This window comes from Amphiura filiformis, chromosome 6 (genome assembly GCF_039555335.1).
Source record: "Amphiura filiformis chromosome 6, Afil_fr2py, whole genome shotgun sequence".
In the NCBI taxonomy this organism is placed as follows: Eukaryota; Metazoa; Echinodermata; class Ophiuroidea; order Amphilepidida; family Amphiuridae; genus Amphiura; species Amphiura filiformis.
Window position 1 is genome coordinate 30,104,798 of NC_092633.1, and position 288,358 is coordinate 30,393,155.

At 36.8% G+C, this 288,358-nt stretch overlaps 9 protein-coding genes and 1 pseudogene across 15 annotated transcripts; 3 read left to right on the forward strand and 7 right to left on the reverse strand.

Moving 5' to 3' along the window:
* Positions 1-13,938: 13,938 nt before the first annotated feature.
* Positions 13,939-15,202, reverse strand: LOC140154458 (uncharacterized). Its single transcript, XM_072177026.1, has 2 exons — positions 14,516-15,202; positions 13,939-14,280 (listed from the first exon to the last, which is right to left on the reverse strand). The coding sequence occupies exons 1-2, from the start codon at positions 15,200-15,202 to the stop codon at positions 13,939-13,941; spliced, it is 1,029 nt and encodes a 342-aa protein (XP_072033127.1).
* Positions 15,203-27,701: 12,499 nt separating this feature from the next.
* On the reverse strand, positions 27,702-111,889 carry LOC140155246 (TNF receptor-associated factor 4-like). The gene is made up of 7 exons (XM_072178002.1): positions 111,596-111,889; positions 72,080-72,131; positions 59,002-59,106; positions 47,153-47,311; positions 39,119-39,280; positions 37,428-37,589; positions 27,702-35,345 (listed from the first exon to the last, which is right to left on the reverse strand). Exons 1-7 carry the CDS (start codon positions 111,736-111,738, stop codon positions 34,413-34,415), a joined length of 1,716 nt encoding a protein of 571 aa, XP_072034103.1. The 5' UTR covers positions 111,739-111,889; the 3' UTR covers positions 27,702-34,412.
* Positions 111,890-124,738: 12,849 nt separating this feature from the next.
* On the reverse strand, positions 124,739-136,827 carry LOC140155247 (matrix metalloproteinase-19-like). Its single transcript, XM_072178003.1, is given in 10 exon segments — positions 124,739-125,755; positions 126,820-126,898; positions 126,901-126,960; positions 128,443-128,616; positions 129,282-129,380; positions 129,746-129,991; positions 130,877-131,092; positions 131,497-131,665; positions 134,408-134,493; positions 136,591-136,827. Coding segments are annotated over 8 exon segments (1,251 nt in total). The 5' UTR covers positions 131,588-131,665; positions 134,408-134,493; positions 136,591-136,827; the 3' UTR covers positions 124,739-125,469.
* Positions 136,828-154,915: 18,088 nt separating this feature from the next.
* LOC140155250 (solute carrier family 23 member 2-like) lies at positions 154,916-169,552 on the forward strand. The gene is made up of 8 exons (XM_072178004.1): positions 154,916-155,118; positions 156,180-156,313; positions 157,264-157,421; positions 159,442-159,533; positions 161,555-161,616; positions 167,753-167,935; positions 168,389-168,509; positions 169,361-169,552. Exons 1-6 carry the CDS (start codon positions 155,094-155,096, stop codon positions 167,903-167,905), a joined length of 624 nt encoding a protein of 207 aa, XP_072034105.1. The 5' UTR covers positions 154,916-155,093; the 3' UTR covers positions 167,906-167,935; positions 168,389-168,509; positions 169,361-169,552.
* A 1,282-nt stretch (positions 169,553-170,834) lies between these two features.
* LOC140155248 (solute carrier family 23 member 2-like) lies at positions 170,835-176,789 on the forward strand (annotated as a pseudogene).
* Positions 176,790-179,030: 2,241 nt separating this feature from the next.
* LOC140155251 (sialate:O-sulfotransferase 2-like) lies at positions 179,031-188,480 on the reverse strand. The gene is given in 6 exon segments (XM_072178005.1): positions 179,031-181,416; positions 183,367-183,579; positions 184,328-184,504; positions 185,470-185,647; positions 186,647-186,816; positions 187,840-188,480. Coding segments are annotated over 6 exon segments (1,236 nt in total). The 5' UTR covers positions 187,952-188,480; the 3' UTR covers positions 179,031-181,030.
* A 2,686-nt stretch (positions 188,481-191,166) lies between these two features.
* LOC140154244 (uncharacterized) lies at positions 191,167-201,178 on the reverse strand. The gene is made up of 3 exons (XM_072176833.1): positions 200,720-201,178; positions 194,152-194,186; positions 191,167-192,431 (listed from the first exon to the last, which is right to left on the reverse strand). The coding sequence occupies exons 1-3, from the start codon at positions 201,093-201,095 to the stop codon at positions 192,090-192,092; spliced, it is 753 nt and encodes a 250-aa protein (XP_072032934.1). The 5' UTR covers positions 201,096-201,178; the 3' UTR covers positions 191,167-192,089.
* Positions 201,179-231,914: 30,736 nt separating this feature from the next.
* LOC140155252 (uncharacterized) lies at positions 231,915-252,097 on the reverse strand. Of its 5 annotated transcripts, XR_011859361.1 has the most exons (8): positions 251,970-252,097; positions 248,902-249,295; positions 247,596-247,706; positions 246,082-246,222; positions 244,501-244,715; positions 243,760-243,924; positions 236,399-236,421; positions 235,847-235,963 (listed from the first exon to the last, which is right to left on the reverse strand). XR_011859361.1 is itself a non-coding variant. In XM_072178006.1 (6 exons), exons 2-6 carry the CDS (start codon positions 249,269-249,271, stop codon positions 235,763-235,765), a joined length of 846 nt encoding a protein of 281 aa, XP_072034107.1. In that variant the 5' UTR covers positions 249,272-249,295; positions 251,970-252,097; the 3' UTR covers positions 231,915-235,762. The 5 variants fall into 5 exon arrangements, 1 of the variants encoding a protein (XP_072034107.1); XR_011859360.1 differs by lacking the exon at positions 243,760-243,924 and having other exon boundaries at positions 235,849-235,963; XM_072178006.1 differs by lacking the exons at positions 243,760-243,924; positions 244,501-244,715 and having other exon boundaries at positions 231,915-235,963.
* Positions 252,098-256,356: 4,259 nt separating this feature from the next.
* On the forward strand, positions 256,357-256,761 carry LOC140154460 (uncharacterized). The gene has a single exon (XM_072177027.1). It carries the CDS (start codon positions 256,357-256,359, stop codon positions 256,759-256,761), a length of 405 nt encoding a protein of 134 aa, XP_072033128.1.
* A 10,280-nt stretch (positions 256,762-267,041) lies between these two features.
* LOC140155253 (ras association domain-containing protein 10-like) lies at positions 267,042-288,197 on the reverse strand. 3 transcript variants are annotated; one of them, XM_072178010.1, is made up of 2 exons: positions 288,068-288,197; positions 267,042-268,873 (listed from the first exon to the last, which is right to left on the reverse strand). In XM_072178010.1, the coding sequence occupies exon 2, from the start codon at positions 268,803-268,805 to the stop codon at positions 267,231-267,233; it is 1,575 nt and encodes a 524-aa protein (XP_072034111.1). In that variant the 5' UTR covers positions 268,806-268,873; positions 288,068-288,197; the 3' UTR covers positions 267,042-267,230. The 3 variants fall into 3 exon arrangements, with proteins under 3 accessions (XP_072034111.1, XP_072034112.1, XP_072034110.1); XM_072178011.1 differs by lacking the exon at positions 288,068-288,197 and adding an exon at positions 276,581-276,769; XM_072178009.1 differs by lacking the exon at positions 288,068-288,197 and adding an exon at positions 269,760-270,201.
* Between the last annotated feature and the right edge of the window lie 161 nt (positions 288,198-288,358).

Consider the following 288,358-nt stretch of genomic DNA (forward strand, 5'->3'; position numbering starts at 1 on the left):
TGACGCAGTTTGATGGCAAATTTGAATTCACCTAGCATACCTACAATGTAATATCAGGTTATATGTGAACTGTATAATTAGCTAGCAAATCAAATAACACAATGAAATCTTGTTTTATCCATTACTTTTAACTGCATGACAGTTATAAATCTGATCATTTTACTTGATCCCATAGAATATATTTGATGTTTTCAATCATATAAAACTCCTTGATTTTCATCTCATGGCAATGACGAGTACAATATTATTACACTTTGAATTCAGAAATTGTAGTGTAGCAGATAAGGTAGATTCCTTCTGTATAGGTAACTTGAACATGCTGTAAACGTATGTTTGCATAAAACCAGTAATATCCTGTGCAACCAAGTAACGCTTGAGTGTAGTCATGACCACTATGTTAATTAAATCGCCATTTAAGAAGTTCAAGCTAGTACACTTTGTATTCTGTCGGTCCGTGTCACGTCACTTCCGGTTGATGATGTTCGAGTGAAAACAAGTCCCTGATTCGATTTTTGTTGATGATTTCTGTCATTGGTGTTATGTAAATTTCGATCGCAAATAGTCAGTGGAATCAAACAACCGTTTCTAAGTCTTAAGAGTGAAAGAAACTTACTTGATTTACCGTTTATATACTGACAAACTTAAAATTAAATTCCATGGTCGAAAGTGTTGGTTTTTCCTGAAATTGAATGCCACTCCAGCAACATCGCTATGTAGCCTCCTTCACAGCCGGTTTCTGTTGTTCACAACAAACCGTCGCGCCACATGCAGTTTGGGCCGAGACTAGAGATAGCCGGATGTTCGACCGACAGAATTAAGAATTTTTGTGTGAGGTGTCAGTTTGTAAGATTTTAATTGATACATAATTTGTTATCTGCTGGTACCCAGCCTGCGATACTCTTTTCACAACATTTCTTTGCATTCAACTTTGAATAGCTATGAGTCCACATGTAGTGTACCAAATGAACGCACTAATTCGCATCTCAAGAATGTGTACCAAAACTATTCATCAAAATTTTGCCCATTTTAAGATATTTTGGAGCTTGTGTCTATACTGTGTCTCATAGCAAGTTGAGAGTAACACCATGTTGGATTCGTGGTGGCAGATTCAAATCTTGTGCGCTTATCTAATCTTGTGGGGCATATACACATGCATAGAAAGGCAATTTGTCTGTATGCTGGCGACACAACTACATAAATGCACTGATTTGATTCTGCCACTACACAACCCAACATGGTGTTACTCTCAACTTAGATGAGACACAGTATAGTGGTACCTTGATTTTGTACACAATTCTTCACATTAAATAGTGAGTCTATTATCTTATCTTCAAATATGTGAAAATTTCTATAAATGAAAAGTGTGTTCTACCAATATCTAAAGTGTATTACCACTCTATATAAATGCATACCAAGAGAGGAGAAGAAAGGAGTTTAAGTGATAATTTAACATTCAGTACTTTTTATATCTAAACCTAAGACTTAGTAAATTGAAAAAGATAAAGAGAAAAAATTATCTGCTTTGTATATAGAAAAAAATTTGTCTTGATTATATATTGTATCCACTAACTCCTGTAAAATATAATTTGAAAGAGAAAATTAAATAGCAATGGTTTGATGTAGAAAGGTGTTGGGTTTTAAGCCACAGAATTTTTTTAGATGAAATTAACATTTTTTTAAATCAAAAAGAGTATATTTTGTACAAATGTAATAGAAGAAAGATAACCATACCGCAATGTAGAAGACAGGGTTGAATACCACAGTGGTGTTGATAGTGATCTCTCCACGTGCCACCCAACACATTTAAATTCCACATGGGAGTATGAATTGCAAATGGAATGAACACATTAACCACTCTATTTGAAACGCATCTTCTCCATGTGGAAGATTCATGTTGAATCTTTTGCAGATGGTGTATGAAATTCTAATGGAGATACCTAATGTGTTCATTACATTTGAAATTCATATTCCTCCTGTGGAAGATATTTTCATAATCTTGCACTGGATTAAATGGAACAGCCCTATTCAAAGCTGTACTCAAAAATCAAAAAGTTGCCACCTGAATGAGTCTTGGTCAAATTACCAAGTTTGCATTGAATACCACCCAGCACTATAAAGGCTTGCCATCCAAAAACCACAGGTCTTTGTCACTGGAGGTAGTGTTTACAAAATCAACTCAAAGTTTCAAATGATACACAAGGTGTTATGAAAATGAAAGTGGTTGAAATTCAGTAATTGTTCTTCTGCATTGCTGTTAGGTTGCTGATCTTCATTTATGTAGTACTAGGACTACGCAATTTGCCTATGTATATTTTGATTGCTGACTATAATACTATAGCCAAAGCTCGCATTCAGATATAAACAGTAGCTCATCAATGTGATTTGTTTTTAGATTCATTTTATCCTATTCCTTTGACATTTTTTGTCACTTGGTATTTCTTTTTATTGTTAATTTAATGTCAAAAATTTGAAGGATTCTTGCAATTAGTTAAAAAACTTCCACTTATATTCCCAGCTATTATGTTTTACTACAAAAATATGTACTCTATCAAACAAATCTTGTAAATCAACCTTAGAAATATCAAATGATTTCAATGAATTATGCAATAACGCTGATCATGTTGGTAATCTGCCTTGTTTTAAATTAATATAAATGGGATGAACGACATGCACATCTCTTGAAACTCTCAAATGTAGATTATGACATAATCTGTTTTTACAAGAAGATGGACCCTATCATTCTTGCTTGTTGCTTATAAAGGAGAGAAATGTGTACAACATTTACTTTGTCATGTGCTGGGTAAACTAAGTTTATGCTTGTCAAACATATTGACAACATTTTAAAAATTGTTTCTATTGCAATCTTTTTTACATGGAATGCTTTAGAAACATTTTTATGTCAGTAAAACCTGACATTTAAATGTTATTAACACATACGACCAATCACTGTGTATGTGTATGATTTAAACTATGATGCAACACAAGTATATTGAGATATTTACCTCAATATTTTGATGTGTACAACACACATCCTCATCAGGAGAACTCTAATGATGAAACGATGGAGTTCTATGACCTTCTCAAGTTTATGTTCTAAAAACCATTTTTGTGTTTGCTGGGTACACAGTAATTGCTTATGCCTGTAAAGATGTCAGTTACTATTTTAGTTATGTATTAGCCTAAAATCTTTTGGTCTCCATGTGTGACAATCAAGTATGGCATATTTCTCATGGAATTAGTATGGTAATATAGAGTCATGTTTGAATTCTTTTGATTTTAAAGGTAACATTTCATTTGATGTATATGTAATAAGCCACTTGATATACAGTTGATACACATGAACAATGTCTTAAGTTTGTCAGGGGATGTAACAAACATGGTCTGAACTATAAAGTTTCACAACAATGTTCCTGTTGCAGCTGCCTACACAAGTACACCATTGCTAAGGTACATAACTAGTACAGAGTACCTACACAGTACCAATATTGCTACTGCATAGGACCAACCAGCAGTGGTACTGCACTGGTACTCCCCTGGTACTCCCCTGGTAGTGCAAAGTACCAAGCGATGGTGTAACTGTACATGTGGCTGCAATCAAATGTTAACAAAACTGGCCATTGTCCTGTATATATATCTATGTATAGGTGACATAATCTTGTAATTTACACTCGCCAATCAATTGCCTACTGTGTGGAGGCCATCTGTGACAGTGAATGTATTGAATATAGTTGTAATGTCTGTGTCACCAGGTTTTTATATCATACACATAGTATTTTACAGCACTAAGTCTTAAGATATGATATGTCGGTTAGAGCATGTAAACTATCCATATTTGTGGGAAGACCAATTTTAAGTACTTTAGTTAGTTCTGGCAACTCTTGTTAATTGATAGTGGCAGTACTCACAGATAGAATGATTAATTGCTTGTACCGCACCAAGTATGTACCTCACAAGGTTTACTGAATAAACAATATCACATATACTATACAAGTATAATTATTAACGTTGCACTGACATGACCATACTGACTTTCTGACATTTATGAGTTGAACAGACATAAACTGCGGTTGTTAAGTCATAATTAACATGCTTGCATGATAGGGCCACCTTTTGTGTAAGAAGTAAGTCATAGTTTACTTCTTTTTTTAAATATTGTTTTCCTTGCTAAAATGGTGTTGTTATTATGTGTAAATATACTACTGGATTCTTAGGTGCCCAGATCTGAAAAACAAAATGATTATTTTATAGTTTTAACAGTGTATTATACCCCTTGAGAATAGTTCAAGATGGTGATTTTAATACTGATCTTAGAAAAGAATGTTTAACCCCTTACTCTGGAAGGTACATTTTTCTACCTTCATGTGGTTTGGGACAATATGGAACTTGTTACTGGCATGTTAAAGTTCAAAGTGGCTGTACACATTTTGAAATCACACAAGTTTTGTGGTTTATTTTAGTAAAGTTGATGTAACTCCTCCAACTGAATCCTAAAAAAAGAATGTAAATTATTTTCATAAGTGCCTTTTATGCCTTTAAAATATTTTTGACTCCAGATTTAATGAAACTTGTAAATTGAATTGCCTGTTTTGTGCTAGCATTTTGCAACTTGCACAGCATTATTTTTCAGATTTAACATGGTGTAGCTTTAGTAATTGATAATACTATGATATTCATTCATATTTTCTGTCAACAATTATGAAATCCAATTATACAAAACAAAAATAGAAATTTCCATCATAGTTCAAGGAAATAGAATGCTTTCAAATGTATTAATGCTCATTATTAACTCACATGACATATTGTTAAGGTGGCACTCAGTATCCAGGTCATTGTAGTAACTTAAATCGTGTACATATTTGTTTGACATATCCAATGTTTCACTTTGCACTGAAAGTTTTCCATACCTCAATTGATTTCTTAATTGACCTTTTCGGTAAATCCCATAAGCCTTTGCGAGTACACCTGATGTCGATATTTGACATCACGCCGATCTGCGCACTTCCTTTAGCGAACATCGTTGCTGCACATTGCAAGTCGACATGACATCAAATGACGACTTCTCAGGTGTACGCGCAATTGGGATTTACCAAAAAGGTCAATTCTTTGGTATATTTACCTTGTACTCTTTCTAACAGAAACATCTGTCGAGTGGTGAATCATGTATATGATAATAATTATGATTGCGAAGGTTTTTTATTGTTACGTTTGGTCGTTTTGCCCACCTTTCCCTTACTTTACTTCAACAAGAAAAGTACCGGTATGGTTAAAAGTCCAACATTTTGCATGCATTTTTGCCATTGTAATTTGCCACAGTGTTTGCAAGCTAGTTTTGCAAAAAGCAAAAAAACATTGAAAAGAAGACAAATGCTATATTCATTTGAGGGAAACATTGCAGTGAATGACCAAAATTCTAGTGTGGAAAAATGAAAATGCAGCTGGTGTCATAACAAAAAACATGCACTAAAAGGTTCTGACTTTATACTGACCCTTTGTGATACAAACTACATGTGACACGATCTGGTCCACGGGGGCCAAAGGCGGCAAATTTGAAATTGAGATGAAGGCAAAAATATGGAGTAAAAATATCAATCAAATTCATAAGAAAATAGACCTTACAAAACTAATTCATAACGTTAGAACCAAGTATGCCAGACCTTTGGCATTTTCAGTATATGATAACCTAATGTTTGTATAATATAATTTTTGTAGTTACTCAATTTTCAAAATTGCCTTCTTTGGCTTCCATGGACCAGATTGTGTAACATAAAAATTCTTTCAGTTCAACAAGTTTTGTAATTCTTGAGGTGGTCATCAAAATACTTGTATTATTTTTGTAAACTGTTGACCTTAGCTCATGAACTACAAAATGTTTTAAGTTTTTGTTACCTCTCCGTTTGTTGGTTTGATCAGAATGTGAGTTTTTATCAGAAAACTGTAAATGTTTGCGAGTGTCACCTTCAAATGAATAGATGAAATATTGATATCAGACCAATTATTATGTGTGATAGGACAGATCCACTGAAGCCAACAGCTTTGGATATTAATTATTTATGATAACTATACCAGTTATTTCCATACTGATTAACCAATGAGGAAACAAACCAAGGATCGATGACAACCTATGATCATTCTCGAACTTGGAAGCAAAAATGTTTCCATAAACACGACCTTTGGCTTGAGTGGACTGATATGTCATGCTTTTTGAATTTACCACAGAATTAGAGAAGGAGAACCGGGACTCCCTATACCGCACGTACAATCACGCCGTCAGCTATGCGGAGAAAATTGGGGGTATTCAGGTCCTTTTCGACGGTGCACGGAGACGAACAAAAACAATTCTGCGTCTCATCTGTAGCGTCTTGGCACTCGCGTGCAGGTCGCATCAAGTGCGTCTCTCAAATGCGCCCATTATCTATGTCGTGCCTGCATGACAACGAATGCCTCGAGCGCATTCCGAGGGAAACCGAATACCCCCAATTTTTGCTCCATGCCTGTATCAAGATGGTGGTCGAGTCCTGGTTCTCTGGTGTTAATTCTATGGAATTTACACATTAAAATTATTATTTATGCAAGATGTTATATTCTGTTATTTTATTGAAAGTATGTTGAGAACACTACCTACAAATTCAGTACATTGTATATTTCTCAAATGTTACCCAATTATGGACAATAAATTCTTTGTTAATTAAGTTAATTTACTTGTGTGGCCTTTGAGAATTTTGTCTGAAAGTTATTTTTATGTTTCTAGAATGAGAAGTTGGAGGATTCAGATTGATTTTGGTGGCCAATTTGTTTTTATGTAAATTGGAAGGTCAAAACATACAAATTATTTTTGGTATCCATGATTTTTGGATTCAGCATATACCCAAATAGAGGTTATCCGTGTTCTATAAGCTGCATATCCTATCAGCGACTGCTATACCTTGTTTAGGATTTTCAAAAGTACCTGCATGTGCAACCATGACTGTTTCAGAATAGCCCGCCAAAGTCATGCATAATAGGGTGGGGCGAAAAACACTTTTTTTCTCGGATCGACTTGGAACTTGGAGAATTTTACTGGGGTACATGCTAGTATTGTGCTGAAATATCAGTAAGATGGAAGCATGTTTCACCCAGGCAGTAGATTTTCACAAAATACTATTTTTGCTATTTCTTACTGTATAACTCTATATAGAGAAATCAGTAGAAACAATCAAGGAAAAGTAGGTATTTAGATGCCATCCTAACTTTGGGTAGTTTGTTTGCACTGTACAGTGCATACCGTGTTATCAGGGATAGATCGCAGCACACACTATACCGTACATACTATGCTATCAGATGCAGATACCAATAGACCATAGACTCATAGATAGCAACACACACTGTACCATACATACTGTGCTATGAGGTGTAGATACCAATAGGCCTATACACTATACAGTGCATACCGTGTTATCAGGGGTAGATATCAATACACACTATACCATACATAATGTGCTATCAGATGTTGATTCCAATACACACTGTACAGTGTATACTGTGTTATCAGGGGTAGATAGCAACACACACTGTACCATACATACTGTGCTATCAGGTGTAGATACCAATACACACTGTACAGTGCATACCATGTTATCAGGGTAGATAGCAACACACACTATACCATACATACTGTGCCATCAGGTGTAGATACCAATACACACTGTACAGTAGGAGTGTACAGTGTATACTAAATAATAAAAATAAATAATAAATTTTGGATTTATAAAACGCCTTTCTCCAGATCTTAGAGGACTCAAAGCACTGTAATTTCGCTGCAATGGTGAATCATCACAATCAGATCGCATCAACTAGATTGCTGCCGAACGGCGCACACCTATCCGCATTTAGATTATAACATCACCAATTATCTGTGCAGCTCCCCAAATTCCATTGGGTGAAGCAAGTTTTTGATAACCAAACAAGTAATCACCGATTTTTGCGATACAGGAGGAAACCGGAGATCCCGGAGGAAACCTGCGAGAGCGAGCATGGAATCAGGATAAACCAAGTGCACATGAGTCCTTGGGCTGCGCCGGGGCTTGAACCCGGGACCTCAGTGGTGCAAGGCGAGGGAACTACCGCTGCGCCAACTCGCCCTCCCTATTGTGTTATCAGGGTAGATAGCAACACACACTATACCATACACACTGTGCTACCAGGTGTAGATACTAATATGCACTGTACAGTGTATACCGTGTTATCAGGGATAGATCGCAACACACACTATACTATGCTATCAGATGCAGATACCAATACACCATAGACTCATAGATAGCAACACACACTGTACCATACATACTGTGCTATGAGGTGTAGATACCAATAAGCCTATACATACTGTGTTATCAGGGGTAGATAGCAATACACACTATACCATACATAATGTGCTATCAGATGTTGATTCCAATACACACTGTACAGTGTATACCATACATACTGTGCTATCAGGTGTAGATACTAATACACACTGTACAGTACATACCACGTTATCAGGGGTAGATAGCAACACACACTATACCATACATACTGTGCTATCAGGTGTAGATACCAATACACACTGTACAGCGTATACTGTGTTACAGATACCAATACACCATAGACTGTACCATACATACTGTGCTATGAGGTGTAGATACCAATAGGCCTATATACTATACAGTGCATACCGTGTTATCAGGGGTAGATAGCAACACACACTATACCATACATACTGTGCTATCAGGTGTAGATACCAATACACACTGTACAGTGTATACTGTGTTATCAGGGGTAGATAGCAATACACACTATACCATACATACTGTGCTATGAGGTGTAGATACCAATAAGCCTATACACTATACAGCGCATACCGTGTTATCAGGGGTAGATAGCAATACACACTATACCATACATAATGTGCTATCAGATGTTGATTTCAATACACACTGTAGAGTTTATACTGTGTTATCAGGGGTAGATAGCAACACACGGCATACCATACATACTGTGCTATCAGGTGTAGATACCAATACACACTACAGTGCATACCATGTTATCAGGGGTAGATAGCAATACACACTATACCAATACTGTGCTAAACACCTCAAAAGAAATAAGTCCCCCTCTGAACATGTTGTCATAACATTGTAAGGTTTTGTTTTGTACCAACAAAACTAACTTTGAAATAATTATATGACTGTTTACTAAGTGCTGTGTGAAAATGAGAGATTTCCATGACTTCAGGGCTGAATGAGCCTAAATTGAAGACAAAAAGTGCCCTTTCCAAAAGTCACAAAGTAGGCCTATATGCTTGTTAACTGCAAGGCGTATTGGGACAAGGAATGGAACTGACCATCTTACAACTCACTGTGCTGAACTCTGCACCAAGGGGATTTGCATGGCTGAATGATCAAGAATCGATACACATTACAGTAAATGTTCACTTGGTGAGGATTTTAAACTGCACTCAAACACATGGTGTTTTCCGTTAGTAACAAGCCATGAATCAACTTTTGTGACAAGCATAGGCCTACTTTGTGACTTTTGAAAAGGGCAGTTTTTGCCTTCAATTTAGGCTCATTCAGCCCTGAAGTCATGGAAATCTCTCATTTTCACACAGCACTTAGTAAACAGTCATATAATTATTTCAAAGTTAGTTTTGTTGGTACAAAATGAAACATTACGATGTTATGACGACATGTTCAGAGGGGGACTTATTTCTTTTGAGGTGTTTATCAGGTGTAGATACCAATACACACTGTACAGCGTATACTGTGTTATCAGGGGTAGATAGCAATACACACTATACCATACATACTGTGCTATCAGGTGTAGATACCAATACACACTGTACAGCGTATACTGTGTTATCAGGGGTAGATAGCAATACACACTATACCATACATACTGTGCTATCAGGTGTAGATACCAATACACACTGTACAGCGTATATTGTGTTATCAGGGGTAGATAGCACAGTATGTATGGTATAGTGTCTGTTGCTATCTATCCCTGATTACATGTTATGCACTGTACAGTGTGTATTGAGCATTTCCCCAGTTCTACTGAGTCAAATTTCACAATCTTGGTCTTGTTGGGTAGATATGAACTTCAAAAGTACAAACAATACATATGATTTTAGAGCAGCTCTGACTTGACATAGGCTTAAAGGGTCATGTGATGCCTGACTTGCAGTACCACTGTACCATACATACATACATAGGTGTAGATACCAATACACACTGTACAGTACATACTGTGCTATAAAGTGTAGATACCATGCCAATATGCCTATACATACAGTGCATACAGTGTTATCAGGGGTAGATAGCAATACACACTATACCATACATAATGTGCTCTCAGAGAATTTTACTGGGGTAAAAGAAAAGGAAGGTTTTATTTCAAACTCTAATGGTAAGCCGCAGGTCAAATTGCTAGAATTGTACATTAAACAGACACAATGCAATTTGTAGATAGCAACACACACTATACCATACATACTGTGCTATCAGGTGTAGATACTAATACACACTGTACAGTGCGTACCGTGTTATCAGGGGTAGATAGCAATACATACTATACCATACATAATGTGATATCAGATGTTGATTCCAATACACACTGTACAGTGTATACTGTGTTATCAGGGGTAGATAGCAACACACACTGTACCATACATACTGTGCTATGAGGTGTAAATACCAATATGCCTATACACTATACAGTGCATACCGTGTTATCAGGGGTAGATAGCAATACACACTATACCATACATAATGTGCTATCAGATGTTGATTCCAATACACACTGTACAGTGTATACTGTGTTATCAGGGGTAGATAGCAACACACACTGTACCATACATACTGTGCTCAGGTGTAGATACCAATACACACTTGAAAGATCGTTGGGGACCTCATAATAAGATGAAACGCCAGATATAATGACGGTCAAATGACTCGGTAATATGTTTCTAATATCGTGTTTATATCGCGTGCTGATTTAGGTCAAAGGTTATGATTTCATACAAGCTGTGTTTAACTACTGGTACGTGATTGGTTGATCGCCTAATTGACTTACGGGCGTACAACACTACATCCCTCTCATCTTTTGGAGATGCACAATATAATGATAATGTTTACCAGTACACACAAATATCATACAAATTGATTTACTTGTCATGTAGATGATATGACGATGATTTGTATGAATGAATGATATGAATGTGTAAAAAGCATGACATGTATGAAGTAATGCATAATGAATGAATATGAGAATGACATGTACATAATTAAGATAACTGGTAATTCACAATAAAATTGTTTGCATACAACAGCTTACAATATAGTGAAATGTGTGTTTCTCAAAAGTGTCAATTCTTTGATTCACATGTAGTTCATATCAGCTGGACCAGTTACACATGCCAAGTGATTTGGATCAATTACGAAAATAGCTTTGCGCTAAAAGTTTTCTGATCATACTTCAAACATTTCTTTTTTTTAACTGGAAACTTGCAACAACTAATTGAGCCTCTTTCAATGAGACATTGGTTCTGAACTATCTCCTGGAGTTCATAATGTTTAACAAAACTGCTCAGTCATTAAACTGCAAAACTTGAACTGAAATTTTCATACTGACTTTCAACCTTTTGAAGTGACCAAATTCTTTATGCTGGCTTAGCACAAAAAGGTTCATTAGTCAACTTAGTATAAAAGTTCTTAAGTCTATTTCTTGTATAAAGTCAGCTTAATAGTCTTTCCTTGGTTTAGTAGTATAAGTACCCAAGTTTGCTCAGTGTAAAAAGTTCTTAAGTCACTTTAGATTATTGATACAATAACCTACTTTACTGGTAGTTGACTGTTTGACTTTGTATACACATACACATTTTTACACAATCTTTTTGGACTATTGATTTTTTTCCTTTGAGGTTGTTCTAGGTAGTCCATTTATATTTGTGGCAACAAATGTCACTATGTCACTATTCCCTCACAAAGTCTTGCAAATGCTTGGGTGGATGACAGATGCGCTGACTGCGTCGTTCAATCGGGTGTTGCGGATCAAGCGGTGCATTTGGAGGATCAGCTGGTATTTCAATGTAAATCGATGTCTTCATCATCAGGTGACATGTAATGTTTCAGGACTTTGAAGAAGGTTGCGTTTCTGGTTACTTTCTTGTTCTTTCTTGTCCTTTCGTTCAGCGGTGACCATGCTACCTTTGATTTCAGTGACTTGATACTGGTCTGGATCATAAGGCGAGGTTTCATTGCTAATATGTCCTTCTCGTCTCAGGAGGACCATGTCACTGATACCGATTAGTACAGGTTTAGCGCCTCTCTTTGAGTCCGCGTATTACTTCATGCGCTCTTTCTGGTGTTTGTCATGCTGACGCGTAGTGTCATCGCTAGCGTTAGGCTGTGCTGGAAATTCTGGTAAGCGTGTTCTTGCTGTGTGTCGTAGGAGCAATGGCGATGGCGATGCACCAGTTGTAGGATGGGGGTTGCTCTGTAGTTGCGAAGGAACTCATTGAGTGCTTGTTGGCTGCTTTTCTGCTCTGTGTGCGCTGTCTGGTGTACTTTCTTGAGTGATCTCATCAATCTTTCAGCGATGCCATTAGCTTGTGGCCATCTAGGCATTATCTTGCGGTGTTGAAATCCCATGTGTTTGCGCAAACTTGGCAAAGTCATCACTGTTAAAAGGCGGGCCATTGTCGGTGCGCAAGACCTCTGGGATGCCAAACATTGCGAAAATCTTATCTAATTTAGGGATCACTGCCTTTGCTGATGTTGAGCTCACTGGTTCGACTACAGGAAAGCGACTGTAGTCATCAATGACTACAAGCAGGTAGCCTTTGTTCTGTCCTATTTCTTTAAAGTCTGCGCTTAGGTGTGTCCATGGAGCAGCTGGTAATTCTGACATGTGTACTTCTTCATGACTGTTGTCACGTGTGTTGCTTGACACGGTATGCATTTTGCAATGGTTTCCTCGACTTTCTTGTCTATCCCCGAAACCATACTTTCTGTCAAGTAGCTGCTTTGTTTTGACCACTCCCAAATGGCCTTCGTGTGCTAGGTCGATGACCTTTTGGCGCAGCGATTGAGGTATTATGATCCTATCATTGCAGTAAGACATCAGATGAGGTTTCTGTGATCTCATCTTTTACGCGATTTAGAAGTGTCAGCTCTGTCTTGACATCCCCTGTTGCATCGGCGATTTCTTTCTGCCATGAGTTAGAGCGGTGTGCCTGCTTACATCGCTGTAGAGTTTCGTCTGTTTCAATAGCTTCTTGAATGTCTTTCAAACTCACAGACTCGGGAATGGCACTATTAAGAATAAAGTTAACATGTTCGTCTGTGTCCATTTCTGGTGCGGTGCTGGAGAGTGGATGGCGAGATAGGTAATCTGCTGGATTATTCTTGCCAGGGCGGTATACAACTTCATAAGTGTATTGCTGTAGTTTCAAGATAAGCTTCTCAACGCGGCAAGGTGGTTTAGAGTGTACATTGTTAAATAGCGGTACCAGTGGTTTGTGGTCAGTCACAATGGTAAATTCACTACCGTATAAGTACAAGTGGAAATGCCGACAGCCCCATGCTGCTGCTAAGGCTTCGCGTTCCGTTTGTGAATAACGTTGTTCAACCTCGGTCAGCGACCGGCTGGCTAGGGAGACTAGAGTTGATGCGTTATTAGTGTCGTCAAGTTGCACCAGCATTGCGCAAAGTCCCACTGGGCTCGCGTCAACAACCACCTCTGTGCGTGCGTGTGGATTAAAGTAGGCCATATTGCAATGTTCGGTTATGGACTCTTTGATCTGCTTGAGGGCGCTTTCTTGTTTCTGTCCCCAGGTCCATGGTGTCGCGTCCTTTATCAACAACCGCAGTGGTTCAGAGATCATGGCTAGTCGCGGGATGAATCGCGAGCAGTATGTAGCGAGTCCTAAGAAGCTGCGGACCTCTTCCTTGCTGGTTGGTGGCGCTGCGTTTTGCAAGCTCTCAACTTTATCTGGCGATGGAGAGATTCGGCGGCACTGAAAACATGACCAAAGAATTCAATCTTTTCTTTGTTGAAGGCACACTTGTCTTGTTTAATGTCAAGTTTCTTTCGCGCAGTCGTTGTAGACAGTTTGCGAGGCGTTGCTTGTGTTCCTGCGGATCTTTCGGCGTACACAAGGATATCATCGCTGATGTTGATGACGCCTGGTAATCCTGCCAAAGCTGATTGGATCAGATTCTGGAACTGTTCAGCCGCACTGTTGACACCAAAATTCAGTCTTTTAAACTGAAATAGTCCAACATGTGTTGAGAAGACTGTGAGATACCGTGATTCTTTATCAAGTTCTATCTGATGGTATCCATTCTTTAAGTCCAGCTTAGAGAAGACGGTGGCACCATTCAAGTTTGCGATGATGTCGTCAACCGTTGGGGTGACATGACGCTTTCGCGTTGTATTGCTTTGTTGGGGCGCGCATGTCTATGCATAGGCGTATCTCATCAGGGCTTTTAGGTTTCTTTACAACCCGAATGGGTGAGATCCATGGTGTTGGCGTATCCGACACAGCCTCAATGACATCCAGGCTTTTCAGTCTTTCTAGCTCAGCCTCCACTTGCTTTCTCACTGGAAAGGGTATGCGGCGGTGTGGTTGTGTGATCGGCTGAATATCATCATTTACATGGAGTTTACACTTGGTATCAGCCAACTTGCCGAGGCCTGTGAACCGATCATCATAGCTTTGCACAAGTTCTTCTATGGACATCTCTGAACTTGAAGTGTCGACAGAGTGCAAGACGTGTATCTCAATGATTTTCAGTTTCTTTGCGCTGCTGTAGCACAAAAGCGGGTCACTGACTCCTATTGCTCGGACAACATGAAATTCTGTGTCTATGCGGGTGTTATTACAGAAGATGACAACAGGTATTTTGCCATATGTGTATAGTTGTTTCTTAGCGCCATACGCGAAAATTTTCTTGGTTGACCGCTGCAATTGGGGTTTGATGCTCAAAGCATCGTATTGTTTCTTGGTCATGACATTGACAGTCGCGCCAGAGTCTACTATTGCTATAGTCTGTTGGCCATTAATGGTTATTGGTACTCGCGGCTGTTTTTCTTCGTCTGTCTCGTCTTCAGATCTGTTGCTGAGAATGTATGCATATTCTTGCTCAGATTCACTGTCTTGATCGATATCGCCTTCTTCGGTCACCATATTCGCGCGTGCATACGATTTTCCCCTACATTTCTTCTCGAAATGGTTTTTTTCTTGCAGTAGTTGCAGGTTTTACCTTTCGCTGGACAGTCATTGCCATTAGGGTGTGGGAATTGCCCTCCACAGTTGGGCGACAGTCCGTCTTTCGAGCTCGAGGGTTTGTAGGTGGGTTGGCCCTGGTTTGACCTGGCCCTTTGAATTTGCGTACTGTGCCAATCGCGTTAATTGGGGCAGCCTGCGCCTGTTGTGTATTAGTCATGTGCTTAAGCTGCACCGATGCAGCTGCTGTGGCTCTAATTAGGGACATAGCCTTGTCTAATGTTAGGTTTTCTTCTCTTAGAAGTCTACGTTTGGTATTACTATCCCGGATGCCTATGATGACCCGGTCTAGGATTAGTGATTCTTTCAGATCACCAAATTCGCACGTTTCGGCTAGTTTTTTCAGTGCAACAACGAAAACATCTACGTTTTCTCCCTCGTTTTTGTGTGCGACAATTAAATACGACGTCGTAGGTTGTGTTCTTCTTCCCTTTGCAGTGTGTTTCAAATTTTTCGATGACTTTATCGAATTTCTTTTCATCCCCATCTGTAGTGAATTGGAATGTATTAAATGTGTCCAATGCTTCCTGACCAATGACTGACAACAGGGTTGCTATGCGAGTTTCATCGCCCTTTTCCTTAATCCCTGTGGCTATCTCAAAGTTCTTGAAACATTGATGAAATTTAATCCAGTTTTGCGATAGATTATGATCTGACATAGACAGTGGTAAAGGTGATGGGATGTTGAAGTTTGCCATGATCAGTGTTCATATGATGAGACGTAATCTGATTCAATCTTACCCAATCCTTGAAAAGTCTGTACATATGTCGGTTCAGAGTGGTGGCAAATGTTTAAATTTATCCTCGTCGCCAGTGAAAGATCGTTGGGGACCTCATAATAAGATGAAACGCCAGATATAATGACGGTCAAATGACTCGGTAATATGTTTCTAATATCGTGTTTATATCGAGTGCTGATTTAGGTCAAAGGTTATGATTTCATACAAGCTGTGTTTAACTACTGGTACGTGATTGGTTGATCGCCTAATTGACTTACGGGCGTACAACACTACAACACTGTACAGTGCATACCGTGTTATCAGGGGTAGATAGCAACACACACTATAACATACATACTGTGCTATCAGGTGTAGATACCAATACACACTGTACAGTGCATACCGTGTTATCAGGGGTAGATAGCAATACACACTATACCATACATAATGTGCTATCAGATGTTGATTCCAATACACACTGTACAGTGTATACCATACAAACTGTGCTATCAGGTGTAGATACCAATACACACTATACCATACATACTGTGCTATCAGGTGTAGATACCAATACACACTGTACAGCGTATACTGTGTTACAGATACCAATACACCATACACCATAGACTGTACCATACATACTGTGCTATGAGGTGTAGATACCAATAGGCCTATAGGCCTACACTATACAGTGCATACCGTGTTATCAGGGGTAGATAGCAACACACACTATACCATACATACTGTGCTATCAGGTGTAGATACCAATACACACTGTACAGTGTATACTGTGTTATCAGGGGTAGATAGCAATACACACTATACCATACATACTGTGCTATCAGGTGTAGATACCAATACACACTATACCATACATACTGTGCTATCAGGTGTAGATACCAATACACACTGTACAGCGTATACTGTGTTATAGATACCAATACACCATACACCATAGACTGTACCATACATACTGTGCTATGAGGTGTAGATACCAATAGGCCTATAGGCCTACACTATACAGTGCATACCGTGTTATCAGGGGTAGATAGCACACACTATACCATACATACTGTGCTATCAGGTGTAGATACCAATACACACTGTACAGTGTATACTGTGTTATCAGGGGTAGATAGCAATACACACTATACCATACATAATGTGCTATCAGGTGTTGATACCAATAATGTGCTATCAGATGTTGATTCCAATACACACTGTACCGTGCATACCGTGTTATCAGGGATAGATAGCAACACACACTATACCATACATACTGTGCTATCAGGTGTAGATACCAATACACACTGTACAGTGTGGGGTGTGTTATCAGGGGTAGATAGCAATACACACTATACCATACATACTGTGCTATGAGGTGTAGATACCAATAAGCCTATACACTATACAGTGCATACCGTGTTATCAGGGATAGATAGCAATACACACTATACCATACATAATGTGCTATCAGATGTTGATTTCAATACACACTGTAGAGTTTATACTGTGTTATCAGGGGTAGATAGCAACACATGCTATACCATACATACTGTGCTATCAGGTGTAGATACCAATACACACTGTACAGTGCATACCGTGTTATCAGGGGTAGATAGCAATACACACTATACCATACATACATACTGTGCTATCAGGTGTAGATACCAATACACACTGTACAGCGTATACTGTGTTATCAGGGGTAGATAGCAACACACACTGTACCATACATACTGTGCTCAGGTGTAGATACCAATACACACTGTACAGTGCATACCGTGTTATCAGGGGTAAATAGCAACACACACTATAACATACATACTGTGCTATCAGGTGTAGATACCAATACACACTGTACAGTGCATACCGTGTTATCAGGGGTAGATAGCAATACACACTATACCATACATAATGTGCTATCAGATGTTGATTCCAATACACACTGTACAGTGTACAGGGTGTCCCAGAAAAAAATACCCGACGAATAAATTTGGACGTAAGTCAAGAAATGGACATCAGAAATCAAATATCGAAACATCAGCGTGTAGCCCATCTTATTCTGCATCTAATACGCCCATTTTACTGGGATCAGTTGACTGATTGCAAAGAAATGAGCGAATACATAACGCATGCGTCAATTCACTTCATTCCAAGTTTGAAAGAAAGATCATTCAACACAATGCGCACTAGTGGTTAACTGTCAATGGGCTTTATATTTTGTTCTGTGAAATCGCTTTCATTCTTTTTAAACAATCTGTTTCTTGTAAAACATTTAATTAGGTTTTGTTCAAAATTTGAAAACCTGCACGATATTGAAAATGAAAGCTTGCATGTAAGATGATGCTCGGTACTTAATTTGTAAATATATTTTTTCGTTAATGTTGATATAAATGTTGCATAAAGAATTCCAGTTGGCTTAAAAACATTCTCACACACATTAATGTTTTTGGAATATTTCCAAGAAATTATAATGCAAAGTTTAAATCTTTTAAAACTTCAACATTAATGTTGCATGGTATCAACAATCACATGTAAAGCTATAAGCACTTGATCATAATATCATTCTTGGCTCAAATGTTCTTTGGAAAGTTAAAATATAATATATTTGCACAACATAAAGAATTTAAGTTGGAAAGCTTCAAATTGCAGAAGTCAAAGTTTTCTTGGATAAACTGTTATTCATCTTCAGTAAAAGCATGAATGACATAACACCGTCGGATTATAAAATAGATAATGTGGACTAAATTTGATGAGATATACAAGCGGTGAGCGAGCATGAAAAAAGCGCCTGTTGATCAAACTTGGAATGAACTGCAATAATGCACGCATTATGTAATCGTTCGTTTCTTCGCAACCAGTCAACCGATTCAAATAAAAGTTTCGTATGTGATGCACAACAAAATAGGCTATGCGCTACATTTTAAATTTTTTGATTCTGATGTCTATTTCTCGACTTACGTTCAATTTTATTCGCTCGGTAATTTTTTCTGGGACACCCTCTGTATACTGTGTTATCAGGGGTAGATAGCAACACACACTGTACCATACAATACTGTGATATCAGGTGTAGATACCAATACACACTGTACAGTGCATACCGTGTTATCAGGGGTAGATAGCAATACACACTATACCATACATAATGTGCTATCAGATGTTGATTCCAATACACACTGTACAGTGTATACTGTGTTATAAGGGGTAGATAGCAACACACACTGTACCATACATACTGTGATATCAGGTGTAGATACCAATACACACTGTACAGTGCATACCGTGTTATCAGGGGTAGATAGCAATACACACTATACCATACATAATGTGCTATCAGATGTTGATTCCAATACACACTGTACAGTATATACTGTGTTATCAGGGGTAGAGATAGCAACACACACTGTACCATACATACTGTGTTATCAGGTGTAGATACCAATACACACTGTACACTGTAGGGTGGGACGAAAAACACTTTTTTCTCGGATCGAAGCATGTTTCACCCAGGCAGTAGATTTTCACAAAATCCCTACTTTTTTGCTATTTCTTACTGTATAACTCTATATAGAGAAATCACAGGACCCTTTAAGCCCTGGTCAAGTCAGAGCTGCTCTAAAATCATATCTCATGTATTGTTTGTACTTTTGAAGTTCATATCTGCCCAACAAGACCAAGATCGTGAAATTTGACTCAGTAGAACTGGGGAAATGCTCCATAATGCTACCCCTACCCCTTAATTTAGCAACTCAAATATCCCCAATATTTAACTAAATACATGTCTTTACCAAAAAATAATGGTTATCAATCTGAGACTGCTTGCTACTTGGTGATGTTCTGGAAGGTCTAAACAAACCTCCCAAATTGTTTAATATTGGCTATGATGTAATTTCAATACCTACTTTTCCCAGGTTGTTTCTACTGATTTCATATACTGTAGAGTTATACAGTAAGATAGAGTTATACAGTACGAAATAGCAAATAAGTAAAGATTTTGTGAAAATCTACTGCCTGGGCGAAACATGCTCCAATCTTACTGATATTTTAGCACAATAGTAGTATGTACCCTAGTAAAATTCTCTGAGAGTTCCAAGTGTTTTTCGCCCCACCCTAGTGGATAACCTCTATTGGCTTTTAACAAAAAAATGCACCTTGATGGCTTCCCGGCCCCTTTTCCGGAAATTCAACTGTATCATTTTTCATCCTGATGTGGCAGTGACATCAAAGCATTGAGGCAGCTATTTCACGCACATCTATGCAGGGTCTTTGATCGAACACTTACGATTTGTAGCTGCGCCCAATGCAATGCACATTGACATCACTGCCATCAGGGTGGAAAATAGAAGGCCTGGCATACATGTGTAGCTAGCTTGTCAGCAGGTGTCTTAGTCTATGAGCTGGGCCTCAGTGAAAAACATTTTGTTGGAGGTCTCCAGAACCGATTTTTGTTGCATACCATATGATAGGAACATGTGTCTTGAGTACGAAATGGTATGTTTCCAAAATTGTAAGTGATACATTCATCCACAAGGTCATATGCAAGTTGCCGCCTTAAAATACAGATTTTTTAAAAGCTTGTAATTTTATTGCCTGAATCGATTGTTAAAGGCGTTTTAGTGTGTTACTGGTGATTTCAGGAGAAGCTGAATCGATTGTAAAAGGCATTTTAGTGTGTTACTGGTGATTTCAGGAGAAGCTGAATCGATTGTAAAAGGCGTTTTAGTGTGTTACTGGTGATTTCAGGAGAAGCTGAATCGATTGTTAAAGGCGTTTTAGTGTGTTACTGGTGATTTCAGGAGAAGCTGAATCGATTGTAAAAGGCGTTTTAGTGTGTTACTGGTGATTTCAGGAGAAGCTGAATCGATTGTTAAAGGCGTTTTAGTGTGTTACTGGCGATTTCAGGAGAAGCTGAATCGATTGTTAAAGGCGTTTTAGTGTGTTACTGGTGATTTCAGGAGAAGCTGAATCGATTGTTAAAGGCGTTTTAGTGTGTTACTGGCGATTTCAGGAGAAGCTGAATCGATTGTTAAAGGCGTTTTAGTGTGTTACTGGTGATTTCAGGAGAAGCTGAATCGATTGTTAAAGGCGTTTTAGTGTGTTACTGGTGATTTCAGGAGAAGCTGAATCGATTGTTAAAGGCGTTTTAGTGTGTTACTGGTGATTTCAGGAGAAGCTGAATCGATTGTAAAAGGCGTTTTAGTGTGTTACTGGTGATTTCAGGAGAAGCTGAATCGATTGTAAAAGGCGTTTTAGTGTGTTACTGGTGATTTCAGGAGAAGCTGAATCGATTGTAAAAGGCGTTTTAGTGTGTTACTGGTGATTTCAGGAGAAGCTGAATCGATTGTAAAAGGCGTTTTAGTGTGTTACTGGTGATTTCAGGAGAAGCTGAATCGATTGTTAAAGGCGTTTTAGTGTGTTACTGGTGATTTCAGGAGAAGCTGAATCGATTGTAAAAGGCGTTTTAGTGTGTTACTGGTGATTACCATATGATAGGAACATGTGTCTTGAGTACGAAATGGTATGTTTCCAAAATTGTAAGTGATACATTCATCCACAAGGTCATATGCAAGTTGCCGCCTTAAAATACAGATTTTTTAAAAGCTTGTAATTTTATTGCCTGAATCGATTGTTAAAGGCGTTTTAGTGTGTTACTGGTGATTTCAGGAGAAGCTGAATCGATTGTAAAAGGCATTTTAGTGTGTTACTGGTGATTTCAGGAGAAGCTGAATCGATTGTAAAAGGCGTTTTAGTGTGTTACTGGTGATTTCAGGAGAAGCTGAATCGATTGTTAAAGGCGTTTTAGTGTGTTACTGGTGATTTCAGGAGAAGCTGAATCGATTGTAAAAGGCGTTTTAGTGTGTTACTGGTGATTTCAGGAGAAGCTGAATCGATTGTTAAAGGCGTTTTAGTGTGTTACTGGCGATTTCAGGAGAAGCTGAATCGATTGTTAAAGGCGTTTTAGTGTGTTACTGGTGATTTCAGGAGAAGCTGAATCGATTGTTAAAGGCGTTTTAGTGTGTTACTGGCGATTTCAGGAGAAGCTGAATCGATTGTTAAAGGCGTTTTAGTGTGTTACTGGTGATTTCAGGAGAAGCTGAATCGATTGTTAAAGGCGTTTTAGTGTGTTACTGGTGATTTCAGGAGAAGCTGAATCGATTGTTAAAGGCGTTTTAGTGTGTTACTGGTGATTTCAGGAGAAGCTGAATCGATTGTAAAAGGCGTTTTAGTGTGTTACTGGTGATTTCAGGAGAAGCTGAATCGATTGTAAAAGGCGTTTTAGTGTGTTACTGGTGATTTCAGGAGAAGCTGAATCGATTGTAAAAGGCGTTTTAGTGTGTTACTGGTGATTTCAGGAGAAGCTGAATCGATTGTAAAAGGCGTTTTAGTGTGTTACTGGTGATTTCAGGAGAAGCTGAATCGATTGTTAAAGGCGTTTTAGTGTGTTACTGGTGATTTCAGGAGAAGCTGAATCGATTGTTAAAGGCGTTTTAGTGTGTTACTGGTGATTTCAGGAGAAGCTGAATCGATTGTAAAAGGCGTTTTAGTGTGTTACTGGTGATTTCAGGAGAAGCTGAATCGATTGTAAAAGGCGTTTTAGTGTGTTACTGGTGATTACCATATGATAGGAACATGTGTCTTGAGTACGAAATGGTATGTTTCCAAAATTGTAAGTGATACATTCATCCACAAGGTCATATGCAAGTTGCCGCCTTAAAATACAGATTTTTTAAAAGCTTGTAATTTTATTGCCTGAATCGATTGTTAAAGGCGTTTTAGTGTGTTACTGGTGATTTCAGGAGAAGCTGAATCGATTGTAAAAGGCATTTTAGTGTGTTACTGGTGATTTCAGGAGAAGCTGAATCGATTGTAAAAGGCGTTTTAGTGTGTTACTGGTGATTTCAGGAGAAGCTGAATCGATTGTTAAAGGCGTTTTAGTGTGTTACTGGTGATTTCAGGAGAAGCTGAATCGATTGTAAAAGGCGTTTTAGTGTGTTACTGGTGATTTCAGGAGAAGCTGAATCGATTGTTAAAGGCGTTTTAGTGTGTTACTGGCGATTTCAGGAGAAGCTGAATCGATTGTTAAAGGCGTTTTAGTGTGTTACTGGTGATTTCAGGAGAAGCTGAATCGATTGTTAAAGGCGTTTTAGTGTGTTACTGGCGATTTCAGGAGAAGCTGAATCGATTGTTAAAGGCGTTTTAGTGTGTTACTGGTGATTTCAGGAGAAGCTGAATCGATTGTTAAAGGCGTTTTAGTGTGTTACTGGTGATTTCAGGAGAAGCTGAATCGATTGTTAAAGGCGTTTTAGTGTGTTACTGGTGATTTCAGGAGAAGCTGAATCGATTGTAAAAGGCGTTTTAGTGTGTTACTGGTGATTTCAGGAGAAGCTGAATCGATTGTAAAAGGCGTTTTAGTGTGTTACTGGTGATTTCAGGAGAAGCTGAATCGATTGTAAAAGGCGTTTTAGTGTGTTACTGGTGATTTCAGGAGAAGCTGAATCGATTGTAAAAGGCGTTTTAGTGTGTTACTGGTGATTTCAGGAGAAGCTGAATCGATTGTTAAAGGCGTTTTAGTGTGTTACTGGTGATTTCAGGAGAAGCTGAATCGATTGTTAAAGGCGTTTTAGTGTGTTACTGGTGATTTCAGGAGAAGCTGAATCGATTGTAAAAGGCGTTTTAGTGTGTTACTGGTGATTTCAGGAGAAGCTGAATCGATTGTAAAAGGCGTTTTAGTGTGTTACTGGTGATTTCAGGAGAAGCTGAATCGATTGTAAAAGGCGTTTTAGTGTGCTACTGGTGATTTCAGGAGAAGCTGAATCGATTGTTAAAGGCGTTTTAGTGTGCTACTGGTGATTTCAGGAGAAGCTGAATCGATTGTTAAAGGCGTTTTAGTGTGTTACTGGTGATTTCAGGAGAAGCTGAATCGATTGTAAAAGGCGTTTTAGTGTGTTACTGGTGATTTCAGAGAAGCTGAATCGATTGTTAAAGGCGTTTTAGTGTGTTACTGGTGATTTCAGGAGAAGCTGAATCGATTGTTAAAGGCGTTTTAGTGTGTTACTGGTGATTTCAGGAGAAGCTGAATCGATTGTAAAAGGCGTTTTAGTGTGTTACTGGTGATTTCAGGAGAAGCTGAATCGATTGTTAAAGGCGTTTTAGTGTGTTACTGGTGATTTCAGGAGAAGCTGAATCGATTGTAAAAGGCGTTTTAGTGTGTTACTGGCGATTTCAGGAGAAGCTGAATCGATTGTAAAAGGCGTTTTAGTGTGTTACTGGTGATTTCAGGAGAAGCTGAATCGATTGTTAAAGGCGTTTTAGTGTGTTACTGGTGATTTCAGGAGAAGCTGAATCGATTGTTAAAGGCGTTTTAGTGTGTTACTGGTGATTTCAGGAGAAGCTGAATCGATTGTAAAAGGCGTTTTAGTGTGTTACTGGTGATTTCAGGAGAAGCTGAATCGATTGTAAAAGGCGTTTTAGTGTGTTACTGGTGATTTCAGGAGAAGCTGAATCGATTGTAAAAGGCGTTTTAGTGTGTTACTGGTGATTTCAGGAGAAGCTGAATCGATTGTAAAAGGCGTTTTAGTGTGTTACTGGTGATTTCAGGAGAAGCTGAATCGATTGTAAAAGGCGTTTTAGTGTGTTACTGGCGATTTCAGGAGAAGCTGAATCGATTGTAAAAGGCGTTTTAGTGTGTTACTGGTGATTTCAGGAGAAGCTGAATCGATTGTAAAAGGCGTTTTAGTGTGTTACTGGTGATTTCAGGAGAAGCTGAATCGATTGTAAAAGGCGTTTTAGTGTGTTACTGGTGATTTCAGGAGAAGCTGAATCGATTGTAAAAGGCGTTTTAGTGTGTTACTGGTGATTTCAGGAGAAGCTGAATCGATTGTAAAAGGCGTTTTAGTGTGTTACTGGTGATTTCAGGAGAAGCTGAATCGATTGTTAAAGGCGTTTTAGTGTGTTACTGGTGATTTCAGGAGAAGCTGAATCGATTGTTAAAGGCGTTTTAGTGTGTTACTGGTGATTTCAGGAGAAGCTGAATCGATTGTAAAAGGCGTTTTAGTGTGTTACTGGTGATTTCAGGAGAAGCTGAATCAATTGTAAAAGGCGTTTTAGTGTGTTACTGGTGATTTCAGGAGAAGCTGAATCGATTGTTAAAGGCGTTTTAGTGTGTTACTGGTGATTTCAGGAGAAGCTGAATCGATTGTAAAAGGCGTTTTAGTGTGTTACTGGTGATTTCAGGAGAAGCTGAATCGATTGTAAAAGGCGTTTTAGTGTGTTACTGGTGATTTCAGGAGAAGCTGAATCGATTGTAAAAGGCGTTTTAGTGTGTTACTGGTGATTTCAGGAGAAGCTGAATCGATTGTAAAAGGCGTTTTAGTGTGTTACTGGTGATTTCAGGAGAAGCTGAATCAATTGTAAAAGGCGTTTTAGTGTGTTACTGGCGATTTCAGGAGAAGCTGAATCGATTGTAAAAGGCGTTTTAGTGTGTTACTGGTGATTTCAGGAGAAGCTGAATCGATTGTAAAAGGCGTTTTAGTGTGTTACTGGTGATTTCAGGAGAAGCTGAATCGATTGTAAAAGGCGTTTTAGTGTGTTACTGGTGATTTCAGGAGAAGCTGAATCGATTGTAAAAGGCGTTTTAGTGTGTTACTGGTGATTTCAGGAGAAGCTGAATCGATTGTAAAAGGCGTTTTAGTGTGTTACTGGTGATTTCAGGAGAAGCTGAATCAATTGTAAAAGGCGTTTTAGTGTGTTACTGGTGATTTCAGGAGAAGCTGAATCAATTGTAAAAGGCGTTTTAGTGTGTTACTGGCGATTTCAGGAGAAGCTGAATCGATTGTAAAAGGCGTTTTAGTGTGTTACTGGTGATTTCAGGAGAAGCTGAATCGATTGTAAAAGGCGTTTTAGTGTGCTACTGGTGATTTCAGGAGAAGGTGTTTCTTTTTACTATTTATTACTAAACAAACAATATTCTTCTTTCCGACATCACTTCAAAATGGCTGCCATCTCCTTTATGCGTATCAGAATGGTCGACTGCAGATCCATCGGATAACGCTTTTTCAGTGGGAAATGAACTTTGCTGCTTGTTCCTAAGAATAAAAGTAGCACATTAATCTGTAAGGTCATGTGGAAAGTGACGCCTTAAAATGCCGATTTTATAAGGTTACATCTCAGATAATGTAATTGCATGAAAGATAAAGTCGATTCTAAATGGCATTTGAATCTGGTGTTGTAACAAAATAATAGGGTCTTTTGTCTAGCTATTGCCTATAATTTATCACTATTGATCGAGTGCAGTTTCTAAATCGTAACAATAGCAGGTAGTTAGTAGCGGTCCGAGTGAAAGGGTTCAAGGAAATTAATGAGGTGTCGCGGTAGCTGAAACAGATAAATAGAGATAAATGGGCTTACAATCATTAATTACTGGAACAAAATTGCCTTTCACTTTATATATAAAAAAGAACACAAAGCACCAGGAGAAAAAAAGAATTCTGCAGAAAAGGGAAGTAAATGTATAAAGAAACTAAAAAGGAAGTACGTAGGAAGTAATTTCTGCAGTTTTATATCTCATTCTCGAAAATTTTCAGAAAGTTGTCTACTATATTGCAATGAATAAAGACACTCCTATAATTTTCAACAGTGTTTTAATTGTCCCGACTACTGGTACACCAGGAATATGTTTTGAAAAATAAGAGGTGATATTCAGTTAACACGGCCTAGAAAGGGGTTCTGCTAAGATTAGGTCCCTTTTGTGATAATGTTGTGATGATGTAATTCAATTCAATTTAACTTGACACCTCATTTGTTAATACTGAGTAAGAAATGACAGAGAACTCGGCAGAGGCGTATTAGGGGTTTCCATTCTGGAAGGAAATACCAAGTGCGTTATCAGTGATTTAAGGAGAAGAAAGTGTTCTCTTTCACTGAAAAACAATATTCCTTTTTTCAAGATGGCTGTCAAAATAACAATCTCCTTGATGTCTATACACCTATCCGACTTCGCCATTACTGCGGTGTCCCCGATGTAAAACTGCGGTGTCCCGAGGTCGGGGGTTCTATCCATTATTTATTGTGTGCTATACAGAATTGTACCCGGAATTGTACACAACAGTGATATTCAATACACAATCATGAGTATTGAATTACGAATTAAATCTCCCGCTCTGGTACATCTGTGTTGCCGTCAATAGAGGGCCAAATACAGTAAACGCTTCTCGGATTGGTGTATAGTCTAGTCTTTAGGTACTTTTTATAGTTGTTTGGAAGGAACTAGAACCGACTTTTGAAAGTCAGCTACAAAAATGGCTGGTTTTATTCAAATGAGTATAACTCAGATTTGCAGTTAACAAATACAACGATTCTTCTTTTAATTTAGACGTTCAGAATCTGTTCTTTGCAATGATATTTTCATTTACAGCAGCATTTTACTAGATTTCATACAAAAGCGTTATAAACATGAGTTTACTTCACTTTGAATCACCCTGTAATCCCAAAACAGAAATATTTTGGAAATCTGATTAGCAAGTACATGTAGTGCATGTAGAAGCAAAGAAAGTCTTATAACCACATCAGCATCAGTAGCAAAAATATATCTACATCCACTGAGGAGTCAACACAAGAATGCTTTATTGTGAAACACCCTCCATCAACACTGAATGTTATTATACAAATAATCACTCACAGAGACGATTTTATTTCCTTCAAATTTTGCACAATACTCTTTATTGAAAGATTTGTTTGTTGCAAATGATTATGTTAATTGACAAACATACAAAATTTTTAATTTCCACACAATTATCGGTACAATAGGCAAGAACGCTTGTTACAAAATACATACAGCACTGGTATGTGGTGTCTCTTTGAATTGGTACTTGTTTAAACTTTCATTTTATGACCCTATATGACCTGGTCTGGCTATAATACTATACTGTAAAAGTTGAAATTTTCACTTTTTATTAATTGTTCATGTTCTCAGCTACCTCATAAATAACAACACAAATATAATTATTCCCTTTGTAATATGTGACCATCCAGCACAACTGAGCCCTGAAGTCGCCAATCATCATTTTTGAGATATTCAACCAAAATATGCTGCTTAAAATTAGCTTTAAAATGATGTATATCAATCACTTGCTCCCATTATGTGCATAAAGTTGCGAGGGCACTATAGGAGATCAAAAGAAATTCTTTTTGAAGAGCAAAGCAAGGAGCCATCCTAACATGTTTGGTATGAAGTTGAAGGGTATAAAATAAGGATTTCAAATCAGGAATATCTCAGAAAGTTATTTTGTCAACTTTATGCTCATTTTGTGAGAGCTGGTCATAGTGAGTTATGGCTTTCTGGTTCTGAACCATCAACTTGACAAAGCATGAAATATTAATCACTTGAAAATTTCCACATTTACAGTATCAAGTATGAGCCATACATTTGCTTTTAGCTCTGAACCATTGCTACCCATCACAATGTGTTAAAGGTGCCCTAAGCCATCACTTGACTTGTTGACAATGATGCACAGTTGGGTTAAAGTTGATAGAAACAGAACTGGATATATAAAGTAAACCCTCCATATTGCCACGGTGTTAATATTGTACAAAAATATATCTTCATTTTGGTGGTGATCAAACCGTTATGTACAATTATGACCACAGTATTCCACTGGTTTAAGCTTTTAAACTCATCTCTAATGCATGGTCACCATGTTTAGGAGATGCAGATGTTATAAGGAATATGGAGGATTGAACACTGTACTAATTTTCGTTATGTGTACACCCAAAAAGCAATGGTGTCTAAACAGAATCAATGGTTTACTATTTGTTTCAAAATAATAAACAATTTAAGTGAACTCATACCAGGATATTACAATACACATGCTATCAATAATTAATACCCATCACATACACATAAAATCACATTTTCAGATAAAATAGAATTTGAATGTTACCCTAACAACAACGTTTTGGTGGTATTTTTCACAATTAGCATGTTATACATACTTTGCATTTATAGGAAGTTAGGTACAACTTATCAGGCTGCTATCAACTGATGGAAGCAAACACTATCTTCTACGGAAGTTTAATTAAAAATAATTAATAAGAAAACCCGCAGTTTCCCTAATTTATTGGCGCTCTTTAGCATACAAACGTAAATGGTTTAGTCACCACATCTAATTTAGTCTTACATTGTATACCACTATTGGTGCTCATGCAGATATGTACCGATGACTCCTATCATACCCTGATGATGTAATATATTGTATCAAGCATAATAATTAACATTTTACATTGTGTTATCATTTTTCATTTAAATATTAAACATTAGGCAAATGTGCAGTGTACGATAGAAAGAGCCATTGGTACTAATCGGGGCACCGATAGCGCTATAGGACCAAATTTGATGTTGTGCCTTGCTTGCTAGCATTCATGAAGCCCTATTGTATACATACATGTTTTAACACACACTGTATAAAATACATCATGCAAGAACTGCTGCATATAAGCACATTGAAAATTATAACATACTTGGCAGCATGTGAGATAAACAAGAGCTGATTAGACCCGATACCCAAGTTGGCTGAGATTTGATAGCACGATTATTCAATTATATCAATGTATTATTATACAGTTATATACATTTTGAATAATCATTTGAAACTACAAAATATATCTTTTTATGGCTATACTGTGTTTAGCATAGGTGCATACCATTCTATATCAATCCATGATGTTGCTAATTATAGCATTGGACCCCTACCCAACCAAGATGATATTAAACCTCTAGGTGGGAAGAAACTACAGCATCTAAATATAAGAAGATACTCTCTGCCAAACACAGCTTAAACACAACATAACTATACTATTTTTCATCTTGGTGAGGCAGTGACGTTGACACGTTAAGAGGGAGCTGTGATTTGAAGCTACGCCCAATGATATGCACACTAACATCACAGCCTCACAAAGGTGACAAATGGTATATAGCCGATTCTACTAAGATATTTGATAGATTTTGTTTTTGTTAACAAATCAACATGTTAGGTTTCTATATAGTTTTAAATCTTACTACTAAGAGTAGATCGGTGGTTTGCACAAAACCCTTGCTGTAAACTTTACAAACAAACAAAAGATAATAAAACATAATTTGTACAGTAAAGCTATATGGTTAAAATAAACAATAGCACATTTACCCTGAAGATTTTATATCAAAGTATAGTTTTAACCTGCAACTGTTTTATAAAAAAAACTTGCAAATGTACTAGTCTTTTCTTTTGTTATGGTTTTGATGAAATGTTTCTTAAGAACACTATTCCTATTACATGTTTATCAAATCATACATAGGTTTGCTAAATATTTAACATGTAGGCTATATTAAAGATATGATCCACACAAGGACAAAATAACAAACAGATTAACACATAATATGCACTTTGCCAAATCAAGTACTTCGTTACAAATGGCTGTATGACATACCTGGGTAATTCACATAGAGCTTGCACATAAATGCTTATTACCAAAATTGCAGTTTAGAACAAATACTGTGACATTGTATTCTCTAGTTATAACATGCATAAACTTCAGTAATGTCTGCTTATGCATAATTTCCCTCTGTCATTGGTCAAGAATTTTTTTAAACAAAACATATGACGAGTTGTGTTTTAGGTGCGTACAGTATATTAAACTTGTTAACAGTAACTCTGATTTTATAATGTAAAAGCATCCTAGTTTTAATGCTCGATTCAGCAACTCTTTGTATACATTTGTACAGGGGCCAACCATTGTTATTCGGTAATGAATCCAGACTTTTACAGTAGCGTATACATGAACGCAAGTTAATGGAAGCATGTGTTACACATAAAAGCGTAAAATGTGCCATGTCTGGAACTTGTGTGCAGATTTCAAGTTGAATTCATTATTTTGGAGAAAGCAGCTAAACATTGCCATTTTATTCTGTAGTTTTTGTTGATATAAAGATTGATTGATTGATTGATTGATTAATATCAACAGAGAAATTATTGATGTAGTGTTGACAATGATCAACGGACATTCCTCATGAAATAATCATGTGAATTAGACCATCTTTAGCTTGTTTTTGTTGTTGAAAGGATCATTTAATCAAGTTAAATCTTTGTTCACCACCGTTTAACAATGATGCGTAGGCATTGTATGTGTGGTTTATTTCGCTCAGACAGCTTTAGCGGATGAACAACAGTGAAACATGATTGAATCCCTAATAGTACAATACCAATAGTCTCACAAATGATCAAATCTCTAGGATCCACATTTACATTTTATATCAGAGAATGCTTTAACTGTCACATTTTCAATACATTTGGTGCTAGAATGGATCAAGAAGATGTTCAGTGTATCCCAGAATACATTGTATGATTATGTATAGCTTACCCCATTCCGAGGTGCTTGATTGTTATGGTCACTAAGGTCAATATCCACTGTCCAAAGGCATGCAGTAAACATATCAGTGGTTCCAATTTTGTTTTTGTGACCTTATATTGTTGAATACAATCAAGCTCTCTTGCTATGCGGTTTTGAACACATGAACTTAAATACATTACCAGCTTTCAATTACTGCATGGAGGGGATACACTATGTGTGTCATATGTGATGTGATCAAGCAAAATGAATCATTTGTCAATTCAATTTCAATTGCATTACTGTTTTTACATGTGCTACATGTATTTTCAGAGCTTAATTTTGATGAAAATTCCATCAAAATTAGACTTATGGCTCAGAAGAAGTTACTGTTTTCTCTCTCTCTCTCTCTGTCAGGTGGCAATCTGTAGCGCTGCTGTAGTCTTCACAAGAGTACGCCATCTCACTAGATCTAATGCCAAGTGTATTGCACCTTGCATTCCTTGGTTTAAAAAAAGCTTCTCGTCATTAGTCCAAGAGCTTCCAAGATGTTGGTGGATGTTCCTTACCTCGTTGGCCTTCCATAGCCCCTTGCAAAATTTGTTTTTCTACACCTCCATGTTTCCTGACAATAATTGCCAGTACTTCAGCTTTCTTTATTATTAGCTATATTTCTGAAATCAATATTAACGACAAACAACTCATGTAGCTTGATCATATCACATAATGCAGAGAAACTTGGTGTACAACTACACTCATGCAGCATTTGAAAGTTGTAATCTGCGTATGACATGTACCATACTGAAACTTGTCATCAGTGCAGTGTATAACGGGAATTAGTGAAAATCTTCTTTGAGAATAGAATATAATTGAAAGAGAACACAGTTGTTTCAGTATCCGTATAAATCTGGATACAGTTAAATTACAGGGAGACAAAAATTACAAATGGACATTATTATATTACATCTGTTTAAATTAAAATCCAATTGTTTTAGTGATTGGTGGGTTTATTGTGTTGATACAGTAACTCATATTCTCACAGTGATGCTATTCCAGTTGAAATCCATACCCCTATGGAAAACATGACCTTAATCTTCCACACAGGGAGTGAGAATTTCAAATGGGGCTCCATAAATTGTTGACTGTCAGACTCCAAGTATGGTGAAAGCTACACCCCCTGTGATTAAGGTCATTGTCTTCCAAAGGGTGTATTAATTTCAACTGGAACAGCCCAATGTGGATACCATATTAGCGAAACACTGATTATAATTCTATACAGCATATCTCTAGAAAAACTTAGATTACAAGAAATATTACAATACTCTTCTTTCGGAGCTGAAACAATTAGCCATGTAAATATCTTTGAAACAAGTAAAACTAACACAATATTTGCATCTGAAATAACTTGATAGAACTATTACAAGAAAGCAAGGCAATACAATAATCTGAGCAAAAATGCCCCCTTCACAATATATAATTAGTGGTACTCTTTGATTGTCATTTGGTGTAAAGAAAAGAAATATTTAAATACTCGAAACAGGAAACTCTTGTTCAAAATTTGATAAAAAAAGGCAAATGTGACAACTATCAATGGGGGAAACATACATATTTCAATGCAGGCCAGGGACACAAAGGTTTTAACTTGTATATAGGGTATGTTTAAGCTTTTTAACTTTGTTTTTCCACCCCAATTGGAAGCTGTACATTTGCCATATTTTGATTATAATTCTCTGTTCATGCTGTTAGTCTGACACTACATCCCTTTGGTTTCAGTCTGTTGGAACAGATTTGGGTTTAAAATAAATAAATCAATGTTGCTTTCTAGGTTTCTACTCACAAAAGCACAAATGCAGCATGGTTGAAATGCGAGTAAAGGCCAAAATGGAAAGAGGCATCCTTTTAAACAGAAAGTGATGAATCCTGCCTAAAGAGGCCTCTTATATATATTAGAAAGTAACTGATTGGGAAAATGAATGATTTTGTCCTTCTCTCTTGTGAAATTGCAGCACAAACAAGCAAAATAAGATTATTCTCAGATATGGCCAGAAATAGATGACCAAGTTTTGCACACTTTATTCATAGATACTAAAAATAATTTTTTAGTATCTATGCTTTATTGTTCTAAAAATGTGAATATAATTTGATCTCGGCATATTCTGAAGGTGTTTTCAACATATTGTTGCCAACTACTTCAACATTGATTTTGCAGACCAAAACTCAATTTTGTTGATTGCATAATAATTATGCATCATTTTTTACTTCACATGTCTTATACACTGGTCAGTTGGAACAGATTTGATTTTAACATAAACCAAAGCATATGATATCATTTCTGTTCTATGCACAATGTAAATTCATACATGTTCCATATGTTCCCAATCATGTGAATCATTATGATTTGTGCAAATTATGCGATGCTGCATGAAGCTGAAAAATGGCAGTAATGACATTTTAAAATTACATGCATACATTAAAGGAAAATCTACACATTGTGACATATAAATTGGCATAGAATATATTAGCCTCAGTGTACATACATAATATTAGCCTGAAATGTATAATGTGCCCACTTTCAAATGTACCCATGTGCTGTTCTTATATGCCTTAGAAATCACATAAACTAACCATGCACCACTCCTGACTATCTTTTACACATAGCTCTTCAGCAGCATCGCAATCCTTGATTGGAATACTAATTATATTTGCAAAGATGTAATTTCATCTTTTGTGTGCTGACTGAATAATAAATTGCAAAATCTTAGGGTATAAATGAATTATTTTAAGAGAGTTTTGGGCATGGTCATTGTTTATGCCTTCAGATCAATTACTGTTACAACTGTAATCAGGATAAATAGTGTAAAATTACCTGCTATATGCATCAAGACATGACATACATAATCAAGTACAACAATTTACAATCCCTACATGGGCCCAATCATTACAGAGCCCAATTTAAGAAAGATTTTGCAACACATCATATGTCATCCAACAAATCACATTTTCTCAGAACCCATTGGAAGATTTAGTTGAACTTAGAGACATTGGTTTGGGGCATGAAATGTAACCGGGAAAGTAACTTGTGAAATTAAAAATACACAACAAAATCCATAAACCCATAATTGGCAGTGTGTTGGGTTTGAAGATTTGTGATGGGTTTGCACACCTAACAATGTGTTACAGATCTTAGTCAAATTTATTCTTGGGCCTGATTTCAGAAAGACCAGCAAATCATTGCGAGCATCCAAACACACATTTAGTCTGTTTTTGTGTGTAGTGTTTTGAAGGCTTACAATAAATATTGGACCCTTGCTTGCCTTTGATACAATTGGTAGCTGAAAGTTTCTCTTCTCAGTATATCTGAATAATTTTGAGCAGTCAACATTCACCCTAATAAATAATACGTCATCTTTGATGTAGTTCCTCGCCTTCAAGAAACTCTGCGCTACAAATGTTGGGTAGCCATACCCTAGCATGTGAACATCTTTACTCGGCTTCTGGAAGTTCTTCCATGTTGGATCTGGCGTGAAGCATTCCTTGACATGAACACAGCTGATGGCATCATCTGATTGGTCAAGTAAAGTGAAAGTGATTGGGTACGTAAACGGCCACTTGAGGATATTGTCATAATCGCCACACAACACACGGATGTAAATTGATAAGTGCGTACCTTCGCCGGACCCATTACCGTTTGGAAAGACAGATACCTGCAGCTTGTAGCCATGTCTACTTGTTAAAAACCCCGGACTACAAAGTTCAACTTCCTCGTCAGTTTTGGCTTTTTGTAATTTATTGGCAAAATTTGAGATTTTCCAGAGTAAGACGCCATCAGTGCTGAGGTTGAGATAGTCTAATTCCATGCGTAGGTCTGCGATGATTCTTTGCTGTCTTCTTACCATCTGGCATGTAAGGTTGAGATGCTCTTTCATGTTGGATTCTACGTGGGTGTCAACGCCAAAACGTGGACCCTGTTAGACAATAAGAAGGGAAGCATACAAAACAGGTGTTATTTTCAATAACTATAAGTTAAACATCAACAATAGGGTGTAGTTTTCCATATAATATATAAACTCTTCAATTATTAAACTGGGTAAGCAGCATAGGCATAGATCCCAGAGGAATAGGGGAATGATTCTCTCCCCCCACGCAATATTTCGATAAGGGAGATGGTCCATACAGTTATCCCCCTAATAGTTGATGCCTGTATGTAGGATTCTCACCAAATTCACCTCATATTTGGCCATTTTAGCATAAGAATTGCCAATTTTAATTTGCACTTTTCGTGCGAACTTGTTCCACCATAACCATATTTCACTGTTTTAGCTTCAATATGGCACAATAAGCTTATTCTTTTGTCAAAAGGTACTAGATTCACTATACTTCAAGTATTTTTTCCACCCCCCCCATGTCAAAAAGAAATCTACACAACTGGTAAACATTGAAAAGGATTAACAATCTGGCAATCAGTTTAAGAGCAGTATGTGCATCTCATGTAGGAAAGGAACTCAAATAACATTACACTCTCAGTTGGGCAAGTGATTCTTCAAGTAATTAACCAAACTAGAAAAAAAATTTAATCTATACCCAATTTCAACTTTTTTTTTACTTCTTTCAAACACCCCATAATTAAAATATACATATTTCTATTAATTTATTTTATAAAAATGTTTCAACTTTAAGAAGAAAACAAAAGGAACGTATAAACATAATCATATACAAAAATCTTTCCATTGCATCTGCATACTGCCTTTAAAAAAATAAACACAATATTTCCACAATTTATGCACAGCCGTGTATCACAACTTGAACAAGGATATAGACCCTGGAAAGTACTATTCCGTTATCCTTCATAATCCTTGTACGTGTCATAATGAAATTAATCAATTAAAATTAAAATTAAAATTTATAATGCTGGTATTTCTTTCATTATTACTGAAATGTTCATTCATTTCATATCCTTCGCTTTTCAATCTCTATTCCTTTGTAAAATAATATATTTCCATTTACTAATGAAACTACAAAGACATGCCAAACATAAATTCCATCAGGAAAACGCCTAAGGGCAAGATATAGCATGATCATCTTGAAATGGACATGAAATGGTCTTGAAATTGACATAGATATATTAAATTTTTACTTTGCCCCCAGCTCATGGTAAACTTGGAGAAAAAAAGAAGCAAGATGTGACTCATACGTACATGTAGAGGCATTCACGAAGTGTCTCATGAAATATGCCCATCGTTTGCATTGAGTGCCAGCCGGGCATCCAATAGTTTATTAAGATTTTGACATCTTTTGCCAGGAGGCGGCTCAAAAATTTATGGTCGTCATATGATTACACTTAATATGCAATTGACTGTAAACCTTTGGTCGATATCACATTTTATGCATAGAATTTTGATCTATGCAACTTTTAAAATATATTGCATTCTATATTTGAAAAGAGGCTTTGGAAAACTTTGCTTGATTTTTTTTTTTCATTTAATACTTGCTATCAAATTCATTTTAGTTAAGGTTCTTGTTTGGTTGTTTTTTGACAAATTTCAAACAGCATATATCAAAATAATTTTTTTATGTGATGGAGAATTGGGAACAAATTTGTAGTGTTTCTGTTATTTTGTGAATAAATTTAACTCTCTCCACGAGCGTGTCAACTGCAGACGACAAGTTTACAATTTTCTTTAAAAAATCAAACAGAGAGTTGTACATTTTCATTATATTTGAAATCAGCATGAAAAATGCATTAAAATGAGTACAAACAAGCCTAATATTGATTCAGTGGTTCTTGATATAGCTCTTGATATTTTGAGAAAATATCAAATTTAGACTTTATTAGATATTAAGCCTATGACTAGCACACATAGCATTTTAAAACATAAGAAGTTGAAATGATTCTCACTGTGCAGTTGCTAGCAATGTTAACATATTGGTGTGTATAACTTGACCATAAAATTTTGTAGTAAATCTTCTTAATAAAATAAATGCTTATGGACCATCTGTCCCTTATTTCCGACATGAACACTTTTGCTGCAGAATATAACCATTCTTACCCTATATTTACACCCTTGCTCTCTGAATGGACAGCTGGACACAGCAGACGGACAAGAATCTTTGACATGTTTCTCCAGATCTTCCCTAGGTATCTTCCCTCCTGATGTCTCACAGCGGTTAGGGCAACTAATGGGGTACCTGGGACACTGATGAAGATGACTCTGTAATAAAACAAACAGAATAAAGTATATAATGGGCTATTCCAGTTAAAACCCACACTACCCCTGTGGAAGATTTTGGAAATATCATCCACAGGGGGAGTATGAATTTCAAATGGAATGAGCACATTATGCAGTTCCATTTGAATTTCATACACCTTCTGAAAAAGATTCAACCTGAATCTTCCAAAAGAGGGAGGATACTTTTTAAATTGAACTGCTTAAAGTGTTTATTCCATCTGAAATTCATACTCCCCCTGTGGAAGATATTTCCAAAATCTTCCACAGGGGGAGTGTGGGTTTTAGATGGAATAGCCCAATCACACACATTCAAGAGGTAAATCTTTGGAGAATATTTGTTATAATTGTGAGCAAAAGCAAAGACGAGGAAGGGATCATAAAAACAAATCCCAAGAAAACAATGTAAACAGCCATATATATGTATAAGCATAAAATAATGCTATGTCATACTGTTCTTTTTCCTTATAAATATTCTGAATAAAAATTGGCGAAAAACAACTACAACCATAATGCAAAGTCTGTATATGGAAGGGCATGTGAATGTCAACTTGGAAGTGGATTAAACCAGTCGTAACCACCTGAGGGGAATCTCCTCAAATTATCCCTATTTCCTCTGGCCATTTTGTCCTCTCAAGATTTTGAAGCACTTTGCACATTGTGGTGCCCAGAGCAAAAATCTTATGATGACACATACAGAATACACTTAACATAATCGCACAGGGTTTTTTGAAATCGCACATTTGAGGTAAATGTACTTTAATCCCACCTTTCTTCGCAATATTAATTATTTCTAGAATATATATAATACCTGGCCACTACTACAATTTATATTGCTAGTCCAGACCAATCCGTCCTATGGGAAAACATCTCTATTTTCTCATCCCGCTTTTCAACTAATTGTCTGTGAAGACATACCGAACATTGAACTATTCCACTTGAAATCCATACACCCCTATGAAAGACACAACCTTAGTCTCCCATACAGTGAGTGTAGTTTTCAAATGGAATCACCCATTCAGGTAAACCCATTTGAATTCCACACCCTCTGTGTGGAAGATTAAGGTCATGTATTCCATATAGGGGTGTATGGATTGCAACTGGAATAACCCATTTTGGAGCGGACAACACTGAATGGGTAACTCCATTTAAAATTCACACTCCCTGTGTGGAAGATTAAGGACATTTCTTCCACAGGGGGTGTAAGCATTTCAACTGGAATAGACCATTAGTCTGATTAGACATGGGAACCAAAAATGCCACCGTAACAAGCACTAGGAGCTACTAGGATCCACAACATGCTCATCTATCAGGGGAACAGTTCTTAAACCCCAATACATTTGTACATTCATTGAATGACCTTTGAAGATTTGGGTACAAAACTCATATTCTGCAACTTGAGGTCAAATTTTGCACTACGATTATGTAATTGAGGTTATTGGACTATGCCATTGGGATGAGGCTCTTGTGGTCCATAGTGAAGTGTAGTTATGTTTAGAGTGAAAACAAATTACCTGTAGTGTTTCAAAGATGAACTCCTTGTGGCAATATTTACATGGGATTTGTCGTTTGGGACACTCATTTAGCATGTGATTGTTGATGAATCGTCTCTGCACTTCAGCGCCGCATTTATTCTCGCAAAAGACTTCTTCCAGCTGACATCTCCCTAAATGGCTCTGGAGAATCAAAAGATAAAGAACGATAGATGAATTGCGGTGTTACCGTATTGTAAAAATTTCATCAGACTTGGTGATTTGTCACTTGGAGCAGCTGGTGCAGCTTAAACTATTTCTCATTAGCAAAGATTTACTCAAACATTTATTATATAGATTTGATACCTTTTAGCAGTTGAGCTCTGCATAGCAACCAATGTTAAATCATTAGTGTGATGATTAACATGGTAATAGCTGAAATGGGTTCTTGAATTTGGCATATCAAATACTTATTGGCTCTTGAATAAATCAGAAAATTACAGGAAAAAAAGCTTCAGTATTTTATGCAGAATTGTTCTCAAACATGTAAAATAACTGAAAACAGAGATTTTATACACAGACAGTGCTAATTATAAACACATCATTTGATTTGGAGCTCTTTAATATTCGGCCATCTCCTTGCCTGGAAATTTTTCTGGATAAAGAAATACATAAGAAATGGTGGGAAAACCTGCCAAGTTGGAGGGAAATTTATCTCTCTTTCGGGACATAAACATATTTTCCAGGCCTGTGATATATGTCTGGAGAGCGCCAATTCATTAATGAGACCCGGGAAGACGAATGTAGTAAATTCTACTTGACAAATTAAAATCTTCATGCGTTTAAAATGGCTATGATGAAAAGTAATACTGGCAAATGGATCGTAAAAACACAACAACTGCATATCAAAATCTGGTGAGCGCTAATAAAAAAGCAATATACATGGACGCATAAATAATAAAGTGGTCCATAAATCCTTGGGGTAAGCTAAAGATGGACACCATACAATTAACTTAATGAACATTGGTTCCTTAGAAAAGCTTATTGGTGAAGATATAAAACATGTTTTGCTAAATTAGTAGTGATTATGAAAATCCCAGATTGAGCCATGGAAGTATGAGACACCGTTCCAATAAACAGAGACTGTTGTAACAGACAAGGGCCATTGATTTCAAGGGAGATGAGATCTCAAGATGTTTAGAGGAGGATAATAATTAAGCCAGTGGGCAGGATTACAATAAGCTGGTGGGTGGGCCGGATAAGATTATATCATTTGATTTTCGCTCAGTAAAATATGGACAAAATATAATTTTCAATCAGTAAAAAATGGACAAAATATGATTTTTAATCAGTAAAATAAGGACAAAATATAATTTTCCTTCAGTAAAATAATGGACAAATTATGACTTTCTCTCAGTAAAATCAGGACAAAATATGATTTTCCTCCTTGAATATGGCTGTTGCGTGCCTCCTCTCTGGATATACTAGTAGTGATATTACTAACTTCAGAACACAGAAGTCGGTAAAAAGCAAATGGTTCTCTAAGAGAAAGGCTAATCAAATGATGCACTTAAAGATGGGCCTCATCATGCTGTGTGACCATCACTTAAAGGTCACTTCAGACAAATTAAAAACTGATTTAGTTTCCTGTATTTAATCAGTTACCTTATTTTATATTTCCATATAAAATTAAGGCAAATTAAGTAACAAATTTATCTGCATTCTTTAATTAAAAAATAAATTGGATTATATTTGAAAAATTACAAAATATCTGATTTCACGTTTCACACAATAAAAAAATCCTGTGTACCTGTCATGATAAATTAAGCGTATACATGCACCGTAACAAGAATTCAACCAAAAGGGGCGACTCTTTTGATACAAAAGCCCTTAAACCAACAGCATTTCAAGAATTATTTAATATGATTAAATGACTTGACTTAATCTAATTTACTTTAAAGGAATTTAATCAATCCTAGTTTTATTATCATAGCGTAAAACGGCAAAGGTTTAATTGATAATGCAATTTACTAGCGCTTCAAATTCACCCTAAGGTTAACAGTGTTTAAAAGCTGAAACCGGCAATTACTTTATTAAATTTTCACCTCTGTGAACCTGTTTCACACGTTTTGCGGACCGATGACTAAGAAATGCCCTCACAGATGCTCAACTTGAGATGCTGCCGCGCAATAATAAAATTCTCCTTGATTATCACGAATATAAGCACAAATATTTAATAAATCATCCAAAAAAGCTACTGCCATCTGGCTTTTTTCATCAAATATATAATGAATCTACAACATAGTTAGAAATTAAAATGTGAATTATTCACAGAAATTTTGATGATAGATGTGGCTGCGTTAGATGCGTGAACCCATGTGTATTATTTGCACATGTGCATGAATACTGAAGTGTACTCTGTGTTTTCAACACCTTTTTGATACTTGTGCATTTTGACACCTTGTAAGTGATACTATGGTTGCAAGAAATTCACTTTTTTTCGCACTGAATTGTTAATGAGAGTGATATCAAGACTGACTGTTACGTATGAAGGTTAGCCATCTGTACCTTCATATCCTTTCAAATATATATCATTTACATTGGCTTGGTAGTTATCAGGAAAAAAGTTGCACAATATGTTAAAAATATAAAAAAATCTTGGGAGTTTTCTTGAATTTGTTTATATTATTTTTCCCTTCAGTTTTTAACATCATGATCATAATATGTGACACAATCAAGGGAAATGAGTCGGATGTCGCTAATACTGATTTTGAGATATTGACAAAAAAGTTTTAAATCGCTTTTGTTTTATTTTGTTTTAAGCGATTAATAAATTGATGTAACTTTGCAAAGAAAAGTTGTATCAACATGGGGTTTTCAGTTCCTGAAAGCTCTAAATGTTCCCTTTAGAAATATGTGTAAAACTCATTTTCGACCAGGGTCGACATGCGACTCATTCCTCTTGATCATGTCACATATATGTATCATTTACATTGGCTTGGTAGTCATCAGGAAAAAGTTGCACAATATGTCAAAAATATAAAAAAACTCTTTGAGTTTTCTTGAATTTGTTAAGTTATTTTTCCCTTAATTTTTTTAAACATCATGATCATTATATTTATATCATATATGATCATTAAGTAAAACTGAGTGGAACAGAGGGAGTAATAAACATAGCAAGACTATAAAAAGAACTGACTGCTATCTACTGCTGATAGCAACAAAGCCACAACCAGTTCTGCTATCTACTGCTGATACTCTATCCCCCATTTAGCCATTACATTAAAGCAATGACTGTTCAATATCATATTATATTACATGATGCACCCCTGTCATATTTCATAGTTTGATATTACCAGGCTGGATGAATCATGTATTATTGCACATTTGGCATGTGTTAGTATTATATTTGAAACTGTCATAACTCAGGAGCTGAAACCAGAAACCAACTTTTGCGCCTGCAATTGATCACAGCCTAGCGTGAAAATGAAAGGCAATAAGGTGTAGTGTGTCTTGGAATAACAACTCGGGCTTAGGGAACCATCTGCAAATCAACTCATGGCACACTTACAAGTTTTTCTTCCACCAGTTTTGTAAAAACATTACACATACAAATATTGGGAGGATGGACCATGTGTGTGGGAAGGAGAGCAAATAGATGGACCAGGCTTGAAAAAAAAAATCATTTTCATACCAATTTTCAATAGCAACAGCTTAATTTAACGGAGGAATGATGTGCGGATCAGATGACTATTAAATGATTGTAACAGATTTTGTCTTCTGTGCCCTCCTGGCTGTTGATATAGGTCACAGGAGAGATGATGCTATGGTCAAGACCTGGTGATAGGTGATGCTTCTTCAGTTGACCATCTGCTTTATCAATATTATTGATATCCAAAGTTCAAGTCAGTCAGCCAGCAGGTCGTGCAGCGAGCGTCTAGTTTCTAACTTCCACGACCCGTGCACACAGCGTGACCTCGGTAGCTCAATGCAGTTGCGTGGTCGAAACCCCAAATTGGAGTTCAAATTTCTCCTTAAAATATCATAAAATAATTTGCTTTTCTGCAAAATATTATATCTATATACTATATATTAGTGTTTGATGATAAAATTATGGCTTAAAACATATTTTGAAGGTCAAACTTACCTCGGAAAAAATCATATGATTCGCCTCAAATTTCAGTCAAGAAATGTGGTCATTTTTCACATAATATCGGATCATGATCCAGAAAAAAACACAATATTTCCAAAGTTTGATCTGTTTTCCACGTAATACAAGTATTCAATTTACATGAACTATTTCCGCCCGGATAATAACACGAAAAATATCTCAACTGTCGACATCAAAATTATTTTCGTCCATGACAGAATCTAACACGAGGAGAATTGTTTATCAGGTCACGACAGAGGTCAAATTTTGCATTTACGTCATGCAAATAACCGATTGTGATTGGTCGATTGACATACAAGATCATGAATATTCAAAATTACGATAGGTAAATAAACCGGAAATAAACAATGAAGTAAACAAGCTATGTTTACCATTTTACGTGCAGCTGAAGTAATTAAAAGAAAAGGAAATGTTGAAGTGTATGCATGAAAAAAATGTAACCAGGTGGAAGTGGGGAACATTTAATACGCTAGTTCTCCTTTATTTACTTGAAGCATGAAGCTTTGCACTGCAGAACTACGGCGATCGCGATCATTTTATTATGATCGGGGGTCAAAACAGTAAGGTACCGTTCACAAAAACTTGTTGGTTGGGGGGTGCAAAAAATTTCATCACGAAAAAAATGTCGGGGCCCCTTTTCAGATCTCAATAATTTCAGGCCCTCCCTCATTTTTAAAATGAAAATTATAGGTCAACCCCATACATAAATAAACTCAATTTTCCTGGGAAAATTTATGGTCATAATGTTCAGCCGCCCCCCAGGGTCAAAACTTTTAAGCCCCCCCCCCCATTTTGTATGAGCACCCCCCAGGCCTAACAAGTGTTTGTGAACGGTCCCTAAGCTTAAATTGATTGAATGGATGTCACACTGCCAGGCAAGATACCACACTCTTTTCTAGAAAGATCTGGGGAAATGGAATATGTTATATGTAGGCCCTATTTCTTGCACTCTTGCATCTTCAGCCCAAACTAACTTGACTTTGTTCTTGTTTAAGCAGGCTTCAATGGTTTTATCAAATATTCTGGGGTAAATCAGGGATGGGTAATCAATGATGCAACATCACACTATCATACATAAAAGTTGCGGACTAAAGCAAGATATTATTGGTCCAGCTTCGTAAACACACTCAGGCTCCCGGCTCAGGCTAAGCTTACCTGTGGGGTAAATAGCCATATAACGGCTACAAAATACTCCATTTTGAAAATTATTTTTTATTAAAAGAAAGCATTTCACTTTTTTTAATTTCTGAAACAGTTGTTTTATTTCTTTTTAACTTCTAGCGGTACAAACTGAATAATCAAATTACTATGGTATTTACATTTTGGAAGAGATTTATACAAATGCAATGCATTGGCAGATCATAGTCCTTCGAGAATGACCTCAGCTATGGGGGGGGGGGGCCCGGCGAAGCCGAGCATGTTCGGCAAAGCCGAACAACAAGGCCGAAGGCCAAGTCGCCTCGCTATTAATAGATTTTAACCTAAGCCGATAGTCATTCTTGAAGGACTAGCAGATCAATGAATTCAGGAAAAACATCTGGGGATTACTGGGCTTGATAAAACAATATTTTTCAAAAGCTGATCCTGGATAGGAAAATTGCTAATTTCATGTTCATTGTGGACATTTTCGCATCGGTACCCAACACAAGGGCATAGCAGCGTTTAGCTGCAACATTTTCAGAACCGACTAATCGTGTTTGTGCAATAACAACTTTTCAAGTTTTCGCGTCTGCGTTCTACGCTGTATACCCCATGTGGGAAAGTTCTACGATGAACAGGAATTAACTAATTTTCATATAGATAGTTTATACATGAAGGTGAAGCCGAGTCAAATGAACAATCCAAATCTGATGTAAATTTATGCAGGCAATTGTTCAACTATACAATGCAATAATATTTTCTTGTTGTTTAAACTGAGACCATAGGTATTATGGTCTCAGGTTTTAAATATAACTGTGAGGCAACCAAAAAAGGTTGTTTTATTGAAAGTGCATAGACTTTTAAATTAGTGTCGGTCGGTCAGGACAATTTTTTGCAAACATATTTTGAAAATTTCAGTCAAAATCAATAAATTTAGGCAAAAATAAATAAGGCTGATTTTACACAATAATTTAGCACAATTAAAAAAAGAAAATGATTTGTGATTTCAAGCTCAGTACCTGATATTTTAAATTGATTTGGCGATGAAGTATTTCCATTGTATTCCATAACCATATAATTAATAAATCAAGATCATCGTATTTATAAACTAAATATTTATTGTTCGGATTTGTTCCATTCTACGTTCCAAGCCTCTGATTTCTTTCTGCAGTACGGTGCAGGTCCAGGAATAAAATTCACAATTCCAACCACAAGACGACGCACGTCTTTGACGTCATTTCTCATCAAATACCGTCTCGGTCTCAGTCAGAGATTTGCTTCCATAATTTACAATTCAACAGTCCCCTTAAAAATAATGACAGTCTACAGTCATGACAGTGTTAGAGATATTTAAATATGAATTGTAGTTCCTCATCAACCACTGAAGTTCCATGTTTGTCTCTGTTGTTTTCCTCTTTGTTGTGCGGTTTTTCGTGCCTCCCGTCATGCGTCACAGATCCTGGAATTGTAAATAATATAAAAGATAGAACAAATAAATTAATAATTAATTAATTATTTAACAAGATAAAATAATTATAAACTTCAAACAATAACGATTTAAATTAAATTTGCAAGCCATATTATTAATGTAAAATGCTCCACATTGCTAGCTCCACAATATTATAATCATTGATTGATTTCGAGTCCATTTCAAAATCGACCCCAATTGCAAATCGTGTTTTTGCAAACTGAACCAAACCACGATGTAATGAATTTGGTATCACACGAAAGCTTACATCCTTCGCACGTGACTAATTCACTCGCTTTTTTCACATCGAATTCCGCCCGGATAATAACACGGTTTGAAGATTCCAAATTTCAACACCCCAAATTTTCATCGGAACAACTTTTCATCATCAAACAAGAACAAAAACATGTCGAATTTGGTATCATTCTACGGCAAATTTTGTAAACAAAACTACTCACCGTCCATGTTGACTCTGCTTTTGCACTAGGGGTCACAAATCGCCCTCAAAAGTTCAGACATAGTCTTTTGGTCCAGTCGCAAAGCGGCTGATTATAGCGAACTCGCTGTTAGAAAATCGGTGACCTCGACTGTGTGTGTGTGACCTGCTGGCTGACTGAAGTAGTCAACTAATACAAACTTATGGTTTGAAGTATACAGTAGTCATGCAAGAACAGTAAAGTCCATCAAAGTTGACTATACATGGTTACACTCAGCTCTCAGTTCCTTTTTTGATACACAAGTGTACTAGAACTGGCACGGTTCATGGGGGAAGTGGGGGGCCTACAAGGCACACCGGCGATGGTGTCTGGGGTGCAACATGTTATAGGGAAGGTCTGTCACATTAGCACTAGACTAGTGGGTGTATAATGTGAATAATATGTGCATATACATTTGTAAAGATCTGCAAATGTGTACCCTTTACACCTAAATTGGGACACACCTGCAACAGAGGATGTCCACAGTTGCAGGAATTGGCCAAAATGCAAAGCCACCTGTGATTCACCATTTAAATCAATGTCCACATTTGTAAGAGTGGTGGTCCCCTTGGAATTTAAAAGGTCTTGTGTGTTTGGTGTGTGTCCTCGGTTTGGCATTTTATTTCAGTATGTGGGGTCCCTGATCATGCTGATTGATTGGGTATTTTCTGGCCAAAAAAAGATCCATGATTGCAGCTCTTTACAAGTACCGAGGTGTAAAGTGTGTGGGGTGCGCATGAACGTTATGTGCTTTGCTTTCAGGTTTTATATTATGCTACACATCCATGCTCCGTTCCTCCTAACTTTTCAATGATACCTACCTCCATTCTTGGCCCTTTAAATTCTCTGCCACAGAATTCACAGGTTGAATGTCTGTGTTCACAGTCGTATTTGAGGTGGTCTTTCAGGTGGGTTCTTGATACCATGGCTGCACATTCACTGCATGACACCATGTTGTATTGACAGGATTCAAGATGAGCCTGATGGACAAACAAGAAGAAATATCGCATGTTATTTGCATTGTAAATATAAACAATATAAAAAATATCTTGGAAATGGCAAGAACATAAGAAAACTGTATGGCTTCTGTAAATTCCTTGAATTATATAAAAATAGTGTAACTTGTAATCTTGAAATAGTACAAATTGTGTTAAAGCCATATAATACAACAACTTGGAAATGGTCAGAACGTAAGAAAATTTTCATGGCTTCTACTACACAAATTCCTTGAAATTATATAAAAATAGTGCAACTTCTAAGGTTGGAACACAAATTTTATTAAGGCATGATAAACAAAATCTTGGAAATGGCCAGAACGTAAGAAATAGCTGTATGGCTTCTACTAAACGACAAAACGTATTCCTTGAAATTATATAAAAATAGTGCAACTTTTAAGGTTGGAACAAAAATTATAATTAAGGTAAATAAACAACATCTTGGAAATGGCCAGAATGTAAGGAAAAGCTGTATGGTTTCTGTAAATTCCTTGAATTATATAAAAAAAGAGTTCAACTTCTAAGCTTAAAACACAAGTTCTATAAAACCATACAAACATCTTGACAATGGCCAGAATGTAAGGAAAAGCTGTATGGTTTCTGTAAATTCCTTGAATTTAATATATAAAAAAGAGTGCAACTTTTAAGCTTAAAACACAAGTTCTATAAACCATACAAACATCTTGGAAATGACCGGAATGCAAGAAAAAGGCTTTTTCACTACACATATTCCCTGAAATTAATAAAAATTAGGGGGACTTGATATTAAGATACAAATTCAATTAAGGCTAACAAACAGGCTTTAGTCAGCACTCAACAACACTGGTCATTCAAAATGTCCATTCTTCTTCAGACCGGTATAATATCAGGTAAAATGTTATATATCTGCCTATATTACCTTACAGCTCTAAAGTGGTTTTAGTTTAAGGGATTTACACTATTTTCCTTTTCTTATCTGCTCCACAGTAAGAACGCCCTTAGTACCAATATCTCGTAGCATATAAACACTATTCTTTATACATCAGGCAATCAATTCTGTGTTATCCCTGATTCGCTTGTGTTGACGTTCAGTATAGTATGTATTTGCAAAACAATCTAACTAGTCCATAAATTGTCAATATCGCCACTATATACACAAACCATATTATGCAACTAACTCTGTCATAGCAGTTTAAAACAGGGCAAATCTCGTCACCAATAAAAACAACAGCGACAACAATAATAAAAACAACAGCATACTCAGTATGTTGATACTTCCCAATTCAAACACACATAAAACACATACCCCAACATCACCAACGTCTGCACATGCAAACACACACCTGCAATCACAAATGCACACATTTCTACTATACCTTTACACATACACACAAATAAAAAAAAATTAAAAATCTGAAAAATAGTTTACCCCCATTCCCATTCACAAAGGCCTCATTCAACTGTATTGGATGTTTATACCGTTTGTTAACTACCAGAAATTGCCCCCACTTTTTCCTCCCCATTTCTAATCTGTTTTCTTTAGCCTTAAGCTTAACAAACAAATCCCACCCTTTAACCAACGACAAAGCCCCTTGGAAGTCACCATACAGCTGCTTATACTTGACTGACATACAATGCAAAACATCCAGGCACTGGGGCAAGCGAGTACCACAAAATTCCTCCCTTTAGATCCCGCTCATAGATGTTAACCCGCTTTTTGCATCTTTTAATTTCAGGGAGGAAGGAAGTGCGGATCATTTGACCATTAAATGATAACAGATTGTGTCTTCTGTGCTCTCCTCACTGATGATATAGGTCAGAGGAGAGATCACTCTATGGTCAAGCCCTGGTCAGATATCGGGTAATTGATACATGGAGGGCAAATACAATTTACAATGGGCCATTTGAAATTGTATTTGTTTTGTAACCTAATTTTATACCTTTATAAAGGTCCATGATAGTGCTCTGCAATATTGCATGATAATGATAAAATCCTTATTAGCTCTTGACAATGACAGAATCTGAGTTGGGTGTTAGAAGTTAAACAGTTTTGTAGGTTGGAAGAATAAATTACTAGAACTCAAAGTGCATAGCATACATTAGTGACCAAATGCTTCTTGCAAAATTGGGAGCAACCAACTGTTTATATTAATTATTTGAGGTTCAGATTTAATAATAGTTTATGTTTAATTAGCTGCACATCTTTTAAATTTAGATTCAACATATGTTTGGATTTATCTTCAAAATGTGAACAATTAGCATATTGTAACACTTTGCAATATACAAAAGTACCAGGTTTACATCTGTTTTTATTTTCTAAACAGCACAGGAATGATCTGGATTGTATGAACAAACCCTGGATAAATCCATGTCATTCTGAATTATCAATCAGATAAATCATTGCAAGACAGTAATAGCTATATCAACAGTCATCCGATTCCTTCCATATCCTCTTCCCCATCACTACAAATCCTGGTATCAAAATATCATTGGCAAGAGATGTTAAATTAAACACACGTACCTCACATTTGAATGTGAGAAACAACATGAATGTCGTTATTGTTCTCCTTTTGTGAAATTAATACAAGTTTGTTCTATACAATCGTTCATTTAAATTGACACCATTTGACACTACTTACATCTAGGCCCTGTTGTATTACAAAAACAACATAGAGAAACCTGAAGTTGAATTCCGAACTTGCCCCTCCATTTTCAAGCATAAATAGCTTTGTTTGATTTCTCCAGTCATTCTATACCATATCTATCAGTCTGATCAACCTACAGGGTTCAAAAAGCTTAAGCTGATGTTTCGGAAACTTTTGGTTAAGAGTTTATACAAAGCCTCACGAGGCTTTCAACTAAATACAGAACAAAGAGTACAAACACAAGTAAACTGGTCTATAAGCTTCTATAAATCTTAGGACAACACTTACTGGACTATTTATCACAAAGTTCTTGTGATAGAATTTAAGTTGGCTCAAAAATCTTGGCAATCCTAAAATAAGTTCATTCAAAGGGCATCTTTGTTGTTAACGGTATGCTATGTCTAATCACTCTGTAAATATCCAAAATGTGAGTAGAATTGTAACAAACCAAATTTGCATTTCTTATCACAAATATTTCAATAATTTTGATATTTGCTAAGAAAATATGTAGTTAAAGACAAAAATAATTATAAAAGTTGCGGTCCAGCATGTAGATCTATCCAGATGGGCCTGGCCGGCTGAGTAAACACCACAAGTCTAAAGTGCAAATAGATAGGGCAACTAAGATGAGCTAACTAAGGGACGCACCATTAGATTCTCAGGGTGGGGGTAGGAAGTTTTTCAAAAAAAAACTTCACCCACTACATGAGCAAAAAAAAACTTTCCCCACCAACACTAAAAAAAAAAAAAAAAACCTTCCCCACCTAACTGTGTGTAATGCATGAAATTAAAAAAAAAAAAAACTTAGCAGCCTTCAAGTGTGAAAAAAAAACCATCGCGCTTTCAGCCGGCGTAAAAAATTTCTTCCCCGACCCTAACTTCCTACCCCCCCCTGAGTATCAAATGGTGCGTCCCTAACACATGTTTGGTATTATTACTAAAGGGTAACAATATTTGATGAAAATATTGGGTGTCTCCCATCCTCCATATTTTTCTGCATGTCAGGTCAATGACCTACATTCATTCCCAATGACCTACATCCTCTCCCAAATTGCATGCAGTCCAGTTGACTGAATTTATGGGAAGACTTTGTTCCATTTTTTTGTTTCATTGGTGTCATTTTCTGACTTCATTTTATCTTATTTGTTACAAAAAGGTAATTAATATATAGAAATAATATATTTTATTGTGTTTTAGGAACTGAATGTCAAGGATAGAAATCAAAAACTTCCACAGTTGCAGTTTAGCATAGAACAATGGATGTTTGGGCAAGGCTAAGTTTAAGCTTTTATCTAAGGCTTTATGTTTCACTCCAGTAAATGGTGTGGACGAAAGGGGACTATAGAGTGCACAAGGGCAGTATCACAACAGTAGTATCAAAAACAATAGTATGCATGAACTGCATTGGTAGACTACCCAGGGTAGTGCTATTACGGTAATCATAAACACATCTACTTTTTAATAAACTACCCCTACCCTAACCATACTATTCTATCACATAACTTATTTCAATACAGTACAATAACCATATTATTGCATTTGTCTCAATCTTCAGAGATCATATTAAAACCTTTTAGGCAATTAAACCCTCTAATTTGCTGCATGAAAGTAAATGTTGTTGCTAATTAAGCAGGTTGCGTGCTAGATTGGTTATTAGCTAGTTAATGATTATATGAATATTGATGTGCGGCTTACGTAATGGGATGTAATAAAAGATATGGGATATAGTGCACGCAAAGGGCGATTATGTAATTTTACTAATTTGTAAAACACATAGCACAATATATTTTCCACCATGGTATTTTTGTAATATGAAAAGGATCATATTCAGGACATTCTTTTTTTGCAATCATGATGAACATTTATTTAAAAGCCCAGAGGAAATATCAAATTGGCAAATTAAATGTTTAAACTGTCATCAACCAAATTTGTGCAATTTCATGTACGATTATGCTGAATTTATCTTGCTCATAGTATTTTATGTCAAGTGTATATTATTACAATTTCAAGACATCTGTAGACGTACAACTGTAATCACATTCATGTTTAGCTCAAATATAAACAGATAAATCTTGAGTCTGAATCATTGTAGGCAGTAACATAAACCTGATGTATTGACAATTTGAAATTATTTCTTTGCATGTATCCCAGTGTAAAATGAAGGGTATTCCAGAATGACAGTTTTATTTCATAGTCGTCAGATTTAATTTTATTCATCAATTCTTAGCACCATTACAAGGCACAATTGCTAGAAAATTAATATTAGTCTCATTTGAATTACGCTCATCAAAAATGTATTCATTTTTTCAAATGCTATTGAATTAATCACATTTGAATTTTCAATCAAATTAAATATTCTATAAATGGCAGTCTTTTCATATAGACCGTAATAAATTATTAAAATATAAATTGCTCATGCTGCCATATTTCCTGGGTATAATTCCTGCATCTCCATCAACCAGGTAGTTTCAGTTTCAGGATTTGATGCCACAAACACACTATCCCATCTAACTGATATGAGGCATGATATGATTACTAAATCACCATCCCTAGGGTATGGATGGCTGCATCATCATCTTCGAATCAGTGGATCCATGGTGTGGAATTCTAAAGTAGGAAACACTGTACGACATTATGCAGGTGTGTAAATCAAAGTCTTTCCTCCCTTTAATGACATAAGGTGAGCCTGTTGCCTTGTAAACACACAATGTTATCGGAATCTACAAAATGTCAGATCGGACAACTCTGCAATTGTTACAGGATGCGGCCAGATTTGTACAGCTCTCTCAGCTCTGTGTTTGTTTAGCTATTTTAAGCACCAGATTCAATTTCTAATTTGTGTATACAAAATACAATCTACAATCAAATTTAATTATTTTACTATATTTTATTATTTATTTTATTTGCTTTTAGTATTTTAAGTATTTATTATACATGTATGATGTCTAAATAAAGCAATTCTAAAATTTTGCATTCTATGATTTTGTATATTGTAAGTAATCATTTATTTGAATAAAGAAGAACATTACTGAACACCATATGTTTGAGCTAGCTGGTAATGAATTCTGTTTAAAATATTATGCAAATTTAGAACCAAATCTCTGGAGTAAAGTGAGTAATATTCATGTATTTTTGAAGCGTGACAACAGATATACCTCTGAATTTTTTGGTACATCATTAGCGATATGAAGAAAGATACGTAACAACATTTGTAAATGTACTTTTCCCCTTTACAATAACACTTGCAGTACAGCTTCTTTATTGATAACAAAAATAAATTAATTTATGCATGTAGCCTTTTCCAGAACACTTTAACCTGTAGCTATCTTCAGTAGACGACCTTACCACTCAATGAACTTACTCTTCATCACATTCCATTTAGAAAGCATACTTGATTCTTAACACTCAAGATTTTATTTCAAATTAATACTTCATCCAATATGACTGATATAACAATTTGCTTCTTGTAAGTGTCCAAATTTCTAAGATTACAATCTAAATCTCCTGAACTCCCACTTAACAAAGTTCACTGGTATCAATCTTTCAATATAAGTGAATGCATGCATTATTTTAAAATCATATATTAATTTCTTTTCTTTCATTATGAAGGTTCTCAATAGTAACAAAATAACCTGGTATCGCCATCACAATCATTTAAAGTGTGTAATTAGAAACACAAAATCTCTTCTGAATTTTTTTTTCATTAGCTCAAGTTTATGTAATCTTAGATTGATTACTTATACTAGTAATTTGAAATTTTGTGTTAATGAAAGAAGCAAATTGTTGTGAGTGTTGCAGGTCTTAAAATCATATCTTGTGTGAGGCAACAGTACACTAACTGATATGCCATTTTCAATCAATTTAAAAGTTTTCTCATTTTACAATTCTGTATGTAAGAAGAAAAGTCTTGAGTACTGCACAATCTTGCCCATCCAAAATGTATTTGATTTCATTTCATTTCAAGTTATTTCAGGTGCTTTGTTTTAATTGTTTTAATTGGAGGACTTGACTTGATTATGACGAATATCAAAAGTAATTTAAGTAACTAAAGTTTTAATATATATTACACTTTGTTGTTTTCATTTCAATTTCAACTTAGAAGTAAAATAACATTTGATACTTTGATAAGTTTCTCTATTTACACATTTCACATCCAATTACACGGAACCTTTCACACCACTAATTAAATCTATGACACCACTTGTTCAAATCTTTGCTTAATTTACACCGTTTTTCACATCAATTTTCACATCATCCCAATTATTTTGCTAGTCCTTTGTCTTTTAGCCCAGGGCTCAGTTTCAGATCAGGATAATATATCAGTGAGTGCCACTGGTTTCAATATGCTGACCGACCACTGGAGTGGGAGGTGAAAGTGATTATTTATAAGCGATAAATTGAAATATAATTGGTGCAACTGATTGGTGGAGTAAATGAGGGTGATTTAATTACAACGCTGGGAGCTGCTAATATTTTGTGCTGCATTGGGAGAAGTTATTTGGTGGAAGTCAATAAATTTAGAAATTTTTCCTGCTGATTTAATTACTTTTTCAACAGATTCAACCATTTATGTTTTGTGGTATATAATTCAAAGGGTTCAACATACAAAACATGTGAATAGACAACAAAATGTCAACATATTTGGATATTTACATAATTTACCCTAAATCACAAAACTGATGATTAAAGTGAAATATGATATACTTCCATCATATATTTTACAGCATGAAGTGCTTTTCAATGTTGCATGAACATCAAAATCCCTTGACATTTGGGGTTGGTTACTTTGCCTGCTGAAAATATCAAAAGTCATGCTTCCTTTTTAGAAACAGTGTGTTTTTGTCTTCTCATTTTTCCCAGCTTGGGTTCTTAGATATCTATAGCACTGTAAGCTTAAAAAGGTTTTCCACCATTTTGGATCCAAAAATCAAGAATTTGATCTACCTTTTCATCTCATAGCATTTCCTAAAATCATGTAAAAATCAGCAGATATTTGGCCAAAATTTATGGATGTTGACTGATTTTTTTTTTAATTCAGAACATTTTTCAAAATATGTTTGCAAAAAAATCATAAAATTTTCCCAGATTTTTCAAGTTTGTGGTGATATTTTAGGGTCATCTAGTCTCCAGGAAAAAAACCCACCCCGGCCAACCCTCACTTGAAAATGAAAGGGATGTCCACCCGTAAAACAGGGTTTTTTTTCGGCGCCTAATGTCCATATTCTTTGCAGACAATTTCAAATAGTAATCAGTCTCCATCTGTCTCTGCATCCAATCCTCTTCTCAAAATAACCTGTCACCACTAATTCAACCCTGGCATTGGAATTTCTTAATCGACATCCAACCATAGCCAACAGCAAAAAATAGATACAGTTAATGATTAGAAATGGCTGATGCGATGCAATGTGAACGTGTGTTCTGTGTACATATCACATATGCGTATGTCCATATTTGTACAGATCATTTGATATTGAATTCTACAGTGCCGGATTACCCAATATATTTGGATGTTAGCTTTGCCATGATTAAATTTCAAAGCAGTGTAAAATGAAGAAAATTTAATATAACTTTCATACAACTCTTTTCTTTTATAGGGACCTTTCAGTTTTAATAAACTACATGCATGTAAAAAGATGTATGTTCAGTTCTGTTAATTAACTCTCTATGGGTCGAATATATATGTTTAAAAAAATTCCATAGTCTTCTATAAAAGCAGTTACAATGTAAAAATATTAGCTACATAAGGCTACCTATTTTACTTTTTGTTTATTTGTTTGTTTGTTTTCACAAGTTATTTTGGTTCTTTATGTTACTTTTTATATTTTTTTCACATCCCTGATATTTACCTTACTAACACACATATTTGATGCTTGATTTGTTGCGAAGGCCCAACACATTTACTAGTCCCTCTGGCGCCATTTGTCACCATGAAACAACATTAAACGCTTTCTGTGATTTTATCCTCCCTGGGCATGCAATGAGCCAGAAAAGTGCAAATATCAATGAATACATTGCGAATACATTACGAATACATTGCCCATTAATGTTGACGCTAGGAATGTTGTCATTACAGGGATGTGCTATGATAAGAGCTGCGTAATTATTTGTATTCAGCTTCAAAGCTCATCAGTAGCCATTTTATTTATTTCTCCTGTGATGACATTTTGGTACAAGTTTATAATGATTGTTTTTCAAAAATGGAATTTTCACAAATTCATATTCAAATTACACATGAACATTCACATGTAACTACAGTGAATCTAGGGGTAGATCCAAGATGGTCAATTCGTGGGGACATACTATAATTGGCTAAAAATGGACTGAATTTGCTTGATTTCATTTTTGGGGGGAGCAGCACCCCTGCCCCCACCCCTATCTGGATCTGCCCCTGAATCTGATTGAGAGACATCCCTGATTGGACATACGCTTATTATAATCATTGTTAGCTTTGTCTTTGAGTATCTTATTGTTTGGAAAATAACAATACAGTTGATGAGAAAAGGCAGCTGAAAATGGTAGGGCCTAAATTAAAATGTTTCCAATATTCCTAAGAACATTGATTTTTTATTTTACAGAATTTGGCCACAGAACTTTTTTTTACCCCAAAATTCATCAAAATTTTCCTGCTGGAAAGTTTCCTTACACCCCCCCCCCCCGTACTGTTTACCCAACCTTCTTTGAATGTTTGCAATAACACAAAAATAAAGATGAAAATCATAGTATTGTTAGCAGATGGTTGCAACTTACAACATAAAATAGGACCCTAGTGGAAAATCCTGTGTATCTTGACTTTGAAATCAATAATTCATTTCAACAATTCTCTAAATGGACATGTTTTTCTCACAAACATGACAAAGCACGAAACACTTCTGCCAATTAACAGTAATATTTTGTTATTCGAACATCTAATTTCATCTGTTTCTGATTCACTTACCCATATTTTTTAGTTCAGGACAATTGGTATTGTATACTAATAGGACCTAATAGAGACCATGTGTATTATTGTTTACCAAATGAACCATTCATGAATGAATTGTATAATTGAAAACAAGTTGCCAATTACTGTGTTCAAGCATGAATACCTATTGCAATATTTAACCAGAACACAAAGACACATGGGCAGTGTAATGTTGTCAGTCAGCTCATAATAGTTTATTGCAAATAATGTGAAGAACATTCATGAACCATGAACCATATCATCCTGACCAAGTCGGCATCATTAATTTTTATGGCAATGCTATGGCAATATTTAACATTCAAAATTGATTTACTGACTTTTGTTTATCGGACCAGAACTGATGAAGTAAAACACTGTTTTAAAAATCTAACTGTGGTAATTATTAGCATTGTCTGAAACAGGGCATTACTCTCAGTGTAAAAAGTATGATCTGGCTTGGAAAAACTAGAGGAAACAACAAAATGGGAAAAATGAAGAAAAAAAAAGATGAATGGAAAGAATTTTTTTTTTACATTTGTATAATTTCATCGTTTTGCTGTTGCTCAATATATTTAGACTTCATAGTTTTTAGGTTTTAATCAAAGTTCTTTAAAACAATAAACTATTAATCAATCAATGTAGGCCAGAAATGAATCTTATTTTTAAAATAGTGACCCCATTTAATATTATTGGAACCGAGATCCTAATTTTAGGATATATGATTGATACAAGGTGGTGTATTGAAAATGTAATCTATTTATATACATTAGAGTTTCTGATGTAGAAAGCTTTAATACGGGTTGAGGCTACAGAGGCATACCTCCAATATAGAGGCTCCATCTCCCCATCTTTAATCAATTTCCAATTTATCCTTTCAGTTGCAATAAGCAATGTATTGGAATTTTCAATTCATTTTAAATTTCTTATTAATTGGAATGCAATGTACAATTCTTTACACTGCATATCCATTTTCATCAAGCTTCATATTAATTCTTGAATATGCCATAACCATCAGTTTTCATTGATAATGAAGGAGTCCGACACATCAAAATTCAACATAAGATCCAAATAATTTGTAGATAAATCGGCATAAAAAGCCATAACCTATACATTCTGGACATTTCAAGAGGATCCAATGCTGCATTTGGAAGAGGCAGGCTTTTCAATAAAAGATTGTTGGGTACCAATCATTTTGATACAGCCTGTATATCAGAAAATCAGTCATAAATTTCACTCCTGTACCTAAATTTCTTATAAATTACTGAAGAAAACTCATAATTTAGTGACAAATGATAAAATACCAACCATCTCCCAAAAAATATTAAATAAAATTGAAATAAATTGGTGTAGTAGCCTGGTTTGACCTTAGCATATCTCATCTTCAATCTTAGAATAAATATTCATTACTCTGATAAATGTGGTTGTTCCTACAGGCTACATGCTATTGTGAATACACTTTTCATTCAGTCTCTATTCTTCGCCTCAAGAATGACAATCTACACAAATGGAAAGCTTACAGGGAACTAAGTTATTAATCACGTAACAATGTCAATTTGATGAGCGATATTGAAAATAGTCATAGAAATATGATGAATTCATTCAGAAGATGGAACTATAGAGCACGCAACTATAGAGCACACACCTCTAACGGCATGAATATACCCCTACCCCCGCTCAAAATAGACAGGGAAAAGTAAAAAAAGAGCAAAGTAGAAAAGGTCCAAATAACCCTTGAAAATGAAATTACAGGGGTGATTTTTACTAGGAAACTATTTTTAGGCTTGAGGGTCAAAATAAATTGGGATTATGGGTAATTACCCCTTGAAATCCTGAAAATAGCCCCCAAAATTAAAATTACATGGGTGATTTTTTTTCAAAAGTAGCTCAAATTAAAACAACAACTATTTTAGACCTGCCCCCCCCCCACACACACACATATAAATCATGAAATGGAGAATGCACATTCAAAATCCTTTTATGAAAGTTAATTCACAGAACTGGTAAGATTTAACACTATACTCATAAATTGTAACACACCTATACAGACACCTATACAAACACACACCCCACGAATGCACAGACACCTGACATAGACACATATTATCATCACTCACCTGCAAAGTTCTGAGTTGGTCGGTCCACTTGCAGCCATCTTTGTAGAATTGACATCTGACATTGAGTGACATGATCTCCCCCTCCATCTTGTCATCTGGATAGATCTGTGTAAGAGGTTGGGGACGAGGAATAACAGGAGTACGGTAAGCTATATAATTCTGCATGGTTGCTTTGTGATACATAGTAAATTGCTTAAAATACTGTTCTGTGCAGGAAGACGCTGTTTCCAAGGTGGGATGATTCTGAAGCAAGTTGCCGGAAGAGAATTTGGAAGCTTAAGTATCTCAGAGTATTATAATTCGTGCTACTCAAAGTACTAGAGTTCTCGCTACTTCAATTAGTTCAAGTTGCGATGATGAATCATGAAATGTTTCTAGTTGATATTCTGATAAAACAGGAGATCAGAGGAGATCTGAGAGTTGTTCACATGTGATTAAGGCACGTCCCAAGATGAACACTACTTTCATAAGTGCCTCGTCACAGAGCGCTGCAAGAGCCTCATTCACGTAATTCACTTTCATATGAGCACTCCAAGTGCTTGCAGGTTAAAACACGAATCTTCAAGGGTGTATTTCACTCTCAGGTGAATTGCACAGTATTTTCATGAGTTCAGGTGAGCTGAATTCAAATCAGCTCTAATGCTAATGCAATAACATCTACCAGTATATGATATTCAGGTGACCCGAGCTGGACATGTGACCACTAATACAGTTATACTCTCAGTTACACTGATAAGATATGGTCACTATGTACGATGTGATATGAAAGTGAAATGAAGTTGGCAAAATTCAGCAGTGTTGAAACATAAGTTCATGATCAAGTTCATCCAATCCACATTGAACGCTTCTACAAACAGCCAATGAGATTGACTTTGACGGTTCCTCCAAGAGTTACAATAATATCAATATTTGCATAAGAACGACATGCTAGTTTAGTAGAAAAACACACATATGCTGCAAGTTTTATTGCCAGTCAGCTTATGACATAAAACCATTATTACTGTCTGCCAGCACGTAGGAGGAAGTACTGTGTGTGTGTTGTATCGTATGCACGCTCAATGATGTCTGGCTTCATTCGACATAAATCACCATGCAGGTAAAATATCAAATCAGCGAACACTGTATATTCACTGAAATCAGGTCTTCATTAGGCGAACACAATTCATAATAAACAATGCGTCTCTGACACATGCATGTAATTTATCACAGCACCAGGGATGTACTCAAAGCAATAAGCCACCATCCATACACAGCCTAGTATATGCACCATATGACAGCTGACAGTTCATCTCTCATGATATCAAAACATCCAAGCCTCGTCATTGGCGGCATACTCCCCCATCCAATAGTCAGGCAATGGATGGATTACTAAGTACAGGTGGCACACTTACAGCTGTGATAGCTGGAAGCTTTTACCAACTCCGACTCACATCACACCCCTCTATAAAAGTGATACCTCATTTGCATTGCTAATAAGGTTTCACTTCACAGCTCTTTAATACCCAGGTTAAATTCATTGACAGATAGCGGAGATAAAATAAAAAATAAGACTGAGTTCTAAATTTTGCTCATTACTGATGCATGTGATTGGGTTTTCATGCTACTAGGAGATCCACCCCTAAAGGTTTGCGGTGCCCTGTGACGGTGATTATGATTTGTATGTACCAATACGCAGCTGAGGCCTGCCTCCTTGCCTCAAGTCACCGACTACAGAATCCAATAAAAGCGCAAATGGATATTACTGTTTCAATACCATTGCTTTAATCATGAACAATTTAGCATATTTTATAACAATAATATTATTTCTTTTTATGCATCAAACACTGGCAATTAAAGCTAAATGATCACTCCTCAATTAGCATACAATATTATTTTATCTCTGTACTGCTAATTGAATTTAAACAAAACTTCATGCATTTTAATGACGGTTTCAGTTCTTGTATTCATAATGATTTCTGTTTTTACTACAGATTATACATTCTGACTTAATGATATTAAATTTCGAGCCAAGGGATTTAATTTGGCTCTGGTATCCTTTAATATCGTCATCTTTGGCTCTGTCATTAGCCACAAGCTTATTAACGAATGCAAATTACATTTGAATCTTATTACCCGTTTGATAAATCAGCTTGCATATTGCAATCTCATCCTCTTTTATGTTCTTTCAATAAAATTACACCTCTCTCCACACCTGATCCTGTCAAATTAATCTACTTCTATTATGGAGATTTGGTTTCATTCCAATTACATTTTTTTAAATCATGAAACAAAAGCACAGATTTCTCTCTAGCACGTAAGCGCTACAATGTATTACATCCATTACGTATGCTCACATAACTAATGAACTTCCGTTGCACTTTTCATATCACTCTCTTCAAAAACATTTGTTTTACAAAAATGTAAATCACATATTGATTTTCAGTTTTTTCCACTCAATAAAATTTCCATATATTTAGATATTTGTATCTTTTTGCTTGTCTGTCCCAATCTCATATACAAGAACATAAGATTAATAGCCGATAATAAAAAAAAAAAAAAAAGGTTTGTCTCAAAGTTTGCGTGCGCATTTGTAAAATCGCGCAATTTGAAGAAAAGAAATGCGGAAATTTTTTTTACTTCAAACATTTTTTTTCTGCGAAAATCAGATTTTTTTCTCAAAATACCATAAAAATACCAAGTCGGGAATTTTAAAAAAAAATTGCATTTCGTATTTGTTTTCAAACCACTTGTGAGCTTTGAGACAAACCTTTTTTTTTGCCTAAGTAATATCCAAACACAAAATTGATTTTTTTTTCTACAAAATAAATAATGTAATTTTTGCAAAGACACAACACAAATATAAGCTCACCTACATTTTAATAGAGCTACCTTTGGATCACTGTGCTTCAGATGAAGAATGATCAAAATAAGCCCTCAGACTGTAGAGTACACTTGAATATACCGGTAATATATTACTCCAAGTGTTTTAATCCATGGATTCAGCTTTGCTTTGCCAATTAATAATTACATTTTATTCGCATTAGAGCATGATTGATTTTTTTGGCCTTACGGGCTCAGGTTGCTCGTCCGCATCGACTAGATAGTGAAAGACGCATATAGATGCGCTGTACTAAGGTTACTATGGAACTAGGTGCCTCGGGATATTTTCACGTGCCAATGCACTATTTGGAATCATATTTTGATGGCATAGAACTAGGCCAGTATTATTTAGAATATTGTTTGCTTCGGGTTCGGCTTTATGCACATATGAATAATAAGAATTACTGGTATGTGTTTAAAAATCATAAAAATTGTATTGATTGTGAAATATTCAAAACAATGTGCACTTGAGTTGAAAGGACTGTATGACACATGGGTGAATGGAATTAATGAGGGGCTTTTGAGGCAAATAAATACTGCAATTGTGGCAAATTTTATTGATATTTAACAACTTTAATGTTCTTTCAGTTTTATCACTTTGCTTTCAAAGAAACAAATGAACATTAAATGGAACATTGTTCCTTTGTTGTCTTAATTATTGTCAAACTATTAAATTGCAATATGATTAAAACTAAAATAAAACAGAGTTCACTTTAAAAATAATTCAATTCTTTTCATCTTACAAATGCAATCCTCAATAAACAAATGTTACATTATTTTAGATCAATTCTTTTTAATGAAAGATTTTAAAACTCACTTTTGTCATGTTTGTTAACTGTAATAAAACGTTAGTAATAAACTTAACAATTTCTATTTTGAACTTCAAAATAAAATTGTGAGAAAAAGATAAATACCACATACCAATACATGGTATGGTGTCCCAAAGAAAACAGGCCACTTGTACCATGAGTGCCAAATATGGTGCTGTTTAAAAATGCAGTATAATTGCCGCATCTTTACGTTTGAAGTCTGATCTTCAAAACTTTGATCCTAGAATGAACTGGGGTTTTTCCTGTTAACAATGAGACTGATGAAGAACAGAGGATACTGGTACCTTAAAACATTCATTTAATATGAGTAACCCAGGCAAAAGAAGAAATAAAATAAAATAAAACAATAGTTAAGAGACATGTTATACATGCAAACAACAAATCTTTGCTTAGAATTCCACATTTTGTTGGGGCTTTCTTTCTTTTGGGGGGGTGGGGACACCCTGCCTATTCCATTTTATTTTCAAGCATGATGTGGCAATATACTTGTATCTAAATTAAAACACAGTACGGATAACTAAAAGTAATTGAAACATTTTGGACTATCAGGCACTTTCTGCATAGCACTACTTTCGGGCTCTGTTGCTATTTAGTATACTATCCAGAGAGGCGCTCGATTGAACGTCTCGCGCTATGCGCTCGCTTAGTCCGTGAGGGCTACAGACTGCGGCTATTTCTACACAGCTCATCTGGGCATATTTCACATTACCAAATAATGTCACTTGAGGGCTCTCTCCTGTTCTGCAGTGTTTTTATATTTTGAATACTGTGGCACACCTATAAATCAATATTAAAAAAAAAATTTAAATTGGGCAGATTTTGTGAAAAATTTGTGCACGGTATTAAATATAGGCTTAAGCAACTGCCAAGACTGGAAAAGACATTTTCAAATTGTGAATGTATTTCTTAATTTTAAATTTCCATGTTTTTTTATCTACAAAACTCAAAAATTAAAATGTCACCATATGAAGGGTTGTCACAGATCACATCCCATATATTAGCAATGTCAACAGAAAAGTTTGAATCTATTTAAGTCAATGAAGGGAATTACCCATTATGTCAAGTAGATTTTCCCATGAGACAAAATTCACCTTCATTTGTTATTTAAGTAAGCATTGTTACTACTATTCATCAGTACTATCATAAACTGGTACTTAAATTAAGCTCAACAATTCTTCACCCAAATTTAATTCCTTCTGATTCTTAAAGTAAATTCATTAAATCAGACCCATTTTCACGATACAAAGGAGATCAACTCCCACCGAATTGTGCTTATTCACCATTGACACAAGTTTGTACTTGTAGATTTTGAAACTGCGTTTTGTTGTCAAATTTCCGTATCAGTGCACCTTGTGATCGTTTTGTTACCTATTGTTCGGTAAGTTGTTACTGTCTGACCATGAACCTCTAAAACTGATTGCTCACAATAGGTTGAATAGGGAATAGCTCTGGGTAAGAACCATGGGTTCTAGACCATTTCATTAATTGCGCATCAGTTGGGAAAATACAATTGTTGCTTAAAAATAACGTGTTGAAAACGTTAGAACTGTTCAAATAATACTGTGGTATTGCAACACTCCAAAAAGTTGTTTTGCAACATCATCAGCTAGCAGCAGCTAATTTTAAACTGTAGAACATTTTTGAACATTTTAAACTGTATCTGCGACATTGATGGTGCATTAATCGTCCCCATTCAATTAATCATATCAGGCAAATTAAGACATCCCACATTGGTATTGAAAGACTAAACAAAAAGATCCACAGAAAGTCTCACTCTTGTCGATGCTCCTCAAAAGTTTCCTTCCCATAGAAATCTAGTGCTGCATACAGGGGTGTAGCCAGCAAAATAAAAATGTTGGGGCAGACGAAAAAATTTCCCGGTTGCATCATTTTAACCCAGTATTATCAGTGGGATATATAATTTTCTTTTAGAGAGAATGTACATGCGGTCTTCAAACAAAAAGGTTTATTGGGACAATCGTTTACGATATTTTGGCCCACAATCAGGGTGAATTTTGGTTGAAAACAGGCTCCTTGCCCATTTTCTTTTCTTTGCCTTCCCAAATTTCTTAAATTTTTTGTCAGATGGGGCACTAAAAATTTTCTCTTTCATTTTTTGTCAGGGGGCGAATGCTGGCTACGCTACTGGCTACGCTACTGGCTACATCAGCATATCTTATTAAAATGAAACATGCTTTTCCCCCAACTTTCTCCATACACACATATGCCGGTAATAGCAAATGTGGAGTCAAAAATATGCAAAAGCACAGGCCAATTTACATAGTGTGCTGCTTTAAAATCGACATACATGTACAGTCCAGCAGCGTGCCAACTTAATAAATGCATTTGCAACTGCGCTTAATGGACTAGCTGACAAACTCGTGACACATGCATCCATCCATTTATTCCCTATAAGTCAGCTTATGTTTATAAGTACAGCACTGGCACTGCCACCTTAATAAATGCATTTGCAACTGCGCTTAATGGACTAGCTAAGCAGTACCTGGAATCACCTTCGTACTGGATTACAAACTCGTGACACATGCATCCATCCCTATAAGCCAGCTTGACACTTGCCCAGGTGCTCCTTTGTCATTATGCTCATCTGCTGAAAGCCCTAGATCACTGTTACTGTTTTCACACCATTTTACACTCATTTGAACACAAATAATGATAATAATAAATATTTGTCAAATATTCATAAATAGATCAATTGGAAACTGAAGAAGAACAAAAACACCACCTGTCTGTAGGGTTAGAGCTCATGGCAGGTTAGATCAGGAGTGTAAAGCAAGGAAATGGGTGATTATGACCAGAATTAATATCCCATATAATTTAAACCAAAATTCAATATTGTGCATCTGCAGGTTCTCAACCTGCTCAAAAAGCTGTATTTAGCAGTAGGGCCTACACAGTTTTTCCACTGAAGCAGAGGCACAGACAGTGTTTGTGATGCCTGGAAGAGGGAAACAGTCGACCTGCTCCAACTTCTTGAAGACCTGAACAAATTTTGCAAGCACTAGGCCTATATAAGAGGGGCTGCTGAATCGATCAATGGGGGGAGGGGGGCTGAATCGACTGAGTTCACAGTACGTTTAGCCATACATAAATTGGTTGATTTGATGACTCCTCAAATCCAGTGTCCACTGTCCAGGCTCATGCCCCCTTTACCCCCTGCAATGAAGCAGCATTTGCTTACGAAGTTAAACAAAATGTTAACTTCTATTCAGGGGTCGCATAATAAGGAGTCTGCGCATCCAGGGACTGCTTATTTTTTTATTTTGGCCATTTTGGACTCCTTAAATCACAAGTTGAAAGTGACCAAAGGGTCCGATAAAAACTGTATGGACTCCTTAATTTTACGATGCACAGAGGCGTAAATCAGTATAAGAATCGTCGATTATTTTGAAAAAAATAAAAAGATCATTAAATCTTCTGAATCACCATGAGGCCAATGACACTAATAATTTTACTGGAATATTTGACAAGTTCCAAAGTTTCGAATTTCAGACAGATGGACTCCTTAAATTCTCATTGGACCCCTTAAATGTTGGTTTTACAGATACCAAAGGGTCCAGATAAATTAAATTGGACCCCTTGATTTTTTATGCTCATGCTACTCCTGCTTCCATTGTGTTGGACCAAATAGCCAGAATACTTTGGTTGGACCATGATTGGACATATGTTACACAGTTGTAATCCTGTATATTGTTGTCTGCTATTTGATTGGGTTTATATTACATTTTCACAAGTTCAACGGTTTTTAAAACTTATGAAAACAATTAATTCCCACAGGGTTAGTGACCAGAAGTAAATGATTTGTTGTTGCATTTGACCATGGTCATTTTAGTATTATATCTTCAATGAATGGATACAATTTAGCCACAAAACGTGACCAGTTAACTAACCCAATAAAGACATGGATTAAGAACTGATCTCAATGAAGCTGATAATCAATCCGATTTCTTAAGGTCATACGGAGGATTCAGAATACCATTTCTATGACTACACCCAACATGTGATCAATTTATTAAGATATTTAAATTGTTTGCATTGCATATTAAAATACTTGCAGTTTGATTTCTGATCTCAGAAATTAATGCCAAGAATGTTTGGTTACCTATAACTTTTACACACTTAAAAATACGGGGTAAAATATGCACCGACTAAATATAAATTTATAATAAACCCAGTTTCATTGCAAAAAAAAACACTTTTGGGGTTCTTTTTGGCCCAGTGTGGAGTCAAATTTGACTACAAAAGTGGTTGTTTGCAATGAAACAGGGTCAATTTATTTTTAGTCTGTGCATATTTGACCCCATATTTTTAAGAGTGTACAATCAATTAAAGTTTTATGTATGATCTTTTGCCAATTCTCGTTAACATTTTGTATACCCCGGCCCTGGTATTGATAAAACGTGACTACTTCCAGAGAGAATCCTCATAATCTTTATCTCACTGGAATATGAAAAAATAACCCATCAATTACCTTCTATACACCATACTATTACTAACAATAGCCGTGTTCAGATGGGCTTAGAGGTAAGTTTGTGTTAAGCTAACACCAAGCTACCTCTGAGGTAGCTTCATGTTAGTGCCCGTCTGAACAAGTATCGTGTTTACTAACACAAAGGTTAACACGGAAGATTTACCACAGAGAAATCTTTTACAGACCATTAGGAAGGACCGTGTGGACACTGGACAAGTATCCGTGTTAAGTCATGACCTTGCACTACCTCCGTATTTACAGTAACACAGAGGTAAGCTCCCATGTGATCATGCCTAATACTGATGTATTGGCTGTCACATGTGGCCTGTGGGGTAATGAACTTACATGAGGATAAAAAGAAGCTGTCCTAGGAGTCAGGATGGTGAACAAAAGGTGTTCAACCACAACCAATGAACAAATATTGGAATTAAACTCCTTCTTATGACTATTTTTTTCACGAAATATTGCTTTATTAAATCTTTAGGGTCATGGGCATAATCAAAGAATGCTATTAAAATGATCTGAATCCTTATAAACTGCGGCCATATATTTACGTAGCTTAGGGCCAATATGGCTGAATGGGTGTTTATTGATGTGTAATAATTGGGAGGATGATGAAATTAGTCCAGTATAGTACTGATGCCAGGTGCTAGTATAATTAGTAAAATAAATTAATCAAGTGTGCCAGTAATTAGTGAAGCCTTCTTAGGCATGTGTGTATGGATCTTTCCGAAATCAACAATTTATTTTACATATTTTAAGCATAGTAATTTATGTGAATTATAATACCAGGCTAAACTTCAAACACAGACCCTGCAAACTTATTGCATTCAATGGGTTAATTGCACTATTTGTACAGAAAATTTGTTTCAGAAACCTTCCAAACAGTAAAAGTGTGTTTATGTAGTGTTTGCTTGCTTCTTATTGCTTTGTTGTTGTTTTTTGTATTTTGCTTGTTGTCCACATTCCATATCAACTAAGAAAACAATAGTCTGATTATCCACAGATCCCCTCCAACAAGGGTAGGGTCGGCTGCTTGGGTCAGATTTTTTTTAAATCACATTTTAAAGATATTGGCAAATTTAACCCAAATATAGGCCCCAATTCCTAAATAATATGGACAGGAATATTTAACTATTAGGCCTACATCACTTCATTCATGTTTTAAAAAGTTTTAGAAGAATGACGACACAGTTTCAAATTCTTTTGTTTTACATGCAGGAAGCCAAAATTTGGAAGGAAAAAAAATTGGAATCTCTAAAATTAGGATGAGTATTCTTTAGTGCAGTAAAGACCAAAAAAACCCATTTTTTCCTAAAATAATTGCCGGGAATAATTGGGTCTGAATTCTTTTGTACAATAAAGACAAAAAAGACCCACTTATTTCCAGTTTTCAAAATTGGGTCGGTCAGATGAGGGCAAACATTTTTTTCTTGGCCTCATGCATCACCAGACACTACTTTCTGCTACAAATATGATTGACTGGTTCTTGACATGAAAATAATTATGTTCCTCATGATATTATTAAAGGGTGCAATGAACTCAAGACTATGCATTGGGATAACATTTGATACATTTGGGATTCAAGTCCAAGGTCTGTACACATAATACTCCTTGCCACACACATACTACACCAACCAGCCACGGTCATGGCCATCATCAATAAGGGCTTGGTACTTAATCCTGGATACATGGGTCAATGAATGGAGGAAAGTATTATTTTATTCTAAACATTATTGAAAGGATAGAAGTCATAGCACTACTTATGGGCTTTGTAGCTTCTAGTCTTAGTCTAGAATACTTTATCCAGTATCAAGTAGGCCTATAGTACTACCCATTAGAGAGGGAGCGAGAGAAAGAGAGCGTGCATTCATATAAAATTGTGTGTTTTCTCTCGGTCCAGCCATCTCGGGTTGGTCTTACCAAAGTATTCTAGCCACTTCCCTGGTCTTACACTACATGCTGGACTAGGAGTCCAAGGGTCACAGACTGTGGAGCCTAAGAGGTTAATGACTGACTGAGCATATATTTTAATTAAATGTTCGGAAAAACAGAAACTTACAGTGTACATGTGTAATTCTGATTGATTCCTGAGATCCTACATAGATAGACTTCATTTTCAATATTTAAATTATTTTCAACATCAACTCTCCAGGCATGAATGTTGTCATAATTTTTCTTATTCCCCATCTTTTCATTGAACATTTGCTAACTCCACAATTTACAGACTGTGACTACATCATGCCTAGTATTATATATGCGTGATTGCAATAACATAAAAGAAAGCCATTGCCACTGAAATATTTAGTATAAATCCCTTTAATGAAGTATCATTTAATATGGGGAATCAACTCCAGGAAATGAGACCCATTTTGCTATCTTTAAAGAAGTATTAGAGGCCAATGAGCATGATCCACTTGAAACAGGACAGGTCATACATAAAGAGTCCAAACCAAGCTAATGAACTTGGACACACTGTCATCTGTAAGCTAACTGTCTTCTGTGCCCACCCAACCAAGCATAATTACCCATACACGTACACACTTTAATAATGATGAACATTTAAAATTAATTGAACAAAAATGCAAATTAAATTGAAGCAAGTCAGGCATTTCTCCTTGGTTTATAAAATGATGTGGCTTCAAACACCATAAAACCACACTTTGTATTTCAAGAGCGGTAAATGCTTCACAGATCACTAGCTTTACTTTCTCTGCATTCTGATGAGTTGTCAATAGTAATCATAATTTTAAATTGTAGTTTTCTTTATTGAACAAACCTCTACTTGAAAACATCACATATATGAAGTATATGACCAAGGTTTATGACTTTAAAAATGAATTAAAAAGTCAATACTAGGCCAGAAAGATTAAAATAAATTTTATTTTCATATCTGCATTGAGCAAAATACATAAAATGGATTTATTTTCAAGGTAAATACTACTCATCCCATTTAATGATCACTGTGGAAATATTTAAAATAAAATCATTTTAGGAACTGCAGTGTTGCTATAACTTTTTAGTACCAAGGTGCTGCAAGATCATCAGGTCACTGTGAATGACTGAATTTGTAACAACTCCCAGTGGCGCACAATGTAGTGTGGGTCATCATATTGGGGGCACGGGGGCACCGACCATGATTGGAGGAACCGGGTCTGATTTGGGGGGCACAAGCTGTTTTTGGCAATTTTCCTATGGGATTTTCTTAATTTTGCAATCGATTGGGGGGGGGGCACGTGCCCCTATGACGCTATGCCACTGACAACTCCGAAGTACGGTACCCAATAGATCTACCAGATATTTGGGCGTTTTCCCTCAAATTTTATGAACATAAATCACCGAACTGGGCAGATATAGAAGCACAGTTAAATGATAAAACTTTTGGTACTTCCTGGCAGATCAAACAAGACCATTTGTAATTCAGTGAAATAAAAGGTAAATACATCAAAATCACTGAAATTGTAACCCAATTCTGCCAAGTCGCAGAATAATTTTCTGCGGTGTGGCAAGTAATCTTCCAGTAGCCCAATTGGGTGCCTAAATCGCGGCATTGGCATTACTGGATTATATCTTGCCCAAGTCGATAATGTTCTATTTTTATAAGGAAATATATCATAATGGAATTTAATCATTAATGCACCCAAACATAAGTAAAGACCACTTGACTGTACAAGGGCTTCCTCATCAAACCCTTGAGATTCCTTTCTTGTCTGTCACTGCAACAATTGATTAAGGTCTGGAATAGAGTGACCAACTATCCAATTTTGCAATATATACCAGGATTTTGCCAATTTCCATTGTTGGATTAACTACCCCATGATTTGTCACCAAAAGTTATTTTGAAATAAGGAGTGGTCTGGACCAAATCAATACTGTTCCATTATTCCATTGCTCTAACCCTAACCCGCCAGTGGCTTTTTGGCAGCGGGAAGGGAAAGAAGGAAGGAATAAAGAGAGAAAAAAAAAAGAAGTTGTTTGCTCTGGGTGGGAATCGAACCCGAGACCTCTCGCATGCCAAGCACTGGCTCGGCGACACTTTGCCACGGGTCTTGGGCCGCTGGCCAGCGTAAACCGTGCCTATATATCACTTAGGGCGATTATTGCGTCATCACACCACGTGGGATGCATGCACGAACAGCACATATATCAAGTAGTATTTTGTAGTATACGGGCGTGATAGGGTTAAGCAAAATATTTATTGTATGTACATCTTTGCACTGATGTACAAAATAAGATAAATCTTTCTTATCTTAACATTCATGTTTTTGTTGTTAATCTTGCAATACAAGAAACATTCCAAATTAGCTACTTGTAAATCAGGTAAGTATATGAAAAATTGCCTATAGCAATAATTAACCATGCACTGAAAAAATTGCTGCTGCTCCCGCCAAGAAATATCACAGTTAAAATACCTGAATATTGTTTTTCAAGCCAAATACATGAGTAGCCATATTCAGTTAGAGGACAGATATTGGAACACAAATTGGATAAGGTAGAAGCATTAGACAGTATAGAAACTGTCCATAGTAGAAAGCTACTTTGCATTGAATTGAATTGTCTGATCAGATGCATCTTAATCAATTAAGCATTTTAAGGAATCAATGGCAATAAAACCAGGAAGTCGTATAGAAGACTTTTTAATATTTGTAAATTAAATATCATTGAATGTTTACAAACACACTAGATAGAGCCACCACAATTTTCACAAATGGATTTTTATAATATTGTGATTCAATTTAATCCCTGAAAGAATTTTTCCACAGACAACAAGTGTTGGTATTCCCACACTCATTGCAACTATTGCAATAGTGGTGCCTAAACTAGCTTTTGGTAAAGATTAATTCATTTCTTTTTGGAATCACTATAGATTATTAATAAATTGCTGGTGTAGATATCCTACCTTGGCATAATCAAGAGCCATCCTGTCTTCTGGACACTCAAACACACCAGCACTGTAAATAAAAACATACAAATATAATGATTATTAATTAAGAAAATCTAACAAAATGCTTTTAAGTCATGACATGTGTAGGCTTGCTGCATTATGATATTCAGTTTCAAAATTAATATAATAATATTATTATATAACATACATACTGGAGGAATGCAATATTTTCCTTGGTAATGGATAATTCTGCATTAAGCTTTGAATTAAAAAGTGATAAAAATACATTGAATACATTTCATCTGGATGCCTTTCATGGTGCGCTTCCCGCTCTATTCCAGTAAATGCAAAATGCTTGAAACAAAATGTTTAAATGTCTCATAAAGGGTATAAAACATTTTAACAACATTCAAAAACATTTTTGGAAACATGTCGCAAAACATTCTGCAAAACATTCTGACATAATGTTATTATTAGTGTTGACAAAATATTCGCCAATAAACATTTACAACAATAACATTTTCATTTTTCAAGGTTATCACTGACTTTGACAAGTGCTATTTGGATGCAAAACATTAAAACATCAATTAGCACCAATTCAGAGATAAACCGTGCCACTGATTAATTTGATAACCAGGCAGGTTTGGTTCACCCCAGAAGAACGGCTCTGGCAGGGCTCCCTCTTTAAGCAAACCAAAAAATACATTTATAACATTCTAAAAACATTTTTGTACTGGATTGGCTATAGAAACTTGATGGATGACTTTCTCAATTTATTTTATGGTGTCAAGTACAAGTAGAAGGCCCTCATCATGCTCATTGCAAGACCTCTGATGTATGCTTGTGTGCACACCACCCCATCTGCTCAAGTTTTATTGAAAACATCTCCAAAGAATTCATTTCACACTATTGAGCCTCATGACTGATGACCCGCCTTAATCAACACCACCTTAGCAGACACGGGCCAAATAAATTAGGGGTGTCTAACAAAGAAAAGATGAGAGAAATTCCCTAACAGATTTTTAATTTTACACACAATGAGCAAATGATGATAAGTAATCTGTCATCAAAACAGACAAGATGTAATGAAGGCTGAATTCGGCACAAATTAATCTCTCATTTAAATTCTATTCCATCTGCTGCAAATTATAGCATAATTTTTAATATTTTCCATAATATTGTCAAAATAATAAACATTTAAAAATATCTGATCAGCTTTCAAACCCACATTATTCATGTTAAGAAATCTAATTTTTAATTTGTACAAGTCATCAATTTAAGATTTCAGTACCAGAAATAAGTTTCAATTTTATAGACATACTGCATTTTTTCCAGTTATAGGTCTAAATAGAAGAGCATTGGAAGTTTCAATTTTCCTGTAGACCCTATCGAATACTACGTCACTCATCCTCATTTAAATAAAATTCTGCCCTCCATTATTTGGTACCATGGGCCAATTCTCGCTATTCGCAATAAGGGCGCCGCCAGCGGTTTGCGATGTAATCGTGATGTATCATGGGAAAAGGTCGACATCCAAGTCCGCGCAATACGAATACATGACAATATTTTTTTAGTTTGTCAAAATAAAGGTGTTACAGGCGAATCGATACTCAATAATACTTAATAATAGTCCCAAACAAAATGTTTGGTAGACTCATAACCGGTGCGATCTTACCTTTCCGATGTTGATTAAGATACTTCTTGCATCGATCCCGAGATGCGGAAAAACCAATAGTCATTTTGTCCCACATAAATGAATAAATAACAAAACCCCCGATCCCCGGTGGACTCACCCAAAGGTGACGTCACACCATATGATCGCCCTTATCCGACTTGGGATCCCCTACTCGGACCAAACTTGTAGGTGGTGGGGTCGGGATAATCAACATCGGAAAGGTAAGATCGCGACGGTTATGAGTCTACCAAACATTTTTGTTTGGGACTAGACTCAGTACACCGTCGATCTTACCGCTTCGATGTTGATTAAGATACTTCTTGCATCAACATCTGAAAGATCGATCTAGCAAGTAACCGACGGATGGAGGTACAAGATTGGTCAGCATCTGATCAGGGATCGGGGCGGTAACGATGGTTTTAGCGAGGTCAGAAAAATTTTCCCCAACGGTCGGGAAACAAAAAGACCACGCGATCACAGACATAAACCTCCTTACTTAATAAGTTTGGTGGTTAAGAATAGCGACACTGGTTCTACCATGCTGAGTATTCTGTATAGTCTGAAAACCTGGTACCCGTACACCACCGTATTATGATCGCCGAACAATGTCCCGGTAAACCTCCGCCCGTCTCTGATTACTAACGTAAGCGGAAGTATCGTAGAGAAGGGCGAAGGTGGCTTCCGGGACACCGCCTGCGAGAGCTCCTCAAGGGACAACCGAACGGTATACCCAAGATGATGAGATAGCTCGTGTCGAGTGGGTCGTGGGACGCGAAACCTTCGCGATCCCCCGGACCCCACCAACACCTGGACCAGCCATTGCGACAGCGGCTGGACCGAAAGGCTCTGTAAGGGTGATGAATGCGGTCGTGAGTTCCTCGCAAGGCTTGTGTTCGGAAGAAATAGTGCTGCAGCGCCTTATCGGACACCCCAGCCTATCTTTGGCTTCAGCCGAACCTTGCCCAACCCTGGGGATTGGAGAGGGACGAATGTCGGTATGCACCGCGCCCGTTCGTAGTAACGAGAACAGAGCGCCGAAACAGTGTCGCTCCAGTGTTTGTGAACACGGAAGCTAACCTCGAGACCGTGTGCAACTCAGCACCGCCGTCCCGAAGCCAACGCCAAACCGGAAAGCCATCTTGAGAGATACGTATTTAAGCGTCGCTTTTGACGGAAGGTCAAAAGGGTGACCTTTAAGGTAATCTAAGACTGTGTTGGGATCCCTTAGGAGGATCACTTTCCTTTTTGGCAGACACTCGTTGAACATACCGTCGAGGCGTAGACTTAATAAGGTAACCATCGGCTATGATAGTCGACCCGTCTCGAAACCTCGGTGAATGGAGAGGACAGCTGACTTATAGCTGGCCCCAGTGGCCCGCTGAAGTCTTGCTTGGAACTTTTCTGTCAGAAAACTCCGGAACTAGCAGCACAGAGGCTCTAGCGGGAGAGCTATTTGTCTCATTGCACCAAGCGTAGTATGGAGCCAGACTCTGGCTATACGCACGGAGGGTAGACTTCCGTCTAGCCCGGCGATGAGAAAAACAGCTTCTGATGAAAAGTATCCCTCCGCTGCGTGTTCCTGGTAAGGGCCATGCAGCTAACTGCAGGTGCTCTAGTGATAGACTGGGTACCTCCGCTCCGGGCATCCGGAGTAGATCTGGTACTGGGAGTGCCAGCGGCCTTGCCGCTAGCAGAATGACAATGCAGTCTTCCCACCCGGTCTTGGCCACCACCCTCAGGAGTAGTGAGAGCGGAGGGACTGCATAAGCTGTCATCCTCCCCAGTCTATGGACAGAGCGCCCACGGTGAATGCTTGGGGGTCCGCGACCCTTGAGCAGTACACCGGCAGTGGATGATTATGCGATGAGATGCGAACAGATCTTTCGAGGGGGGTGGTACATCCCTTGAAGATCGTCTGAGCGACCTGCGAGCAAGGGACCATTCTGCTGGTCCCGACACCCTTCCTCGTGACAGATTGTGCGCGAGGATGCTGGTGACGCCCGCGATGTGTATCGCTCTCATCGTAATCTGCCTGAACTTGCACCACCCTATCAGGTGTCGTGCATGCAGGCTCAATCGTGGTGGCCCGGAGTCCCCTTGTCTGTTGGGGTAGGCTACCACGGTTGTGCTATCCGTCAGGACAACGGTATGTGATTCCACGATCACCTCCTCGTAAGCGAGGGCGGTTGATGTGAAACTCTGTCTCTATGGCCCCCATAGGCCCGGGACGGAGTCTCCGTGGATGTGGACCCCCAGCCCCGCTTTTGACGCTATGGTTGTCACCACGTGACATACCGAAGTGCAGGAAACCTGACACCCTGGGTCAAATTGGGCTGATGGGTCCACCACCAGAGTTCCTCTCGCGCGATCTCCGACAACCCCCCCCCCGAGGGATATTGGTGACGACTGGGCCTGCAAGCAGGCTAGAAGGTGTAGTTGGGTAAGCCTAACGTAGAAACGGCAGTACAGTACGAGGTCTACCATACTGGCCATTAGGCCTACCACCTTCATCCATGCCACAGCGGGTTTTGCCCGAGACTCGGCCAAGAGTCAGGCACACCGCACCATGTTAAATCACCCGCCGGGTGAGAGCACCGCGAACCCCTCCGTGAGGGTGATCCGGGCCCCTACAAATAGTGGTGTCTGCGTCGGGACCACGCTGGACTTTTTGAGCTGATCAAAAATCCAGGGTCCCGCACCCACGGACTATCAACCCCATGAGACCCGTAGTCTTCAGTGGAGTGCGTCCGTGATATGAGCCAAACGTCCAGGTAGCAACTGATGTTGACACCCCTGTGCTTCAGGTACGCTGCCACCGCTCTGACCAAGAGCGTGAACACCCTGGGAGAGATGGACAGGCGGATGGCGGTATCAAAACTGGTAATTTTGATCCTGTACCTAGAAGCGCAGATGCCTCCGATCTTGAGAGGCGATTGGCATATGCAGATAGGCGTCCGAGAGATCTAGCGATGCTGTTCCCATGCCCCTGATGGGGCAGGCTAGCACCGAGGCGAGAGTCCCCATTCTGAACCTTTTGGGCCTGAAGAACGTGTTCAACAGCCTGCGGTTCCGGATGGGGCTCCCGTCGCCGGTCTTCCTTGGAGCCAATGGCTCCAAGATCACCCGTAGAACGGGGGGTAGACCGGGACAATCCCCCGCTTCGTGTGAAGCTGTGTGATCCCTGTCAGTAGTGCCCGACGCTGGGGGCCGTCTCACGGTACTACTGTGGACCTCTGAAATGTCCTGACGAATGTGGGGAGACTGGGTTGCCAGTCTGTAACCCCCACTCACCACTGACCATACCCAGGCGCTCAGAGATGGTTTCCCACCTCTGGGTGAAAGCCATAAGCGGTCGTCCACTGGGAGATCCCCTGTGGAAAAACCGCTGAGCCCCCAGGAATGCTCTGCCTAGCTTCCCTTGGAAGAGCGCTTGCTCTTCTTCGGGCTTGCCAGCTGATCCTGTGCTACCCTTGCGCCTCCCAGAAATGGGTGCTGCAGAGGTAGTGGGCTCGGGTACTGTTGGTGGTGCACGGCCTGCTGAAGTCGGAGCTCCTACCCATGGTAAGGGCAGTTTCCGACCCTCTTCAGAGTGCTCCCGTTGGTAGCTTATTTGCACGGTCCTCCACCGTAGCGCAGAAGCATCCAAAGAGAAAAAGGACCCTGCCTTTCCATCGCGTTGAGCGATTGGAGTGGCAGGCCCCTCCCCGGCGCTGAGTGGACACCCTATGGGCTAGGCCCATGGAGCTCTCGTTGAGGCTAGCTGTTAGCACCGCTAATAGGCTCACCTCGGGAAGAGCTCAGATGTTGTCTGAGCGTGATACGCTTGCGACATCTGGGTCCCTCTCGGATCCCCTCAGGTAGGTCCCGTGGTCCTCCCGCGTTACACGCAGAGGAAGCGTGCAAGCACGCGGCGTCATAGCTCTACTGAGCTCAACAGCCCTACGATATCGACCCGTGAGGTTTGCCGGGAATGAGAGTGCAGGCGTCCCCAGTGAGGAAGCAGCAGCTGAGCATCCTACTGAAAGGATCCCCTGGTCCTCCTCCATGGACTCCCCCTTAGGGGGTGTCCGGAGGAAGATCAGTGCTGTTGCTCCCTCGCGGGGCAGCGGGGAAGGAGACTGTAGTGATGTCACTACCGGACTCAGCTTCCGACTCCTTTCCTCGCCCACAGTATCCGTATCATGCTCCGATGATGACGGTAACTGAGGACGGGCATCTGAAAGCGGGTAAGAAGGCATAACCACTGTGTGGCTCGCCGACTACCTGCCAGCAGAAGAGGGAGTACTCCCGCAAGACCCTGAGGTATCCGCCATGGCACCAATGGGTCCGCATGCTCTCGCAGCCGTCGTCCTAGCGCTAGCAGCACGGGGCCTACCCTGATCAAGATCTGGGTTAGCTCCATGCCGGCTGGCCTGGTCAACAGCTGATGTTGGTACTGCGTGGCCATCGCTAGGCGACACTTGCCACGGTACTAGACCGTGGAAGAAACACCCTGCGGCGGGTACCACGGGGCATACCCAGCCGGCAGCTGACCCTGAAAGGATCCGCCACCAGGGTAACCCCATGGTACTGCAGTACCAGCACCGCCTCCCCCTTGTTGCCACAGAGACTGTGGCGACTAAAGCGAGTGCTGCGGTACCGGTGCGGTATCAGCGTGGGTACCCGTGAGGGTTCCCAACTGTGGACCGCTGTACCCTCGCCACACTGCGTTCCCTGTTTGGGGATCAAGCTGTGTGCTGGCGTGGTACCGGCGCGGTACTAGCGTAGGTGCCCGTGAGGGCTCCCGGCTGTGTACCACTGTACCCATGCCTCACTGCGTTCCCCGCAAGGGGATCAAGCTGTGTGTAATGTATGGGTACCCCGCTATACCGGCTGTCCCTTGGCTAGAGGGAGCTTGCCTAGTACCACGGGTAGCTGAGCGTGCATACCCCCGATCAATCACCGCCACCTGAATAGGCAGCGTCAATCAATGGAGCTATGCCCTGTTGATTTGACAGTGATCGATCAAGAGAGGATAATTGACCCATTGACGGTAATGGATCACCCACGCTCCGCTGGCTCTCGAGGACATAAGTGGGTTGTTGATCAGCTAGGCTGTTCAAGCTACTTACTGTACCCTCTAGAGCTTCGCCCAAGGTCGCTGTGTGTGGCGGACCACTCACGGCAGCTATGGGCGGGTGCATAGCGGCTACCACTGAAGTCAAGCCGTAGCTCGTCTTTGTAGCTGCCACCGAATGCACCTGGGTCGCTGTCCCGTGAGAGACTGCGAGCCCAACCCCTGAATAATCGCCAGCCAGTCCCTGTGGACAGCCAGCAGCTATTCTAGGGCCCAGGGTATCACTTTCGGCGGTCCCGCCATGGGGAACGCTGCCGTGTGACAACCCCAGTTGGTTCTGCTAAGACTACACCCACAGCGTTAGCAGCGGTATCGTCTCTGCTGAACCCATGCATGCTAGGGTTCAACCCAGGCAAGCCGGGGTACCCTTGCATGCTGCCCGTCGCTGGCGACTACTGTGGCTGTTTGAGCCTGTAGATATGCCTGCGACAGACGGGTGTCCTCCTGCTAAAACCCCGTGAGGATTTTCGCTAGAGGACTGGTATCCTCCTGCTACAAACCCGCTAGGGTTTTCGCTGGTGGTTACCGCTCTGCTGCCTGCTACTTTGCTCCGACGTATAGTCAGTGCTTTCGCTGGCTGCTCGGCCTTTGGACGCGCTAGCAGTCCCCGGAGGAACCGCCTGCTTGTCCGGTGACCGGTGCCCCCTTAAGCAGACCTTCCATTACCCATAGGGGCTGTCACAGCAGAATCTACCGTATCGACTGGTATCCTCCTGCTGCAAAACCCGCTAGGGTTTTCGCTGGCGGTTACCGCTCTGCTGCCTGCCACTTTGCTCCGACGTATAGTCAGTGCTTTCGCTGGCTGCTCAGCCTTTGGACGCGCTAGCAGGCCCCGACGGAACCGCCTGCTTGTCCGGGGACGGAGCCCCTTAAGCAGACCTGCCATGACCCATAGGGGCTGTCACAGCAGAATCCACCGTGATCGACCTTACCAGTGCCCTTGGTAGATTTCTTCTTCGTCTTATGGCGATGGACGGAGCCTATCCAAATCGTCAAGCTGGAACTCGGAGAGTCCTAAGCAAAAGAAAGACATCTAGAAGATCGTGAGCACTCCCTGTGGGTGAAACAGAGCGGGTGTGGGTCCCGCTCTGTCACCAGGGAAGGGCAAGCCCGACAGGGCGAGCGGCGAGCGAGAGAAAGGGAGGGGGCACTACCCCCCCAACACGCGACTCAAGCCCAGTAAGCAAACCTGAGCACGGAGGCTGGTCGCTAACGTTAGTGGTAAAGTAAGGACTGGCTAACTTTATTACTAAAATGTCAGACGGGTCCCTACCAATCCCCACCGTATGAATATCTGATTAACTCGTCTTTATTGGACGGTAATGAAGACATAACGATAGAGTAATCACCCTAACATAGCAACAATAACCTACCGTACATGAAATACAATGTGTATGTACAAACATCTATTGTAACTTACAGGCTGCAATGGTTGTTTACGTGGGAAACAAAATGAATGGCGTCAACGAAGCGGCCATTTTGAATTGCTCGTGTGTCCCGTATACAAACGGAGGCACGATATGTAGCTAAGTTTTGGATCGTTTTTTGTCACTTTTTCGTCAGAAAATGCCGTCAAAACTATCCTCAGCCGAACAATGCCGGTTTGGTTTTACCTAAGGTGTGAAACTACAACCGTATATCTCGCCTTGGGCGTGAAATTGATACACAGTGCTATGAACAATCGATAGGCCCGTCTGTGTCAGTCGGAGACCAAGGAGGATAAGGCGATCATATGGTGTGACGTCACCTTTTGGGTGAGTCCACCGGGGATCGGGGTTTTGTTATTTATTCATTTATGTGGGACAAAATGACTATTGGTTTTTTCCGCATCTCGGGATCGATGCAAGAAGTATCTTAATCAACATCGGAAGCGGTAAGATCGACGGTGTACTGAGTCTGTGATTTGAAATGTGCACAATTAATTTTTCTCTATCGATTTGCGTGTAATACCGTTATATTGACAAACTAAAAAATATTGTCACGTGTTCCTATGTAATAGCATGGTAATATTCGTATTGCACGGACTTGGATGTCGACCTTTTCCCATGATACATCACGACTTTCCCATGATACATCACGATTACATCGCAAACCGCTGGCGGCGCCCTTATTGCGAATAGCGAGAATTCATGTGATTTAATAATAATACAAAAAAACAGTTGATAAGTGGTTTATATGGAATCGAACTACAGATATGTTAGAACTAACATGTTGGCCATTTCAATCATTATACCATGCAGGGTTGAGTTTATTCGATACGGTCTAGGCATATGATATATGTAAGAGAAACACATACTAAATATTAGTTACTGTTAATTTTCTCAACACAGGTTGCTATGGTGGCTACCAATAGTACCCCAATGTCAGTCATTACCAGTCAATCATTTTGTTCCTCCAGACAGGGCAGTACATGGGTCACCATGTGTTTACAAACATGAGATACCATCATTAGCTTTGCCATTGGCATTGAGATAAAAGACTGATAATGTCAGGTGCGTGTGTATGGGGAGGCATCTTTATGGTATCACTGTATCACCCTGAGATCACCAATATCTGTGCTGAGATTGAGTATTCTAGTCTCAGGTATCCATATTAACATTACCATAATCAAAAATAGGCACAAATTCATCTCAAAATGCTAAAGATGCCGAATGATCTTTTGTATTATTTAAAAGAAAATCGAAAATGATCAGCTGCAGCTGTTCAAATCTACCGAAGAATTGGATACCATTTTCTTGATTATCATCATTTTGATTACCAAGCAAAGATGATGCAAACATTTGGGAACATCAACAGATTCCTGCTCACCAAATGATACACAGACAAATGGGTATATGAACCATGAGGGTGCTGACTAGCCCTACTGATAAAGGCATTTTGACCATGGAAATCTCAAAGAACCGCTAAACCCAGTGACAACTGCTAAACCCAGTGACTGTTACCCCCTACTCAGGTGGAGCAGTCACTGGATTCTGGGGGCTGAGGGTGCTCCATCCCTCCATCCCTCTGAGGGAGTACAGCCCCGTGAGTACAGCTAGTATAGAACATGTAGGCCTACATAGCACTGGTTACGTGCATGATGATAATGACAATCCAACTCCCTAAACCACCGCTCATTCGCGGCGCGAGCGCTTCGCGCTCGCAATTGGGGCACCGCGGCCAGAGGAACGGAGCCAGTTCTAGGCCTACAGAAAACTACAGCAGTATACATGTAGGTCGCAATCAATCAATCAACCAAGTGAACTAACCAATCCATCAATCTATCGATCAGTCCATTCATCAATCTATCAACATATCAATCCATCAATCAATCAGCAAGTTAACATTTTTAAGTACACAACTGTGACTTCTTAAACCAACTTGAGAGACCATTGTCACACTCTTCAACATGACAAAGACAAAGGCATATATCCAAATGTTCCTCATCATGCAAAAGTGCACCTATTGGCCAGTGGGACCTATTATTCACCATGTCCTAACCACATTTTAAGTAAACCCTGCTGATGAGAACTTGAACTTCCAAGTCTCTCAGGTACAACAGCACAAGTTCAATGTTAACAGTGCAGTGGTCATAATTTTACACCTGATATAAATAATTCTGATTTCCTAGATTTTTTTAATGCACACCAGAGATTCTCCTATGTGGTCTCTTTATTTGTCAGTTCACTAAGCTATTACTTTGTGCTTCTGCTTGGCAAGTTCATTTCCACAAAAACAACAATAGGCCCTATGCTCAATTGCAATTGGATCATATAAATCATCAAAATTCGGATTTGGCACCTTTGTTAGTGCCATAGATGTGCTACCATAGCCGGGTGCTAGTGGTAAAGCCGAAAGCCGTGTATTCAAGACAAAAAGAGACATTTTACATGAATCTGTAATTTCTATACTCAAATCTGAAGTAGAGAAATTTTGAATGGGGCTTAAAGTTTGTCAATGCTCAGTGTTGTTGTTTTTTTTCATACCAAAAATACCTCATATTACAATTTTTAATCTTATCCTTCACTCTCAGGCAATTTATAAACAATTTAAATTTTTTATCACTGGGATATGAGTTTTCATTTCTTTTCCTGATGACAAAAAGAATTCACACAATTTATATTGGACAGGAATACAAATCGACCATTTTCAATTGAAAACCAATTTCTTGAAAATAAACTACCTAAAATACTTAATGTATTTACTTGTGGATTGATACTGGTGATAGACATGATGGAGTAATTTGAAAATTGAATTAGTTCTACTTGCCTTCAATTTGTCATAATCAATTTGCGATTAACAATGGATATGCCCTACACCTTTTGACAGTTTCTCTTTGAGTCATGATACTGAGAGCGATAATGTTACTCTAGCTCTCTCTTGGTATTCAAGGAAATGTTTCCCATTGGTGATACTGTCTTGGTAAGGTAAGCTTATTCAAGGAAATGTTTCGCGTTGGTGATGCTGTCATACCCGCAAGGAGACCAGACTAATTACACTGATTACCTCCTGCAACGGCTCAGACAGACAAAGTGAGAACTGGTCCCAACATAAGAAATCCAAAATGACCATAACAAAAACTTTCAAGTATACTAAATGTTAGCAGGTTCCATATCAACTGCTCAGTGCCAGAAGTGGGTAAGTACAAATAACTGTTATGTGTAGCTGCCATGTGTAGACGAGAACAATTTACTGTGTGTAAATTGGCAAATGTTCATAGGGCAGCTATTGCACTGACCAACTTCTGGCACTGAGCAGTCAATTTCAAGTTCCAATGGTTATGATTTTCATATTTTCTGCAAATCTGTGGCAAACCAAAGTTTTAAAATTCTTTTGGTAAGATTAACTTTCTGAACAAAGAAAGAGTGCAAATAGATATTGGTAATATTTTGTTTATAATAAATATTTCATGTTTATTTATTTAAGTCAATCAGTCTGACAATGACTAATTACTGAGGCCATTTATAATACCAAGATCATTGGCATTCCCTGAACAATTTCTCTTGCAGGCAAAAAAGTCCCAAAGGAAAACATTTGCTGGAGGTCTACACAGGAATCTACAGAATTTTGTACTGCTGTGAGTCAGGGTTGGTTTAAAGACTGCAGAATTCTGCACTACTGTGAATCAGGGTTAGGGGCGGTGCAGTAATTAGGGCTAGGATTTGGGGCGGTGAAGTAATTAGGCCTAGGCCTACCAGTTCTGATGGTGGTGATAATATACTTGCAAGAAATATGAAAAGGATGATGGATTGTGTCTGTTTGTGGTTGTTTTGTACCCGGTTTTGTACCATACAGTTTTTGTTAAGTCCATGATCGGTATCTATTTTGTACAATACAGTTTACACCGACTCACTTCCAGTCGAACTGGTAAATTAATGAAAGAATACAGAAATTTTGTTTTGAATGTTTCTGTGATCTTGAGACTAACCCTGGATCACAGCAATGTAAAATTCTGCAAATTCCACAGTCAATGAATATGTACCAATTATTGAGATAGCTGGCAATATTTTGATGCAAAAACATGTTTTGCAATAATTGTCATTGAAGAACAGATCAGGGTCTGTGGCACCCTGTCCGAAATGGGAATGAAACCAAGGGCAGTAGTTCCATACAAAAGATAGAATTGCAGAGGTTGTTATACCATTCGACATTGAACATAGGCATTTGAAGCAGCAGGGCAAGAAAAGTGTAAATGGCTATATGTATAGCCTACATAGGCAACTACATAGGCCTACCAGCATTTCTCTCAGGTTATTGAACTGTTTGTTGATGTTGATGTTTTGTTGCTTTTAATTGTTGTTGCTGATGCTGCCTCCACCATTATGATTGTCACTGATGATGACAATGGTGCTATTTATATTTTCCTTCTCTCAATATTTTGTTTAAATTATTTGTTGCGTTATTTTAATGGTGTGATATTCTTTTCTAATTTCTAGCCACCTTCCAAACCTACATGTGGCCAGAATTGAAGAGGGCATGGTAATTTGTCCATCAGGACCCTTTCCTCACCCCTTTCCAAACGAGCCAGCACTATTATACAATAGTCTATGGCAAAATGCCAGAATTTTGACTCCAGTGAATGGTACCCCCTTCTACTTCCCTTGCTGCCCCCAGTGGCATAGCCAGGGGAGGCTGCCCCCTCCCTTTATGGTACTTCTTAACCAGGGCCGTAGCAAGGTTGACAAATGTGGGGCGGTCATGTGGGGCGGCCAAATTACAAATATATGCCTAAATTTAAATAAAGATATAAAGAAAAACATAACAAATTTCTCAAAAAGTGGGGAGGCCATGGCATCCCCGGCCGCCCCGCTTGCTACGGCCCTGTTCTTAACCCATTTTGGACCATTTATGTCAAATTTGCAAACTTTGAAAATTACATCCTCCCTCCCTTTGCCCATCCCCTTCTGGAAGAGTCCTGGCTATGCTACTGAGGTATAGACTCTCATAAACTTGGAATTGACCAAATTTAGAAATCTACTGCAACATTGTACATAGTGACAGAAATGCCTGTGAGGCAGATTGTTTACAACAACACATTTGACATTGACAAAATGTACTGAACAATGTGCCTTGTAGCAAAAACACAAGGAATGCCAGACCTTCCTTTGATTATACCAAGAGCGATTGGGGGGGGGGGGGAACCTCACATTGCCAAGAATGAAGGGATTTGGCCATATGGGGTCCATAATTATCACTTATATAAAATTATACTTTACATGAAATTATAAAGAGATATGCCAATACCAGGCCCGTACGCAGGGGGGGTGCGGGGGGTGCGACCGCACCTCCCCAAATTTGCAAAAGTATACAAAAAGTCCCAAAATGTAAGAATTTATGAAGCGAAGCGAGAAAAAAATCAGGTTTTTACGGTTTTTGGTCAAAAGGTCCAAATTTTGAGGGAAAAGTCCACTTTTCACAAAATTGCCCCCCCCCTTTGGAAAAAAGTCCACTTTTTCAAAATCAGCACCCCCCCAAAAAAAATCCTGCGTACGGGCCTGGCCAATACACATGTATAGGAGAATCTTCCTCTAGATGTTGTCCATATTGAACAGTTACATTGTTTGCCCCATCCTAGTATTTGTTATTTAATCTCTTATTGCAAAATAGTGAGAAGAGCGTAAATCACCATAATCACTAAGAGTGAAAATCACTCCTAAAAGAATCAAAACTACTCATAAAAGAGTGGAAACCACTCTTTCAAGTTATGATATGGGGGACATTACTCACTCTTTTGGAGAGTTGAGTTTTTCACTCTAAGAGTATGCAGAGTGAAATATTACCAATTAAGAATGTATGAGCATTATGAAAAGAAACCTTCACACCAACAAAAAATAACTTCTTACACAGATTTGGTTCCAAAATATCTGTGGTTTTAAATCACCTTTTTTGATAAATTTTGATTTTTTGACTGAGTTAAAGCCCACTTGATTCACCTGTATGGTCAGTTCCCAGGGTTGTCAATATTAATTTCTAGCATATGCTTTGCAAGAAACCATATCCTAAAAGAACCACTATGATTGAGAGTCAAGTTTCCAGTCTCCTGCACCAAATATCCGAATATCGGTATCTACAAAACTTGCCCTTTAAAAAGTTTTGTTTCTTAAGGTCAGATTAATATTGTGACTTAAATCTTTCACAAAGGGATTACAAAAGTGCTACATATGATTTTGCCACAAAAAAGGGACAAAATACCGAAAAGTTAAAGAAATGATTTCTCTGGCCGAAATCTAGACGGCACTAAACAAAGATTCAAGTTCTCCCTGCAACTTGTCTCACTGTGGGAGGCTAGATACGGAATGAAGATAATATACCCATGATCCCAGCTTAAAATGACACTAAACAGTTCTCGGTTTCCCCAATTGTTTTTGAGAGGGTTTGCTTCAAGCCATGTAACATTCTCAATCTCATATTCATCTCAATTTGTTTCTGAGCTCTCCTTTTCTGACCTGAAGCTCTCAGGTGGTCAGTTTGAATTTCCCCACTGAGAAGATATTGTTCTGGGGGTATTAGGGTTCAACAGAGGTCAATTTAAATCCCAAGACATTAGCGACTTACTGACTGCATAAGCTTAATGTATGCCAGTCACAACGCAAGCCTTCCAGGAGGGCCTTTTGGCCGTAGCAATCACAAATAAAAATCCCTTTTAAAAGGGATGTACGGTATCAGCAAAGGACGAATTACAATGAGTAACATTACATTTCTTTTAATATAAATATAATGGTTAAAATATTTTGTAAGTGTAAAGATTATTGTAGTTCGAACATTAACCTATATCGCAGATCTGTGGTTATATCCAGAGATCTGCTAAACCCAGTGACCACCCTCTCCCCCAACTTGTGTGGAACAGTCAATGGATTTTAAAAGTTCTCTATAGAGTGCCAGTGCCTTGCAGTATAGGGTTTTTAAAAAGGCCCTGTGGTAAGGCTCAGCACAACACTTGAAACACAGGCGCTTGCTAGAAACACAGGTGACAGAAATTAATTGGGCCCACAAAATGCAATGAAAAATCTTTATCAAATTGATTTATTGTTGTTCATTTCGCATTTTAATTTTATTGTAAAAATTAAGAAAACAGTAATTGTTCGTAGTCGTACTTGTTTGAAGTGCTGCACTTGTTCTTAAATTAAAAATTTGGAGTTTTCATAAAAGTACAAATTCTTACATTTTAGTTTCATGGGAGTAAAATTTCCACATCCACAGTATATTTAACATGTTAAAGAAGTTAAAAATATTCCATGCTTTCCTATAGATATGTAGAAATATATAGGCCTACATGGAGCTCTGCAAAAAAAAAAAAAAACAATGTTGCAGGTTTTCTGGGGATACACTATAAACATGCAAATTTTCAACTTGATAACTGTGGGAATATAAACTTCATATAAAGAGAGAATCCCCATTGAATAGTCTCCTAACATTAATACTGTGAATTATGGCATTTACATTGGATAAATCTGATTTAATAAAGCTTGAAATTGCTTATATTCATAATAGGATCATTCAAAGTAGGTTTTGGTTGGATTGAGAAATACTATGTCTATATTATACATACACATTGATATCATTATATACATCTAGAATCATTGACCCTTAATTTAAAGCCAAAATGATGGAAATTTTATTCTGATCAACATTGGCAATACAAGGCTAACACATGTACATATTTGTATACACAGTGGCAAGATCATGGTGGCAAGAATTCAGTGCTATGCCTTTTGACTTTTAGTCTTCTAATGATTATACAAATGCGCTATTCCCGAAAATAAGTGCACACCCCTATAAAGGAACAACAATAAAATATGTCTGGATTAGGCCTACCAAGTTTGCTTTCTGAAAACGATCAGATTTTCAATGTTACTCGGAAAACCTCGGAAATGCAATTAAATGAAAAAAATTCACATTGATTGGAACAAATTTTTTCTGCTGGATTTTTTTGCCTTTGGACTGGATTTCCAACAACATGATTAAGGGACCGTTCACAAACACTTGTAATGAGGGGGGGGGCTGATGCAACAAGGGGGCCCTGAAAATTTTTATCCCTCTGAAGGGGGCCTTTAAAAATACCCCCTTAATTCTTCTCGTAGAACATGAGTTTACACTATTTTCATTGGGGGTTGACGTTCATTTTTCATGGCCAAAAGGGGGGTCCTGAAAATAATTTTAGGTCCGAAAGGGGAGCCCTGAAAAAAATATGTGCATTTTTCTTTTTGCATCAGACCCCCTGTTACAAGTGTTTGTGAAAGGTCCCTAATGATTCAAGATGCTAAATGTTGGGCTCATTAATTATTGGGCCATTGCCCTTTAACAAACTTGAATGGTATTCAAATGTCACTCAGAAACATTTTGAACATACTGTCTGAACATTTCATAGTAAAAATAGATTTCCTGAGTCTATAGTAACTTGTGAGCTGACCTGCACGTATACAGCCTGTATGTATGTACTTTAACCACCATGGATAAATATTGCGAAATATTGACCATTTATTCAAAATAGCTTGACAAAGCTCCATTTTTATTACAAAACAGTAAATAAATGTAATGTATGAAAATTAAATTCATAACTTTTATGATTTAAAATTGGTTAGGATATCATGTAATGATGAGACACAAATTGTGTTGTAATAATAACTATAAACCTAGTATTATATGCTAATATCTATTTACATAACTTTGTGTCCATCATCCATAACAAATGAAGGAATTTTCATAATAAATTATCTGCCTGATTTTCAAAAGGAAACCGCAGAACCATTTAGAATTGCCAATGTAAATAGCTATTGTGTTTTTTGCATAAAATAGCGGAAGTGACAACTCTTATGGGTATAATATGGTGGTTAATATGGGCATTTATATGACATGAAATTTCACACATGAAGTGATAATTATTATTATTTTGACCAAGTATTACACTGCTTTTTTGGCACAAAATTTGTTAGAGGTTGGAATATAACAAAGGCTAACCAATTTTGTCATAATTTTGATATTCCCCAACTCCCCCAACATAACTATTTGACCAAAAATATTATCACACAAGTCATAAAGGCATTATATCATGGCCCATTCATGGTGGACGGTCATGCCTAAATATTCAGATCTCATTTTCATCATAACCTTCTTTCAAGCATCTGTGGTCTGAGACTGGTCATGCAGATCACATCACTAAAAACCTGTCCATCACTTTATATTTTTTCTTCTTAGTCCTTTGTATTCCTGTCATTTCTTTTAAAATAACAGATAACGTGTCATATCTTCCATGACCCTACACAGGGTTAACCAGCATGACTATCTCATGATGTCCTTATTTATTGGATAGGCCTACATCATTATACCTATAATGGGCCTACTTAATCAAAATAATGACACTTGACCAGAGCTGCACTATGGCCAAGATCTACAGGGCAATTTTAATTTTAATGATAACCTAGAAAAGTCTGAGTTTGATGACAATAGACAAGTTTAATGTGTACAGCCCCCATGCAGGCCCGGAACCTGGAGAGGGGAAAGGGGGTAGATGCCCCCTCCCAATTGCCAAAGGCTGGAGACATTGCATACAATCCTTTCACTACATGTATCTGTATCTGTAGGGACACTATACAACACTCCCAAGCTGGAGCCAGACACAATTATGTACTTTTTTGCTATCTACTGCTGATAGTACCCTTGGACATAATTCAATGCCTATTTGGTATTCCAGAAATTCCAGAACAAAAGATGAATGATTTGTTGTAACAATCTTAAACATAATCTTAATACATTCAAATAATGTCTAACTAAAATACACATTATATTCTCTAGATAATTAACTAAACTTTCATGTAGTTTCACATTATTTGAAACATAAATACATGAAACCAGATCCTGTTGTGTTCATTAATAACTATTCCCTTGTCCAAAGTTTTGGCTGATAAAACCTATTCAAAACCACAAAAATGAACCCATTATTAATATTACATGAAAATCCACAAAATAAATATTAACCAATTTAATGACATAATAAAAATCTCCTGTGGGATTTCTTTCCACTATTACTATTTGCAAACCCATATGAATAAACCTGTTGTGTTCTATTTACTATTTTAAACAATCTGTCCCTGATACCATTCAACTGGACCAGTAAGGTTTATTTTCTCTTTATAAACAGCTAGATGGTAGTTTGTTTGTAAAACACCATTGAGACTAATCTTTAAGGCTATTTACTACCACATTATGCAAAATGTAAGAGGTGGAAATATTGGGATTTATTTTAGGATTGCTTTAGAGTATTGAGATATTGCAAACTAAGCAAATTGGAAGAGAGTTTTAAGTGCATGTACTGTGGGGTGTAAAACTACTAAAATATATAAATTTATTGTACGGTACTTCTTTACATAAGAGCTGGCCAAACACATTAAACAGATACATGCTTAGCAACCTATAATAACATTCTGTTTTTATGCGCTTTTAAAACTACCACACCATTCATGTCTTCAGGACATCAAGTAACCCACCTTTAAAGTTGGTTGCTTGCTCTTGTTGCTTTCTGTGATTCACTAAAATAATTATGATTGTTACAGGGCTCATTTGAAAATTGAACAGATATAACACTTCTGCAGTAAAAAAACACCGATCTTGAAAACAAATTTGGAAAAAAGATAAATTATTTGCTAAATAATATGCCTAATGTCCAATTCAATCTCCACATTGCAAGATGCTGCAATGCTTTTTACACCTCAGCATGGCCCAATGAAATTTAAACTGTCATCAGGAACATTTAATGAAGTCTTATTTCATTATGACAATAGCACATCTGCCTCCATTATGTCTAACAATTCAATAGACCCCTTTCAATTATAGAATTTGACAATGAAGCTCAATTACTACCATTAATCTATACTAAATAGGACCAAATATAACTGTTCACTGTTACAATTTCCAACAATGGAAGCCCTTGAATAGATCAGCAATTCAGCATAATCAGCAAATTATCCTGGACTATTGACTATTCTAGACTATAGTAATAACCCAATGGTACACAGATAATAGAAATACAAGCAGTCTATAATAATTGATCAGTGCTACACCCTCCTTGTGTAGTATTGACATGAAGCTGCTAGACACATACACTTGAGGAGTTCAGAGAACTCAGAAATCAATTTAAGATCAATTCCAGAGTCCTGTTTTGAAACTTACAAACATGAAGACTAAAGCCTCCAGAGTCCATCCACTCATCCGCTCATCCATCTTTGTAACAGGGGGACAACATGCAGCATTTGGGGGATTGGGTCCCAAGTCTTTCCAGAACGAATCAACAAACACCTTTAGCATGCAGAAGGACATGTAGGCCTACCCATGATTCTATAGCAGGGGTCGCATCTGACGCATCTGCGCGTCCAGGGGCTCCTTATTTTTTATTTTGGCCACTTTTGACTCCTTAAATCACAAGTTGAAAGTGACCAAAGGGTCCGATAAAAACTGTATGGATTCCTTAATTTTATAATGCACAGAGGCGTAAATCAATATAAGAATCGTCGATTAAAAAAAAAAAAAGAATCAGTAAATCTTCCGAATTGATCCTGGGGAATTTCCTTCTTAATATGATGTTCCAACCAATACACACAAGACCAGTTCCAAAGTTTAGAATTTAAATGTTGGTTTTGCAGGTACCAAAGGGTCCAGAAAAATTAAATTGGACCCTTTGATTTTTCGTGCTCGTGCTACCCCTGTTCTATAGTTCCTAGAATTAGCTCAGTTCATGGGCCGCTACGGCCCTAAAATATCTCAAGCCCACAGCCATTATATTGGACATTAGACATTGGGGTATTTCAGAGGGCACTGACTCAGTGTTATACTATTTTCTCCGGGTTTTACTTTATTTGAGGAGTTGCTGAGTATCAAAGTTCCCTACCCCTCCTCCCAAATGCATAAACAGCACTGACTGCTTTGATGAATAGAATATGGTATTATCGAAAACTACATGTAGGAGGATTGATTTCATTCAAGAAGTGAAAGGCAGAAAATTAGCATCCCAAAATTGATTGACAGCAAGAAGTAGAACCTAAGAATAGCAAAAAGTGTTTTCTTTTATTCCCTGAATCAATTAGTCAATCCTGATTAAATCATCAGGCAATGGGAAAAGTAAACTACCATCAAATCCACATGCTCTACCAACATCTCAAACAATACCACCTATTCTATGTCCCTTCTAACAAGTAGGATACAACAAATTTGATCCCATATGATTTGCCTAGTGATAGGACTATAAGGACAATGAGAATGTTTAATCAGGACACACATTAGCATATAACTGTCACACTATTCACTTACTTTCTAACAGATTATCATGGGTGTGTCATTAATGTTATGGTATGTTTAAAAGATTGTATTTTTTAACTACAGTATGCCACTATTGTTTATAAGAGCAGTGCAGCGTAAAAGGTAAAGCAAATGTATGTTAAATTATGACGTAGGTTTACTTTTTGAAAGCATGGTATTGTGGAAGCCACTGATCCAAAATATTGTAGCCTATAGAGGTTGTGCATATGACATATTATACCGTAAATATGGTGGACTACTCAAATGAATTCAACAAAAGCATGATTGCAATCTACTGCGACAGTTCGTCTCACACACATAACAAATGCACTACAATCAAATAGGTCGATGACAACATTGAATTGAATGGACTGCACTGCGCCATGATTACGGTGTGGTTCAAATCCTTTTGGAGCCAATCAATAATTTCACGCACAACTTCTATACTACAGTAATCTTCCATTACAAATTAGAGTAAATAATATCCTACTCTTTTTGAAACTGACAATGTGTACAAGCATGATGCTCAACACACAGGCTGAGCAGCATGACATCACTCTGTACATGATGGAGTACACTCAAGGCTCATCATGCTCTTGCCATAATTACAGAAGATGCTTTTGGTTTTATATGAACATGGAGTTTGATATTGCCACATAATTAGCTAAGTGGGACCATCAAAAGGAATACTCTAGAATAAAACTCTGCGACACATTTTCCGGATAGATACAACTAAAAGTCATTATTTTCTGTAACTGTCATTGCTCACATCCTTCCGGTTTCACACATAGATTTACACTACAAACACAATTTTGATTCAATTTGTCATGGGAATTTGTTCAATCAGACAAAATGAATGACTTATCAACATAAAATGAAATTAAACCACCTTTTGATTGATTTGTATTGCCCTTGAAATTGACATATTGATTTTTGCAATTCACGTTTCAATTTGGATAATATTATTCAATTCAACAAGTTCAAGGCGTACATCCATCACTACCACAGAAATTGGCCATTTGAAGCAAGCAAAGCTTATCCTTGGGAATCAGAAAATACATAGAAAGACAAGGAATTGTGCAAGTTACACCATCGACTTAATTCTTTTATCTGCCTTTTGTGCCATTTCCGCTGATCTTGTTAACTACAACGCAAGCAAATGGCTTTTCAACTTGATTGTGATTTACAAAAAAACATGCCACAAAAGTGGCTTCCTACACAAATAACTCAATTCCATTCACCAAAACGGGTCAGTAGAGTTCAAAAATAACCTACAGCGTAAGAGTCAATTGTGCATGGAAGTTTCCAAATCTTTCTCTTCTTTAAAACCCATGGATTTCACCTTTTGTACCTCAAAAGTTTCATAAATACACATTTAAAGGGCAAACTAAAGGGAGTGCATGGACAGCAGACCTGTGCATTTTAGGTGGTTTTGACTTTCTATGTCTTAATTTGTGAAGTTATGACATCGTGACATGCAATTCCAATCTCAGCAGAAAACTCCTTCTCCCTTGTAATTAAAGAGACATTGCATGTACATGTATAATTTATAAGCTAGGCTTTGGCTCATTCTGTGAAAAGTTCCTGGCTCCATCACTGTAAAGATAATACCCCAGTTATACCAATGCACCTTTCCTCCTTATACTACTACCAATTCTTGTCTGCTATATTTTGTTGTATTATTTCATTAATCTGAAGAAAAACTATTTGAAATTCACATATTTTACAGTTTTAGAAATTCATACAATCATATTCCCACATCATAAAAGTTGAGCAACATTTTGGCGCAACAAGGGTCACATTAACAAGCAGACCTCCTTGTGATCTTTAAACTTTTTAAAACTTTTAATCATATCTAAATTTATTTACAGGCAAGTATAGACATGCACAGACAGGTAGAAAATGTAAACATTCGGATCAAATTTCTATAAAAAGAAATCTACCAGTACCAGACTCACGTTTTTGCTCCAGGCCCAATGAATAGACGAAAAAATGTTTGATGTTTGATTGTGCAATGTTTGGGTCCAAATCATAATACCCAATACAATGGCTGGCTCAAATCTGCAGATTTAAGTATAGGATTTATTTAATTCTTATAATAGCTATTAGTACTTTATTGTTAAGAAATGAATAACATATTTCAGATATATAAATGAGAAATAACATTACAGTGACATCATTCTGGAATGTGCAACATACTTCTGAACCAATTTGCACATGTAACATGTACACCTACATAATGTTCAAGGGGGTTCGAAACGATGTTTCTGGAAAACAGAAACTGAATTTAGAACCATTTGAATAGATTGAATAAGTTAAGCTAAATACACTGAGCAAAATAGTTTTTGTTTGAAGGAAATCGGACATACGGTTGTCAAGATATACATGTTTTTAGTTTCTTTGTATTCTATTGTTTTTGCAAATATATTGATGAAGTTAATGAGGAAAATTGGCATAATGTGCTCATGAATATTCATGTTTGCCAATATTATACCAATATCTTATGAATAAACCTTCATACTACTTTTATTTTATATGATTTTGACATGAAACTTTGCCAATGTGTTTCTATGGCCTAAAACATTAACATGTGATTTTCCGCCCATCTAATTTGCATATTTGCATAATTAATTAGCATTATACTTTAAGCTAATTAATTATGCAAATGTCGATATTAGAGGGGCGGGAAAATCACATGTTAAAGGATTAGGTCATAGAGCCACATTGGCAAAGTTTCAGGTCAAAATTTTAAAGGTAAAAGTAGTATGAAGGTTTATTCATAAAATATTGGGAAAATATTGGCAAAATTAATATTAATGAGCACATTTTATAATTTTCTCATTAACTTTATCAATATATTGGCAAAAACAATAGAATACAAAGAATCTTTCAACAGCAATATCTCAAAAACCGTTTGTCCGATTTGGCTCAAATTTTGGAATTAAGATTATTTTGCATATCTCTCTGCAACAAGTCTATTTTAATCTCAATCAGAGCAACTTGATTTTGCCTTTCGTACAGAGCACAAATTCTTAATTTTCCAAATTTTCAGTATTAAGGTGTGTGTGTGTATGTGTGTGTCATTCCACTCCACATTCAGGTCTACAAACCTCAAACTGCAAAATGTAATATTACACTTGACCTCAAAATACCATCACATACAATACTCCGTTGGTCTGCAATTATGGGTTTAAAATAAAAGATGTGGCCGACAGAGATGAATAACCATAATTACAGAACAGAGCATAGGGCTTAATTAATCAAAATATTGTGCGCTCTGATCAATAAAGTCATTTAAATCATGATCAACCACAATCTAGATTCCTTGACTTTCCACATTTTAATGTGTGAATTTCTCAAGTATGACAAAAACTTTAGGATCAAAGTAGCTGCAGTGTACTTAAGCATAATATACCTAGTGTATCCATTTTATTGTGCTTTATTCGTTCTTAATTATCTGATGAAGCACCAGATTTTGACCTCTTGACTAATAGTAATACTATTGCATTGATCCTTTAATATGTGACCACATCTGCTCCAAACAGGCTTAAGTCGACAATAATGAAACATGAGATATTGGCAAGAAGTGAGAAAAAACAATAAAAAACTTAAGAAAATGGATATGGTTCACAACTTTGCAACCAAGTATTCAATAGATCTGAGGATTCAACTTCAGGAATTGTAGGTACTGAGCAAGTTAATAATGGTAATAACTCAAGTTTCAAAATTTCTAACTTTGGCCTGAGTGGATCAGATTGGGTCACATATTTTGTGCTTTGTGTCAACTTCATTGACACATAGCACATCATTAGCGGTTCTTTTCAGTCTGTTCTGTGAAAGCAAAGTTCACCTTTGTGGTCACTTTCTTACAAATGTGGACTCATTAGCTTCACATTTTCACAGTATCAGCATGATCAGTATCTCTGTTTTGAGTGGAAAACTTTCAAAGATACAAACCAAAATAAACCAATACCTTTTGTAAGTCAAGAATGTGTTTTACCCCTCTGTATTTTTCAGATACATAATTTCAAATAGGTGTCATTGTTGAAGAATCCTGGATTTTGATTGGGTTTATATGGGCCTGATACAAGGAGGGCTGAAAATAATGTTATGGGCCTGGAAATGGTACAAATGATATGACTAGCTCCAGAGATCTTTTGATATTGTGCAAGAGAACCCGTTTCCTGCCACTGACTGGCCTTTCATCATGGCAATTTCAGATTTTTGCTACCCTTGCCGTTCGCACATTTCTTTGACAGCAATTTTGACAAACTTTCTATGACTTTCATTTTTCATTTTGATAATTTCTCTGGTAGTCCCCTTCTAACACCTATAGTCAACATTGCACTCTCTGAATCAAAGAAACTCTTCCCCAACTCTTCACCATCAGTCACATACGCCTACGCTTGTACTATTGTACTTCTGAATAGTCATCACTAGCGATCTAGAAAGACAGACATGTCTATATTGATCTTGTTTCATAAACATTATTCAATTATAAGTTTTTTGAAAAGGAAATGTTCTTTTGATTCAAGTAAACACTGCTCATCAAACAGAATCTTAGTTGATCGATATAATCAATTCTAAGCTTACTGATTGATGAGTAATATTACATACAAAACTCTATACATTGATCTTTTTAAAACAGCCTAAAGTATGAAGACAGGATGGCTGAAGACATCAGCATTTGATGCTATATCAATACTGAACCGAGTTGTTTGAGCAAGTGAGCATACAAATGTCATCAACAACAGCCTTTAAAATTCAGAATAAATCCAGGAGAAGGGAACAAATCTGGTATTCATTTCAATCTTAAAGGCCTATTCAGTGAAATTCAGATTTTGGCACCTTTGTTAGTGTCATAGATGTGCTAACATGGCCTGCTAGTGGTTAAGCTGAAAGCCATAAGGCAAACTGCTGTTTTCCTTGGGTTTTTTGCCAAATTTTCTATTAAAAAAAACCTAATGACTATTTTGATGCCTTAACCTTCAGTGTTAGGCAATTTATATACACATTTTTATTTTTATACGCTTTCGCTGGGATCACCTAATAAGCCTTTTAGTTGTCAATATTGAGAGTTATCTGAAGTTTTACAAATATTCCAAATGAAACGTTACAAGAATTTGAACTATGACACACCTGCCTTTATTAACAAGTGTCAAAAAACACCCTTTTCAATTTTTTTGTGCTTGATTAGTTGACTATTTCACAAGAGTGCTTTATCCCAAGTACTGTGTAAATTCTTGCTCCATTATGATTCCCAAATTGACCAATTCAGTGTTAAGTCCTGATCAAATAGTTCCATTACTTGCAATTGGCAATTTGCTCCACTGAACTTTTTGACACAAATTTGACCCTAATAATAATTTGAGATCAAATTTATTTAAGAGTAAGGTGATAGCGTTGGATATATAACAAGAGGAAATATGATGTAAACAAGACAGTCTTCTATTGATTTGGTGGTCCAGTTAGAGCAGAAATATCTATACTTTCCATACCAATAAAATTAACTCACATAGGTAGAATGTGAAGTGGTTGAAGTGCAGCCCCAATGAAACAACAACTGACCACATTGGCCTACCTTGGTCTTAATGTCCAATAAATATTTGATCAGTAATTTTGATTTTATATCTTTTCTGCACGTTGATTATTTACACTTGTGTGGATCAACAAAAGGCAAACACTGTTGCACATATGCAATCTAATGGGGGAAGGGGTGGGGGAGGGGGCAATTTGATGTCACTGACCCATAACTTCCTCCATAATGTATTACACATCTGATGTGATAGTTCAAACATATCTATGCAAGTACTTGTGAATGCAAATATTGGTTTGCCTATGTTGACAACACACAGTCAACATATGTTTAAACTTTCACTTTTTGATCATGATTCTCTTCCAATTTGCCCATTTACTTCTAGGAGATGAAATGATGGATTGTTAAGCTTATAGGCGCAGTTTGTTCCCCGTATCGACTTAGCGAGCGCGGAGTGCGTGGAGCCAGCGCTCTAGCGCGAAGCGTTCAACCAAAGTGCTTTACGCAACCTCTCTTGATAGTATAGCAACATGCAACAGAGCCCGAAAGTAGGGCTAGTAGTGCTTGTAAGCTTATTCAGATCACTGCAATTCTATCCTGAACGTGCATTATTGCTCATTTCTAGGTGTACACATCTTGAAGAAAAACATGCATTATCAGTGGGGTAGTTTGTTTTTCAGACACTTTGTGTCCAAACTAATATTTTCTCAGACCATTTTCTCCACACCTGAAATGACATCACACACCATGAATAGGCTGCTCAAGTGCCTCTTGGCATTTTTAAGGTGGTTGACTTTAAACATACAATAAATATGGAATGTCTGCGGTGAAGATAGCACAATGTTCAGTCAATGAAAAACGGTGCATAACAGCCACAAGGGTTTTAATGTTTTGCTCTACAAAAATGGCTGATTTTATTCCAAATGCCCACCAATAGTCTGTACTGCTATGTCACAACCAATTATTTAAAACAAATTGTAATTTGCTCAGAAACAAAACAGTGCTTGTTGGTTTCCCCGTTTTTTTTACCCTGATCAAAGGGGATAATCAGAGATGGGGGAGGGGGTGGTGGTCAAGGGTCATGGGTTAAGGCTCCCTTCATAAATACTCTCACCCTCAACCTAAGGTACCTTACTACATATATGCTTATAATGCATTGTAAACAACATACACTGTTAGAACCTTCGGTAAAAAATCAGTTCGGTACATGGTAAAACATTTTACCTAACATGGGTTATTTTCAGTAATTTACGCAATGTTGGGTTAAATTTTCCCATGAGGGTTGTTCATATGGTACCCAATGGTTGTGTAAAATGGCACCCAAGTTGCCAATTTACACAACTGCTGGGTATCATGAACATCCCTCTTGGGTTATGTAAGGTTTTTTACCCTGTAAATTACTGAAAATAACCTAATGTTGGGTAAAATTTACCCAATGTTGAGTGAAATGTTTTACCCAACCGTTTTTTTACCCAGAGTTTTAACAGTGTACACATTGCTGACTGAAATAAATCACTATGAAAATTAATGCCTACACTGAACATGCTGAAGAACTGTTATTTTAGCACACATAGTTACAATGTGTATTAAATATCATTATACAATCATACAATGTACATAAAAGCACACATTTAAATCCTCCATAACTATTCAAATACATTGCGGACTCAAAACCACTAAAGATGAATGACCTGAAAATGAATTGCTTACAATTGATTTAAAAATAGGTTTCATTATTGACCTTCAAACTAGCTGCCATGGCAACTGCTTACATTTTTGCATTAACAACTGATATGATCGCTATAATCAAAATCTAATTTTGTCCAAGATTGAACTGCATGATACAAATATTTCATTCAAAAGAAAATATCAACTACAATTTTTCATCAAACTATTATTTTTGGTGGTCAGGTTGATGAAAGTAATCTTAATTGGTTTCATAATTAACTCCGACCCACTAATTAATGGGCCTAGCAATTGAAATTGCATCATGTATATTGGCCATTGTACCCAGTCTGCCAAAGTAGTTATTTTGCTATGTTTCACTTATTGTTTAAAATAATTATATCATTATATTAAAAATTGAAACAAAATTAAACAATTTTAGTCTTTGTTTGCTTTGAGGAATTAATCCAGATAACGTCCAAAAAATACTGCCTTCAAATTTAATCATAAACAATTGAAATTTTCGATGGTCTATGCTATACTTTCCCAATCCAACATCTGCCGTTTGACACCCCACAAAATGCTACATGTATTTCTTTTCAACTCAATAGCTATCTGATACACATACTTCATCATCCCAAATGGCAATTGTTACTTTCAAGTTGAACAATTGAGAACTTATAAGCTTGCTACAAGAAAATAATTCATGACCTGCTTTTAGCTTTGTTTGTAATGCTAAGCAACATTGTACAGACATGGCTAGCAGAGTACGTAGCAGTTTATAGTTAACAACAGATTTGCAACAATATTCTGTGCATTTTCTTTGTAAGGGGCAATAATTTTTAAAAGCATTTTCATTCAAACCAAAATGAAATAAGAGATATAATAGAAACTACCGGGGGGACTTACTTAATTGTAAGGTGTCAGTTTAATTAACACAATTAAATCAAATTTTCAAAATTCATTTGACTTTGTATTGCCCAAAGTACATGTACAAATATTAATTGGCCTTAACATGTTTCAAAGTCTACTGAACATCAAACATGCATGATTACATTTCCTTTAACAAACATTCCATAAACAACCAACTGTACTATTTTAATTTGTTGTGTAAATAAAGAATTATATCTTAAATCGCATTTATGATGACTGGCTGCATGTTGCTGCTTGGTTTCAATGCATTTGCTGAAACAAATACAGGAAATGAATAGAACATGACCCAAGTCCATTTTGGAAATATATCTTCATAATTTGAAATGAACCAAAGATGGCGATTCTTTTAAAGCAAACCACTAGTACTGCACATCATAACCAAATATGATCTGATTATGATATTCTAGTAGTTTCCTTCAGAAGAAACATCATCTTCAGTTTCATTTGAGATGACAACAACAAATTCCCAAAATGGACTTGGATCATTGCAGGTATTAAATTATTTCTTGTTTTGTTTTTGTATTGTTTTGTTGTTGGTTTGATAATAACGTATTGTTGTTGTTTATTTACATTGCTGTAATATGCCATTGATGTCCATCAGAACAGAAGAACACCCAAAAATCCTTGTCAGATATTTTCAATTGAACCAGTTGAATTTTATTTGGGGTTACCCTCTCTTGGTATTTTGGTGAATTCTGTGCAATTTGCAAAGTTTTTCTCCTCCCCTCATCTTGAATACAATGTAGATGGCTAAACCACTACTGACCACAACATATACAAAGTCATAGCACCTGCATATTCTAGCTAGGCATCATCATGATGCCTAGCTAGAATTTTTGTATTGTTTTGTTGTTGGTTTGATAATAACGTATTGTTGTTGTTTATTTACATTGCTGTAATATGCCATTGATGTCCATCAGAACAGAAGAACACCCAAAAATCCTTGTCAGATATTTTCAATTGAACCAGTTGAATTTTATTTGGAGTTACCCTCTCTTGGTATTTTGGTGAATTCTGTGCAATTTGCAAAGTTTTTCTCCTCCCCTCATCTTGAATACAATGTAGATGGCTAAACCACTACTGACCACAACATATACAAAGTCATAGCACCTGCATATTCTAGCTAGGCATCATCATGATGTTTGTAAAATACGTTTTGTCATTTTGTGTAGGCTATGGGGTAGGTTTATCAACAATCCTACAAAAAAAGACAGTATGTGTAACACCCAAAATACAAAATAAAGCTCAAGTGCAAATGTATCCTATTGTTTACTTACATCCAGTTTAGTAATACACAAACCAAAGTATGTGAAATGGATCTACTTGTGTAAGTCCTGAAACACAAAAGACGGCTGTTACATTTTGGATTGTAACCTAATCCTGAGCAGTTTGCTCACCATAGAGATGGGATACATTGCAAAACAAAAACTATCCTGTTTCTTTGACAACAATGGCGAACAAACAAGATGCTGGGTAGCAAACAGGAATGTGGCAAAAACAAATTTGTAAGTTGTAAGTTTAGATACTGAGCTAACAGTTTTTATTCAATTGAATTGCAAAAAATTTATCATAAATATACCTCCCCTGGTTTGATCCAATTTGCATAGTTTACACAATCATCATTTTAAAGAATAATGAGAGGTTTTCAAGAGTCTTTAGTATTGGAGTACAAAAGCACAAGTGAATACAGAAAAGGGTCTAGCAAATATTTCTATTGACACCTTCTAAAAACTACAACCTAGAGTGTATCTCATCTCAAGTTGAGAGTAATGCCATGTTGGATTTCACAGGGCAGATTCGAATCAGTGTGTTTACGCGGTTGCGTGGCCAGCTGGCGTACGGACAAATCGCCCATCTACGGGTGTGTATACGCCCCACGGGATAGGTTAGCGCGCACAATTCGAATCTGCCACTGCAAAATCTTAACATGGTGTTACTCTCAATTTGAGACAAAACATACTATAGAGGCCGTAAGCGTGACGTCATATGCCGCCATCTTGTGGGTACACGCTGCGATGTCCATGCGTGAACAGCAAAATCACTGTGTCGATGCGTGCTAACAGCTGCGTGGCAAGCTGCGCCTTGCGCGTAGTGTCCGACGCATAAACAAGCGTATCATTTGTACCCACAAGATGGCGAAAGGCTGACGGCCTCTATAGCTACAAAAATGGACTAAGGAACTTTCAATGGTGAAATTTCTCCTGCTACATACATTCATTAGAGACCCCTCTCTCATTTCTTTGATGTTCAAATGAACTATTTAACAATAGTCCATGCAAAGTATGTTCAGCTCATCTTAACATCTCCTGCTGTTGAGGGATCAGACAATAATAATTTGTGGTATGGTGCACAAAAACATGGGTTGTGTAGTCTTGATACAGCCTCAAGGCTTTCAGGGTGTGATGTGATTGTCCAATTTAACTCCTACAGGGTCAGGGTCAACATCAACTATCATACTTGCTCAACTGTTGATAATGGATTTGAACTTCAGAAGCATACCTCAACTTTAGTGGCATTTTCTTAAGTTTTTCTTAAGTTCTAGGTCCCTCTCTGTCTGTATAGATTCTGTCAGTCTTTCTAAAATGTACATCATCCATCAAATTTGACTCCAACAGGGTCAGGGGTCAATATCTCTACTATAATAATTTTAATACTTGCTCAACTGTTCATAATAGATTTGAACTTCACATGCACACCTTGACTTAAGCCTTCAAATTAAGGGATAATTTCTATGGTTGTCTTATACATGTAGGTCCTTGAGATTACAGATTCTGTCAATTTATCGGCAGTCTCTCTAGCGTGTACTTGTATTCACAGAGTACCGTACTGTATTTTAATATACAATATAAACTCTGGTGGGTCGGGTTCAACATTTAAATTCTTAACTATTTAGGTTGTCAGCCCACAGGAGATTGCTGTTGCCATAAAATTAAACAGTTGAAAGAGATGCTCCAGGATCCAGTGTGGTCAATTTCATTCAGTTTATAACAAACATGACAAATTACAATGTTCAATGAGTGGTTTCCCCGGTGGTTTCTAGATTCAATTTTGACCAAGCTATTGGGGTGTGTTTTTTGCAATATTTTAATTTGGCACAATTTGTAGGAAACTTGTTCTAGTAATGCAGAGAGGGGTCCACTTTTAGCCATGATTGATATTGATTTATATTTTTTACCTGTAAAAAAGGCTGCCCAACTAGCAAATTACATGTAAATGTGACCTCTTGAAAATAAGGAAATAGTCAAGCTAAGTGCATCCCTACTTGCTAAATAAGATAGATACTAGTAGTTTAAAAGCACTGAGGTATATTTGCATCCGATGTGTTACCATAGTAATTTAACTGTCCAGTTGTCATGGCAATGACATTCAATGCAAGGATAAAATAACCTGGGAGATTCATGGTTTTGCATATATTTATATAGATTTTGTTGTTTGTTTGTCTATTGAATATTGAACCAATAATTCCTTGTGGACACATGCTCCGGTCAGGACATTGCTCTTGCAAAACTGTATTATTGATTTCTAACCAAAAGTTCATAAATATTTTATGCTTTTTCCCCTTCCTTTTATATTTCACACCTTTACTTATTCGCTTACTTGTGTTGTGATAGTGAGTGATTGTCTGCATGTCATTGAAGACCCTGGATCTATGACGATAAACAGCGATGTTATTTTTATCTGGAGATGCGTTTTACTTAAAGTTAATGTACATTTTGTTTGGTATATTGCGTTTTAATTGTAACACTAATAATCGGGTGGATTTAAGGGGCATTTTGTGATCGCCTCAACCTCCAACTTAAAAATTGAGATTTTTGTACCACTGGAATGGAAACATTTGGCTACTAGTACATGATGTTTATCATGTACCGGTACCAAAACTTCTTGTTTAGCAAAAATATGGTCAAATTTGAATTATTTTCTGGTACACCATGCATATTATTCACAAAAACAAAATCAGAATCAACTGACATTTTGGGAATAAGCTTCTTTTGTGGGTATCTACTGACAAAACAAGAGGATGCTAGGATCACGAAATACTCCTTTAACTGATCTTTTCGGTTCTACATGGTACTACATACAGCAAAATTGTAAGAATGGTATGGTAATTCTGTAAAAGGTACTACTACTACTGGTTTAGGGCAGTAATAGAGTAGAATGAGGTCAATATGAAAGCAATTTAATATAATATATCTCATACATCTTCATATTTGCAAGGAGCCTCTCATCAGTGAATATCACTTGAAAGAAAGAGATCGCATCAATATCAATTACTATCATCATGGAAAGCAATATCTCAAAATTGACCTGTTTCTTGGATTTATAATACATTTTGTTTGTTTTGTCTCTTCATTTTTTAGAATCTATTTTTGTTCATTTATTCACACCTGGCCTTATTTGATACAACTCAAAGCATAATACCATTCCATTATAGATATAGAATTTCTGTCAAAACAGCTGTCTTGATTGTTGGTATCAGAGTGACTTAATTCTATATTTTCTGCGGTTATTTATACATTGATTTTGGAAAAATGTATAGCTAACAAATTACCGAATACCAGACTACATATTCCCAGTCCAGTATGCTTTAACATGGCTGTATACATGTGTAATGCATGTATTCGTTGTCAAGATCAATAACAGTCATTGTAATAATATTCCATCCCCTACTGAGAACTGATCCACAATAGCAAAAACCACAGCAAAAACTAAGGTTGGGAGGGGAAAATCACCAAGTTTTGTAAAGTTATACCTTAGATGAAGTGATCTGTAAGTGAGTATTTCACCTAGGCTAGATGCATGCAAAAAATTATCCTATACCAAGTCTCCAGTTATCAAGTTCATACCATCTGCTGCTCTTAATTTTATTTCCTGTTTTATTCAAATACTGGTACTGTGTCTGCACATGTAATCGTGGGGTGATGTCGTTTAGACGTTTTGGTTGATGGTGGGTTTCTGCATCCAAATATTACACATGGACCTTTTGGCAATTTTTTCTTTTCCAAAAAAGTGCCCAAATTTAATAAGTGGACTTTATTCTTCAGACTGTAAGACCAATTTTCCCTTTAAATGCTAGCTATCAATCCCAAATCCAATGGGCCCCATTTAGCAATGGGTATCACCATGCATAAAATAAAATATCCCCTTCCAAACTGTCATCACAGTATTCTTGGAACATCCAACAATGCACTTTGATCCTCCAACCTCAAAAGAGAGGAAAAGACATCAACAAACCCAGACAATCGTAAGCTGTATCCCTGGAAATAGAATCCATGCAGGGCAAACTGCACGCTTATATTATCCTACCTTATGTCTGAAGAGGTCTCATAAAAGACACTTTGTGGTAACCTTCTGACCCAATGTATGTGTAATAAGCATTAAAATTACATTCACATGTTTCATGCATCAATTGGTGCATCTTCTAAAGTTAACTTCCACATGTTCCTAGCAACTTTTACTTTTACTTCTTACAACTTCTCCTGATTTTTTATGTGACGATTCATCCAGAACCAAACTATAGGGCCTACTACTACTAGAATGTATTTCCAACTGTTCATAAGAAGTTCATTTTATTTGCCCTTTCAATATTTTATTTAAAGGCACACATTTTGTTTTCTCCTCATTCAAGATACAATTTGACTGGTACTTTTTGTTCCCATTTATATACATTGACGTACATGTATAGGCCTATAGTCTTATCTAACTAAAAATGGCTAGTATCTTAAATTTATTGGTCTCATTTAGACACTTTATACATGAATACATACACACATTAGGTCGGGCATTAGGTATTTCTAATGTGCCATGGAAAGAGAGGTGAAATGTTTGTGAACAGACAGGCCATGTAATAAGGCTGCAAATTGTGTTTGATAAAGGCCTTGGAACTTTTTTCTCCTTTTTTCTGAATTTAATTTTTTTTTTTTTTTTTTGCAAAAAAAAAAAGTCACGGTCAGGCCAAATTTTAGGGTCGGCCGGTTTACGCCAATCAAACAATTTTTTAGGCCTAATTGGGGAAAGCAATATTTAAATGGATGGGTGGAACCATAGATGATCTATGGTGGAACACTGTGGCAATATGACCAAATTAATTAACTTTAATTAAGAAGGCCTTCGTTCTAGTTTACCTTGCATATCCAATGCACAACGTTTAACCTAATGTTCTAACTGAGTGCTCAACCAGGACATTACCCTCTTTCAGAGAGTTGATTTATATTGAAAAATCAACTTGGATACACAAAAACATTTCTACTTTTGGTCAAAGAGCCTCTAGGTGTTGCTTGATGACTAGCCCTACGTTCAATAGTAGCCCAGCCTCGGGATATTCATTTTTCTCCACTTAGACATCACCTGAACAATACAACACAATTGTTTGGGTCAATAACTCCAACAATGACAAATAGAAAAGTTATTATTTTCATTCTCCTCTTGTAGATGTTTTTCCCTCCACAAAGTACAGGTAGAGGTGTAGAGTTGGATCAAAAAACAGTGGGTTAGTTACTGACATCATTTGGGGAGGGAGGAGGGATGCTAGGTCATAAATAGTTTCAATGAATCAAAATTATTACATTGGCAACTTCTTACAAAATTCTTGTACCTTAGCTCAGTTAGAATCAACCTATACTACATCCAGATGATAATAAATGTATTAAAAAATGGTCTCCTTTGTACTGTACAGCCTGTATCAAAATGATTGGTACCCATCAGTTTTGATGGTTAATTGATAAAAATACCCTTAAAAGGGAAAGTCAGCTCAATGTAGAAGAGGTCTTGTAATTACCATAATATTTTTATGACATACTTAGTAATTGACATTAATCAACAAACTATACAGCTCCTCCTATGTATTATGTTTTGATGTCAATTTCCATATCACTGATGGTCACTTTGATACAGCCTGTAGTAGTACTACTAGTAGCACCCTGAAAAAAGCTATGTAAAGTTTAGATCACCAAAATCAATTCCACCATAGATGGTTAAAATATTTGTTCTCAGTTTCTTGATTTTCCGAATCTCTGGGACTGCTGGACCCCACACCCTAATTCTGAATTGCAAAACTAAACAAAGCAAAATGAATCCCTAAGGCTTCCTAATAAGCTTACAAAAGTGAGCATTGAAACCTTAAGTTTTAATAAATTAACAAATGACTTGACACTCCTTTGCCAGAAATACAAGATGTTTTCATTGACCTCGGCAGCTTTTAAGGTAATATTTTTATAATTGGGAAAACTGAACAAAAAACTGCCCAACCAAATATATTATCCTATCCTATGGTCAGGCCCTACGTGTAGGGCTGACTGTTAAACTTGCAAAGTAAGCCATTGAAGCGTGTATGACACTTTATTTTCATTATAGCTGGCTGGGTTCTTTCTCCGAACACAAGACCAGCTGTAAAAGCATCCCACCTGCCTTGCCTAGAATAAACTTCAGTATGGAAGGAATTTATTTTGTTCAGTTTACATTGGTGCAGACCATATTGTTTGATTTTCTATCATGAAAACTATCATCATGCATGGAGAGTTCATCCCTAGTGCCAGTAGGGTGTGGAAGTACCAGTATAAGGGTGTATAATTTTATCTATAAAAGTTTATCACCGAGTAAGAGTTGAATTTTGAATGTACTATGTTTTGTAGCTTTTTGCTGCACTTCCAGCGAAATTCTACATTAATTTCTATTTAGGCAAAATTAATCTCTTAGCCCGTAATGGTTCCCAATAGAAACATGCTATTATTAGTTGCCATATATGCTCCTAATGTTGCAATACATCAGGCTTGAATTTAGTCTTGTGAACAGCTTGAAATAATCAAATGAGCAAGGTTTATTCATGAATTTCATTAATCATTACAATTATTACAAATTATTATGTTTTTCTATATGCTGGTACGTCGCATTGTACACTGTGATCTATGCATATATTTGTACGTACAATGTAGCATATCACATTGTGATGATGTACATCCCATTTATAAAATTATAAATGCTGTTAAATTTGTGGTCTTCATCATGTTATCTCTTATGAAGCAGCTGCAGAATGTGTTACCATGGTTACAAATATCCTACCAGTATATTGTTAGGCAGGAAAAACCTCATTATATAATGTAATTCCAACTTAATTCAAATGCAAAACCTCATAACAAGTTGCATGTACATTATAAACCGTATAATTTACATAAACCGCATAATAGGGCTATGTGTAACAATTTTGTTGTTTAGCGCAAGATGCAAAACACTATTTTTCTCAAAAAAATAAACTTGGCATTTAATAACAGGATTTACATGGAAAATGGTGTTGGTATTGATTATTTGATCATTTACAGACACTACATAGGAAAAGTATCATCAGGTGTGTCCAAAACATTTTCTTCAAAAAACAGAATTTGAACAAAATTGCACTAAATTGCTAATGAGGTTTATACATTTTTGTAACTGGATCTCACTTTGTTTTATGTAAATAATGTTGCTTCAGGTCTTGTAAACACTAAACATCCATACCTTCCCAAATCTTAGTAAGATTCTTATTTTTCCTTTAAATGAATTGTCACTGAATTCTTCAATAAATATTCTGCACTATTTTTTGAACATGAAAGTGACACTTGATTGACTTACAGCGTGTTTCTACTGAGCAGACGGTTGCGGGTTAATTCGAGTGAATTCGGGGTTATGCGAGGAATACGCGGTAACGGCCCCAGCAGAAACAGATCGGGTGAAGGTTAATGCGCGGTAATGAAAGTGAATCCGCCAACCACCTATTGAGGTGGTTAATAGTGGTTAATACGCGGTAACGTTCGCAGTAGAAACAGTACGGGTGACGATTTTGCGGGTGACACCGGAAGTTAGCCTATCACAATACAGTGTGAGCATTCAAAATTTGACCTTGAAAGGTCACAAAAACTATTTGCTGGACTTCCGCCTTCCCCAATAAATATGTGGGCAGTGAATTGTTACCCTGCATTAACAGCGCAGTAGAAACGACCCAGTGAATGCGAGAGGATTGAAATGCGGGTGAAGGTGAATTCGCGGTAATGCGAGGTGCTCAGTATAAACACGCTGATTGACTCTGCATCCTAAAGCACAATTTAATTTAACATCTAATTTTACATTGTTAAAAGCAATAATAATTTTTATGTGCATGAAAATTTCACAAAATCATGAGTAACAACAAGGATTCACAAAAGTTTCATGATCACAGATAGTTATTTTTTTCCAATGTTCCTTTAAAGATTAAGGATTTTTTTATGTGTCATGTTGCAAACATGCTACATCTTTATGCTACATCTTTCCAAATTGTACATAAAAATGGTGTCCTTTGAAAAAATAGTGCTGTTCATTGTCAGTATACATGTAGGGTATATGACAGTGTATGTCAATATTCTTGGTCTGGTCAATATTTGATCTGATTGGTTTAATAATACATGGTATACATGTAGGCAGAGCAAGATGTGCTTCCCTGGTATACATTGTATCTGTATATTTCAAGGTCAATAAAGTAAGGTGTAAATAATGAAAAATCTATAACAAATGATAGTTTGATATAATATTACAACATGTTCAGCATTTTTGGCAGAATAAGTAGGTTCTATAATCAATTTTGATGTTTAAAATATTTTGAAAACTTTCCAGTTTCTTAAAATATTACTGTATCATAAATCAGAATCTGAATTATGCATGTATGATCAACTCTCCATACCATCATTTGTATACAAATTTGCAATTCATGAAATTATATTCAAAAATTTAAATTTACATAAAAACAGGGTGTTATCACAACAAACAGCTGGTATTTTGGTATACTAGTATTGATGTTGCAGATAGTGGCTTTAGCTCAATAGTTTGCCTATTGGCATTTATTTTCAAGCTTTGACTTGTAAAATGTACACCATTTTCACCTCGCAGTAATTCCAAACTTAATTCAGCATGAAGAAAGTTTCTGAAAATCAACGACACATGTCCACCCTACATATTGTGTAGGCCAGATGCCAGGGAGGATGGAAGAGAGTGGCCGGAGCCAAAGAATTACACTGGCAACAGGCTTTGATTTCATACTGTAAAATTTACATGTATGAAATCAGAAGTCAAGATCGAGTTGTCAAGTAAACAAGTTTCTCATCCCTCTTCTTTCTCCCCGAAGTTCTCACCTGACCCTCGATCTGTCTGTCTCACTCTCTATCTCTCATTGGACTAAACCAGATTATAACCATGATAACCAGGCCAGATTCCCCATAGAGGATATATCAGATTTCCATATTTTTAGAGCAACAAGTTTTCATATATCCTTTAGTGAGGTAGGGTGGGCATAATTTATCTGGAGACTGGAATAGCCCATTTTCAGCATAATGTTTCTTCAAAAAGATGCTTCAGAAATCTAAACTTCATATTGTTAGTGTTTTTACCCCCCCCCCCCAGCTCCCTAGTTTAATTCAGGTCTCAAAAGCAGTCAGCCTATTGCAGAGGCTCCGGAAGATTTTGAATATGGAGGGGGGGTCAATATTTTAAAGATATTTTTAAAATGGGGGGGGGAAGCTTTTGAAAGGCATACATTTTTACATGAATCATACCTTAGTCCATTTTGAATTCAATTATCCTAAAATTATGAATTTTACCTCAGACTTGCCCCCCCCTCCAAAATCATTGGAGCTCCCCCAAAAATCATTGGAGCCCCCCCCTCCCCGGTTCCGGAGCCACTGTATTTATACATTGATTGGCAGTCTATTCTACAGTGGAATGCTCTAAAATATCCGATTTGATAATATTAAAATGACAACATGGCATCATTGTAAATGTTGAAAAACCTTTTAATATTTACATTTCAACAGCTAATATCATGGGCAATGATGGGTAACGTACCTGAGATATTCCTGCAGGCAGGTGTCGCAATAATGATGTCCACAGCTCGTTATCTGCACTGGTTCTCTCATTGGATTCTTGCATAGTGGACAGGCATACTGTCGCGGAATCCGGTCCTTAAAACGACACTCAAATCCCGGCATCTTGATACGAAGGATCAAATGATGTTTAAAATATCCGATTTGAAGAAATACACCGTAGAAATTGCTTCTAAAATAAGTGTTTTTCAAGTATCGCTGAGATCGACCTCACGCATACGCATGCACGTTGCATGTGTGTTATCGATATTCACAGTGTTGTTGTTAGCTCATGCACCGGTAATCAGCTGGCGAGTGGATCATTCCATTATTACAAGAGGTAAACTACAACTCCAGAGCGACAATATTAGTTTTTTTTTTCTTACTATATTTTCCTGAAAATTGAAACGAATGAACATGAATTAACTGATTTTTTTCGTAAGACAATAATAAAAGATCATACGATAAACATATGCTGTTTTTAGATAAACTAAAAAGATTCATTTTTAATATTTTTATATTTTAAACCATTTTACTGTCCCTCTATTCAATTTGCACGGATATAAACAAAATGGGTGATTCCGAGAATTTATAGTAAACAAATCGTTTAGGAGTGTGATATTCCTGTCAATTTATTGGAAATGATTAACCATACTTTTTTGTATTTATTTAATTAATTACTTTTCTTCCTGTTGAAATAATTGTTTTAGATAACTAAGCCATGTGAGTAGCATTGTTCCCACTAAATCAAATGCGCAAATGAGTAGAGATTTTTAATTTCTTGTTATATTGCTGTTTCAGGCATCATTTTTAAGAATTCAAATACCGGTATCTTTTGAATAATTTAGCTTGGCCTTTTCTTTTTCTCACCCATCCTGGATTTTTTGTTTTGTTTTTCCTTTCATATTTTTTCATTGTTTTTATTTGTTGTTTTCATTGCACTGTGTCTGCATCAACGTTTGCGTATGTAATTTAAGTTTCTTTCCTTACTTGTATATTAGGCCAAGTAAAAATAAAAATATGTTTCTCGTCCGGGTTTTTAAAAATTAGGAGGATGAGGGGCTTTTTATTTTCTATTTTCTATTGGAAAACGACGCTAAATATCTGTATCTGGCACCATATTTTGGGTATTCGACACACAGATTGATATCTGAGAAAAAGGAGGAGGCCCTTTTTATTTTATTGTTATGAGAGTTAGGCCCCTTTAGTGATTACAAAACTCTTTTTAAATGATGTATTATGTATTTACAAAGCCGTAAAATAAGTTTCAACTTCTGAAACATCTTTTTCAACAAGTTATAACTGAAAGTTTACAAAATAAAAAGAAATTTGAATAATCTTCAAAAAAAAGAGGAGGGTGCGGACGAGAAACATGTATTTTTTTCACTCGGCCTTATTAATGCCAGTGTGCCCGAGCCTACTTTTCATCTACAAATTATTTCCCAAGCCATGGTATCCGAAGCAATTCATAAGAAAAACCAGGGGACTGTGCAATAATTATAAGTTCCAAGGGGAGGGTAAAATGGGGGGCAAGCGATTTTTGGCAGGCCGAGAGGGGGGCAAGCAATTTTTGGCTCAATTGACAATTTTCATAATTAGGCCTATTATATTGCACAGTCCCTATAAATATTTAAGATTCAGACACATGGTCGCATCGGCTTTGCTGAAAACGTTTTAATAGAAAGTTAAAAAAATTGCAAATATCGGTCTCAGTTTATTCACTGACAGGTTCAACTTATTGACATATTCTTGTGATTAGGCCGCCCGAGTATATAAAACATATTTCTCGTCCCCCTCAATTCTTTTTTTGAGTCCACACCCATTAGAGGGGTATATACCAGAAAAATGCAATCAAAAGGGGCCTCCTTTTTTCAGGGCAGGCATTATTTTATACGCTAATTACAGAGCCTACTAACATGACTAATGAGTATTCTTACCTATTTTTCGATAAAAACAAGAAAACTTACATCCTCCTTTTTATTGAAAACCCAGATGAGAAACATGTTTTTATTTTTACTCGGCCTTTATACCGGTATTGAACTATTAAAAAAGTTGTCTCTCCTTTCCATTTAATATTAAAAACAGCTTCAGGTTTTATATATACCTTTGTGCAAATCGTCAATATCGATCAAACTCCAAAACCGCAGACTCTTTCGTAACTTATGTCAATTTGACAAGTTTTTATTCCTTACTCCTACGCGGCCTATGGAATCAATGCTGATATTGTTGAGCCATATACATTATAATGTAGACAAACAAGACAGTGGACAGTTAGGCCTATGCATACCCCTTGAACTCATTAATTTCCTCTATGTGCTCTTTTATTCTTATTGTCGACAAACATCATATAAACGTTATTCTTAAACCTTGCTATTACAATTTCTTTGAAGTTTATACTCTGCTTACACTTACAGGCCTAAGTTATAATTATAGCGACTATCCGCTTAATACCATATGTTGTAGAGATACTTATATATATTACTTCATATAAATGAATACAAAATATGTCATGTCATTGTCCTATAAAATAAACTTATAGTGAAATAATTATCTTACAAAGTTAAACACAAAATTATTCTTTAACAATATCTCAGCTCTTCGGACCGTAACCCGAGGTCCAGAGTTTTAACCAAAACCCCGGGTCAAAAACTCTTAAATTTTACTGCAAATCAACGGTTTGAGGAATGAGCATTTAGGAGTCTTTAAGAATAATGGAACTTAAAAATTAAGAGTCTTTCGGAGCTGTTTTGGTCAAATTTAGGGGGGGGGGGTGGTCCTTGGGAGAGCTCACGAAATCCGGAAAAGGGGGGTCTTTCTGGGGAAGCATACTTGTAATGGACTATTCCAGAAAATAATTGCACACCCCTATAGAGAAGTAAATTCTCAATAAAAGAAATGTCTGAATTTCCATGTTTGCATCTTGAAAACGCTATTTGGAAATGCAATAAAATGTATAATAAAAAAATCACGGAATTGTCCGAAATGAGCCCCTCTAATTTAGGATTTTCGATTGTGAACTATTTTTTGCTGGATTTTTTTTCGTATTTAGACATTTTAAATATCTAGATTTCCAGCAATCATAACTGGTCAAAAAGTTCGGAAATCCGAACTCCTCTATCATGTCTATAGGAAGTGTGCACCAATTTTCTGGTATAGACGAATCTAACAAGCCAAGTGATGGTCAGAATTCAGTCGGCCATTACTGGGTCCCGTCTGCACCAAACTGGTGTTGTTACTGCCCAATTGGGTGGATTAAATCCGCTTAAAAATCGATGTTGAATTGTATTGTGTTGTAAACTTTAATCATTCTGTTACATGTAACACGGGTGATGGAATGCAGTTTAATATCCCCGCTAAGGCCACATCACTTCACATTTAAGGGGGGACCCAGCTATGGCTGCCATTGAGGTGTAGGAATGCGTAAAAATGGATTCGTCTATGCCCAATGGTCATCCCGGGTTGGTCATTTCGTGTGACCCACCTCTCCCGGTCCCTGACATGCCTAAATGCTGATATGATTCTCTTTTGCGCATTTGAATCACAAAATATCGATTCTATATACTTTCATTTTTTTAAACATTGGACAATTATTGTTTAGATAATTCTAGCTCTGGTCTCTTCCTTTTCATTTTTTTAGAGAACAACTGTTACAGCCTTTCATTTCAAATTGCAGTGGCGCTATTCATTAAAATGTCCTGACAACCTGGGTGACCAGGACTCGCTTTTTTAGCATGCACGAGGGCGTTGTGAATTGTGAAAACCTATGCCTGAGCTATGCATTTGCGATCATGCATCAATATGGTGGCGTCATTATTTTCTTCGTTGCAATCAGGCGGTGATGGAAGCGATATCGCCAATTTTGAGGTCGCCATTGGATTAACACATAATCATGAAATCTTCACAAACAATTCTAAATTTGTTATGTGGTGTCAAAGCAAAATTATCTTACTCTAAAACCGTCGGAGTACGACAATGTACCACATGTTAATTTTCCATTTGTAATTGCTAACCGTGTATTTTGAATCAGCCCTGTATCTTCGCCAGCCTCGTACGTCACGTGTTGCGCTTCCTATGCCGCCTGGTTGCAATCATCCCTGGATGCAATCATGTATCATACAACACGTACAAGGCGAGCCCGCGAGTGGTAAGTCTACATTGCAACAGCCTCATGTGGTAAATGTTCAGTTACTTGGTACTTGTACTTACTTACTTGGTACTTGGTGGTTGTCCTCTCTAGTACTCCGCAAGGAAGTCTGACGAAGAGGCCCTGGATGAGTGGCGCTAAATCTTGCTTCTAAATTGGTTGTGGTTGGGGGCGCTAATAACTTCCTGCGATAATTTGTTCCACTTTCTCACTGTTCTTGGCAAAAATGACTGAATGTAAATGTTGGTTTTTGCTGTTATTTCATTGAACTGTGTGTTGTTACCCCTGCGTGATCTGATGCTCTTGGGTTGGATGACATCCGGTTTAATATGAACAATGTTGTTGATGATTTTGTAGAAATAAGTGAGTTGGTTTGATTCCCTCCTGTCTTCAAGGGACGTCCATCCCAGGTCAAATAACATTTTGGAGACACTACTCCTCCTCTTGAAGTCTCCGCAAACAAAACGGGCAGCTCGTCGCTGGACTCTTTCCAGAGACGAAGTGTTCTTAGAAGTATATGGGTTCCATGCAACACTCCCATACTCAAGGTGAGGTCTCACCAGTGTTGAGTATAATTTCTCTTTGACTGTTTTTGATGCTGGGTAGAAGTTACGCATAATGAAATTGAGAATGCGTGTAGCTTTGAAGGCTGCATGTTCAGTCTGGCGGTTCCAGCTCAAATTATTCTGGATGATGATGCCAAGATATGTGATTTCAGATTTCTCTTCCAAGTTGACACCTTGCATGGTGTAGTTCGTCTTCCCTGGGTTTCTCTTTCTGGAGATTCTCATGATGTTACATTTACTGGGATTAAATTTCATCCCCCAGGTATCTGCCCAGTCTGCGAGGGTGTCCAGATCTTGTTGGAGAAGAGATTCGTCAGCTGACGTTTGGATTTTCCGGTATAATAAGCAATCGTCCGCGAAAAGCCGGGTTGTTCCACCGACTGCAGCATTTATGTCATTAATGAAAAGCAGGAACAAGTGCGGGCCAAGAACTGTCCCCTGTGGGACGCCGCTCTCCACCTTATGCCACTCAGATGTTTCACCATTGACGACGACTCTTTGCAGTCTGTCCGACAGGAATGATTTAACCCACTTCTGTACGCTTCCCCTAATGCCATAGTGACCAAGTTTATGGATTAACTTTTGGTGCGGTACCACGTCGAATGCTTTGGAAAAGTCCAACACCGCGATATCTGTAGTAATCTGGCTGTCAAAGTTGCTGGTGAAGTCTTGCATGGTCATGATGAGCTGTGATTCACACGATAAACCCTTGCGAAACGCGTGTTGATTTCCGTTCAGGATTTGGTGTTTCTCCAGGTGTTTCATAAGCTGACTATCAATAATATGCTCTAACAGTTTACAGCTCACTGACGTCAGTGAGACGGGCCTATAATTTGCTGGGTCAGTTCTGGAGCCTTTTTTAAAAATGGGGGTCACATTCGCCTTCTTCCAATCAGTAGGCAAAGTCCCTGTGTCCAAGGATTGCTGGAAGATGACTGCAAGCATAGGAGCAATGGCATCGCCCGCTAGTTGGAGTGCTTTATTTGCAATTGCGTCAGGTCCGGCAGCCTTACTTGTTTTTAGTTCTTTCAAAAGTTTGGCAACACCATCAACAGATACAGTGATATTTGGCATATCTGGATACGGACTTGGAGGTAATTCAGGTTTTGAATCAGCCACGCTTTCTTTTGTAAAGACACTACTTAATTTGTCAGCCAAAGTCTCAGCTTTCCCTTTATCAGAGGTGATATTTGTATCCTGAACTTTGAGCACTTGAACACCTGAACTGTCCTTGCGGCTGGAGTTTATAAACCGCCAGAATTGCCGCGGGTTCTCAGAAGATGTCATTTCCTGGAGATGAGATCTTTTAGCTCCGCGAATCTCTTTATTAACATTCTTCTGCAGAGTTTTGAAGTTATCCCAATCTGATGGCAGTCCACTTTTCACTGCTTTAACATAGCTTCTTTCTTTCTTTCTGCACTGGCGAACAAGGTCTGTTGAGAGCCACGAAGGTCTTGGTTTTCCCGAGCAATTTTCTGAGGCACTGTTTTGTTGATAATGTTCGTTAACCCATCCTTGAAGAAATTCCAGTTCTCTTCAATTGGTTTGGACTTAGGCGAAGATCGCATAAACTGAGTCTGAAGCTTGGACACAGATTCAATAAAAGTCGCTTCCTCAACGTCTTTCCATCTGAAAATAGTTCTGGGCGCTTTCGACACTCTAGGAGCTCTGATGTTGATGTCTGCTAACACAGCTATGTGGTCGCTAATTCCAGAACTAGGTCTTGTGTTTTTAATCAAAGACGGACGAGTTGTGAAAAGAAGGTCCAATATGTTCTCTGTTCCAGAAACTGGGTCTTTTCTTGTAGGAAAATCAACTCTCTGGTCGAGGTTATAGTCATTTGCAATGTCTAAAATCTTACTTTGAAGACCATTCACAGGGAAAGTAGTATCATCCACTTTCCAAAGCATACCTGGTATGTTGAAATCACCACCTAACACTATGAAAGGTACATTCACACTGCTCTGTAATTTGTGTAAACTCTCTTCAAGACCATTCAAGGTTTCGGGTTTATATGAATCAGTTGATCTATAGTATGCTCCGATGAATATGTCATCATCCTTGGACTTGAGGGACAGCTGACACCACAGTATCTCGCAGCCATCAACTTCCAGATCTTTACGTTCAAGGGATGTAATATTGTCTCTAACCGCTACAAAAAAACACCACCACCTCTGGAGTTCCTATCTCTACGGTAGACCGTGAAGTTGGGGGGGGAATACTTCAGATGACTGTACAGAATCATTCAACCACGACTCCGATCCTATGATGACATCGGGATTTTCGAGGTCAACAAAAGCATCAAACAATGCAGTTTTTCCACTGATACTACGGCAGTTTATAATGCCCACCTTGATACCATTGTGCTGGATGGTTTTGTCTTTTATTTCTCTGATTAGGTTTTATTTTTGGTTTAAAGTTGGTTTTATCTCGGGTTGAAGAACGGTTAATCGTCTCTGATGAACCACGATCGGTGCTAGGAAACTTTGGCACAAACGTAGGTTTCCTGTACCCAGCACCATTAACTTTCTCCTTACCAAGGGGGCTAGAGGTAACCCCTGGATTAAATGTTTCTCTGTTTACTTCATCTGTCAAACTATCAAAGGAGTTATGCACATCAATAAAAAAATGGAAAAAAAGTGAGCTAGCAAAGTTCAAAACCTCACACGATGGGCAAATCCAATTGAAGTTTTTCATGGAAATGAAAGTTTCATAACTAGTGTCTGTAACCCCTGAACATTTGTTATGAATCCAGTGTTTACAAGAGTCACACTCAAGAGCAGCATCATTGTTTTTAACAGCGTATTGACAAAGCCCACAAGGAAACTTTGGCTTTCTCCCCTTCTTTACTGGTCCCGGATTTGTTTCTATGTCCCCTGCAGCAACAAGCAAACTAACACCTGCATGCAAATTGTACTGAACGCCTTTACCGGTTTTCTTTCTGTGGATTTTGTAGAGATAATACGTACTGACATAAACATTGTACAAGTTCTGTTTTACAATGAAAGTTATGTTGCCGTTAGTCGGCTGGGAAAAGTATGGGCGTGGCGGCTTGAAATTATCAAAGTTCTGGTCGGAAAAATTTGATGAAGAAAAGTGAGAAAATGGATATCTCCTACCATATGTAATCCAGTCTTCATTTGCAGTTGAAAGATACCTCTCCGTCGAAAATGTAAACCACCAAGTACCATAGCCAACAGGATGAAGTAAAATTGCGACGATGTCCCGGCGGTATTGCGTAATCCAGATTTCAACATGGTGAATTCCAATAGCTTCCAATTTCAATGACGACACTGATTTTAAAAGTTCAAATTTTGTGCTTGCGAATCGCTAAAAAACACCAAAACGTGCTTCAACTACTAAAGGAAATGTCCAATTTAATACATATATCAAAATTAACTAAGGATGTGCGCGGTAAAAAGATGATTTTTGAAGATTAAAATTCTAAAGGTGCAGAGTAAAAATGTTTGCCACTCTCCAAGGTTAGGGCGCCCCCTCAAAGTTGTCAGACAAGACAATCTTAGTTTTTCACGGATGTGGTATCTATCGAAAAATATGTTTGATAAGTAGACAAACTGGGTTTTTTTTCGATAAAAAAACAAAATTAAAAGGGCATTTCGTGATCCACAGCATCATCCCCCACTTTTCTCAAAAAAAGTTGAGATGTTTATACCACTGGAAACCTGGCTACATAATGTTTATGTACAAAAAAAAAAGAATTCTTGCAGATTAAGATAGATTCAGAAGATAAAGATGTGACCTGATAGAGGTATTCAAAATCTTGAATTGCCTAGTAGGCTTAAGTGGATATCAAACCAGAGGTGCTCTTCCGGGGGAGCTCTTCGCCAAGTCACACAATACAGGCACCACAAACTCTTCAAGCAGCTGCGCAAAGGCTTAACCTGAGGAAGTTTTTTTTGTTCTCACAGAGAGTGATTAACACATGGAAAAAACGCGTAACGTCCCGAAGATGTGGTAAATGTCAAGACAACAAACAATTCAAGGACAAAATTGACAAATTTTGGAACAAGAATGGACAGGGAACTTGAGACTTAAACCTACAATTTTAACCCACTAAAATCTTAGTGTAAGTAATAAGGGTAGGGTCAAAAATCAGATTTTTACGTTTGTAAAAAAATAGTCAAAACATCGGTCAAAGTTGACGTTTCGCCGGGTTGGAATTTTCAACATTTCACAATAAGCATGATAAGGAAGGAAGGAGAAAGCAGCTTCATATAACGAACTTTACTGCCCCTTTAGTAGTTTAACATTATGTCAAAGAACCATGCATTTGGGCCTGTTTATGCAGCTGCATGGTACCATGGTAACCATAGGTAGTACCGGTGCATAGGATGTGAGCGTCTAAGGCAACTTGCTGATGTGGCGTGCGGCCAATCCGCACCGTGTTCAGGATACCTGATCACACAACATTAATATAAGTCAGACGAGGGGTCGGATGTATCCTTCCATGTTCCTAATCATTTATTGAGGGTTATGGGATGATGCAGGTGATCGGATTCCGGGATCCGGAGCGGTATAGTAGCGGAATTGATGCGGAGAGAGGAGTGGTGTCTCGACTGTCGCAAGGAAGTGCGCTGAATAGCTCTGAATTCGCGGGCACACCGATTTCATACCCTGATAAATTATAATCACGTGACCCGATACAACTGAAGGGCGCCAACTCATCTCCGCTACACACCTCCCTCCCGAAACGATACAACATTGGGCTTGGGCGGGAATGTAGAGTGATCTGATCTAATCTTGCATTGCAAACTACCGACGTGTAACATATAGTAGGTATATCAATCATCTCTGTTTCTAGAATCACTAGAAGGGCACATACTGTGACAGGAGGATTCGGCAACAAATGATCCTTAACACCTCGAATGATCCTTAATGATCCCTCATCGACTGATCTCAAATTTTGAAATGATTGATCCACCCCATGAATTATTTTGCATCATAACGTTTCACTTTGGATGCATCCGGTACAACTGTCTCTATGTCACAGAACCGGTCACTGTGCGCCGGATTTCCGGAGCTTCCAAGGTCATCATGAAGACAAATTAATCCCACACCACTGACACCAATGTGTCGGAATCTATGTTCGTCCGAATCCATTCTGTTATTTCTTCTTGTTGTTCTGCTTCGTAAGACTTGAAATCCCACCGCTGCTAACTAATGTGGCGGAATCTATCTTTCCGAATCGATTCTGTTATTTATTCTTACTAAACATTTGTTAACAACCTTCTTCTAACATAGTAACACAATGTTGGTTTTGGTTTACATTCGTGTCTGCATTCGAGACATAATTCCGAATGATAGCCAGGTGGTTTCCTTGCCCACACCCCACCTGCTTCCCCACACTCCGCTTAATTCACGCTAATAAATATATCGGATAAAAATTCAACCCAGATGTCCCATATCATGATATCAAGGCGGAAGTGACTATTATAAAATCGTATGTAGACCGTTCAATTAGTCCACGAAAACGAATTTCTACACGAGTGCATGGTTAAGGCCTAATGTCATGCTTGACGGTATCACTATTCACTAATGTTAGTGTCCATCATCTTACATCATGCATAATCTTGCATGCTTCATCGTAAGAAGGCGGAGGTCCGTTATCCTGCTGCTGAAGCGACGGAGCCGATGGCATCACTACACCCACTCCAATATCTGGAGGAGCAGGATGATAATCAGTAGCAGTGGGAGCGGGAGCAACTGGTGGACGAGTTAACTGGAAGTCTTGGGGCTGAGATTGCCCTTCCAAACGACGTCTCTTATTTGCATAGTTTGCACAGCACACACAGCCGATACAAATGGTCATAAATGCTACGGTTATTCCTACAACAATCCAGATAACATTCCAGGGGATGAATGAGTCATCCTCATTCTTGTTACCCTGTTTGGGTGCAAGATCAAGATCATCACAGTATTTTCCTTGCCATCCAGATGGACATCTACAAACGCCACAACTGCTGGTGAAGAGGCTATCTGTATTAACACACCCTGAGATGCAAGTTCCAAAGTTACACTGATGATCACAAGAGCCCAGTTCGGACGACGTTGGTCTAAAACAAAATACTATGAATACAATAATATGTAGCGAAGAAAATGACATCGCATACATCGTGGAATCTACACATTAACAGCTTATGATATACTCGTATCTATTATAAAGTTGACAGACATTTCCGCGTGCCGCTAACTTCAACATAGCTTTGACTACATAGGCCAAGGGGTCTGCGTGTATTGGATATCCGGATATCCGTGCACCCATTACATATAGTCTGGATTTAGCACGAATGAAAAATATGACGAGTAGGCATACTATCATAAGCCTAATACGACGGGCGGTCAATAAGTTCGTAGAACAAGGCACTTGAAAGAGTACTAGCCAAATTATTTCTATCTCACTTTTGAACATGGTCATTGCATATCTTAATGCACCCATCTCAATTTTCCTAGAAACATTCTATGTCATCTAAATTGAAGTCTTCCGATTGCTCCATGAGCATTGATCACCATCAAACCTAACTGGGGGCCATGTCTAGACCACAATATGGTTGTTTTAGTTATCTGACCTCTCTGTCGTGAATGGTAGCTTGACAAATTGAGAATAATGCACAGGACACAATCCGAGAACAGACCCATTCCTACCATCAAACTTCTTAATTCACTTGATGGCTTGCCTTAATTTTGCTATCAAAATTGTATGATATGTGCCTATTATTATACTTTCATTTGGCAAATGATCTGTCATCTCAGACTCTACCTGAATCTCAGAAAGCTGCGATGAAGACCTTGACCTATGTGACCGAGTGATGATCTTCTTAGCGGTGGGAAATCCAGGTGCTTCCACTGAATGGACTCATAATTCCAGTGATTAATGTATGTCTTATCACCTTTAGCTAAATACATAATTATGAAACTTGTGTCGGTCCTCATTCTAGGTGTATAGCAGGTGTGGACCCGATTAAGTCAACTGGCATCATTTTTCTGCAGGAAGATTCATGGACCTCCATCTAGAAGACACCCTGAAATACCCCAATGTTAATTGATTTTATTTGAAACACTTTCATCAGAGTTGTTATACTTTGTGGGTATCTGATCTTTCTTGTTTTGGTTCTTTATTTATTACCAATGTGACTGTACCAGCCCGTATATCATTAATGGTGACGTCAGCAAGTCTTTTGAACCTTGGATGATCTTCAAGGACGCTCATTCCATTCTTGAACTCTAAGAACCATTTAGTTGCTGTTGAATATCAAGGACTTCATTACCATTTACAGCAACTGTATATTGTTAAATTTCATTTGAGTTTTCACCACCGTCCGGAGGAATTTCCATGATGACCCTGTATTCACTTCTGGTAATACCTGTGAAATCATGGAGGCAGGCTTCCTCTGAAGAGTGTCCTGCCCATATACAGTGATGCAACAATCTAATATCTTTGCAGTAATGTTTTGAAGGAACAAGCTTTCAAATGAGACCAAACTCAATACCGTTCTACGAACTTTTTGACCACCCCTCGTACTATCAAATAAAATATACAGTTCGAAAATACCATTAGGTTAACTAGAATTACGCGATTCGTAATTAATGTGGCCCCACACAGAGGTGTGTAAATAACAAAGGTATGTAAATACAAATAGAATAATATGCAATATGTAAATAAGCTCATTGGTATTCATAAATATGCAAATCACATGACACAAAACTATACAGCACATCATGCCACCATATACTATCACAATAAAGAGTTTGAAGTTGATCAATGATGCAGAGTGGATTAATTAAAGGAGTACTTCGTGATCCTAGCATCCAGTAATTATGTGTCATTTTTCAGTATAGATATCCACGAACTCCTGTTCTCAAAGTTTCAGTTGATTCCGATTTTGCGTTTGTGAGTTACGCATGATTATGTCTGTTACACTGCTCCATATAGCCACTATGTTGTAAATATTTCGTCTGGTCACGTAATTCAAATTTGACGATAGTGCTAAACGAATTCATCTGCAAGTAATTTTTTGTGCCCAAACATATTATACCCAGAGGTTTCCAGTAGTATAAAAATCTAATTTTTCTTCAGAAAAGTGGGGGATGAGGCTGTTGATCACGAAATGCCCCTTTAAAACACAACACATCAGGTCACTAGTTTGAAGTTGATCGATGATTTTGTTGCAGAGTGGATTAATGAAAAAGTAGGCAAAATTATGTCTACTTAAAGGGCAGGTCTGTTGCAAAAACAAGTTTATCTCTATTCGAAGAGAATGATTATTACATTACAAGTTGACACTCGTTGCAATTTTTTAATGTGTATTTCTCCTGAAAAAGGAGAAATTGTGTGGGTAAAGTTCTATAAAGTCACTATATCATACTCTCATCATACAATCACAATCACTTTGACAAGTTTGACATTAGCAACAATGAGTTGTACTATTATTTACCATAACAATGCTGCATAGCAATATGCAGACTATTGTTCTCATTTGGGGAACAAAGCATCACACAGTATTGTTACTATGCGTTTGCTTTGTAATATTTCATCCAACTGAAACTATAATAACTATAGCATATTGCAATATCGCACAGGGAAATCAGATACATGAGTTTGTGGACTTAATACAGTTTATATGCTAGTCTCAGATTGATTCTAAGCTCAAATTATTTTTTCATTTTTTAGCCCTAATATTTCTCATGATATTGATATACATATGAATTGTAATATCACAATTTACTAATATATAATTTTATCCATATATTTAAAAACCATTAAATTTGTAATACTTAATTCAGAGTTTTTTTTCTGTGAACAACAACAGTATACGTTCTGTGCATTGAGAATGTTTATAGTCCCTTCTCGCAGAGCAGGCACAGTCATTTCATGACGTCAATTTTTTTCTAAGCCAAATCTGTCTCGTTCGAAGGAACTCATCGCTTAAAGTTGGTTTTTGCGGAATATCAATCTTAAACGTCTTATTTTCTCAAAACAAGAGTCATTTTCATTGTCCTCATAATATTACCTTGCCAATAATATGATGTTGTCCGAGCAATATACCTGACCTTTAAGAAGTTGTTATTTGATATAAAGCTAGCAGAAGTGAAATAGTTCATCAATGATCAAAATAATGATCTTAACCACTAGCGTCCGTGTGCAGATGGAGTCCCTTCTTGGATTCGTTCGGGTAGTTGTCTACCACTCCGACCACAACCCATCCAGTATAGAGCTTTAGATCGTGGGTAGTTCTTGTCCACTTTCGTCTTTTTGTCATTGAAACGCCAGTATTCATCGCCTTTGAAAAAATACGTTTTTCCATTCTTCCACTGAAATGCACTTTCGATCTTCGACGGAATTCCCTTCCATTTTTTCTTGATCTTCCGTGGTGCACGCACGACTTTCATGTTATTTTCCTCGAATACGTAATACCTGTAAAAGACAGGAATATAAAGACTGCGCAAAAGTACGTCTACAGCGTCTGAACTAACTGTGTTCACAATATTTCAACATAGAAAGAAGGATGATTTATTTCCGCGCATTCTGATACCCCATTTATCGAATTTCGTTCAATATTAACAAATTTAAAGAAAAATGCCTGAATTTAAAAGTTGCAGCTATTTGTATTGATTTGAAGTCAGCGCGAAGATAATGGAGGGTTTTACGTGCCACAATGTTTGCGTAATAACCATTGATCGCTGTAAACTGCAACTTTTAAATTCGGGTTTTTTTTTTTAAAAGCACTACTTTGTTCTTATTATTGAACGACATTTGACAAAAAAAATTAATGGGGTATCAAAATACGCGTGAATAAATAATCTTTCTTTCTATGTAGAAATACTGTGGAAATAATTATTAGTTCTGAAGCTATAAGTGTATTAATAACAGCTGCGTTACTTTTTGTACAAACTTTATTATTCCTTTGCGATTCATTTATTAAAATGTTAGTTAGCTATGTTTATTACAACCTGGCCTGAAGGATTAGTATAGTTTGTAAAGCTAAATGACTTCTGAATTGTATGAGAAAGGCTAAGAGCTTGACGATACAGAAGGTGAAAAAAAGGGTTATGGGTAAAAATAATGAGCAGAGGAATTTAAGCAGCAATTGATGAAAGGAGAGACAGAAGAAGATGATGAAAAAAAAGCAGAAAAAACATGACGCCAAGCAGAATAGCAGAATTAAGAATCAATGATCTTACCTTCCATCATTTAAATATCTCACACAGCATACATACTACAATAATTAAAAATTCAAAGAACAGACCGTCCAGAATAGGTAGTCGTTACTCTGACGATTGCCTTTTAGGCATGAAACTCAGAGTAACGACTACCTATTCTGGACGGTCTGTTCTTTGAATTTTTATACGCTCTCCCTTTTGGGATTGAGCACTTTATTCAAAAGATAGTCTAACTTGAGTAAAATGTTGTTACTACAATAATTATATATTCACAGTACAGGTGATAGTTTTATTGAATGTATTTTATACGAAACGTACTTGTTTCCTTTGAAAAGGTAGATGTTTCCGCTGGCTCCCCACACAAAAGCGGCAGATGGAGATTTTGGGACTCCTCTTTAACAGAGTTCTTCGGGAAACCCCTGTCTAATTGGAATAAGGTGTAGCGCCACATTCGATCACCTAATCAAAGCAAAGAAGCAAACAATACACATAATTAACGGTTTCAACAGTGCTCATCGATGTATAACACCAGTAACGCACCATCTATAAAAGGGGCGGAACTCTCTCGTCAGTCACATCATGATGGTGACTTTGATATCAAAGCCACCAATAAAAGTGTTAGTTTTGGTTTCTTGCAAGTCAAGAAGAACAATCAAGATCATCAAAGCATAATAATAGATATGCAGACAGCATAGCGCTAATCCGGCTTGAAGATAATGTAGATCAATATTCACAAGATCGTACAATTCGCCGCAGAAGTGATGATGTGAAAGGATTAACTACCATATAGCAATAGGTGAATACAAGTTTTGAATAGATCGCACTGCACTTGTACGTTCACACGGTACCGCACGGTCTCTGCATTGAACCATAGATGTCAAAGAACATGGATAGAGACCTGGATCGTAATGTTCCTTTGTTCGAAACAATGGTACCACTTTTATGAATAGCATGTCGGCAAATCAAATCGGCATTAAAGGATCAATGCGTAACGTTATCTTTTCTACTCCTTTCTATCTAAGCTCCTTGACTTAAAACGACTCCGAGTGGGTTTTTTCTTTTGATTGGTTAGCTATCAAATACGCCTTTCAATTGCGATGTTACAGCAGGACAATAGATGAAAAGAGACTTGAAAACTTTGAAAAGACCCATTGAGTATCTTAAGGGGGTATTACACCCCTGGCTAATTTTGTGCCTATTTTTGCATTTTTCTCAAAAATTATAGCGCATTGGTGACAAGTAAGATATATATATTATAGGGGCAAGGACTACAACTACTGCACTGAAAATTCAGCAACTCAAAGCAAGTAGTTATTGATTTATTGATCAAATATTGGTTTTCCCTCATTTTTGACTGTAACTCCACATAACTGTTGTCTGTGCTGAAATAAAATTTCAAGTGCAGTAGTTGTAGTCCTTGCCCCTATAATATAGGCCTACATATCTTACTTGTCCCCAATGCACTATAATTTTGAGAAAAAAAATACTTTAAATTGGGCAGGTGTAGTAATATAACACTCCTAATAGTACGTTTCCTACTACATGTAGTATCGTATGGTGAACTTCACAAAATGCATTACATTTCTGTAGTGTACATAAGAAATAATTAATCTTCCATATCGTTATGATTTTAACATAATATTTAATCTTCAGCGTGGTAAACTACAGAGGGCAGCATACAGGGTGCTGCAAAAATCGATATAATATTAAAGGCGACTTATTTTCATTGTTTATTAATGCTTAATTTCACAAAATGTAGTTCAACTAGGACTCTGGTACTTAAAATAAACGATACAGATAGCGTTTAATTTTACCTTTGGGTAAAATATGAAACCAGCAATCCCAGCAAACCAGCACACAGTAAAACAAATAATAAACCGAATGCAATGCAAATTCAGAAGCTTAATCACAATTATCATGATTATGAACAAAATTAATCACCTTTGAATATATATGTTTTGCCAGTCTTTATAGAAGTAACTGCAGCATGTATGTTAGTAGGAGCGTCATCACCGAGCAGTTTCCGAATTCCTTTTGGGTAGCCTTTGGCAACTTTGTCATCTTCAATAAGCCAGTAATAATTCCCTTTGAAGGCATATGTCTTGGAATCTGGACCTATATGAAAGCAATATTGTAACGTTCCCAAAAAATAGATTAAAACAAAAGTTCACAAAATGTTATTTTTCACTTAGTATCTATACTAGAATACTTCAAAAACTTTCTAGAACACCTTAACAAGTGAACGTATTCAATGAAAATGGTAGTCTTATCGTCTTTAATTGTAAGCACTTACTTATGTACAGACTTATTATTTACAATTTAAGAATTTCGCTGCATAAAATAAACAAGTAGGGGCTAAGCGCGCATCCCTGACGCAAACTACAAGTATAGATAATAATTACACATGTTATATTTGAATAAAAACAGGAAAAATTGGCAGAATTTGGGAGAGGCTTTTACCCAGCAGTGGGATGACATGGGGTGATGATGATGATGATGATGATGATCCAACGGATAAAATTATCACCAAAATTGAAATATTTAAAAACGTAATGAAGTTCCATTCTTAGTTATCGAACACCTTTTCGAAGACAATCATTAGAACAAATACCACTTATTTGAATATATATAATCAATTGTATCAAATTAAAAGTAAGGCATATAAGGCGAATTTAGTGGTAAGTTAGGTTAGAGTCTTGTAATATGTCCTATACTATTCTTGGTTTTCTGTAAAAAATCATGATTTTTAAGTAATAATAAGAACATAGCTATAGCAATACCTAACATGATGGCATTCCAGTCGCTAGTACATGTGTTTGGTCTGCCTTTCTTTATATGTGGGTCTTCATTGGCTGGGTTCCTCGACACATCGGGCATTCCTGGTAACGATAAACATGTAGGTCTTAAAAAAAAGGTTACTACACTGGAATTTCAGTGACTCAAGACCAGCAGTACGTTATTTATGATAAGAAAAGAGGTACCGATAGAATGTACCTCATTTCCGGACCACTGTCTTGAATCACTGAAATTTCAGTTAAGTAATTGGATTCCTTGCCCCTATAATATACGTAACTTTTGTTACCAGTGTTTAGTTATTTTTTGAGAAAAATGCAAAATTATTCACAAAATTTATCAGGGGGTGTAGTACCACCAAGTTATCGCAATCTCAGAGCCGCCAACCCGTCAGTGTTTGTCTGCTATGACTTGATTAGCATAGACAAACAAAATAAATGTCACAACCTACCGTATAGATACTGGATACCCAGTCGGTCATCATCAGAGAGTGTGAAGTCCGGTGTATACCCCTGATACCACGGATACATTAGCGCCTCTTGTGTGTCAGAATGAGCTAAACCAATACTGTGACCAAATTCGTGGGCAGCAACGATAAAAAGATTAGTGCCTTCGTCCGTTCCATCTGTCCACAGCTCGTCTTCATCAAAATGTGCGTCACCATCTTCTGGTGCATATGCGTGTGCCAAAGTCCCACCTGCAATAGGATACATGGATAAAATATTAGTGCTCATTATTATGTGAAAGTTTTACTCGACCATCGACATGACTAAGATAGCATTAGCAATATCTTTTCCTTAAGTAGAGGTCACAAGATCTCTTTTTTTAATTTGTTAAAACTCGACATTGTTTCGACAATGACACTGGTATTCTGTTTAAATAACACATCTATTCCTCAATAGAAAGCTGTCAACATGGTCAATCAAAATATATTAAGTCTTTGGCGTATTATTTTCGTTTTCGCAATTTCACGCATCCAAGCACATCAAAGGGATATCAGCCATCATAGCTATATAGGAATTACAAAATCCATTTCAAAAACTATTGTTATGCGATATCTGTAAGATTTGAACCGAGCCCATGTTCCGGTGTAGATGAAAATGGTAAAAAATGGGCTAACAAGTATTTAAAATAGGCCTAAAAGTCTTAAGGGCGGCCAGCATTCCGAGGGGGGGAGGAAGGGGCCAAAAAGGGGGTGGGGACTTTAAAAAAGGGGGGGGAGCTGACCCTTTACTCCCCCGCAGTGACGGCAGAATAAATTTCAGGGGGCGGGGGCAAAATCAACACATTTTACACAAAATTGCGCAAATAGTGGAAATTAGCGTAAATTGGTGGGGTTTGCCTTAAAAATGTGAGGGAGCAAACTGGGGGCAACAAAAACCCTCCCCCGTATGTGCCACCACTGTTCCCCCGTTGGCTACGCCACTGAAAGCTGCCGTAAATGTAATTTCCTTCCTTAGGATAGAGGATTAGAAATAAAACATCACGTCAACAGTCGGACCAATGACAGCAGCAACAACAATAACGACAACAGCAGCAGCAACAATATCAAACATATTCAACATACATCGGGTTACCATACCTATTCCGTCAAATGGCGACTCGTCTCCATGTCTATCAGCACCAAACTGAATAGTAATGTCAGCCGTATTAGCATCGCTTGTCTCAGTAAATGTCAACGGACTGACATCAGACCACACTTGAAATGCTCTGGTGAAGGCGTTATTGACTTGTCGCCGGCTAAGATCCGGAGTGTAGTTTTGAATGTAATAGGTAAGATCATGCTTCCACCAAACACCTAAGTGTAATACAAAAAGTAATCAAAATACTAATAGTTGAGGAAGGCATCAACATGATCAGAACATATGAAGTTTGAGCCACTAACGAAAGCTTGATAAAATCAGACGGCGTACCCGTTGAAAATTACTCTTTGGAAATTATTACCTGTATAAGGATCTTGTATGCATTCTCACAGACTTCTTTTGCTGGGTGCCAATTTTTTGCCTGTGAATGTGGTCCAGGAAACTGTTCCGTGACAGTGCATTTTGCTGTTGTGTCAGTTGGACAACTGCTTGGTTACTAGCATGTGTATAGATTAGAGTATTGAAGTAATCCTGTGTGGTTCATTTTTATGTACATGATTTTAAGATATGACCTTGTGAGAAATAATTATAAGCTACTGTTTGAGCCCAGTTTACATACCAAATAGCGTGTTGTATCGCTTTAACCGAATTGTACCACTTGGTACAGAAATATCCATAGTAGCCGACCCTATTATGTCTTTGACTCGCATCTTGACTGCGCTAGCAAAGCCCTGGTTGCTTCATCAACTAATCCAGTTGGCTCCAGACCAGCAAACCGCTGCAACTCCCTGAAAAGTAAAGACATTTGAAGGATAACTCCAAAACCATGAAAACAGTAGATAATCACGGTAATCAGCCACTGATTTAGGGTGCCCTTTTCACGTTATTGCACTGTTAATATAGACGCAGCTCAATTAGCTAAGAATATTATTTTATCAAATTAAAACATGTAGTCAGTCAACTTAAAAATAAGAAAGTTTTGTTAAACGGCATTTTTCTTGTACTTTATCCAACAATGTTCTGTTAAGGGATCTAAAATGAGCGTTTATTGCGTTTCGACAGTATTATTTGTGGGACATGAGAGCACCTCAGACCTATCGAATTGCATTCTGAATACGAAGCATGTCTTTCTGATATCAAATAATTTTCATTTTTGAAAATTACAATATAATACAAATTTTATGACAAATTATAAAAATTTGATATTTTTCAAATTTTTGATATATAACAGTCCTCGAAGTAAATTATATAAATCTAATGATATATTTTAAAGTGTATGTAGCAGGGAGGAAAAGCCGACGGTCAATTGAAAATTTTGACCTTTCATATTGAAGATATGGATTTTTTTCCCAAAAAGACCTAATTTTGTTTGGTGTTTTGGGGAAAAAAATCCATATCTTCAATACGAAAGGTCAAAATTTTCAATTGATCGTCGGCTTTTCACCCCACCTACATACACTTTAAGTATAAATCATCAGATTTATAAAGTTTACTTCAAGTACTGTTAAATATCAAAAATATCAATTTTAATGATTTGCCATAAAATGTGTATTAAATTGCGAATTTCAAAAATCAAAATTATTTGATATCAGAATGACATTCTTCGTATTCAGAATGCAATTCGATAAGTCTGATGTGCTCTAATGTCCCAAAATAAATACTGTCCAAACGTTCATACCCCAGCCCTTAACCCATCACGGTAACCAGAATAAGTGTTTTAAAATCACGAAGATGTGTCTTCTTTAAAATATTGATATTTGTCTCGGTTTATTTTTCGGTTGGACATTGGCCGAGAACATGCTTCAGGAAATAATATTATAGGCTACCAACCTTTAACATGTTTAATATGTCTATAAATAATTCATCGACTTTACGAAGGCCTTTGATCGGGTTTGGCATGAAGCTTTTTTTGTCTTTAACGAAGAAGCAAATCATCAGCACACGAAACACGTCAATGATTCAGTTCCTGTATAACAATGATGTGAGCGCAGATTCACAGGAAACATTTTCAGTGAATGATTCAGAACAGCAGTAGGTGTCAGATGAGGCTACTCTCCCGTTAGTATTCAATTTCTTCTTGGAACAAATCATGATGGAAACCGATGTTCTGTTATTATGGTTTTGAAGGTACAATGTCAATAGGAGGAAGAAGCTAGCGTAATCTACGATTAGCAGGATCGAGAAGAGCTGTCTATTTAAGAATAAATAACACGGCAGCCACCGGAATAGACATAAGTACAAAGAGTCTGCCATCATAACAGTCGGACCAAGAACATGAAGAACATGAAGAACATGAAGGTGGCCTTACAATCTCTCTTTATCTCCAGATTGGCAAGAATCAACAAGAGCAACAACATTTCCACAAAAATAAAGATTCCCCTACTGCCGAGTACTGCGTGCCGTTGTTTACTTTATCTTACTCTATGGATGTGAGAGCTGGACACAAAATTTTAGAAAAGAAGATTGAAGCCTTTGAGAAAACACAAAGATTGAAGCCTTTGAGAAAAGACAGTTGAAGCCTTTGAGAAAAGACGATTGAAGCCTTCTAGAAAAAGAGATTGAAGCCTTTGAGAAAAGACGATTGGAGCCTTTGAGAAAAGCCGATTGAAGCCTTCGAGAAAAGGAGCTTGAAGCCTTTGAGAAAAGACGATTGAAGCCTTTGAGAAAAAGACGATTGGAGCCTTCAAGCGAGGCGACAAGATAAAACGTCGCCTCTTGAGAGAGCTCACGAACCAATGAGTCCATCAGAGCAGAGATAAGTGCAGCAAATGGATACCTCAAACACCATCTCCAAATAACTCTCCTGGTTTTACCATACCTCCACAAAGCTTTACCCATACTATCTTCCAAGGCTCAGTGGAAGGCAAAAGAAGAAGAGATCACCCAGGGCAGACCGGCAAGATAACATTAAAACATGTTCACAATTGCCCCACTATCAGCTACTGGAAACAGCTAGAGACCGGCATATGTGGAGGGAATTGGGTCTCGTGCATCACCATCTAAGGGACCGTTCATTATTTATGCCGGAAATTTCGCACATCCCTCGTGCCCGCCCAAAGGTTTTGGATTCCCTTTATTTTCCAGTCTCCATTTAAGTCCCCTTCCAGACCCCCCCCAAAGATAGGATTCCTCATTAAAACTACCACTCCCCCCTGTCGTAAATATTGAATGGCCCTAAGCCCATATGATCGGTCTATCAGGTCACGGGACAACCAGAGCTAGAACGCAGATCGTATCACGGTATCGGTTAATCCCAAACTCTTAGAACATCAAACCGTTCCAATATCAATAAATATACAAGCGGATAATATACAGTACATTTGGCAAGGCCTTAAAAAGTTGTTTCCTAAAATTCATTGCTATCAGTGTAAAATGTACTAACACGCAATTCTCTTATGCAAAAGTCAAGAATTAAAGAAGACATACGGTATATACTTAGTTTTTCATTCAAATTTGAATTGGCTTCTTTGAAGAAGATTTAGTGATGCTATTATTAAGAGACACTTTATCTACATGATCTACGGTCTTACGCAAGAGCAAGATTGATATCTCCAGGAGTTTGCTGCGGAGCTCCCTCGGGCCTCTGTCCAAAGTAACCATATTCGGTGAGATATTCCTGGGTAAAGAAAAGAAAGATATATCATTATCATTTTGCAGTAAGAATGCCTTTTTAACATGATTTATGTATCTATTATCATGTATTGTATAGTATGCAAATAATTATACGCCGGCCCTCAAACTAAACATCTCAAAAAAGTAAATAACCCCCCTTAAATAATGGCCATTCAAAAAGGGGCTATTGTATTACAAACCGTAAACATGGTAAAATGCGTTGGAAGCAGAATTTATTTCTGCACATTTTGACACCTCATTTGATACGATAGCCCAGAAAACAATAAAACACCGGTCAATTTAATGTAGTGAGGTTCAGATTTGAAAGTTGCACTTACATACAAATTTTTACAATACAAAAACACTCAGATATCATTACACAGATTTCCTTCCATTACACTGAATACAAAATCAATACAATTTACTGCAACTTTCAAAACTTGGGTTACATTGATTTAAATATACGCTGTGACGTCAATATTTAGTCAATTGCTACAAATGAGGTGTCAAAATGTGCAGAGATAAATTCTGCTTCCAACACATTTACTGATCTGTAATACAATCACCCGTTTTTGAATAATGGTCATTATTTAAGGGGGGTTAGTTACTTTTTTTGAGATGTTTGTGTACCAATTGAAGTATCTCCTTCAATATCCTAATTTATCGTTACTGAATGTGTCTTTTAGAAATTTAAACTCATAGGTAGGTCTACATTTTCCAATCGTGTTTTTTTTTTGCGTTACCTGGAACAAGGATACATTTGAGGACATTTGCTATGATTCCCGCATAGGCATTCCTGCCGAGCGAGTCTCCGTTGGTACCGTTAATTTATAATATTACTCATCTTTAAAGGTAGTAGACTATGCCATAGTCGATTTATGATAAAGAAAATATGTGTTATTTGATCATTATGAACGCATTCAGTTGAACTCGAAATTATACTGATATTATTTTATTACATCAAAATACTAGTACATACTGGTTATGAAAAAGTTTTATAATTATATTAGTGACAGTAACAGTAAAGTATACGTAGGCTTATTGAATGCAACACATTATAATGACACTTCAATATTGAACAGTTCTGATTTTAGAATCTGCCAGTTTAATAATCGCGAAAGCCCGACTTATAACTTGGGAAACCAAAAAACAGAGGGAGTACGGTGACTAAAAAGATCAGATGGGAAAATCTATCAATTGTGCACAAATTAATTAAATCAGAGTTTTAAGAGTATGCACAATTTTGTATACTTTTGCAAATTGGGGGGGGTACGGGCCTGAACAGCAGTATGATGTTAATTTAATGAGTTACAACTAAATTCTCCATAATGTTTATTCCGATAAAACTCTGTGTGAAAATAAACATTAAACTTGCCAATTTGACTTGCCATACATTATCGCTAGCGCATGAATTTACGGTTTCCGTCAAATTTCACTCTTTTACCCAAAATGCTGAAATAATAATTAGTAGGATTTATGTCCATTTTAAGCCGAAATAACAACTGGCTATTTTGACTATTTTACATGGAGTAAGGACGCACCATTAGATTCTCAGGGTGGGGGTAGGAAGTTAAAAAAAAAAAAAAACTTCACCCACTACATGAGCAAAAAAAAACTTTCCCCACTAACACTAAAAAAAAAAACTTTCCCCACCTAACTGTGTATAATGCATGAAATTAAAAAAAAAACTTGCCGCCTTCTGCACCGAAAAAAACCCAAAGAAAAAACACCGAAAAAAAACTTCGCCGCCTTCTTCCCCTAACTTCCTACCCCCCTGAGTATCAAATGGTGCGTCCCTAAGGAGTTTACAAAATGCTAAATATCAGATTTGTTATATGGCATATAACATGGCTTTAATAAGCGCAGGTACTTTAGTATATTGTGAGTCTGTTTCATGGCAGAAGGATTCTTCTGACAAATGTAGAGTCGACAAATTAATGTAGAGTCGAAAATGGATTGCTTCGCAAAAATGTATTATTTACTGTGATTATGACTATGATTACGAGTATGATTATATATTCACATTAGATTCACTTTGTGCAAATTATGGCGTCACAGACACTCATTGCATTAAATAAAATAATTGTAATTGTATACTCACCACCACATTCGGAGTTTGAGAATTGGCTACAGCGATAAGAACCCACCAAGAAGTAAAGACGAAATAAAACTTGATGAATGCCATAATTTCAGAGTATCATTTTGATGTGCGCTTATATAATTTTGAGTCCGTGGGGTTGAAATTCCCGTCTTAGTCCATCATGAAGTTATTTTCGAAATCTACAAGTGGACAAGTTCTTGAACGTTCAGTTTGTAAATAACAATTGTAGATAGATATGTGGTACGTAATTCAAGATGCAGTCACTTGTAGCTTTGACCTTCACGCAGCTTCTCCTTTTTTCATTGTCAATATTGTTCCTTACATATCACAAATTACATATATGTACTCATTATTTTGACTTCCTCTTTTTATTTTTAAAGGAAAGAGACTCTAAAATAAACAAGATGATAATTCGAACAGTTTCTTCTCTTTTTATTATAGGTGAGACAATCTAATTACCGCAATAATTCACATTAAATATTACTTATTTTTAAGAAAGTAAAGCAGACAAGACTTAGAGCGCCAAAATATGTGTGTCTTCATACAAATCCTTTTTATATAAAGAAAGGGCATGCACCTAATTTATATAGTTTAACAAATGCATACAAACTAATTAATTAGAAACTTTCGCTCATTTCCTTCCTTTTATTGTCGGAGAATGTTTTGACAAAATGTAAGCTATTGTTTAAATTGAAGGGTCTGTTCAAATAAGAAATGTATATTAATAACCGTATAGCACTTTTATATAAACCGCGCCAATTGCACGGTTCCACTTGCTTACGGGCGTGGATCTGAAAATAAAGATGAGTGCAACCTGCGTGTAGCGCGGGGCGATATAGTCAAAAATTGTATTCATCTATTGCTATGGTAGTTAATCCGATTATGACGTCACTTCTACAGCGAATAATATCATGATTAAAAAATGCCATTGTCCGATTTGATCAATGCAAATTCCATTTGTCAAACACATTTTACATACATGTAGTACTTGGTACAAAAATCAATTTACTTGATTTACCAAAGTCTTGCTTTCAATTCGTATGACTTCCGAACTATGATATGTCATAGGCTTTTGTGTTGCGATCATTTTGATCAGTGGTTCGTATCAAAGGAAGCATGAACTAGTTGACATGCAAAGGTCATATTCTAACGTGCACTACGCCAGCGAATTGCATCAATGTCGGACAGATTGTACGAAAAGACAGACCATATATCCTGATCGGAATTGGCTGCGTCTTTGTCATCCACTGTACCTGCCCACAATTTATGTAGTGAGCAGATAAATGCTAATAATGCTTGCTTCCACCAGGAATCGAACCTACCATAGTGCCACATTGCTCATCATATTGAGAATACTATTTGTGCGATTTCATGTAAAACGCATTTCTAGCATCACCAAGAACAAAACTTGATAAACATCATATAGTGTCAGAGTATTGCCGATTTGCGTTTAGTTTAGAGTTTGTGTTGTTCAAATGTCCGTATTAGCTCATCCTGTAAAGATTATTTTCGAAATCAGCAAATGAGTAAGTTTTTGTATAATATTATAGTTAATAACAACACAATCACTTAAAAAAACAGTAAAGGTACATATTGAAAGTTCCTTGCTAGATTGCAACTCTTCTACGAATATGCCGAATTTCTTTAAGATTCAATTAATGTCTTAAACTCAGAACTAACAGACAGAAAGGCTAACTATAACTTGGTATTTGTAACATCTGATTTTTTTCTGCACTTAACCATTGCAAGAGCTTCAACCATAGCCTGGCGATAATAACGTGAACTTAGCCCATAAATGAATGGATTGATGGCTGAGTTGACAAAGAGTAGACAATGACTTATTGTCAACAGTGTGTCAAATTCCTTGAGCCCTAGCAGATTAATATCTGCCCATCTACTGAGAATGTAGTCGAGCGCTATCGTGCGATATGGCAACTGGCTTAAGAAAATACTACTCCGTTGATAATTAGAGTACGAGCCACTTGGTTGCGAATTTTTTCTTTTTGGAAATCGGTCGTAATCATAGAACGTCTATGCAAAGCCATAATGATTTGAAAATACAATATCCCATTGATGATAATTGGAATTATGAATGCGAATGTACGCATGAATTCTACATAAGCTCTAGATGTTTCTGAGACTTGCGTACATATGGTATAGTATATTGGCAAGTCTTGAAAGAAATCTGCCTCGGGCCATATCAAACAAAATGTCTTTAAAACAAAATATCTTGGAATCAGCGAACACCCCAGAATGATACCACCTACCCACACTGCTGCTGTAAAGATCACTGTTCGCGTCTTGCCCTTCATCAGATGGAGCTTGATTGGCCAACATATTGCGAGGTACCGTTCAAAGGAGATAACAGTCATTAAACCAACCGAAATGTAGTACCATGCACGACTTGTAACAGCGTAAAATGCACAACCCCAGTTGGTGTAAACAGAAACTGAAAGGAAAGGTCCTGAAACTGGTGTATGCACGTATGCCACCTGGTACCATACAATAGGGAAAATGCAAAACAAAGCATCGCAAATTGCCAAACTTGGCAGATAACAATTCAGACTAGTATGCATTTTGTTCAGGCGTACTATCGTAAAAAGGAAGACACCATTCCCTGTCAGTCCAATCACACACACAATTGGCATGATGACATTGATGACCAAACGATCCGTGTTACTGTAAAGCCATTCGATGGCGGTTGAATTATCAGTCAGATTGTAGGTATCCTCTTGAGTACAAACGACACTATTGCTGCCTTTATTAAACATTACATCTTCGACTTGGTCAATCACAATGTTATTTATTGTATGACCTGTTACTTGCTTCAATTAACAACAGAGCGAGCACACCGACATCGCCTGGCTAATAATTATTGGTGCAGCAGTGACATTACACGTGAATTGCTATGCACGATTTTGATATCAGACGAAAATCTTCGGATACTGAGTTAGAAAATGATGAATATCTCCCGTAAATGAATTTTTCTCAAGAAACCAGTGGTCTCATACACTTGAAAATGCGTGTTGAACAGATATTATAGTCGTTAGCGTGCGCTTTGAAAACTGGCCGTGCGCTTTGAAGTCAAAATTTGACCAAGACTCTCAATTTTATATTGCGTTGGTCTTGTATGGACTACAGCGCGCAGCAGGCTATAGCGGCACTCACTCAAGTGGAGAGAGTATAACCATTGACCGCAATGTCGTATACAAGCTTGCTCACAGAGCGAGAAATCAATTACCCGTCTATGTCAGTAGCCTTAGTCAGGTCACTTCGCTAATAATATGCATCTCATAAGGGCCGAATAAAATGGTCATGGGTGGCTGTGGATTTAACCTACCATGGCGATTTCTACTATGAAGATCTCCGAGCGATGTCACTGTGCGAGTCTAGCGTTAAACAGCAGAGAGCTTTGATACCATCTCACCATATTCCACTATTTCTTACTATGTTTTCTATGTCACCATAGGCTATATTCTCGTTCATTGACAATTGTTCCAAAGAATGTCTTGCAATCTCCATGCAATCTTTTCAAACATATAATGTCAGTTTGTTGTTCGACCATTTTCTGCATCATTTATACAGGTGTTCGGTACATTCTGTTTTCTCATTACAATGATAAACGAAAGAACCCCATTCGGCACGTTCAGTGCCACCATACCATGGAAGTAATCTTGAAATATCCTCATGAAGTGTCTTCAGGTATTGTCAAATAATGCAATAAACATGAGTAAGTAGAACCAGACGTTAACACATTAGCACTCCGTTTTCGATCATCAATTTCAATTTCACTAAAAGCCTTTTCCCAGGACGCTCTATGTGATAACGAGTGCGAAGAACCGTCCAGTTGGCCATGCTGGTGCAGTTGTACTTATTTTCAATTGCGAATTTTCTACGTGTTCAAGGAACAGTAATGTATCTAATGAATTGTGAATTACATTATGACTACCAGGCAGTTCGCAGTTCGAAAGTGTCAGAATGACACGTTCCTTTCCTTTTTAATATTATGCAGTAAATACTACACATATTTCAGGAAGTGAACCCAAATTTTGATGCTTTGAAAAACTTTATTTTGATGTTCTAAATATTGGTAAAAGAGAGAAAAGGCAAAAAGACAGAAGTTTGGATTTATGAATGAGAGAGTTGACAGGAAGTTGAAGGAGTTAGATTGTCACGTACACGATGGGTCTAAGCGTGAAAATGTTGAAGGTCAGGTCACCGTCATCCGAGTAAATGGAGTATAGATTGTGAATCCAAATTCTGCGCCAAAATTGTTAAAGGTCATTTGAAGTCGATTAAGTATATATTGTTGGATTGTCAGAATATTCAAAGTTGTATCAAGCGCGTCAACTGTGCATTGATAGTCGGATTATCATATAAGGTGGTGCATGTAATCACAATTAAGCGTCAAAACCATTAATGTCATATCGAGGTTAACAGTTACTGATAATAGATAGTTGGATTGTCGTGAAACTTGGTTGATATGATTACCCTTGAGCAGCAAACATTTTCAAAATTGTCTGTAGATTGTTGGATTGTTGTGAAACTCGGAAGATGTGATTTCCATTGAGCCCTTTGTTTAAAGTATGAATTAAAATTGTAGACCTATTTTTCAATTCAGCTTTCAACATGAAAATTCTTGAGTATTTTCTATTATGTCATTGGTGGTATTTACACGTTCTGACAGTCCTGCTACAGTCCCCCGTCAGACTGTTTTTGGTCTTTACTGCTCTTACTATTACTCCCAACTTGTGTATCAATGGATGATGTGATCCAAATTGTAAATAATGATCAGTGTGGGTGATTATTCTATAAATGTTTGAATTTAGCGAACCATCGTTCTTCACACTAATCAGGCAGTCTAAGAATGCTAGCGTGTCGTATTTACACCTTTCCTGGGTAAACTTGATGTTGTCGTCTAGCTTGTTGATGTGTTGAAAGAAACCTTCTAATTTGGTACGTTCAATAATCACGAAGGTATCGTCGACAAAACGTAACCAGAGTCTAGGCTTAACACACGGGTATGATTGCAAGGCTTGCTGCTCGAAACTTTCCATACAAAGGTTAACAACTATCGGGCTAACTGAGGATTCAATCGCAACTCCATGTTGTTGTTTGTAAAATTTTCCTTGGTATGAGAAATAGGCGGTATTCAAACAGATGCTTACGAGTTCCACGATTTGAGCTACATTAAGGTTTGACGGTCCTTAGCCGTCTCAAAGTGTCACATGACCAGCCCAGCGGGTTGCCTGATGAAGTCTGATGGTTTCAAACGCAACGTGGCAAGTTGCAAAAAATGTAAGTTCCAGTATTTGATTTAATTCAAAGTCCAGCGAAGCCCAAGACCCGTAAAGTGTCGCCGACCCAGTGCTTGGCATGCGAGGGGTCTCGGGTTCGAATCCCACCCAGAGCAAACAACTTCTTTTCTCTTTATTCCTTCCTTCTTTCCCTTCCTGTCGCCAAAAAGCCCTTAGGCCGTTAGGGTTTAAGAAAGTGTGCTTTTTAGAGTAAACTGACAGAAGGCTAACTATAACTTGGTATTTGTGACATCTGATTTTTTTCTGCACTTAACCATTGCAAGAGCTTCAACCATAGCCTTGCGATAATAACGTGAACTTAGCCCATAAATGAATGGATTGATGGCTGAGTTGACAAAGAGTAAGCAATGACTTATCGTCATCAGTGTGTCAAATTCCTTGAGCCCTAGCAGATTAATATCTGCCCATCTACTGAGAATGTAGTCGAGCGCTATCGTGCGATATGGCAACTGGCTTAAGAAAAATACTACTCCGTTGATAACTAGAGTGCGAGCCACTTGGTTGCGAATTTTTTCTTTTTTAAAGTCAGTCGTATTTATAGAACGTCTATGCAAAGCCATAATGATTTGGAAATACAATATCCCATTGATGATAATTGGAATTATGAATGCGAATGTACGCATGAATTCTACATAAGCTCTAGATGTTTCTGAGACTTGCGTACATATGGCGTAGTATATTGGCAAGTCTTGAAAGAAATCTGCCACGGGCCATATCAAACAAAATGTCTTTAAAACAAAATATCTTGGAATCAGCGAACACCCCAGAATGATACCACCTACCCACACTGCTGCGGTAAGGATCACTGTTCGCGTCTTGCCTTTCATCAGATGGGGCTTAATTGGCCAACATATTGCGAGGTACCGTTCAAAGGAGATAACAGTCATTAAACCAACCGAAATGTAGTACCATGTACGACTTGTAACAGCGTAAAATGCACAACCCCAGTTGGTGTAAACAGGAACTGAAATAAAAGGTCCTGAAACTGGTGTATGTACGTATGCCACCTGGTACCATACAAGAGGGAATATGCAAAACAAAGCATCGCACACTGCCAAACTTGACAGATAACAATTCAGACTAGTATGCATTTTGTTCAGGCGTACTATCGTAAAAAGAAAGACACCATTCCTGCGAGGCCAATCACACACACAACTGGAATGATGACATTGATGACCAAACGATCCGTGTCACTGTAAAGCCATTCGATAGCGGTTGAATTATCAGTCAGATTGTAGGTATCCGCTTGAGTACAAACGACACTATTGCTGCTTTTATTTAACATTATATCTTCGACTTGGTCAACCACAATGTTATTTATTGTATATGTCCTGTTACTTACTTCAAAGTTGGTATACGCTCTTCTTTTAACTTCAATTATGGTAACAACAGAGCGAGTCTAGCGTCACACAACAGAGAGTTTTGATACCATCTCACCATATTCCATGACTTACTACTGTGTTTTCTATGTCACCATTGGTTATATTCTCGCTCATTGACAATTGCTGCAAAGAATGACTTGCAATCTCCATGCAATCTTGTCAAACATATGATGTCAGTTTGCTGTTCGACCATTTTCTGCATCATTTATACAGGTGTTCGGTATATTCTGTTTTCTCATTACAATGATAAAAGGAAGAACTCCATTCAGCAAGAATCTCGGTATGTTCTGTTTTCTCATTACAATGATAAAAGGAAGAACTCCATTCAGCAAGTTCAGTGCGACCATACCATGGAAGTAATCTTGAACTATCCTCATGAAGTGTCTTCAGGTATTGTCGAATAATGCAATAAACATGAGCAATAAGAAGAGCCAGTCGTAAACACACAATAAGCACTTCGTTTTCAATCATCATTTTCAATATCACTAAAAGGTTTTTCAAGGACGCTCTATTACTATGTGCATACTGGTGCAGTTGAACCCATTTTTCAATTTGCGAATCTTCTACGTGTTCAAAGAAGAGTATATTTAATGAATTGTGAATTACATTATGACTACCATGCAGTTCACAATTATCAAATAATGAAAGTGTCCTCATTTCTGACGGTGAGTTGTCGTGTATTATATTATGGTTACTATAGTGGTCATCAATAAAATGCCGTCCGTCACTTTGTTCGTTCATGACAACTTATATTTCGACCTGAACTATTAGAAAGTAGTCCGATATTTTGTGCATACCAAATGGGGTTGGTGGTCAGGTTTGAGAAATTCCAGTAGAAGTTAATCAAGGCGTGTGTTGAATCTTTCATGTGGAAATATTGCGAATTGCGTAATAATTTTCGCCCGCTTCGCTTTCTTTTCTTTTCCAAAGTCATTACAGGTCCGGTTACCGGAAGAATTCACAATTAGTCACTCTCGTCATTTATCGCGTTACATACACTACATACGGTGATGGAAAAAGGTCAGATTTCTAAATTTTCATTCTGGAATGTAAGTTCATGGGTTCATATGTGCTGATAAACTATTTTCAAAAACTGACTTTCACCACAAAACATTGGGTTTTCGATATGCTAGACACATTTTCATCAGAAGTAGTCCTATATGATGGACTTGCCTTTTTAGTGTAAACTTTTATTTATGTTCATAGGCTTTTGCTTGCTTCCTTTTCAAAAGTCTATGCCTGAACGAGCAGCGTGGAATTATTGCAGATGGATTATGTTAAGCAACATTTGATTCTGTAAAGCCAGAATTTTGATTTCTTGACGACGTTTGATTTTTCTTAAATATACCACAAACCATTGCAAGAGCTTCAGCCATAGCCTGGCGATAGTAACGTGAACTTAGCCCGTAAACAAGAGGATTGACAGCTGAATTAATAAAGAGAAGGCTATGACTTATCGATGTCAGTGTGTCAAATTGTTTGAGCCCTAACAATGTAATATTTGCCCACCTGTGAAGAACATAGTTAAGCGCTATTACACGATACGGTGCCTGGCTTAAAAAAACACAACTCCATTAATGATCAGAGTACGCGCAACCTGGTTGCGAATGTTGTCACCTTTGCTAGGACGTTTATGTAACACCAATATTATTTGAAAGTAAACTACCACATTGATGATTAATGCGATTAGAAATACAACAATAAGCATGAATTCTACATATGCCCGTGATGTTTCTGAGACTTGGGTACAGATAGTGTAGTAAATTGGCAAGTCTTGAAAGAAATCTGTTTTAGGCCATATCAAACAAAACGTCTTTAAGACTAAATATCTTGGAATCAATGAACACCCAAGTGCGAATCCACCCACCCACGTTCCTGCGCTGATGATTACGGTTTGAGCCTTGCCCTTCATTAGACGGTGCTTAACTGGCCAACATATTGCGAGGTACCGTTCAAAGGAGATGACAGTCATTAAACCAAGCGAGATATAGTACCATGCGCGACACGTGAGTGTGTAGAATGCACAACCCCAATTGGTGTAGACAGGGACTGAAAAGAAAGGTCCAGAAACGGGTGTATGCGCGTATGTCAGTTGATACCACACTAGCGGGAAAATACAGAACAAAGCATCGCAAATTGCCAAACTTGAAAGATAACAATTCAAACTAGTATGCATTTTATGTAATCGTACAATAGTAAACAGAAAAAGGCAGTTCCCAAGAAGGCCAGTTACACACACTATCGGAATTATGACATTAATGATCAAGCGATCCGTGTCACTGTAAAGCCAATCGATGGCATTTGACGCATCTGTGAGATTGTACGTATTATCTGAAGAACAAACGCTATCGCTGCTTTCATTCAACATGGTATCCTAGTTTTCAACCTGGTTTACACAAATATCAAGTACGCTAGGCTAGTTCGTCCGAAGATTTCGCGTTATCACACTACGGCAGTCTCATTTCATCCATTGACCATCCTGATGCAGTTATCAGTGTGAGTGCAAGCATTGATCTGTAGTTCACTATGGCCAAAAACTCTCAATGTTTAGTTTGAAATGGCTGTATCTACGATAACTAATCGATATCTTTCCATTTCAAAGGTATCTGCTCTATAGTTTGCACCAGCGACAAAATAATATTAATCAGTACTGAGTATTCATACTATTCGGTAATTTAATAAACACCACAACAACTTAATATAAATACAATGGATACTTTGTTTCGTAACCAAATTAATTTTGCTACATTTAAAAAACCTACCGTTACTTGTAAGGAATCCAATCATCCCATAGCAATATGCTAGCCTATCTTTTTTTAAATTTCGAATTAATAAGGAAGGATCCACGTACCAAGAACATTAACAATGATTAAATTGAAAGTAAAATTCTCGCTTATCAAATTAGGATGCGACAATTTATTAATTCTGATTTAAAAGTTTTAAAAACTCGATGTTTATATTTACTCGGGTCCTTGGCCTGCACAGTTTTACGAGAACGTGTCTGCTTTTTAAATTTGTTTTGTTTTTTGGTATAAACGCTACAGTGACGTGCTTATCTGGCAAGTGGTTTTCGAGTATTCGCCAATTCAATTATAATCTTCACATACTGGCCAAACGTCGCTGAAAATCAAGCATCGGGCAAACTGTACATTTAGTCGAACATTCATCCGATATCCTGTTTCATTTCGAATAAATCTTTGCATGAAGTACTTAAGATCAGGCCAATACGATGGAAGATGAAATCATGCGCGTATTTTAGTGCTTACAATGGCGGAAAGGCGAAAACCCGTTTGATTGCAAAGACGAACAACCTTTAGTCCATCCACAAACTGTCCAGATGCCTTTGGACAATGGTTGCGAAATGGTTCAGTTTGTTTCAGTAACTTATCAGGGAAATGGTGGTGGGAGAATGATTCATGGATATGTGGGGTGGAAGAAATTACCAACCTTAGAAGAAAAAGGTCATTCAAGGTATGGGGTACTTAATGGCAGAAGAAACAAATGTCAAGTGGCTATCCTATAAGGCACCGGCTTGGAACACATCAAAAACATTGCCTTGTAAGTTCACCCGGTGTTTAAATGTCATTATGTCCTTTATGGAGTGACCGTGTGACTTTCAGGGTGGAAAAAACCGCGGTTTTAACCACTTGGCAAAAACAGTTTTTGCCGGCAAAAATGGCAAAAACTAAAAAAGTGATGGAAAGTTCACTTTTTTTTTATCTCAAAACAAATTATTAAGTTACAAATATAATTTCCTGAGTGTAGCAAGGCCAGATTTGGTAATTATAAGTAACATAAAAAAAGAAATTAAAGGCATGAGTTTTCGTTGCTCATAGCACATTTAACTGAATTGTGGCATATCAAATTCAAAACTTATTCATTTTAAGAACTTGAAGAGACAAGAGTTATGTGTTAATTTTTATGAGCTTTCTGCGTTACTTTTTAATATTTGACTGACTACATATGAGTTTTTGCCAGTTTTTGCAATTTTTGCCGGTTTAAACCAGGCAAAAACAGCTTTTTTTCCAGTTTTTGCTACTTTTTAACAAAAAAAAAAAACCCGAACCCTGGACTTATTATTGCAATTAAAATTCCTTAAAATTATAGTCCTGAGTTGCAATACGTCGGCCATCTTTGATTGTTATCTTTGTCCAAGCACCACTTCCGTGGAACCTTCTTCCATAACCATTTTCTGGTACCTAGTAGAAAGGAACAAATTAAACCATTTGGCGACCACTATAGTTATTGTCATAATTCTGCTATTGTAAGCACTGGAATACGCGCTTGATCTCACCACAGGTGACACCGTTCATCCCAATAAATCAGCCTGATGTTACCTTTATTTCACACGATGAACGCTGCCATCTATTATGTAATGTTAAATCGACAGGATATTTGATGAACGTTCAATTTACAGTTGGTCGAATTCTTCTTTTTTCAGCGATGTTGCAATATTTTTAGCCAGTGTATTATGCAATGCGATACGCGATTGGTACATGTCTCGAGTTTGCTAGCTACGGAGCAAGCTATCTTTATTCCGCAGTGCAAATTTACACATGGGGCGTCATGAGAGGAATCCATTTCTCGCAATTGGGAGCAAGTCTAGCGCATCTAGTGGCAGATAGTTTTGATGTTACCATGCTCATCGATTTACACATGTATAACACACATTCCGTTACACCAGTGTATTCTCGTTTATAGACATGTTCCAAAGAATGATCATTGATTGGTATTTTCTGTGGGTCGGTTTTAAAATGAGGTATTTTCTCAAACTTCTGATCTCAAGAACGAAGGTCTATTGTCAGAATTCAGAAAGTATATGAAAGCTGTTTTACTGTGCTACAGTAAGTATGGTATATTGTTGATTCGAGAGAGAAGTTATTTATTGTTAACTATTGGTAGAAAACCAGTGCAGTCACATTCGGAGCTTAATTTCACCCGTATTAAGATGAGCACTCTATTATAATTACTCTGTGAAGGTGGTTTGGGAAAAGTTCCTTCAACTGCATATTCTCTCCTCATCTTGGATTAGATATCAAAACTTGTCTCTGAGGTCTCTGGATGTCGGGCCTGATGTTGGTGGCTTAATCTTCATTCTCAAAGTGATCCTTCGACGGTACTTTTAGGCATTACACAATTGAAAGATCTTGAAGACCTTGCACTCTTCACTTTACTTACAAAACCAGAGCTTATACTTAAGCCTGTGGATAACAAGGCCTACGCTACACTAAGAAGTAACCCGTCGTTGCAATATTCGACCCGGGGTGAAAAAGCTACGAAGCGTGTCGTCGTATTAGAATAAGGAAGAGAAGTTATTCATTGGTAGAACACAGTCACCTTTGGGGTCTTATTTCCCCGTGTTTGTTTGTTTTGCCGTACGGTCCGGGCGGACTCACGCTTGGGTCCTGATGGGACACTCCTTTAAAATACCCAAAATTTAAAGTTGTTTTCAGCTTTGTTTAAAAAAAATTAAAATCATCTCGACATCTTTCACAAATGGGCACTTAATTAAGTTGTTTACAGTCGACCAACAATTCGTTATAACCAGAAATATTAAAGTTGTATAGTTGTTATTGAAAACAAAGTTGAATTAAAAAGCAGAATGCAAGAATATGACTTATGAGTTTTTATTAAAAACAAAAGGTGAATTTCAAAAAAAGCGAATGCAAAAATAAAATTTGGAGGAAATGTTTCATAAGCATGGTAAGTTTAAGCAAAATAAGACTTTCTATTACATTTTCTTGCAATGTAAAATTACCAGTGTAGAACAAATTGAAAACGAAATATGAATCAATATGAATATGAATCAATATGAAATATGAAATATGCTTCAGGTAATAAGTCCGTTTAAATTTAATATTTATTCCAATCATACAATCATTTTTATTGCAAACTGATGTAAGCAGCTAGTCCACAATCCACTCAATCGATACAAACCACGCTCGCTCTGCGCTTGACATCTAATACTATTCCACCGGCTAACAAATGTTCGAAATCTGTATCTTCTTTCGGACTTCAACTATACATGTACATGCATTAAGCGCTTTGAAAGGATACTGATACGTTCAGTTGTGTAACAGATTACCTTCTTAATTCATTGATTTTACTTGATCGACTTAGCCATGCATTTTGTCAACCATTCGATCGTCGCCAATTGCAGCCTTTATATTCCTGTAGAGGAATCCGTATGGTTTGAGCGTTCTACGGGTGAAATCTTGTTTGTAACGACTTTGGTTCCCGTGATTTGTACCATTGGTCTGCTCGTCAACTTTTCCTTCTTTTTCGTTCTGTATCGCATCCAGGAAATGCACACGGTAACCAACTTGTATCTGGGTAACTTAGCAGCAGCTGATGTTATCTTTCTTATCCTCGGAGGTGTAACGTATGTTGTTAGTTACATCAATACACCTCGTTTCACGTTTGGAGGTTTGTTTTCTTACCGGGCGACTGGAAGTTGTGCAACTATAGCTCTACTCGGATACATGGCCTACTTTTGCATCCGTGTGTTTTTCATCACGATTGTAATGTTTGAACGATATATGGCTATATGTCATCCGTTAAAGCACCGTATGATCAAAGGCAAAGGTCGGGCTCTAAAGATGACCGGCACTACGTGGATGATTTCTTTATTAATGGCTACCTGCAGCGTGTTCAGTTCAGACGCAAGTACTTGGTGCGTCGAATGGCAAGATAATCGTGGAATTACACAAGTTGATAAAATCCCAGTTTGTGCAGATTACCCTATAGCCGAGACCATGAATCGAGTAACGCTTTTGTTTGACTTTTTCCAATTCATCAATGCGTTCGTATTTGGTGTCTACATGATGATTCGTATCATCATTACCCTGAGTAATCGTAATGTGCAAACGCCAAACACCGATGATAAATCTACTAATGTCACATCTGTTGAGAAAGCTCGTAAGCAAGTAGCAAGAATGCTCATCGTCAACGCCATAGTGTTCTTCGTCTTCTTGGTTCCATTTGAAATCTACAACATCGATTACTTCATTCAATACTTCACCGGCGTACATATTATCACCAATGCAAACGTGTACCTTGTAATTGGATGGGGAGGTCGTGCTACTTCATTAATGAATTCGACAATCAACCCGATTCTGTATAATATGACTAACAGTCGTTATCGAAATGCGTCGAAAAAAGGCATTTGCATGTGGAAACAAACCACGTAATATGCCCAAAGTGCAATCGGGTCATGCATCTAACACAAATCCTTAATACCTAATAATAGGCTGGCACTTTAAATAATACACCTCGCCACTCATACTTCTTGTGGCTGATCAGCATCCGCACCATAGGTTTCATGTAAACATCTCAAAAAAAGTAACTAACCCCCCTTAAATAATGACCATTATTCAAAAACGGAGGATTGTATTACAAATCTGTAAAATGCGTTGGAAGCAGAATTTATTTCTGCACATTTTGACACCTCATTTGTAGCAATTAATATTGACGTCACAGCGTACATTTAAATCAATGTAACCCAATATTTGAAAGTTGCAGTAAATTCTATTGATTTTGCATTCAGTGTAATGGATGGAAATCTGTGTAATGATATCTGGGTGTTTTTGTATTGTAAAAATTTGTATGTAAGTGCAACTTCCAAATCTGGACCTCACTACATTAAATTGACCGGTGTTTTCTGAGCTATCGTATCAAATGAGGTGTCAAAATTTGCAGAAATAAATTCTGCTTCCAACGCATTTTACAGATTTGTAATACAATAGCCCCTTTTTGAATAATGACCATTATTTAAGGGGGTTAGTTTTTTTTGATATGTTTATTTGTTTGTATAGCATGCTATAACTTAGGTACCGAGTTTTAAGCCCAAAATTGGTAAAATGCAATTTGTGCGACTTGGCTAAAATTTTCTTTTGTACGATGCATATTATAATAGCATCACCTTGACTACTTTATGCGACGTTACATAACATGCTTTATAAAGTGTGCAAAGACCAATTTTGAAGGGGGAAATAATCAATGATATCAAATTTGAAATCTTTGTTAGATAGTTTCCACGACGCAAGATTATTGTTAAAAGTAAATATATTTTAAATCATGTCAAAATTGAAACATTTTGTTGCAAATCTACTATTTTTAGTGTCTCAATGAGTCGGACTTTAGTTATATCAACATTTCCTCAACAATGAAAAAAGTAACAATGAAAATATAAAGCAGTATGAACCATTGAATAATATTTATTTCTATGTAAATAAGTAGCGGTATATCTTGTGAATAATTATTTGGTTTTTTAAATCATGTATTTTAAGAAATACATGTATTTTAAGATAGCTGAATGTTTTAAAATTTAGTGCTCAGTAATGCAAAAAATAGAGGTCATAAAATCACAATAATAATCAACTCACATACTAGTAATCAATTCACATAATAATAATCAACTCACACACTAGCAGTGTTGTAGTCGAGACCGGCCTATCCGAGACCAAGACCGAGACCGAGACCAGGCAGTCCGAGACCGAGACCAAGACCGAGACCAGCTGGTCCGAGACCGAGACCAAGACCGAGACCGGGAGGTCCGAGACCGAGACCGAGACCGGGCTTGAAAGTAATATAATCAATGAACAGTTGTGCCGCAAGCATTATTGGGGGGGGGGGTCAGGGAACGAGCATATTTTATTAGGGTTTTACTGAGACCTTTTGGTTTTCAATATTAGACTTTTTAACTGTAAATATATAGGTGTGTTTTGCTCATGATTTGATGAGTCATTACACAGGCAAAATTCTGTAATTTTTGGGCCAAAAACACGGTGTTTTTCGTGCTAAAAAGGAAGATACACAGGACAAATCCTGCTTTATTGTTTCTTCTATTTTGATTTTAGGGGACGTACCCTTGTAAATATTTAGGGCATGTCCCCATCCCCGCTCCTAATGCCTATGTTAATAATGAATGATAACTATCTCAGTGACTGGTACATGATGGATCATTAGCTTTTAAAGCAAAATGCAATTTCTTTATAAAAATTTAGATTTAATTTGAGAAATTAAGGCAGTTCAAATGATCCGTTAGCAGCATCTAAATGATAATTAATGTACCCAAAAGCTAAAAATTGTACAATTAGCTGAGCTCTATGATGCGCCTTTGATCACTTTATGATCCATGTTGCAAGTTTTATGTAGCATTGTCCACTATGTATGGAATTTGAAAAAAAATTAGATATCCTTTCAATTGAAAAAAAAAATAAGTTTCCCCTTTTAAAGAGATTCACTTATAATAAATCATTCTTAACTTTACATCTTTAAATCATTCTTATATAATTTTGAGGCCTAACATGTTTAAAACATTAACCGTTGCAGAGGTTTTCCCCAAAAGTTGTATAACACTATAATAACTATATAATGTGGACTTTAAGAAAGATTTTAAAGTAACAATTATTAAAAATATTATAAAAACGTTGCTTAAATGTTATTGCTTAATGTTTTCTGCCAAATGTTATTAAATAAATGTTTTGTCAACTTTATGTCAACTCAAAGGTTTCATAAATTTCCTTATTTAATTAGGTCTTAAGGCAAGAATGAGAATGTTAATTGGTGATTTAGTTAACCTTTAAATCTGTTTAAAAATTGAGGGCTGCCAAATGACCAAAATGGTGCTATTTTACTGGTCTCGAACCCGGTCTCGGACCGAGACCTCGAGACCAAGAGGGCCGAGACCGAGACCAAGACGGAGACCAGCAGGTCCGAGACCGAGACCGAGACCAAGACCAGAAAGCTTAGCTGGTCTCGAGACCGAGGCCGGTCTCGAGACCTACAACACTGCAAACTAGTATGACACCATACACTTGTACTGTGTAAGTTTGCACTCTCGTCTGCTCAGTGTAGCCCTACTGCAGATTCTGCCTTTTACAGAATAATTTTACACAACTAGCTACAACTTTGAACGTAGACATTCATAAACTCACTATTCATAACATCAATTTTGAAGGCGATGTGAGGATGAGATTTCATATCAATTTGTAAGCGCTCTTTAGCAGAGTCATGGTTCATTGAATTTACAACCGTATGACAAAACAGGCGAAATCAGTCACTATACTTTTTCCACAAGATTTGCAATTTAAAGAGAATTGGCCGTTGCTCATTCTAATGAATCGAGTATATGGCCAATATAGCACAGTGTTTCCCAAATTCAGATTCGGACTATCGCAGTGTTGTTCAAATTCGGACTAGCGCAATGGTTTTCAGTTTCGGACTAGCGCAGTGTGTTTTAGATTTGGACTTGCGCAGTGTCGGACTGAAGGAGTGTCTTCCAAATTCGGACTAGCGCAGTGTTTTCCATTTTCGGACTATAGCGGCGTGTCGGATTGGCAGAGTGTATTTTAGATTCGGACTAGCGGCGTATCGGACTGGTGCAGTGCATTTCAGATTCGGACTAGCGGCGTGTCGGACTAGCGGAGTGTCGGACTAACGCCCTGTACCCGCTTACCATGCTTACGGGAGCGCTGTCGAGAAACTCCTACGATTGGTAACTTTTAAACAAGCTTCTTTTGCCCAGGATCTGTGATTTGACCTATAAAATGAATCCTAAGTGGCCACTAAATCAATCAAGATATCGAAGTTTTACTGGTATCGGACCTACCTATACACAAAAGCCATATTGTAACATTTGCTAATGTTATTAAAACGTTTTTAACAAAACGAAAAACCCAAAATATAACCTGTTTAAAACGTTTTCAAATCGTTTTGGGTTTGCTGGAAAGGTGCTGTAGTTTTTGAATAAAGCGCAGGACCCGTCGTTTAATCATTACAATGGAAAAATTAGTCGAATGAGTACGCGATGTTCAATACACAGTACGTACATGGCGTGCGGGACTGTCATATTCACATCAAAGTTCCGTGCCGTAGCACGATCGATGGAGTGACACGTACGCATTGGCGACATCGGCGCTGGTAGTAAATTCCAAGCTTCGTTGCTTTACCTCAATTGTTCGGCTCAAAATTAAAAAAGGGAGATATCTGACAGTATACATGGTATATAAGCTAACATTTTATGGAAAAGAAATGCTAATCCATTATTTTATAGAAATGTTACAAACTTACAATCTGGCTTTAAGTGATTGCTTGTTGTTATTTTAAGATAAACTTTCACTATTCTTAAATAATAATAAAGTAGCAAGAAATGAGAAATAAATAAACTCTGAAATACCAATAGCACGACAACCCTGATTGGGAGATGAAAATTTTTAATAACTTACCCGTCTTTTTAAGAATGTTTCATGTTTATGTTGTTGTTGGGATGTATGATATAAAATGTTTTATAGTCAAGTGTATTATACTATAGTATAACCTCTGAATGGTGTATTGCCCGAGTGTATGCTTCTGAGAGAAGTGATACTTTAATGTATTTAAATCCTCATCCCCTTGAACTTGCGTTGTATAATGAAGTTAACAACTGTGAATGCCAATAATTTTGAAATATAATATGTCCCGGACATAATAATTATTATCAAGTTCATTGTTTCAGTTTGATCAGGGACTGGTTTGATATATTCCCGATTGAAATTTAAAGTGAGGTCACATACTTCGCATAAGGTCATAAACTTAAACCTGCCCATATTGCATATTTAATGTGAATAAAAATATCCCCATGACGCAAGAATATCGCATCCGGGAGTCACCGGAGTGTGTTTGATCTGTAGATAGGAAAGATCTTTATCTATGGTTTGCTATAGTGGTGAGTGGTGGTGGTGGTGCTGGTGGTGGTCAGGTGTATCTGTGAGCTTCTGTGTGTTATTCTCCCATCTCTACTGAATTTTCAACAGTTTTCGACATGGACAACGAAACGACTCCAACACGTAAGTTCATAAGCTTTCATATAAGTGACGTCCCATGTCAAAAGGAGACACTTTGGGACATGATCGTAAATTGAGAAATAGCCAAAAATCTGCCCGTTTGATTTTTTCACAATTTGGGTTTGTTGCGAATTTGTGATTTTATTAATGTAAAAATATTGTCTCATAGTTTCAGATCGGAATATAACTGGCATCTTGTATTGTTTTAGACATTTTTCAATGTAATTCATACTCTCAACATATTTAATATTTTTAAAGGCCGATATCTCTATTTCCAATTTTATAATTACGAACTCAATTTCTTCGCTTAGGAATGTCCGATTTCATTGGGGAAAACGGCGTTGTGGATTAAAATATCTCTATGCCCAAAAGTGTCTCCTTTTGACATGGCACGTCACATATACTTTTGGGGCTAGGCCTTGTAGAATTCATTTGAAACAATGACATTAAATCTGCAATTTTTAACAGTTGCAAATTTTTTAATTTGTAAGTTCAGCTTTTCATTATCTTATAATCTTGCTCCATCATTCTACGATATTTTAAAAAGGAGCCCATTTTATTGGTACATACCATTTCCTCAGTGCGAATCGAAGATAGGAAACAGGGACGCACCATTAGACTTCGGGGAGGGGGGTGAAAGTTAGGGTCGGGGCAAATTCCGGGGGCAATTTGTTATTTTGCCGCCGAAGCCAATTTTTTTAAATTTTCATGCATTTATACCGTGAGTTAGGTGGGGAAAGTTTTTTTTTTTTAGTGTTGGTGGGGAAAGTTTTTTTTTTTTGCTCATGTAGTGGGTGAAGTTTGTTTTTTCAAAAACTTCCTACTTTCACCCTTGAAGTCAAATGGTGCGTCCCTAAGGGGCTGTGCAATAATTATGAACCCCCGGATGGGTTAAATTTTCAAATGGCCTGCCAAAAATCGCTTCCCCCCTCGACACCTCGGCCCGCCAAAAATCGCTTGTCCCCACCCCTTTGCACATGACGAATTTCTGGGATCCTAGTTTGCAAACCTAAAATGGTCTGCGCGTCTTCTACTTTTTTGTTCGATAACACCATTTATTTCAGATCATACACTGCTATCAAAGTCCGCTTCTGCATCTGATTTAGAGATGGTGACATCGAAAAGTAGCAAAAGGACGGTTATCTACGGAGTGAATGAACGACCACCATTATGTCAGTCTATTCTATTAGGTTTGCAGGTACGTGTTGATGCTGGCCGCTGGCCAAAAACAAGATCACTTTAAGAATGCAGAAAAAAAACACTGATTGTTTAAGTTAACAAGAATTGTTTAAGTACATTCATGGACAATGCGTGTACATATATAATAAATCATACAAATCACAAATATTCTTGTTCTTGACAAAGGTTCTGTTGCAATAAATGTTCAGGACGATATCCTGTTTCAAACTTGCCCAACGAAGTCCACTTTTGCTTGAACATATTTATAATAATGCGCTTTGCGCACAAAATCCTTGCACAGATGACAATTTCCAAAACGGTTGCTTTCATCATTCACTCACTTTCTTCTAGGAACTTGAAGAATCAGCTCTGAGAATGACCTTCCACTCTGTTCCACTTTCACTGACAGACGTGTTGTTTCATAAACCAGACTTTAGCATGTATACAGAAGAGTATATCCCCTTTTGGGGAAGGATGCGCACTTTGCCTTACTCCAAATCTCCTTTGTTATATAAACTGCACAACCATGACAACACAAGAATTCCATAAAAATTTGCCCGATGTTTACATTTCATCTTAAACAAACCGGGAATTCCCATGCCTAATCATAGACATTACAATAACATTGCTATACTCCCTATAGCGGATTTTCTACCGATTCCCAAAATTACGTCACCATTTATAACTACATTTTCAGGCAGATCAAATATTCAATAGAAACATGACTGACTTTGTTATTGTAAATCAACTTGATAACATGAGTGGGGAATTTCATCTCTCGTGAACTGGTGAAATAATTATATTGTAAACGAAGTAAATGATCAATTTAAATTACTCAAGGCACATCACAGTATGTGTAATGCGAATATTAAATGTTATCTATGTACGTACAAGGTCGGACAAATGCACCCATACACCCATAAACACCCATCGAATTCTCGTGTTTCAATTCTGGTGGTTTCTTTTCAGCACTTCTTGACGTTTTTTGGTAGCGGTATTGCACCTCCCCTTCTACTTGCTGGTCCCCTATGTATGGAACAAGATCAGTTGGCAGTCAGTCAGTTGGTGTCTACTGCATTCTTCATTGAAGGCATTATTACCTTGCTGCAAGTTACGTTTGGTGTAAGGTACGTGATGGCGAGTTCAAATAAAACAATATTATTTATCCATCTGTTTATAATTTTGATCCGGAACAATTCAACTTTTTATTTGAAACAGATAAACAGCTATAAACAGACTGAAAAAAATCTTCAAAATGGATACGTTTTCGCTCCTTTTATCCATCTAGATTGAAATAATTGTTTCGGTTTATTAAAGCTAACCAATGGGTAAAGGCTTCTTTACATACCAACATATACTTTATCAACTTTTCAGAAATAGGAGAAAAAGAGGGCGCAATGAGGGGTCTCTTCTTTTTTTTGGACACTGTACTAAAGCATTGAGGGATTGAGGGATCAAATCAAACCTCGACCGCCGGTTGACTGCGGTTTCCGGCGGTTCTAAAAGTCTACGGGAATGTATACAGTAATGAGGGCAGTCGTCACACCCTGGTTCACATGGCTGGTTGATATCATCCAATCACCCGCACAAGTAATACAATTTTCAAGTGGAGTGATTTCAAGTGGTTTCTATACAAATTCAGTACAATAGGAAGAACTGATTTTCCCTCCCAGGAGTTCTTCTCAATCAGTGTAGCTCTCGTTCTGGAATCGCTCTTGTTCATGTATTCTTGAATATTCATAGCAATGGCCTTTCGTCAACCGGACTAACCGCTCGCACCGCGGCGGTCACAGTTAGCAGCCTGGACAACCGATTCTTTTGTTTGGCAAGGCTCACTCAGTCATTTAATGAGGCAATACAAACGATCGAATTTGGTGTTGAAATGAGCTAAATTTTTAGTTACACCTTTTCGATGTAAAATTAATTTTCTCGGCCAAATGAAAAGCAATCATTTTCATTTTTTCAGTAAATGTCAGGAAAAATTGTAGTGCTTGATACCGTATTTTTTTTCAAATTCTAGTGTTAAACTTAGGCGTGAAATTTAGTCATTTAGTGCAAGATTTTCGATTTTGATAGGCTTAAACTCTGTCCACGAGCCTTTTTTTGGATCAACCTTTTAGCTTTTCAAAGTAAGATAGTTCGCTAATGAAGGATTTTTCCCAACTTTCTAACGCACATCACCGTGAGCGATATATCATAGTTTTGTCAGAATTTGCGTTTTCATTTCACCATTTTAACTGCCGGCTGACCATTTTTCAAAATCAACGAGTGAAATCTAAGGCTAATACTAGCATTGTGGATCGATATCCCTGGGTTTAATAGGAATACCGGCATGGCTACAGTGTTGCTAGAACTTCAATATAGCAAAGAAATTCCCAGGCCTATAGCGCTCCTACTGATCATGTTTAACCAGAACACTCAATTGGGGATTTGGGCTACCAAATCGCTGGTCGGGCAATTTGCTTTCAATGGAAAATTGACCTGGATAAACAACAAAGGAAATATCGACTATTTCTACTGGTTGCTCTCGAGATAAAAGTACTGAGTTAGACATTTTCGGAGTATGAAAAAAAAAAAGGGTATAATAAAAACGGAAATTCTAACAAAACTATAATACATAGACCCACACGATGTGCTTTACAGAGGTGGGAAATATCTTTCTTTAGCAAACTATATTAGTTTGAGACGCTAAAAAATGAATTCCGTAAAAAGCTCGCGGGCGAACTGAAGGCCTATAAAAATCAAAAATATCACGCTAAAAGACACAATTTGATGCTTAATTTTAACACCAGGATTTGTAAAAAAATGTATATCCAAGCACCAAGTTTTTAACTGACATTACTGAAGAAAAAAAAAATTGCTTTATATTTGACCGAGAAAATTAATTTCATAGCAAAAAGGTGTATCTCTGAATTGTGCTGATTTTAACATGTATCGATCGACTTTCAGCGCGACTAAGCATTTCTAAAGAATCGGTTGTCCAGGCTGCTAACTGGTCAGCCGCCGGTCGAGTTTTGATTTGATCCCTAACTTCATGGATTCCATGCATTCAATGGTTGGGTTAAACAGGAATACCGTTGCATAAACTGAGATCAATCTCATTCTTATTTCAGTTATACAATGCAAATTTCCATTTGTTTTATACAGATTACCAATTGTACAAGGTGGTAATATGGGGTATTTGGTTCCTGTGTTTGCATACCTACACACTCGCGGTGATTGTCCTGTATCTATTTCAGGTAAGACTAAGAAAAGATAAAAATTTCCACAATTTTGTTCTACCGTCAGGGAATTCGTTTATCGAAATGTAGTCCCAACATGCACATCCCAGACCAGCTTCAGATTGAGCTTCATGCCACCTGAAAAGGACATTAATGACACAATGTTTTCTTGAGTCCTTATCATGTGTATGAACAGAAAATAAAAATTCAGGTCAACACGCATCTTAGGGTGGGTTGGGGGATATAGGGTCATCGAACTTTACACAGGGTAAAATTTCAAAGTTGCGTTGCTCAAATTGTGTTAAAAGCCATGTCCAGTATATTCCTCTAGTCACAAGGATTCAGAAAATGTATAGTTTGACCTATCTAGGGCGTACCGTTCTTAAGTTATAGCCGAAAAGGTCAAAGGTCACATTTTTGGCTCTATGGGGGTCAAAACATCAAAGTGCTCCGATTTTGCGAAAAGAGGTGTCAATATGTTCGTTTTGATAAATCAATTCAAATAAGGATAGGATTGCACCATCTTGGAAGTTTCGTTACCTACGTAACACAGCAAAATAGGTCAAGATCAATAGGCCGCAATGGTACTTGATCTATTTTGATGTGTTACCTAGGTTCTTGGAATGAGGAACCAAGAAGGAAATACTATCCGCCGAGCGGGTTTTCATGATATTCTTATTTGAGTATCATATTGTTGTGTAATCAGAGAATAGATTGGAACATCCTTGATGCATTTATTTTCGTTTATATATAATATAAATAATAGGGGTCCAAGAATTCACCCTTGGGGTACACCACAACTTACATTCTAAACTTTAAGCTTTAAAATTAAACATAGTTATTATCATTTGCAATTTTATCCCAAATATTCGCGTAATATCATCATAAGGAAACTTGTTGTTGTTTCTAAGAATATTTTCCGCCATTGGTCACACGATTAAGATTATTTCAAATAATAAACACCAAACGGCTCGTTACACCAACAGTCTCACTATTTTGTGATGTGACTTTTCTGCCATAACTAAATAGCTAGAACTCGATGAAAGTACACACATGGTTCACTAATGCCAAGTTAACGGTATTATTAATCAAAATGCAAAACGGATAAAAACTCTGCAAAGTTGCATAAAATGCACACAATTTCATAAAATTACAATCTCTATAAAAATGTTAATCCAAAAATTACATGTTTAGCGATATTTATAAGGGTAGGTTTTCATTTCAATGTAAATCCTTTCAATTGACTTTTCATTAGTTTTACTTGGTTGTAATTTATGTACCAAGCTGTATTGCTATGAAAGTACAGTTGGTTTACTGATATCGAGTTAAATGGCATAAATACAAATGTTAATAAAAATGCAAAAACCCATGCACAGTTGCATAAATGTACATATTTTACCACTCTATCGCAGCGATTCAAAAATTGGGAAGAAAGGGCGGTGCAAGAGGCGTTGTAAGGCAATATTTGCTTGATGTTTTTTCCACACCTTTATGAGCTTTTATGCCTGTGTACAATTATTGTATTAATGGTTCTGCACCTACTTATTTACAAGATGGCCTTACCAAATACAACTCAGGCCGTCAACGCATTACTGGTTGAGACACGATAATACTCCAAATAAAGACACACAGCTCAAAGAGTCCGGGCAAAGAGTTAGCCATGATTTGCTATGGTCTAGTACTTAAGCAATTTTTGGAACTGGCCGGTGTCTTTTTGCTGGTCATTAGTGATGTGGTTGAAACTTGAATAGCACAGAAACATTTTAGGCACGGATTTGTAATCACTGCACGAATTTTTATTCTCACTGCACGACTACGTGCCAGGAGGCCACGTTAAAATAGCCACTGGTCCAAGGGTGCTACTGAAATACTTACACCATACGCACGTTGAATCAGCTTTCCAAGTCGTCAAGACGTGGTCAACTTGGGTTTCGCGTTCTTGGTCTGTAATTGGCCGAGTGATATGCATTATCATGAATATAGAGTAAATATAACATTGACCTTCTTACATTCTTTTGTTGTTCTGGTAAATATTTCAGCAAATTCAACTATTGCCGAAAAAGCAAACTACACGGAAGTATGGCAAACACGAATGTGCGAGGTAAGATGTACAGTGGGCTGTCCCACAGGCTCGGTTTTATCTCCGGGTATTATACACACTACAAAACGCCTAAAACCTCCTACATCCGGCTCAGTTTCCTCCAAAATCCGCTTGTAAATACTCAGAGCTATAAAGGTAAAAACCCTTCCCCCTTCATGATGACTTACAATCGATGCATGATGCACTTATGGTCCATTGCAAGCCCGATTCGACCTTTGTGGCATTAAACCCAGTTAACAGGAAATTAATCCAGTAAATCGATTCAATAAAGCAAATAAGCTCATGCATTCGATCACTAACGGCAACCAGCTTCGGTCGATTACCCCAGCTGCAGCGTGTGTAAACTCTAATTTGCATAGAGGCTGTACGTGAAATTATTGATTGGCTCCAAACAAAGGATTTGAACCGGTGCACGTAATCATGGCGCAGTGCAGTCCATTCAATCAAATGTTGTCATCAACCTATTTGATCGCAGTGCATTGTTATGTGTGTGAGACGAACTGTCGCGGTTGATTGCAATCAAACAAACGATGTCTTATGTATTACTTTGTTCCGTGATGAAAATCGTGATGTTTTATTTAATCACTCTCGAAAAATGTATTTCTTTTGTAGGCCTATTACTTTGTTTTGTGATGAAAATCGTGATGTTTTATTTCATCACGCTTTAAAACAAACGATTTCTTATGTATTACTTTGTTTCGTGATGAAAACCGTGATGTTTTATTTCATCATCACGCTCTAAAACAAACGATTTCTTATGCATTATATTTGTTTTGTGATGAAAATCGTGATGTTTTATTTCATCACGCTCTAAACAATAATTATAGTTACATGCATTTCAAGAAAAAAATCTTATTAAAACGGTAGGCCCTATGTTGTTTAGAAAAAATGTAGAAAGTGATGATGATGATGATGTCGATGATGATGATGATGATGATGATGATGATGATGATGATGATGATGATGATGATGATGTCTCCAAAAGTGTCCCGGTTTTTTTTTCTTGCCCTAAATCGTGCGTATCTATTAATAAGGCACTTCAATAATCAATAATCAGTCCCGTGACGGCCTCCACTAACTAGCTACTAACTTGGGTTATGGGCCCTGATTTTCATGTTCACTGTCACTTACTCATCAGCGAAGTACGACCCTTTGTCAATTACCTACAGTACCAAATTTCGGCATACTATTTAAAAACTCATCATGATGATCGAACAGAGAGTACTTTAAATGTAGCTTGTACCGTTTTCGTGTGGCATTCTTCAGAAGTGAGCGGTCCGTTTACCAAAATTTTCGGTCAAATCTCCATTCAATTAACACGGGATTTGGCTAGCTATGCCTTGCCCTCACTCACTGTTTTACCAAAGTACGAATATTTCTGAACATCTAACCTAGCTGTAATTTTAGGTCATGTTAGAGAAATATATTTGCTAGAAGTTTTTGAGAGTACTTTTAATATTGGCCGGTTATTTTTCACACATTGACGTTAACTAGGCAAATGCCTATCCTTTTAACGTGGCACGATTTGTAGAGGTCACAGCTCAATGGTGAGAGCACTGTGTATTGTGTATAGGAAAACGGACAGTAACTGCAGTATGGTTAATGATACCCACACACCGCTGCATATTGTACAGACCTACTTGTTTTATTGACCACGAAAGTTTACGCTCTATCCCACCGAGACTGTTTGACTTTGATAGAAATATTCCTTCCAACTGAAACAACTTTGGTGTTAATTTATATGATAGCTAGCCTCGCCCCACTGTGAATTCAATATAATAACATAATTTAGCTTTATTCGCTGTACTGAAGTAGTGATGTAACAGGATTAATTACCATATACCGTTTGGTGAAAACAATTCTTGAATGTATTGCCCTGCACTATAAGAAGGATGCACTCATCAACATATTCAAACATTGTTTTCACCTATCGCTATGGTTATCAATCCAGTTACATCCTACCGTAAAATTGGGTAACTTCGAGTTTTTAAACCACAACAAAACTAATTATATTTCTAATTAACTGTTATTTAGGACATTGAGCTCCCATCTACATGTACACCTTGAAGTTGAAAAAGATTTTTTAAATAATTATTTTAGGGTGGTCCACGCATTTTGGGCAACTTTGGTCACAGTACTACATTTCAACGAAAAAAAAAAAAAAATCACTTGACCCCTTGCAAAATTAACCAAACACACATCCTTGCTCACAGATTGATTTTTATTTTTCTGAAAAAAATGTAAAAATACCCATTTGGCCAAAAATACCAATTATTTATATTTATTTATATTTTATTTTTTATTATATTTTAGATTAGATCTGAGATACTATTATTTCTTCTAAATATAATAACTTTGACCGGTAAACTATTGCCCATGAATTTATGGGAAGTGGAAGGCAAACTATATTCAGATTCGGAGGATCTGTAGTTTGGGTTGATTAAAAAATATCATAGCCTACATTAGACCCGAGGGTCTTAGGGTGGGACTAAAAAGACCTGTTTTGTCAGATCGACTTGAAAGTGCCAAAGACTTTTACTAGGATACGTGCTACTATTGTGCTGAAATATCAGTGAGATCAGAGCATGTCTCTTCCAGGCAATAGATTTTCAAGATCACAAAATCTCTACTTATTTGATATTTTACACTGTTTAACTTAATTAATTATAGATAAATAATATGTACGAACAACCTTAACTATACTTAGAAAAGTAGTCATTCAGCATGTTCAGATGATATCTAAACCAATGTTAAACACATTGTTCTACAGTCCATGGTTTGGGCCCGGGGTTTGGGCCCACCTGAACATCAAATTGTTCCAAGTTCGTCATGGAGAGCTATTTCACCATGGACTGTAAAAGTCCATGGTTTCACATACTGCCATGTGCATTCTGCTCCAAAATAGTTCTCTTGAAAACTTTAAATGACAACTTTAAATGACATCATTTTGAAGCTGCTTTCATTGCTGCCGTATATCCTGCAGTCCCTATCATTGTCGCACGCTCAACCGTTTATAGCAAGTATTTGCGTTGATCGTCAGAAGCGGTTGAATCACATGCCAGACGTGCCTGAAATTCTTCAATGGCTTCGCTACGATTATAAATTTAGTGTTTGTCGAGAAGCGTCCACACTTGACACCCTTGTTTTCGGGACGACAAATATATTTAGTCCTGGTCCTTGTTTTGGCCGTGTTATAAAGTTCTTCACATGTTTGCCACTTGCACTTGCCTGACATACTAGAGTTGGTCATTTTATGATGTAGTAATTTCTTGTTCTCTGTTAATAAGTAGCTCCTTGCTACATTCTTCAATCCTGGCAAGTTTTCGGGAAGTGGCTTCTGTTTGACTACCAAGGACATCAGCCATCGAGCAAGTAGCTGTTGTTTCACAAGTGTCAGGAGCAATTTCTGTTGGTAGTGGTGGTGGCCGTGGAAGGATTTTTCTTTTTCCTCCGATTGTCTTATGCCCATGCGCACCGACTTTACCTTTGCAATCGACATGTCACACGATCTGATCGCGTTATCCCTTCTTTCCTGAACGACAAAATACACCCGTAACATGTACTGCACACACGACCCATGTTGTTTACATTGAGCCGGTCACTACGGTGCCGGTGAACACCAAAAGTGGCAAAAAAATCTCCTTCTATCTTTTCTGTCGGATACGTACGTCCCTTGCCATTGAACCGGCAAATACAGCATCGCTGTAGCGGCATGATGATGGTAAAAATCTACGCTAAAAATGATTAATTTTAAGTTAACTTGCACAATTCTACACGTAAACAAACTACACCAATCCGATCGTGTATCGGTTATGGACGCCAAAGAGCACGTGGTATCGGCAGAGAGTAGACATCCTTGAGAGGGCACTCAATTCACGTGGTTTCTTTTCCAACACAAAAATATCACGAATTTGGGTGGTTTACGCACTATCTATTGATTACGTAACTGTTATGAATAATGTATTAGGTTCTTCAATGCAGTCGCCTCGATCCATTAATAGTGCATATGAAATACTTGCATTAGTACCAGCCCGATGAGTTTGAACCCTGACTATTATACATTAATTTTATCTTGAACGTTTTGAACGTTCCAATGAGTCAAATAGGGCCTAAACTTACGCTAGAGATAGAGTGAACACGATAATGCGAATGATTTTCTTTACACGTAAAAATACGGCCAATTCAGAGAGAAAAGTCTTGTTTGTCCTGTAGAGCCTACTATTTACTAGTTCAATTTGAACAGCAACTTTCATTTATTTACTGATTTTGTTACTTATTTTGAAAAAACAAAGAAATTTGCGGGGAAATTTGAAGCCATTTAGAACTAGAAATTTGATTTTCGAGGTTTATGTGGCGCTGTTTCGGCTTTCACCCAAAGATTCCATTTAAAAAAGGCCATGTTCTCACCCAATGACCAATGACCCCATATTTTTTACATTTTGCTTTCACCGAATGCCAAAAATCCGTGCTCTCACCCAATGACCCCATATTTTTACATTTTGCTCTCACCGAATGCCCCTTAGTGCGAAAGTGCCAGCCCTACACCTATATCCATTTCATATTGAAGTGCTCCCCCGGGAGACAAACATGATGTTCTTTTCATTCTCGATCATTAACCTTTGGAATATTTCACATGCATGCTGTTTGTCTTAATGCCCTCTCGGCAATCTCGAGCCAAATAGTATCGTGAAATCGTAGAACGATATGTTGATCAGCATAGATATTGAATAAAATTGAATCCCATCTCATCAATTCAAAGCTACACCCTGTTTTGAAATACTGGTTACCAGCGACTTGAATGTATGTAGTATAGCACTTTGAACTTTTGGCGCAATGATTTGAAGCCAAAGAGCATTGCGATTTCAATGTATTGGCGATCTCAGGCCCGTGAAACAGTACATGTATGTATATCTATGGAATATTAAAGAGTTGCTGAATTAAGGGGTAGTGGTATTATGGAGCTTTCCCCAGTTTTACTCAGTCAGTTTTTATATAGTTTTGGCATTGTTGCATGGATTTTTATGAACTGAAACAATGCACAAAATAACTGAGGATTTTAGGACAGCACTTACATGGCCAGAGGTACAACAGACTTGTTCAAGACCACGTGACCTTTTGACCTCTGGTCAAAACATGAATCAGGATGCCCAAATCATTTATTTTTGGTATATACACTTCATATCCACGCAATAAAATTTGTGAAAAATATAGTTTGGGCAATGTTGCATAGAAAATAATTGATTTAGGATTCTAGGGCAGCACTTACATACTTGACCAGAGGTACAACTGATTTGTTGGAATTTTCAAGACCATGTGATCTTTTGACCTCTGGTCAAGACATGGATGCCCAAAAATCATATGTCATTTATTTTGGTATTTACTATACACTTCATATCCACACAACAAGACTTGTGTAAAACAAGGAAAATCCATGATAGTGCTTCCCCATACTCCTTAATTTAGCAACTCAAAATAATACCGTCGATATTTAAATGCATACGAATATTGGAAGAAATAATGGTAACCAATTTGAGACTACTTGCTGCCTAATGAAAGAGTACAAACAAAGTACCCAAAGTGTTTAATATTGGCTCTGTTGTCATTCTGAATAAATCACTTTCGGGATGAAATCAAAACTCCACCGTCGGTAGACTGGCGGTTCCAGACGGTTGGAGTCGGTCCTATTATTCTAACAATGGAACGCGGTTCAACCGCCGGTAACCGCCGGCCAACCGGGGGATCGAGACCGTCGAGTTCTGAACTTCTGATTCCATCCCTGATTTCTCTCTATATACAGAGTTATACAGTATGAAATATCAAATAAGAAGGGATTTTGGGAAATTAAAAACCTACTGCCTGGGTGATACATCTGTACATGCTCCGATCTCACTGATATTTCAGCACAATTAGCATGATTGAATTAGTATTAGTTTGTACTCTAGTAATATTCTCTGAGACTTCTAACTCGATTCGAAAAAGAAGTGTTTTTCATCCCACTCTATTGTACCACCAACAGCATAGCAGCACCTTTTCATTTTCTTTCTACAATATTCTTAAAATCCACCACATTTGTTTTCTAAACAATAGTCATCCCAACAGACATGACAGACTAACGAAGCCGATTTCTAATTGACAGGTTCAAGGTGCCATTATCGTAGCTTCATGTTTTCAAGTTTTCATTGGATTTACTGGACTAGTTGGATATCTGTTAAAGTACATTGGACCTGATCACTATTGCTCCATTGATAATACTAGCTGCTACAGGTGTGGCTGCTCCAGTAGCTGCTAGGGCTGGACAACACTGGGGTATGGCTGGATTGTAAGTATTAAAAGATTTAGCGCTGATCAGCTCTAAATCGGCGGGCCTTATAACATCGCGGATTAATATCAATATATTTTATTTGGAGATTGTCTTGTGACATCTCGCCAGAATGAATTATTAATGCAAGTCCTATAATTCGCCAACTTCCTTGCAAACGGGCACTATAGACCAGACCGGTCAACTACATCACTCTTAACGTGGGACTACTTTTCTGCGTAGTAGTAAAAGCCTAACAATTCCCGCCGATTACGAGCTGATCAACATGATAACATAACTACCACCGTCTTATTTTTGGGTTTTAGCATTTTATAGACATTTTATTAGCATTTTATAGACAACGAATTGTTTTAAAAATCTCCTTTTAAAAGGTTTTGCTTCTGCTAAGCGCGGTATATCCAAGCACGTACAAGAACAAAAATAAAGGCATTTTCGTCTCATTTTTCTTCACAGAACAATATTTTTGATCCTGTTGTTTTCCCAATTTCTAAGCAAATTTGACATTCCAGTATTGAAACGAAATGACGGAAAATGTATCGTAAGAGGGCGTTTTCCTCTTTTCAAGTTATTTCCGGTAAGTATTACTCATTGGTATAAAGGGAGTTGGCTCTTACTATGCGAATGAGACAGCTTACGCTCCCGTAGCTTTTACGCTGAGATTTCGGGGCTTGCTCTTTGTCATGCTAAAACATTTCCTATTTCATGCGCTCAAGGTTATTTCTACACAGGTGAATGAGCATGAAAAGAGTCTATCGCACGACTATTTGGTGCGGACTAAATATCAATGTAATACAAATCGTTTTTGCTATATAAACTGAGCTCAAAAAAGAAACTTATAATTTGTCACACGGTCATATCTTGAAATCCTCTCTCTCAAATTCTACCAAACTTCCACACAGGTTTACTTCAATACTCTACTCTTAACACATGTCAGTAACAAAGCAGTTATCCAACTGACACAACAGCAAAATGCACTGACATGGAACAGCTTTCTGGACCACATTCACAGCCCAGCCCTGTGTCATGAAAAAGTGTATGAAAAGCAGAAAGCAGCACCGTTTTATCATCTGTGCAAGGATCTTGTGTGCATTCTCACAATTTTTTTTTTCTGGGTGCCAAATGTTGGGCTGTGAAAGTGGAGGAAGTCCAGGAAGCTGTCCCATGACAGTGCATTTTGCTGTTGTGTCAGTTGGATAACTGCTTGGTTACTGACATGTGGTTTGAGTAGAGTATTAAGGTAATCCTGTGTGTAATTTTGGTTCATTTTGATTGACAGTATTTTAAGATATGACCTTGTGATTCACAAGTTGTAAAAAATTATAAGTTTCTTTTTGAGCTCAGTGTATAATATATAATATTATATAATACGACGCAAAACACTTTGTGCTTACGATATCAAATCACTTTTGGAAACCCACTTTTCAGCTTGCTTTGGCTCTACTTCTGGCGTGGTTCTTAGCATTCCTATTCACTGTTACCGATGTGTTTCCGACCCATCCAGAATCGTACGGCTATGAAGCCCGTACCGATCTTAGGACAGATTCAATAATGGAGGCTCCGTGGTTTCGAGTTCCGTATCCAGGTACGTATTCTTTGAAACTTACATTGGATCCAGTAAACAGGTGCATTTTTGTAGGATTGTAGATTAAATAATTCAAAAATTTTGCTAGGCAAATCCAATGAAATAAGTAAAATTAACTCACTACTTTAGCTTTCGCCGTCTGTGCTGACGGCTTGATCACAAGTGACTTGGTCCACTGCTTTTCCCGCGAAACGGCTTGTTGACATTTTCTCTAGTAGATCACGTATGTTACGGCTGCCTTCGCAAACAGCACGAACTCGCAAACCAGTTTGCGTATCGGTCTTTGACAACGGAAACGCAAACTTTATCGGGTAAGGAGAATATAAGATTCAATCGTACGTATGAAGATTACACGTCGTATTAAGGGCGCGGTACACCAAATAACTATTAATGATAATAGATAGATATTTAGCAAATAGGGTGCTTATTTCTTAAAGCAAATAATACTTTCAATAATAGTGTTTAGAAAGTGTTACAAGTAAATATATTGATATATTGAAGTGTTTAAATACGTATTTAAAACCTGGACATTTTTAACAGATGAATCATGGTCCTCTCCTTTCTTTATGGCAGAAAGTTTAGATGCATGATACACTTTTTGCATGAGTGAGTGATTTAGAATAGGCCTACTAAATTCTTCAAACCGAATCATGATCACAAGACTGTGAAGAAACACCTCCAAGAATACATTTTTTCAAATCTTAAATAGAGTATACTTTGTTAAATGTTCGTGTAATATATTATACTGATAAGGGGTAGTGGTGTTGAATTATAGGGGCAAGCATTTTGGGCAGGTCAAAAGGGTGGGGGGGCAACGATAAACCTTAACACACATTACGATGGACCTGCTGATGATGCAGTGAATTCTCCTAACACTGCTTACTGTGGAACTTAAAACACTGTTAAAACTAGCTGCCTAAGAAAGAGGGCAGTATGCTATTTTGAGTGGTTATTTTGTACAGAGTTTGCGTTCCCGTCCAGTTTGCGTTTACGGCCTTCACACACGTATACGCCCCCCTGCTCAAAACAAAACCATCACCACTTCCGGGAAATGTCAATGGACCAAGTCAATTGTGATCATCAAGCCGTCAGCACAGACGGCCAAAGCTAAAGTAGTGAGTTAATTTTTCTTATTTCATTGGATTTGCCCCTTGCCTAGCAAAATGTTTGAATTATTACATTGGATCCTCTTGAAATGTCCAGGATGTAGAGTTTACGACTTGTTTGGATCTTGAATTCAAGTTGACGTGTCAGACACATCCATTGTCAATGAAAACTTGTGGGTACCAATCATTTTGATGCAACTTGTAATTGTTGTAACTTTATCACACAGACTATTTGGTAACGTTACTTTGTTTTGTTTAGAAATTGATGATTGAAATTTAGCTGATGAAGCCACTTCTTGAATAGTTCATGATGAGAAGCAACAGGTACCTATTTCATTGTCTTTGTGGAATTATTTAGTGAAAAAAGAGATGTAATTGACTTTACAATGTGGGCCTTCTTTCAGGACAATGGGGCTACCTATTGTGACATTAGCAGGTGTTCTTGGGATGCTCTCGGCCACCATTGCTTCGGTTATAGAGTCCCTTGGTGACTACTATGCCTTAGCTAGATTAGCTGGAGCACCGCCGCCTCCGCCTCATGCCGTCAACAGAGGGGTTGGTATGGAAGGATAGGGACAATATTAGTAGGATTGTGGGGTACGGCAAATGGGACTGCCTCTTACTCCACTAATGTTGGTCTTGTTGGACTCACTAAGGTAAGGAACTCATGGTTTTGAAAATATTGTAAATGAAGTAGTTGAGGAAAGCGCGCAATAGATTCAATAAAGCTTCCCTGTGTATCGCAGTGACCAGGGTACGAAACAGGATGATTGTTCAGATAAAACTATTCATCATGTCCATATCTTAACTTCTTTTGTGCGAAATTTTACATTTACGAATGGAAAGCTGGCTTACGGTTGTGCGGATATGGGTTATATTGGCGGGAATATTGGCTATGTCAATTTTAGAGTACAAACATAATGCAGTGGATGTTCTATGTAGGGTACCAGAACCAAATTTGTTCGATCTTTGGATCGACCGCCGATGCTGCGATGGTTGTTCATCGGATCATCATTATATAAACAAAAAAAGGTTGGCGGCGCTAGTCTTGTCAGAACGCTGCACAAGAGACCAGTGAATGGCATTCGATTCCGGAACAGTAGGCCTACTTCCTTTAAACATTGCTTGTAAATTTGTATTATTATTTTATTATATTGTTCTTTATAATATCTTACTGTTAATCGTAATTAGCTCAGGCAACCAAATGCATGTCACATCCGTCCTTTTCTTTTTTTTTTTCATTTGTACATAATTATAGGTTGGCAGCCGCTTTGTAATTCAAATTTGTGCACTCTTCATGGTTGTTGTCGGTGTGCTAGGGAAGCTCACTGCACTGTTTGCTAGTATCCCAATGCCTATTGTTGCAGGCGTGTTGTGTGTTTTATTTGGTGAGATATTATTTTAACTATAAACTTTCCACTGGAGTTAAATTTTCCCGTTTTGGTAGATAAACGACGAAAGTGAAACACCTTTAAAAGCATGTTTTCAAAAGATCCAGTACCGAACATTCCTAAAGCAATAATCCTTCATACCATACTATGAACGATTTTATAGACATTTACAGCACTACAGTGTGCAAAAGAATTAAGCTACCAGTTATGTCACCCCTGTGTACAAAGACAGATGAACCAGTAGCCAACAGATGTATCTTTTAGCTCGAATTTAAGACCTAATTTGTTGAAAGCGTTCAAGAAATAACCATGAATAAAGACACGACGATCCAAAACCCAAGGAAGATGCTAATTCAAAGTTATAGTTTGCTCCAAAGCGTTCTCGAAGAGAACTAGCGCCGTGATTTCCATTGATAAGCACGTTAAGGAGGCTGTGTACTCTCAGACATGCATGTAGTAAAAGTGCAATAACTTTGTAATTATTCGCGCAAAACATATAAAAGTATACATTTTTATGAAGGCAAGACATCAATAAATCTTAATATAAATACAGATTTGGGGTAAAAACAACAATTTTGAAGAAAATCACAAAAAGTGAGTTTTGGCAATATTTGTTAGGTACATCATAATAAAAAACACTCTTTCCAAAATATTTTATTTTGTTTTAGCTCAATCTTGAGGCTCCATTCCAAAACGGTTTTTTATTTTTTGATATTGGCCTTATTTTTTGAGATATTGACCATATAAGGCATCAAAATGAACTTTTTAAAATTCAAAAACGCCTATTTGCCCAAAATGATGCCCAAAATCGGAAATAGACCAAAATATAAAAAATGAGAAAACCGTTTCTTGAGTCGATCATGCTTTTTACGATGATCATATTTGCTTACCTATAGATGCTGTATTTATTGAGTTATCGTGTACCTAAATCGTCATTTTACCGAGAAAATGAACATTGAAATAATGGCCGTTGAAGTTTAAAGTGGTCACATTTTGCACTTTCATCGAATCTCACAGGAGAATGCGACAGTTTTCGTTTTTGTAACTTATATTACGTGAACATCGGGTAAATCCACAGCCCCTTGAGAAGTTTGAGCGAAATCCATTCATAACTTGATATTTAAATCGGGGAAAGAACTTGAAAAAACCCACATTTTATCAGCTAAAACGGAGCCATTTGACCACTAGGTTTTTGTGAAATCAGTGCTTCCGTGGTGTTTCCATAAGATGCGCCGCGCATGCAGATAAGCGTCGCATATGCGTCGCGTATTTGTGCGTTAACAACCTTGCTGGTACAACAAAGATTTTCTTTCCTTTTCAATTTCAAACACGAGTGGAATAGTGAAATAAAATCCTTAAAATATTGCAGTTGGAGTTTACAAATCTGGATTTTCATTCCTTGTATTAATAAAAAACATAACAAGGTACAAGCATATCATAAAAACTCAATTTTGAGAAAGAAACAATGGCTAGAGTACACAGCCGCGTTAAGCGTCGTGGTTTCTTCCCGGTGCTTTCTTTGATTGGAACACAGAAGTGCAATGATTTCGTTTCTTCCTCAGGTTTTAGATCACCTGTCTTTTTTTTTAATTCTCAACCAATTTCAATAAATGATGTCTTAAATCAGAGCTGTAGAGTACAGGTGCTTTTTTTATTTTGACAAGGGATGTGGTGCTTTTATCATATTCCAGGATTATTATTGGCCATCGGACTATCCACTCTCCAACATGTGGATTTGAACTCATCACGTAATCTGGTGGTTATCGGATTCTCCATTTTCATGGGTGTAGTTGTTCCTTCCTGGACAGAGAACAACATTGAATTAATAGAAACAGGTACAGATATTAAACACTAATGAAGATTATCATGATTATAGTGACATACGATTTAGAATAAAATTGGTTAATTTTTTTCAACCCTGATTTTTTGGCATATTTGTAATGTTTGCACATGTCCCAACTTGCACCTAAATGGAATCAGCCAAATTTATTGTGTTTGTAGGTCAACAGAGCAAAGTTCGACATAATTCACAGAATTATGACATTATGTCCTCCTTAAACGGCCAAACAAACCAGCAGGGTTTCTTTCACTTTACCTTGTTATTTCAGCTCAAAATGGACAGAAACCCTTTCCGCTAATTATTACCACAGACCCTTACTGCACTAGCATTATTTCAGCATTTCTAAGTATATAATAAGAAATTTAAAATTTGAAGGAAACCTTACATTTAAATCGGCTTTATTCCCCCTGTTTTGTTTTTCAAATCCACCACAAAATCTCACGTAGGGCCTATATGACTTCGTCAAACATTGACCTGGTCAAACGTAAAAAAACCCATCTCTTTAAAGGGAATGGCTCCCATCCACATCATGCATAAGTTGTCCAATCATAACACTGATTCCTTTTGACTGTTTGATATAATTTCATCGAGATATGGCACTATGATCATTTATGGCGAAAAATACTTTTTTTTTCTTTGATTTAGGATCTTTCTTTTCCTTCGGGGCTCGTGTATTTGACGCATCAACATCTCAGTACGCGTGCATTATTTTTTGTACAATTTCACTCCCAACAAGCGATAAGCGTTTATTAACCTATAATTTAATAATGTTGATTTAAACGATATTATTTTAATATAGGAATTGTGGAAATAGACCAAGTGATCGCAGTATTACTTACAACTGGACTGTTTATTGGTGGCTTTATCGGTTTTGTTCTGGATAACATTGTATCAGGTAACAAATGCTCTGTCTTTAATGCTCTGCGTGCTAGCCATGCGCTTCAATGGAAAAAGTTAAAGTTTGGACATATTTTCTCAAAATATCAAGAGCTATCTTAAGAACCACTGAACCAATACTAGGCTTGTTTGTACTCATTTTAATGCATTTTTCATGCTGATTCCAAATATGGTCATGAAAATTTACATTTCTGAAATTTTGAATTTTTAAATGTTTTTTAAACTTGTCGTCTGCAGTCGACACCCGCGTGAAGAGAGTTAAAATGATCTGACAGTTAAATCAGTATAAACAATGTCATATCACTCGATACTCGTACCCCTCTTTTAAGGTTATACGATGTATTGTTGGTCGAAGCAGCAGAAAAAACGTAGTTCACATCATCTTGCGAATGGTAGTGAGCTTTAGCAAAAATTGCATTGCTCAATTCATAGCGAGCGTGTAGAAGAATTCAAATATCACAGGTATACTTTTGTAGGTCCTGTGGTTCTTGAGTTATGTTGTAAAGAGGGCTGAAACAACAACACTTTTGTAAAACGTACATAATTCATTAACAACAATAAATTAAGCAAGTTTTCAAAGTATATGATTTGTAGAATGAACTTTTGCAAAACACCAGTGTTATTTTTCAATAATTTATAGATTCAGATTCCTGAGATAATGAAAATCGATTTTTTTGCTACCTCGTATACCCTTAAGAAGGTTAGTTTAGTACAACACCACTTCTAGAAACATTGCCCTTAAAAATTACCGTTAAAAGTTATGAATTATCATGGTATACTAGTATTTGAAAGAAAAAGAGGGTATACACTGCAAAAATTGTGTCTAGCATGGAGACATGTTTTCAGAAGACATGTCTTAATTTAGCGTCTTTATGCATGTCACATATCATAACCACATATGTGGTTAGTCATGACTATGCATATGAGTCATGTCTAGTTTAGAGACATAGGAAATTGTGATAAGACACGACTCGAAGCATTATTGACTTGTTAAAAGTCACTTATTCAATAATGTGTCTTTAATTAGGACATGAAGTAAGACATGTCCCATTCTGATTCTATAATTAAGACATGACTTAAGGCTAGCTACATACTTTGTTGATGTCTTGTAGCTAGTCATGTCTTGGATAAGGACATAGCTCAAAGTCCTGTCTTTCCACAAGCCATGTCTCCATGCAAGACATGACTTAAGGCATAAGGACATGGCTAAAAAGTGGCTTCAAAGTCGCGTCTTAAAATAGTGTCCTCAGGTAAGACACAATTTTTGCAGTGTACTAGTTATTCCGTTATAAAATATTTGTGATATTTATTAAATTTCAGGAACTCTGGAAGAACGAGGAATCATATCATTTACACAAGAATATACAGAAGATGTTAAAGGCGACGAAGGGATACGATCAATGGACATTTATGATCTCCCATTTGGAATGCGATATTTAAGAAAATGCAAATGGGCTAGGTATCTTCCTTTTAGTCCCACTTTCAAAAGTGATGGACTTACAGATCACCAAGCTGGGGACTATGACATTGAAACAAGACTATAATAAAGCAATGAATGTGGAAAAACGGTACACATTGATTACCGATTAACGGACTTGTACCTATTCTTTAATGCCAAATGATATTGGATCAACAATAAGTTTTTTAGCGGGCTCGCCGTCCGTCCGACAAGTTTGGAACTGTAAAGCAATCATATCATGAGTAACTCTGACTTCTTCAGGACAAAGTATACCTAAGAATGAGACATGCAGACCGCCCCTTGCCTACTGATAGCTCAGAAAAGAGTCGTTCACTGAAGACGTCCCTTACAACAAACAAGCAGATCTCGCCTATCTGCTGATGCTACTGCAGAGATTTTGCAACAAAGTAGGTTACCACGTACCTATTTATTAAATAAATAGGCTGCATGCCCCTTGCCTATGAGGTCAGTGATCATTTGACATCGGACTTGTTAGATGATCACTTGACATTAGACTTGTTTCTAAACTGAGCTCAAAAAGAAACTTATAATTTTTATAACTTCAGAATCACTAGGTCATATCTTAAAATACTGTCAATCAAAATGAACCAAAATTACACACAGGATTACCTTAATACTCTACTCAAAACACATGTCAGTAACCAAGCAGTTGTCCAACTGACACAACAGCAAAATGCACTGTCATGGGTCAGCTTCCTGGACTTCCTTCACTTTCACAGCCCAACATTTGGCACCCAAGACAAAAAATCTGTGAGAATACACACAAGATCCTTGCACAGATGATAAAACGGTGCTGCTTTCTGCTTTTCATACACTTTTTTTCATGAAACAGGGCTGGGCTGTGAATGTGGTCTAGGAAGCTGTCCCATGTCAGTGCATTTTGCTGTTGTGTCAGTTGGATAACTGCTTGGTTACTGACATGTGTTAAGAGTAGAGTATTGAAGTAAATCTGTGTGTAATTTTGGTTCAATTTGATGGACAGGATTTCAAGATATGACCTTGTGAAAAATTATAAGTTTCTTTTTGAGCTCAGTTTAATATTAAGGTTAGCCACTATTTCAAACTGTTGCGATTTGGTAGTTCACAGCATCACTGATGCGAACGCCGAATGGTAATGAAAAAAAAAAAAAATTGCATTGATCATTTAATGACAAATGTGTAGAAGAATTCAAATATCACAGATATACTTTTGTAGGTCCTGTGGTTCCTGTTATTTTGTAAAGAGTGCTGAAACAACAACACTTTCGTAAAACGTACATAACTCCACAATAAATCAAGCAAGTTTTCAAAGTATATGATTTGTAGAATGAACTTTTACACCGCTACGCCATGCTCGCCACCTATACGCTAGATCCAATTTCAGTCCAAACATATTTATGTAACATTAAGGGTATACGATGTATTGTTGGTCGAAGCAGCAAAATATAAAAGTAGTTCACAGCATCTTGCGAATGGTAGTGAGCTTTAGAAAAAATTGCTTTGCTCAATTCATAGCGTGTAGAAGAATTCAAATATCACAGATATACTTTTGTAGGTCCTGTGGTTCTTGAGTTATGTTGTAAAGAGGGCTGAAACAACAACACTTTTGTAAAACGTACATAACTCATTAACAACAATAAATTAAGCAAGTTTTCAAAGTATATGAACTTTTGCGAAACACCAAAGTGTTATTTTCAATAACATATTGATTTAGAACATGAAAATCTATTTTTGGCTGCTTCGACCACTACCTCCATGCTTCGACCAACAATACCTAGTATACCCTTAAAATTAAAAAATACTACGAGTGTTAGTGATTGAGCTTTGAACATGATAGATTCATTTAAAGAGTAGCAGCTGTCAAGATAACCCGTTATTGATTAGGCAACGAATCATACATGCACGTGTTTGTACTTTGTACCATCAATATATTTGTTTTAATATATCAATACAATATTTATTGTACAATACTATTCACAAGTCGTAGAATTACAACGTATATCCGGGAACAAAAACTGACCCCAATAACAAAATATACAAATGCGGCTATTAGTTGCACATTACTCCACTCCCTCATTTCAAATATATAGTTTTGGTTTCTCTTTTGTTCAGAAACCAAAAATCAAGGGATTAAAAAGTAGAGCTGATCTGATCTGCAATCATAACACTATTATGCTGGGAGGACACAGTATAGGGTATATAACCAGAAGTATACAATAGCCTATTGTGCTAACATAATTATTATCATGATTGATATCGGAAATCTATCCCGCGGACGACAGTTGATGCTCTCTGTCGAAGGTAGGTGGCATATTACACTCACGAGTTCTAGGCCTAGAAATCATATACATGCGCGTATACTGAAGGATGGGGTGGGGTTTGTTTGTTTGTTTGTATGAAACATAAACGATGCATGGAGATGATTTGATTATGATTTAGTCTATTAGCCCCGGGAAGCACAACCCATACCTCTTTAAGAGGGGGCTCCCCTCCCTATATAACCACCTCTTTCCTAAATTACCCCTTTCCCCTCCTCCTCCCCTACATTCGATATCTTCATCTCGAGCTCTCCTCCCCTTCTCTTTCACTTCCAATGCTCTCTCTCATATGTTTCTCTCTCTCCCGGCCCATATCCCCTTGCCCTTCACCCCCCCCACACACACACACACCCCAATCTTCTCCCTCTATCTTCTACTTTTTGCAGTAAAATTGCTTCAGTAAAAGTCATTAGGTTATTAGAGGTCATATAATGGCCTTCCATCGATTCTGGTACATGGGATTAAGGACATGAATCGATTTTGTTTATAGCACCTATACAATTACAGTAGTGGCCCTTTTGTAATGTCGAATGCAAATATTTCGATGGTCTATATATTTTCACAGTGAAATCAGCTTAGGCTATTTCGTAGTCTCAAGCCAATGCTTTCAAACTAAATCAATGCTTTCAAATATAAACTGTTTTGTTCGACTTCTCTGCTCGTGAATATTGCACTGCGAAATTTAAACATTTCTTTTGTATACTTAGATCAGGTAACTCGAAAATCCTGTAATTTTATTCGTCACACCACTTATAAGAAACTGAAACCAAAACCGAAACTACCTGTCACAAATGTTTAGTTTTAAACAAAAGGTAGAAACAAAGAGATCGATATCTTGTGATTCAAGTGGTTAGGCAGGACAATAGGAAACCACGTGACCAAAACCAAAACCAAAACTAAAACTATATATTTGAAATGAGGCTTTGTCAATTGTAATTACAAAATTTACATACAAACTCATTTTTACTTCATAATGATTAACCCAGCAAACACAAAACGTTTTCGACATCATCCGCAAAAGGTTAGAAAAAGTTCACAGAAAACTTTTAAATGTCGGGTTATGTATAAGGGCATAAAGGGTTATTTAAGTGTTGACAAAATAAGTTTGCAAAATATATTTTACAATAACATTTAGAAGACATTTTAAAAACATTGTTGTAGTGTATTTTCATACAAAACGTATTAAAACGTTTTCATGGCCTTTATATAACCCAACATTTAATGTTATTAAAACGTTTTTATCTAAACCAAAACCCAAAATATAACCTGTTGAAAACATTTTGAAAACGTTTTTGTGTTTGCTGGGAAGCTGCCATCACATAGTGGCGTAACCAGCGAGAGACCAAAAGCGGGAGCTCCCCCTTTTCTTCTCTCTCTCTCGTTAAGAGGTTTACTTTATCCCGGCTCCGTGACGTAAATCAGAAGAAAAACATAAATGCTTCTTATCTCATTGGGAGGATACCAAATTGAATTTCTAACAATAACCAGGGTCCCTGCAGGGCCGTAGTCCATAATCCTATGTTAGATACTAGAAATGAAAAAGAAGAAACTTAGGCCTATATGATTTCAAATATCTGTTATCATACTTAAATAAAAATTGGAATGCATAGAGTATCAAAATAAAATTCTATGTTAAGCATGTGAAGCACGCCCTCAAACACACATTATTATGGCAGGATAATCTGTCTTTCCTGTTGGCTTTAATACTGCAAAGTGAACCTAATATAAATATATATGCAGATATCAAAGAATTTCAGCTAAGAAGGACATATGCTTTTAAATATAACAATAATTAACATTATACATACATCAACGTATATTAAGTGCGCGTTTTATTGCGGTGCGGTGCGGTGGGTTTCACTATTTATTATAGATGTTGCGATTTCCAAACGTACATATGATACGCCCGTGCATCTATTCAAAATCACTCTCATGTGACGGGATTTTGAATAGATCTACGTGCGTACGATACGTGTGTATGGGCGTGGGCGTACGATATACGTTTGGAAATCGCAACCTCTCTAACATTAATTTGAAACATACATTATGAAAGATGATTGGCAATAGTTGATTGTATAAAATTATTAAGAAACCATGAAATAAATGTACATGTATGTATCATACTTGCTGAGTATAAAATAAACTTCTGAGTTGCTCTAGTTTTGTTTAGCTACACTGTAGTACAGTCCTTAGAAACGAGCTTCCATAGAGGTCCATTTGTTGTCATTATATTTAACAAAATTACGTAACTTCTTCATTATAATAAAAAAAAGAAACGTATTTCAGGACAAAAATAACGAGTTTTACAATAAATTATTTAAACTATAGAGGTAGAGGTTTTACCCTGTACCACTGCATAATATAACTAAATTCTTTCACTCCGCTATCAATACCTTAATTGCTTCCATATTTGGTGTAGTAGCTCTCCTACAAAATAATACATACAGAACTGCTCAAAATATAAAAGATCGTTTTTATAACCAAGCGATGTATTGCATTGAATCAAAACAATTTGACGGAATTATAGTCTTGTAATAACTTCTGGTGATGTGCCGCTAGCGATTCATTCACAGTTTTGATATAACCGTTTATATGTTCCCTTAAACTCGTTGAAAACGGATCGTAGGTAAGATACACTCGAGTTTTACTCCCGTGATTACCTAGAGATATTCCAGTAGACTGTGAGGACGGGTACTCGTGTGTAGCACACATAATTCTTTGAGGGTCCACTTCTACGTTTAAGAATTTTACAATCTTTGTGAGTTCTTCGTATGTTCTGGCCTGGATGTCTTCGTAGTGGATGGCTAGAATACGAGGTGCGTAGGTCAACCATTGCATTGCCATATTTTTCCACTTTTCGGATTGTGCTTTTGCAAACGCTTCCCATTCTGGAAAAAATTGTGAAATAAGGAGAGTTATTATTGTTACATTTCTATAGCATCAAAAGTAAAAACATGCACATTCACGAACTGAGCTACAGTTTCAAAACAAAATTATTAGACAAGGGAAGGTAGGGGCGAATAGAGAAGGTGGATGAGGGATGATGAAGAGTGGCAGCGGATGAAGAAGAATGATAACAGTATATATAAGGATGAAAACATAAAGAGGAGACGACTCAGTTATTTGTGAGTAACAAAATTTCAAGTTCAAATCTTTGCTTTCGCGTTTAGTTCAATTATGTTTCTATTAAGCCAGGTACAACTCCATTACAATGCTCACGCAAATAGGACCCAGTTTGAAGAAGAGAACAGAGCCTTTATGAGTTTGGGGCCATTTCCGAAACACTGACAAAACAGCAAAGCAACACTTAATAAACACTTGAACACTTTAATGGCTTAGGTTTGTACAGTAAAGGTATAGAGCGTTTATTTATTAACACTAAAATGCGTGAAAACATACAATTAACAAAGATGTTGAAAATACATTAACAAAGATGTTAATGTTCAGAACCATGTTCAATGTACGCTTTTAACATTATATTAATTGTGTTATAATAATCACATAAACATCTTATTTTCACACGTTTTAGTGTCAATAAATTAACACTCCCTATCCCTCCACTGCACAATCCTTAACAATTGATGTGTTCAAGTGTTGGTGCAGATAACTTCTTTAAAAAAATTTGGTGGTCATCCATTTTTGTTAATAAGTTATCAGTTTACTTACCATGCTTAAGGGCTGGGGTATGAACGTTTGGACAGGCTTTATTTTGGGACATCAGAGCACATCAGACATATCGAATTGCATTCTGAATACGAAGAATGTCATTCTGATATCAAATAATTTTGATTTTTTGAAATTGCAATTTAATACACATTTTATGGCAAATCATTAAAATTGATATTTTTGATATTTAACAGTAGGCCTACTTGAAGTAAACTTGATAAATCTGATGATTTATACTTAAAGTGTATGTAGGTGGGATGAAAAGCCGATGATCAATTGAAAATTTTGACCTTTCATATTGAAGATATGGATTTTGTTTCCCAAAACACCCAAAAAATTAGGTCTTTTTGGGAAAAAAATCCATATCTTCAATATGAAAGGTCAACATTTTCAATTGACCGTCGGCTTTTCCTCCTGCTACATACACTTTAAGAATATATCATTAGATTTATATAATTTACTTCGAGGACTGTTATATATCAAAAATTTGAAAAATATCAAATTTTTATAATTTGTCATAAAATGTGTATTATATTGTGATTTAAAAAAATGAAAATTATTTGATATCAGAAAGACATGCTTCGTATTCAGAATGCAATTCGATAGGTCTGAGGTGCTCTCATGTCCCACAAAAAATACTGTCGAAACGCAATAAACGCTCATTTTAGATCCCTTAAGAGAATATAATACGTTATTTGGAATGAAATCAAAACTCGTCCACCGGCTGATCGTGTGAGCACTGGAACAATAGAAACCGGCTCCAACCGGACGGAACCGCTCGGAACCGGCGGTCGAGTTTTGATCCTTTTGATCCCTTATTGTTATAAGATTACTAGTACATGTAGTTTAAACTTTCTTAGAAGTAGACGAGAACGGGTGCTTACACTAAAGGATTGCACCACATTTCTAAACAATAACATAATTCCTGACAGTCGAATCCCAAAACTATGAGGGTTGAGAACCAGAAAGCCTCAACTCACAATGGTTTTCATTTAATGTGAGTGAAGGCTTTCTGGTTCTCAACCCTCGACGTCATATCACACAAGCCACTGTTATTCCTGAACATGTTTAGATACATGATGCAATTTAGCGTTTTGAAAAGTGTTTTTAAACACTTTTTTAAATGAAAAGTTCAAACACTGTTTTAAAAGTGTATGTATAAATTTACAAACATTTGCTTTTGAAGTATTCCATAGCTTCTTCAGCAGACTGCTGTTTTTCAAACATATGCCTTCTGAAGACCTCGGCCACAATAGCACTGTATGGGTTACGTATTAATATGACTGCACCACCTTCAAATTCTTTAATATGGTCGGTCAATGATAAATGAGACTTAACACATATTGTTTGTTTCAACTTGTAGTCCACATTCCCACCTGGAAAAGCTGAAAGTGCAAAAGATAAAAATAGTTTAGACTATTCGTTGTTTGCTTGTTTTTGACACAAATCAATGCACTTCAAGTTTATGCATTTGATTGTTTTATGCGTGGTTGGGCGTTTTATATAGTTTTGTTTGTGTCTTTGTAAAAGAAGGTAATGATGTCTCCAACGGACGAAGTACAAAACACACCAAGGATCAAATGATGATATAGAATATATAAAAACAGAAAGATTCGAGCCATGATACCGACTTGATATGGGGAACAAGACAAAGACAAAATTAGATGAAAACTAATGCAGTATGTAAACCATGGAGGTGTACACTGACACCGCACTGGTAAAAATCCAAAACCTCAGGGATGGTAGACATGGGTAAACAAAACTATAGTTTAGCTAGCTCTTTTTCTGTAGAGACGCTACTTTTTTGGCTCTGTGGTTTTGATATCGTTTAATATATTTTTGTTGTTTATTTCTGCAGAAGGGCAGTTTATCTGCCCGAAACATCGGTTGTAATTTTGTTTACCTTTGTCTACCATCCCTGAGGTTTTGGATTTTTACTAGTACAGTGTCAGTGTACACCTCCATGGTTTACATACTGCATTAGTTTTCATCTAAATTTGTCTTTGTCTTGTTCCCCACATCAAGTCGGTATACATACCTGGCTCGAATCTTTCTGTGTCTTTGTATTTGTTTGTTTGTCGTGCCCATTCGTCAAAGACTTGGATGGTACACAAAATGTGTAACCTGCCTCACCTTTTGATCCGAATGCTTGTTTTCTCTCATGTTCCCAGTAGTAACTGCCTGTGTATAAGCCAGTGGCTCTCTCTATTAACTGTCTTGACCATGTATTCCCGGATCGGGGAAAACTTGCTAAAGCTATCAGCGGCAAAGAACCTTCTGATTTCAGCTCCATATGCGAACATCTTGTATCTGTTTGTGAAAGTTGAAAGTTTGTTAGTCTTATTGCAGGCATGACGACGGGTCATCAATCATCATCACAACTACTAGTACTACTACCATTGTTATCATCTGATTGTTCTCACAATCGACATCATAATAATCATGATAGTAGTTATCGAAGAACTCAATAATTTTGATTCATAAAAACGCTGTGAGTGGTAAGTTAACACTAATATTACAGTTACATTACACATGTAGGCCTATTATAACAAGTATCGGTTGCATAATTACAATTTGCCATCACCATCATCGTTGTTCTCATCATCATCATCATCATCCTCTTCATCATCAGTCATCACCACCACCATTAATATCACCATCACCATCTTTTAATAACTCCTATAATCATCACCCATCATCATTGTCCTCATCATCAATTTCATAACCATCACAGTCATCACCGAGAAACTCATAATTATTGATTTAAGTACACCCCCGTGAGTGGTTAAGTTAACACTAAATATACCAGTTGCATTACACATTGTATTATACAAATGTAACTCATGCAATCATCACCAGTGGCGTAGCCAGTGGGGAGGTGGGGGGATCAGTGCCGTCGGTTCATCTTTGGCCGTCGGTAGACGACGGGCCTTGGCTATAAAAAATTTGGGGTCAACAATATGAACAATAGACAATTTTGTATGTACATGGCGAAGAAACAAAGAACATGTCGCTCAAATACCTCAAATCTTGGATATGACTCTTCCTTTTTAGCTGCTTACGTTAGCACATTAAAGGATATTGATATATAAACGTAAAAACGTGGAAAATTTCCGGAAAATTGTGCCATACCCACCCCCTCTGACGCCACTGATCATCACCATCGTTCTTATCAACATTCCCACAACCACCATTATCATTTGTTGCTCATGTAGTGGATGAAAGTTTTTCCAAAACGTCCAGCCCCCCTGGAAATCTAATGGTGCATCTCTTACCAGCTACTCTTGTCCTATACAGTGACAAATATTTATCTCCTCCGCAATTGTACTTTTTGTCTCCAACACAAGGTATGTCACAATGTGCACTGTCCATATAACGTAGCAGAGACGAGTTGCCCTTCACATCGCTGCAAAAACACTGAGTGCCTTTTCCAAGGGCTGCATATGTGAAACCCTGTATCAAACAGATTTACATCAAAAAAGTACATATACTAAGTATTAGTCCCTAAATTTCTAGCTAAATCAATAAATATTAAAAAAATAGAAACAAAATCATCATTAATTATTAAAAGCTCAAGCGTCAGTTTAGATTAATAATTAAAATCAGTGATATAATGATAACCATTTATAACTGGAATGCCCATAATTCAAAGTTCAACTAAACAGTGGTACGTGCATGTATATAGGAAAGTAAAAAAATGTCCAAAACAATATGCATGTTCATCATTTTAATTACAGGTACAGCTGACGCTCAAATGGAATAGGAGGCATTTTTTGCTCTAAGCATGTTTTAAACAGATTGAGTACTCTGGCAAAGAATGCATAAAACAGATAATCGGACATAAATACACACATTTTAAATTTCTTTGTATTTTATTGTTTTTATTAATAATCAATACATGTATAGTTAATGAGACAATGACTTGAAACTACTCACTAGTATGTAAATTTTGTTTGCATAAATTGCATAGGTGTTCATAACATTTTAGATAATAATATGTATGCATAATTAATTAGCTAGTCGCCCTAATTTGCATAATCAAGTAGCATTTATGCAAATTAACACATTAATTATGCAAATTAGATGGCAGCTAGACAATACAATTATACATTAGACAATATTAAAAACACTTTGACTAAGTTTCTGGGCAAAATTTTGTAAAATAAAAGTGCCCTGAATATACATTGATTATTGGTTTAAAAAATATATAGGATACAAAGAAAATATAAATGCCCGATTAGCTTCAAACAAAGGGTGATTGTTTACTTTGCCCTCAGTTCTATTAACCTGTTTTAAACATGTTCAGAACATTTTCTAGTTTCTATAGTAAATGCCTGCACACCTTAAAATTAAATATGGCCCTTTTCATCAAACAGGACAACATAAAATGTACCATATTATTTAGAACTATGAAGTTCTTATTATTGGTGTTGGTTTACACTATAGGCTTACCATTTCATTACATGATTCCAAACACGTTGTGATTGTCATGTCGTTGGTATCATAAATAAGTCCTCCTGTCACTACTTCTGCCATCTCATCATCTGGAGGTTTTGGTACGCATGCGCGGTAGATTCCTGGACTATCCACGTCTTTCCAAGTCATCCACGTTTTATTTAGTGCTGAGAGAAAATAATAATTATATTAAATGGGCATTTCGATATCCACAGCCTCATCCCCCCACTTTTCTAAAAAAAAGTAGAGATTTTTATTTTTTATAAACCTCTGGCTACATATTGTTTATGTGCAAAATATTTCTTGCAAATTAATTCGTTTAGCAAAGATATCGTGAAATTTGAATTTCGTTCTGGTATACATGGTATACCAGAACGAAATTTACAACACATTGTCTATGGAGCAGTGTAATACACATACTCGCAAACGCAAAATCGGAATCAATTTAAATTTTGGGAATAAGCTTTTATCGTGGATATCTACTGAAAAACGTCATAAAAAGAGGATACTAGGATCACGAAATACTCCTTTAAGTCTCGTTTTAAAAGATAATTAAAAGGAATTAGTCCCACGTTAGTGAGGGTTTATGCAAAAATTGCAATCAGGATTTTTTTTTTTCTGGGCCCGGATAAATGACTCAAATGAGAAAATTAGTGAGTAGGCCCTGAAGGAAAAAAGTTCAAGACTTTTATAAACGATAAATAAAAGCCAGAACATTTTGTTATCCAGCAAAATCCTGCAACATTCAGTTGCGTGCACCCTCTAAATCGGCTTGTAAACAATAATGGGGGATGAAAAAAGGGGCCCTGAAATGTTCATCCCTCTGAAGGTGGGGGAACCGGGAAGGGGCTTTAAAAATCACCCCAATTTTTCTTGTAGAACATGAGTTTTACCATATTTTCGTAAGGTCCTGGGAAGGAGCCCGGGGAAGGGGCAGTCGGAAGTACACAATGAGCCGCCGATATTTATTACATCTTACTCTGACGAGTATTGATCAGGCCCTATAGGTCGTTTTTTCCCTATATTGTGTACAAATTGCTATGCTATTATATAGTGATATGATCCTATATTTTAGCATAGGGCCTATATACATCACATACCCTTTTTTATAAGGGGGAGGGGGCTACATAGGCCTACAGCAAACAAAATACACCTATAGACTAGTGGTAATAAAATTTTATATGCCTTACCTGACACGTACCCCGCATCCTTTACTGCAGCAATATTTAATTTCTTATCATTTATGCTCTTCACCTTGACATCATCATCACCATCTTGTCCTCGTATGAGGTCATTCCTCATGGGATCTGGGAAAACTGGTGCAGCTCCGGGCGCTGCTTGTCTCCCGGCGGCGACATCTTGCACACCAAGTCCCGCGCTCTTACACCATTGCCGCCGGTGAAGAGACTGAAGAAACCGGCGTCTGCTTGGGATAATCTCCCGATAATAAAGCAGACAGCACCAATGGTAGCAAGTAGCAAAAATAATGATTTACGACGTCCTCGACATATATAATTTACAAGATGGCGGATTCCTGCCATAGTGAATTGTATTTAATTGCACGTTCAGTCGATCGCCACTGGTGTGTGTATATATATATTTGCGTGTAGTTTACCCAAAGCTCTTTATCACGAATATAGTGCATTCATATTTACTATACGGTTCAGAACACACATTTTGTTTGCAGTGTGGGCTGGCGTTACTGACAAGCCACGTTGCATTGTTTGAAGTGATTTGAGGTTGGTGTAATATTATTTTATCATGATTTAAATAATATTGTCATTAGCAAATAAATTGGCATCGTCTGTATACCACCATCTTGATGACCTTTGACACTGAATCCCGGATGAAAATATCAACATCCGCATCATCATTATGCAAATGCATTGATATTGTACCGGTTTTCAAGTGGTTAGCCCGAATGAAAAAGATGCATGTTTAGCGTTCAGGGTTTTGAAAAATAAGGGAGGAGGAGGGTTTTTTTGTTGTTGAAAAATGGTGGAAGAAACCCCCTTTGGTCCGCTTTTAGCCTATACATACACTAACAATACCTGGAAAAAAAAGAGGACTGTTTTATTTTGTTTTTCTGGTAGGTTAATCCCCTCCATTAATCCCAAAACTTTCCTGAAGAGGCTTCTTATACATTTGTAAGGCTATAGAAGAAGCTTAAGTGATAGAATAAACAAGTTATAACTGAAAAATAAGAAAATAAAACGAAAATTTAAGAATCTTCAAAAAAGGAAGCGGGTGGGGACGTGAAACTTGTTTGTTTTTTTACTCGGCCTTATTGAAGGAGGAATCGAATGAATAATGCAATCATATAAAGAAAAAATAAGAGAAAAACGGAAATAAATCAATTTGATAAATAAACATAGGCCTATTTCATAAATAAATAAATGAATAATAAACAAATGATGAATGAATAAATAATTTTAAGGACGAAACAGAAAGAATGAGGATGAAAATAAACTAACGATAAGACAAACTAATTTGCATGAATAGAAAGAAAGGACGAACCAAATTTACGTAATTTGGGTGGTTTTGCCTCAAATGCCCCCCGTGACGCCGCCACTGACGAAAAGTAAAAAAGAATTTTTAAGTGAGTTTTTCACTCTTTTACATTAAAGAAGGATTTCGTGATCCTAGCATCCTCTTTGTATGACATTTTTCAGTAAATATCCACGAAAAAAGCTTATTCCCAAAATTCGAGTTGATTCCGATTCAAGTTGCGTTTGCGAGTTATGCATGATTCGTTCTGGTATACCAGGACAAAATTCAAATTTGACGATATTTTTGCTAAACGAATTAATCTGCAAGAAATTTTTGGTACATAAACATTATGTTTCCAGTGGTATAAACATCTCAACTTTTTTTTAAAAAAGTGGGGGGAGGGGGGGATGAGGATCACGAAATGCCCTTTTAAAGACTGAGTGAGTAGTAAAGGATAATCTACAAGTCCACTACCATTTTCAGCTTTCTTGAAAATATATTACATGATAATCTCTGTTATTCTGCTCAAACTTGATGAGATATACTCAGAACAGACTAATTACAAAACAGCAAGCAAACAAAACAACAACAATAAAAACAACAACGCATGAAACACGCAAAAAGCACATTTGTATTCCCCATTGTCTTAATTTTTACACCTTTATTCATAATTCAAGTTTGAACATCAAACATAACTATTTCGTGTAAGCTAATCCTAACCCTAAAACATAATCAGTTATTATATATTGATAGCCTATAATATTATGCAACCATGTTTTCAAAAATATATTTTACATTTTGGCAACAGCAGAGGCGCACCATTTGATGATTTCTTGGGACGGACATGAGTGTTGTTGTTGTTGGTGTGTTGTTGTTGGTTTTTTTTTTGGGGGGGTCCCCCAAAATTATCCCAACCAACTCTATGTGGAGGTATACATTAAAATTGTAAAAAAATAGCCGCCTTTGGCAGCGAAACAAAAATCCGCCTCACCCAAACTCCCATGCCCCCGAATCAAATGATGCGTCAATAAGATGTTATTATGTTTTTCATCATGTTCAATTTTTAGTTTAAAAAAAAAACTTTTTCATTTTTTTTTCATTTTCATGACTTTTATATAACCCGACATTTAAATGTTCTCAAAACGTTTTGACCAAAACTAAAACACGTGTTAAAACACGGGATAACCCTGGGGATGTGGGGGGTATCTCCATGGTTGAAGGTATGCGGGTATGTGCCACCGTTTTAGGGTACCTTTTCAGCGATTTTGATATCGATTGGTGGGTTTCCAGTGGAGACCAATGCGCCCAATTGATATAAAATTGGATTTGAGCCCATATTTTGACCAAAAGTGTTTGTTTGCCCAGACATGGGGACATGAGTGGGTCGGTAGGTCTATTTCCTTTTTTTTTTTGTCTTAGATCTGTGTTGCAGCAAGTGGGGTATTAAGAGAAAATAAATACGGCATTCAGCCTTACATATTGTACTTGTTCAAACTTAAATGTAAATTTTCAACCTTATTTCAATCATATAAAGTTTAATCTCTTGATAAATCTTGATGAAGATTCAGCAAAAATTCAGTATAAATGTATGCTTGTGCTTGTTGCAAGGGTGATGGGCTGGAAGCCTGTAGTACAAAATCCCAGACCATACTTGTCATGCTTGGTTCTCTATATTGATTGATGGTAAAATATTGTTGGTGAGGGCTAAATGGGAAAACTGAAAGCTGTGATTGCCAGGAATATTAATACATGTAGTGTCATTTGGCATTTTTATATGAAAAAAACATCATTTTCTTTATTTTTATATCATTGTTAAAAAAAAGTGTTTTTATGTTTTCTTATTTTTTGGGTCGGTCGTGTCTGGGCAAACAAACACTTTTTTTTCCTTATTGGTCGAGCTATGCATGATGAGTTTTTACGTCTCGTGAAATATTTTAAAACTCATAGCGAGACCAATAAATATTGGGCGTAAAGCATCCAATTTTATCACTATTATGTGTTGTATCCAATATTTTCACACACTTGGATTCATCAAAACATAATAATGGGCAAAAGTGTCCTTAAAAGCGCCCAATTTTGGGTGTTTTTTGTGAAAAATTGATATACCGAGTGACGGGTAGCAAAAACAGCAAAAAGTTTATTTAGGGAAGTCAACATCCTTAAGTCTCCGTGGCACTTCCCCGTACAAAATGTTTCGAAGAGCACCCCGCGCCGGATTTATAAAAGGTCCAACTTCTTTTATACTTTTCAGAAGTGTCTATCCGCTAAAGGACTAAGTTCGGTAAGTCCGAGAATAAAATGCAATAAAACCTTATACCCTATATATAACCCGTCTCAAGTGGCGTAGCCAGGACTTTTTCAGAGCTGGGGGGGGGGCCAATTTCTAGGAGGAAAACTTTGACGAAAATGGTCAAAAATGGTCTCCCACACAGGGGAGAAAGACTTCTCACAGGGGCAGCTACGCCACTGCCCATCTCATAACTTTCAGACTAGCGAACCCTTATATTTCGGACAAGCGAACTTTTTTCCCGGATAAGTGAACCTTTATTTGGACTGCGAACCTTCGGACAAGCGCCTGCAAACCTTCGGAAGTGATCGAGAACCTTTCGAGATGTTCGATGACACATTTGGCACACGTGGGTCATATTTTTCTTTTTGATGAGATTTTTATATAGATAGTAACATAACAAGAAACAAAACAAAACAGGATAATTGGGCGAGATGTGGCCCATGTGGCCGCACATCCCCGGGCGCACATCCCTCTCATCAGTTAGACCTTCCTCCTGCAAAGTCCCATATTCAACTTTTTTTTATATAGGCCTACTTTACAGAAATGTCAATTCTCATGGACCTGTCGAAGGGTAGGCCTATGACTAGGCGTATAGCTTTAACCTGGGACTGTAATGTGTCGGTTTACTAGACTCAGGCTGAATGGCTATATGGCTTGAAATTATGACTGCGTAACTCCATTGGAATCCTGATGCCGTTTGCTGCTTTTTCGAGTCTTTCTCTTCGTGGTAATCAGCCGAGTGTTCTGTTCACTTTCCTCCTCATCATTCGGCTCAATTTGCTGCTCCTCATCTTGCCTTTGTGTTGTATCACGGTCAGTTTTTATTAAGTCATTTGTGTCCTTCGTGATTTCTTTGGTACCGTTGGTTTCTTCACATAGCCCCTCTTTATCATCCTCCTTCATTTCTTTTGTACCGTTGGTTTCTCCACATGGCCCATCTTTATCATCCTCCTTCATTTCTTTGGTACCGTTGGTTTCTTCAGATGGCCCACTTGTATCATCCTAGATTTGAAAATAAAATAATCAAAATAATGTTGAAATGAAATCAATTGAAAATAATAAATAAATAAATAAATAAATAAATAAATAAATAAATAATGACTTGGCATAAAAAGATCATGGAAAGACAATATCTTAAGGATATACGAGGTATTGGGGTCGCAGCAGCCAAAATAAACCGATTTTCATTATCTGAATCAATATATTATTAAAAAATAACACTTTGGTGTTTTGCAAAAGTTCATTCTATAATCATACCGGTATACTTTGAAAACTAGCTTAATTTATTGTTGTTAATGAGTTATGTACGTGTTACAAAAGTGTTGTTCTTTCAGTCCTCTTTACAACATAACTCAAGAACCACAGGACCTACAAAAGTATATCTGTGTGATATTTGAATAATATTCTTCTACACGCTCGCTATGAATTGAGCAATGCTTAAGCTCACTACCATTCGCAAGATGCTGTGAACTACTTTTTTTCTGCTGCTTCGACCAACAATTTTATACATCGTATACCTTAAACTAGCAGGTCTAAAATCGAGTACAAGTGGCGTAGATTTCTTGGGGGGTGGAAAAATTTCTTGATAGTGAATCCAGCACCTTTTGGCAACAGGAAATGTTTATGGTACCGGGGAGGGGGGTGTACCGCGCAAAAATGCACTTTGGGGGCTAAAATGGCCAAATATGAGGTTTATTTGGTCAGAAACCAACATACAGTCGTCAACATTGGGGGTGGGGGAGATTGTATGGACCACCCCGGGCAGAATATTGGGGGGATCATCCTTCCACCCCACCCCCACCCCGGATCTACGCCTGTGGTTCAACATGTCATGTATCGTCCGCTCAAGCTCAACAACAATAACAACACGACGACACCACAACAATTGCAAGAACAACAAAATATGAGCTGAGGGTTGTTTCCTAAAAGTAAGGTTTCTATTTTGATTTCTACACAAATGTATGTAGGCCTATGTCTAGGCCCTACTCTTGCCACTCTTCATAGTATAATAATTTTGTGTATGTAGGCCTACCTGCAAGAAAGTCTTACCTTAAAAATAATTTTCAGAAGAAAAACGGGAAAAAACAAAAACAAACAAAAACCCAAAACACAGATAACCTATAAAACAGTCATTTGCATTGGCTATATTAGCTTTATATTGCTTGTTTCATAATACAGTCTGTCCAAAAAATGTGCAAGTGGAAAGCGCCATCTTTGGCCATTAGAAAATGCTGTTGTAACATGATGCTATACCGGGTACATCAACGTCCATGCAGGGATGATGTTTCAAATTCCGTTTGTTTCATTCATTTTGGTTTCGGCAATCCAGAGATCTGTTTCATACAAATGTATGAAACCCTTTTGTGCCACTTTTTAGAAAATTGAATATAGGGGCCTAATATTATATCCAAATACCTGTTCAATACAGTTAATATATAAAAGAACATTCATTTTGTAGGATAAGAAATGATTATGTAACAATTGCTCAGTATAATTTCTAATTTAGGAACTCGAAGTGATTTAAGCTTGATGCTAGATCATTGATTTACATGTACACTGTACAGCCCTCTTCCCTATTAAAAGTGGCAAAATTGAACAGAACAAACGGGATTTAAAAGCTAAGACTGCCCCCTTGACGTTGATGTAAGCATCATGTCACAATAGTATATTCTAAGAGGGCGCTTTTCACTTGTACAATTTTTTTAGACATCTGTTTACTTACCTTTGAAGGGTTCAATAACGGACTATTCTCGTCATCTGTAAACAAAAACGTATATGATAATTAAACATGTTAAATAAGCATGAAATATGAATTAATACATGAAACTGCAAAAGAAAAGCGAGAAAAGCAGTCCCAGGTCTGTGGCTCGAGGCAGGGCCGTACGCAGGAGTGCGTTCTCCCCACCCCCCTTTTTTTTTTTGCAAAAGTATATTATATAAAAGTCCAAAAAAAGTGCGAGCGTAGCGAGCCAAAAAATCTAGTTTTTATGTTTTTTGGGTCAATAAAAGTCAAAATTTTGTGAAGGTCCACTAATCACAAAATCATGCCCCCCTTGGAAAAATGGCTTGAGGCTATATAAATTGATAAGTCCTTTCCCTGTGATCTTTGCATGAAAGTGGGCATGAAAGGTTCCCGGGAAAGGTTATCATAATCAGGTGATAATTGAATAGAGAACTTGTTTTCCCTCATTTTAATGGTTCTTATCATGATTACAATAATAAAATGCTATTTGTATCAGCTATTGTTGCTTGACCAGTCCTAATTCCCAAACTATAAAGTGATGCACGAACAACCAGGCCTATAATACTAATGATTCACACCTTGAGTACAAATGTCCTTGCTTTTATTCAGTGATTTCGCATTAGAGTTTTTGATTTCATTCAGAAAACCTCTTGAGAACTCGAAGTTTTATGTTTATAAATAGGTCAAAACGGCTATAGCTCACACGGTGAAGCACGTGAGATCAAATTTTGAACATTCGTAGTGCAGTGTTTGTCATGTTTCGTGAATTTAACTAAAAATCGGCTAAAATGTTGGCAACTTATACAGATCTATCCCTCATGATATTATTTTCGGAGACATATGATTTTTCTCGCTTGATTGTGTTATAATGGACAATGTTGATTTTGATACAGGGTGTCCCCAAAAAAAGAGGCCCCTCATTGCGCCCTCTTTTTCTCCCATTTCTGAAAAGTTGATCAAAAATATTTTGGTATGTAATGAAACCTTGAGTCGTTAGCTATAATAAACCAAAACAATTATATCAATCGGCTCACAACTTTTGAAGATATGATCTTTTAAAGAAACGTACCCGTTTTTCACTCTGTCCACGGAGAAGGTTTGGCTACTTCAAAGATTGAAAAGGAATACACATACCATGCATGAATATCAAACATTCCTCAATGATAACTTTATCAAATAAGTTTATTTATGGAATGGGCTTTACCGGTGGGTTTATGGGCAATGGATTTTGTTAATAGTGTCATTAATTTGTGGGTAAAATGGATGCCGAATGGGACTTCTTTTGCTTTACTTGCAATTACTTATTTTTTCTTGGTTATTAATGGCTTTTTGTTTTATTATGTTTCTTACTTTCTTACTTTGTTGTTTCTTGCTTTTTTAAAATTTTATTTACAACATAAGTCTCTTTTCTTTTTAGGATAAAAGGTAGCCCTAAAAGTAGGTATGTCACAGTGGCTGCACAATAATTCTGTCATACTGTGCACGCATACATAACAGTGAATCAAAAAGCGCGCGGATCAAAGTTGGCCAATTTTTGAAAACATACATGTCAAAAAACGATTTCCTCGTTATGTTTCATTGATCACAATAATTTGTCTTTTTAATATATGGTAGGTGAAACATTTCCTAAATCACTATCAACTCCGCCGAAATTAAACACTGCCTAGTTTAAGAGTTAAGACCTGTTTTATGAATTTTTTAGATCGTCCATAAATCAATAAATATAGGTCTCTCGAAATAGAGGACCTAGTACCACCGGTCTGAAATACCAGTGTTTGTTATCATGTATTTTTTTCCTTGGACAATGAGTGAAACACTTCCCTATACCAATTGAAAACTCGGTGCACTTAGGCAATTAACTGCAGTTTCTTTTATTCAACATCACAGCAGGTTCATATTTGACAAAATCATGCTGTATGAATAAAACATAAATAAAACATTGAAAAAAGTAAAAATTACATATGCCTAATTAACATAAGAATGGCATAAATATATAATTAGATGTAATTAGCTAATTTGCATAATTAATGACTTTTTGTGTATTTTTTGTTACCAAATGAAAGAACTTTGGGTACTTATGTGTGCAAAAAAAATCGCATCCTCATATCATGTACGGTTCTCTGTTGGCATTATTTTTGCATATTAATTAGCTGGACTTAGTCATTTTTTAAGCTTTTATTTGTCTGCAGATTGGTCAAAATGGCTAAAATTGTATATTTGGTGGATTTATTACATTTATTCGAGGAGAGATTTTTTAATCTTGTTTTCTTTAACGAAGTCCGGAAAGATATGCAATTAATCTGTGATACTTAAATCAATGCTACCTTTTCAAGTAAGTGTCCGAATAAGCATTACAAATCCCAAAAATTACCATTTTGCCATTTATAGCAATTTGTGGCAGGTTTTCACCCGATTTCCGGGTATCTTCAAGTTGACGTTACATCACTTTGCATTATCCGATTTCAATTCTGTTTTTGTTTTTGAAGCATTCATAACGATGATTCAATTAAAAGCGTCAAATAACATGTTTCTGCTGCGCTTATTTTTGGGGTGATATACCTACTAAAAGGCTGTTTGGTTTGTCTTTGGTTCTTCTGAAGTGAGTTTACTGTGCTGCTCTGCCCTCTACCTGGTTGCCTCCTTGGTGAATACAGGTTTCAGCCCTGGTCCTCATTGCATCAATTGCGTTGCGTACCATCCTTGTGCGCCGGATACTTGCGAATGCATTCAGTAATACGTTTGCGAAGGACTTGGATTTTGCCTCAAAGGAAAAAAAATCAAGTGGCGTGAGGTCTGGTGGTCGTGCAGGCCACTCCACAGCATGAGCCATCCCAACCACTCTGTTTGCTATCCGTGTACAGAGTGAAAAACGGGTACTTATATTCAAAAGGGCATATCTTCAAAAGTTGTGAGCCGATTGAAATAATTGTTTTGGTTTATTAAAGCTAACGAGTTTTACATACCAAAATATATTTAATCAACGTTTCAAAAATAGGAGAAAAAGAGGACGCAATGAGGGGCCTCTTTTTTTTGGACACCCTGTATAAAGAAAGATGATTAATACTGAAAAGAAACAAAGAAACAGTTTACCAACCCAAAGTGTTACAATTAAACCCCGGAATTAAACAAGACAACAAGATCCCAACCGGCACACAACCCAACTTTTACAAAAAGCAAGGGAATGTGCCAGCATGGAAATAGAACCCACGACCTTCTATTATTAACTTACGCCCCTCTGGAATCAAGCCTTGAAAATCCATTGTATTTAACCTTAATATCCAGACATGTGATCTTCATATATACACGTTTTCAATGCTTTAGGACCTTGATTTCATGTACTGAAGTCTGAAGTATATAGAAGGACCATCCATGGAATGACCTAACTATGTGGCATACAACATTCAAATACCATCCTTGAGTGTTTTGATCCCATTTGAGTATTTTTTTGCTGTCTCAATGTTGGCACTTCAGACATGCTTCCTTCATAGGCCTACTCAAGAGAACAACGCAACGTGCAACCTCAGACAGTAGACTCATTGTTTAGAATTGACGTTTGACTGTTTGCTCTTTCAGAGTACGTACATGTACGTCCAATGCAGGTGCCAGGTTGCTTGGCAAAATTCACTTTATCTTTTATGATCACATCGATATGACTTGTTACATAACAAATTTATCATTAATCAAATAAAATATAAACATTGAGCAGTTTTACAGTTTCGTTTAAAGGAGTCTTTCGTCTACTGGTATCCCGGTCTAACGGTATCCCGAGTAGGCCTATTTGACAAAATACGCGATAGATCGATTGGTCTAGATTGACGCAAAAAGCTGTCTTGAGGCAAGCACATAGCCACATTAAAACCCTAAACATCTAGAACATCATGAAAATAGATGATCCCAAATCCGGTCCCAAATCTGCAAATGATAGCTCAAAATTCAGATGAAATCGTTCTTCCCAGATAGATTTATCACAGACCTACAAAAAATGTACTAAGGGACCGTTCACAAACACTTGTTGGGGGGGGGCTGATGCAAAAAAATTTCATCGCGAAAATCCCCCCTTTTTGACATGAAAATTATGGGTCAACCCCATAGAAAAGCATATAAACTCAATTTTCCCAGGTAAATTTGTGGTCATTTTTTCAGGCCCCCCCCTTAGGAGGGTAAAATTCTAAGCCCCCCTTGCATCAGGCCCCCTAACAAGTGTTTGTGAACGGTCCCCAACTACGAGTACGATGGTCATTCAAAACGTTCTACCTCCCCCTCATATATCTGCTTGTGCAAATAGCAGCCGTTTCATAGATTATAACCGGCCAAGTATCATAATGTAACTTGTGCAAAAAAATAGTTTCAATATCTTTTTGCATCTGCTGTAGGCGAAGTAAAAATGAAATCAGGATTCAGTCAGTGCCGTGTGGAAATGGTACGTGAAAATCTATACATTTATCTTCAAGGAAGACATTCAGTAAACCAATTTGAAGTAACCATAAAATACCATTCGGCAGCTTCACTCCAACAAAATCCGTTTTTCTCTTTTTTTTCTTCTTTGAAACGCCCAAGACATTTATACAGAAATTGTCTGTATTAGAAAAATACAGCTAGCTAACTATTGTCTGTCCAAATAACTTAGACACCCGGTTTTTAGGATATATTTCGAAAAGTTTTCACTTTGGAAAAAAGTCATGAAAGAAAAGTTGCTAAACACGGTCAGACCTAACAGAAATTATTAGTAAAGCGATGAAAAAATATTCTTCCTTGTCTACTTTTATTCAATTTTGACCGATTTACAGCAAGATATCTGGGTCCAGCCGAATATTCCTAATGACTTGAAACTTTTGATGGGATAATCTATTTACAGTAAGGGGTGTTTGAACATTGTAATCATGCATATTGATCAGTGATTTCACCTTTTTTTCTTTGATCCTTTTACTAATTCACAATAATGGCGGTCTACTAAAATGCATTCAACAAAAGCATGTTTGCAATCTACCGCGAGAGGTCGTCTCACACACATAACAAATACACTACGATCAAATAGGTTGATGACAATATTTGATTGAATGGACTGCACTGTGCCATGATTTCGGTGAAGGACACCTTTGTTTGGAGCCAATCAATAATTCCATGCACAACCTCTATAACTCAAAAGATGTCACAGTTGGTGCATTATAACAAATGATAGAGCAAGTTACTATGTGGCTGGAGTGTATTGTGAATTATACTCCTCACCAATAACATCAGAACATTTATAGTGCATACAATTGGTATTTTCTTAGAATAGGGCCAAGCCAAAAGCGTGCACAGAAGAAGATTCAAATACCGCGCCGAATTGTTGTAATTGGTTGAGGGACAGCTGGGATCACTTATAGTTAATACACTAAGAATAAATATGCCAATTAGAAACACTGTCTGCATTTTATGAACTGAATTATATTTTTCATTTTATAAAATGTTTTTGGTGAGGAGTATAATTAATTTACTATTCATCCATTCACTATCCAAAATCACCATACCTACAAATCTGTATAATGAGACCTTCCAAAATAATGGTACCCAACTTCTACCGGATTATTTTTAAAGTGTTGAGAAAAAACCTTCCAATTTCAATAGAATTTCTGGTAAACTCTCACTCAATGCTTTGGAAACACAAAAATCCCGTTAGGTCTTAGCGAATGTTAACACTTTTCTTTCATGACTTTCTTTAAAAGTGGATATTTTTTCAAATAAGTAACAAAAACTGGGTGTCTAAGTTAATTGGACAGACAATAGAAGCATTTTAAACCTGCTATGAAAATGGCACTTAGTAACAGAACACCAAGGAAACTTATTTGCATATAGCAAGTGACAAAAAGTGATTGGGTGTCTTTATCTTTAACTTGCAGCTCTGAGACAGGACTTTAGTCATTTCATACAGATAGATCGCAAGCAGATTCTCATGCTCTGCAATGACCATTAGGCATAACAGCAAACTTGCTGCATGGTATAATTTTCAAAGTTAAAATGCATTTTTACTAATAGCCATCCTGGTGTTTGGTTGCATATTTTGATGTTGTTGCAGTCATAATCTGTTGTAGTAGGCCTAATCATAACTCTTGCACATTGTGCAAATCTCGTAAGTGGGATATAGGCCTACCTATTTTAATGTAAATGTTTTGCGCCTTTTTTTACCGTTTCCAGTGTATACAAAATATTATTTTGCTTCTGAGGTCACTTACAAAAATCTAGAAAGGATGTCAATATTGAAGTAGACTGCTCTGCATCCCCCCTTTTTTTAATGAACAATTCATACCTTTCCATGCATAAAACATAATACATCTCCAGTGACTGCCTTGCCCAGAGAAAAGAGCACTTTTCTCATGGATGGCCGAGCTGTTGGATCAGAACAGGATTGATTTTCCATGGTCAGAGGGAGGGGATGATAAATTAAAGTGGTCTACTACAGTAGACTAAGTTTGAAGAAGCTACCACTGATTTACAGAACTGTAAGAGAGGAGGTAGAACTTATTGAATGACCCTCATATTACAATAGTACGTCTTTCACCATGTTTACCTGTGACATCAAGGCCAACTCCTTCGTCCACATCACTGGTCAAGTTCACTGTTAATTCCTTGTCGGCATGGTGGACCAACCCATTTGATGCATCTTTGCCATTGTCAAGTTCTTTTGATCCATTCACGATTGCTTCTTCATGTTGTGAATCAACCTCTTCACTCTCATCGTTCCCTTCATTTTTTGTCGTTTTCTGTCTCTTTACGGGGGACTCTTCACTGGTGTCGTCACCATGTTGATGTTGTTTTCTGCCATTCAATACTTCTCCGTTGGTATCCTCGTTTGCTCTGCGTTTTCGTGCCCCTGACATCCAAGATGTAAGACCAGTTGCCACTGAGCCTACTTGTTGAAAACTTTTGCTACCGTTAGCTCCCATTTTCAAGTTTCCTGAAAATTCTTATAATTTTAACAACATGAGCTACACTGCACTGATCTTATATCTTACTAGTATATGATTGAAGTGTCCTTGGCTAGGTGAGTGCCGGATAAAGTGCTAAAACACTGATTTTGTTTAATGCAATTCAATGCGCATGCCTGTGCGCTGTGCATATAAACACAACGGTCTTGTTGTAAAAGCTACTTTAGTTTGTTTAGTGTGATGACAAACAAGTCAGGGACAAATCAAATTGGGCGTGTTTGCAGTTGGCAGGTAAACGTAAAAATGGTTGAAAACAAAAAAAAAGTAGTTTCCCAACAATAGTGACATGACGGACACGGATCCAGCACCCTAAAAAAACATAATCTATTGGGTTGGTACAATTTGTGACCCTACTTCTCATACCCGACTTTTCATACCCCACTTGACCCAACTTTTTATCGTTATTATAAATCATTTTAGATATTTCAATGAATACTAAATAAAGTGTAAATGAAGTCTACCGAATTGAAAAGGCTAAATCAGTGTAATTGGTGAAAAATTATGATTTAGAAATTATTATTTATAAACATCGCCCTTCCTCGTGCGCAGCCATAATCTCCAAACCAGTTGTTCATAAGTTACCTTTTCATGAGGAAGTATATCTGTCTGTCACATTAAGATCTACGCATGGTGACATTATAAACATCAATATTGTCATTGCATGTTATTCAGCCCTTTCACTGCTACCGACATTTGAGATTAATTGAGTATTGACTTCAGTGTACCGCTCAGTTGCTCCAAGCAAGTTCAATCAAGTTAGCATATCAAGGCTTAAAGGCCCTTTCAGTGATTTCACAGGAACATTAAAAAAAATGGAAATTTGTCAGAGTTGCTTAGAAATAAAGAATAAGTCTACAGAATTTCATTAAACCACGTTTTCCCTGAATACATCGACAAATTAGTCAAAAAACAGAAGTTTTAGAAAGCGTTTTCTACTTCAACTCAGATCGACTCGAGAAAATCGAGATTTTCGTACAGTGCGCCACCAATCGACTGGAAAAACTTCCTAGTCCAGTGTTTCTAACACGGGGGAAGTAGAGTCTAAATTGATTCAAAACAGACGCTTAAATTTTGAAGTAGAAAACACAATAAGCAATTAAAGGTCACCGAGGCAAACTAACGGTCAATTCAAATATGAAAAACAGTTAAAATTGTGTATTTTGTTTAAAATAGTAGCTACTGATGTAATAAGTAGTAGAAACAATACGCAACGCGTGTTGGGAGGGCGCACCACCAAATCACTCCACGATTTATGTACCAGTGAAATTCGGTTAAAATAGTCCGGCGCTTATTTCAGCTAGTTGCGGCTTTATTTTCTAAAGATAATATCAAAATTTGCACTTTTTCAGCTCATTTGCTTCCGACAAGTGTCTACATGAAGGAATCTGAGAAAAATCCCAATATTTTATTTCAGAGGTGAAGTTTTGGCGCGAATTTGAACAACGTCCGGTTTCAAAAATTGAGTGATTTTTAGGGTTAAATTTGCACGTTTTTTCTTTGCGGCCAAATAGCAAAAAAAAGTAGATGGTCACCAATATATTCTGTTAAAAGAATAATATTCTACACGTGATAAGCTTTAATTTGATACCAAACTTTTTATCTATATTACGTTTTTGCAGTGACAAAACGCCATCCAAACGTGCGTATTTCCCTGTGTTATCCAATGGCGCAATCATTGGTGGTGCGCTCTCTTATAAGCGGCTTTTAAAGTGTGTTGCTATGTACGCGCATTTTTACAAAAAAACATAGAATAAGGGCGGAAGTCTTAATAAATCATTTTATTTCATTCGCAAATGCTTGAAATAACATTTGTGATTAGTTTTAGCAATAATGTTTTTTAGTTATCCAAAAATACAGGTCTCTGACGTTAAGAAAAGCATCAAAATCTACTTATATGAGCGCTTTTGCTATAAAATTTATACCAAATCAGAATAACGTATAAAACTTGTATTTTTGCTTAAAATGCCAAAATCAGTAGGCCTAGTTTGAAGACAGAGAACGAGAGGGGGGGTAATTTGACTCAATTATGTAAATAGGCCTATATTTAAGGTATTAAAAATATTTGTACACACATAAAGTACTTTTCACAATTAAAAAAATTAAAATTAAAGAGTATCTTTTTGCATAAAACATTCAATTTTATATCCAACCTCTTCAAACTTCTGCATGTTGATAAACACGTTGAAATTTGGGTCTTTTGGTGATTCGGAACTGATATTTAGAGTACCATTTCTTCCGAACGGAAAGTCGTAGAGGGATGAAATCTTGGGAAATGACTAGAAACTGTCTCTAGTTTACTTAAAAATGTAAATTGGATTTTGATAACTATTGACGTTTATAAGAGGGCGCACCACCAAATCACTCCACGATTTATGTACCAGTGAAATTCGGTTAAAATAGTCCGGCGCTTATTTCAGCTAGTTGCGGCTTTATTTTCTAAAGATAATATCAAAATTTGCACTTTTTCAGCTCATTTGCTTCCGACAAGTGTCTACATGAAGGAATCTGAGAAAAAATCCCAATATTTTATTTCAGAGGTGAAGTTTTGGCGCGAATTTGAACAACGTCCGGTTTCAAAAATTGAGTGATTTTTTAGGGTTAAATTTGCACGTTTTTTCTTTGCGGCCAAATAGCAAAAAAAGTAGATGGTCACCAATATATTCTGTTAAAAGAATAATATTCTACACGTGATAAGCTTTAATTTGATACCAAACTTTTTATCTATATTACGTTTTTGCAGTGACAAAACGCCATCCAAACGTGCGTATTCCCTGTGTTATCCAATGGCGCAATCATTGGTGGTGCGCTCTCTTATAAGCGGCTTTTAAAGTGTGTTGCTATGTACGCGCATTTTACAAAAAACATAGAATAAGGGCGGAAGTCTTAATAAATAATTTTATTTCATTCGCAAATGCTTGAAATAACATTTGTGATTAGTTTTAGCAATAATGTTTTTTAGTTATCCAAAAATACAGGTCTCTGACGTTAAGAAAAGCATCAAAAATCTACTTATATGAGCGCTTTTGCTATAAAATTTATACCAAATCAGAATAACGTATAAAACTTGTATTTTTGCTTAAAATGCCAAAATCAGTAGGCCTAGTTTGAAGACAGAGAACGAGAGGGGGGAGGTAATTTGACTCAATTATGTAAATAGGCGTATATTTAAGGTATTAAAATATTTGTACACACATAAAGTACTTTTCACAATTAAAAAATTAAAATTAAAGAGTATCTTTTGCATAAAACATTCAATTTTATATCCAACCTCTTCAAACTTCTGCATGTTGATAAACACGTTGAAATTTGGGTCTTTTGGTGATTCGGAACTGATATTTAGAGTACCATTTCTTCCGAACGGAAAGTCGTAGAGGGATGAAATCTTGGGAAATGACTAGAAACTGTCTCTAGTTTACTTAAAAATGTAAAAAATTGGATTTTGATAACTATTGACGTTTATAAGAGGGCGCACCACCAAATCACTCCACGATTTATGTACCAGTGAAATTCGGTTAAAATAGTCCGGCGCTTATTTCAGCTAGTTGCGGCTTTATTTTCTAAAGATAATATCAAAATTTGCACTTTTTCAGCTCATTTGCTTCCGACAAGTGTCTACATGAAGGAATCTGAGAAAAAATCCCAATATTTTATTTCAGAGGTGAAGTTTTGGCGCGAATTTGAACAACGTCCGGTTTCAAAAATTGAGTGATTTTTTAGGGTTAAATTTGCACGTTTTTTCTTTGCGGCCAAATAGCAAAAAAAGTAGATGGTCACCAATATATTCTGTTAAAAGAATAATATTCTACACGTGATAAGCTTTAATTTGATACCAAACTTTTTATCTATATTACGTTTTTGCAGTGACAAAACGCCATCCAAACGTGCGTATTTCCCTGTGTTATCCAATGGCGCAATCATTGGTGGTGCGCTCTCTTATAAGCGGCTTTTAAAGTGTGTTGCTATGTACGCGCATTTTTACAAAAAAACATAGAATAAGGGCGGAAGTCTTAATAAATCATTTTATTTCATTCGCAAATGCTTGAAATAACATTTGTGATTAGTTTTAGCAATAATGTTTTAAAAGAAAACAAAAAATACAGGTCTCTGACGTTAAGAAAAGCATCAAAAATCTACTTATATGAGCGCTTTTGCTATAAAATTTATACCAAATCAGAATAACGTATAAAACTTGTATTTTTGCTTAAAATGCCAAAATCAGTAGGCCTAGTTTGAAGACAGAGAACGAGAGGGGGGGGTAATTTGACTCAATTATGTAAATAGGCCTATATTTAAGGTATTAAAAATATTTGTACACACATAAAGTACTTTTCACAATTAAAAAATTAAAATTAAAGAGTATCTTTTTGCATAAAACATTCAATTTTATATCCAACCTCTTCAAACTTCTGCATGTTGATAAACACGTTGAAATTTGGGTCTTTTGGTGATTCGGAACTGATATTTAGAGTACCATTTCTTCCGAACGGAAAGTCGTAGAGGGATGAAATCTTGGGAAATGACTAGAAACTGTCTCTAGTTTACTTAAAATGTAAAAATTGGATTTTGATAACTATTGACGTTTATAAGAGGGCGCACCACCAAATCACTCCACGATTTATGTACCAGTGAAATTCGGTTAAAATAGTCCGGCGCTTATTTCAGCTAGTTGCGGCTTTATTTTCTAAAGATAATATCAAAATTTGCACTTTTTCAGCTCATTTGCTTCCGACAAGTGTCTACATGAAGGAATCTGAGAAAAAATCCCAATATTTTATTTCAGAGGTGAAGTTTTGGCGCGAATTTGAACAACGTCCGGTTTCAAAAATTGAGTGATTTTTTAGGGTTAAATTTGCACGTTTTTTCTTTGCGGCCAAATAGCAAAAAAAAGTAGATGGTCACCAATATATTCTGTTAAAAGAATAATATTCTACACGTGATAAGCTTTAATTTGATACCAAACTTTTTATCTATATTACGTTTTTGCAGTGACAAAACGCCATCCAAACGTTCGTCTTTTCCTGTGTTATCCAATGGCGCAATCATTGGTGGTGCGCTCTCTTATAAGCGGCTTTTAAAGTGTGTTGCTATGTACGAGAAAATAAACAAAAAAAACATAGAATAAGGGCGGAAGTCTTAATAAATCATTTTATTTCATTCGCAAATGCTTGAAATAACATTTGTGATTAGTTTTAGCAATAATGTTTTTTTAGTTTTTTAAAAATACAGGTCTCTGACGTTAAGAAAAGCATCAAAATCTACTTATATGAGCGCTTTTGCTATAAAATTTATACCAAATCAGAATAACGTATAAAACTTGTATTTTTGCTTAAAATGCCAAAATCAGTAGGCCTAGTTTGAAGACAGAGAACGAGAGGGGGGGTAATTTGACTCAATTATGTAAATAGGCCTATATTTAAGGTATTAAAAATATTTGTACACACATAAAGTACTTTTCACAATTAAAAAATTAAAATTAAAGAGTATCTTTTTGCATAAAACATTCAATTTTATATCCAACCTCTTCAAACTTCTGCATGTTGATAAACACGTTGAAATTTGGGTCTTTTGGTGATTCGGAACTGATATTTAGAGTACCATTTCTTCCGAACGGAAAGTCGTAGAGGGATGAAATCTTGGGAAATGACTAGAAACTGTCTCTAGTTTACTTAAAAATGTAAAAAATTGGATTTTGATAACTATTGACGTTTATAAGAGGGCGCACCACCAAATCACTCCACGATTTATGTACCAGTGAAATTCGGTTAAAATAGTCCGGCGCTTATTTCAGCTAGTTGCGGCTTTATTTTCTAAAGATAATATCAAAATTTGCACTTTTTCAGCTCATTTGCTTCCGACAAGTGTCTACATGAAGGAATCTGAGAAAAAATCCCAATATTTTATTTCAGAGGTGAAGTTTTGGCGCGAATTTGAACAACGTCCGGTTTCAAAAATTGAGTGATTTTTTAGGGTTAAATTTGCACGTTTTTTCTTTGCGGCCAAATAGCAAAAAAAGTAGATGGTCACCAATATATTCTGTTAAAAGAATAATATTCTACACGTGATAAGCTTTAATTTGATACCAAACTTTTATCTATATTACGTTTTGCAGTGACAAAACGCCATCCAAACGTGCGTATTTTCTTGTGTTATCCAATGGCGCAATCATTGGTGGTGCGCTCTCTTATAAGCGGCTTTTAAAGTGTGTTGCTATGTACGCGCATTTTTACAAAAAAAACATAGAATAAGGGCGGAAGTCTTAATAAATCATTTTATTTCATTCGCAAATGCTTGAAATAACATTTGTGATTAGTTTTAGCAATAATGTTTTTTAGTTATCCAAAATACAGGTCTCTGACGTTAAGAAAAGCATCAAAAATCTACTTATATGAGCGCTTTTGCTATAAAATTTATACCAAATCAGAATAACGTATAAAACTTGTATTTTTGCTTAAAATGCCAAAATCAGTAGGCCTAGTTTGAAGACAGAGAACGAGAGGGGGGGTAATTTGACTCAATTATGTAAATAGGCCTATATTTAAGGTATTAAAATATTTGTACACACATAAAGTACTTTTCACAATTAAAAAATTAAAATTAAAGAGTATCTTTTTGCATAAAACATTCAATTTTATATCCAACCTCTTCAAACTTCTGCATGTTGATAAACACGTTGAAATTTGGGTCTTTTGGTGATTCGGAACTGATATTTAGAGTACCATTTCTTCCGAACGGAAAGTCGTAGAGGGATGAAATCTTGGGAAATGACTAGAAACTGTCTCTAGTTTACTTAAAAATGTAAAAAATTGGATTTTGATAACTATTGACGTTTATAAGAGGGCGCACCACCAAATCACTCCACGATTTATGTACCAGTGAAATTCGGTTAAAATAGTCCGGCGCTTATTTCAGCTAGTTGCGGCTTTATTTTCTAAAGATAATATCAAAATTTGCACTTTTTCAGCTCATTTGCTTCCGACAAGTGTCTACATGAAGGAATCTGAGAAAAATCCCAATATTTTATTTCAGAGGTGAAGTTTTGGCGCGAATTTGAACAACGTCCGGTTTCAAAAATTGAGTGATTTTTAGGGTTAAATTTGCACGTTTTTTCTTTGCGGCCAAATAGCAAAAAAAGTAGATGGTCACCAATATATTCTGTTAAAAGAATAATATTCTACACGTGATAAGCTTTAATTTGATACCAAACTTTTTATCTATATTACGTTTTTGCAGTGACAAAACGCCATCCAAACGTGCGTATTTCCCTGTGTTATCCAATGGCGCAATCATTGGTGGTGCGCTCTCTTATAAGCGGCTTTTAAAGTGTGTTGCTATGTACGCGCATTTTACAAAAAAACATAGAATAAGGGCGGAAGTCTTAATAAATCATTTTATTTCATTTGCAAATGCTTGAAATAACATTTGTGATTAGTTTTAGCAATAATGTTTTTTAGTTATCCAAAATACAGGTCTCTGACGTTAAGAAAAGCATCAAAAATCTACTTATATGAGCGCTTTTGCTATAAAATTTATACCAAATCAGAATAACGTATAAAACTTGTATTTTTGCTTAAAATGCCAAAATCAGTAGGCCTAGTTTGAAGACAGAGAACGAGAGGGGGGGTAATTTGACTCAATTATGTAAATAGGCCTATATTTAAGGTATTAAAAATATTTGTACACACATAAAGTACTTTTCACAATTAAAAAATTAAAATTAAAGAGTATCTTTTTGCATAAAACATTCAATTTTATATCCAACCTCTTCAAACTTCTGCATGTTGATAAACACGTTGAAATTTGGGTCTTTTGGTGATTCGGAACTGATATTTAGAGTACCATTTCTTCCGAACGGAAAGTCGTAGAGGGATGAAATCTTGGGAAATGACTAGAAACTGTCTCTAGTTTACTTAAAAATGTAAAAATTGGATTTTGATAACTATTGACGTTTATAAGAGGGCGCACCACCAAATCACTCCACGATTTATGTACCAGTGAAATTCGGTTAAAATAGTCCGGCGCTTATTTCAGCTAGTTGCGGCTTTATTTTCTAAAGATAATATCAAAATTTGCACTTTTTCAGCTCATTTGCTTCCGACAAGTGTCTACATGAAGGAATCTGAGAAAAAATCCCAATATTTTATTTCAGAGGTGAAGTTTTGGCGCGAATTTGAACAACGTCCGGTTTCAAAAATTGAGTGATTTTTAGGGTTAAATTTGCACGTTTTTTCTTTGCGGCCAAATAGCAAAAAAAGTAGATGGTCACCAATATATTCTGTTAAAAGAATAATATTCTACACGTGATAAGCTTTAATTTGATACCAAACTTTTTATCTATATTACGTTTTTGCAGTGACAAAACGCCATCCAAACGTGCGTATTTCCCTGTGTTATCCAATGGCGCAATCATTGGTGGTGCGCTCTCTTATAAGCGGCTTTTAAAGTGTGTTGCTATGTACGCGCATTTTTACAAAAAACATAGAATAAGGGCGGAAGTCTTAATAAATCATTTTATTTCATTCGCAAATGCTTGAAATAACATTTGTGATTAGTTTTAGCAATAATGTTTTTTAGTTATCCAAAAATACAGGTCTCTGACGTTAAGAAAAGCATCAAAAATCTACTTATATGAGCGCTTTTGCTATAAAATTTATACCAAATCAGAATAACGTATAAAACTTGTATTTTGCTTAAAATGCCAAAATCAGTAGGCCTAGTTTGAAGACAGAGAACGAGAGGGGGGGGGTAATTTGACTCAATTATGTAAATAGGCCTATATTTAAGGTATTAAAAATATTTGTACACACATAAAGTACTTTTCACAATTAAAAAATTAAAATTAAAGAGTATCTTTTTGCATAAAACATTCAATTTTATATCCAACCTCTTCAAACTTCTGCATGTTGATAAACACGTTGAAATTTGGGTCTTTTGGTGATTCGGAACTGATATTTAGAGTACCATTTCTTCCGAACGGAAAGTCGTAGAGGGATGAAATCTTGGGAAATGACTAGAAACTGTCTCTAGTTTACTTAAAATGTAAAAAATTGGATTTTGATAACTATTGACGTTTATAAGAGGGCGCACCACCAAATCACTCCACGATTTATGTACCAGTGAAATTCGGTTAAAATAGTCCGGCGCTTATTTCAGCTAGTTGCGGCTTTATTTTCTAAAGATAATATCAAAATTTGCACTTTTTCAGCTCATTTGCTTCCGACAAGTGTCTACATGAAGGAATCTGAGAAAAATCCCAATATTTTATTTCAGAGGTTAAGTTTGGGCGCGAATTTGCACAACGTCCGGTTTCAAAAATTGAGTGATTTTTAGGGTTAAATTTGCACGTTTTTCTTTGCGGCCAAATAGCAAAAAAGTAGATGGTCACCAATATATTCTGTTAAAAGAATAATATTCTACACGTGATAAGCTTTAATTTGATACCAAACTTTTTATCTATATTACGTTTTTGCAGTGACAAAACGCCATCCAAACGTGCGTATTTCCCTGTGTTATCCAATGGCGCAATCATTGGTGGTGCGCTCTCTTATAAGCGGCTTTTAAAGTGTGTTTGCTATGTACGCGCATTTTTACAAAAAAACATAGAATAAGGGCGGAAGTCTTAATAAATCATTTTATTTCATTCGCAAATGCTTGAAATAACATTTGTGATTAGTTTTAGCAATAATGTTTTTTAGTTATCCAAAATACAGGTCTCTGACGTTAAGAAAAGCATCAAAAATCTACTTATATGAGCGCTTTTGCTATAAAATTTATACCAAATCAGAATAACGTATAAAACTTGTATTTTTGCTTAAAATGCCAAAATCAGTAGGCCTAGTTTGAAGACAGAGAACGAGAGGGGGGGTAATTTGACTCAATTATGTAAATAGGCCTATATTTAAGGTATTAAAATATTTGTACACACATAAAGTACTTTTCAAAAATAAAAAAATTAAAATTAAAGAGTATCTTTTTGCATAAAACATTCAATTTTATATCCAACCTCTTCAAACTTCTGCATGTTGATAAACACGTTGAAATTTGGGTCTTTTGGTGATTCGGAACTGATATTTAGAGTACCATTTCTTCCGAACGGAAAGTCGTAGAGGATGAAATCTTGGGAAATGACTAGAAACTGTCTCTAGTTTACTTAAAAATGTAAAAATTGGATTTTGATAACTATTGACGTTTATAAGAGGGCGCACCACCAAATCACTCCACGATTTATGTACCAGTGAAATTCGGTTAAAATAGTCCGGCGCTTATTTCAGCTAGTTGCGGCTTTATTTTCTAAAGATAATATCAAAATTTGCACTTTTTCAGCTCATTTGCTTCCGACAAGTGTCTACATGAAGGAATCTGAGAAAAAATCCCAATATTTTATTTCAGAGGTGAAGTTTTGGCGCGAATTTGAACAACGTCCGGTTTCAAAAATTGAGTGATTTTTAGGGTTAAATTTGCACGTTTTTTCTTTGCGGCCAAATAGCAAAAAAGTAGATGGTCACCAATATATTCTGTTAAAAGAATAATATTCTACACGTGATAAGCTTTAATTTGATACCAAACTTTTTATCTATATTACGTTTTTGCAGTGACAAAACGCCATCCAAACGTGCGTATTTCCCTGTGTTATCCAATGGCGCAATCATTGGTGGTGCGCTCTCTTATAAGCGGCTTTTAAAGTGTGTTGCTATGTACGCGCATTTACAAAAAAAACATAGAATAAGGGCGGAAGTCTTAATAAATCATATTATTTCATTCGCAAATGCTTGAAATAACATTTGTGATTAGTTTTAGCAATAATGTTTTTTAGTTATCCAAAAATACAGGTCTCTGACGTTAAGAAAAGCATCAAAAATCTACTTATATGAGCGCTTTTGCTATAAAATTTATACCAAATCAGAATAACGTATAAAACTTGTATTTTTGCTTAAAATGCCAAAATCAGTAGGCCTAGTTTGAAGACAGAGAACGAGAGGGGGGGTAATTTGACTCAATTATGTAAATAGGCCTATATTTAAGGTATTAAAATATTTGTACACACATAAAGTACTTTTCACAATTAAAAAATTAAAATTAAAGAGTATCTTTTGCATAAAACATTCAATTTTATATCCAACCTCTTCAAACTTCTGCATGTTGATAAACACGTTGAAATTTGGGTCTTTTGGTGATTCGGAACTGATATTTAGAGTACCATTTCTTCCGAACGGAAAGTCGTAGAGGGATGAAATCTTGGGAAATGACTAGAAACTGTCTCTAGTTTACTTAAAAATGTAAAAAAGTGGATTTTGATAACTATTGACGTTTATAAGAGGGCGCACCACCAAATCACTCCACGATTTATGTACCAGTGAAATTCGGTTAAAATAGTCCGGCGCTTATTTCAGCTAGTTGCGGCTTTATTTTCTAAAGATAATATCAAAATTTGCACTTTTTCAGCTCATTTGCTTCCGACACGTGTCTACATGAAGGAATCTGAGATAAAATCCCACTATTTTATTTTCGCGGTGAAGTTTTGGCGCGAATTTGAACAACGTCCGGTTTCAAAAATTGAGTGATTTTTAGGGTTAAATTTGCACGTTTTTTCTTTGCGGCCAAATAGCAAAAAAAGTAGATGGTCACCAATATATTCTGTTAAAAGAATAATATTCTACACGTGATAAGCTTTAATTTGATACCAAACTTTTTATCTATATTACGTTTTTGCAGTGACAAAACGCCATCCAAACGTGCGTATTTCCCTGTGTTATCCAATGGCGCAATCATTGGTGGTCCGCTCTCTTATAAGCGGCTTTTAAAGTGTGTTGCTATGTACGCGCATTTTTAAAAAAAAAAACATAGAATAAGGGCGGAAGTCTTAATAAATCATTTTATTTCATTCGCAAATGCTTGAAATAACATTTGTGATTAGTTTTAGCAATAATGTTTTTTAGTTATCCAAAAATACAGGTCTCTGACGTTAAGAAAAGCATCAAAAATCTACTTATATGAGCGCTTTTGCTATAAAATTTATACCAAATCAGAATAACGTATAAAACTTGTATTTTTGCTTAAAATGCCAAAATCAGTAGGCCTAGTTTGAAGACAGAGAACGAGAGGGGGGGTAATTTGACTCAATTATGTAAATAGGCCTATATTTAAGGTATTAAAAATATTTGTACACACATAAAGTACTTTTCACAATTAAAAAATTAAAATTAAAGAGTATCTTTTTGCATAAAACATTCAATTTTATATCCAACCTCTTCAAACTTCTGCATGTTGATAAACACGTTGAAATTTGGGTCTTTTGGTGATTCGGAACTGATATTTAGAGTACCATTTCTTCCGAACGGAAAGTCGTAGAGGGATGAAATCTTGGGAAATGACTAGAAACTGTCTCTAGTTTACTTAAAAATGTAAAAATTGGATTTTGATAACTATTGACGTTTATAAGAGGGCGCACCACCAAATCACTCCACGATTTATGTACCAGTGAAATTCGGTTAAAATAGTCCGGCGCTTATTTCAGCTAGTTGCGGCTTTATTTTCTAAAGATAATATCAAAATTTGCACTTTTTCAGCTCATTTGCTTCCGACAAGTGTCTACATGAAGGAATCTGAGAAAAAATCCCAATATTTTATTTCAGAGGTGAAGTTTTGGCGCGAATTTGAACAACGTCCGGTTTCAAAAATTGAGTGATTTTTAGGGTTAAATTTGCACGTTTTTTCTTTGCGGCCAAATAGCAAAAAAAGTAGATGGTCACCAATATATTCTGTTAAAAGAATAATATTCTACACGTGATAAGCTTTAATTTGATACCAAACTTTTTATCTATATTACGTTTTTGCAGTGACAAAACGCCATCCAAACGTGCGTATTTCCCTGTGTTATCCAATGGCGCAATCATTGGTGGTGCGCTCTCTTATAAGCGGCTTTTAAAGTGTGTTGCTATGTACGCGCATTTTTACAAAAAAACATAGAATAAGGGCGGAAGTCTTAATAAATCATTTTATTTCATTCGCAAATGCTTGAAATAACATTTGTGATTAGTTTTAGCAATAATGTTTTTTAGTTATCCAAAATACAGGTCTCTGACGTTAAGAAAAGCATCAAAAATCTACTTATATGAGCGCTTTTGCTATAAAATTTATACCAAATCAGAATAACGTATAAAACTTGTATTTTTGCTTAAAATGCCAAAATCAGTAGGCCTAGTTTGAAGACAGAGAACGAGAGGGGGGGGTAATTTGACTCAATTATGTAAATAGGCCTATATTTAAGGTATTAAAAATATTTGTACACACATAAAGTACTTTTCACAATTAAAAAATTAAAATTAAAGAGTATCTTTTTGCATAAAACATTCAATTTTATATCCAACCTCTTCAAACTTCTGCATGTTGATAAACACGTTGAAATTTGGGTCTTTTGGTGATTCGGAACTGATATTTAGAGTACCATTTCTTCCGAACGGAAAGTCGTAGAGGGATGAAATCTTGGGAAATGACTAGAAACTGTCTCTAGTTTACTTAAAAATGTAAAAAATTGGATTTTGATAACTATTGACGTTTATAAGAGGGCGCACCACCAAATCACTCCACGATTTATGTACCAGTGAAATTCGGTTAAAATAGTCCGGCGCTTATTTCAGCTAGTTGCGGCTTTATTTTCTAAAGATAATATCAAAATTTGCACTTTTTCAGCTCATTTGCTTCCGACAAGTGTCTACATGAAGGAATCTGAGAAAAAATCCCAATATTTTATTTCAGAGGTGAAGTTTTGGCGCGAATTTGAACAACGTCCGGTTTCAAAAATTGAGTGATTTTTAGGGTTAAATTTGCACGTTTTTTTCTTTGCGGCCAAATAGCAAAAAAAGTAGATGGTCACCAATATATTCTGTTAAAAGAATAATATTCTACACGTGATAAGCTTTAATTTGATACCAAACTTTTTATCTATATTACGTTTTTGCAGTGACAAAACGCCATCCAAACGTGCGTATTTTTCTGTGTTATCCAATGGCGCAATCATTGGTGGTGCGCTCTCTTATAAGCGGCTTTTAAAGTGTGTTGCTATGTACGCGCATTTTTACAAAAAAACATAGAATAAGGGCAGAAGTCATAATAAATCATTTTATTTCATTCGCAAATGCTTGAAATAACATTTGTGATTAGTTTTAGCAATAATGTTTTTTAGTTATCCAAAAATACAGGTCTCTGACGTTAAGAAAAGCATCAAAATCTACTTATATGAGCGCTTTTGCTATAAAATTTATACCAAATCAGAATAACGTATAAAACTTGTATTTTTGCTTAAAATGCCAAAATCAGTAGGCCTAGTTTGAAGACAGAGAACGAGAGGGGGGGTAATTTGACTCAATTATGTAAATAGGCCTATATTTAAGGTATTAAAATATTTGTACACACATAAAGTACTTTTCACAATTAAAAAATTAAAATTAAAGAGTATCTTTTGCATAAAACATTCAATTTTATATCCAACCTCTTCAAACTTCTGCATGTTGATAAACACGTTGAAATTTGGGTCTTTTGGTGATTCGGAACTGATATTTAGAGTACCATTTCTTCCGAACGGAAAGTCGTAGAGGGATGAAATCTTGGGAAATGACTAGAAACTGTCTCTAGTTTACTTAAAAATGTAAAAAATTGGATTTTGATAACTATTGACGTTTATAAGAGGGCGCACCACCAAATCACTCCACGATTTATGTACCAGTGAAATTCGGTTAAAATAGTCCGGCGCTTATTTCAGCTAGTTGCGGCTTTATTTTCTAAAGATAATATCAAAATTTGCACTTTTTCACCTCATTTGCTTCCGACAAGTGTCTACATGAAGGAATCTGAGAAAAAATCCCAATATTTTATTTCAGAGGTGAAGTTTTGGCGCGAATTTGAACAACGTCCGGTTTCAAAAATTGAGTGATTTTTTGGGGTTAAATTGGCACCTTTTTTCTTTGAGGCCAAATAGCAAAAAAAAGTAGATGGTCACCAATATATTCTGTTAAAAGAATAATATTCTACACGTGATAAGCTTTAATTTGATACCAAACTTTTTATCTATATTACGTTTTTGCAGTGACAAAACGCCATCCAAACGTGCGTATTTCCCTGTGTTATCCAATGGCGCAATCATTGGTGGTGCGCTCTCTTATAAGCGGCTTTTAAAGTGTGTTGCTATGTACGCGCATTTTTACAAAAAAAACATAGAATAAGGGCGGAAGTCTTAATAAATCATTTTATTTCATTCGCAAATGCTTGAAATAACATTTGTGATTAGTTTTAGCAATAATGTTTTTTAGTAATCCAAAAATACAGGTCTCTGACGTTAAGAAAAGCATCAAAAATCTACTTATATGAGCGCTTTTGCTATAAAATTTATACCAAATCAGAATAACGTATAAAACTTGTATTTTTGCTTAAAATGCCAAAATCAGTAGGCCTAGTTTGAAGACAGAGAACGAGAGGGGGGGTAATTTGACTCAATTATGTAAATAGGCCTATATTTAAGGTATTAAAATATTTGTACACACATAAAGTACTTTTCACAATTAAAAAATTAAAATTAAAGAGTATCTTTTTTCTTTTATTATTCAATTTTATATCCAACCTCTTCAAACTTCTGCATGTTGATAAACACGTTGAAATTTGGGTCTTTTGGTGATTCGGAACTGATATTTAGAGTACCATTTCTTCCGAACGGAAAGTCGTAGAGGGATGAAATCTTGGGAAATGACTAGAAACTGTCTCTAGTTTACTTAAAAATGTACAAAATTGGATTTTGATAACTATTGACGTTTATAAGCGGCTTTTAAAGTGTGTTGCTATGTACGCGCATTTTTAAAAAAAAAACATAGAATAAGGGCGGAAGTCTTAATAAATCATTTTATTTCATTCGCAAATGCTTGAAATAACATTTGTGATTAGTTTTAGCAATAATGTTTTTTTAGTAATCCAAAAATACAGGTCTCTGACGTTAAGAAAAGCATCAAAAATCTACTTATATGAGCGCTTTTGCTATAAAATTTATACCAAATCAGAATAACGTATAAAACTTGTATTTTTGCTTAAAATGCCAAAATCAGTAGGCCTAGTTTGAAGACAGAGAACGAGAGGGGGGGTAATTTGACTCAATTATGTAAATAGGCCTATATTTAAGGTATTAAAATATTTGTACACACATAAAGTACTTTTCACAATTAAAAAATTAAAATTAAAGAGTATCTTTTTGCATAAAACATTCAATTTTATATCCAACCTCTTCAAACTTCTGCATGTTGATAAACACGTTGAAATTTGGGTCTTTTGGTGATTCGGAACTGATATTTAGAGTACCATTTCTTCCGAACGGAAAGTCGTAGAGGGATGAAATCTTGGGAAATGACTAGAAACTGTCTCTAGTTTACTTAAAAATGTAAAAAATTGGATTTTGATAACTATTGACGTTTATAAGAGGGCGCACCACCAAATCACTCCACGATTTATGTACCAGTGAAATTCGGTTAAAATAGTCCGGCGCTTATTTCAGCTAGTTGCGGCTTTATTTTCTAAAGATAATATCAAAATTTGCACTTTTTCAGCTCATTTGCTTCCGACAAGTGTCTACATGAAGGAAACGGAGAAAAAATCACAATATTTTATTTCAGAGGTGAAGTTTTGGCGCGAATTTGAAAAAAGTCCGGTTTCAAAAATTGAGTGAATTTTTAGGGTTAAATTTGCACGTTTTTTCTTTGCGGCCAAATAGCAAAAAAAGTAGATGGTCACCAATATATTCTGTTAAAAGAATAATATTCTACACGTGATAAGCTTTAATTTGATACCAAACTTTTTATCTATATTACGTTTTTGCAGTGACAAAACGCCATCCAAACGTGCGTATTTCCCTGTGTTATCCAATGGCGCAATCATTGGTGGTGCGCTCTCTTATAAGCGGCTTTTAAAGTGTGTTGCTATGTACGCGCATTTTACAAAAAAACATAGAATAAGGGCGGAAGTCTTAATAAATCATTTTATTTCATTCGCAAATGCTTGAAATAACATTTGTGATTAGTTTTAGCAATAATGTTTTTTAGTTATCCAAAATACAGGTCTCTGACGTTAAGAAAAGCATCAAAAATCTACTTATATGAGCGCTTTTGCTATAAAATTTATACCAAATCAGAATAACGTATAAAACTTGTATTTTTGCTTAAAATGCCAAAATCAGTAGGCCTAGTTTGAAGACAGAGAACGAGAGGGGGGGTAATTTGACTCAATTATGTAAATAGGCCTATATTTAAGGTATTAAAAATATTTGTACACACATAAAGTACTTTTCACAATTAAAAAATTAAAATTAAAGAGTATCTTTTTGCATAAAACATTCAATTTTATATCCAACCTCTTCAAACTTCTGCATGTTGATAAACACGTTGAAATTTGGGTCTTTTGGTGATTCGGAACTGATATTTAGAGTACCATTTCTTCCGAACGGAAAGTCGTAGAGGATGAAATCTTGGGAAATGACTAGAAACTGTCTCTAGTTTACTTAAAATGTAAAAATTGGATTTTGATAACTATTGACGTTTATAAGAGGGCGCACCACCAAATCACTCCACGATTTATGTACCAGTGAAATTCGGTTAAAATAGTCCGGCGCTTATTTCAGCTAGTTGCGGCTTTATTTTCTAAAGATAATATCAAAATTTGCACTTTTTCAGCTCATTTGCTTCCGACAAGTGTCTACATGAAGGAATCTGAGAAAAAATCCCAATATTTTATTTCAGAGGTGAAGTTTTGGCGCGAATTTGAACAACGTCCGGTTTCAAAAATTGAGTGATTTTTTAGGGTTAAATTTGCACGTTTTTTCTTTGCGGCCAAATAGCAAAAAAAGTAGATGGTCACCAATATATTCTGTTAAAAGAATAATATTCTACACGTGATAAGCTTTAATTTGATACCAAACTTTTTATCTATATTACGTTTTTGCAGTGACAAAACGCCATCCAAACGTGCGTATTTCCTGTGTTATCCAATGGCGCAATCATTGGTGGTGCGCTCTCTTATAAGCGGCTTTTAAAGTGTGTTGCTATGTACGCGCATTTTTACAAAAAAAACATAGAATAAGGGCGGAAGTCTTAATAAATCATTTTATTTCATTCGCAAATGCTTGAAATAACATTTGTGATTAGTTTTAGCAATAATGTTTTTTAGTTATCCAAAAATACAGGTCTCTGACGTTAAGAAAAGCATCAAAAATCTACTTATATGAGCGCTTTTGCTATAAAATTTATACCAAATCAGAATAACGTATAAAACTTGTATTTTTGCTTAAAATGCCAAAATCAGTAGGCCTAGTTTGAAGACAGAGAACGAGAGGGGGGGGTAATTTGACTCAATTATGTAAATAGGCCTATATTTAAGGTATTAAAAATATTTGTACACACATAAAGTACTTTTCACAATTAAAAAAATTAAAATTAAAGAGTATCTTTTTTGCATAAAACATTCAATTTTATATCCAACCTCTTCAAACTTCTGCATGTTGATAAACACGTTGAAATTTGGGTCTTTTGGTGATTCGGAACTGATATTTAGAGTACCATTTCTTCCGAACGGAAAGTCGTAGAGGGATGAAATCTTGGGAAATGACTAGAAACTGTCTCTAGTTTACTTAAAATGTAAAAAATTGGATTTTGATAACTATTGACGTTTATAAGAGGGCGCACCACCAAATCACTCCACGATTTATGTACCAGTGAAATTCGGTTAAAATAGTCCGGCGCTTATTTCAGCTAGTTGCGGCTTTATTTTCTAAAGATAATATCAAAATTTGCACTTTTTCAGCTCATTTGCTTCCGACAAGTGTCTACATGAAGGAATCTGAGAAAAAATCCCAATATTTTATTTCAGAGGTGAAGTTTTGGCGCGAATTTGAACAACGTCCGGTTTCAAAATTGGAGTGATTTTTTAGGGTTAAATTTGCACGTTTTTTCTTTTGCGGCCAAATAGCAAAAAAGTAGATGGTCACCAATATATTCTGTTAAAAGAATAATATTCTACACGTGATAAGCTTTAATTTGATACCAAACTTTTTATCTATATTACGTTTTGCAGTGACAAAACGCCATCCAAACGTGCGTATTTCCTGTGTTATCCAATGGCGCAATCATTGGTGGTGCGCTCTCTTATAAGCGGCTTTTAAAGTGTGTTGCTATGTACGCGCATTTTTACAATTAAATCATAGAATAAGGCCGGAAGTCTTAATAAATCATTTTATTTCATTCGCAAATGCTTGAAATAACATTTGTGATTAGTTTTAGCAATAATGTTTTTTAGTTATCCAAAATACAGGTCTCTGACGTTAAGAAAAGCATCAAAAATCTACTTATATGAGCGCTTTTGCTATAAAATTTATACCAAATCAGAATAACGTATAAAACTTGTATTTTTGCTTAAAATGCCAAAATCAGTAGGCCTAGTTTGAAGACAGAGAACGAGAGGGGGGGGTAATTTGACTCAATTATGTAAATAGGCCTATATTTAAGGTATTAAAATATTTGTACACACATAAAGTACTTTTCACAATTAAAAAATTAAAATTAAAGAGTATCTTTTTGCATAAAACATTCAATTTTATATCCAACCTCTTCAAACTTCTGCATGTTGATAAACACGTTGAAATTTGGGTCTTTTGGTGATTCGGAACTGATATTTAGAGTACCATTTCTTCCGAACGGAAAGTCGTAGAGGGATGAAATCTTGGGAAATGACTAGAAACTGTCTCTAGTTTACTTAAAATGTAAAAAATTGGATTTTGATAACTATTGACGTTTATAAGAGGGCGCACCACCAAATCACTCCACGATTTATGTACCAGTGAAATTCGGTTAAAATAGTCCGGCGCTTATTTCAGCTAGTTGCGGCTTTATTTTCTAAAGATAATATCAAAATTTGCACTTTTTCAGCTCATTTGCTTCCGACAAGTGTCTACATGAAGGAATCTGAGAAAAATCCCAATATTTTATTTCAGAGGTGAAGTTTTGGCGCGAATTTGAACAACGTCCGGTTTCAAAAATTGAGTGATTTTTTAGGTTTATATTTGCACCTTTTTTCTTTGCGGCCAAATAGCAAAAAAAGTAGATGGTCACCAATATATTCTGTTAAAAGAATAATATTCTACACGTGATAAGCTTTAATTTGATACCAAACTTTTTATCTATATTACGTTTTTGCAGTGACAAAACGCCATCCAAACGTGCGTATTTCCTTGTGTTATCCAATGGCGCAATCATTGGTGGTGCGCTCTCTTATAAGCGGCTTTTAAAGTGTGTTGCTATGTACGCGCATTTTTACAAAAAAAACATAGAATAAGGGCGGAAGTCTTAATAAATCATTTTATTTCATTCGCAAATGCTTGAAATAACATTTGTGATTAGTTTTAGCAATAATGTTTTTTAGTTATCCAAAATACAGGTCTCTGACGTTAAGAAAAGCATCAAAATCTACTTATATGAGCGCTTTTGCTATAAAATTTATACCAAATCAGAATAACGTATAAAACTTGTATTTTTGCTTAAAATGCCAAAATCAGTAGGCCTAGTTTGAAGACAGAGAACGAGAGGGGGGGGTAATTTGACTCAATTATGTAAATAGGCCTATATTTAAGGTATTAAAAATATTTGTACACACATAAAGTACTTTTCACAATTAAAAAAATTAAAATTAAAGAGTATCTTTTTGCATAAAACATTCAATTTTATATCCAACCTCTTCAAACTTCTGCATGTTGATAAACACGTTGAAATTTGGGTCTTTTGGTGATTCGGAACTGATATTTAGAGTACCATTTCTTCCGAACGGAAAGTCGTAGAGGGATGAAATCTTGGGAAATGACTAGAAACTGTCTCTAGTTTACTTAAAAATGTAAAAAATTGGATTTTGATAACTATTGACGTTTATAAGAGGGCGCACCACCAAATCACTCCACGATTTATGTACCAGTGAAATTCGGTTAAAATAGTCCGGCGCTTATTTCAGCTAGTTGCGGCTTTATTTTCTAAAGATAATATCAAAATTTGCACTTTTTCAGCTCATTTGCTTCCGACAAGTGTCTACATGAAGGAATCTGAGAAAAAATCCCAATATTTTATTTCAGAGGTGAAGTTTTGGCGCGAATTTGAACAACGTCCGGTTTCAAAAATTGAGTGATTTTTACGGTTAAATTTGCACGTTTTTTCTTTGCGGCCAAATAGCAAAAAAGTAGATGGTCACCAATATATTCTGTTAAAAGAATAATATTCTACACGTGATAAGCTTTAATTTGATACCAAACTTTTTATCTATATTACGTTTTTGCAGTGACAAAACGCCATCCAAACGTGCGTATTTCCCTGTGTTATCCAATGGCGCAATCATTGGTGGTGCGCTCTCTTATAAGCGGCTTTTAAAGTGTGTTGCTATGTACGCGCATTTTACAAAAAAAACATAGAATAAGGGCGGAAGTCTTAATAAATCATTTTATTTCATTCGCAAATGCTTGAAATAACATTTGTGATTAGTTTTAGCAATAATGTTTTTTTAGTGATCCAAAAATACAGGTCTCTGACGTTAAGAAAAGCATCAAAAATCTACTTATATGAGCGCTTTTGCTATAAAATTTATACCAAATCAGAATAACGTATAAAACTTGTATTTTTTGCTTAAAATGCCAAAATCAGTAGGCCTAGTTTGAAGACAGAGAACGAGAGGGGGGGGTAATTTGACTCAATTATGTAAATAGGCCTATATTTAAGGTATTAAAAATATTTGTACACACATAAAGTACTTTTCACAATTAAAAAATTAAAATTAAAGAGTATCTTTTTGCATAAAACATTCAATTTTATATCCAACCTCTTCAAACTTCTGCATGTTGATAAACACGTTGAAATTTGGGTCTTTTGGTGATTCGGAACTGATATTTAGAGTACCATTTCTTCCGAACGGAAAGTCGTAGAGGATGAAATCTTGGGAAATGACTAGAAACTGTCTCTAGTTTACTTAAAAATGTAAAAATTGGATTTTGATAACTATTGACGTTTATAAGAGGGCGCACCACCAAATCACTCCACGATTTATGTACCAGTGAAATTCGGTTAAAATAGTCCGGCGCTTATTTCAGCTAGTTGCGGCTTTATTTTCTAAAGATAATATCAAAATTTGCACTTTTTCAGCTCATTTGCTTCCGACAAGTGTCTACATGAAGGAATCTGAGAAAAATCCCAATATTTTATTTCAGAGGTGAAGTTTTGGCGCGAATTTGAACAACGTCCGGTTTCAAAAATTGAGTGATTTTTAGGGTTAAATTTGCACGTTTTTTTCTTTGCGGCCAAATAGCAAAAAAAGTAGATGGTCACCAATATATTCTGTTAAAAGAATAATATTCTACACGTGATAAGCTTTAATTTGATACCAAACTTTTTATCTATATTACGTTTTTGCAGTGACAAAACGCCATCCAAACGTGCGTATTTCCTGTGTTATCCAATGGCGCAATCATTGGTGGTGCGGCGGCTTTTAAAGTGTGTTGCTATGTACGCGCATTTTTACAAAAAAACATAGAATAAGGGCGGAAGTCTTAATAAATCATTTTATTTCATTCGCAAATGCTTGAAATAACATTTGTGATTAGTTTTAGCAATAATGTTTTTTAGTTATCCAAAAATACAGGTCTCTGACGTTAAGAAACGCATCAAATATCTATTGATAAGAGCGCTTTTGCTATAAAATTTATACCAAATCAGAATAACGTATAAAACTTGTATTTTTGCTTAATTTTCCAAAATAAGTAGGCCTAGTTTGAAGACAGAGAACGAGAGGGGGGGGTAATTTGACTCAATTATGTAAATAGGCCTATATTTAAGGTATTAAAATATTTGTACACACATAAAGTACTTTTCACAATTAAAAAATTAAAATTAAAGAGTATCTTTTTGCATAAAACATTCAATTTTATATCCAACCTCTTCAAACTTCTGCATGTTGATAAACACGTTGAAATTTGGGTCTTTTGGTGATTCGGAACTGATATTTAGAGTACCATTTCTTCCGAACGGAAAGTCGTAGAGGGATGAAATCTTGGGAAATGACTAGAAACTGTCTCTAGTTTACTTAAAAATGTAAAAATTGGATTTTGATAACTATTGACGTTTATAAGAGGGCGCACCACCAAATCACTCCACGATTTATGTACCAGTGAAATTCGGTTAAAATAGTCCGGCGCTTATTTCAGCTAGTTGCGGCTTTATTTTCTAAAGATAATATCAAAATTTGCACTTTTTCAGCTCATTTGCTTCCGACAAGTGTCTACATGAAGGAATCTGAGAAAAAATCCCAATATTTTATTTCAGAGGTGAAGTTTTGGCGCGAATTTGAACAACGTCCGGTTTCAAAATTGAGTGATTTTTAGGGTTAAATTTGCACGTTTTTTCTTTGCGGCCAAATAGCAAAAAAAGTAGATGGTCACCAATATATTCTGTTAAAAGAATAATATTCTACACGTGATAAGCTTTAATTTGATACCAAACTTTTTATCTATATTACGTTTTTGCAGTGACAAAACGCCATCCAAACGTGCGTATTTCCTGTGTTATCCAATGGCGCAATCATTGGTGGTGCGCTCTCTTATAAGCGGCTTTTAAAGTGTGTTGCTATGTACGCGCATTTTTACAAAAAAACATAGAATAAGGGCAGAGACTTAATAAATCATTTTATTTCATTCGCAAATGCTTGAAATAACATTTGTGATTAGTTTTAGCAATAATGTTTTTTAGTTATCCAAAAATACAGGTCTCTGACGTTAAGAAAAGCATCAAAAATCTACTTATATGAGCGCTTTTGCTATAAAATTTATACCAAATCAGAATAACGTATAAAACTTGTATTTTTGCTTAAAATGCCAAAATCAGTAGGCCTAGTTTGAAGACAGAGAACGAGAGGGGGGTAATTTGACTCAATTATGTAAATAGGCCTATATTTAAGGTATTAAAAATATTTGTACACACATAAAGTACTTTTCACAATTAAAAAATTAAAATTAAAGAGTATCTTTTTGCATAAAACATTCAATTTTATATCCAACCTCTTCAAACTTCTGCATGTTGATAAACACGTTGAAATTTGGGTCTTTTGGTGATTCGGAACTGATATTTAGAGTACCATTTCTTCCGAACGGAAAGTCGTAGAGGGATGAAATCTTGGGAAATGACTAGAAACTGTCTCTAGTTTACTTAAAATGTAAAAATTGGATTTTGATAACTATTGACGTTTATAAGAGGGCGCACCACCAAATCACTCCACGATTTATGTACCAGTGAAATTCGGTTAAAATAGTCCGGCGCTTATTTCAGCTAGTTGCGGCTTTATTTTCTAAAGATAATATCAAAATTTGCACTTTTTCAGCTCATTTGCTTCCGACAAGTGTCTACATGAAGGAATCTGAAAAAAAATCCCAATATTTTATTTCAGAGGTGAAGTTTTGGCGCGAATTTGAACAACGTACGGTTTAAAAAATTGAGTGATTTTTTAGGGTTAAATTTGCACGTTTTTTCTTTGCGGCCAAATAGCAAAAAAAAGTAGATGGTCACCAATATATTCTGTTAAAAGAATAATATTCTACACGTGATAAGCTTTAATTTGATACCAAACTTTTTATCTATATTACGTTTTTGCAGTGACAAAACGCCATCCAAACGTGCGTATTTCCCTGTGTTATCCAATGGCGCAATCATTGGTGGTGCGCTCTCTTGGTACGGTGGAGAGTGAGCTTCTTTCGATCTCGAGTCGGACTTTTTGTACTGTCAGTATCAAAAGTCCAGATTCATGTAAATGCTTTATTTTGTCTAAAATACACGGCTTTCGACCGAACCACTAGCAGGCTATGTTAGCACATCTATGCCAATTACAAAGGTACCAAAATCTGAATTTTGATGATTTTTACGATCGTCCGGATGAGCAAATCACTGAATGGGCCTTTAATTGGTCAATGCATTGTGATATAAGCAAACACTTATTGATTGGCTTGGGCAAACTTTATAACCAGGTTTAGGGAGTGTTCAGAACATTGGGGGGGACGGGCGCTGGGGAATTGGAGTCAAAAAGTTTTGACCCCCCCCTCTTCCTTCCTTCCATTATACGTGCTTACCTCAACAGTTTGAGTATCAATGCACGGGCTTTACGTACGTGAACAGTTTTCCAGAGAACCTGAAACTTTTTTGACCCCCCATCTTTGGACATACAAAACCTTTTAGATCAACCCTTTACAAGAATTTAAAAAACAACTTATGATTTGTGCAGTAACCATCACAATCCCAATTTACATTATAACAAGTATGCACTAAGTTTAATGGTTGTACATTTTTTTAATTTATAGGCCTTTAGGCCTATTTCCTACACTGAAACATGCAGGTTTTATAGGGTGACTTGTATGAAGTTTAATTTCATTGTTTGCATTCTAATATTTTCATGTTTCATTCTTAGAACCAATAATTAAATAAAAATAACACAAGAAAGGGAAATTGAGAGAAACGTCTGGGCACATACTCAAGATTTTTAGTGCTTTAGACTTGTTTATCAGGGGCGTAATTTTTCTTGGTCAGTGGAAAAATATAAATTTCGGGGCAAAGACGAAAAAAAATGTTGGTTGATTCATTTTGACCCAGTATTATCAGTGGAATATATACATATACTCTTTTCTTATAGAGACTGGATAAATGTAAAGTCTTCGAGCTTCCAAAAAGAAATGTTGTATGTTCTTGTTCTTTTGGTATTTTCTTGTTAAAACTTTTTGACCCCTGCCCCTATCAGGAGCAAAAACTTTTTGACTCCCTTTTGAAGACATAACAAATTTTTGACCCCTCCATTTTGCCACCCCCAAAGTATTTCTGAACAATCCCTTAGTCCAGGCGATTAGAATTGCACAGGGCTCAAAACCCATCAATACTAATCACAATTTTGTATCTAAATATGGCTGAACGAGGCTTTGAAATTTGAGATGAGAAAATGCTTGAAAACGCTGTTCTTTATCAATAATATTAAGGAAATGTGTATGGTATTTGCTTAATATTTGATTACCAACGGAATAAACTGCGAATATCTAACAAAACTTTAAAAATAAGTCGGGTCAGGTGGGGTATGAAAAGTCGGGTATGAAAAGTAGGGTCACAAATTGTACCAACCCTAATCTATTGACCAGTTTACACCCCCTTCTAAAACCTGGATCCACCACTGAATAAGAATTGGTGCATGGTGCCAAAAATATGAACAAGGCAACCAGAACAACTTTAACTTACAGTCATTTGGTTTCAGTAGCAGGGCAGTACATGCAGTGGCGACTGATATTTTGATCCTACATACCTAAACATCACTCAAATAATAAACAGCTACCTGAAAAAATACCTAAATTTATAGATATTTTCTTCTCTGCAGCTATGAAACCACCAACATCACACAAAAAATGAACAAACTCGAAAAATCGGGTGGTGAAAAACAAACATTTCCCCGACCACCCTTTCAAATCCCATCTCCCACCCTGCAAGACAAGTGGTGCACCTGCACCCCTTTACTATTAAAAATGGGTATGCCGGTGTTTTTTGTGGAAAGGTGCATGGTACGCGGCTGTACGGGGGATATTAAGCCTATTATCATAATAGGCTTAATATCCCTTTATCTATAATCATGATAATCAGACCTCTTCCCATGTCATGCCACTGTCCCGTTCGGATGGCATTTTAGCTCTGGCTTCGGCCAATTATTATTTAATATCAAACAAGAAATGTCTTTAAAAAGACAATGCCATGGATGCAGATCAACTTTATAACTTTGAATTGCAAGTACTTGGAATGCTAGTAAATTTGAATGTTTGGCACAACTATAAACCGGGTGTGAAATATTGGTATTTATTGGTAAATACACCACCAATGACATACTAGGAAATACTCAACATTTTCATGTTGAAAGCTGAATTGAAAAATGTGTGCGAAATAGGTCTACATTTAAAAGGGCATTTCGTGATCCACAGCCTCATCCCCCCACTTTTCTCAAAAAAAGTTGAGATTTTTATATCACTGGAAACCTCTGGCTACATAATGTTTATTTACAAAATATTTCTTGCAGATTAATTCGTTTTGCAAAGATATCGTGAAATTTGAATTTCGTTCTGGTATACCAGAACGAAATTACAACACATTGTCTATGGAGCATTGTAATACACATAATCATGCATAACTCGCAAACGCAAAATCGGAATCAACTGAAATTTTTGGAATAAGCTTTTTTCGTGGATATATACTGAAAAATGTCACAAAAAGAGGATGCTAGGATCACAAAATACTCCTTTAATTCACCTGTAACAAACTGCTCAATTGAAATCACATCATCCGAGTTATACAACAATCTATATTCAGACATACAACTGCTTTGCTGCTTAAGGGGGTACTACACCCCCTTTTTTGCATTTTTCTCAAAAATTATAGCACATTGGTGACAAGTAAGATATGTATATTATAGGGGCAAGGACTACAACTACTATACTGAAAATTCAGCAACTCAAAGCAAGTAGTAATTGATTTATTGATCAAATATTGGTTTTCCCTCATTTTTGACTGTAACGCCACAACTATTGTCTGTGCTGAAATTAAATTTCCAGTGCAGTAGTTGTAGTCCTTGCCCCTATAATATACATATCTTACTTGTCCCCAATGCGCTATAATTTTTGAGAAAAATGCAAAAATAGGCACAAACTTTGGCAGGGGTGTAGTACCCCCTTAAGGGATTTCATATCAATTCATAACTCCATATCTCTGTTCTTTACCTCTTCTGTGTTTTACCATTATTTTTACCATTTACCAATGTTTGGTAAATTACAGTTAAAATCCATTGAAAACATGGTATTTTATTTGAGATATTTATTCGCAATGTATAGTTTATTGGTAGTTACACTGATCACATTATAATCAAAAAGACTGATTACTCAATCCCAGGGATTCCTGGGCTCAAACCAATTCTTATTTTCTGAATGTGTTGATTATATTGTTACTACTATAAACTGTCCAGTTGCTATACCAAAAATTACCCCAATTACTGGTATTTACCCCCCCACCACCACCATCACCACCAGTGTCACTCCCAACATCAATTAGTGATGGTAATAGCCTTCTGCACTGTTTATACCCAGTTGGTTCCTGTCTGGTCAGATAATTGCTCATTATTATCGTTGAATTAGTGATCACACTTGTTGACAGCTTATCAGCAGCCTTGATCAGCGTTGCAATTATATCCCTTTTTTTCATAGAGCAATTGTTCAAAATGTTTAATGTCAAATGGTTCCTAAAACCCTTATTTGTGAATGGATTTCCATCGTTGAAAAAACAAAATGTATGTTTAATATATTATTTATTTCATTGACAGCAATTTCCTAAGTTTCCAACCATAAATAATCATAGAGTTTCACCTGTTTACAAAATAAGTGTTTATTTCAGATTTCCAATTAATTATGTTATCAGTAAACCTGATAGGAGGTCAAATCCAAATCTTGCTAATATTTACATTGTTATAGTCAAAAACAATACTTTGTCCTGGTAGTCCCTGGCAACCCAGTCTGCATGTAGCTCATTCGTAAACATACACGACAGAAACCGGCTGTGAAGGAGCCTACATGCACGTAAACAACTTTCTAGTATAATAAAATCCGTTTTTGAGTATAATAAAGAAAGTCATGCATTGGCAACATGAAGGAAATACCTATTGCCCACTTGGTAAAATACATACTCGTAGCCCAATCTTGTACATCATAGCACCCAGTTTAGGTTTGTGGTTTCGAAATGTTGCGATTAAACATTAGTTCTTTCAAATATGAAACGCTAAAACGCAAATCTAGAACAACCACTCATTATATTTAGAAAGATATAGCAAATTTTCCATGATAGAGATTGGACCCAAGACAAAGTACACCCAAATTAGGTGACAATTCAGAATTAAGCCATGGCTGGAAAAATGTTTGGCAGATTCAAGAAGCTTTTTCAGGTTGTTTAGATTCTGATAGGTCGTTAAAATGAAGCAGAAAATTCGCCGAGGGAAAATTAAAAGAATACAATCATGTACTTGTAAAAAATACTGCACACTTGCGTGAACTTGAAGAATCAAAATGGATCTCTCCATCACAGGAGATATGGTAACGTTTTTATCACAAATAAGGGTTCCAATATTAACTGATCATGATTCTAAAAAAGTATCCTTACACTTGAAAAAATAATCACAATTTCAAAACTGAACCACATTGGGAGTAAATTTGTTTTTGTAATAGAGGCACTATCTAATCCTGCACATTATGACACCACATTGAATCCGATGAATAGATGAAGGTCCCGTTTTAAAAATGACAAAAGATTCCAACAAGCGCAACAAAGAGACAACACAGTTTCTTCAATGAAGCTTTATATAAAGCAGGATTTATTTCAGTTTTTACTTCTCTGCACTTTTCATAACTTCCATTTTATTTGTCAGCTCCTTTGTTTCAGTTTTCTTTTGTTCCTTTTGTTTTGAATTAAAGGCACGCATAAATTAGCCATTTACCACTCTCAAACCAGATGTCTAGTCCGTGGAGTTTTGAATAGGCCAGTTTGGCACTTTTAAAACTGGACCTTAGTCTAATCAAATGCTTGTAACTTTGCTTCTTGAAGTCATATTGGATTCAACATGTTCAATGGGGTGTCATAATGTGCAGGATTAGATAGTGCATCTATTAAAAAACAAATTTACCCAAATATGGTTCAGTTTTGAGATTGTGATTATTTTTCCAAGTGTAAGGATACTTTTATGGAGCAGTATAGTTTCATCGGCCACTTCGTAGCATTCTGATAAAGAATTCATCTGGCAATGGAAACACATTTACGAGATGCTCATTTTCCTCTGGGTTGCGTTCACTGATGAAGGGTTTATTTGTATTTGTAGTTAGGGATCCCATGGTTCAAAAAAGAAGTTTGTTTCACGGTCGAAGGGCACACGAATTTCGTTTTGGGGAGCAAATTTGACCGTACTTCGATTTTATCAATATGAAAAATAAAGACAACAAATTATATTATCTACCTGATAAAGCAAAAAAAAAAATGAATGCCAACATTTTTCAAACGATTTCCTCATACGTTTTGATTCCACGCAATTTGAATCAATAAATATGAACGTCTATATCCAAGGGAACACACCAAATGTTTGATGACGTCCTTTCAACGAAACTCCTTTTGTCAGGGGAGGGTAAAAAAGTCCCAAAAAGTTCAAATAAAGAAGGCGATTCTCGAACCACGAGTCTCACCTACTTTCACAATCGCCTGCTTATGCCACGAGCTTTGGCACCATGTGGGGAAATGGGTTTTTTTTGTTGTGATTTTCACTAAAGTAGCCCGGAGCACCGAAAGTGTTTGTTGGCATTTGCATAAATTTACCTTTAAAATGTTCCTTCTCTATAAAAAGAAACACCAAATGTTTGACGTCCTTTCAACGAAACTCCTTTTGTCCGGGGAAGGTTAAAAGTCTAATCTTAAAAGTTAATAATAAGGAAGGCGATTCTCGAACCACGAGTCTCATCTACTTTCGCAATCGCCTGCTCATGCCATGAACTTTGGCAACAGAAATGTGTTGAAAAGGTTTGTTTTTTGTAATTTTCGGAGAAAAATTGTGAAAAGAAAAAACTGATGGGAAACCCCATCCCTACGCTTACTTACACTTAAAATGACACGCACAAAAAGAGCAGTACCATCACAAAACTTTAGACGAGTTTTCTGTTTTATTGTTCAGCAAAAAAGCCCGGCGCCCTACACCCTACAATATTTTTGAATGGTATACAAGTGGTAAGTTATGTCATCAACACTACCTGGTATGTCCTACTAATATACTACAAGATCATTATTTTTCCATGCCATATACCAAAACACAGGGTCTGTACTTTACAACCATTACAAATTTCAATCACTTAAAATATTCTCACATGCGTTACTTTTCAAAGACTTTCAGATAACTACATCTATTTTAGTTGGCGTCTCGGGTTTCAAATTGAAATAAAATGCCGATTTAATCAAGCCAAATTTAAATTCAAAGTACTATTTGATGTATCTGTTTTGAACGCTAGTGGACAAACCAGATACTGATTAAGAGGCTTGAGAGGTCTATCACAACTCTTTTACACCTCTTTTGATAAATTAATTGGAGCTAACTTTTGTGAAGTTCGACTGTTAATAATTAATTTTATTCGAATACACTCTCATTACGGATCAAGTTGAAATCACAAAGTTTTGAATTAAACCTTTCACTGGGACTTACTTTTACAACTTCTACGTTGAAGTAAAAGATTTAATTCAAGACTTTGTGATTTTAACGACTGGACGACTGGGAATATTCACTATTTTATCAATCATTGCTCCAGTATTTCAGTGCCTCATTAACTAAGATAATTTCATTTTAAATGACGAAACGTAATTACAAAATGAAAACCGCATTTGACACGATAAGATGCAAAATGAAATTGAAAACATAGATTTTGACTCATTAAGCCATTTCTATAATAATTGTATGCTAGTTTATAATTACAATGTAAAAGAAATTTCATGTTAACGTAAAAACGTTTCTTGCCTTAATCCCGTTTATAATATTGGCACTCGCAAATTTCTTCTTTTCTCAATATATACAAGTACTAAAATCATGCACTTAAAGTAGTGCACAATTTCTAACAGAGGGCTTTCTTGACGTTTTACCATTTTCAATGCAGTGCCCAGATGCATGCATGGCACTTTACCCCATGAACATCTTTACCCTTACTGTCTTTGTACACTCAAAAATAATTAATGAGTAAAAACAAATCATTTCTAAAAACAAATACAAATTATACACCCTTTTGAATCAATAATAATAGGTGTACATCTTCTACGCATCATTCTGTACACTGCTTGAGAGGGCTGACAGAGAGACAACACAGGAAATTTCAGTGGGTTCTGCAGGGTAGAGAACTCCTACAATTCAATACAATCACAGAATTTTTTACACTATCAATTTGTTAAAATGATAATTCACAACATGCATGTAGCTAAAAGGAGCACTTTCAGGCTCTGATGAGATAAGAATACTTTCTTTTTTCATGTTAAAACAGATAAGCATTATTTTACAGCTTACAATCTTGGACATTGCAACGTGGTATAAAAAACGAGGTACATATTTAATTATTTAACAATACACTGAAAGGATAAAAGCCTAACTGCCCCATTATTTTTTTATCATCTTTTTCTTGTCCTTCATTCTATGAATCAAAAACCCACGACAAACATACATCAATTCAAACCTGAACGACAAGAATCTTATTTATGACTTTCACAAGTATTTTGGGTCTCTTTGTATGACTTGATAAGTTCTTATTTTATAACCTCATAATAGCATTTTATTTCTTGCAAGTACATGATGGTTATATTAAACTGCCCCCTTTTGTAACAACAATCTCCCATTTTTATGTTTCAGTTTCTTTAGAATACATTTAATTCATTTTTGATACTTTGCTAGCCACAAATAAGACATCTCGCCATACAAATTATCATTAAATCATTTTCATTGTCTATGGATGCAATTTCTCAAAGCACAGGGCAGAGCTAAATCACCACATACACTGCTGCCCGAAGACTGAGCATGATGTCAGATGACCTTTGGACCTTAAAAATGAGACATTAATAGTCAACTCTATATCGGTGGCAAACGTTCTGTAAATGTGCACCTACATGTAGTATTTATATCTATTACATTTTAAAAACACGAATTCTGAAAAACTAACACGAATTAAAAGTCACTGCACATAATTTGAAAAAGAATTATCCAATAACAGCCATTCCGTTAACATGCATATTCTTATGCAAACTGTGTACCCTGCATAATAATGTGAAGAGCATTAAACATTTGCTTTCATGGTATTTAAGTAAACGCGTCTTAGTGTTCACATACATGATACTACCAACAATATATGAATTTTTCAGGACTTGCCAGATGCGAAACCAAGAATGCAAATGGAATCAATACGATTTTCCTTAAAATGGTTACATCACTAGACTTAATAAAGTCAGAAAGAAAACCTTGAACATACATTAATGGTTGGCAATACCACTGACACTAAGACGGCCTTCAAAGATGTTGAATTTACGAATTCAAGTTTTAACAATCATCGCTTATGGTGTCATCACTCAATTCTTTAACCCTCTTTTCAAAATGTATTTTTTCAAAAATACAAAATACCCTTCATTTTATCATTTCAATTTAAAATACTATACCAAGGAGTCCAATTTAGTACCAAAGCTCAAATATACATCATGGTCTGTTTACTAATTCATTCAGGTGTACAAAAAAACAAAAATTCCGATTACAAATGATATTTCATTCAGTCCCTATCCCATTTTTTCTGTCATAATACAAAAGAAAACAAATAACAAACAGCACATTTACACAACACTATTGCTACCACCAATAAAAACTCATTCAATATTTTTTTTTTTATAATCGATCATAAAAATGATAAGATTTCATTTGTTTAAAATTCATAGTGTACAAGTTTCAAAGACCTAAAATACTGCTTCATTGCCATCACTTGTTGTATTTCAGGAGTTTGGTGGATTATCAAAATATATATCGGTACTGTGATTGTACTTCCGCAAGCACTGGCAAAGCTCAAATCTCAACTTTGGCAATAATAGTAGATCTGAGCCCAGATCAGGTTTGACAAGTAGTATTTTGGGTCTTTGACAGTTCGTATGTCCTTTGGACATTGGGACTATTCCAGTGAAATCTATACACCCCTATGAAAAAAATCATCTTAATCTTCTACACATGGGGAGTGTGAATTTCAAATGGGCTTATCTGAATGGGTGACTCCATTTGTAATCTACACTGTATAGTGGAAGATTTTTCCATAGGGGGTGTAATGATTTCAACTGGAACAGCCCAATCCAGTAGTAGTTGGCTTCATTACACATACAACAAATTACCTGATCAAATTTATCTCAACACTTCTTGAATGTTTTACAGACTGTACAGTAACCAGCACTGTTGAAGAAATGGTTATACCATTACTAAATCACAGAGATATAAAATGGCTATCAGGCAGGGTTGTCAGTTTTGGTAAATGCATACCATTTGGCAGCATAAACAGCAGCTCTAGATTCTTAAACTCTCGAATAAAATAAAAACTCAGTTGGAATCCGGCCAGCTGGTATATTAAAATGAAGACATGCTTCATAATTAGGAATTTGCTTAAATTGTTGGGTGGTTTTGGATATTGAAACTAATTAATGCTATGAACAATTGCTTTGATAAAGGCAAACACAATAGAATTTTGAGGTCATATCAACAGAAATGACAAAATAACAAAATAAGATGGAAAACCGCATTTTAATATTCTGATGACAATCATGACCAATATTTTGATTCTAATGTGTTCAATTTTGGGTAGAATTTCTTAATTTAGAAAGAAGGAATTCAAACTCTGTTAACCACTTTATCTCTGTGACAAAAAAAAATCAACACTGCTGCTTTCAAGAACAGCTCATAAACAAGAAGAGAAAAGTCCAACCATAAAATATTGAGTTTGTTTAAGTTGACCCAACAGGTATCTGATTTGTGGGTGGATCTACCTGCTGCTGATGGGGTTGATCATTGCCATTGACGCCGTCAACTTGAGGTGGGGGAATGACCGCTTTAGGTTCCGCTTCTCTGACGCCATCCACTTTGTTAACTTCTGGAACTGCTTCTGCAGCCGGGACCTCGGCTGGGGCGGTGCTTGACACTGGTTCCTGAATGGAAGAGGACAATGAATTAATTAATTTTGAATAATCACTCTAAAAAACATGGCAATATGTTATTAGGTGGATTTTGAAAGGCTCATTCTTTAAAAAACATTTTTTCAAACAAATGTGTTTTGGATACTGAACACCATTGAAAGTATATACTCGTCCAATATCTCAGTCAAAAGAGAAGTTGTATTCAAAAAATTTCACTACCCATTTCCAATTATGTAGCGTGTAGCATAAAATTTGGCTATTAATATTCATTAACTTTTTGTCCGACTACATAAACATGTCTGTAAAAATGTGAAACAATTCTTAGGTTTTCAAAATGTGATGATGAAAAGGGGGAAATAGCGATCTAAGTTTACGGCTCAGATTTAAATTACAATGCAATAACAATAAAATCAATATTTTCATGTGAAAATTGTGTATTCAACTTACTTGTGCAGCAGGTTGTTCAGCAGCTGTAATACAAAAAAAAAATATCAAAATTAATCATTCATTTTCTCGGTGTCATGTAACCCACATGATTAATGGCAATTCCTCCAGGACCTCAAAGAGGTCTCAAAGGCTTAGAATTCTGCAGTCAAGCTGAAAGTCAATCCCCATATAACTGAGTAATTCTGTGACAGACATCCCCTAATGTCTGCTTACCATAGGGGACATAGTAGACCATATTATAAATGCTCAGTTACAAATCAGCCCAATGGACAATAAGAAGACCTAGGCACTTCATTCTTCACCTCTCCAAGAAAGTGCAGATGCTTACCTTACTTACTGTTGTTACCTTTTTGCCAAATTTCAACCGGTTTCACTTCACATTTGATCTAGTTTCCTTCACTTGCTTGTTATAGATTTTTAAAAAGTGCAAAATCTCACAGGTGTGCAGCACAGCATGCAGTGATGTGATAGGACAATGTAATATTAATAAAACAAATTATCAGCACAGCAAGTTGACAATGCATTACAAGCAAACAAGCTAAAAAAAAAGCATAAATAGCTAGCACAGCATCCTCGAGGAAAGTTGGCCGACGCCCCCACTGGATATATCCAGCAAGGCCTGGTGACTTGTATGAGGCAAAATGTCAGACCTAACAGAGTGTATGGTGTATGTAAATAGTGTGGCTTTGGTTGTCAAATCGAGTATGATTTTACAAAAAGTGTGTGTATGAATTAAACTTTGAATATCAACACATCAAGTGCATCATGTCAAAACCACCTCAAGAAACATCATTTTCTCATCCATCACCTTCAATCGGAATAGCCCACGAACTACTCCATGCCGCAGTATCGTCTAAATACACTTCCTCACTTTGGATGCCATAGTCCTGGTCAACTGGAGGAGCAGTGTGAGGTGTAGAAACTATAGCAGTTCCATGAATCACCATGGAACCATTTTGATTCTGAAACCAGCCTTCAGAATATGCATCCGCTTTCCTCCATATCTGCCCAGTGATATGCACGCATGTAAGTGAGTTGATTAAAAAAATATAAAGATGTTTAGCATTGTACATTTGAGGGAATCTTCTGTGCGACACACTTTTTCTACATAATGGTGTAAAGAGTGGATTGCCCACTTATTTTTTTTTGATAGTTTTATAAGCTGAAGAAATATTATTAAGTGTATTAGAAACAAACATTTTGTGCATGTCACTGCATGTAATGTGAAAGTATTTTGTCATAGTATGCTGAGCTTTGTTACTCAAATAGTAAAACAAGTAAAAATGCAAGCAACAAATACTATGGTAGGGGTAGAAATAAAAAATGGCAGAATGGTGCAAAGCGACATAAAAGCATGTGTATATACACACAGGTCAAGTACAAAGATCACTAGATTTGCAACCTAGACAAGTACCTGTGTCTCCTAAGGTCACTCCCTCACCCTCACACTGCACATCGGTGACTGCTTCGTGTGGTCTAGAAGCCCCCTCGACAACAACCACATCATCTGATTCCTCCCCTGAAAGACCCCTTTTATCAGTTTGACTGCCACCCTGAACTTCAACAATATCTGAATCGGGCGAGTGAGATTCTGCGATTATTTCAGGGCTATCTCTGTCGGACTCATCGGTAACCACCTCGGGACTGTCAGGGATGAACACAGGCGAGGGTGAGGGGGAGTCCGAGATAACCACTGCAACAGGTTCTGTCGAGATACAAATCAAACAATTTGCAAGGTTACTAGCCCCAGTTTCTTTATATCTCTAGTTTTAAAATATTTGAAGCAACGTTGGGTTGCTGTCAATGGACTGTCCTGTGGCGTGTGTAGTTTCCAAAGAAATCAAAACCAAGATCAGACCTGGGATGTAATTATTATGTCATGATTCCTTGAAACATTGATTTCCTGTAATAAAATTCCATTTCCTGAATGAAAATTTACATTCCTGGGAAACTGATACGTCGCTTGGTTGGGGTACATCCTTTAATAAAAATATTTTAAGTTTGCCCTCTGAAAATTAAGTCAAAATATCAAACACAAGCAAAAGCAAAGCAATAACATTAAACTACCAATTTAAAGCTATGCAACACTTTATGCCAAAGAACTATTATAAGATCAAAGGTGGTACTCGATTTTAAGCAACAAAAAAAGCAAGATCAATTTCAGGTTGTTTTCAACTGCAGGCAGGATAAAGCCCAATTGATTGCAAATGAAGCATATGGTTTAGGAAAATAATATGTCAAACATTAACACACCCAATCATGCAAATTGATCAGAAAGTGAATAAAGGAAGGTATTGATACCCAAAATCTTTATAAATTTCTTTGTAATATCTTATTTTTTTGTTTTAATGAAAACCACCTAAGATGTTAGTATTTCCTCTGACATAACAAGCTCTACTACAACCACATACGTATAGGCCTAAGTGCAAGCATATTAGTAGGCGGCACACTGACAAAACACAACTGGCAATCAGTCTAAACCTAGCCATGTCCATTGCTAGCTCCAACTGCCGCATGTTAAAGCACAAGCTTTACATACCAGCCTCCTGACCCCCTGTCCTTTGACCCGTCAGATCAAGTGGGGACTGGAACTCAGGGGGTGGAGTGGGATGTGATGCTGATGAAGCAGGTTCTCCTGTTTCTGGTTGAACTGATGGCTGTGGCACCTGGTATACCGGGCATGCAGCTGCTGCTTCTGTTTATGAATATTTTTTAGGGTTGTGGGTTAGCGTATGAAAGCATGAATGAAGGCAAATAAACATAGATTATTCACACAATTTCACCATATCTATAATGCAAACATTTTTTTTCAGAGCACGCTTGAGAACTGTAGCAAAATCATATAAATGTAAAGACCAATCATTAAAGTAAATTTTATGGGAAGTGAGAAATGTGAATATTTTAATTCTGTTAAATTGTCTTTTTTGTCTGGTTCGAAATATAAGAGAAATGGGACCAACACTACTTGATTTTTGAAAGGCCCGTAAATTATATTGTCTTCATCCGACAAGCTCTTCAAAATTTGATCATGACCGAGAATAATATTAAGTGGGAGAGAGGGTGAAGATCTTCCAATCTTATTTTTTTTTAGTTTGAGGGGGAACCAATACTTCTATGATGACACTTCTGGGATGTCTTCAACACTTTGCTTCTTGGAAGGGACTTAATAAATGTATGTATTTTACAGTTGTGGAAGACATGCAACATGTATCTAGAGATAGATATTAGGGTGTGTTTTGAATTGCAATCTAAAGATTAGCAAGCATGCTGGGTTGGTAGTGCATCAGTGACAACACATAACAAACATTACCCATTATTGTTATTATAATAATTGCTAATTAATAACACTGCACCTCAACTGTTAATTGTTAACTTGTATACCACACTGCAAAATATGTGCACTTACAATGAATGTAGTACACAGTGAACATTGTTAAAATATATAAAATTTTCCCATGGTACTGTACTTTTGTGTTCTTTGCCATCTGAAATCCTGCCAACAGGAAGGGCAATACAGTCCAACCTCTTTTATCCGGCCATGATGGGACCAAGCATTGTCCGGATAAGTGAAAAATCCGGATAAGTGAATTACATGTAATTCTGTATTGAAAGTTCCAAGGACTGAAATTGTGACAACAAAAGATTGTGCTAATATGAGATAATAGCACTAAAAGCTGGCTTTAGAGTGCTTTGTGCAATATAGATGTCATTCTAAGCATTCAGAGCATGGAATTAAGGTGTTAAAGGCCCTTTCAGTGATTTCACAGGAACATTAAAAAAAATGGAAATTTGTCAGAGTTGCTTAGAAATAAAGAATAAGTCTACAGAATTTCATTAAACCACTTTTCCCTGAATACATCGACAAATTAGTCAAAAACAGAAGTTTTAGAAAGGTTTTCTACTTCAACTCAGATCGACTCGAGAAAATCGAGATTTTCGTACAGTGCGCCACCAATCGACTGGAAAAACTTCCTAGTCCAGTGTTTCTAACACGGGGGAAGTAGAGTCTAAATTCATGAATTGATTTAAAACAGACGCTTCATTTTTGTAGTAGAAAACAAAATAAGCATTTAAAGGTCACCGAGGCAAACTAACGGTCAATTCAAATATGAAAAACAGTTAAAATTGTGTATTTTGTTTAAAATAGTAGCTACTGATGTAATAAGTAGTAGAAACAATACGCAACGCGTGTTGGTATGCAGTGGAGATGAGCTTTTTCGATCTCGTCGGACTTTTTGTACTGTCAGTACCAAAAGTCCAGATTCATGTAAATGCTTTATTTTGTCTAAAATACACGGCTTTCGACCGAACCACTAGCAGGCTATGTTAGCACATCTATGCCAATTACAAAGGTACCAAAATCTGAATTTTGATGATTTTTACGATCGTCCGGATGAGCAAATCACTGAATGGGCCTTTAAATCATCAAATGTTTTCCTCTGAAAATTTCACAGCCGGATAACAGAGAGATCCATATAAAAGAGGTCCGGATAAGAGAGGTTGGGACTGTATGTTTAAAAATTACAAATTTCAAAAATTTCTGAACGATTTAGATCCTATTCAAAAGTGTTTCAGCTTTTGCCTTTGTTTAAAAAAAAAAGTAAGAGGCCATATTTCCCCTTCCTGAATTTCAACGATGCAGATAAATAATCTCATTCCAACAAAATGCATTCCAAATGAAAGTCCATTTGATTAAAAGTTGCAAGCTGAAACCAGTAGATTTTAGCATCTCAACAGACACTAAGAAATATTTGAAGGCCTCAAAAAGGTTAGTAAAATTAATATTTTATGGAAACAAAACTTTGATGTACAATGGAAAGATGTGTAATGATGTGGTATCAATATGATAGTCAAATTTGTGGGTGCAGTAATGGCATATGGATGATGACACACTTGCATCTTCACATCACCCTGATGGCTTGCCTACGTGTAATGTAACAAAAAAAACATTCAATGTCTAACTGGTGACAACAACACTACAACTATGCCGTCACCATCTCACCATAGCTTTCCACAGGGCCTTGTGTTTCCACTACTGGGTCTGCCCTTACAAGTGGTTGTTCTGTGCATGCTGTTGTTTCTGGTATTAAGGGGGCAGTTTCTTGGACTTGACTCGGTAATTCCTCTTGCATTTCTTGGGTTTTGTGTTCAGCTATTTCTGGTTCAATAAGTTCTGATACAACAGGTTCACTTGGAGGTAATATTGAGCATGCAGGGGCTTGTGTGTCTGGTTCTTGTTGCACTGGTTCTTGTATTGAGACTTGCTCTGGTTCTTGGGTTACAGGTTCTGGTTCTTGGGTCACAGGTTCTGACTCTTGTACTGGTTCTGGTTCTTGTACTGGTGCTTGTTGGACTATCAAAGCAGGAGGGAATGGAGTACATATTTATTTTATTTATTTAAGATATATCGCCAAATCGTCCAGATTTCAACATGAAGCGTCATATCTCACCATACGTGTACTAGTACACATAAAAGGTGGTGTGGTCAGTACCATCATGTGGCAAGGATATCAAAACTTACCTTAAATTTACATTATAAGCGGCAAGATTCAGATCAGTTCAGACTTATACCATTATACTTATAAATTAAAACAAATAATCCTAATTTTACATTTCTCTTCCTCTCCTCTCTCTCGTTCATCGTCAATAAAGTAAAGAAAGTTAAGTGAACCAAGTTCTCAAGCAACAGCAGCTACAGCATGCTACACAAATTTTCCTCCCCCAAAATGATGGATGACTAATAAACTACAGCTGTACCGTATTTGTTACACTACCCTACTTCAGTAAGTCTTTCTTATTGGGCACATGTTTTCCCCAATTGTTTACAAAACTGTATTACACTATCTGGGTTTTCAGTTAGGGCACCACAAAATGATAGGGATTATTTAGCGGTTTCTTGTTAATGTAAATATGACCACCACATGGCCGAAATCCGCATGAAAACACAATGTGGAGGTCAAAATTGCCACAAAATATGCATTTTTTTACTTGAAAATTCATGAACATATTTAATAAAGATCCTCTCAGTCTCATGAATGAAATCATAATATTATGGTATTTTAGTGTTTAGTGCTTGCATTTTATTTCATGCTGAATGATAACTTTACTGGGAAGGGAAGCTTACAGAATTTATCCAGTAGGCACATAATTTCTTGTTTTGCAAAATGAAAAGTCACTGATGAGTGGGCAATTATAGGGGCAAGGGGGTAAATGGAACAAATACGGTACATCAAAGCAAACATACACTTGTTTCCCATACTCCATGTAGGAGGAGTGATAACAAATAGTTGAGTACTGCAAGGTCCCCTATTATTTCAAAATATCTTATAATGAACAAGGTTTCAGATATTAACAACTACACCTTTGAACTATATTTGGAATATCAAGCTTATGAAACAAAAAACATTGAAGCCAGAGCTGGAAAAATGTGCATTTCCGGGAATAAACTCAAAATATTAAAAGACCTATTTCCTTTTGATTCTTTTTTTAATTTTCCCTCCAAACATCAAATTTCCCCGAATGAGTTTCCCGAAATTCCCTATTTTCCGAGGCCTGGTTGAAGCTGTAGCTGTGGGAGCAGGTGTCAGATTAATGCAATAGTACCAAGGCAAGCAGGTTGGGTTAATTACCACCACAAAAAGCCCACACTTGTTTTGAGCTAGCATAGGTTTTAACATATTAAGGCTAAGAAAAATTGTTATGTCTCAAAAGCCATTTTTCTTAGCGTGTCCATGTCAGCTGAAACGGCAAATTCATTTTTTATTTCATTTTCTTCTTTTTTTCCCGTAAAGTCATGAAATTCAGAGACAAATTTGGAATTAAAGTTACTAGATTTGATACTCGCATTGTTTAGGTAATAAACAATTGATATTCAATTGTGTAAATCAACCACAATTTTATGTGTACTTTTGAACACTGGAAAATGACAACTTAATTCTGCATTCATTTTTGAAACTGCCATGAGCTTTGAGATATTTTGTCTAACCAAATCACCAAAAATGTCTTTCATTCCTTAACAATAACATGGAACACTTTAAATTCTTCTTATACAATTGAGGTGTAAAAACTACTCTAAAAATCAAATTATACACATTTTTATATCATTATCAATTTGAACGTTTCTATCAATCATGTTAAAAACTATGAACACACAAACAAGTGTAAACTTCTTTTTGTACATGTAAACATGAACAAAACAAAAATAAAATGTCTGGATTTGTGAAGTAGACATGCATACTTCTGCCGTACTTGCCAACAAAAATAATACCTCACAATAAGGATTTGCACATGAAGAATGCCAGAGAGAAATATATATAGGGAACGAAAATGAAAACTTGTCGTTTTCAAAAAAAAAAGCTCACCCTGCACCTCCGCTTGTGTGTCCTGTACAGCTTCTACATGTATTTGAGGTATAATAGGTGCAGCAGCGTCCGGCGTTTGAGCGGCGGACGCTGCTGGTGCCTCTGCTGTTGAGTCTTGACATGATGATGCGGGTGCTGGATCCGATATTTGGGCAGGGACTGGCTCTGTGGGCAAGGAAGGAATTCTGCTTAGCTTATTGAAGCATTATTTATTTATTTTTACCATCCAGGCCACAAATATGTGCAAGCTTAACATGTGAACTTGCTGCTGATCACATGCAGAAAGAAAATAAAATTTCAGCCCAAGTTTGAAATAATATCACCAAGTGTTAACGCTATTCAAAAGAATACTCAAAAGAATGGTTGAGCATACATGTGTATAATAGTAATATGGGACTGACAATGAAATGAAACAAAACAAATGATCATGCAGGTGTTAACATCGATTGAAAAAGTAAACTGAGCGAACGAGAGAAAATTCCCAGTCGAGATTTCAGACCAGGCTGGTTATTAACAAAGACCAAAATGAAGAATCTCATCCCGATTCTCTCTTCTTTGTCTTAAGTACTTTGAAAGAGTAAATTGAGCGAACAAGAGTTAATTCCTGGTCGAGATTTCGGACTAGGCTAGTTATTATCAACAAAGACCGAAATGAAGAATCTCATCCCGATTCTCTGTCCTATCTTAAGTTGTAGGCCTACATTAGTGTACACGACTAAGATGCCTAAATATAACCCTCACCATCTGCTTGAGGTGCTTCTTGTACTGGGGCTGGCTCTGATGGGGCGTGTGTTTCACTCTGTTGTTGTATTGCTGGTGGTGCTTGTGCAACTGGTTCTTCTGCTGGCGCAGGGGTGGATTCTAGCTGGGCTGCTGCGGGACTGGAGCTGCTGCTTCTGTAATTACCGATTGTGATGAGAGACCCTCCGATGAAGGTGCTTGTGTTTGCTCGGGCTCTGTGGTTTAAGCAATGGGTTGTTTTTTTGTAGTAGATGTTCTTTTTAATGTGCTCCATTACAACCACATTTTTTTTTTTGTAATTTGTACAATTACAGAACAAGTACCATTTGCTTTCATGTAAAATTGCTAGTAGAGGTGTACCTGTGAAAAACTTTGGTCAAGTTGTCCAGGAGCAAAGTCTAAAACCTAACTTGGAAGAGTATTTTTAGACTTTTTTTCTTCTTTTCTGGTATTAAGGCGGGCAGTTTATTGGACTTCTTTTCTATCTGATTTGGCAAGCATTGGAATTGGATATTTTGCTTTCGGGGTACAAATTTAAAAACACATGCTTCAATGCTCAAAATTAGAATTATGAGTGCAAAAAAATGGATAGGTAGTACACCAGAACATACATTTTAGCAACAGCAAGCATGCTTTAATAGCAAATGGGTTTTAAATTTACAACAATAGCATTAAAAAAGATCTTTTCATTCAAATCAACAAAAATCCAGCCAGGGTTGTAGCTACACAGTGGGTGGTGGTGTGGACCACCATTCAAACTCAAACAACATGTGTATTTTACTGAATTTTTCCTGAAAATGTCCAGTTTTGGTAAAATTTGGCAAAAATATCAAGTGTTTGTACATTGCCTGCCATGACTCAAATTCTGCTAGCTACAACCCTGCAAATGGCACGTTAAAGGAAGTTAAGGAACATACACTACACAGCACTGGGTTCATAATTGGCAAACATCTACTTTATAAATTTTAAAAAGAAAAGTTTCCAGTCTCTTTAGTGTTACTATTGCCAGGCAAATGTCAAATATATTTTTTTGTCCTGGACTCCAAAAAAGGTCAGTACAGTTCAGTGCGTGTCAGTTGACTGTATGACCACCAGTGAAATACTGAACTCTCTGCTATCATCCCCTCATCTTGTCTTCATTGCAGATTCATATTCATGAGCTACTGAATGAATCAGTTGAATGGTATAACGTTTCTAGATATATATAAGATTGCGGTGGTATTAGGTTTGAAATCATCATCAAATCATGTGACTCTTGTGTCCTCCAGTGAGTCATCTGACCAACTTTAACCCTCCACAGTCACTTTCTGATTGAGTTTTTTGCATGTGGTCACAAAATATCAAGGAAGTAAATTATATTTTCCTTGGGACTGTATAAAAATTCAGTTTTAAAACAAATTTATGTATTCATGCAATGAGCTGAGGACATGCCTTTCAAAAGTTGAGGAGACTTGATACTCTAGATACAAAGTTCTCAGTTCTCACCTTATACCACCACAGCATTTCTGATTTATTTATTTCAATTTTGATTACTTTCCGGGGAAGCAAAATACAAGCTTTAATATGAGAACTCTTGCTTACCTGGAGCAGTTTCTTCTGGTTTTGTTTCCTCTGGTTCAGGTTCAGGTTCTGCTTCTTTTTCAGGTTCTGGTTCTGGCTCAGGTTCTTCTGCCTCTTCTGATTTGTCTTCTGTTGAGGCTTCAGGTTCTGTCCTTTCTGGTTCTGTGTCCCCCATTGGTAATGCATGATAAAAGTACAAGTGTTGTAAGTATCAATGTTTGTTACGATGTCCCTGTGGTACTGTTAACATCATACATCCCATCACAAACACAATATGGTTTTATCACTTGTAACCAGTCTACAATCATCAAAATATATGGCCACTTGGTCAGTGTCAATATCAACAATCAGACATTTCAGCCAGCAGGACAGACTACTCAGGGACTGTCTTTTGGAATTTGCAGTAGAGCATTAAATAACTCTTCTGGAGCTTTCAAGGAGAGCTGTTTAGAGGATTTACAATATAATGTAAGAAGAGAATGGTCAACAAAGGAGAGCTAAAATTCACCCTCCTATATCCGATTTAAGGAGAGCAGTAGAGAACAATTCTGCCCCACCATGACAAAAGGGCATAACATACATTTTTTGAGAAATGGAGTTATCACCTCAGGATTGCTCTCACTCTCCTCAAAAGGCATCCCCTGAATATTACTAACTGCCTAGCCCTCAAATCAGTTGAGTTTGCAACATCAAGCAGTGAACTTATTCAAGTCATTCTGTTTCATGAGTGTTGATTTGGCAATAAAATGATCATACTTTGTTGATCTCTTAAGAAAATAAGTTAGACACTTAAAAGCAAGATTCACAGCAAAACAGAATTTAGTGCATTTTGTTTTATGCTTACAGTTACAATATATTTATGAATATAAGGGTCACATGCACTTTTATTCATTGTTTAGAGTCATAAAGAGGTGAAATGGAAAACATAGAATGCTTGTCATTTAAAAATATATCTGCAAGGTAAAAAAAAGTGTTTGTCTAACAACATGCTGTCACATGCACAAAGTATGTGAAAGCCATCCTTGATTTTTTACAGACTTTGTTTAGTTCACAGAAAAATGAAATACTAAAAACACAGTAAAACATAGTTTGTTTTACTATTAGGCCTAAAAAATTTAGGGTACGGTAGGTCAGTCAGCAATTAAATTTTTTTACACACATTTTAAGCTGTAAATTTCATATGATAAAGGCCTTGGAACCTTTTTGTTTCTTTTTTTTTTTAAATTTTCTAGCAAAAAAAGAATAAGAAAAAAGCCTATTTTTGGGCCTACATTGCAAAACATTTTTTTCTTCAAAATATTTAGTACACCAGGTGGATCTTACATAAAGTTTCTTATATTTACTACACCAGGTGGATCCTACAGAAAGTTCTTATATTTACTACACCAGGTGGATCCTACATAAAGTTTCTTATATTTACTACACCAGGTGTATCCTACATAAAATTTCTAATATTTACTACACCAGGTGGATCCTACATAAAGTTTCATATATTTACTACGTACCAGGTATAGATCCTACATAAAGTTTCTTACCTTTCTGTTCTGTTTCCATTGGCTTTGATTCCTTCTCTTCTTCTTCCTCCTCTTCTTCTTCTTCCTCCTCCTCAGCTGCAGCATCTTCTTTTTCTTCTTCTTTTGATTTGGCTGAAAATATTCAAAATCAAACAAATCAATAAACCAATACTCAGGCTTTACAATGATACAAGCAAAGTCTTAACTGGCCCTTAAACTATAGACCCTATCGAATACTACGTCACTCGTCCTCATTTAAATAAAATTATGTCCACCATAAGGTACCACAGACCAATTCGCATCGAAAATACAATAAAACATGTGATAGGTATGAATAGTTTTGGAATCGAACTAGGTACCTGTCCCTCTGTCACTTAAAGCTTAGAACCAACGTGGCTGCCATTTCAATTGTTATACCGTTCCGCTTGAGTTTATTCGATACGGTCTATAGGCCTACTTAACCAAACTAGTAAAATGTGATAATTAAGCCAACAGTTAAGGTTTATCTGGATTTAGAAAAACACTCCCGAAGATTTTGTGTAAAGTGTGCAGAGACAATAACTTATCATTTTCCATTCAGATTTACAGAAAGTACATCCAGATGATTCCAATGACAAAATTGTGAATGTGGATGTTTTCAAGCAAAGTATTTTAAAAGAGTTTAAGTACCCGGTACTTTCAATTTAATAATAATATTCAAGTATGTCACCTATCCTAGGCCTTCTGCTGATTCAAACCTACACCAAGTCATGCCTTGGGGAAGGTGGTGTGGCAATCCCTCCCTCATTTGCCCAATCCCCACTCTCGGATATATTTTTTTAAATTGCAGCTTTTAAATGTAATATTAATGTTTAAAACTGTATTTCACATTGGGATTTGATTAAATAATAGTGGTATTTTTTTTAACAATTTAAAAGTCAAACAATAATAGTGGTATTTAAAAGTCAAAAAAGAAAGGTGTTTCTTTTTTCCAAGTAAAAACTTCCTGGCTGTGGGTACAAAGATATCTTACTCACACAAAACAGAATATTGATTATGCCCTAAATAAAGTACATACCATAGCATATTGATCTCCATCATTCAGGACAGTCAGTCAATGAAATGGCAAGTAGTAACTAGTCAAAGATATTGATATATTGATCAATACCTTTGTTGGTGGAAATTTGGCGCTAAATTTGTTCACAGAAAGGTGCATAATATAAACACACATGTGCACACATACACAATGTTATAAGTACATCAGTAAGCTAAATGTGATTGAAATGAAACTTTAAATTATTAGCTCTGCTTGACACTGCAGAATGCAATTATTCTAAACACTACCCACCATCTCCAGCAGGTCCTGCCTCGTCTTCCTCCTTTGTTTCTGTTGTTGATTCATCCATAGCTTCTTCTTCTTCCTCCTCCTCTTTGGTCACTTTAGTTTCTGGTTCTTCTTCTGCATCTTCCTCTGCCTTTCTCTTTCTTCCCCTGCCACTCTTAGCTTTGGCTGGACTAGTTTTTGCTTCATTCTTTGCTGGTCTACCTCTTCTTTTTGACCCACTTTTAGGAGAGTCTTTTGGTGCTTTAGCAGCACGCTTTGCCCTTGGAGGTTCAGGCTCAGCCTCTGGTTCCTTTGGAAGTGCGGCTATCCTTGAGCTACGCCTAGCTGGAGCTTCTGTGCTAGCAGCAGCTGCTTTAGTTGATTTACGTGGCATGATTGTCTGTTTTAGTACCGGTACCTACAATAAAAAAGTAAATATTTAAAAAAAGTAACAATTAGGCTGTACTGAGTGACTAACCATTGACCCTTTGCACAGATCCGTCATCTTGCTAACATATTTCGCTAGTCGCAGATCAAATCGCACAAAAGTTTTAATTGCACACGAACAAGGATGGTTTGTGGGCACTGGGCAGGCTTGCTGCGCAACTGCAACAAAGCATGATGACTTTAACATTGCTACCCATACCAAACTTGAGGTGAACCAAAGAATAGATCCTGTAGACATACATTAACGTCAATAATGTTTTAGTCTAATACGTTTGGTCATTTATTAAAGTCGCAAAAATAATGCATTTATATAATGAACAATGAAAAAGTTAAATCGATTGTTGTCAGAAATTATGTGACGGGGAAACTCAATCGTTTGTCAGTAGCTTACTGAAATCAGTAGGCCTTTGATTTGAAAACCAGTTAACTATGTCATGGGAATATACAGTTGACTTACCGTACTTTAAATCCAAATTTAAACATTGAAAACAAAATAACATCTGTTGCAAAAAAATGGCTCCTGGTCCTAAAGATGGCTCCTGGTACTGGTCCTATAGTTTGTAGTGTAAAATATTGGACACACCAGGAGCCCAAACTGGGCAACCATGGGGTAAAAAAGCCTGGGTGCCTGCTTAAGGCATACATATGTAAGCCTTGTGTTCAACCGAAAAACAATGAATAGGAAGGACTCTACTCTAGGCTAGCATGTGTGCAATTGCAAATAGTGTTCTTGAGTATTTACTTAGGCTTAGCTTAGTCACAACTCATGAACTTATTCTCAGACTCGGGCAAGCCCCTGGCCCCTTTAAGGGGGTACTACACCCCTCGATAAATTTGTGCCTATTTTTGCATTTTTCTCAGAAACTAATAACACACTGGTAGCCAGGCTCACATCTCACACTATAGGTGGCGCTATTAGTCAATAGGGAAGTGGAATGTGCCTGTACGGTCCAAAAATGGCTTTACTGTGGGGCTCAATGGAAAAAATTACTAAAAATTAATTTTGACAACCAAAACCTAAGTGATGTTGACTTATGTTGGTACTGGGATAATAATGGATTCATAAACTATCACATAGTGCAATCCATGTTCCACCAAGTCGACACTCGATTTAGCTCAAAAGCAATTTGTGTGTAAATCAAGACCATCCAAAACAGCTTTCTTACAGTAAAGAATAGGAGGTCATCTGGGGTCACATACAGTAGTGTACATTGTACATGTGCCTGCTGTCACAATTTCACACACAAAATTTTGGACAATTTGGTGACACTATTTTTGTCTGTAACTTCAAAAGTATATGCACTAGAAACATGATTGACCCCTTATTGTTTAGGTAATTTGATTCTCTTTCAAATGAAAGAACTTTCAGCTAAAAATATTGAACTTCAAAATTTTATGAACATACCTAACACTGGTAACAAAAGTTTTGTATATTATAGGGGCAAGGAATCCAATTACTATACTGGAATTTCAGTGACCAAAGACAAGCGGTTCGTTATTTATGATAAGAAATAAGGTACCGCTAGGATGTACCTCGTTTCCTATCATATAAACTGAACCGTTTGTCTTTAGTCACTGAAATTTCAGTGTAGCAATTGCATACCTTGCCCCAATAATATAACTTTTGTTACCAGTGTATTATTATTTTTTGAGAAAAATACTAAAATAGTCATAAATTTACCACAGGGGTGTAGTACCCCCTTAAATTTCATGCCTTAAAATATTCTGTGGTCTTGCCAAACCATGTCCATGGCAAGCATGAAATCGACCTTGAATTACGAGACCCCCTCCTTTTTAATAGGTACGGTAATAAAAAGTCTAGGCAGTCACATTCACAACAATTGTCGACAATCTGCATGGCTCGAAAAAAGTGGCCCTTCCCAGGAAATGTTGGTGTTTGGAGGTTATTAAAATTGGGGTATTTGGACTGAAGTTGGAGGGAACGTGTGTCTTTTTTTCATAAAATACAATGTATAAAACATGCTATAAATTGTGGGAAATTGATATTTTTCCGACCAAGCCCTGCCCATGTGCGTGACTAGCCAGTCATTGATTTGAAAGATTGATGCCCGGCATATTATTGACATTGCCAATGATTTTGATGGCAGTACTAATATAGTACAGGATCAACAGCCACTGAACCGCACCAATTTGTTTTGTTCTAGTCCCAATTTCCCTCCCAGATCTACATTATTATTCAAATAAGAGGTTAAAGTGTTTCCAGTCAATTGCAATTAGTGACCCAAGTCCAATGCAAAATCATGCATGATCAATTATTTCCTGATCTTTCCATAAATATTATAATTGGATGCCCAAAAGTTAAAAATTTGAACATGATGATGACTCAACATTAACTGTGTATATGTTATAAACATTCATTATCTCGTTCCTGATAATCAAGGATAATTTGGCAGTTTCTCAAACCCTAAAGCTGTTACTTTATTGTTCAATGTTGTTGTTTATTATAGAAACACAGGTACGCTAATTCACATGTATGCATTGGTTCAACGTGCGTTTCAGTGCATGAGTGTACTGCTTTACATTACCACATAAGTGTGAATTGAAATCGTTATAATGCAAAAGTGGAGCTCTAAAAATTTAAACGGACCGCATAAAATGAGTCTGCAGACATAAAATTTACTTACAATTGGTGATCAAAAATATTTTTTCAACCGGAAACGGGTGAAAAATCAGTAAAATTCACCCACTCTCTCCTCACCAAGACAAACAACCGCTTCACGAAAGCCTCGCTCTCGTATGTAATCAACTTCCGGTTGATTCGCGCGGGGTCTTGATAATAGCGCCATCTATCAGTTATTTATCACAATTTTGTACTTTTTTCGTTCCGATTTGCAAACCAAGACGCTTGCTTTTTTTAAGGCCCCAGCTTTTATCCCGGGTTTTTAATATCATAGGGCTGTAAAAATTTAAAAAACAAAAGAAAAAACAAACAAACAAAACAAACAAAACAAATAAACAAAAAACAGGAAATCGTTGATTTTGATTTACCTAAAAAAAAATATACCATGCAGTATAAGTAGCCTATGCAGCCAATTGTTGAATGAAATGGATATTATTATTATTCAAATTCGGACAAAGTATTCAAAATTATCAGAATTTAATAAAAGTGCTGGTCATTAGGGCCTAAATATTATTAATTTTAAACCAGATATTCAAAAGAGTAGGCCTATCAAGGGGAATTGTATTCTCTTCAGTTGCCTCAATCTTTAACCTTTCTGAAAATAGCTATAGCAAAGACACGGGGACAAAGATAAAAATGGTTCAATATACCAATCTTAAGAAAAGATGATGACATGTTTTCAAATTATCGCCAAATCGGTAAGTTATAGAGAGGCCTAGGCCTAGGGGGCCTATAGTTTAGTTTTTTCGAAGATAGATGATAACGTAAAGAACAGAACACTGAAATATTTTGCTAACTAACTACCTATACTTTGATCATATGCCTTCAAAAAGGTATACCGTCTATGATTTGACAATATTATGAATTCAAAATAAAAAATGTATACCCATTGATGAGCTTCAAGCCAGGCAAAAACGATGGAAGGAATATTTCCAGGAACTCCTTACCCAGCAACCCGGCCAGCAAACACAGAATAAAACGAACGGTGTTCCTGTTATGAACGTAGTTTTGGTTTTGGTCAAAGTGCTTGTCGAGTCATGTACATGTAGTCTTCATGAAAACATTTTTGCGTTTTATATGAAAAAAAAATTCCAACATAAAAAAAGTTGTAGGCCTACGTTTAATCGTCCCGGTGACTCGTTACTAAAATGACTTTACCGGGACAAATGCGCGCGAAAATGTGCAATTTCAATGCTAAAATGGGTCAAGGGCTAAAGGAAGATGCATATTCAGTTGAGAGAAGGGTACTGGCATTTAAGACAAACAACCTCTAAACCTATAACCCCTAACCCTGACCCTAACCCTATAAACCCTAACCCCAACCCTTACCCTGACCCTAACCTCTAACACATACCCCCTAACCCTAATTTGCATATGGTGACATATGGAAAGGTTTGGCTATACCGGTATCTTATAAACCATCTATGCACAGTTTCCACCTCGATACCGTACCTGAGCACATAATTTCGTCCAAGAGCTTCCAAGCAAGTAGTGCTTGATTACACTAACGATTGAGTGCATATAGCATCATAAGAGCTGTGTGACTTTTTTTCATTACGTCAACAGATGCCGCAATTCAATGATAAGCAAGACGAATGTGGCAAATCTGTTGAAAACGACCTATCCAAGCACAATTCTCTTTAAAAGTGGGTAACCTGATTGAGAGCCCCCCCCACTTTACCCCACCAAAATGCAGCTTTTGTTATCAGGTGAAAGCTCATATTTTCTTAGGGCGTGATGAGTACATCATTGATACGGCCAGTGAACACAAACATGGGACCTGTGCAGATTGCCATCTCTGGTTGCAGACAGAGATCTCAACAGCAAAGGGCGGATGTGAATGACAGAAAGACATGCTCATCTTTCAATGGCCACTGGACAAACAGGAGAAGGCAAACTTCAATACCAAACCATACTGTAGGAGCTGCGATCACAGTATAAATAGCAATAGAAAACTATGATGGCACAACTTAATAACACTAGCATGACTAGGGTTTATATAGAGTCCTTAATACTGATTTTGGTTCTCTCGGTGCAGACATCGATTTACCAAAATCAAATGACGTCTTGCCTCAAAATCCTCATGGAAGGGACAAGTATGATGGAGATGCCTGCAGGAGGAGAAAATTTGCTGAATGCAGGAAAATAGTAAATATATCAACTATGAATGTAAGAACCATTAGAGAGCAGCGATGCAGAGAAGAAGAGCTCAAGTTAATTTTGCATCCAATCTGATCAAATAATTATGACATACCGGCGCGGTACAGGTTTTGGGAATTCAAGAGCATCGCATCACACACGATGAGTCAATCAGATACGAAAAGGTTCTAGGCAAAACACTAATAACATCATCAGCTATACAAGGAACAGAACTGGAGCAACAATAGGGGGGTTGCAGTGCTACTCAACACACATGCCCAAAAACTCTCTAGCCAGCGGTCGACCACACACTGACCGAATTATATACTATAATTGTCAACTTTCAAGGGAATCCAACGACAACGATAATAATCACTTACTGCCCTATACCAAAAATTATGTAACAGATGAAGACATGATGGAGGGTCATTATGACAACTTGAGACGAGTCATTGACTCCATCCCTGCTCACAATCTCCTGATGGTCATAGGAGACTACATGCTAGAATTGGAGAAGAGGATGCTAGGTTTACCTATCATGAAACAACAAACAGGAATGGTAAATTTCTTTTGGACCTTGCGACTGAGAGGAATCTCATCATCACAACACAATGTTTCAAAAGAAGAAGGGCGAGCTATGGACGTTTGTAAGTCCTGGTGGAAACAAATATCAACTTGACTACATCCTTGTCCGAAAGAAATGGAGGAACAGTCTGCTGAATTCCGAAGCATATATCTCCTTTGCAAGTGTTGGCTCAGACCACAGAATTGTTTCAGCAAAAGTGCGCCTGAGTCTTAGAAAAAGCAAGACTGCTGCTAGGAGAAGGCATTATGACTGGAAGCTTCTAAGTACTGATAGCAACCTCCAAAAGCGATACACCATATAGAAGTACGAAACCGATTCCAGCCATTGGAAAATATAAGTGAAACAGCCACAGAGAAGTATGGAAGGTTAATAACAGCCCACACGGAAGCTACAGATAAAACTGTGCCTGTGAAGAAGAAAGCGCGTAGGGCACGCTTCTCAAGCGATCCAAGAGTGACTGAGGCAAGAGACAAGATCAAGAAAGCGTACGAGGTGTATCAGGAAAATACAACTGAAGATCACAGACTGGTATATAAACAGGCAAAGAGGGCTAGCAGATGCATACAACCAGGTGCAGGAAGAAGATCTTAGCACACTAAGTTAACAGAAGTGGAAATGGCCCATGCCAACAGTAAACACGGCCAGAGTTGGAGACTCATAAATGACATCACAGGCAGATTGGCATCTAGGAAAGGGTAACTAGAAGGCAACACCCAGAAGGAAAGAGTTACTAACTGGTACAACCATTTCAAGAACCTGCTAGCCTCCCTGACATTGACGATGAAGATGAAGATATTCCAGCAGTCTTAGAAGAGCTCAGCATCAAAACTGGGCCATTCGAACAAGAGGAATATGAAAAGGCAAAAATGGCATTGGTGGAAGGTAAAAGCTGTGGCGAAGATGGCATACCACGCGAAATTCTCAAGAGATGCGACCTAGATGATAATTATCATTCTTGAATTCTGTAACCGTGCATTGAGCGAGGGAGACATGCCAGAACAGTGGTATATCCTAAAGATGCTAAACATAGTACCTATACCCAAGTCTGGAGATCTCAGCCTAGCTGGAAACTACAGGGGGATCAGTTTAAGTTCGATAGTGGCAAAGACCTTCAATAGGATGATCCTCAATATAAATAGGATCAGACCAGAACTCGATGAACACCTGAGAAACAATCAAAATGGATTCCGAGTTGGCAGGACCACAGTCGACCATATTCTTGCCCTAAGGAGGCTCATCGAAGGGATCAAAGCTAACAACCTTCCAGCAATAATTACCTTTATTGACTTTCGAAAGGCTTTTGATACCATCAACAGGGGCAAAATGCTGGAAATCCTGAAAGCTTGTGGGGTTCCTGCAGCAGCTCGTTAAAGCCATTGGCAATATGTACAAATGATGTATGCAAAGACAAAAGCAAAAGTGATTTCACCTGATGGTGAAACAGACCTCTTCGAAATACTGGCCGGTATACTGCAGGGCGACACTCTTGCTCCATATTTATTTGTAGTGGTACTGGATTATGCCCTGAGAACAGCAATAGAGGGTAAGGAAGAGGAACTTGGATTCCAACTGGAAAGAAGAAAAAGTAGGCGCATTTGTCCAGAGGTTGTCACTGACTTTGATTTTGCCGATGATATTACTGTCAGAGGAAATAGATCAAGCTAAAATGCTACTCAGCCAGGTGGAAACATCAGTTGGAAAAGTCGGACGGAGAATGAATGCTAGCAAAACCAAGTTCATGGCATTTAACCATAACAAAGGTATCACAATTAAGACAAACAATGGAACACAGATTGAGGAGGTCCCAGATTTCAAGTACCTAGGAGCGTGGATGAAGAGCTCAGAAAAGGATGTAAAAATACGAAAAGCAGCAGCCTGGAGAGCTTGTAATGGAATGGCCAAGATCTGGAAGTCATCGCTCTCAGCAAGATTCAAACAGCGCCTATTTACAGCAACAGTGGAATCGGTACTGCTCTATGGGTGTGAGGCATGGACAGTCACTTCCAAACTGGCAAAAGAGCTGGATGGCTGCTATACGAGACTGTTGAGGTCAATGCGTAATGTCCACTAGAAACAACACATAACAAACAAAGAGCAGTATGGTGACCTTCCAAAGTTATCGGACAAGATCAGAGAGAGAAGGGCTCGGTTTGCTGGTCACTGCTATAATATAGCAAGACAGAACCTGTATCTCAACTGGTGCACTGGATTCCGAAGTATGGGAAAGCTGAAACAAGGAAGGCCTTGGTTCAAGGGGTATACGGGGATGTGTCACGCGTGTAAGTCGTCAATTTTGTCCCAGTATGTCAACCCAGTGGAGCAAACTTGTCTCCCCTCCCCCTGCCTCTGGTCAGTACGGCTCTGAGGGGTCCAGGAGTCAGCCCCTGAAGGGGGGTCAGGGTCCAGAGCCGCCGGAAACTCATGTCAGAGTTCTATATCGTCTTCATTGGTCCTTGAGGCATCAGTAGAGCTGCCCTAGCACTCATATCTATGATTTTCATAAATTTAACAATATAGCTCTGATTTTTCCTAAGGGCCAACTTGCTGATCTGCTCTCAGAATTGGTATACACGCGAAAAATTGGCATGTTAATGCTAAAATGGGCCAAAAGAGGGTTAATTTTGGGTCTATTGAGCAAAGGAAGATGCAAATCGGAGACTTTGTCCCAATATTTCTGTCGACTGAGCAGACCGGGGAGGGGCACTTACCACCCTGCCCAAGGGTGATGCTCCATTGGTGCTGATGAAGCGGCGGTGCGGAGGGGTGATGGGAAATACTGCACATATTTTAATTGTCAAACCCCTTATTTCTTAACCTATTTCGTACAATAAAGAAAACGGATACACCTACCTAGCTATCATGGTGCCTTTTCAGCAATGTTGGTTTTTATCGATGGGTGGGTTTTCACCAATTTGTCTAATCGGGCAAAAGCACCCATGCATCCAATTTCATGAATTTGGGCAAATATGTGTGCTTTTTGGGTGCTTTTTGTGAAAAATTGGTATACTGATGGGTTGCATCCGAAAGCCCGTGGCACGTCCCCGTACAAAATATTTCAAAGAACCCTTTCGAGAGGGGAAGGGGGGGGGGGCAACATTTTTGGTACGCATCTGATGTCTTATTACCCCCCACCCCCTTGATCGCAAGTAGTGATTTGCCATGTAAGTAAAGTGCTTCTGAAGATCATCATCAAGAGAATAAAGAACAAACTGGAGCAAGACATATCTGATGAGCAGGCAGGATATGTCGTGAACAGGGCTTGAAATAAGGATTTCAGATCCAGGAGCAATTTTGGGTGTTTTTATCCCGGGGTTTTTATGTAGGCCTATATATTGCTCCTGGTCTATACAAATACACACAGTTCTGTTTCAGAACCAGGGGCATTTTGCCTTTTAGCAGGGGTAAATTTGCCCCTTGCTCCTGCTATTCAAGCCCTGGTCGTGAAGGAAGGGGGACTAAGGACCAAATCGTCAACATCAGGGATGTTATTGAATACAGAGAGCAGAGACTTCCTCTTTACATGTATCTATGTGCTTCATAGATTACAGTAAAGTTTTTGATTGTAGCCATCCTCAGATGTGGTAAACTGTGACGAAGATGGGTTTCCCAACCCATCTTGTGGACCTGATCAGCCGCTTCTATGAAGACCAGGACTCTGCATTCCGAGGGCACAGATTGATTCAAGATCAGAAGAGGTTTACGGCAGGCAGGGCTATTACTTTAAAGGGAGCGAGTTGTCGCAGCGGTTGTTCCGGATTCCCTCGCCTTGCACCACTGGAGTCCCAGGTTCAAGCCCCGGCCGTGCCCAAGGACTGTATGTGCACTTGGTTTATATGGTTTATCCTGATCCGTGCTAACGTTCTGTAGCGTAATTATGATAATGAACAAATCTGTGACCATTTAGGGACCGTTCACAAACACTTGTTAGGGGGGCCTGATGCAAAGGGGGGCCTTAAAAGTTTTGATCCTCCTAAGGGGACCCTGAAAAAAATGACCACAAATTTTCTGGGAAAATTGAGTTTATATGCTTTTCTATGGGGTTGACCAATAATTTTCATGTCAAAAGGGGGGCTGAAATGTTTGAGGTCTGAAAAGGGGTCCCCGAAAAATTTTCACGAATTTTTTATTTTTTTTGCATCAAGCCTCCACCCTAACAAGTGTTTGTGAACGGTCCCTTATAAATTTGGGGTTCAATTCAGCTCAATTGCTCAATGACGCCCAAGTAGCATCGGGCGGGCCTTTTCCGTGTTCATGATGTTAGGGCATGCATGCCGAGGAGTAAAAAGCAGAAAAATGGAACTGTTTTTTGAAGCTGCAATTTTGAATTTTTGGGGTCATTTTTGGCCATTTTCGTAAGCATTTTGATGTCATTTGGCAACTGTGATATAGAAACGAGAAACAGGTTGTAGGTAAAATGCAACTATATTAAAGGCTGTTTTGAAGTAGCATCCGTACAATGTTTTTGTTTTTGTTTGTTTTTTGTGTTTGTTTTTTGTATCTCTTATACCTACTGATTCAGAATCTGTCAGAAGTAACCGTGGCACCCTTGGACATTTAAAAAAAAAGGTGTTATACCACGTCAAATGTATTAAAGATTCGACTGGCCTAATTGTGTTTCTCAACAGGTCAAGGTTCAATCTCCATGCATGTTCTACAGGGGCAAAAAAATTAAAGTTGCTCCGATTTTCATGAAAGTTGTATCAAGTTTTACATCTACATCTACCTAAAGGATTCAGAAAAAGAATAGTTTGTACTATCTTCAATGTATAAAGTTACGGAGATAGAATTGGTATTCAAGATACCAAAGGTTAAACACCTTATGTCGACATTCGATCCTATTTAGACCCTCCCTCGGGTCCATGGAGAACGACTGGTAATGTAGATTACATAGCATTAAAAATCAACCCAATACATCAGCGCTCAATGGACTTTCGCGTTCACTTATAATACGAGTATATTTCTATATTGCTGCATGGTTGACTGTGGTGGGTGTAATTAGTGGCGTCGATTTGTGGATGAAGAGGAATGGGTTTTGGCATTGAAGAAAATAAGGGGTGGGGAGTTGGCATTTTTTTTCATAGGGCATTACGTAATTATTTATTGTTACATTATCCAGAGATGGAACGGAACCGAGACTGGGGGCCAGTCTAATCCGATTGAGATAGATTATCGAGTTATGACATCTTTGTCTCATACCAACCAGACATCGACGTTAGTGGTTAGTGTAAACTATTCCTTTTCTGAATCACCTTCGGTGGATTTGCTACAACGTTCACGAAAATTGAAGTAATTGTTGACTCCTCACCTCACGTATGTTGCTTCATCCTCTGAAGCATGAAGCCCACTTCAAGAATCTTCCATTTCTGTCTGTTTTATGCATCTGCATGGGCAGTGTCGTAGTTGCGGACGTACATTTCACAGACTTTGAGGACCCAGCTTTCTAACTTTTATGGAGGCATATGGATTTTGAACACTTGTATTAGAAGTATAAAACCTGAAAATTTAATTCCAATCATATTCTCGGTTCGCATGCATGACAGGTCACAAAAACACCCCCGTTGCGGACGTACTCACAGAAAGTGTACTTTTGAGGTACATGTGTTTCAGTCAGTTTTGTTTTGTTTGCATGATATGAGGGGCCAAGCTAAAAAAACACAGCAAAGACAAAAATCCGGTTTTTTTAAATCTTTAATACATGCAGGTTAAAATTACATGTAATCGGTTTCAGCTGTTGCGGACGTACATTTTTTGTGTTGCGGACGTACGCTCTGCGTTTTGTCAATTTGTCCCGGGCAATTTGTACGTCCGCAACGACTTCTGGATGTTATTCTAAATATTGGACATAGATCTATTCAAGGAAACATTTTCAAGTAGGCCTATTTATACTAAATTTTAAAAATTTGCCAAATTAATTTGTTTCAAACAACAAAAAGAAATGGTACAGGGTGGTTGAAAGTGGCATTTTGGGAATGTACGTTCGCAACGTGCCATTTTTCATATTTGCCCATATCTTGAAAAAAAAAAAAAAAAAATTATGTAAGATGAAATTCAATAGTAGATTGGTAAACTACATCCTTCGATATGAGACATAAATCAAGTTATTTGTTTGGACGATTTTAGTTTGACAATTTTTGAAAGTCACGGTGTGACGTAATTACGGAATTGCCCATCTAATCCTTTGCCCATATGCATGCAAGCAGTGATGTCTCTATTATGCTGTTAAGTCGTCTCGCCATCTTCGTCTTTTGCATTCCTTTTCTTCCCTTCCCTGTTCTTGGTTGCCACTCGGTGACTCTTTTTGTCCATGATGGTCAGTCTTGCCAACTGTCATGTCCATCTCCATTTCCTTTACCAATCCGGGCACCAATCCGTTCCAGCTCTGAATCCGTTCCATGATGTCTAATTTTGCTTCTTACATGACTGTTCCTGACGACTATTATATCATATTATATATGGAGCAAAAAAGATTGGGCGCAAATTTGCCCAACGTTGTGGAATACTAGTATGCGTCCCTACCAAACCAACTGTGGCAAATCCAACGTCTCAACGTTCAGCTTGATCGATGTTTGTTAAATATTATTCGATCGGGTTTCAGCATTGTAAGTCATGGTGGGTTAGTCATTCCCCAGCGAAAGTGTAAAAAATAAAAATTGTTTATAAATTGCTTAAAAGTGAAGGATGATAAGTCATTCAAATTGTCATTTGGTATTTTTTTTAATGAAAAATTTGGTAAAAATGAAGAAAACAGCAGTATTCGTGTAAAATGCCGTATTTTGTCTTAAATACATGACTTTCGGCTGAACCACAAACAAGCTACGTTGGCACATCTATGACAATGACAAGGGTATACCAAAATCTGAATTTCGATGATTTTTACGATCGTCCGGATGAACAAATCACTGAATGGGTCTTTACATTGAGAAATCGTGTCTGACACCACATGCAAAATTACTGCTGCCATGTCAGCGCCCTCTTATTTATGTTAAATAGTGGGCGTTTTATTTGGGTGAAAATTTTCACACAAGTGAATACGTGCGGTGGTGAAAATCAACGCATACACATGTGCGCAGTTCGCTTGATAAAATATTTTTCTATACTAAATACCGCAGCAGGATAACTGTATTGTATTAACAATGATTAACAGACCCTAAAATGAAACCAAATGCGTCAGATTTGGGTGTTATCATTATGAATTTTCCCACATTGCAACGCGAAATATGTTAAGCACTGCAGCGCATTTAGTATGGGTTTGGCATTTTTTTATTTTTTATTTTGCCCCGGGATTAAAAATTAAAGCATGCAGTGGTGTAGCCAAGGAGGGGGAGGGAAGGGATGTCCCTGTGAGAAGTCTTGTCCTCTATGCAGCGTCTTTCCCCATCTTGTCTCTCCTTTGGGACTGATATAACGGGTGCTGCACCGGGACGGGGTGCTGCATGGCTACCCCACTAAGGTTTGAGATGAACTCAAGATTTTAAGTCTTTTGAGAAACTTCATGTATAGCTTCAATACGAAAGGTCAAAAAATGATGGTCAGCTGTTCATCCCAGCTACATACACTCTAAGTACATATGATCAAAGTTTACTTCGAGGACTGTTAAACGTCAAAAATGAGTTGTCATTATTATTTGGAATATCAACAATAAAAAAAAAAATTTGATCAGAAGGATATTCTTCGTATATTCAAAATGCAATTTGATGTGTCCGATGTGCTCTAGATCCCGCAAAAATATTGTGCAAAGGTGGGTGACCGATCGAGCCCTTAAGGAAGTCAGAAAACAAATTGTTCAAATTTTCCTGGGTCCTGAGGGACGCACCATTAGATTCTCAGGGGGGCATGGGAGTTTGGGTCAGGCAGATTTTTTTTTTTCGCCGCCGAAGGCGGCGGAATTTTTTTTTTTTCGCCTCCGAGAGCACCAAATTTTTTTTTTTTCGCTGCCTTCGGCGGCGAAGTATTTTTTTTTCAATTTTAATGTAAATTTTACTAGTGGGCAAAGTTGTTTTTTTCGTCTCACTAGTGGGCAAAGTTTTTTTTCAAAAACTCCCATGCCCCCCTGGAAATCTAATGGTGCGCCCCTAACCATGCTACCGTAAATATATACTGTTCAGTGGCGTAGCCCTCCCCCACACCACCACCACCACCCGGGGGTGGGGGTACTCGCTTGTATATGAACATGTCGATACCCATTTTTATGATCTGTCACCCAATGACCCCCTTTTTTTCAAAAGCTTATCCCGATGCCAGATTATTATCAGATTATAATTCATGGAAGCTACACCCAATGACAGGGGCGTAACCAGACCTGACCTTCCGGGGGGCAAGATTGAAAAATTTCCTAATTCTTGACCAAAAGTCGCGAGCGGCTTGCCGCGAAGCGTTAAACGGGTGGGGTCCAGGGGCCCGCCTTATGGGCCCTGGTGGGGTCCAGGGGCAAAGGCCCGGCGGGGGTCAAGGGGCGGAGCTGAAGCTCCTGGTTTTGGCATATTAGAAGCTAAAAATCAGTGTTTCAGAGTACAAATTTCAAATTCCTCTTTCTTTCCTTTTCTCTTCTCTTCTTTTTCTCTCCCTTCCCTTTTTCCCCTCTTTTTTCTTTTCTTCTTTCCCCTTTCTCTTCTTCCCTCTTTTTTCCCCTTTTTTCTCTTCTCCTTCCCCTTTTTTCTTCCCTCTTTTTCTCTCCTTCCCCCCTTTTCCCCTTCCCAATTTTTTGCTCTTCTTCCCAGTTTTTTTGTGTCCGGGGGGGGGGGCAGCTTGCCCCCCCCCCGGCCACCCCACTGGTTACGCCACTGCCCAATGACTCCCCTTAATACATCTTTTTAGTTTAGAAAACATGCATGACTTGGGACGATATATGCATCTTTATTGTGGACCCTTAATAGGTTAATCTGGAATATTTTTGAACAATCTGTGTGTTGTTCAGTTACTATAGTTGGAGTCCTCAGAATTAATGGAAAGCAAATGCAGCAGTCAAATTTAATTCCGATTTGGTTCTGAGGTGGAAGAAATTGACACAACTCGCAATCGTGATGAATCTCTGACAATCAAATCATTTTATTGATGCTTTGTTTATTCGCTGAAATCCCACATCACGCAGAAGTTACAATGGAATAATACATACATGAAAATGTTTTCGATAAAATATATAGGAATATGATATAGAAATATATAATTATTATATACATTATGCAATAATACACATATGAACACTTCGTGAAAACATTCTGGTGTGAACGAGTCACGTCACTGTTGGTATTGGGCTATTCCAGAAAATAAATGCACATCCTAGGGCAGTAACTTTTGGATTTTCAAGTTTGCTTTCTAAAACTGACTGCAATTCCAGCTGCCAATGTTACTGAAAAGGCTTGAAAATGCAATTAAATGAATGAAAAATCACAGAATTGTCCAAAATAAGCTCTCAGCTCAAATTGAGGATTTCTGATTTTGAACTATTTTTCTGCTGGATTGTTCGCCTTTGGACACTTTAAAAGTCTGGATTTCCAACAATCACGACTGGACAAAAAATCCTGAAATCCGAACTCCTTTAAGGGGTGTGCATCTATTTTCTTGTATAGTCCATTGACATCAACAAATGATAATTGATTTTAAAAATACATTGTAAAAAAAACCTGTTACCATCGTTACGGAAATGTTCCGGCGTTGTGAAAATTTAAACTGTAAAATCGTCTTTTACTAAAAAAATGCACGTAGGCCTACACGTAACTGCAGACCGTAATATTATAAGAATATGATTGGAAGAATAACAATTTTCTTTAATACGGAAAGTTAATCAAGTATGGTTTCTCTATTGAACATTCTACACAATTATTTGGGGTATAACTTTGCTCCCAAAAATGTTCGCAAAAATACAGCACATACCAAATGCAGAATAAGTCGAGAGTTTATTGTATAAAATATACTGCATGTGTTTTTAAACACAGTTTAAAAACAGTTTAATACACACAAAATGTGTTTTTAAACCAAATATAGTGACAGTTATTAAAATAATTTTCTGCCGGACTAGGCTGCACAGTGTCATCGACCCTATATCTTCATGGCAGAAATCGCCATGGTAGGTTGAATCCACAGCCACGATTGGCCATTTGGTTCAGACCTTTGAGACGAATAATTAGTCGAGGGACATGACTAAGGCTACTCACAATGGGCGGGTAATTGATCTTGGTTGTGCGTGAATAAGCTTGTATACCCCATTGAGGTCAATGATCATCGACTTTTATACTGCCTAGTGAGTGCAGCTGTACTACACGATGTAGTCCATACAGGACCAACGCAATATAAAATTAGAGTTTTGGTCCGATTTTGAGTTCAAAGCGCACGGCCAATTTTCAAAGCGCATTCTAGCGACCATCATATCTGTTCAACACGTATTTTCAAGTGTATGAGACCACATCTGGTTTCTTGAGAAAAATTCATTTACGGGAGATATTCATCATTTTCTAACCCGGTATCCGAAGATTTTCGTCTGATATCAAAATCGTGCATAGCAATTCACGTGTATCGATCCCGTGTATTCATTTTAGTGTCTCTGCTGCACCAAATAATTATTAGCCAGGCGGTGTCGTCGGTGTGCCCTGTAGGCCTACATAATAATTTAGGGTGATGTACCTACATCGTCCGCGTTTAGTTGTGGTCCGATAGCGCTATATCGGTGGTCCTATTGGCATGATTGGTATCAATGGAACTTTCTTTTCCAGTGTTACCCATTTTTTTTATTTATGCAAATATTCATTATTTTGCTCAATTATAGGGGACCTACAGTGTATTACATCTCATGGTATGAAGAGTCATCGGTACATCTATCGGGAAACTGATATCGCTATTGGATCAAACTATAATGAGAGCATTGCGTAGAATATGGAAATGTTATAGGCCTACTTCGACGCGAGTCTGCAAGTTTTCAGATTATATCCAATAGATTTGAATTTTAGGGTTTAGCCTACATGCTATACTTAACGGTGGATTTTAAATTCTGATAGATCTTATAGATGTGAATATTTAAATAGATTTGAATTTTGAATATAGATTTTAATTTTAATATATTTGAAAAACATTACAAGTGATTGGTCTTATAATAGTACAAGTTTGTACAGCTGCCTGTATCAATATAGTTGCTCAAATTCCAAATGCTTATTATGCTTTTGTGGAGGGTGCATGTCTGCCTGTTGTGTCTTTCGTCAAAAAAACCTCGTAGAGGCATTATGCTTGTAGATGGAATCCTACGGTGTTTGAAGTTAGATTCTATCTGTAGATATAGATTTGAATTTTAAATTCTATCAAATAGATTTTAATTTCAAACTCTATCTAAATAATATAGCTAAACTTCAAATCTGTTTGGCACTTATGGCCCAATCACAATACAAATTGAAAAGTTTTGAAAAACATACAACTCATTTAACAGTCCCGAAATCAGAATACAGACTGAAAATATATAGTCTTTACAAGTCTTTATGGCTATTTGCTCTAGCATACAAAAAGCACCCAAAACTGTACACTTTCCCCCAATTGAATAACTTTTTACTCCCAGTTATAGGTCGAACTTAATGATTAGAATTGAATAGAATAATATGTTTTTAATTCAGATTAGTTGAAATATGTATATAGTTTCCGGAATGTTTGCATAAAACCATGCATCAATTCATTTCAAAAGGAAATTTTGATTATGAGCGATGCGATGCCTCTCGCTCCCACATTTTCTGGATATCCCTAACAATGCCTAAAATTCCAGACTTGTTTCCCCAATCCCCCAAAACGATCATATTTAGTATTTACATTATAATAAATATTAGGAGAACTTTTGGTCTAGAATGAAATGCACGGACATTTATAGACATTAACATGCATAACTGCACAGCAAAAAATATTTTAAACAACTGTTTAAAAATCGTGTTGTTTTAAAAGTGCCATGCTTAAACAACTTGTTATGTTGTCGGCACGTTTATCAACCCGATTTTTAAACACTATTTTTAAACAATTGTTTAACATATTTATGGCTGGATGTGTACCGTACTTTGTTTTTGAATGAACATGATGAACAATGGGCTATACCAGTTGAAGTCTATAAAACACCTCTATCATGTCTGGAACTCATGGCCTCAATCTTTCACATGCCAGGAAGTATGAATTTGAAATGGGGTTGCCTGGATGTGTGTGTGACTCCATTCGAAATCTGCACCCCATGTGTAGAAGATTAAGATCATTACTTCCATAGGGGGTGTATGGATTTCAACTGGAATATCTCAATTCTAATTACTTGTATGGACAACATGATGGAATCAAATATAGACTCTGATGTCAAAACATTGAGCCGTATACCGTAAAGATTCGCCTAATGGCGCTTCTTGACATAACTTGAATTTTAGGCACAAATTAAAAGTGTCCTCCACTAAAAAATCCCACCAGCAAATAAGGGCACGAACCCTTAATTCTTGTTGGGATTATCAGAGGAGGGAGCTCCTATTTGTATGTGAAATGTACCCAAAGGAACAGGAGCCCATGCATGCGCGCCATTAGGCGAATCTTTACGGTATGTCAAACCAATGTTTCCGATATAATCTCAAACAAGTATTGCTCTTGTTCGTCTTGACTATGTAAAGAACTGAGACCAGTATCATCAGAACTGGCATCATCTGATACTCCAGCTTTCGTATCTAGGAGATTGGCAGGCAGGGTAACATCAACATCATCGGTGTCCTCTTCCGACGTTTCTTGAATTGGCTGCAATGGTTGTCGAACGAGTTGTAACAACTCTTGTAGTCTTTTATCTTCACGACTTGTCTCTGATGGTGATGGTGATACATGTATAGGCATATCTCTTGACATGATCACTCTTTCCGTTTCCTCTAACCGCTGCAATTCTGCAGTTAGGACTCTCATCCAATGACTTTTGTCGTCCAAGAGTGTTTCTGTTACCAGTACGCGTTTTTGTAAGGTGGTGAGTTCGGTTCTTTGCGCGACACACGTCTGAGCCGATTTCTCAATTTGAGCTCTCGTAAAACCAATTTTGTCATCAGGCATGCAAGGCCGCAAAGTGGTATCAACATGCGGGGAGTTTGATTCTTGCGTGGATTGCAAAAGTTCATCATATTCTGTTAAATTTTGTTCATTGTCTGTGGATTGAAGAACAAAATCTGAGCTATGATCCCAATCACTTCGTTGTTGTTCTATTTGATCTGATAATGTCGTTATTGTGTTCCTTTTTGCACTCAATTCCTGCTCAACATGTAGGATTCTTTCATAAAGATCAATGTATGTTTCCAATTCATCACTTCCACTTGATGGAGACATGCCCGCAATAATCTCCGCCATCTTGGATTCAGTGTCTTCATCACGGCTTGCTAAGTACGCATCTTGTACATAATTTTTACCGTTCTCTTCCACTCGCAACAAATGGATCTTAGTTTCATAGAATTCAATCTCGCGATCAATATTTTGTGCTTGATCGAGAAGATCTTCGAGTTGTTGACTTTGGCGTACAACCAGCTGAACAAGTTGGTTAAAAGTTTCGGTGGAATGTACCATTGATTTGATATTGAGCAATGATTTTGGCAAATTATTGGCATCATCGTCGTGACCTATCACTTCTGGTCCACAAACAGCACTAGGTATAAGTTCTGGCTCACAAGAGGCGACAGAATCATCAGATTTAGAGGTTCTGTGTACGCAATCTTTGCTGTTATTTTTAGAATATTTTGGATTGCTTTTGCGCACAGATAATCCTTTCGTATTTTCGCGCCCTTGTTGATCACCACCAATTCTTCTTTTGGAATATGTTTTCCGCATTTTGCCTTTGTTCTCTTTCACGTTTAACATATCTTTTGTTGATTTATCATGTGGGGTATAATTCTTCAAGAGAAATTTGACATTTTCTTGCTCGTTTCCCCAAGCTTTCCATAATTTGTAAACTCTGGTACGTGGTGCTAACGGTCTTTCACAATCTCTCCATCTTTCGTATAAAGCAAATGTGTGTACACTACTGCTCGATATCTTATCAACCTTGGGATTATCTTGCAGGAGAGTTTTGATAATGTCTTGGCAAGTTGTCGCTCGAGAGACTCCAGTGAGCAGCTTTTCATGTCCGTTAACCCAAACAGCGATATCTGCCATCTGGTCTGGTTCTACGGATGACGACTCCGTGTCCCTCTTTGACACCAACACCCTCAATCTTGACGTTTCTGTATATAGACAAAATATAAGAAAAATAAAACAGGCAATTAGTATGAAGACAACGGCAACTATTTCCTTCATTTACTCTCTTTTCTGTGAGGTGGGTGTGTGTGTGTATATGATGTGTTGTGTTGTGTTGTGGTGTGGTGCGGTGCGGTGTGGTCCGGGTATGATATGGTGCTGCATGGTACGTACTTGTGTATTTTGTTGTAAGCGCATGTGTGTCATTTTTAATTTGCACCAGTTCGGAGAAAAAATACAGTGGTAGTCCGATAAGTGGTAAAACTACATTAATACTCAAGTACACGTCTTTGCATATTTCATTTTTTATTATTGTTTAAGAATACGGTCTATTGGTTTGTTTGTTCCTTCCTACCAAGTAACAATAATTGTAATGTTAACATGCAGTAAATGTTACGTCGTCGGTGATGCATAAACGCAATCTCACGATTATGTTAATTTTTCGGACAGAAAGTACGGCCAATATTCCACTTCTTTACGAGAAATTCAACTGCTTTTGTTTAATACTTCAAAATGCTGCCAATCATGAACAAAATACTTCAAAATACTCCCGATCATGTACAAGTACTTCAAAATGCTCTCAATCATGGAAAATAACACTAGTAGGCCTATAATAATACAGATACAGACAAATGCAAATGTAAATCCTATTTACAAAATCTTGGCTGCAAAAGAATACAAAACTTATCGATGAATCATTTTACAACGTATCTGAATAGGCCTATATATGTATAGATAATATAGATAGAGATAGGGGTTGGGTTAGAATAAGGGTTTTAAGACCTTAGAACTCAAGATATGGCTGCAATATCTGAATGTGGCTGGAGTTCACAAATCTGCACGTCACAGCATGCACGATCATATTGAACTTACCGCAATTATCTAAAATATTTTCATGAACATCAAAAAGACTACAGTTATCACCGAATATTAGTTCCAATTTAGACATAAAATCATCTAATACATTCGAAGTAGATTCCAAAATAAGATCACGTCGAAAAGTCGCCATGATCTTCCGACCATCAAGTATCTCATCATCTATATATTCCACATGTTCCAGACGTTGAGAGCATGTTGCATGTTGTCAGATCAGAGTAAATAACATATTCCTGCAGACATGATTGCCATTTAATGTTACTTTATATTGACAGTGATCGACCTTCCATTGATTCTATCACGAGAATGGTTGCATAGATTCATTCGATAAAATAATATCGATATTTGAGAGAGAAAACAATATAGGTTTTAGTGCGTCTACCAAGTGAGCAACAAAACAAGTCTCAGATTCTCACAATCGAGGCTTAGTCGACAACTTGTTGGCTCAGTGTCGGATTTGAAGTTGCCAGTGCATTTTCCTTTAGATGTTATCATGGTGGCATGTACAGTATTTAGGATATTTAGAACTTGATCTGCCGGAGAACCTGCAATTTTGCTTTTCAAAAACATGCTGCAAGGGATACAATGAGCATGATGAGTGCAAAATTTGTCATTCTTGTTTAAAAAGCTGCTTTTGTAACTCAAAGTGTTCTAGGCCTATATATAGGAGCTTATAGGCTACATATTAAAATAAAGTAATTTTTCCGATTCATTTATTTCACTGAGTGTTTCGCAGCCGCGCAAGATCCAGATTATAACCCAGTCATGTAATGCAATTTTCATCCTGTTTTTATAAGATGTTTATAAACTTGATAATGTCTTGTTCCCAGCAAAATACATTCATGTTGGAACTATTTTGTTTCAACATTTGATAAATTTCATTACTGCATTAGCAACTTCATAAATCACTAAATATAGGAAGAAACTAAACAACTTGTCAACCGCCACACAACATTGTTTTCCCAAGTTCAGCATTGTTCAGGTAAAGAAGGTAAATTTGTGAGCCATTATGGTATTTTTATGGTGTATTTGACATGAAAAATGAAAGGTGTTGTTCCCAAGTGCGTTAAGTTATACCTCTAGTACGTGTCATTATAATCCAAATAATGCAGTCACAAAGTGGAAATAATTAAAAATCGAGTGCGGTAAATAAATTTATTCAATTAAGTCTTACAGCTGCCTTGGGACGTTTTTGGAGCGTCACCAATCTCAAAATATTGAATCAAATTGATCAATTGTGATCGATACATAATACGATCACAACATACAAGGTTGTTAAAATTATTGAAAAATATCGAATTTGGAGCAGTTCTAGCATCTCGTTACTAGTTTACTCAACATCTATTCTATCTACTCCATAGCTCCATCTGCTGCAAATATGAACGAAAGAGAAACAGACATGATATCGGAATTTCCATAAATGATAATAAGATAATGTTGCAAGGAAGAAAACATTACATGTGATTGTGATGTCTTCAAGTGCGATAGCCATGACTGAGTTAATAATACGCATCTGTCTGTGTGTCTGTGAGTCTGTGTGTCTGTCTGTCCGCCTATTTTCTCGGACTCGGAGACTAAGGGTCGCACGTTCCTCAAACTTGTATATTATAGTGATAGCCCTAAATAACGAGTTTTGTCAAAGAGTATCTTTGGTTTTGTCTAATTGTTTGTTTCTGCATGCAGAAATGGACAAAAGTATATCAGTATCTTTGATTTAAGGCAGCTCACATGGCTATATACGGATGGTACACTGTAAAGTATACAGCTTCCAAATTCCAGTTGTGAATCATGTCATCATTCGCAAGCTGTGGCTGCAAAAATACAAAGCAATACTTTGTGTTTCAATGAGTAAATGTGTATTAATTTAACTTGGACCATCAAAGGGTCACTAAAATGCAAAATAACTCAGTAGGAGTAGCAGAAATACTCTTTGATTATTTTCATTGCACACTTGGTGGGGTCTGTATTTTGACAATCATGACAATGGGAATATCGTAAAAAGTTTACTTTGTCAAAAAGGTTAGCCGCAAATTATCACATTTGCTCATGATATAGAAAATCATAGTTCTCACCATCCAATTAGTGTCAAATCATGCAAAATTGTGATTGATTTGACAACCAAAACACACGAATTCTGCCTTTTCTTTCCTGTGTAGATCTTGTGTGTATACTATATATAGTATCTGTATACCATGCATACCAATATTGAAATTTCCGTCACTTTTCGGGCCAACAAAATTCTTGTTTTCAGAGAAATCGTTGGTATATCAGCAGATCGACATCATCAAACACCTTTTCAGTTGCCAAATAAGTCATTTTGTCATACCGGTATCAAAAGTTCTGCCACATGTGCAAACTTGATTCGATATAAAGTTTTGGATGTAAATTTTTGGCGCTATCGTGCACATCAGTGACAAAAACGTTATCATGGTTAAATTAATTATATTCTACGGAAGGGCCGTGCACGCGGTTCTTTTTGTAACTCAGGAAGTCAGGATCTTGTGATCACGAGTCTTCACTTCTTGTCTTCCTGGCCTTTTGAAACAAAAAAATAGTAAAGATATAAAAATAAAGAAATATTTAAAGACAACTCAGGATCTCAGGAACTTTTGTAAGCCCATCCACTTTCTTTTATCACGAGTTCCTAAGTTCCTGACTTTAACTTAATTAAGTCAAGAAGTCACGAACTCGGGCACCGTGAGTTCTTGACTTCGTGAGTTCCTGACTTAAGTCACGAAAATAGGATCTCGAGATAACAAAAGAGGATGGGCTTACAATTAAAATACTGACGCCGTGAAAATTGAACAGATTTCATGAGTTCTTGAGATCCTGAGTTGTCTTTACTATTACTTTTATATCTTTATATTTCTTTATTTCAAACTGGCTAAGTCAGGAACACAAGAAGTCAAGACTGGTGATCACAAGATCCGGACTTCTTGGTTATATAAAAAGAACCGCTTAGCCCTTAGTTACTTAGTTACTTTTTTAACATTCGTATCAAAAATTGAAATCACAGACAGTCGAAGCTGTATCCTCTGTCACTCAAATATGATGACAAGGACACTTCATTCAAACATACCAATTGGACACATGTCAAGCATTCATCTTCACTTGATAAATGCAACATCTCCTCCTTATTCTGTCATGTCCACACCTTTCTTATTGACCGACAGCTAGCCAACAATTGTAATGTTACTTCAACAAGTCGTAATCGTGACACCCCAGGCTCCTGTCAACAATACCGTTATTTTAACAGACAACGTTACAAACAAATCTCAAGCATCTTCATTTTTATATGTTCATGAAAAGTTAAGTTTCGCTTTGTTGACTTTTTAACACTTGTATATGGGTGGTATATTCAAGTGTCGTTTTGAGTGTCACGACACTAAACATTACTTTAAAACACTATTATCATGTAAACTGTAATTTTTCAAACGATATGCAAGCTATAAAATTAAAGCTATAAACATGGCGCCCGGCGGCCGAACATACAATGTAAGAAACTAATGTGTGTGTAACGATGCGTACGGCAGACATGTTAAATTACTCTTGTGTAACATTGAGCCACAGTTAAAGTTCTGCCGTTCTGTCCTAACATACATCATGGCTGCGATGTAGCCTATCATGAGGTTGGAAAGAATACTGCGCTGGTGCATGGTCAGACCTGCGTCCCTGAATGATCAAACCATGCTAGTTAGTTAGTTAGTATATATGGGTAAACAAGTTTTTGCACTGAATGATCTGATATAAAAATGAACTTTAGAAAACATGGCTTTCCCACTGTACTACCCGACGAAGAATTCTACCCTAATGATATTAAATACTCGACCCAATGTATTTTCGTATATGGCTATATTTGTTTGCAAATATGAACGATAAAACTCATATCTAAATTATATACATTCAAAAACGACTTCCGTCCTGAACTAAACTAGTTGTATAAATTTTGCACACACGTGGGGTACTTTTCATTCAATGGTATTTATTGTTATTTCAATTTATCACTTACAAATTGAATGCTGGTTAAAATATAACAAGTCCTGCCAAATAATCTGTTTAACGGTTGCCCAAACAGTCATGCAGGTGTTACGACCGGAGTGGTCATTGGATCGTGTATAACTAATTGAAACAAGCAATATAATGACAATTCTAACAATTGAAGTTAATTAAAGAAAACCAAACCAACAAGTTACTACCACTAGATACTTGAAACAAAGGAAGATGAAACCATGATATGCGTCAAGACTTTTCGTTTTCCTATTTCGGTATCAGCAATTTACACACGACAAAGCTAAGTTTTTGTTAAGGATCCCAAAAATCCCTAAAAATGTGTACGTATTTTAATATTTGTACGGAAATTCCCGAGAGGAAAGATGATCTTCCTATAAGGAGGAACTCCATTGCAATCGCTTTAGAAAAGCGGCATTAGACAAACATGTTATTGATAATGCCAATTGCCTCTCATTACCGTTGGTTAACAAAATCATTTGATAGAAATATATATACCGATACACTACCCCATTACATGGTAAAAGAAAACCTGGAAGGCAAAGAACATCCTACTTTTCTTATGTGCAAAAACTGTTGGGGGACTTCAAAAACTTTTTACTGCCAGATGCCATTACCACTTTGGCTTCATATCGTAGTACACTACATGGAGAATCTTGGAGAAACGTTGTACTTTATAGTCGCCTGTTTCGCGAAAAAAAAAAAAAACCCACTGAACGAATGCACATCCACTAGACAAAATGGTATAGATGGGGCGTATAACGTTATACCAGTATTAAAAAACATAGCAAACTGAAACTGTATGATATGATGACATGGAAGGATTCCTTCATGATGGCCAGCTATTCACAACAGGGTCATGAACCAATTGAGTAAACAATTACTATTCTGATATGTTTCACATGATTACCTGTTTATAGTCTGACTTTAAAGTAAAAAGTAAAGCAAAATGAATTGTAATCCATGCTTGGTTGATAGAGCTATACTTTATATAGAATCTAAATACTTAAACAAACAACGGCAAATTGCAACTTAAAGCAGAAGTATTCTAACTAGGTCCCAAATAGGCCCTACCTTAACATTCCCATCTCAAAATAGTCATGCTTCTTTGCAATCTGCAATCTGCATGTCTGCAAATGCTACAAAATTATTAAATGGACCGTGTACGGCATGTAGAAAGTTGAATTTTACCCACCTCTCACTATTCTCAAATCTTTTATGAGGTCCATTGTTTCCATCATTGATATTTATCGAGTCACTCGTTGTCAAAATGTAAAAACGCTTTCCTACTAAAATGTTCAATTCAGCAGTGTTCAATTTAAAATGTTGCTCAGATTATCACGGTGATACTAGGTCTACTCCATGCTCCACAGATCTGGTCTAACAAAAATGACAATGTATTGTGTACCACCAGTTTTAAACGGTCCCTTGCTGTCAACAATCATGCCTTATATTAATTCAGAAATAGAAAGCGAGATACCCCTAACGGTTTGGAATTGTTCAAAAAATAAGTTCTTTGGTTGGTGTTTAAATTTGACACACGTGTAGCTACGGTGTGATTACAATGAAACAATCAGGCGCCAAATGAGCCATGATGAGGAAGGTGTGCACCGATCAGTACGACAAATAAGGCAGAAAAGTTGAATGCAACGTATGGCAGTTGCAACAGTCCAATATCATTAACTGTATCGATAACTGTGTGGTTGATATTAATGGTTAGCCACAATTGTTAACGCGCAGATAATGTGATCAATGATCATGTCATTATTTAGATGACATATCGTTAAAAAAGAAAGAATATAGTCATTACATGTAATGTATTTAAAAACATTAACATAAAACTGTATGCTTGTTTGAGAAACAAATCAATTGTTTAATGTTTTCCTTGTAGGAAACAAGTTATCAGAGAATAACGCATAACGACCGCGAATATTTGGCTCACCTTATCAAAATTTGTAAACGATCCCTGACCTGTCCGTTGCATCCAATGTCCATGTGCTATCTGATCAAGAAGGTAAACTAATGATCAAATAACGCTCATTTCAAACTGATTGAAAACTTAAGTCCACCAATAAACTTAGATTACCTGAACTCTTATTGGCTGTTTGAGAACTGGAAATGTAAATAAAATCTACCTGTTGATTCAAATTTTGGAATACAAAAGGACGGACCTAGAATAAACCACGTTGACAATGAAACCCACGCGAGGTAAAGGTGTATAGAACAGAAACCGTTGCCATAGGGTGCTTATTCTTGCACCATTTTGTTTGATTTGTACGCCGGCGGTTACGGCAAGCTTTTTACGCTTAATTGATATCAAAACTCAAGAGGTTCAATAAATGTAAGTGAACTGCTATTCTCATGAATAACTTTATGCAAATCAAACATTTAATATTGAATGGAAGAAAAAAATCAAAAGAGTTTAAAGTTATGCAAACTCTTTCTATATGACTTGAGTTTATAAATCTCTTCTTTTCTTTTGGTACTCGAGAAACGTTTACCATTCAAAAGGTAAATAATACAATATTGACAAAAGCGCTGGGTAATTTTAACTTGAGTGTCTGGAAGCCAATTGGTATTACCATTTCTTCATACCACTGAATTTGAATCGAAACAGTTGTCTTCAGAAATTGAGAACATTTGGCTATAACGTTTTGAGTATTACAACAATTATCGTTAAACTTATACAATCACATTTCCCCAAAAAATTCCGACAACACTCAAATCTGGGACAGAACATATATCAACAAACCGATGCAAGTTTGATCATGCAACATTATAAAACCAACTGATTGTAAGGTAAAACTTACCAGACCTCCGAAAATGGTGATCGTCAGGGTGACGGTAAGATCAGGTTATGGCTAACCTACAGGCTACTTATTCAGAGCGTTATTCAATCTGACTTAGCAGAACGTGCTAAAGACAGTTATAGCAAATTCCACAGTTCTTGAGAATAGATATAATCGATAACAAACAAACAATTTTATGAGCAAAACAAAGGACCATTAACATACATTGTATGTAATTGCACAAAAATCAGCAGAGCAAAAAACCTAAACGCTTCAAGACATGTATCTGGAGACAGAATGTACCCTGCGCTGCTGATACTGCCTGTACCATGATGTACCTCGTATCTCATCTTGATCATGTTGATAGCATGCTTCATCTTCACTTCCGTCATCTCTGAGGAATGTGAAAGAAGTTCAAGAGGTTGAGCAAAAGGGTGTTCCTGTCTTCTCCGAAACAGATGCCACAAGTTGAAAGCAAATTTGCCTCAAGGGAACTCTACATCACTGACATTGCCTGGTAAACAAAACAAGTGGCTATGACAACGACAATCTTCTACCATGTCTACAAAATGAGATCGGGGAATTGGGACATAGTTTAACAGAAATCTTGCAACAATTGCATGACCATGATGACCCCGGGATAATGACACGGTGTACGCCACAAATCCAATCCATAATCTATTTACCCACATCCATGGCCAGCCAAGCCAACCTATATAAGTTAAAACTTGAATAATCTTTATCATGTTTATAGTGTTTTGGTAAGATTTCCTTTATCACGAATCACGATCATGATATAAATGCAGTTGTAATCATCCTCGGGAAGAACGCGTCGCAAGTTGTCGAGTTTTGAATCGTCGTATAGTCTTATATAGTGATAAGTGAGGACATTATTCTAAACTGTCCGAACAATATGTGAGGAGAGTCACATTTCTATATGTACTCACATTTTTTATGTCCTCACATCTATATTAAGGTTACCATTGTTACCATGGTTACGGAAGTTTACGATTCCGTTAGAGACAGTCAGTCACCCTTGCTTTCTTGCCCTGCGGGGCCCTCTTTATATTGGGGTCACACTTGGAGTGTTTAGTTGTTGAGAGGAGTCTCCGGCCCCCCCCCGGGCCTGCCGAGATTTCAAACTTTTAGAGCGAATATTTTCATTTTGTCCCTAATTTGAGTCTGAAAATTCAATCGAAAAAGATTTGCCAAATTCAAATCATTTGATTGAATATTCAATCGGGCAATTTAAGAGAGATAACTTGTTGTCTTGCTCTTTTTATTTTTAGCAGATTGTACTTCATTAATAGTTCATCAGTCGACTCTGCAAAGCACCATGAAAATGTAATGCACTAAATGTTGCACAAAACGATACATACGAGTTCTGCCAGTTCTGCCCAATTTTATAATTGTTAAGCTTATAATCCCTTTATCCCTTCCACTTAACGGCTCCAAATGCGGCCCCAAGAAACTCTTGAGGGTGATATTAGCATGATTAGGAGAGTGTACCTTATTATGATAAGTGTCCCTATATTACCTCGTCAAACACTTATTACCCATAATGCAGCAGAAGGGCAAACATTAGAAAAGTGACAAAGGTGAGGAATTCGGAAACAAACACTGGGTAAATATCTTTGGGACATTATCGAAATCCATTAAGACCGATCTCCCTTTACACAATCCAATAGAGATGTTGAAGACCTTCAAAGATAAATGTTTATGTTTGATCTCAACCTTTGACAGCACTGAACTGCTTCTTTCTGTTTCAATATTGCAGACGGTTGTCTGTCAATTGGTGGAATGTTTGAGCCGTCATTTTGGTATCTTTGACATCATGACAATCACCTGAATGTTTTTCCAACTCGTACGATAACATACACCTATCATTTAAGTAAAATACCAACTTATTTTGGAAAAAGTTTAAAAACATGAAGTTTCAATTTATATGCCTGCCTTAATAATTTTACGGTAATTACCAGATTTACCAAACAACTAAAAGGGAAGTCAGTTATTGTTCAAGGATAGCTGATGGATATGGGATGAATATTCTAAGTGTATTCGTTCAGTTCTGTGCACACTGCAAAAACATCTTCATATTTTTCGTGTTTTAGTGTTTATAAATTAACACCCCTATACCTTCACTGTACAAACCTTAGCCATTAAAGTGTTCAAGTGTTTAAGTATAACATTGCACCATGATGCAGTTTTGTCTACAGTAGAATTCACCACGACCTTTGCAGGACTTAAACCCCATTAAAAGCTATTAAACCAAGATAACACTAATTGAAAACAGCTAAACTATGTTAAATCAGATCTTCTCTGGTTAAATCCACACTACACATGTTTCTGTTTTACCTGTGCGATATTGCAATGAGCTGGTATTATAGTTTCAGTTGGGTGAACGATTATAAAGCAAACGCAAGGTAACAATACTGTGTGGGCCTTTGTTTCCGAAATGAGACAATAGTCTGCATATTGTTAACCAGCATTCTTGAAAATGAGAAACATAATGGTTGTAGACTTAACACGGTTTGGAAATAATTTCTTTATTTTTTTGGTGTTATCTGTCGTTTACATATCCTTCCTAAAACACCAAAGTGCGAATATTTCCAAACACCCAAATTAGCTAAAAATTTAGGACATGTTACAAAACTATATTTTCTAGAATTCCAGAGAGTACTTTAAATATTGGCCGGTTATTTGTCACACAGTGACGTTAACTAGGCAATGCCCTGTACCTATAACATACACTAAACACCAAAGTGCGAATATTTCCAAACACCTAAATTAGCTAAAAATTTAGGACATGTTACAAAACTATATTTTCTAGAATTTCAGAGAGTACTTTAAATATTGGTCGGTTATTTTTCACACAGTGCCGTTAACTAGGCAATGCCCATATACCTATAACATACACTGTTTGTAGAGGTCACGCGTCAATGGTGAGAGTACTGTCTTATGTATAGGAAAATGAACAGTAACTGCAGTAGGGCCTATGCCAAAGAAACGTCAAGATGTTCATCGAACATCCCGTTATTTTTAAAACATGTTAAGTTTCAAAGTATGTAATTGTTTCCTTTGTTAGGGTGAATTCGTCAGGTGTTGATTCCCATGCAGAACGCTATAAATATGCGCACTTGAATCACATTTGTGGTTTTGCTTATATGTTTTTAACTGTTGAGCACTTCATTAACTATCAATTCGCATTTATACAAGTGGCCGTTTCTATCTTTATCTACAGTTTCATGATAATCCCTCTTATCATGTCCTATTTACTGTACCATCATATCGATAACATGGGATAAACCGATCAAATCATCAAAATGTCAATTTGAGTGCACTCCAGGGTTTCAGTGCATCAATGTACTCGACAAAGTGTATATCAACGTATTTGAATTATTAATTTAAATTTGTGACATCGTTTCAAAGTTACGGCTTTGAATTCATTAGCAATGTGACCACTAATTTTGAATAACAATAGTCAATAGCATACGGTAATGAGCTCAGAACGTTAAAAGCTTGCACATAATGTTCCAGCAAGCTCAACTTTCCTGGTTCCCGGAAAGGCATTTTAAATTCAACCCGGAATTCAACTATCACAATTGACTCAGCATTTCTTGTGTCCCTGGCTTTGAAATAAATCCGTAGGATAAAATATGAAACATAGCATGACATCAATAACCTTGTTAATGTTATGAAGTTTAATTTTCACGTCTCTAAGCACGAAGAAAACTCGTCTCATGAAAACTGTGTGAACACCCAAGTAGAGAATTGAACACCTTGCATTGTTTTCATGGTTTTTACAAGATTTCAACTTCAAGCAATTATTTATGAAGATGGCTTGCTCTTTACACAAGTATATAACGATTTTTTTTAAAAATCTGTTTTAACACTTACAAGACTGGACTTACCTTCATTCTAATAGAGAAAAGAACTACTACTCCTTGCCTTTTCAATCACTCCAATTCAGAGTTTCTTACGTCATTTTGTACGTTGAAAATAATGTATGTGCAGAAATAGTATCAACATTTTCCAGACAAATCATTTACATTAGTGATTAGAATGGTAAAGTAGAATGATGAGTCACATCACATGAACAATGTTAAGAATTTTTGAGCATTTCAAATGCAAGTTTCAAAAGTCTTGAATTGAAATATGGTATAGGCTGCTGCTTAAATCTCTGACTCTGTTAACCGTTTATCTAAACGGTCACACTTCAAATACCGCCAATTACAAATTCAGTTTAAGGGGGTACTACACCCCTGCCCAATTTTGTGCCTATTTTTGCATTATTCTCAAAAATTATAGCGCATTGGTGACAAGTAAGATATGTATAGGCCTATTATAGGGGCAAGGACTACAACTACTGCACTGGAAATTTTATTTCAACACAGACAACAGTTGTGGAGAACAGTCAAAAATGAGGGAAAACCAATATTTGATCAATAAATCAATAACTACTTGCCTTGAGTTGCTGAATTTTCAGTGCAGTAATTGTAGTAGTTGCCCCTATAATATACATATCTTACTTGTCACCAATGCGCTATAATTTTTGCGAAAAATGCAAAAATAGGCACAAAATTGGCCAGGGGTGTAGTACCCCCTTAAACACAAATAGGCATTTAGTCAAGCACTGATTGCCGTAATCAGAGCAATTATCAATTTATCAATGGTAAATTATCCGTGTTATCAGATGCAAATGCAGATTTGATACGAGTGGGGAGGTTCAAGAATCTCCCAAAGGGATGAAATCAAAACTCGACTGGCGGTTAACCGGCGGTTGCCGCGGTTCCGTCCGGTTAACCGGCGGTCAACGGCCCGTCGAGCTTGATTTCTTGTTGAACATGTGATATATATTTGCCTTGTTCGTATACTATAGTTTAAAACAAAACTAAACTGTTTTTCGCAAAGTTGTTTTTATGTATTTAGCTTTCCTAAAGCACTGATTCCGAAGTCTAACACATTTTGACAAATTTATTTTTTTAAATCTGACAAATCTCAGAAATTGTGGAGGGAGGGGACGAGAACCAAACCATTAATTAATTTTTCGGCCTATAGCACAATGTATGCATGTAGAGAGATTTTTGTATAATTATGAATGTGATCATTTAATTCATCCTAGTCATATTGAATCGGCGCCATGTTGAATTTAAGAATTTTGAAATAAATCCCAAACTGAAACCACTTTTCGATGAGTATTTTAGTATTCTTCTGCGTGAAAAAGAAAGGATTTGAACATAAAAGGTACTCTCTCTGCTGACGATCATCTTACAAGATAATAGAGCCCTGTAAATAGACGTATAAAGCATAATCCTGAAATCAAATGGACTTTTGTCATATCTATATTTAGTGACAGATTACTATTCTCTATACCATATGTAAATATGAATTAAACTTATATATTATATAAACATCTCACAAAAAGTAACTAACCCCCTTAAATAATGACCATTATTCAAAAATGGGTGATTGTATTACAAATCTGTAAAATGCGTTGGAAGAAGAATTTATTTTTGCACATTTTGACACCTCATTTGCAGCAATTGACTAAATATTGACGTCACAGCGTACATTTAAATCAATGTAACCCAAGATTTGAAAGTTGCAGTACATTGTATTGATTTTGTATTCAGTGTAATGGAAGGAAATCTGTGTAATGATATCTGAGTGTTTTTGTATTGTTAAAATTGTATGTAAGTGCAACTTTCAAATCTGGACCTCACTACATTAAATTGACCGGTGTTTTATTGTTTTCTGGGCTATCGAATCAAATGAGATGTCAAAATGCGCAGATAATAATTTTGCTTCCAACGCATTTTACGGATTTGTAATACAATAACCCCTTTTTGAATAATGGCCATTATTTAAGGGGGTTAGTTACTTTTTTTGAGATGTTTATATAACAATAAGATATGTTGATCTAGGATCATATACCAGTCACTCTATACTTGGCAACCACATAAACATTGGATAGTAGGCAATACGTGCATGTGTGCTTAACAATCCATTCAAGAATTGGTATGTTGTTTTAGGGCGGGAACAATTGGGAAGTCATTCAGATAGTTAAGTATAACAAAGATTAAATAAAGTATATTGTCAAAAGGACATACAATGACAACCGTCGGTAGCTAATTTTCTTTAAGCACCTAATACGTCATGACGTCCCGTCTATTGAGACAGGTATAAAGAAGCCATACCCAAAAGTTGGATATAATAATGGTTTAATACCATTTAGGGACCGTTCATTATTTATAGGGGGGGCCGGGAGGATTTCAAAATTGAGTTCATAAAGTTACACAACCCCCCCTATTAGCAGCATCTAAAATTACATAACCCCCTTGCCGACAAAAAAATACGTAACCCCCCCCCTCACATCGATAAATACATTTTGCTGGTATACCATGGCCGGATTCACCTTTTGATGGCCCTGGGCATGGCAACATGATTGCCACCTCTGGCTCTTCGTATAGAAGACACCCCTCTCCCCACAATTGTAATCCAAGTTTTTTCCAAGCTGTCCCCAGAAAATATGCTATTTCAATGCTAAAATTCAAAGAAAGATGTATCGGAGTCACTGAGCCGGGGGGCAAAATTTCCAAATCGTCCCACTGATCTGCTACTAAAAGAACATTACCTGGACAGCAATTTGACATTTTGATACTAAAAAAACTGGGGTTAATTTAGGGTCTAAAATAGACCAAAAGGAAGATGCATAGGCCTAAGTTTTGTCACAATACATCTGTCGACTGAGCAGGAGAGGGGACTGACTTGCCACCCTGCCATGGCTAATGTGCTGATGAACAGTGGCGTAGATTTCTTTATGACATGAGGTGGTTGGAAAAATTTCTTGAAGGGTATTATGTGAATCCAGCACCTTTTGGTGAGAGAATAAGTTTATGACACAAATGCGTGCGAAGGGCACAAAAATGTTGCCATATTGAAGCTAAACTCAAAATATGGTGCAGGAATAGATTCGCGCGAAGCGCGCAAAATTTACATTTTGTGGCTAAAATGGCCAAATATGAGGTAAATAGGCCTATTGTAGTGAATCATACCGGTAATCATAGTGAATAATTTAATATTAAATTTCACCTGACCCCCCTATCAGGAAAAATAAAATCACATAACCCCCCTGTTTGTTAAAGTGAAAATCACATAGCCCCCCTACATTTTTTCCCGGCCCCCCTCCCTGTAAATAATGAGCGGTCCCTTACATAAACTAAAATTAAAAAAAAAACAGATTCAAAAATAGCTCGGTTCCCATTGTGTTGATTTCCTTGTTTGCTTTAGCTTGATTTTTAGAACTGTGCCTTATTTTAAATTTCAATCATGTTGATCTATAATTCTATATACCGTAAAAACTCGATAGTTAGCATACCGTAAATCTTCGTCTACAAGCATATATAGTGTTTTTTATGAAAGCTAAATTAATTCGAAGCAAGCGTATACCAATACAATAGATTGGTCTTAAAATAATACTTTTTTGTATATGCTTGGATCCGTAATTTATTTGCTCAAACTCCATAATGGCGCCTGGATTAATGTAGGTTTCATCAGAAGGACTCTATATGCTTGTAGACGGGGTTCTACGGTATGTGCTTACTATTGAGCACTTTTCATGAAGAGCCCCATCCACAAAAGTGTTAAGGGTTTTGAGCAAATCATCGATAGTATACACATAGTTATATACGAAATTACGAAAACCCCAACCTGCAAATTTGTGTCTCAACCCCATTAGCATGATTAGCTCAGTTGGTAAAGCACCGGACTATGTTACAATTTCATGTTTTCAAAAGCGCTATATAGTTAGTAAGAACATATGCTAGTACGGTATTGTTACGAAGACTATGTCGACGCGCCTGATTAATTGGGAAACTAGAATCAAATATGATTTGCACAGGTGTTGGTGTGTGCATCATTTTGTGACGGTTAACTTTACGAAGATACCATGAGACTGATTGATAATTGGCCAAGTGAAACTGTGTCCATATTATAGATATGCTGCAATCTGCTTTCGTTTTCACAAATATACGCGCTGGCTTTATAATGACAAATCTTTTATTAAACAAAATTATGTTCAAGAAAATTGCTATGTCATGTTTAAGGAGTCAGTCAGTTCCCGTGGTTGCGACGCATCGTGGGCCCTCCATTCAAACCCTTGAACTCTTATATGGAGTTACGACGGCTTCAATTCGATTCAGGTATTTGTACTCTTCCGATCGCAAATACACCAGTCTGTGCAAATATCTGACGGAGAAATGAGTTCTATGTTTGTAATATATCTATTATTTGTTTTTAATTAATTTATGGCAAACGACTGCGATAAGAATATGGTGTTATTGCTAATTAGACCTATATAGTGTATGTTAATAATTCACTATATTTTTTAGGTTGATATGCCCGATGTCCATGATGTCCCAAGAAGTATATAAAACAGCTGCTCAATCAATGACTCTTGCAGAAGTTGCAGGTCGTATGGTGATTAACATTTTGCCAAAATTTAAATCAAACTGCATTGAAAATGATTAACATTATAAATCAGGCTCATTGCTCCATTTAAGAGAAAGTCCACCAGAGCAGGTCTTCTGCGGTGAACCAAACCTGTCTGGTTATCAAATTAATCAGTGACAATGTTTTCTCTGAATTTGACAGGTGCTAATTGATGCAATAACATTGAAACATCAATTAGCACCTGTCAAATTCAAAGATAACCTTATCACTGATTAATTTGATAACCAGGCAGGTTTGGTTCACCCCAGAAGAACTGCTCTAGCGGGGCTTCCTCTAAATGACAAATCTTTAGTCAACTTAAGTAGGTAATTTGAAGTAGATCTGATGTTTTTATAGTTGATCAATTATTAAATTTATAACGAGACTTTTCAAAAACGTTTATATGATATTGCAGGGGCTCCGGAAGATTTTAAATATTGGGGGGGGCAATGACACCTGGCCAAAACTATGGGGGGGGGGGCAATGGTACCTTTCCATAGCCACTGTATTGGTACTACTAATTTGATAACCAGGCAGGTTTGGTTCACCCCAGAAGAACTGGTCTAGCGGGGCTTCCTCTAAATGACAAATCTTTAGTGGTAGATCTGATGTTTTTATAGTTGATCAATTATTAAATTTATAACGAGACTTTTCAAAAACGTTTATATGATATTGCAGGGGCTCCGGAAGATTTTAAATATTGGGGGGGGGGCAATGACACCTGGCCAAAACTATGGGGGGGCAATGGTACCTTTCCATAGCCACTGTATTGGTACTACTAAAAAATTTTAAACTTAGAAAAAAGTTGTTACATACAATATTGTCATATGAGCTCCAAGATTGTATACATATTAAAAAGAAATGTACAATATTGAGTGAATATCGACGGTAGTAATTATCACAAATCACAATTGATTCATTGTTTTCTAAATAGGCCAAACACTAGTCACAAAGCCTGGGAAACAGCCAGATCGGTCGGAAAGCTACAAGTCTCGAAAGACAAATTCCGGGGCAGAGGTTAACCCTTACTCATTACACGAAAAGATTGGGCCAGCTGTAGAAGAAATTACTCTTAACGTAAAACAAAAAATTGCGGCAAGTAGTTTGTTAAGTTTGGTGTAAAATTTACGCCACAAATTCCTACAACTTAATGAGGCTCTACAACATATAGTACATGAACATGGTGCATACACCGCATACCATTTTTGGGATTTATGTATATGTTTGAACTATACACACGGCATTATGGGTCTGTTGAAAATAATAAGCATTCATGATCCCGTTCATGATATCAAAGCTTACCAAGATGGGTCAACTTCTCAAAAAAGACTCTTTCAAGCTTCAGAAAATAATTATTTGAAACCGTGAAGCGTGCCCGTGAGGAAGAAGGTTTATGATTAAAACCAAGGTTTGGCCGAGTTCACAAGTCGAAGAGGGAAAAGCCCGTGATTATTTTCTTTATAAAGACCCAGCTTCAGGGGGGAGATGAAACGTTCATTGACCTCAACGTGCTGAAAAATGGGGTTCGACGATTCTATCAGAATGGCACTTACTTCATCGTTAAGGTACATCCCGGGTGGTATATATAGGCCTATAAAGGTGTAACTTTACATGAAATATTATTACATTATCTGCGTGTTTCTACTGAGGGCTAAATTCCGTGCCATGCCGTGCCGTGCCGGGTCATGGCGGGTAACAAGCCCAGTAGAAACGATCTGGGTAATCGGTTGCCGTGTCATGCCGGGTCATGTGCTCGTTTTCGTGATCCACCTTTTGAGGTGGATCATGCCGGAAATCAAAGCGTGTAATCCGCTCAGTAGAAACGAGCCGTGTGATCGGTTGCCGGGTCGAGGTCATGTGTGTTGCAAAAATAACGCGATATATTCTATTTGTATTATAGTAGGGGCATTATAGGCCTATAATGTAGTAGGTTCATTGCATTCTTTCTGATATTATATACACTGGCCACATGTGTGACTCGCATGAACTTGAGGAAAGTGGATATGACTTTACTTAGTCTAGGCCTACTTCTTTAGGCCTATGAGTTTGTTATATTTTGGCTGTATATTAATTATCATAATAGCCAATTACTAGATCCACTGGTAAATTAATGCAATTTGGATTAACGAAAGCACTAAATTGTGATTAGGTCCTATGCCATGAGCTACCATAATAAAAAAAAAAACCGTAGACATTTAAATTTAGGATACAACCGTCATCGTCATGCCTTGCGGTCGTTGAAATTTGATTTCCGTACTTCCGGTTTACAGGAAAAAAATACAGTGCCTCGTGCGAGACCCGGCTTTCTGGTCTCAGTAGAAACACGCTGGGTAACGGTGGCCGGATTATGATCGGTATTTTGTGCCCGGAAAATAGCGGGTCAAAAAGCCGTACGCTCAGTATAAACACGCTGATTGACAGGTAAGGACTAAACTTGGAAGTTGCAAAAACTAGGATCTTAGAAAAAAGCATGTACAAATCGCTATAGTTTTTATGCTGATTTTTACACACACTTCACTTTGGTTTACTGATACACAGGTACGTATAATTGACACGAAAAAATATCTTCGAAATATATATGTTTATTGTTGCTCTGCGTGCTAGCCATAGCCTTCAACATAAAAAATCCAAGTTTTGAGATATTTTCTCAAAATATTTAGAGCTATCTAAAGAACCACTGAACCAATACTAGGCTTGTTTGTACTCATTTTCTTGCATTTTTCATGCTGATTCCAAATATGGTAATGAAAAATTACAATTCTGAAATTTTTGAAATTTTGAATTTTTTTTTAAAGTCGACACCCGCGTGGAGAGAGTTAAAGTATAACCAACGTGACTGAAACTGTGAAACAGGCAACAGAAAGATACTGACTTGTCAAGACGACACTAAAATCACAGTGAAACCATATGATCATGTCATGTCATAGGTATAGCCTACATGCCTAAAACTATAACTTTGATTGAGATGATGCGTGCATTTGTTAATTAGCATTTATAACAAAATAATTATATACTCACGCAATTTACATATGAAGTAACTTGAAGTATGCCGTATTTAAAGTACATTTCAAAATTATTCCACAATCACCACCATAGTAAAAGAACTATAACTTTGTTCCATGCAAATGTTTACCTGCTGCCAGCATGTCCACGACGGACTGAACCACTGAACAATGCCTTTAGTTACGGCTTTCGCATAGCGCCGTTACGCATGCGTAACTAAAGAATTGGTGGCGAGCCAGAAAACTGGTTGCAGATACTCTTTCCATAAATTTACAAAAGAGAAACAAAAGCGACATATTCATGATA

Coding starts and splice junctions, on each gene's coding strand:
- LOC140154458 (XM_072177026.1), bottom strand. CDS start 15,202: ATGGTGACCGAAGAAGGCGATATCGATCAAGACAGTGAATCTGAGCAA. Junction 14,281..14,515: donor GGATCTCACCCATTCGGGTT/GTAAAGAAACCT, acceptor GGACTATTTCAG/TTTAAAAGACTGAATTTTGG.
- LOC140155246 (XM_072178002.1), bottom strand. CDS start 111,738: ATGCCGGGATTTGAGTGTCGTTTTAAGGACCGGATTCCGCGACAGTAT. Junction 47,312..59,001: donor ACCAACTCAGAACTTTGCAG/GTGAGTGATGAT, acceptor TTTGTCCATCAG/GCTCATCTTGAATCCTGTCA. Junction 39,281..47,152: donor TTAAAGGGCCAAGAATGGAG/GTAGGTATCATT, acceptor TTGATTCTCCAG/AGCCATTTAGGGAGATGTCA.
- LOC140155250 (XM_072178004.1), top strand. CDS start 155,094: ATGGACAACGAAACGACTCCAACAC. Junction 157,422..159,441: donor CAAGTTACGTTTGGTGTAAG/GTACGTGATGGC, acceptor TGTTTTATACAG/ATTACCAATTGTACAAGGTG. Junction 161,617..167,752: donor GGCAAACACGAATGTGCGAG/GTAAGATGTACA, acceptor TCTAATTGACAG/GTTCAAGGTGCCATTATCGT.
- LOC140154244 (XM_072176833.1), bottom strand. CDS start 201,095: ATGGGAGCTAACGGTAGCAAAAGTTTTCAACAAGTAGGCTCAGTGGCA. Junction 194,187..200,719: donor AGTTGGCCTTGATGTCACAG/GTAAACATGGTG, acceptor TTTTGTTTACAG/ATGACGAGAATAGTCCGTTA. Junction 192,432..194,151: donor CGTTATTGAACCCTTCAAAG/GTAAGTAAACAG, acceptor TTTCAAATCTAG/GATGATACAAGTGGGCCATC.
- LOC140155252 (XM_072178006.1), bottom strand. CDS start 249,271: ATGCCACGTAAATCAACTAAAGCAGCTGCTGCTAGCACAGAAGCTCCA. Junction 236,422..246,081: donor ACCAGAAGAAACTGCTCCAG/GTAAGCAAGAGT, acceptor TTTGTATTACAG/CTGCTGAACAACCTGCTGCA. Junction 235,964..236,398: donor CTGAACAACCTGCTGCACAA/GTAAGTTGAATA, acceptor TCTTCCATTCAG/GAACCAGTGTCAAGCACCGC.
- LOC140154460 (XM_072177027.1), top strand. CDS start 256,357: ATGCTACTCAGCCAGGTGGAAACATCAGTTGGAAAAGTCGGACGGAGA.
- LOC140155253 (XM_072178009.1), bottom strand. CDS start 269,895: ATGGCGACTTTTCGACGTGATCTTATTTTGGAATCTACTTCGAATGTA. Junction 268,874..269,759: donor AAATATTTTAGATAATTGCG/GTAAGTTCAATA, acceptor GTCTATATACAG/AAACGTCAAGATTGAGGGTG.